Raw genomic sequence first — 239,471 nt, 5'->3', positions numbered from 1 at the left:
CTTTACCAAAAACAAACAGATTAACAGGAGAAAAATAAAGTGGTTTGTCCAAACACTTTATCCAGACATTTCAAACACTTCTTCTGTGAACTCATTTTAGCCTAAGGGGGAAATTTTTTTTTTTTTTTTTTTTTTAGATTTTATTTATTTATTTGACAGAGAGAGATCACAAGTAGGCAGAGAAGCAGGAAGAGAGAGAGGAGGAAGCAGGCTCCCTGAGGAGCAGAGAGCCTGATGCAGGGATGGATCCCAGGACCCTGAGATCATGACCTGAGCCGAAGGCAGCGGCTTAATCCACTGAGCCACCCAGGCGCCTCAAGGGGGAAAATTCTTTTTCAGTTTCTCCTTTGCCCAATTTTACCAGAGCACACAGCCATCCGATCATTGCTATCCATTTTGAAAACAAACAAGTGATTGGGTAAGGATACAAATATAATAATATAAGTGAAAGACTGTTGCTGGTTTCCTGATAACTTCTAGGCTTAAGCATGAAGATTTTCTTTCGGTGTTCTTCATTGGGGTTGACATATTTGTCCAGTTGTTTCTGAAAAGGAAAGAATACCTTTTGTTAACTAGGTTGTAGTGAGAAATGTATGGCCTTTAGATCCAGACACCTGTAGTTTCAAATCCTATTCCTCTAAATGGCTTTATGTCAAAATGGCTTTTTAGTCAAAGTTCTTCATCTAAGCATTAGTTTTCTTTGTGTGAAAGAATAATAATACCTTTTTAAAAAAAGTTGTTTTAAGAAGTAAATAATAATGAAGATCATGTTGTGTGTCTGGCATTTAGTAGGCACTCAACAAAGGTCAGTTTTGTTTCCTCTTCCTATGCCGCCTAAATGGACTTATTTATTAAATGAGCACCTATTGCATGTAACCGTCCCTCAGAACAATGTGCTGACCAAACATGCTTAAACATGTACTAGCAGCAGACTTCTGGGGGAAAGGATGATGTACATCCGAGAAGCTCAGCAGCTGGGAGCCCCCAGTCCACTCAGGGTGGAACGCCACCTGTTTCTTTTTTCTCTTATCTCCCCTTCTGCAGAGATCACCTGTAGTTAATTAGATGACTGCTCTAAATATGTTTACTCAACCACAAATCCTATACTGCTTGATCAGACATAACTTGCTTATCTGTAATCTCCTTCAACTCCTTTGTTGATTGCTGTCTTCTATCTAATAGATTTGGGACTGGGGAGTTGTTTGGGGTGGCAGTCTTCTCAACTGCCTGCCCCTGCTCCCTTTCTTTTGTAGCTGACTTGTTTGTGCCTCATTCTTCTCCCATGTGCCTTTGGGAAGAGGCAGTTGCATGCCAAGTACAACTCTAGGCTTAGGGAATATGGTCATGAATGAGATAGACAACATCCTGAAGCTCTACTGAGGACTTATGTGGTTATGGTGGTTGACTTTCTAATTACTCAGTACTAAGCAATGAAAAAATCAGAGAAAATCTAATGCAGACTGTGGAGAAAGACTTCCTCCCATTTTTAGAAGAGCTGTAGGAAGAGATAGCATCTTTTCTCTCTGGCCATTGTTGTGTCTGTATGTGTTACCTGGGACCACTGCAACCATTTCACAAACATGGGGGAATCCACAGGAGAAAGAAGCTAGACAATAAAGATGGTAGAACATAGAGACTGAAAGAATTTGGATCCTTGAATGTCATTTTTTTTAAAAAAATGATTTATTTATTTTAGAGAGTGGGGGGGAGGGGCAGAGGGTGAGGAAGAGAATTTCAAGCAGACTCCCCAATGAGTGCAGAGCCTGACTCAGAGCCTGACTCATGACCTTGAGATCGTGACCTGAGAGGAAATCAAGAGTTGGACAGACCTGCACCTCTGGGGATAAAAATACATTATATGTTTATAAAAAATTAGAAATAAATAAAAAATTTTAAAAAAAATAAAAAGAAATCAAGAATTGGGCACTTAACTGACCAAGCCACCCAGGCACCCCTTGAATGTCGTTTTTTTTTTTTTGTTTTTTTTTTGTTTGTTTTTTTGTTTTTTCTTTTTTACAGATAGAGAGAGAGAGAGAGAGAGAGATTACAAGTAGGCAGAGCAGCAGCCAGAGAGGGGAGGAAGCAGGCTCCCTGCCAAGCAGAGAGCCCGATACGGGGCTCGATCCCAGAGACCCTGAGATCATGACCTGAGCTGAAGGCAGAGGCTTAAGCCACTGAGCCACCCAGGCACCCCTTGAATGTCGTTTTTAAACAACTCGTCTTCCCTTGCCCAGAAACTTCCTTATTGTTGGACATCTGCTCATGTGAGATAATAAATTTCACATTTTAAAGTGAGTTGGGGGTTTCTATTACTTGCCGCCAGAAGCATACTAATTCACATAAAAGAATATAGACAAAAAACAAGTAAACAAGTAAGCAAAATAATTTCATTAAGTGGCAAACACTCTCTAAGAAGAAGATAAACAGGGTGATGTTACGGAGAGTGACTTAGTTGGGGAAAGGAGAGGTTTACTTTTTTGTTTTTATTAAAAATGTTTTATGTGAGTATAGTCAGCACACAATGTTACGTTAGTTTCAGGCATACAACATAGTAATTCAACATCGCTATACAATATGCTGTGCTCACCACATGTGTAGCTACCATTTGTCCTGTTCGGTCACTTTCATTGTACCACAGATTTTAAAAGATTTATTATCCTGCAGATGGATATTTTGACTATTTCCAGTTTTGCCTATTATAATGCAACAATGTAAATTCTGGCATATGCTCCCTTGTTTACATCTGTAAAGGTTTCTGTAGGATAGGAAGTATGAGTAAAATGGCTGGGTTGTATGCTTTGTATATCTTCAACTTTACTAGCACTAGCCAAATTGCTCTCTAAAGTGGTTGTTTTGTTTTACAATAACAACTACTACTATTCCTGCTACAACTACTAGCAAATACTTATGTAACATGAACTACATACCAGACATTGTTCTAGGAGCTTTTCTTAACTCATTAATACACACACTAGTCCTCCTGAGTTAGGATCTGTCATGTTATCATCATCATCATCATCATCTCAATTTTACAGATGGCACCAAGATGTTAATGAACTTGCTCAAAGTCAGGGTAAGCCAAAGAGGCAGAGTCAGGACTTGAGACCATACACAATGGCTCCGGAGTCTGTGTTTTCAGCCAAGGCAGCATGCTGCCTCTCCTACTAGCAGAGTGTGAAGGTTCTTATTTGTCTACCTTATCTTGTGCTTGGTGTTTCCCAACTTTAAATTTGTTTTGCCAATCTGATGGGTCTAAAATGGTAATTCACTGTGGTTTAGATGCACTTTCCTCTGAAAGCTAGTGCAGTTAAGGCATCTTTTCATATGTGTGGCTGGCATTAAGGTTTCTCTTCTATGAATTGCCTGTTGTAACAAACATCTTCAAAGGTGATCCTTAGATTCGTTCATAACATGAGAAAATGATAATGAAGGAGGTATTAAAATATAAGGAATGCTGCTAAGCAATGATTGACTTTTCAAATCCTTAGCCAGGATAAGAGCAGTTCCTCCTACTTTTGTAAAGCTGTGATTCATTCTCCAGCCCACTGTGATCTGTGGTTTGTGCTTCTGCTAACTCTGTTTCTTTTAAAAGTGGAGCAGTTTAGTGTGAATCAACCCTTTCTATATACATCAAGGCCTAGAGAGCTCCATTTAGAAATATGAGTACAAAAAACCTGGCATTTGCAACAACTGGGGGATTTTTGCACCCTCAGTAAGTGTGCCCATGGGGAGACTGCATTTCTTTTTTAATTTTTTAATTAATTAATTATTAATTTTAAAAAGATTTTATTTATTTATTTGAGAGAGAGGGAGCACAGCAGGGGCAGGAGCAGAGGGAGAGGAACAAGCAGGATCCCCACTGAATGGGATCCCGGGAACCCAGAACCCTGGGATCACGAGCTGAGCTGAAGGTGATGCTTAACTGACTGAGCCACCCAGGTGCCCTGGAGCCTGCATTTCTAGTTGAAAATATCCTAAAATAGATTTTTATCTGGACTGGGTATGAGACAGTAGCAAGAGCCAAACAGTTCATTTAGGGTTGCTTATAGTCTTTCAAAAATTAGATATTACACATCGTTTGCTGTGTATAAAATGTTGTGCTTGGACCCAAGGTTCAGCAGTAAACAAGACACACAGGTTTCCTTGGTTTGTTTTATTTATTTATTTATTTATTTGACAGAGATCACAAGTAGGTGGAAAGGTAGACGGGGGGGGGGGGGGGGGGGGGGAAGCAGGCTCCCCGCTGAGCAGAGAGCCCAATTCGGGGCTCGATCCCAGGCCCTGAGATCATGACCTGAGCCAAAGGCAGAGGCTTTAACCCACTGAGCCACCCAGGTGCCCCGGGTTTCCTTGTTTTATGGAATTTCCATTCTTGCAGAAATATTCTAAAACTAAACCATCAGTTGTGCAATTAATTGTTTAATTACTGGTGGGATAATTGTCTGAAGAGACCTACCACATGCTAAAGAAACTATGTAGTAAGGAGCCCAGACCTCATGTAGAGGGTATGGGGAGGTGGGGTGAGCAGTCTCTAAGATGCTCCTGTCTTAGTTCAGGCTGCCACAACGAAGTACCACAAACTAGTGACTTATACAACAGAAATGTATTTTTTACAGTTCTGGAGGCTGGGAAGTCCAAGATCAAGGTGTTAGCTGATTTGGTTTCTGGTGAGTTTTCTTCCTGGATTGTTGATGGCTGTCTTCTCACTGTGTCCCCGAAGAAAGATAAAAGGTTGGGGTGGGAAGAGGGTAAGGGAGAGCTCTTTTCTGGTGTCTCTTCTTATAAAGACATGAATCCTGTCACATTTGGGCCCTACCGTTATTATCTCATTTAATTTTAATTACTTCCTTATTGGCTCTATCTCCAAATATAGTCACAAAGAGATTTAGAGCTTCAACATAAGAACTGGGAGTGGGAGTGAGGCACACAGATCCGTCTATAATAACTCCCAATGTTCTCTGCCTCATGGTATTCATGCCCTTGTGTAATTTCCTTGTTCGAGGGTAGGCTACACCTAGTAACTAACAAATAGAAGACAGTAATGAAAAGTAATGAAATGTTGCGGTATCTGGGTGTCTCAGCGGGTTAAAGCCTCTGCCTTCCGTTCGGGTCATGATCCCAGGGTCCTGGGATTGAGCCCCGCATCGGGCTCTCTGCTCGGCAGGGAGCCTGCTTCCTCCTCTCTCTCTCTCTCTCTCTCTGCCTGCCTCTCTGCCTACCTGTGATCTCTGTCTGTCAAATAAATAAATAAAATCTTAAAAAAAAAAAAGAAAAGTAATGAAATGTCACGTTCAGGATTAGTTTGCCAAAGGACTGTAGCTTCGGTTGCAAATGTCATTTCACTCTTGCTGACTGGTTGGCCAGAAGCCTCTATCATTTCCTTGCTGTGAGAACCTCTCCATAGGACACCTCATAATATGGCAGCTGACTTCCCTCAGAACAAGCAAGTGATTGAAGCTCTCAATCCAATAGCCCATGAGGAGCTGAATCTTGCCATCAGCAACATGAGTGAGCTTGGAAGCAAATCCTTTCCCAAATGAGCCTTCAGATGAGATTGTAGACTCTGTCTACAGCTTGACAGCATGAGAGACTTTGAGCCAGCAGCATCTAGCTAAGCCATGCCTGGATTCCTGGTCTACAAAAGTTGTGAAATAATACACGTTTATTTACATTTTTATGGAGCAAAAACATTTTTATGTTATAACGAACACAAAAGATTTCGCTGAGGGTGTGGTGTGCCCCTTCAGCTGAGACATGAAGGATGATGGGGGTTACTAGGTGGCAGGGCTGGAAGGGAGGAGGAGTGTTCTCAGCAAAGACAATAAAGCCAGAGTGGCAAGGACAACTTGGGCAGAAGTGCACTAGAGACAGTGGCAGGAGACAGAGCTGGCGAACTGGGAAAATGCTTTGGGAAGTTCAGGAACAACGCAGGAGGACGGAGCACAAATCAGACAACAGCAGAGCACCTTCCTAGTTCCCTAGATGTATCCACAGGGTAAGAGGGTGGGACAGAGGAGAGCACTATGATGGATGAGAAGTCCCAGCTCTAACTCTGTGATCTCAAGCAATCACTTGGTCATTCTGGTCTTCAGTTTTCTCAGATAGAATTTGAATTCTTTACAACTCTCTGTCCAGGGTTATTAGTTAAATGAAAACTGTAAGACACTCCTGAAAGAAACAGAAGTAACCCCGAGCAGATAGATACTTCATGTCATTAAATAAGAGGACTCAAGTTCACAAAGATGTTGCTCCATAAGTTAATTTTTACATTTAGTGCAATCCAAGTAAGTCACCATCAGAGTTTTGACAGAGCTAGATAAACTGATTATAAAGTTCATATGGAAGAACAGACATATGCGAATACCCAGAAATAGCCTAAAAATAGAAGTGGTAAAGGAGTAGGCTAACCCTGACAGATATTATTAAAGCCTGTTCTGAAACTGCTATAATTAAAACTGTGGTTTTGGAGTGGAACAGACAGACAAACAGAGCAGGGTAGGGAATCCAGAAATAGACCCAAGAAATATAGGAATTTAGTATTTGATAAAGGCGGTCTTTCACATACCACCTTTTATATGGACTGTGATTATGTGGGCTGTGGCTTAAATGATGCTGACAAGGGCGCCTGGGTGGCTCAGTGGGTTAAGCCTCTGCCTTCAGCTCAGGTCGTGATCTCAGGGTCCTGGGATTGAGTCCCACATCGGGCTTTCTGCTCAGTGGGGAGCCTGCTTCCCCCCCTCTCTCTGCCTGCCACTCTACTTACTTGTGATCTCTTTCTCTGTCAAATAAATTTTTTAAAAATCTTAAAAAAAATAAACGATGCTGACACAGCTATGGAAAAAGACAAAATCCATATGGAAAAAGACAAGATCTATTCCATATAAGGAACTAGATCCCCTGCAGTCTCACCAAAGGCCTCTTGAAGACCCCATGGGAATCTTGGGGGCTAGGATAGCCCTTCAGAATTGTCACATGTTGGGGTGAAGAGCTTGGGTCCTTTATACCCCACAACAACCGGATTATCAGAAGTCTAAATGCAAATAATAAAAGCATAAAAATAGGACAAGAAAACATAGATGTATTTCTTTATTAAGAATGGAGAAAAACTTCCCTATGACTCAAAATCTAGAGGCAAAAAGATTTATAAATTTGTATTTAAAAATTTTCCATGGTGGGGTGGATGCCTTTGTGGCTGGCTCAGTGGGTTAAGCCTCTGCCTTCAGCTCAGTTCGTGATCTCAGGGTCCTGGGATTGAGCGCTGCTTCAGGCTCTCTGCTTGGCAGGGAGCCTGCTTACTCCACCCACCCTCACTCTCTGCCTACTTGTGATCTCTGTCTGTCAAATAAATAAATAAAATCTTAAAAAAAAAATTTCCATGGGAAAAATATTACAAGTGAAGTAAAAAAAATGACATGAAAAAATATTAGCAGTACATATCACAAAAGATTCATAATCAAATATATACATGGGAAAAAACATATAATATAGATAATTAGGCAAAATACATGAACAGGCAGTCCTCAGGAAAAGAAATGGCCCTTAAACATTTGAAAATAGGCTTACTCTTGCTGATAATAAGAAAAATGCACACTATAGCTATATTATATATATAATATAAATATAACATATATATATATATATATATATATGTATTAACATTTACCCTCTGACCCAGAAATCCTGCTATCCCAAGGAAACACTTGCAAAAATATAAAAAAAAACCCAAAAGTTATACATAAGGTTATTAACTGCAGGATTCTTTGTAACAGGAAAAGAATGGAAACAACCACAGAGCCTCTCAATAGGAGACTGATTGAATGAAATATGGGATAGCCACATAATGAGGATTATGCAGCTATAAAAAGAAATGAGGAAGATCTTGGAACACTTACATGACACTTCTTCAGGATATATTGTTAAGTGAAAAAAACTAAGTGCGTGGTGTGTATAACATGATAACTTTGATTAAGCAAGGCGTGGAAATATGATATGTAAGTGTATGAAGGTGTATGTGTATTTATATATATATATATATTTTAAAGATTATTTATTTTATTTGAAAGACAGAACATGAGCAGCAGAGGAGGAAGCAGACTCCCCGCTGAGCAGGGAGCCCAATACAGGGGTCAATCCCAGGACCCTCAAATCACAATCTGAGCTGAAGGCAGACGCTTAACCCACTGAATCACCCAGGTGCCCTGATAAAGTGAAACTTAATAAAAATGGTTGGCTAGAGGAAAAGGAGATAACAGAAAGGTTAGGGATAGAAGTCAGATTTCTTTGAGTGTATTGCATTTTATATTTTAATTTATTAAATGCTCTTAATAACTAAAAATTCATTTAAGTGAAATTACTTTTATTTAAATAAAATTTTATTATTTACTTAGATAACATTTATCTTTATTTCAATAAAATTAAAGGCATTTTATTTAAATGTGTTCAGTAATTTCAAAACAAGATTTAATTGGGGAAAAAAAGCAATATCTGAATGCTGAAAAACAGATGGATGGAGCTGCATGTCAAATGGACGGCATATAGTGAGCCATGTAACACGCCAGCCAGGCACCCTTCAGAAATGATGGATGTAATCCACCAGTCACTGGAAGTGCCATAGACAGACAGATCTCAGCTGTTAGCCTTTTGTGGGAAGCACCCTGGTGGAAGAGAACTGCCCACCCAAGGCCTTCCTCCCTTCAAGTGATAGCCTTAACCAGTGACTAGTTGATATGGGGGTACAAAGACACAGCTCCCTTGCCCCATCTTGGGACAACTCTGAAAGACCATCCCAACTATAGAGTTCCCCAGAGAGTCTGCCACAGGCCTTGGTTGAGATAGCACTGTAGCCTAACTTCTCTCTCTGACCTGCTTCCTTGCCTTTCTTTCTAGGTCTTGATCCCAAGTCTAATTTCCTCCATGCCAAACTCCATCTCAGTATATGTTTCTGGAGTAGCCTCACAATGACAGTTGGCTCTAGGAATGCCTGGAGTGGTTCAGGAAGCAGTTAGGAAGACAGGATTTTTGGTGTTGAAGCACCAGCTTGCCAGGCTAGTAGAGATATATACTCACTGGTGGTGGAAAGAGGGTAATTAGTCCCTAACACAACAGCAGTGCAATTTTGAAAACCTCCAACTTTAGCAAACTGCGCATTTCAGTGGGAGGAAACATTCTTATGGGTCCAATGTATCAGGTGTTAGAAATATACAGAAGAAATAGGGGTGGGTTGTGGCTAAGTTCATTTGATGTCATCTGATGAAATGCAGAGTAATTAATTATCTATTCAAAACAAAGCATGAGGGGCGCCTGGGTGGCTCAGTGGGTGAAGCCTCTGCCTTCAGCTCAGGTCATGATCTCAGGGTCCTGGGATCGAGCCAGGAATCGGGCTCTCTGCTCAGCAGGGTGCCTGCTTCCCCCTCTCTCTGCCTCTCTGCCTACTTGTGATGTCTGTCTGTCAAATAAATAAAGTTTAAAAAATAAAATAAAAACAAAACATGAAAATCAAAGGATTTCCCAGGTAACAAATAGGTTCTCATCTTCTGCAACTAGAGGGCAAGAAAAGCTCGGGACCAGTTCCAGGACTTAATCATAAGAGCAGCAGAACCTATCAGCAAGTCTGCTATGCCAGGAACAGGGCACTAGTTGGAAAGAGTGGGAACTTGACATATGGGATGAGGACATCTGGGTTCCTGCACCCCAAAATATTTAATTCCCAAAGATTCTTGAACCTTTTGAGCCAAAGAAGTGGCCCCCTCTTCCCCTCAGGCTAATGTTCCTTCATTGCTGTAGGACAACATGAACCCTTTGAGGATCAGCTCTATCTTCCCTTGTCTAGGCTTACCAGTAAGCTGGTAAATAGAAATAAGGCACTAAGTTACCCAGCTGGGGATACATTAGGCCTGATAATATAGGAAAGGACAACGTATAACCCAGGGAGCTCAGAATATGGGAGAATCCACATGATGACAGAGTAAAAGGGACTGTATCCCAGGAGCTCAGGATCTGGGTGAGTGTACACGGGACTGAGTTCTGGGGATACTGCATCTGGGGAGACAGAATACAAAGTTGAACAAAGGGGTTTAATTAATTTTGAGGCACTCTGCTGGGATACAGAATTTAACCTGGCAAGGATCTCAGGAGATGGTGCAAACATGCTGTAGAATGGCTTCATAAGCATGGAAAGTGATGACCCATACTAAGTGAAGGAAAGGTGCCAGAATTGCCATGGAAGGCAGTAGAATAAGAGATTAAGAAGTTCAAAGAAGGGGGCGCCTGGGTGGCTCAGTGGGTTGAGCCGCTGCCTTCGGCTCGGGTCATGATCTCAGGGTCCTGGGATCGAGTCCCGCGGCGGGCTCTCTGCTCAGCGGGGGGCCTGCTTCCCTCTCTCTCTCTCTGCCTGCCTCTCTGCCTACTTGTGATCTCTTTCTGTCAAGTAAATAAATAAAATCTTAAAAAAAAAAAAAGAAGTTCAAAGAAATGAGCATGCTAGAGTCAATATCCAATGTAAACCCAGAAGACCCACCAAGCAATTATATTCCATGGGAGGGACTGGAGGACAGACCATTTACCAAAGTAATAAGGAAGGTGCTGTTGAATGGGTTACCCAGAACCATTAATAAATTCAGTATTGGCTCTCTTCTTGTAGACCAGATTGATGGTAGGAGATGCTGACACAGAACTGAGCTCCCTGATTAAGGTGAGGATGTCAGGATGGTCCCATTTCCCTCATACACAGAAGAGAGGCTAGATAACATAACTTAATCATCAGAGGCCAGGTAGATACAATTATTATAATGAGCAGCAGGGTCAGAGTGAAAGGAAGGGATCTGTAAGAGTTAGAGAAATGGTTAATCTCCAGCTGAGGCATAGGCTGAGCTGATGCTGCATGGTCTAAGGTCCCAGTGTAAGTCACATTGTTAGCATAGACTTTTGCAGCATGGTGTAAGGGCTCCAGGTAAACAAAGCCAGGCAGTTCATTCCAAGAGCTTAGAAGCTGCCTCCCAGAAGCTGAGGGAAAAGGGCTAACTTTTCTGGGGGGAGAAGAAAGAGTTGATTTTCTCCCCAGCACTTTTCATCCACACGCACCTGCCTACCTCTGTCATACTAACTTCAGACCAAACTGGGTGTCTGAGCGTTGCTGGAGATCACTCAGCTGGGCAGGTTGAGCTGACTTCGAATTCACAGTCTTCAACCTCAATCACCTCTTTAGTGCAACCAAAGTTTTTACTTGTTTTCACAAATCTCATGCTATTCTCACCCTTCTCATGCCTTTCTCCCTCAGTTTAAGCATTCTTAGTCCAAGGTCATCAAGCTGGGTTTTCTTTTCTTTTTTTTTTTTTAAATATTTTATTTATTTATTTGATACAGAGGGAGAGCAAGCATAAGCAGGGGTAGCGGCAGGCAGAGGGAGAGGGAGAAGCAGGCTCTCTGCTGAGCAGGGAGCCCAATGTGAAGCTCGGTCCCAGCACCCTGGGATCATGACCTGGGCTGAAGGCAGGCGCTTAACCAGCTGAGCCACCCAGGTGCCCAAGCTGGGTTTTCTTTGACCATAAATTCCGTAGGATGAAAAATTAACTGCATCCAAGCTTCTGTTACTTTTTTGCACTTCAAAATTAGAAGAGCAAGTGAAGTTCCACCTATTTGAGGCCATTATTCCACAAATATTTTAGTCCTTTACCCTTCGATTTCCCTTAGGATCTTACTTCATTGGTCATCTTTTTTCTTAATCTCCTCTTTCAGCAAGTTCCTTGCTGTCACACTATAGATACTCTTGGGCTTCTGTGATCCTCTCCCTGCCACAACATCTCCCTTGATACTTTGTATTCCTTTAACAACTGAACCATTTCTTATTTCTCAACGTCTTATTGGAATTTCTCTAAAGAACAGCGGATCTTCTCTACCATCACTTCATTTCAATCATTGTTGTTAAACCAATTACGCTGATGTTTTGTCTGACAAATGCCAAACCTGTCTGACATTAAAAATAAAGATACTTCCGCAAGGAGACAGTTTCTTAAAAAGCTTTTTATTCTACCTTCTTCAAAGCTAGAATATTCTATTCCTAGTGGTCTACTTCCTAATCTCCCTCCTTCATTCCTCAGTCCACTGCACTCCTGATTTTTGTCTATTACCCCTCACTAAAACTGATCCCATAAAGGTTACCCCAAGTGCCAAATTCCATTGTCATTTTTTTTTTCCAAGTCTTTTTTGAAATGATTTCCTTGGCTTCTATGCTGCCACGCTTACCTGGGCCTATTCATTCTTTCCCTATCTTCCTCTGCCGACTCCTTAACGTTCCCATCGCTTGCCCTTAGCACTCTGGTCTTTTGTGCATCACCTTGGATAACTCTTTGAAGGTTTTCAATAACATTTATATGCCAATGACCCCCAAATTTATATTTATATTCCAGTCTCGTCTATTGAGCTTTTTTTTTTTTTTTTAAGATTTGTTTATTTGAGGAGAGAGAGAAAAGAAGGGAGCATGCATGTGAGGAAGCACAGGCACAGGGAGGGGCAAAAGGAGGGAGAGCATCCGAGCACATTCCCTGCTGAGCACAGAGCCTGGTGGGGGAGGTGGAGGGGCTAAATCTTATGACCCTGAGATCATGACCTGAGAGCATGACCTGAGCTGAAACCAAGAGTCAGATGTTCAACCAACTGAGCCACCCAGGCGCCTCTATTGACATTTAGATTCAAATGTATGTTGGCTGGAGGTACACTGATATTTCTGTCTCTGCTTGTCCAAGACTGCACACATCATCCTGATTGAAACCCTCGCTCTGAATTAGAAGACCCCCTAGCCACCTGGTCACCCAAGAGAAACCTGGGAGTCACCCTTGGCTTCTCTTTGGGCCTGTTGTCTTATCTTCCTCCAAACTGTTCTCCGTATTGCTGTCTGACCTCTTCCAATCCCTTTAACTACATCTCCTGCCTCTTTCAACCACATATCCTTGGCCTATTTCAATCTACATATGCATTTATTTCTCTATTTATTTTGTGACTCCACTCTTTTTTACAATTTTTTTGGAATGCTTTTTCCCATTTCTTTGCCTTTTGAATTTCTATTTACCCTTTGGTTTTGGCAATTCTGCCATCCTCTATCATATTATTTATTATTCTGAGCGTTGGGTCATCTGTTAGGTGTGTGTCTTATAGGGCTATAGTTAAGTCACTGACACAAAGTTGTTGAAATGGAGAGGGTGAGAGAGTACTGGAGCATCCTGCTAGAAACCTGCCTCCAGGTTAACATTGATCCTCTAACTGATAATATTCATGCACAGTTTTTCATCTATAAGCAAAACACCTACCTGCAATTTTATCCTTTCCAACTTTCATTTTGGGAATTTATCTAGATGGACAGCATGTTTCTAAAATAAAGCCATACTATATTTTCCCCTTTCCATATTATGAGACATTAATGTTACAAGTAACAGAAATCTAATCCTCTTTTTGATTACTTAGAAAAAAGTAGTGTTTTAAAAGATTTTATTTATTTATTTGACAGAGAGACATAGAAGGAGCAGAGGGGAGGGGTATAGGGACAGGGAGAGGCAGACTCCCCACTGAGCAGGGAGCCCAGTGCAGAACTCAATCCCAGGACCGTGGGATCATGACCTGAGCAGAAGACAGACACAACCAACTGAACCTCTCAGGTGCCCCTATAAAAAAGTAATTTATTGTAACAATTGAAAAAAGAATTAAAATGGGTTCAGGCATGTCTACTACTTTCAATCAATTTGGGAACCTCCCACCCACTATAATTTTCTGGAGCTGACCTAATTTTGAGGGGGCTTGAATACTGTTTAACTCATCTGCTCCTTAAGCCATTTGTACATCAGGACTTCACTGTCATATCTGGACCTCCATCATTAGTACCCACAGGTTGTTGCTAAGATTTGTCTCTTCTGCATCCATCTGGCCCCTTTAGATCTAATGGCTCTCTTCAATATTCTCATGCCAAACTTGGGGAGCAGAGGATGGGAGTTAGAGAGGATCACAAAAATTTTTCTACTGCCACTCCATGCCAGAATTCTCCTCAGCAAGGCTATTTCTCACCTGGTCTGCCTAAATGAATCATGCAGTTGTTTCTGACACAGAATTAAGCAGAGAATAGGGCCCCTTTGCTTTTAGGTTTCTCGGACCTACTTAGAGTCTTCCCATCCTTTCTAGCATTCAGAGCACTAAAAATAATCTTTTATGAATTCTATTTAACTTTCAGTATTGGAATCCATTTAAGACTTTCCATAAACAGTTGTATTTGAGAATTCTTCACACCCAATGAAGACAAATTAAAAACAGATTCAAGCGCGATCATGCATCAGAAGTCATCTCCCATCCAGATGCTAAAAAAGAAACCTCAGCCAGACTATGAAAAACATAGTACATACATATAACATATTAAAAGTGAAATACCTAAAATATCCAACAACTTCAGTAGAAAATGAGTGCTTAGTGGAGCAACTGTGTTATATGTTGATTGCAGAAGTGAGCTAGCTAGATGACAAAATTTCTAGACTATTGTTCCTGTCTATAATGTCAAACTCTAATATTTTGATTACAACTACTTTGAGTAAGAGAAATCTAATAATAAAATTTTTTTCTCAAACTTATTTTTTATTCCAGAAGTTCAGATCTATGGTAGCAATACTTCACTTGGATCTTAAGCCAAATATTTATTTAAAAACTAAGCTATTCAGCCTTCAGCTCAGATGTTCCGAGCTCTTCTAAAATATTACCTCCTCCTTAACTATTTCCTTGTAGAAATAGTAAATAAACAAATGCTTTCCTTCACTCACGAATCAGCTCCAAAACTTCCCAGTCTTCACTCCGTGATTAATGCGGACATTTATATATTTTCTGGGTAAGCGTGGCACTTTTCTGCTGTCTCCTTTTGATGCCCTTGCTCCACCCCTTCCCATCCTCCCTTTTAAAACGTTGTCTGTTTTGGATCTTAAATTCCTCAAGCAAGCTAGATACTAATTTCCTAGGCCCTTCCACGCCTGACATAGTTGGCACTTGTGAGTTCTCAGGAAACAGACTTGGTGACAATGACCATAAACCATAAGAGAAAGATTTCAAACAGCCTAGAACATTAAGCAAGCTGTCGGTTATACTACAACGTTTCGTAGTTTTCAGAACGCATCCTCGTGTTTCTGGAAAAATTCTATAGTTCAAAAGCCAAAGGGAAGACTTAAGACGGACCTACAACCAATGCGCACGCCTTATTTTCAAATTTTATCTTTTAAACTGCAGAGTACATACAATCCATACGGTAGAAAATTTATAAAATAAAGAACCCCCTCGCCCCCACCCAAACGCAGCGATTTAACGCAGGTGCATGAAATCCTCTGGGTTTCCTCCCGCCCTCTCGACTCGCACCTGCAAACCTCGACCCTCTCGCGCCGCCGGAACCGCGGCGCTCGGGGCGGCGCTACCGAGCACGGGTGCGCCGTCGCCATGGTAACCGCGGAAGTCCGGGGCCTGGGGAGCGGTGAGTCGGGGTCTCGCGCGGAGGGCAGCGGTGGGCGCTCCGGGTTGGGTCGTGGTGGGGTGGGGAGAGGAATGGGCGTCTCTCGCTGTGGCCGCAGGGGCCGAGCCTAGGGAAGTGGGCGTCAACCGTGGCGTCTTCAGGCTCTGCCTCTGCCCAGCGGGGCAGCCTCGGAGATCCCCGAGTGTCCCCGAGGGATTCAGGCCGGAAGGCAAGCCCGGCTGTCCAGAAGTGACTGGTGTCCGCCCCGCCCGGGCCTCTTGGGACTGCCACTCTGTTTGCGCTTCCTCAGGCCTTCCTTTGTTTACAGGGGCCCAGGGCTGCCCTTTGGGGCCCTCTCCTTGAGCTGGGACTTAAAATCCTCGAGGGGCCACGTTTTTTTGAAGAAGAATTCAATTAGCTTAAAAGGGCCTTAAGATCTATTCACCATAACGTCGAGCTTGTCTGCCTCCTTGCCCTTTGTGTCTCCTTCTCATGACCTGGGTTGCCCTTCTCTTCCCGTTTTAAGACTCCTACTCCTCCATCATGGGGTGTCCCCACTTCTGGGAAGCCTTTTCCCAACCTCCCCGCTGCCAGTCTAATTGAAGTGTCCAGTGTCTTTACTCTCAGAGTGCTCTTTGCTTGTATCTCCATTATATCCCTGTCTCACCGTCATTGCTGATTTACTGGTGGCTTCCCCAGTGGACTGGGGAATGGCCTACGGGGTTGGACCGTGGCCCCTGTGATGTTCTATTATTAGTGCCTTAGCAACCTCAAATGAGTTCGCACTTCATGGTTAAAAGGAAGAGTTTGTAGCCCTGCTTTCCAACACGAATTAACTAAAGCTGAGCAGGTGCTGTTCTCATTTCACGAATAAAGAGTGTGAGTTTAGAAAAGTCACGTGATTATTAAATACCAGAATTAAGACTAAAGCATGGACCCTCTGACTCGCAGACTGCTCTGCCTTTCTGCCTTCTTAGTTCCAACCCTGTCTCCCCTCTCTGTGCTTACATTCTCTATGAACGTTTGGTTATAGGTACCTGGGTTGCAAGTTTGATTTATGTTGTAACTTATATGGGCAAAGAAAATAGAATTTATTTTTGTCTGTGACCTAGATTCTTTTGTGAGCCCTCACTCATTGATTATCAGGAAAAAAAATTTTTTTTTAAATTAAAATTTTAAATTTAAAGTTTAGACACATCTGTAACTGGCTTCTTTGTCTAATGTTTAATTTCTCTTATGCAAAGATATTTAGGTTCTCAGATAATTTGTCCCCTGATACCGTCCTTGAGAAGGTGTTCTGATGTGTGGATATATGGGGATTCACGAGACTTTTTGGGCAACTGTCTGAGGTCCCTTTGTCATGTTCGGAGTTATGTACCTTGTGAACAAATCTCTCCTGGTTTGATGAGTGCCCTGAACCTTCTGTGACTTTCTTTCCACTCTGGTTCCAACGGCCCCTACAAGAAGACTCTGCCATTTCTGGATCTCATCCATGTCTTAGAACAGTGGTCCTCAAAATTTTTGGTGCCAGTACTCCATTACATGCTCAAAAAATTACTGATCTGCAAAGCTGTCCTTTAGGTGGGTGCCATAAAATGAGCATTAGAAATATAGTAAGAATTAGAAATTAAAACTGAGGGGCACCTGGGTGGCTCAGTGGCTTAAGCCTCTACCTTCGGCTCAGGTCATGATCTCAGGGTCCTGGGATCGAGCCCCCGCATCGGGCTCTCTGCTCAGTGGGGAGCCTGTTTCTCCCTCTCTCTCTGCCTGCCTCTCTGCCTACTTGTGACCTCTCTCTCTGTCAAATAAATAAATAAATAAAAATATATATAAAAAAAGAAATTAAAACAATTAAAAACATGTTACTTCTTTTAACAATAATAAAATAATCTATTATATGTTAAATATAAATTACATATTTCTTGTGGAAAATAAGTATTTTCTAAAACAAAAATATTAGTGAGGAAGTAGAGTTAAACATTCTCAGTATAGGTGTACCTGGGTGGTTTGGTCGGTTAAGCATCTGACTCTTGATTTCTGTTCAGGTCGTGATCTCGGGGTAGTGAGATCCAGCCCTATGTTGGGCTCTGTGCTCAGTGGGGAGTCGGCTTGAGATTCTCCCTCTCCCTATACTCACTCTCTTTCTCTCTCAAATAAATAAATCTTTAAAAAAACATTTCAATATATAGAATATTGATAACAGGAAGAAAGGAAAAGCTATGTTATTATGATCATCCTATTAGTACTTATAGTCACAGCAAAAGTACTTTAAAATATTCTAAAACTATGTTATAAGAAGAAAAAACCATAAAGAATAGAATTCTTTGCTCTAGCTTCAAAAACAAAAACAAAAACAGTATGATGAAGGACACAATCAACAGTAGACCACCAAACATAGGACAGAAGAGTTTACTTTTTTCCTCCAGCTTACATGTCTTTTAAAAGGCAGGCTTAAGGAGAAATTCCCTGGAAGACTTCACTTTGCCCTTTTATTTCAGAAAGGCTGATCTCAATTTAGTCTAGATTTGGAGTAGAACAGTCTTGTTGGTTTGACCATAGACGAGGGTGACTTAAGTCCTAGGACTTTGTCCTAGTCCAGTGGCTCTTAAAGTATGGTCTGAGGATTCCCTGAGGGTCCTTACGACATTTTTCAGGGAGTTCACCAGTAAAGCTATCTGCATATTCATTCTTACACATCATTGTCTTTGTATTCTCATTCTCTCACGCGTTATGATGGTTTTCTGGAGGCTCAATGACAGTTGATGTCACTCATCACACATCATGGGAATGAAAGCAGAAGCAGGAATTTGAACCCATCTCTTTTCTATTAAGTCAGACTTTAAAGGGATTTGCAAAATGTAAAATAATGCCACTCTTCTGATCAAAATTTCCTTGTAAAGTACATTTTTCATAAACTATAATTTGCATGTTAACATGTAATTGTTTTAACATGAACTAATACATATCTTAAGATTTTTAAGTTTTAATTTCTAATATGTAATTTTTTTTTCTAATATGGTAAATAGTGATAGATATAAAATTTTGGGAGCTCTTCATTTTTAAGAGTGTGAAGAGCCCTGAGATCAGGGAATTTGAGAAATGCTGCCCTAATCATGTTAATTCTGGGCTGGTATGGAAATTAAGCTCCATTCAAGGGTATATCAAAGTAGCTTTGAGTATTCTGTCCTGAACCATATTTCCAGATTTGATCTAGTTTATTTATCAATCTCTGAATTAACTTGGGACCACACTGATCTCTAGATGCAAAATAATCTGTCTGTAATCAAATGTTTGGTGGTGGTAGAGTAGAAAATAATTTACTCACACCATGCATAGGACAACTGTGTATTAAAGAAAAAATAAGTAATAGTATTACCATCTTTTCTTTTAATTCATGAATGCTCTTGCTGGAGGAATGATGACATAATGATGATGATAGGTTTTGTTTCCTGAGTGCTCACCATGTGCTTGGCATATGCAACATCAAATTTGTTAATTCTTAGAACAATCCTACAAACTAGGTCTAGTGGTATTCCTACAAGAGATTAGGTAAATCACCCAGTATTTATGCAGCTAATAAGTTGCAGGATTGGATTGTAAACTCAAGTCTTCTTGACTCCAAAACCCATTGTTCTTGGCTGTGAAGAGCAGCAGTAGGAATCACAAGCTTGATGTTAAGCGTTATTGAAAACATACGTCAAGAATTGTGGAATGTCTGAAAGGGACATGAGAAATCTAAGGCTTAATCCTTGCCCCCATCCAGTTTATAATCTAATTAAGTAGATGTCTTCTGTATTTGAAACAAATAGAAAATAATGTAATACCATACTTGGTAAGTTGTATGTTATAGACTATATATAATGGCCTTTGAAAATCATAGGAGGAAGAGGCCCATGTGCATTCTAGAGAGGAGTCAAGGAAGGTTTTAGGAAGAAAATAGGTTGATAGCTTGGCCTAAATAGGATTTGGATAGTAGGAATGGAGGAGGAAAAGAAACATTATTCTAGGCCTAGTAACGGGGATATATATGAGATGCAAATAGGATTTTCTCAGTATCTTTAAGGTCTCCTGCCTGGGCCCCCACTAGGCCTGTGAGGAAAGGCATTTTAAGCATATTCTGCCTCTGTTCTCTAAGGTTCGAATATGGATATCTATAGTGGATATGTTCCAGGAGATCACAACGTTATTAATAGGGTGACAAGATAACTTACGGTGTGGTAATGATAGACACCTTTGAGAGTAAAAGAGGGTGCTATTAAAAATTACAGCGGGGGGGGGGGCTGGGTGGCTCAGTGGGTTGAGCCACTGCCTTCGGCATAGGTCATGATCTCAGGGTCCTGGGATCGAGTCCCGCTCAGGCTCTCTGCTCAGCAGGGAGCCTGCGTCCCTCTCTCTCTCTGCCTACTTCTCTGTCTACTTGTGATCTCTCTCTGTCAAATAACTAAATAAAAAAAAAAAATTACAGCAGGGGAATGGATGTAACTGGAACTTCCCTGGGTACAGTGAAACATATGTCTCCCAAGCTATTAACCATAACACATGCTGTCTAACTTCTGTTAAATTCTCTCTTGTTGGTTTCCTGGTATAGTTCCATAGAGGTTATTCAAAACTAATGTTTTTTCACAGTGTGGCTTGTATCAATTTGGTGGGTGGCACTGGCCTTAAAAAATATAATGGGAATAGGGATGCCTGCCTGGCTCAGTTGGTAGAGCTTGCGACTCTTGATCTCAGGGTGCTGAATTTGAGCCTCACGTTGGGTGTAGACATTACTTTAAAAAATGAAAACTTTGGGGCACCTGGGTGGCTCAGTGGGTTAAAGTCTCTGCCTCCCGGGTCCTGGGATCCAGCCCCGCATCTGGCTCTCTGCTCAGCCAGGAGCCTGCTTCCCTTCCTTGTGATCTCTGTCAAATAAATGAATAAAATCTTTAAAAATTTTTTAAAAAATATAATGGGAATAAAGGCATCCATGTATTACATATGGGTAAGGATAAATGGTATTTAGGTTAATGATATACATGCAAGTATATCCCATATATGCAGGGTACCCAGGACAAACGTGTCCAAGTGTCCAGTACCACTGATAATAAATTAATTGGTTGGTTAACCTATTAGTAGAAGATATATATATATGTGTGTGTGTGTATATATATATTTACATATGTAAAATTGAAAGAAGATATCATAAACTAATGTATACTATATAATACATAAAATTATTTATATATACTATGTATAATACAATATATATGTAAACAATGTATATGTGCTTAAACAGGACAGCCACCTCATGGTCCAAACTAGCTGTGCAAGCGCTAGTAGTCATGTCCAATCCAGTGAGAAGGAACCACACTTTCCTAGAAGTTGCACACTACATGATGATTTACATCTTAGGTCTCCCATTTGGACATATGGCCACATCATGTTGCAGAAGAGACTGGGAAGCAGTTTTATTCCAATATAAATATTGGTTTTTTAAAAATGTATGGTTAAAAAAAGAGAGTAGGTGGGCGCCTGGGTGGCTCAGTGGTTTGGGCCACTGCCTTCGGCTCAGGTCATGATCTCGGGGTCCTGGGATCGAGTCCCGCATCGGGCTCTCTGCTCGGCAGGGAGCCTGCTTCCCTCTCACTCTCTCTGCTTGCCTCTCTGCCTACTTGTGATCTCTCTCTGTCAAATAAATAAATAAAATCTTTAAAAAAAAAAAAAAAAGAGAGTAGGGTTCTGTTCCTAAAGAAAGGGGAGATCCGATTTTAGGGACAACAGCTGTGTCTGAGTACTATATCAGGGGCACCCATGATCATGCAGAGCCTGGAAATGAGCAGGAACCAAGGGAGCTCTGGAGAGTCAGACCACAAGAACCACAGCTTGTTCTCATAGCAGAAAGTTTGATAGGTACGCCCTTGAGTCACTGTGATGAATGACCTTCAACTAGCCTCATATTCCTGTGTCACCTGTTCAAGTGTCAAGATCCTGGTCCCTTATTTTAAAAGTTAAAAAAACAACCCACAGATACAGAGAACAGATTGGTAGTTGCTAGAGGTAGAGTTGGGGTAGGTGAAATGGGTAAAGAGGGTCAAAAGGTAAAAATTTCCAGTTATAGGATTAATACGTTCTGGGAATGCGCTGTACAGCATAGGGACTATAGTTAACAATATGCATTGAATTAAATACAATACTGTATTGTATTATTGTATTTGAAAGTTGCTGAGAGATTAGATCTTAAAAGTTTGCATCACAAGAAAATGTTTCTTAATTATATGGGGTGATGGATGTTAGCTGTGGTAATTATTTTATAATAGATATATAAATCAAAATATTATGTTGTATTAATTAAAGTAATACAGTGTTATATGTGAATGAAAAAATGAATTGATTAAAAACAACAGCAGAAAGTATCAAGATCCTAGGATTGAGCAGCTGACTGGCAGAGCCTAATTTACATTTTTGTCTCCAACCTTGTGCTGAGATGGAGAGGAGGAGGATCTTGCTTCTGTGGCTTATAGAGTGGAAAGTTAGCTTTGTCTTCCACTAGAAATCTCTAAAATGGAGATTGGGATTCTTTAAGAAGGGGTGTGTGTGTGTGTGTGTGTGTGTGTGTGTGTGTGTTGGGAGGGTGGAGAGTTAGATGCTAGCACTCAAAAGGATTATAAATTTTTTCTATATTTATCCTGTAAAATGAAGCAGTTAAGTGAAACAGTTTCAGAGATCAGCCTTAGGGGGTGCCTGGGTGGCTCAGTTGGTTAAGCATCTGTCCTCAGCTTAGGTCCTCATCTCAGGGTCCCAGGATTGGGCCCCGCAGTGGGTTCCCTGCTCAGCAGAACCCTGCCTGCTGTTCTGCCTAATTCTGCTCACTCTCTGTCTCTCTATCAAATAAATAAACAAAATCTTTTTTAAAAAAGATTTTGTTTATTTATTTGACAGACAGAGATCACAAGTAGGCAGAGAGGCAGGCAGAGAGAGAGGGGAGCAGGCTCCCTGCTGAGCAGAGAGCCCGATGTGGGGCTCAATCCCAGGACCCTGGGACCATGACCCGAGCTGAAGGCAGAGGCTTTAAACCACTGAGCCACCCAGGTGCCCAAATAAATAAAATCTTAAAAAAAAAAAAGATTGGCTTTGGGCCAAATCTTATGTTGGAGTCATGGCTGATTGGCTAACAACTCCCATTCCCGCAAACCCGTCTACCTTGTTTGCTTCTATTATAATAGAAATAATAGAGATAGAATAATATAATAATTATAAGAGAAACTTGCTTTTTTTTTTTTTTTTTTTTTTTTTTTTTGGCTTCTATCCCTAAATATAGGGATACAGTTTGGCCTCTGTTAGGGGTTGTTAGGAAAGATTTTATTTGGCTTTCCTTTTAAAAAGATGGATGGCATAGTTATCCTCTCAAGGATTCCCTCTTTTTCCTGCCACAAGTGCAGATGTGATGCCAGGAGTTATGACAGCCCTCTTGTCACTATGAGGCAACAGCCATGATATGAAAGTCTTACATAGTATGGTGGAAAATAAAGATAGAAAGAGCTTGCATGTGTATTTTTGAGCTGCCAAACTATCTCCACCTTTACATTTCTTGTTATGTGAAAAAATAATCTTTTACTTTTGAAGGTCAGTCTTATTATTTTTCTGTTATCTGTAATCAAAGAATTCCTAACTTCAACAGCTTACAAGTACACACACTTAGTGAAGGTAGAGATTAATGTAGGGCTATGGTAAATAGAGATATTATTCTAATTAGATTGTCCTTCCTTCTGACTTCTGAATGGCCAAATCTTGCCCATTCTTTATGACCCAGCTTAAACGCTGTATATTTTACTAAATATATGAATCTATTTATCCCATTTGTTGTGTCTTCCCCCTACCCTCCTGCCACAAACATGATCCTGAATCTTCTATTGAATCTAGCTTTTCTTCTTTTTTTAAAATATATTTTTAAAGATTTTTATTTATTTTATGAAGAGAGAGGAACACAAGCAGGGGGAGTGAGAGGGAGAAGAAGGCTTCCTGCTGAGCAGGGAGCCTGACACAGGGCTCCATCCCAGGACCCCGGGATCATGACCCGAGTCGAAGGCAGACACCCAATGACTGAGCCACCGAGGTGCCTCTGTCAGCTTTTCTTCTTTTTAAAAAAAAAAAGTTACTGAGTCTATCTGCATTCCTAAAATGTCAATTTTAATTGCTTTGAACTTTACAAAAATATATCTTGATATATATATAATCTTTTTGAATCTACTTTTTCCCATTAATATTATATTGCTAAGATTCATTCATCATATAATGTGCTTCAGTTATTTACTCCTGCGTGACAAAACACCCCCAAACATGTAAAATAGTGCACGTGCATTATCTCCAAGTTTCTCTGGCTCAGGAACCAGGGCACAGCTTAGCTAGATCTTTCACTTTGGCATCTCTCATGAAGCTACAGTCAAGGTGTTGACAGTGACTGCAGTCATCTGAAGGTTCAACTGGGGCAGATCCGTTTCCAAACTCATTCAGTGGTTTTTGGCAGAGTTAAGTTCCTCATGAGCTAATGGACTGAGGGCTTCCATTCCTTACTGGATGTAGGCCAGAGGTTGCCCTCTGTTCCTTGAAAGGTGACCCTCTCCGTCACATTGCATGGAAGAGCCAGGGAGAGAATACCAACAAGACAAAGGCACAGTCTCCTATAACTGAATTGAGGCAATGACATCCCGTCACTGTTGCTGTATTCTCTCTCATAAGAAGAAAGTCACTGCATTCAAGGGGAGGGAATTACACAAGGGTGTGAATACCAGGAGACAGGGTGAGAGTCACTGGGAGCCATGTTAGAAGCTGCCTACCACAGGGTGTCATTATAATTTATTCATTTTAACTACTATATACTATTTTGTGTGACTTGCTACAGTTTATGCTTCTGTTCTTGGGCTTCATTTTCCTGCCCAGGATTTTTGTTGCTATGAACAGTGATGCTATGAACATTCTTATACATATGAAGGGGACTATGTTACTCTTCTCTGAATCATTACGAATTTAATATGTGTTCTGCTAGACTGAGAACAAAGAATTCCTTGATTAATTGTGCCTGGAATTAATCTCATCCCTTCTTATGATACTTAGCACTTTACCTTTTATCACACTTATTTTGTGCATGTCATATTTTCTCCCTTAAAATAGTAAGTCGTTGAGGGCAGGAATAAATTTGATTCTTCTTCATAATTTACATAGTGCCCACACAGCACTTAGTATATTAGTAAGCGTTTAGTAACCATCACTGAATGAATAATTCTACCTAAATGTCATTGCCCAAGTTTTAAAGTTTTAATCTGGCTCTGGTTAATCCCTCTGTATTTCTCACTTTTCCCCAATATGAACCCTTGTTTAGGGAGGTGACTCTCTTTTGCATTCTCTTTCAATCTTTTCCTGATAAATCTAGCCACGTTGATCTGTTTCTTCTTCTGTTCCTGTTGAATTTACTGTTTATATCACACATTCAGCATTTTAGTGTATATTCAGGCAATGTGCTGACTTATAGTAGGTTCACAATAAACTCTATTGATTCTATGGATGAAGTGTCTTATTTATAATTATTTTCAACCAGTTAAGAATTTTTATCCCATCTATATTGTAAGTTGACTGATGAAATAAGCAGATAAACAAATACTGATTAGAGTAGATTACTATTACTTTTTCTTGGCCTCAGGTGTTTTTGGAATTAATGGAGCCAGAAGGACCTCCAGAATCTGAGAGTTCAGAAAAAGTATTTTTCTCACAGCAAGAAGACGATGAAGAAGAAGATGAAGAAGAACAAAAAGAACCAGAGGAAACAGTCCCTCTTAATCCTCTCTTACAACCTGCTCTCACAGGGGATGTAGAAGGTTTGCAGAAGATTTTTGAGGATCCCGAGAACCCTCATCATGAACAGGCCATGCAGCTACTCTTGGAAGAAGACATCGTTGGGAGAAATTTGTTGTATGCAGCTTGCATGGCTGGGCAAAGTGATGTGATTAGAGCTTTGGCAAAATACGGTGTGAATCTGAATGAAAAAACCACCAGAGGTATTTTATCTTTTTTGCTCATCAGTATTATGACTATCTAAAGACGCTATGTACCATCCCTAAAGCTGGATAAATTTGATGTGCCTGCTTTATGTTTTGCATATATTATATATGCATACCGCTTTTTTTTTTTTTTGAGAGAGCGAGCGAGCCTGCATGTCCACGTGTGAGTGGGGGAGGGGCAGAGGGAGAGAGAGAATCTGTTTTAAATTTAAATTCAGTTTAATTAACATATTGTATTACTAGTTTCAGAAGTAGAATTTAGTGATTCATCAGTTGCATGTAACACCCAGTGCTCATTACATCACATGCCCTCCTTAATGCCCATCACCCAGTTACCCCATTCCCCCATCCACCTGCCCTCCAGCAGCCCTGTTTGTTTCCTAGAGTTAAGAGTCTGCTATATTTTGCCTCCCTCTCTGTTTTCATCTAGTTTTATTTTTCCTTTCCTTCCCCTCTGTTCCTCTGTTGTGTTCCTGACCTTAGGGAAAAAGCTCTATTTTTCCCATCGAGGAGGATATTCACTGTGGATTTTTTTATATGACTTTTATGATATTGAGGTATGTTCCCTCTATCCCTACACTGTGGAGAGTTTTTCTCAAGAAACCATGCTGTATTTTGCCAAGTGCTTTTTTCTGTATCTATTGAAAGGATCATATGGTTCTTGACTTTTCTTTTATTAATGTGGTGAATCACATTGAATGATTTGCAGATGATGAACCACCTTGCAGCCTAGGATAAATTCCACTTGGTTGTGGTGAATAATCCTTTTAATTTTTTTTTTTTAGCTAATAACTTAGTGAGAATTTTTGCATCCATGTTCATCAGGGATATTGGTCCGTAATCTCCTGTTTGGTGGGGTCTTTATCTGGTTTTGGGGTCAAGGTAATGCTAATCTCATAGAATGAATTTGAAGTTTTCCCTCCATTTCTATTTTTTGAAACAGTTTCAGAATAGGTATTAATTCTTTGAATATTTGGTAGAATTCCCCTGGGAAGCCATCCAGCCTTGGGTCCTTGTTTTTTGGGGGATTTTTGATTACTGATTCAATTTCTTTGTTAGTTATGGGTCTTTTCAGGTTTTTTTATTTCTTTCTGTTTCAGTTTTGGTAGTTTATGTTTCTAGGAATGCATCCGTTTTTCCAGATTGGCTAATTTGTTGGCATATAATTGCTTATAGTATTCTCTTATAATTGTATTTCTTTGGTATTGGTTGTGATCTCTCCTCTTTCATTCATGGTTTTATTTATTTGGGTCCTTTCTCTTTTCTTTTTGATAAGTCTGGCTAGGAGTTTATTGTTGTTGTTGTTGTTTTTAAGGATTTTATTTATTTGAGAGACAGAGACAGAGCATGAGCAGGGGAGAGGAGGTGAAGGGAGAGGGAGAAGCAGATACCCTGCTAGGTTGGGAACCCATTGCAAGGCTTGATCCAGAACCCTGGGATCATGACCTGAACTGAAAGCAGGCACTTAACCGACTGAGCCATCCAGTCACCCTGGATTTTATTGATCTTATTAATTCTTTCAAGGAATCAGATCCTAGTTTTTTGATCTGTCCTATTATTTTTTTATTTCTATGTCATTGATTTCTGCTCTAGCTTTATTATATCTCTTCTCCTGCTGGATTTAGGCTTTATACGCTGTTCTTTTTCCAGCTCTAGATGTAATGTTAAGTTGTATATTTGAGACTTATCTTATTTTCTGAGAAAGGCCTGTATTGCAATATAGTTCTCTCTTAGGACCACCTTTGTTGCATCCCAAAAGTTCTGAGCTGTCGTGTTTTCATTTTCATTTGCACCCATGGATCCTGGTTGACCCATTCATTCTTTAGTAGGATACTCTTTAATCCCCATTTATTTGTGGTCCTTCCAAATTTTGTCTTGTAGTTGACTTCAAATTTTAAAGTATTGTGGTCTGAAAATTTGCATGGTATAATTTCAGTCTTTTTTATACTGGTTGAGATCTGATTTGTGACTCAGTATGTGATCTATTCTGGAGAATGTTCCCTGTGCACTTGAGAAGAACATGTACTCTACTGCTTTAGGATGAAATACTCTGAATATATGTAACAGAATATATCTGTTAAGTCCATCTGGTCCAGTGTGTCATTCAGAGCCCTTGTTTCCTTGTTGATCTTCTGTTTAGATGTTCTGTCCGTTGCTGTAAATGAGGTGTTAAAGTCCCCTACTATTATTATATTATTATCAATGAATTTCTTTAATTTTGTTATTAATTGATTTATATATTTGGCTGCTCCCAAGTTAGGGGCATAAATATTTACAATTGTTAGATCTTCTTGTTGGATAGGCACTTATGATATAGTATCCTTCTTCATCGCTTATTAGTCTTTGGTTTAAAATCTATACAGATGGCTACTCCAGCTTTCTTTTGATGTCCATTGGCATGATAAATGGTTCTCTACCCCCTCACTTTCAATTTGGAGGTGTCTTTAGGTCTAACATGAGTCTCTTGTAAGCAGCATATAAGATGGTCTTGGGTTGTTTTTTTTTAATCCATTCTGATACCCTGTGTATTTTGATTAGAGCATTTAGTCCATTTACGTTCAGAATAATTATTGAACGATACGAAGTTAGTGCCATTGTGTTATCTGTAATGCACTGTTCCTGTAGATTGTCCGTGTTCCTTTCTGGTCTTTGTTAATTTTGGTCTCTCTCTCCACTGAAGGTATCCCCTTTAATATTTCTTGCAGGGCTGGTTTAATGTTCACAAATTCCTTTAGTTTCTGTTCGTCCTGGAACCTCTTTATCTCTCCTTCTATTCCGAATGACAGCCTTTCTGGATAAAGTATTCTGGGCTGCGTATTTTTCCTGTTTAGCACATTGAGTATATTTTGCCAGTCCTTTCTGGCCTGCCAGGTCTCTGTACACAGGCCTACCTCTGTACACAGGCCTGTACACAGGCCAGTCTTAGGTTTCTACCCTTGCAGGTTAAGGACCTCTTGTTCTGAGCTACTTTCAGGATTTTCTCTTTATCTTTGAACTATGCAAGCTTTACTACTATATGTCAAGGTTTTGACCTATTTTTATTGATTTTGAGGGATGTTCTCTGTGTCTCCTGGCCTTGAATGCCTGTTTCCTTCTCCAGATTAAGGAAGTTCTCAGCTATAATTTGTTCAGTTAAACCTTCTGTCCCTTGGAGAGAGAGAACCTTAAGCAGGCTCCACACTCAGCACAGAACCCACTGCTGTGTTTGATCTCATGACCCCGAGATCACAACCTAGGCTGAAATCAAAAGTCAGATGCTTAAGCAGCTGAGCCACCCAGGCACTCCCACAGACTTCACTCTTAATTAGTTATATGACTTGGGTAAGTTACCTAATCTTTGTGTGCTTCTGTTTCTTCATCTGAAAAATGGAAGTAATAGTTGTATTTTCCTTACAGGATGTTGTAAGGATTAAATAAGATAGTAAATATAAATATCTTATCATATAGTTGGCACATAGTAAAGTGATATACAGTAATTACTTAATAATATTGTTATCTCTTTCCTTTGAAGATTTTTTAGTTTTGCAGTCATGATCTAATTAGCTCTTTTTATTCAGTCACTTTTTTTTTCAATTGCAAATATATTACATGGTCATTACAGAAAATAAAAGAAAATAATGACCTACAGGAAATAGAGAATATACATTTTCTTCATGGTCACATGGAATATTTAAAAATATTGATCACAAGTAAGTCCATAAAGTCTCAACAAATATCAAAGGATCTACAGCATGCAGTCTTCATTCTCTGACCACAATAAAGTAAGATTAGAAAATAGTAACAAAAAGATAACTGAAAATCCCCTGTAATTTTGGAAACAAAAGCATACTTTCAATCATCTGTTTGTTATAGAAGATACACTAGAACTTATGAAATATTTAAATGATAGCATGATCACTTTATGTCAGACCTGTGGAATAAAACTAATTAAAATTCTAACTTAATACATATATTAGAATATAAGAAACATTGAAAATCGAAAGCAAGACATTTAACTCAAGTTAGAAAATAAAGAACAGGGGCGCCTGGGTGGCTCAGTGGGTTAAAGCCTCTGACTTCGGCTCAGGTCATGATCCCAGGGTCTTGGGATCGAGCCCCACGTCGGGCTTCCTGCTCAGTGGGCAGCCTGCTTCCTCCTCTCACTCTGCCTGCCTCTCTGCCTACTTGTGATCTCTCTCTGTCAAATAAATAAATAAAATCTTAAAAAAAAAAAAAAGAAAATAAGGAACAACTGAGTAGTCCAAAGAAAGTAGAAGAAAAATAGAAAAAAGTAGAAGTGAAGTAATGACATTGAAAATAAAGAAACAATAGAAAGGATCAATAAAACCAAATCTGGTTTAGTGAAAAAGACAGAGTTGATAAACCTTTGATAATATTTGATAATTTTTGGTATTTGATAATATCAGAGAGGTGGAAAGCATAAATAATATTTAGAATTTTAAAGGGTGGAGAATACACACAGTAAAAACTAAGACTTAAAAAATCATTACATCCAGGTGCCTGGGTGCCTCAGTTGAGCAACTGCCTTTGGCTCAGGTCATGATCCTGGAGTCCCAGGATTGAGTGCTGCATCATCAGGCTCCCTGCTCAGCAGGGAGTCTGTTCTCCCTCTAACCCTCTCTCCTCTCATGCTCTCTCTCATTCTCTCTCTCTCAAATAAAATCTTTAAAAAAAATAATTACATCCATAGACTGATGAATGAATAAAGAGGATGTGGAGTGTGTGTGCGTGTGTGCGTGTGTGTGTATGTATATACATGCAATGGAATACCACTCAGCCACCAAAAAGGATGAAGTCTTGCCATTTGCAATGATGTGAATGGAGCTAGAGTGTATTATGCTAAGAGAAATAAGTCAGAGAAAGATAATACCATATGATTTCACTCATGGAATTTAAGAAACAAAACAGATGAACAAAAGGGAAGGGGGGAGAAAGAGAGAAACAAACAAACCATAAGAGACCCTTAACCATAGAGAACAAACTGAGGATTGATGGAGGGAGGTGGGTGATGGGTATTAAGGAGTGCACTTGTGATGAGCCTTGGATATTATCTATAAGTGATGAATCACTGAATTCCACTCCTGAAACCAATATTACACTATATGTTAACTAACTAAAATTTAAATTAAAATTTGAAAAATTCATTAAAAAATATTATAAATAATTTTATGATAATACATTTGAAAAGTTGGATGAAATGGACAATTTTCTTATAAAGTATAAATTACCAGAATTAATTCAAGAAAAAAATAGAAATCTTGACTATATCAATGGTTATTTTGAAAAAAAAATAAGTAATAAAAATAGGCATCTCTCCCCCACCCCCACCTAACTCTGGGCTCAGCCGTTTTAAAAGGTAAGATTTACTGCACTTTTAGGGAAAAGGTAATCTCTAATTTTTACAGTGCTCACAGAATATAAAGAGAGTTGTAAAACTGCTTAACTTATGAGAGAAACAACTTTTATAGCAAAATGAGTTAAGGACAGTAGTAGAAAGGAAAATTATAGGCCAGTCTCATTTAATAACAAAGATGCAAACATCTTAAATAAAATATTAACAAATTAAATCTAAGATTGTATTTTATAAAATGTAAGATACTAGGTTGGGTTTATCCCATTAAGGAGAGGTTGATTTAATATTAGGAAAAAGATTAGTGGGGCGCCTGGGTGGCTCAGTAGGATCCCAGGGTCCTGGGATTGAGTCCCCCATTGGGCTCCCTGCTCAGTGGGGAGCCTGCTTCTCCCTCTCCCACTGTCTGCTATTCTGCCTACTTGTGCCTACTTGGCTCTATCTCTCTGTCAAATAAATAAAATCTTTTTAAAAAAAGATTAGTGTAAGTGACTACATTAAAAAACTGAATGAACAAAAGCATATGATAATTTCAAAAGATGCAGACAGTCTTTTGAAAAAAATCTTGCATTCAGCCACGATGAATGCTCTTAGGGAAATAGAGATAGAAGAAACCTTCCTTAATTCAGGCTCTCTATCAAAAACCTGAAGCAAAATACCTTGTATTGAATCTTTATTTTTTATTTATTAATTTTTTAAAAGTAGGGCATGAAGCCCAATGTGGGGCTTGAACTCATGACCCTGAGATCAAGACGTGAGCTGAGATCAAGAGTCGGACACTTAACCTCAGCCACCCAGGCACCTCAGAATTGAATCTTTAGAAACATTCTTTAAAGTCAGAAATGAAGGGTGCCTGGATGGCTCAGTAGGTTAAGTGTCTGCCTTTGGCTCAGATCATGAGATGGAGTCCTGTATGAGGTGACCTGCTCCCTGCTTAAGTAGGGTGGTTTTCTCCCTTTCCTCCCAGCTTGTGCTCTTTCTCACTATCTCTCTTGCTATCTCTGTCTCTCTCTCAAATAAATCAGTAAAATCTCTCAAAAAAAAAAAAAAGTCAGAAACAAAGCTATGATATTCACTATCATGACTTTTTAAAAAAATATTTTATTTATTTGTGTGAGAGAGAGAGCGTGCACAAGAAGGGGGAGACGCAGGCAGAGGGGGAAGCAGGGTCCCTGCCAAGCAAGGAGCCCTATGTGGGACTTGATCCCAGGACCCTGGGATCATGACCTGAGCCAAAGGCAGACACTTAACCAACTGAGCCACCAGGTGTCCCTATCATGGCTTTTATTAATGGTTAGAGTGGGAGTCCTAGAGATTTGTAAGGGCAGTAAGATAAGAAAAATAAATAAGAGACATAACACAGTACTGTGCTGGATCCGGCTTTTACAAGCTCTTGCCAGCTGATTGTTGAAATTTTAGGGGTTTTGTAAATTGGTTGACATCACTTTGGTAGGTTGAGGTTGGCCATCTTAAGAGTATATATCATGGAAATTGCTAATGGTACAAATCAGTGATTTTCCCCCAGAGAACTAGTGGTAAACATTCACCAGCAAACTGCTGGATATAAGGATTTGATTGGAAGAAATAAAACTCTCATTATTCATAGGGATACAGATATAAATCCAAAGGAATCCACTATTAGTACTAACAGAATTTAATATAGCAAGAATATGGACATAAGATCAATACCCCAGATCAGTAGCTTTCTGTGTACCATCAACAATCAGGAAATGTAATAAAGAAGCATTTGTTTTGAGAAATTTCTTGGAAGTATCCAAATGCGAACTTGATAGTGTAATATCAGAAGTAAAATGTATTGTAGTAGACAGTTGCTTATTTTTTCTTACATCCTCAATAATGTCACAAACTCATCTCTTCACCTTGTGATCTACCTTCTGATGAATTTTTTTTTTTATATTTTTTATTTATTTGACAGAGAGAAATCACAAGTAGGCAGAGAGGCAGGCAGAGAGAGAGGAGGAAGCAGGCTCCCCGCAGAGCAGAGAGCCGGATGCGGGGCTCGATCCCAGGACCCTGAGATCATGACCTGAGCCGAAGGCAGAGGCTTAACCCACTGAGCCACCCAGGCGCCCCTACCTTCTGATGAATTTTTAAAGTTCTTTATGTCTTCTGATTTTTTTAATTTAAATAAACATTGAGGCAAGAAAAATAAGAATTAAACATATTACAAAATTATATATAGTAGGGTGGTGACATGTAAGCAAAATATGTTTTAAAGACCCAAATGTGTAAATACCACTATCACATAGCATGAATATATATATATTTAAAAATAACATATATAAATAACATAAAATAACTGAACTGAAGTAGAAAAGAAAAAAGGAAATGTAATAAAAATACAAATCTTATTCACAGTGAAACCATATAGAAATTAGGACTAAATCTGACAAAAGAATTGCAAGACATTTATTGGCAAAATGTTTAAAACATTACTAAGTTACATCAAAGAAGACCCAAATTGTGTATGTTTTACACAGTGAGATTGAATATCATAAAGGTGGCAACTTACTTCCAAATTAATTTATCAATTTAGTTAATATCACATTAGGTTTTTTTAAAAATAGGAACTAAGAAGCTGACCCTTAATTCAGTGGGGAAATGATGAAATATTTAATGTGTGGAGAACGGTGGTTATTAATTTGGAAAAAAATTAGATACCTACATTATACCGTGCACAAAAATCAGATACAGGTTTCTGCAAGATGTGAATGTGAAAAGAAAAAGCTTCAAACTTTGTGAAAGATAGAGGAGGACTGTTATATTCTTGAGATATTACTCAATATCTTAAAAGAAGCCATAAGAACAAAACCATCAAAAGAGATATATATTTTATATATATAAATTTAAAATTCTATACAAAAGATACTATAAACAAAGTGCCAAGATAACACACAGTCTACAGGAGCATATTTGTAATATCTTTTCAACCCACAAAGGACGTATCTACTTAAGATCGTCTACTAATTAATAAGAATAATTGAACCCAGTAGAAAAATAGAAAAAGGATAGGAACAAGCGATCAATTCATGGAAGAGAAATGTTCATGGCCAATAAGTACATAAAATGTCAACTTCACTATTAAAAATGCAAATTTAAACAATGAGCTATCACTACTCACTTGTTAGATTGATAAAAATTTTCACATCTGGGGACACCTCGGTGGTTTGGTTGGTTAAGCTGCTGCCTTCGGCTCAGGTTATGATCCCAGGGTCCTGGGATTGAGACCCATATCGGGCTCCTTGCTCAGCGGGGTGCCTGCTTCTCTCTCTGCCTCTGCCTGCCAGTCTGCCTGCTTGTGCTCTCTCTGTCTCTCTGACGAATAAATAAAATCTTTAAGATAAAAAAAATTTAGTATTTGCATATGGTGTAAGAAAGTGGCCTAGTTTTCATTCTTTTGCATGTTGCTATCCAGTTTTCCCAGCACCATTTGTTGAAAAGCGTGGCTTTTCCACTTGAACATTTATTCATTCCTGCAAATTAATTGCCCATATACTGTGGGTTCATTTTTGGGTTTTCTGTTCTGTTTTATTCATCTATGTGTTGATTTTTGTGCCGGTACCATACTGGGTTTTGTTTGTTTGTTTGTTAGATTTTATTTATTTATTTGACCAACAGAGATCACAAGTAGGCAAGAGGCAGGCAGAGAGAGAGGAGGAAGCAGGCTCCCTGCTGAGCAGAGAGCCTGATGCGGTGCTTGATTCCAGGAACCTGAGATCATGACCCGAGCGGAAGGCGGAGGCTTAACCCACTGAGCCACCCAGGCGCCCCACACTGTTTTGATCACTACAGCTTTGTAATATAACCTGAACTCCAGAACTGTAATGCCTCCAGCTTTGCTTTTCTTTTTCAAGGTCGCTTTAGCTATTTGGGTTCTTTTGTGGTTCCATACAAACTTTAGGATTATTGGTTCTAGCTCTGTGAAAAATGATTTTGGTATTTTGGTAGGGATTGCTTTAAATGTGTAGATGGTTTTGGGTGGTATAGACATTTTAACAATATTGGTTTTTCCAACCCATGAGCAAGCAGTGTCTTTCCACTTCTTTGTGTCATCTTCAATTTCTTTCATTAGTGTTTTATAGTTTTTATAGTTCAGAGTACTGGCCTTTTACCTCTTTGGTTAGGTTTATTCCTAGGTATCTCACAGTTTTGGTACAATTACAATGGGATTAGTTCCTTGATTTCTTTTTCCGGTCCTTCATTATTGCTGTATAGAAATGCAACAGATTTCTGTATGTTGTTTTGTATCCTGTGACTTTACAGAATTTGTGTATCAGTTCTAGCAGTTTTTTGGTGGAGTCTTTTGGGTTTTCTACATAGAGTATAGAGTATCATGTCATCTATATAGAATATCATTCATCTGCAAACAGTGAAAGTTTGCCTTCTTTTGTGCCAATTTGGATGCCTTTCATTTATTTTTGTTGAGTAACAGTGGATATCCCTGTTTTGTTCCTAACCATAGAGAAAAAGCTCTCCATTTTCCCATTGGGAATGATATTAGTTAGGGTTTTTCTTTCCTTATTAACATATAATGTATTATTTGCTTCAGGGTACAGGTCTGTGAATCATCAGTCTTACACATTTCACAGCACTCACCATAGCACATACCCTCCCCATTGTCCATAACCCAGCCACCCTATACCTCCCTGCCCCCTCCCTAGCAACCCTAGCAATCCTGAGATTGAGACTCTCATAGTTTCTCCCTCTGTGGGTTTTTCTTATATGGTTCTTAATATATTGAGGTATGTTCCCTCTAACTCTACTTAGTTGAGAGTTTTTATCACGAATGGATGTTGTACTTTGTCAAATGCTTTTCTGCCTCTATTGAAAGGGTCATATGGTTCTTATCCTTTCTTTTATTAGTATGGTGTATCACATTGATTGATTTGTGAATATTGAACCACTCTTGCAGCCCAGGCATAAGTCCCACTTGATTCTGGTGAGTAAATCTTTTAATGTACTGTCAGATTTGGTTTGCTAGTATTTTGTTGAGAATTTTTACATCTGTGTTCATCAGGGGTATTAGCTTGTAGTTTTCTTTTTTGGTGAAATCTTATCTGGTTTGGGTATCAGGGTAATGCTGGCCTCGTAGAATGAATTTAGAAGTTTTCCTTCCATTTCTGTTTTTTGGAATAGTTTGAGAATAGGTATTAACTCTTTAAATGGTAAAATTCACCTGTGAAGCCATCTGGTCCTCAGGTTTTGTTTGGTGGAAGATTTTTATTACTGATTCATTTTCTTTGTTGGTTATCAGTCTGTTCAACTTTTCTATTTCTTCTTGTTTCATTTTTGGTAGTTTATATGTTTCTAGGAATTGGTCCACTTCTCCCAGGTTGTCCAATTTGTTGGCATATAGTTTTTCATTATCTTCTCATAATTACTTGTATTTCTGTGGTGTTGGTTATTATTTCTCCTCTTTCATTTGTGACTTTATTTATTTTAGTCCTTTTCTTTTTGGTAAATCTGGCTAGAGGTTTATCAATTTTATTAATTTTTTCAAAGAACCAGATCCTGGTTTCATTGATCTGTTCTATTGGTTTTTTTAGTTTCTATATCATTTACCTGCTATAATCTTTACTATTTCCTTCCTCCTGCTGGCTTTGGGGTTCGTTTGTTGTTCTTTTTCTAGTTCCCTAAGGTGTAAGGTTGGATTGTTTGAGATTTTTCTTGCTTCTTGGGATAGGTCAGTATGGCTATATACTTCCCTCTTGTGACCACTTTTGTTGTATCCCAAAGGTTTGGAACAGTTATATATTCAATTTCATTTGTTCCCATGTATTTTTAAAATTTCTTCTTTGATTTCCTAGTTGACACATTCCATGTTTAGTAGTAGCATGTTGTTTTGCCTCTGGGATCAAGCCTGGCATCAGACTTCCTGCTCAGTGGGGAGTCTGCTTCTCCCTCTGCCCATGACCCTGCTCTTGTGCTCTCTCTCAAATAAGTAAAATCTTTTAAAAAATTAACATACTTGAAATTAGTTTATAACCACTTCCAACTAATATTGAATGAGAAAAACTGTAATAGCTAAAATAAAAATTGACCAAAAATGTCTTGGTGATACCATTGATACACTTAGAAAAATTAATGTTTCATTTGAAATTTTCATGATTAATTAATTACATTTCTTTATTTTTGTAGTGTTTTTTTTTTACTCTTAATTTGTGTGTGTGTGTGTGTGTGTGTGTGTTTTAAGATTTTATTTATTTGTAAGAGAGCACAAGCAGGGGGAGCGGCAGGCAGAGGGAGAAGCAGGCTCCCCGGAACAAAGAGCATGATGTGGAACTGGATCCCAGGATCCTTGGATCATGTCCTGAGCCGAAGGCAGATGGTTCACTGACTGAGCCACCTAGGTGTCCCAATTTTTGTCAGTTTTATCTGACAATTTTTATGGCTTATAGAATGAAAATGAAAATCTATTCTTAACATTTCTATTTTATACTTAGGCTTTTTTGGATATCTTTTGTTTGTACATTTTCATAAATGTATTAACATTAAAGTGTATTAAATAGTTTCACAAATTTAAAAAATGAATTCTCGGGGCACCTGGGTGGCTCAGTGGGTTAAGCCTCTGCCTTCAGCTCAGGTCATGATCTCAGGGTCCTGGGATAGAGTCCTGCATTGGGCTCTCTGCTCAGTGGGGAGCCTGCTTTCTCCTCTCTCTCTGCCTGCTTCTCTGCCTACTTGTGATCTCTCTCTGTCAAATAAATAAATAAAATCTTTAAAAAAATAAATTAAAAAATTAATTCTGAACTCCATTTTATAAAATACCAGTATTACTACGAAGTAAACATTACATTTGTACTGGAATTACTTTATTCCATTACTGTGATTACTATTTCAGGTCAGAAAAAACCAGCATATGTAAAGTTGTAGAGGATGAAACATGATTTGGGGAATTCAAAGAGTCTGGTCCTGGGGTGGGAGGCAGGTGAGCAATATTCTAGATAGGTGAGTTTTTTGCTCCATGGCCTATTATTTGTTTTTGACTTGCCATCCCTGTTCTTGGACTTTGACCTCACCATATACCTACACTAACTTACAGCAACCTTGAGAAAAGTACTTATCTTCTCTATGCTTTTGTTTTCTTATAAAGGAGAACACACTAGCGCCCACTTCATAGGATGGTAATGAGTTCATAGCTGCGAATTGCATAGGATGGTGCCCACATAGAGGAAAAGATTCCTTTTCCTGTCTGATCTTTTGCCTTACTATGAACTACCTGCTCAGTTGACTCACTCTGGATTCAGTAACCAGTAGTCCTCCACAAAGAGATTATTTTTTCTCTCAGAATTGACCCCAAGCCTTCCCAATTCCATTTATGGTACCATTCTTCCTACTGGGATTTCTGTCACGTGGCCCTCTGTATACCTCACCTGACACTCATTGCCAACATTATGGGAGAACTTTAGAAAAATCCCTTTCTCTTTAGGTTACTTTTGAAATCATCTTATTTAAATGTTTTTCTTCTTCTGGGAAGGCAGTGGGGTTAATGTACTACAAGGATCTGTGTGTTTCTCTCTAGAAAACAGACCATCCCCAACAAGGAGAAAAAAACATGTAACCGTGTTTTTAAAATATCCACATTTTTTGTTAAAAACCTCTGTTTAGAGGGGCGCCTGGGTGGCTCAGTGGATTAAGCCGCTGTCTTCGGCTCAGGTCATGATCTCAGGGTCCTGGGATCGAGTCCCGCATCGGGCTCTCTGCTCCGCGGGGAGCCTGCTTCCTCCTCTCTCTCTGCCTGCCTCTCTGCCTACTTGTGATCTCTCTCTCTGTCAAATAAATAAATAAATAAAATCTTAAAAACAAACAAACAAACAAACAAAAAAAAACACCTCTGTTTAGAAATCTTGTTTTCTTGTTTTTAAGCTATGTATGTTAAATAGGAAAAAAAAAATTGGTGTTACCAGTGGTGTATAACTTCAGCCTTGAGAACAGCAATATAAGGAGCCAGAACTCATTTGGAATGGCCTCTTGCTCATGCTAGCAGTGTCTTGTTTGTGGGCAGTGTCTCCCACCTCCAGCAAATCAGGGCTCTGGACTTTTTTGGCTCATTGAAGACTTCCATCTTCAGGCAGAAGGCAAGAACAATGAGGGTGATATCAGGGTACTTCTCTCTTTCTCTCTCTCTCTTTTTTGGTAGAGGATAAAGGCACAGTGAAATTCTTGGGCCAGTCTCTATCTCTTCATTTTTGAAATTTCTCATTTGCTGTGATATTAAAAAAAAAAGTTGGGCCAGAGAGGAGAGGTAATTCCAATTTGGGCTGATCTTGGAGTAGTACACTTGATGCTCCTTTTGATTCCCTTATTAACCCTTCAGTTTATGATATCCTCAAGACAAGGGTAGTTTACAACCTCATGTAAAACAGACCTGGGATTGTGGGAATGTGGCAAGTAGGGAGCCAAGAAGTTGTTTCTGGGAGGAAGTGGAGGAATCACGATTCTCTTTTCCCTATTCTACTCAGTGGCAAACATTTAAGTACTGTTTCCTACTCCTTACAAATCCTTTATTTGGCAACAGACCTGGGTTTGAATTTTGCTTTGGCTACTTACTACCAGCGTGGCCTTGGGCAAAGGATAACTCTCTGACCTTCATTTCCTTTGTGTCTTTTAATGGGGTTAACAGTACAGACCTCAGAGGTTCTTGAAGGGGTTGAATCAAGTAGTAAGTAGTACATAAAGTGCCTGGTACATAATAGAGTCAACACATCTGTTCGTTCTTTTGCTCAGTTCTTTTTGTGTTAGAAGTACATGCCTCTTTGTCCAGTTAAATGAGTCATAAATACATCCTGTGGGTAAGTTAAAACAAAGAAGTGTTGACTTGATTGTTTTAAACCAGTGTGAAAAAATTTTAATTATGCCTCCCTTTTTATCACCCTCCTAGTAGTTGCCTTGGCAAGTCTAAAAAACAGCTTTCTAATTTGGTGGGTCATGATTTCAGTTTTAATTCAAATGATTAATATTCAAACCAAAGGCATACACAGTGATCATAATTTATATGATTGCATTAACAATAATGCCCATATAATTAGAGTTTGCTAAAAGTCCCTTAGACTAGAGTTGTGGGTCTAATTGTGTTCCAAAATAGATTACTTCTGGGGAGGTTGCTGTCTTCCTTTTTAAAAGGCGTTGAAGAGCTCAACTCAACAAGAGTTGTGTTAAGGCTACCTGTGTTGGTATCTTGCATCCATCATTCACTGGCTGCACTCCTTGGGCAAGCTTCTGGACCTCAGTTTCCTTCTTAACTTCTCTGGGCCTCAGTTCCCTTATCTGTGAAGTGGGGATTATAATAGTTCTGACCTCAAGGTTTTAATGAACTGAATGAGTTTACTACGTATAAAGTATGTAGAATAGTGCCTCGCTCACAGTAATTGTTCAAGAGTTGATCTTCATTATGATCTTCTGTTCAGTAAAACAAGCCTGAAACAATGTAGCCTATTTGACCTGACCATCTTCATTCTCTTGTTAGGTTACACACTCTTACACTGTGCTGCAGCCTGGGGCCGTCTGGAAACTTTGAAAGCACTAGTGGAGTTGGACGTTGATCTAGAAGCACTGAATTTCCGGGAAGAAAGAGCTCGAGATGTTGCTGCTCGGTATTCCCAGACGGAGTGTGTGGAATTCCTGGACTGGGCAGGTAAGGAAGCCCCAAGGTAGTGTAACCAAAGTAGCAGGAGTTCTCACGCCTTGTTAAGTCACAGATAGAAACTACCCCAGGTGAGTTGTCACATAAACGAAACTTTTATTTGCAGCAAATATCGAAGAGAACAACTTCCAAAGCTGTGACTCCCCAAGCAAGGGTACATGGGCTCCTTTTATTAAGGGTTAGTGTATTTAGAAAGGGGATCCTCATCATTGTTTGTACAGGTGAGTATCAGGTCCCTCATGCGCCTTAAGACAACATGCCTATACATACATTGTATGTTATGTAACAAGGCTTATGTCCTCCTCTGGTGGAGATTTTAGTATTAGAGTGAGATAAAGATAGTTGTTGGTTATTCTAGGGGTCACTCCATGGCCCTTCTGTGCAGGCACGAGACATGGGTTATGCTCTAACTGGTCTGGGTAGTCTGGGCTGGTTGGAGGCCTCAGGGCAGTTGCTATGCATAAGGGGTAGTTTCATTTCCATTTGCCTGAGTTAAGAGATAAGCTGGCAAGAAGTGCTTAAGGAAAAATAGGGGACAGAGGTTAGTGAGCACAAGTGGGTAGTAAAGGTCAGCTCTTGGGATCTAGCTGGTGACAGTAGCAAAAGGACTGAATGATGGATTTTTTTCCCCTTGAGTTATAGGTTATACCATCAACAAATCAAGAGATAATTAGCATTTTCAGCTTTTAAAAAAAAATTTTTAATTCCAGTATTGTTAATATGTCGTATTAGTTTCAGGTGCACAATATAGTGATCCAACACTCCATACAACACCCAGTGCTCATCGCAAGTGCACACCTTCATCCCCATCACCTGTTTCATCCTTCTCCCCCCTCACCTCTCTGGCAACCATCAGTTTGTTCTCTATAGTTAAGAGTCCGTTTTTTGGTTTGTCTCTCTCTCTCCTCTTCTTCCCTTTGTTCATTTGTTTCATTTGTGAAATTCCACATAGGAGTGAAGTCATATGGTATTTGTCTTTCTCTGACTTATTTCACTTAGAATAATATTTCCTAGCTCCATCCGTGTCATTGCAAATGGCAAGATTTCATTCTTTTTTTTAAAGGCTGAATAATATTCCATTGTGTATATACCATGTCTTTTTTTTTTTTTTTTAAAGATATAGGTCTTTTTTTTTTAAGTTAACATACAATGTGTTATTTGTTTCAGGGGTACAGGTCTGTGATTCATCAGCTTTGCACAATTCACAGCACTCACCATAGCACATACCCCCCAATGTCCACCACCCAGCCACCCTATCCCTCCCACCCCCCTCCACTCCAACAACCCTCAGTTTGTTTCCTGAGACTAAGAGTCTCACATGGTTTGTCTCCCTGTCTGGTTTCATCTTGTTTCATTTTCCCCTCCCTTCCCCTATGATCCTCTGTCTTGTTTTTCAAGCATTTTCAGCTTTTATCAAGTTTTATTTGTACATGTAATCACAGCTGCTGATAGTGTGTGAAATCTGCTTTTTTTTCTATTTTGCTATTGACCTCAAACATTGTACTCAATAGAAACTGTACATATTGGAAGTTAGTTGATTGACTAATTTCTAACAATTTCATCAATAATTTCTTATAAGGATATATGTATGCTATATGTTCAGGGCCATTTTCTGAGAGACTTAGGCAGAGTGGACCATTCCTTTTCTTTTTTTAATGGTATATTTGAACCATATATTGCCTTCCCAGGTAGATACAGTTATAATAATTTAAAATCACTTTCCAGGGAAAATTAAAGTGCCAGAAGTCAGAATAGCAGTTATCTTTCTGGCAGGAAGGGAATTGCTAGGATGTAGTGTTCTTTTTCTTGATCTGGTGCATGGTGTGTTCATTTGTGAAAGTTTATTGAGCTGTAGGTTTATAATTTTGCACTTTTCTGCATGTATGTTAATGCTGCAATCAAAGGTCAAAAAGGTTTGTGTGAGTTTGAGTTGTAGTGATTTTTTTGGTTAATTCATTTGCACAGCCATGTAGAACATAGCTTAGGGATTCCAGGGAGATAATACTGTGTAATTATGAATGTATACACACATTGGTTAAAAAACTAGTATTTGTGAAGTTCCTGGCATTCATTTCACATGGTTCTCTTGCATTTGTGCTTTCAGCAAGCTTTTATTAAATGCCCACTACAAGTATAGCATTGTTGCAGGTACACCTGGTTGTTCCTGCCCTCTGGACATTTGTTAGGTGGGGGAGGATAAGCTATAGACATAAAAACATCAGAAAACCTACGAAGAAGGGTTAAAATCAGCAGAGGATGTGGTCCATGCTATGGGGTGGTCAGAGAAGGTGAAGTTGGAGCATGTTGGACTGGAGCTGGGCCTTGGAGAATGGGTGGGATTTTAATACAGGAGAAGGGGACAGGGTGTGAACATACCCTGAGGGCTGGGAATGAGAGTGCGGATCGGGGGACAGGGATGAGATTGTCTTACTAGAATATTAGCAAGTTATAATTTGCAAAGGAGGGCTACAGCACAAATGGAATCGCAAAAGCTCAAGTGCATAGGTACTTGGCTGGAGTTCAAATACTGGCGTCTCCATTTTGAAACCTATGTGACCTTGGACGAGGTACTTAAATTCTTTATACCTTAGTTTTATTTCCCAGAAAAGGAAACCAGTAAGAGTTCCTACCTCTTGGGGGTTATTGTGAGGAATGAAATGAGACAATACAAAGCACTTCCCGCAGGCCTGTGATTAGCACTTGAAAAATGCTACTGCTGTTATCACAGCCAGGTAAGTCCCTGAAATACTAGGCTAACATGTTTTCATTTCATTTCTATTGGAGTGCTGTCAGGACAAGTCTCTAACTTTGCCAATCGCTAGCCATAACTCCCCCTTTGCTGGCCTCCAGGCATCCTGTTAAAGCCTGCCTACTCCAATACCTACCCTAAAAAGGGTCTCCTCCATACTATTGAAAATTCCACTATCAGAGATCAATTGCTTTGGATTTTTGAGTTTTGGAGACTTTTCATTAAAAGAAATTTGTATCAGTGTTTTCTTAGAGGGAATTGGTTGACAGGTCAGAACTCTGAAATGATGGAAGAGACATTTTTGGAGATGCAAGAGTAGGGTTGTGCTGAGGGAGAATGGAAGTAAGGAGGAAAGTCTGGAAAGTGGACTCATAAACTTTTAATAATCCACAATAACCCAGAGCAGGCACTATTCTGTTACTTTTAAAGACTATAGAGTTATATATTATTGTTTCAAGAATTGTTCTTTAAAAGTTTTAAAAGTTCTTTTTTTTCCCTCCCCCTTATATTGATGGGAGGTATGTTACAGAGCTGGCATGTTTTTCTGGCATTTTTCAACACGTTTTTTTTTTTTTTTAATTAATTTATTTATTTTTATTTGCTTATTTACAGCATAACAGTGTTCATTGTTTTGGCATCACACCCAGTGCTCCATGCAGTACGTGCCCTCCCTATTACCCACCACCTGGTTCCTCAACCTCCCACCCCACCCCACCCCCTCCCGCCGCCCCTTCATAACCCTCTGGTTGTTTTTCAGAGTCCATAGTCTCTCATGGTTCATCTCCCCTTCCAGTTTCCCTCAACTCCCTCTCCTCTCCATCTCCCCATGTCCTCCATGTTATTTGTTATGCTCCACAAATAAGTGAGACCATATGATACTTGACTCTCTCTGCTTATTTCGCTCAGCATAATTTCTTCCAGTCCTGTCCATGTTGCTACAAAAGTTGGGTATTCGTCCTTTCTGATGGAGGCATAATACTCCATTGTGTATATGGACCACATCTTCCTTATCCATTCATCCGTTTTCAACACGTTTTAAATCAAATCTTGTATCCTGGTCTCAGATAGGTCTCCCAATTTTTTTGGAAAATATGGTAACCCTACTTATAAAAATTGAGGTGGCTGATCAAAAGCCCAGAATACTTTCTGAAAACTGAGGTATCTTATCAACCAAAGCCTAAAATTTTAAAAATGTTGATACTTAATCATTTGTCATAATGAAAATGGAAAAATTTATACTTTAAAAAATTATCCTATTAATATTTCCATACTATTTTAGCAATCTGAGATGGGAACCTAAAAGTCTCTGTGGCCAAAAAAATCTACTCAAGGAAGTGAGAAAAGGGGGCACCTGGGTGGCTCAGTAGATTAAGCCGCTGCCTTCGGCTCAGGTCATGATCTCAGGGTCCTGGGATCGAGCCCCGCATCAGGCTCTCTGCTCTGCGGGGAGCCTGCTTCCTCCTCTCTGTCTCTGCCTGCCTCTCTGCCTACTTGTGATCTCTGTCTGGCAAATAAATAAATAAAATCTTTAAAAAAAAATGAGAAAAAAATCACTAATTAACTAATTAATTAAAAGTAGCTTTCCATACCCAGAGTGGAGCCCAATGTGGGGCTTGAACTCATGACCCTGAGATAAAGACCTGAGCTGAGATTAAGAGTCAGACGCCTAACCAATTGAATCACACAGGCACCCCACAAATATTTTTTTAATCAGATTTATTGAATCACTTAATCAAGATTCTATTCTACATATTGGTTAATGATTAATAATCTAATACACTAAAAGGAAAAAAACACTTAAATCTGAAGAACTAATTGTATAAATCTTTTTCTAGTAAGTATGGATGCCTTTTTAGCAAAAGTAATTTTTCAACCCATACTTCTTTGGAAAGATTCAGTAAAGTATGTGACAAAAAAATTACAAGGCTCTCAAAGAACCATTTTTATCCTTGCATGAGTTGTTTCAACAGATTTCTTGTGTAACCTCCATGTTGGACTGGGCTACACTTGCATACAGATGGGTCTAGTATCCTCTGGCTCCTTCTTCACTCTTCTTCTTCTTCAGTTTTCGGTACTTGACTTTCTTAGCTGGAGTATGCTGGGACATCTGATTCAGGTACTTGGTCATCATAGATGTTGTGGCCACCAGCCGGTAGAGTAATTGATCAATGTCATAGATGGATGGATTTTCCAGGTCCTTAACAAATGTATCTGAGGAGGCTGGTTTTTTCAGCTAAAGACAGACAGACAGATGATATTACAGATTTTTTTTTTCCTACTGTAATTCAAATTACATTTGTTTTCTGGATATGTACACTTAAACTCTAAACACTACATATGATTTATCTATACAAAAGAAAGGTTACTATAAAAGAAAGGTGTAAGTGCAGAAGAAATGCTCTTTTGTATATGATCTCATATAAGATTACAGTGATCATTATCATGATCAGCGAGCTTTTAATATTTGCTTTTTATGGTTAGAGCATTCTGCTGAAAGAAATTACTTTAATATTAGTAGAATATTTTCCTTTACTAACATAACATCAACATGCATCAACATATAATGCAATCAAATCCTAGTAATGTCATAAATATCTAATTGCTGTGAAAGTCAATGAGCTTTTTAAAAAAAAAGATTTATTTGACACAGTGAGAGAGAGCTCACAAGTAGGCAGAGAAGCAGGTAGGGGGTGGGCGGAGCAGGCTCACCGCGGAGCAGGGAGCCTGATGCGGGGCTTGATCCCAGGACCCTGAGATCACAACCTGAGCCGAAGGCAGAGGCCCAACCCATTGAGCCACCCAGGTGCCCCAGTCAGCGAGCTTTTAAGATTGCCTCAAAATATAGTTCCATTGGCAAAGTGGGAAATTAGTTTAAGAGCACCATTTCCCAGAGTATTATCCTTACCTTAGAAATGAGTTTGTAGTCTTTTTAAAAAAAAAAATAATAATACATGACAACTTTGACATACTTAGCTTTCTTAGGTAGGTCTACAATGGACTTTACAGATCCCTTGTCCAGACACTTCATTTATGGGTGAGACAGCAAAGATTGAGTGACTAACCTATGGGCCCAAACAGATAACTTCATCTCTTAACCATTCTACTCATTGTAGCTCATTACTTTCCTGATATATTTTGTGACTTGAAAGAGAGAGGATGAACTAGATTATTTTAAAGACTTTCTAATTCAATACACATTATTGAACCCCAAGTGTGTGCAAGACAATGTACTACATGTTTGGGGGTGAGTGGTGGGAGCAAGGAGATGTTACAAAGAGGAATAAGACATGGTATGTTCCCTCAAAGAAGCTGATAATCTTATGTTTTAAAGTCTATGGTATTTACAACTATTACTATTTGCATCACTAATTCACCTTTTTTTGGTGTTTTTTCCATTTCATCCACAGGTAATGCACAGATAAAACAGACAGTATTAAAAAGAGAGCTTGTACTAAAATATAAATGAGATGTAAAGAACCCTTAAATAGATCCATATTAGCAAAACTGCAGCATAGTTTGTCCAGAGGGTAAGGAAGACAGTGAGATGGAGAAGGCTTAACTTTCAGGTAGTACATTTCTTCTGGAAAAATCTCCCATCCAACCTTTGTCCAGAGAGTTCCATCACAAATGCAGCTGCTCTCCCTAAGGAAGCAGATAAACAACAGAGAAAAAGTTAGGGATAGTCCTTGAATGGACATCTTAATAGGGAAAAAAAAATCTACAGCCAAAAAATTGGTCCCAGAGCAGAATCACTCTGGGATCAGTTAATATGGTGCTCCACTGAAAAGCATCGGCAGCATAATATACACTGATGACCATTATAACATCATCAGTCATAGTGATTCAGTATAGATTCAGTGATGTCATAAAGGACCACATGAGAACGAAAAGGTGTCATCCAGCCAATTACTGGGTTTCTTTCTTTTCGTTTTCTTCTTTCTTTCTTTCTTTCGATTATATTTTTAAGTAATCTCTACACCCAGCATGGGACTTGAACTCACAACCCCAAGATTAAGAGTTGCATGCTCCACCAACTGAGCCAGCCCAGCTTCCCTACTGGGTTTCTTAAGGATGTTTTTCCTTGCTTTTCTTCAGGATATTTTGGACTTTTTCCCTTTCCTGAAAAATGAAGACTTTCCTAATTTTTGCTTGCTAGTAACTTCTGTAATCACATTAACAGATTTTCATGGAAATAATTTACTTATATCTCTTCCAAGCCTTTTGAGGTATGGCAGTTTTATATCTCCTTAAAAAGTTGCTAGAGCCATACCCTTCCACACAATTTAGCATCTGCTTCTGTTTTTTTTTCACTCTTCCCTTCAAATAGCTAAGAAAAAATGGAGTTTCAACCCTCTTTTAAATTATGTCCCTGTGGCGGCAATGTGGTAGTGTCCAATAGTGAGTGAGGGGTGGGGAATTTGGCATGGAGTATGATAAAAAGATAAGACATAGATCCTGCCTTTAAAAAGCTTACAGTCTAGAGATAGACGCAAAATATAAAATCAGAAAAATTTTAAGACAGACGAAAATGAGAGCTAACTCAAATTATAATCATATAACGGTTGAGAGAACAATGAGCTCTACTTGGGAGAATCAGAAGTTTCACAGAAGAGTATTTGAGTCAGCTTTGAAGAATGAATAGAATTTTGGGGGCGCCTGGGTGGCTCAGTGGGTTAAGCCTCTGCCTTTGACTCAGGTCATGATCTCAGGGTCCTGGGATCAGGCTCTCTGCTCAGTGGGGAGCCTGCTTCCCCCTCTCCCTCTGCCTATCTCTCTGCCTGCTTGTGATATCTGTCTGTAAAATAAATAAATAAAATCTTTAAAAAATGAGTGGAATTTTGGAAGATGGCAATGTCGAGAGGGCATCTGAGGTTGAGGAAACATAATAGAGAAATTCTATGTCAACATTCATATAATAAATATTTATCGAGTACCTCTATGTGCTAAATATTCTTCAGGACCTGAGAATATATGTACAACTTGGCACAAAACAGAATCTTTATGTTCCTGATGTTTACTTTCCGGGAGAAAGACCCAGAAATTTCTGTCAAAATCTATAAATCTATGGAGTGCTTTCAAGAAAAGTAGAGCAGCAAGGAGGTTTTGAAGTCGCCAGTAAGGGAATGAGTGAGTGTGCGTTCCCTTAGGGAGGGCAAGCAGGAAAGGCCTCTCTGATAGGCAAATGTCTGAGCAGAGACCTGAGGAACTGAGAGAGAGTGAGGTTGGCAGGCGGGGATGTTGCTCTGTAAATAATGGTTAAACTCTCTGGATGAATGCTGGAAGGGATGAAGCTAGACAGGTAGTTTGTGGCCAGATGGGTGTTGGAGGGATCTGTGTTTTTTGTTTTGTTTTGTTTTAGGGATCTGTGTTTTATTCAGTAGTCAGTAGGGGGTCATTTAGAGAGTTTTGAGGAGAGGAGTGACATCATAATAAACTTACTCAGTGCTTTACTCTGTCCCAGGCACTGCGCCAAGACACTTGCATGCATCATAGTACATTTTGTTTAGTTCTTATGACAATTCTGTGAGGACTGTACTATAATACTTCCCTTTTATAGACGAAACGTAGAGGTATTACTGTGATCTAAATGTTTGTGTCTCCCCCACCCCCAACTCATATGTTGGATACTAATGCCCAGTGTAATAGTTTTAGGTGGAACCCTCACGAATAAGATTAGTGCCCTTGTAAGCGTTCCCACAGAGCTCCCTGGCCCTCTCCACCATGTGAAGGCATAGTGAGAAGGTGCCAGCTACGAAGGAAGAGGGCTCTCATCAGCCCGCCGCCATGTTGGTGCCTTGATCTTGGATTTCTCAGTCACCAGAACTTTGAGAAATGAATTTCTGTTGTTTATAATCTACCCAGCCAGTGATGTTTTGCTATAGCAGCCTGAATGCCTTACACAGGTGGTATTAAGAGGATGCTCCTTTCTCTACCAAACCACCCCAAATATACACATGCTCTCGGTAAAATCAGTGCGCTTATTATACAAATGCAGTTTCATGACAAGTTCATTAGTCCTGTCTTCTAATCCCTCCATCCTGTATTGGAATTCTGGAACTACCACTGACTCCAAGTTACCCAAATAGTATAGCCAAAATCTAGACCTTGGATTCCAGTTTAGGGAATTAATTTTGCTTATAGCATGAATGATGAGTTTGAAGCTGTGAAGGGCTGAAAGCAAGGATACTAGTTAATTGGTCCTTGTATATTAATACAATTCCTGGAGCACCTGGGTGGCTCAGTCCATTGAGTGTCCAACTCTTGATCTTGGCTCAGGTCTTGATCTCAGGGTCATGCATTCAAGCCCTGTGTTGAGCCCAGCACGGAGCCTACTGAAGAAACAAACAAAACCCCCCCAAACTATTCCAGACATGGGTCTGAATTTGACCTCTCTTACTATGTCCACTTTACAGACAGACAAATGAAGTTTAGGAGTTTGTTAGGTAGTACAGATGACACAGATGAGTATCACAGTGATTTTTTTTTTTATTTTCTATTTCAATTCCAGTTAGTTACCATACAGTGTAATATTAGTTTCAGATACACAATTTAGAGATTCAATACCTCCACACAACACCCAGTTCTCATCACAAGTGCCCTCCTCAATCCCCATCACCTATTTCACCCAGTCTCTCCCCTCCCATCTGGTAACCATCAGTTTGTTCTCTATAGTTAAGTGTGCCCCCCACTTTTTTCCCCTTTACTCCTTTGTTTTGTTTCTTAAATTCCTCATAGGAGCAATATCATATGGTATTTGTCTTTTTCTGATTGACTTATTTTTTTAAAAGATTTTATTTATTTATTTGACAGAGATCACAAGTAGGCAGAGAGGCAGGCAGAGAGAGAGAGAGAGAGGAGGAAGCAGGCTCCCCACCAAGCAGAGAGCCTGATGTGGGGCTTGATCCCAGGACCCTGGGACCATGACCTGAGCTTCATGAAGGCAGAGGCCTTAACCCACGGAGCCACCCAGGTGCCCCTGATTGACTTATGTTGCTTAGCATAATACTCTCTAGCTCCATCCACATCCTTGCAAATGGCAAGATTGCATCCTTTCTTAAGGTTAAGTAATATTCCATTTTATATATATACCACATCAGTATAGATGTCCTTCAGTTGATGGACACTTGGGCTCTTTCTGTAGTCTGGCTGTTGTAGATAGTGCTAGTATAAACATCAGGGCGCACATATCCTTTGAATTAGTGTTGTTGTATTCTTTGGGTAAACACATAGTGCTGCAGTTGCTGAATTGTAGAGTGGTTCTAGTTTTGACTCTTTGAGGATTCTCCATACTTGCCCCAGTGGCTGCCCTGGTTTGCCTTCCCACCAGCAGTGCAAGAGGGCTCCCCTTTCTCCACATCCTCATCAACACCTATTGTTTCTTGTGTTTTTTATTTTAGCCATTCTGACAGGTGTGAGGTGATATCTCATTGTAGTTTTGATTTGTATTTCCCTGATGATGAGTGATGTGGAACATCTTTTCATGTGTCTGTTGGCCAGCTGGATATCTTCTTTAGAAAAAATGTCTCTCCATGTCTTTTACCCATTTTTTCATTGGATTATTTGTTTTTTGAGTGCTGAGTTGTATAGGTTCTTTATATATGTTGGATGCTAACCCTTTATCAGAGATGTCATTTGCAATTATTGTCCCCTATTCCACAGGTTGCCTTTTAGTTTTGTAGTTTGTTTCCTTCTCTGTGCAGAAGCTTTTTATTTTGATGAAGGCCCAATCCTTTTTTTTTTTTTTTTTTTTTTTGATCTTGTTTTCCTTGCCTCCAGAGACATATCCAGAAAGAAGTTGCTGTGACTGATGTCGAAGAGGTTACTGCCTGTGTTCCCTGCTAGGATTTTAGTAGTTTCCTGTCTCACATTTAGGTGACAGTTGTTTTGAAGTTATTTTTGTGTATGGTGTAAGAAAGTGGTTCAGTTTCATTCTTTTGCATGTTGCTGTCCAGTTTTCCCAACAGCATTTGTTGGAGAGACTCTTTTCTATTGGCTATTTATTCCTGCTTTATTGAAGATAAATTAACCCTATAGTTGTGGGTTCATTTCTGGGCTCTCTATTCTGTTCCATTGATCTATGTGTCTGTTTTTGTGCCGGTACCATATTGTTTTGATCACTACAGCTTTGTGATATAACCTGAACTCCAGAATTGTGATGCCTCCAGCTTTGCTTTTCTTTTTCTTTCTTTTTTTTTTTATTTATTTGACAGAGAGAGATCACAAGTAGATAGAGAGGTAGGCAGAGAGAGAGAGAGGGAAGCAGGCCCCTGCTGAGCAGAGAGCCCGATGCGGGACTCGATCCCAGGACCCCGAGATCATGACCTGAGCCGAAGGCAGCGGCTTAACCCACTGAACCACCCAGGCGCCCTGCTTTTCTTTTTCAATGTTGCTTTGGCTATGTGGGGTCTTTTGTGGTTTTATACAAATTTTAGGATTATTTGTTCTAGATCTATGAAAAATACTATTGGTAGGGATTGCATTAAATATGTAGATCACTTTGGGTAGTATAGAAATTTTAACAATATTTGTTCTTCTAATCCATAAGCATGGAATGTTTTCCCATTTCTTTGTTTTTCATATTCATCTCTTTCATCAATGTTTTATAGTTTTCAGAGCACTGCTCTTTCACCTCTTTGGTTAGGTTTATTCCTAGATATTTTATGGGTTTAATATAATTGTAAATGGGATCAATGTCTTAATTTGTCTTTCTGGTTCTTCATTATTGGTATAGAGAAATGCAACAGATTTCTGTACGTTGTTTTTGTAACCCGTGACTTTACAGATTTTGTGTATCAGTTCTACAGATTTTTGGTGCAGTCTTTTGGGTTTTCTATATAGATTATTATGTCATCTGCAAATAGTGAAAGTTTGGCTTCTTTTTTGCCAATTTGGGTACCTTTCATTTCTTTTTGTTGTCTGATTGCTGTGGCTAGCACTTCCAGTATTATGTTGATTAACAGTGGTGAGAGTAGACATCCCTGTCTTGTTCCTGACCATGGAGGAAAAGCTGGGTTTTTTCCCCATTCAGAATAATATTAGTTGTGGGTTTTTCATATATGGACTTTATTATGCTGACATATGTTCTTTCTAACCCTACTTTGTTGAGAATTTTTGTCATGAATGGATGTTGTACTTTGTCAGATACTTTTTCTGCATCTATTGAAAGGGTCATATGATTCTTATCCTTTCTTTTATTAATGTGATGTATCACATTGATTGATATGTGAATATTGAACCAGGCTTGCAGCCCAGGAATAAACCCCACTTCCTTTATTCACAGACGATTCTACCAAACATTTAAAGAACAGCTAATACATATTCTTCTCAAACTATTCCAAAAAATAGAAAAGGAAGAAAAATATCCAAAATCATTCTATGAGGCCATGATTGGTGAATGATTCTTTTAATGTACTGTTGGGTTCAGTTAGCTGTTGAGAATTTTTGCATCCACGTTCATCAGGGATATTGGCCTGTAGTTTTCTTTTTTGGGGAGTCTTTTTCTGGTTTTGGTATCAGGGTATTGCTGGCCTAATAGAATGAATTTCAAAACTATTCTTTGTAATCGTTTGAGAAGAATAGATGTTAACTTTTCTTTAAATATTTGGTAGAATTTGTCTGTGAAGCCGTCTGGCCCTGGACTTTGGTTTGTTGGGAGATTTTTATTATTAATTTTTATTATTGATTCAGTTTCTTTGCTGGTTATCAGTCTGTTCAAGTTTTGTATTTCTTCCTGTTTCAGTTTTGGTAGTTTATAAGTTTCTAGGAATTTATCCATTTCTTCTAGGTCGTCCGGTTTGTTGGCACATAGTTTTTCATAATCTTCTCTTATGATTGTTTGTATTTCTGTGGTGTTGTTGTTTCTCCTCTCTTGTGCATGATTTTATTTGGGTCCTTTTTCTTTTCTTTTTGATAAGTGTGACTAGGGGCTTATTAGTTAGTTAATTCTTTCAAAGAACCAGCTCCTGATTTCATTGATCTTTCCATTTTTTTTTTAGTTTCTATATCATTTATTTCTAATCTTTATTATTTCCTTTCTTCTGTTGGATTTGAGCTCTTTTTCTTGTCCTTTCTTTTTTTTTTTTTTTTTTAAGATTTTATTTATTTATTTGACAGATAGAGATCACAAGTAGGGAGAGAGGCAGGCAGAGAGAGAGGAGGAATCAGGCTCCCTGCCAAGCAGAGAGCCTGATGCGGGGCTTGATCCCAGGACCCTGGGATCATGACCTGAGCGAAAGGCAGAGGCTTTAACCCACTGAGCCACTCAGGCGCCCCTCTTGTCCTTTCTATCCTTTAGGTGTAAGTTTAGGTTGTTTATTTGAGATTTTTCTTGCATCTTAAGGTAGGCCTATATTGCTATATACTTCCCTCTAGTGACCACTTTTGCTGCATCCCAAACCTTTTGGACTATTTTGTTTTCATCTTCATTTGTTTCTATGTATTTTTTATTTCTTATTTGATTTCCTGGTTGGCACATTCATTGTTTAATAGCATGTTGTTTAAGCTCTATGTATTTGTGGACTTCTCAAAAAATTTTTTTTTTTGTGGTGGACTTCAAATTTCATAACATTGTGGTCAGAAAATATGGATGGTATGATCTCAGTCTTTTTGTACTTGTTGAGGCCTGGTTTGTGACTTAGTATGTAATCTGTTCTGGAGACCATCCCATGTGCACTTGAAAAGAATATGTACTCTGCAGTTTAGGATGGAATGTTCTGAATATGTTTGTTAAGTCCATGTGGTCCAGTGTGTCCTTCAAAGCCATTATTTCCTTGTTGATTTTCTGTTTAGATGATGTATGCATTGATGTAAGTGGGATGTTAAAGTCCCCTACTATTATTGTATTATTATCAATTAGTTCCTTTATGTTTCTTTATTATTTAATGTATTTGAGTGCTCCCATACTGGATGCATAAATATTTATAATTATTAGATCTTCTTGTTGGATTGTCCCATTTATTATGATATAATGCCCTTCTTTATCTCTATTACAGTCTTCATTTTAAAGTCTAGTTTTCCTGTAAAAGTATTGCTACTCTGGTGTTCTTTTGACATCCAGTAGCATGATAAATGGTTCTCTATCCATTCATTTTCAGTCTGCAGGTAAAAAATGAGTCTCATGTAAGCAGCATATAGATGTTTGTTTTTTGTTTTTTTAAAATATTTTATTTATTTGACAGAGAGAAATCAGAACTAGGCAGAGAGGCAGGCAGAGAGAGAAGAGGAAGCAGGCTACCTGCAGAGCAGAGAGCCCAATGCGGGGCTCGATCCCAGGACCCTGGGATCACGACCCGAGCCGAAGGCAGAGGCTTTAACCCACTGAGCCACCCAGGCGCCCCTGTTTGTTTGTTTTTTACTCTGTGTTTTTTGATTTGAACATTTAGTCCATTTACATCCAGAATAATTATTGATAGATATGTACTTAGTGCCATTTTATTACTTGTTTTGTCATTGTTTCTGGAAGTGTTCTCTGTTCCTTTCTTGTCTTTGTCACTTTTGGTCTTTCCTTTCTACTCAGGGAGTCCCTTTTAATATTTCTTGCAGGGCTGGTTTAGTTTTTGTTTATCTGGGAAACTCTTTTTCTCTCCTTCTTTTCTGAATGATGGCCTTGCTGGGTAGAATATTCTTGGCTACAGATTTTTCCCATTCAGCACTTTGAATATGTCATGTCACTCCCTTCTGGCTTGCCATGTTTTTCTTGAGAACTCTGCAGCCAGCCTTATGGGTCTTCCCTTGTAAGTTAAGGACTTCTTTTGTCTTGCTGCTTTTAAGATTTTTTTCTTTATCACTATATTTTGCAAATTTAGTTACAGTATTTTTGGTGTTGGCCTGCTTTGGTTGATTTTGATGGGAGTTCTTTGTGTCTCTTGGATCTGGATATTTGTTTCCTTCCCCAGATTAGGGAATTTTTTGGCTATTATTTCTTCAAAAAAATTTTCTGCCCTCTTTTCTCTCTTCTTCTTCTGGGACTCCTATAATACAAACGTTACTACTTTTGATGAAGTCACTCAGTTCCCTAAGTCTATTCTCATGTTCCATAATTCATTATCTCTTTTGTCCAGCTTCCTTATTTTCCATTATTTCGTCTTCTGTATTGCTAATTCATTCTTCCTTTTCTTCCAGCCTGGTGTTCATTGCCTCAACCCCGTTTCTACTCTCAGTTATTGCAATTTCATTTCTGACAGATTCTTTTTAACTCTATTATTTCTGTGTGATTGGTCTCCCTGAAGTCGTCCATTCTTTTCTCAAATTCAGAGAGTATCCTTATGATGCCTTAAAATTCTCCATCAGGCACATTACTTATATTTGTTTCATTTAGATCTCTATCCATAACCTTATCTTAGTCTTTCATATGGTCTGAATTCTTCCATCTTGGCACTTTAAGTCTCTGCTGCCTCCTCCCTCTCCCCCTCCTCCCCCTCTTCCTTCTTCACCTCCTTCTCCTTCCTTCTTCACCTCCTTCTCCTTTCTTCTCCTCCTCTTCTTCTTCTTCTTCTTCGTCTTCGTCTTCGTCTTCCTCTGTTGCTTTAGTTGTAGAATTTGTTCAGGTTCATTTCTGGGAAATTTAGGATGATCATTATCTACTTGTGTTTGTGGGACAAGATAAGCCTACAGTCCCCCTATCCTTCTTCCATCTTTCTCTGTAGAGTGATCTTTTTAACTCTCTCAAAAACTCCCATATGGACTTTCATGAGACTGTATGATGATCATGGTAGGCTGGATAATGGTCCCCAAATATATCCAGGTCATTAACTGGAGTCCATGAATGTTATAGGGCAAAATGGACTTTGCAGATATGATTAAGGATTTTGAGATTGAGAGATTATCCTGGATTCTCCTGGTGGACTCTAAATGTAATCACAAGTGTCCTTTTTTTTTTTTTTTTAAAGGTTTTATTTATTTATTTGACAGAGAGAGAGATCACAAGTAGACAGAGAGGCAGGCAGAGAGAGAGGGGGAAGCAGGCCCCCCGCTGAGTGGAGAGCCCGATGTGGGGCTCGATCCCAGGACCCTGAGATCATGACCTGAGCCGAAGGCAGTGGCCTAACCCACTGAGCCACCCAGGTGCCCCACAAGTGTCCTTAAAAGAAGGAAATAGATGTTTGACACAAAGAGGAGAAGGTGATGTGACTGGAAGCAGAGAATGGCATGATGTACTTTGAAGGTATTGGGAGGAACCACAATCTGAGGAAAACAGAAAATTGCTAGAAGCTGAAAAAGGCAAGGAATAGTTTTTTCCCCCTCGGGCCTTTAGAAGGAGTCAGCCTTGTCTGTGCTTGATTTTAGTCCAGTGATGTCAATTCAGACTTCTGACACCCAGAAATGTAAAAGAATACATTAGTGTCTTAAGCCATCAAGTCTGTGATAATTTACTATAGCAGCCATAGAAAACTAAGACAGATTTTGGTACCTGGATTTAAGGTACAACTATAAAAAATATCTAAAAACATGGAAGCAGCTTTGGAATTGGGTAGTGAGTAGATAGAAGAATTTTGAGGTGCAAAATGGAAAAAGCTTAGATTGCCTTGAGCAGACTGTTGGTAGAAACACAGACAGTAGAGCTGTTGCTGGTTAGGGCTCATGTTATTGGAAAACGGAGGAAAGACAAACATGGCAGAAACCTTGGCTGAATTGTGTCCTGTCCGTGTATCAAAAGCAGAATTTGTAAGTGGGGAACTTGGACCTTTCACTAAAGAGATTTCCAAACAAAGTGTTGAAGGCATGACCTGGTTTCTTCTTGTCGCTTATAGTAAAATGTGAGAGGGGAAAAATATACTGAGGGAAAAAAAACTGTTATGTAAAAGAGAAATGGGACTTGATGACTTGGGAAATTCTCAGCCTATCCAGGTAGCAAAAGTGCTAAAATGAGGAGATTCACTGTTAGGATAGTGTGCTCTGGAGAAAAAGCAAGGATGTGGCTCAACGGTGTTTTGTGGGTGCTGAAGAGATTGAGTGTGTTACTCATGGCTCCCCTCAGCCATCTTAGCAGAAGCCAGAAATAGAAATAAGATTATCTAAGAAGGACCCGTGGAGGAGCCTGTTGTTTAACGTAATGGATCTCTGTGGCTTACAGGGAGACCCGCAAGGTTTTTGAGGATGTTATTTATACCAGTAGGAGCATTGTCAGTTTGAACAAAGGGAGATGAGAAAACAAAAAGTAAAAAGACTGTTTGGGGCGCCTGGCTGGCTCAGTTGGTTAAGCATCTGGTTTTGGCTTAGGTTATGATCTCAGGGTCCGGGGATCGAGCCCCTCATCGTGTTATTAGGCTTCCTGCTTGGTGGGGAGTCTGCTTCTCCTTCTCCCTCCGCTGCTCCCCGCGATTGTGCTCTCTCTCTCTCTCTCAAATAGATAAATGAAATCTTAAAAGAAAAATAAAAAGGAAAAAAGCCTGCTGGACTCCCAACACCCTGCAGTCAGGAAACAGATTGATGAGGCTATTCAGCTGTGAACACATGCTACCTTTCCTTAAAAAAAAAAAAAAGGAACGCGGTCTGGAGCGCAGGCTAAGAGGATGGAGCTTTCTGCCACATAGGATTATTCCTAGGTCTTGACATCTAATAGGATTTGCCCTGTGGGATTCCAAAATTGCTTGGGCCTGGTGACTTCTGTTTTCCTTCCACTTTCCTCCCTTTCTGAATGGCAATGTCTACAACTCTTACACTGCGTCTGTCCCACCATTGTGTTTTGGGAGTAGAGAACTTGATTTCTAGTTTCACAAGTCGATAGGGGGAGAAGAATTTTACTCCAGGATGATGGATCACACCAAAGTTTCACCCATAGCTTGTTTAGATGATTTAGATAATGAGATCTAAGACTTCTGAATTGATATTTTAGATGAACATTTGGACATTGGATTGATGTAATGTGTTGAGATTTTTGGATGTTGGGATGAGGTAAATGTATTTTGCATGTGGGATAATTGTGAATTTTAGGGCAGGCTGTGATGAGCTGAAAATGGCTACCATTTTTTTTTTGTAGATTTTGTGATGACTTTACTATGGGTGCTATAGTGAATGAAATTATTATAAACACTTGAAAGAAAGAAAGAAAGAGAAAATCTGGGTGCCTGGCTGGTTCAGTTGGAGGAGCATGCCACTCTTGATCTCAGGGTCATGGGTTTGAGCCTCGTGTTAAGAGATTACTTATATAAATAAATATTTAAAAAAATAAATATTTAAAAAAGAGAAAAGCTGATTTTGAGTTTATTTTGAAGGACCACAAAGGGTAAAAGCAAGTGACAGCTTATTTATTGGAAATGAATTTTTGTTCCTTTCTCTAGAGTAGATATTTTAATGGAATATGGTCTCTTTAGGATTAGGTGTTACATTTAATATTTATTTGTCTTCAAAATGTTAGCATCATTTTAGGAACACAATGAATGTCCCAAAGTGTTATGCTAATTAAGTATTATCTATCATGAAATTCAATGAAACAACCTTAACAAATCTTCTACACACATTTTTAAAAATTTTTTACTTTACTTGAGAGAGAGAGAGCAAACAAGAGAGAATGAGCTGGGGGGGAGGGGCAGATGTAGGGGAAGAAGCAGATTCCTCACTGAGCAGGGGTCCCAACATGGGACTCAATCACGGGACCCCAAGATCATGACCTGAGCTGAAGGCAGACACTTAACCAACTGAGTCACCCAGGTGCCCATTCTATTACATAGTCTTTATAAACTCCAGATATATAATAGTACCTTATAAATAATTGAGCGTATTTTTTAGTCTTTGTCTTACTGTTGTGCATTTTATTATCCTATTCCTTCAGAGGCAAGGCTGGCTCTGAAAAAATATATCGCAAAGGTCTCTGGAGCTGTTACAGACATAGAAAAGGGACCAGGGAAGCTCTTTAAGGAAGACAAGGTACTGCATTATGATTATTGTTCATTCCGAAGTCTTTTGAGATTTTTGCTTTCCATCTTTAATTTCTATACTAATGCTCTAGAGGTAGGTGGTGGTCCTTACTGCTGTCTTGTCCCTCCCTTCCAACTTTCCTCCTACCCTTCTCCCCTCCCTCCTTCTTTCCCTTACTCCTTCCTTAGTAAACTACTAGTAAGAAATAGACTGATAAAAATTAAATGAAATAGTATTAAGGAGTGACATAGAGATGTATGTACTAAGTATCACACTCAATAGCATGATATTTTTTTCAAAAAAATAAATTTATTTTTTGAGAGAGAAAACATAAGCACGCATGAGCAAGGAGGGAGGAGGCGGGGCAGAGGGACAGGAAGACAGAGTCTTAGGCAGACTCTGCACGCTGAGTGGGGATCCTGATGTAAGGCTCAATCTTACAACCCTGAGATCACCATCTTGAGATCATGACCTGAACCGAAATCAAGAGACAGGTGCTTAACTGAGTCAGCCAGGCACCTGAACTTGAATAAATTTTTTAAATGTATTGTTGAGTGGGAAAAAAGGTCAGGAAAGACTACAGAGATTTTCATAAACTTCAAGACCAAACAAAATAAAACTGTTTTGTTTAGGGATACCTATGTATAGGTTAAAACTATTAAAGCAAAGTTATAAGCACAGATTGTCATTATCTCTTGGAGGAGAATTGGGAGATGAATTACAGGCAGGGCACAGAAATAGTGTTATTCTGGCAATGTTCTGGTTATTCTGTTGATTAGTGGGGTCTACTGATACTCATTTCATTAAGTTTTGCTTTAAAACTTACATATATATCATATTTTAGTTTCTTTGTATACATATATTGCATATTCAAAGTTTACATAATGATAAAAAAAAAAGATACACAAATATAAGGAGAGTTAGTTGTCAAGCCAACTTCCCACATTTACCATATACTAAGTTCTAAATATAGAGTAGTTTATTACTTTGGATATACACTAAAATAAGAAAATGTGCTCCAGGTACCAGAAATGTGTTTCGGTTTTAAATTCTCTCTCTCGGGGTACCTGGGTGGCTTACTCGGTTGGATGACTTGATTTCAGCTCTGGTTGTGATCTCAGGGTGGCGGAATGGAGTCCCACATAGGGCTCCTCACTTAGTGGGGAGTCCGCTTGAGATTCTCTCTCTCTCTCTTTGTATGCCCCTCCCCCTGCTTGGGCATGCACTCTCTCTGAAATAAATAAATCTTTAAAAAAATAAATTATGTCTTGCATTTCTGTGCAAGATGTTTTGTGAATTCCTTGTAACTTAAAATTCTGATGAAAATGAATTACCTGTTGCTCAAAATGTAATACATCCCCATTTCTGAGAACATGAGAAGTTACACATTTTACTTGTGGTTTGTAAAACACTTCACAAAAATCTCTTTGAGACCAACAAAATATAGGCAAAATTCTATTAGAATCTATTGGATTCTAATTCCCAGCTATTGGATCTGGGAAACAAAAATTTCCTGCCACAGACAGTACCTTGTCTAACAAGTTACTGTAAAAGCTTTTTTAATGTCAATTTTTAAATATTTGGTTATTTGAACTAGAAAATACTGTGTACGTGTAGTAATAATTAGAATAAAATTGAAATGCCTAAAGCAAACTTAACTTTCTTTCTTCCATTTCCAGTCTTACTACCTTACCCTGTGGTTCTGATAACAAGCTTGTGTTAATTTCGCCATACTTGTCCCATCACTTCTATAAACATATGTACGCACACACAAACGTACATACATTTTATAAGGTTTTGCTTTTATTATCAGTGGGATTACACTATACATTTTATTCTTTTTTTAAACTACATATAATTCCTTAATTGGCTTTTCTTTCTTTTAATAATATACTATGAACATCTTTTCAAATCCACTTGATTCTACCTATGTCTGCATACAGTACTGCTAATTTAATAATATGGACAGGCCATACAATAAAGCATTCGTTTCTCTTTCTTATTACTAACCATAGAACAAGTAAACATCTTATTTTTTTAAGACTTTCTTTCTTTCTTTCTTTATTTATTTATTTGACAGACAGAAATCACAAATTGGCAGAGTAGCAGGCAGAGGGAGAAGGAGAGGGAGAAAGAGACTCCCTGCCGAGCAAGGAGCCTGATGCAGGGCTCGATCCCAGGACCCTGGGATCATGACCTGAGCCGAAGGCAGATGCTTAACTGACTGAGCCATCCAGGGACCCCCAAGTAAACATCTTAAAGCAGACACCCTCAGTTTGCTGTGCATGGGCAGAGTTAGCTTTGCAGTGCAAACTGAGACGTTTTCAGTGAGGTGGAGCTCTTCTGCAATTTCTTGCACTTCCTCTCCTCTGAGCCATCTTGGAGGGAATAAAATAGCATTGTCTGTTGAGCTGCCTCTGGGTCATACCATCCATCTGTTCTTTCCAGCCTTTGCAAACACTTCTCTTTATCACAGGGCCCACTGAAACTGAAGAATTAGGGAGAGGGTATACATTGGCCCAAGACTTCATGATTCTAGATTATGAGTTTTATTATATACAGCATTCCACTGATGCTAGAGCTGTGTGTCCAACATAGCAACTACTAGCCACATGTAGTTGTTTGAAGTTAGAATTAATTAAAATTAAATCAAATTAAAAATCCAGTTCCTCAGTCAGACTAGCCCCTTTTCTAGTACTCAATGGCTATAAATGTCAAATGGTGACGGTTTGGACAATGCAGATAGCACGTTTCCATCATCCTAAAAAATTGTGTTGCACAGTGCTAATTTAGAGATACTACAGAGTTTTATTTTCCAATAAACAAGTAGAAAATAAACTCTTTGTTTCTGTCTCTAGAATACCATCCTCACTGCATGCCGTGTAAAAAATGAGTGGTTGGAAACCAATCTGGAAGCTTCCATTAACGAGATTTTTGAACAGAAACAACAATTGGAAGATATTGTGACTCCTATCTTCACAAAAATGGCAACACCACGTAAGTTTTGGATGAAAATGGTTTGAATGTCAGAAAAAATGAATATGAGGTTCAGTGTTGTTATTTCTGAGATATTCTGATTTTAACAATCTTTTTTTTTTATTTTAACAATCTTGATTAAGTAGCCATTAACCTTTAACCAGCACATATGCAAGTATGAACTCCCTAGGTTTGTTATTAGTTTCAGTGTTAAGAATAACTAAAAATAATAACTGAATTATTTTTACAGAGAATGCTTAATACTAATCTTACTATTATCACCATTACTCATTGTTTAATTTTACATAATTTACTGTGCCTTTGATTTTCAACTAAGGAGGCGTGTCCACCTAGGAGATAGAGTGGCAGAATTTGAAAAAGCACTTTCAGTTTTGTAACTGTATTTTGTAAAGCCTGTAAGGGGGAATACTCTTCTGTCCCTGGGGAGGGTGCACTATCAGAATCTTGGTGGCAGGCATACCTAATTTTTAAAATATCATGTTTATTGGGATATAATTCTTAGACTATAAAATTCACCATTTAAGAATGCACAAGTCAGCAGTTTTCAGTATACTCACAGAGTTATGTAATCATCACCACCATCTAATCTCAGAACATTTTATCACCCCAAAAAGAAACATTATTGGCAATCACCTCCCACCTCCTACGAGCCTCCGGCAACCACTAATCATTCCTATTCCTGTAGTTTTTCCTGTTCTGGACTTTTTCACAAATCATACCATCTGTGGTGTTCTGTGTCTGGATTCTTTCATTTAGCTCATTGTTGTCAAGATTCCTCCATGCTGGAACATGTGTCAGTGTTCCTTTTTTCCCCTGAATAATATTCTGTTGTATGGATTCAAACTTATCTGTGCATTAGTCGGTGGATATTTGAGTTTCCATGCTTTTGGCTATTATAAATAACAATGCTGTGAAGTTTCCTGTACAAATTTGTGTGACTGCTGGTTTTCATTTCTCCTGGGAGAATTGCCAGGCTGTGCCTAATCATTTGAGGAACTGCTGAATGTTGCCAATAGGCAGTATACGTGAAGATTCCATTTTCTCCACATCATCGTCAACATCTGTTATTGTCCTTTTAAAAAAACTGAGCCATCCTAGTGGGTATGAAGTGATACCTTAAAGTAGTTCTAATTTGTATTTCCTTAATTACAGATGATGTTAAGCATCTTTTTATGTGTTTACTGCCATTTGTGTACTTTCTGTGGAGAGGTATCTATTTGAATCCTTTGCCCATTTTCAAGCTGGGATGCCTTTTTATTGTTGATTTGTAAGAGTTCTTTATGTATTTTGTGGAGTCAAGTCCCTTATCAGATATATGCTTTGTAAAGATTTTCTCCCATTCTGTGGATTATCTTTTCATTTTCTTGTGTTCTTTGAGACAGAAAATGCTTTAAGTTTGAAGTCCAATTTATCTGTTTTTCCTTTTGTTGCTTAAGTGTGTCATGTCTAAGAAACACTGCTTTATCCAAGGTCACCAAGATTTACTCCTATGTTTTCTTTGTAAGAGTTTTGTAGTTTTAGCTCTTTTCTTTTAGCTCTATGGTCCATTTTGAGTTATTTTTTATATAGGATGTGAACTCATTCTTTTGAATGTGGACATTCAGTACCTAAGTTTTTTTGTTTATCCAAAGGCGCTGTGGTGTTTTAAAGGTTAAGACAATCAAATCTAGATCCTCTGGCGGAATATCCCTTGCTGTCTTTACCCGGTGTCTGTAGAGCTTATGCGTAGCCCATGCCTAGTCCCCTTAAGGGAGACAGAGGCTTTACCCTGTCCTTGTCTGTAAGCAGCCCACCACCCAGTTTGTGAGTGAGCGTGCATACCTGAAAAGATAAACTCAGTGCTGTGTATGTTCAAAGATGCCTAAGTATGAAGAGGAAGCATCATGAAGGAAGAAGAATTGTCTGAACGGATGGGTAGCAAGCGTGGAATATGAAAGGAATTCTAGAATGAAATCCCAGTATGGTGATGAATCGTTCAAACACGGGAATAGAGAAGTGGCCAAGATCCGTTTGGCTGATTGTGGTTGAGTCTGTGAGCGGCAGTAGAGAACAAAGTTGGAAAGTTAACTGGTGCTCACTTCATTAAAAGTACTGAATTATAAGCTTGGAAGTTCGGTCTTTATTTCCAGGGCAGAGGGTTGCCATTAAAAGCTTTGGGTAGCAGAGAAGAGGAATTTAGTAGGGGAGAATACTATGGCTTTCCTTATAAAATGGCTGAAGAAGAGATTAGAGGGGGAAGACCAACATAATCCAGGAGGGAGATGACTAAGGCCTGAATTACTGATGGTACCGTTTGGTTCCCACTGTCTCCCTCTGTTCCCCCACTGCCATTAGCCTGGCCCATAACCCCTCCCTGCTTCCCTTCCCATCTTCCGGAAAGATCACCTCTCCCCCCACATCTCTTACATGCCCTCCAAGCACCCAGTATCTTACACTTTCATGTTATACGAGTGTTAGGTCTTGATGGAACCTCTGAAATGAACCCCTCAGTTTACAGTGAAGAAAGTGAAGACCAGAGAGGGCAAGCAGTTTATTCAAAGTTATTCTATTCATAGCAGAATTAGGAAGAATAATACCGACTCTATGGGAAATGTACCTCATATTTTTAAATATTAAAAAAAAAGAGAGAGAGAGATGGGTAGGGGAAAATTCTTGACTTAACACCAAGGCTTAATTAATGACTAGTTCAGGCTGGGGCATACTCATTTATTTCATGCCAATTATTTTTAAAAATGGCTTCATTTTTATTTTATGAGACAAGGTAATTGAGTGTAATTTTAAAATCTGCTTCCTTTCAGGTCATGTGAAAAGTGGCAAATCTGTAGGCTAAAGAAAAGAAGTCAGAAAAGAAGTCAAGATCATACCTTCTACCGAACATATATTTTATAAAAGACCACACTTCCTGCTAGTATTTATAAAAGCAAACTTAATGCACCAACTGAAGTTAAGAAAATCAATGTGGAGTTTTATAAAAAGGTCTAAGTATGAAATTAAATTACCCTCTTTAAAATTTTACCCTATTCTGCATTCCAGACACTCTGGCCTTGCCTTTGCCACAAGTGCAGGACTGTGTGAGTCCCACATGCTCTTTCCAGAGAGCACGCGGGTGCAAATCACTCACCAAGTCTCTCCGCAAGCCCTACCGTCTGCACAGGGAACCTAACAATTTTCTGTAACTGAGGCAGGACATTTCTATTCAACTGAGGAATTCTATAAAAAAAAAAAAAAAAAAGATGTATTTGTTAGGAAAAATTCGTTCTTCCTCTCTCAAAAGGAAACTATAGAATGCCATTCTAGAGCAACGAAATAATAAGCTATTACTTTTCACATCCAAATTAAAATTTACCTGTGAGGTGGCATTTAGTCAATTAGTGAAACCTCGTTTCTTTATCTTTAACTTCCACCTCCTTGGTCTCTTCCTCTCTCCCCCCCGCCCCCCACCCCACACACACTCAGATTTAGATTTACCCTAATCTGTAGGTTTGGCAATATAGAAATTTTAGCAGGACTCCATGGTATCTTTCTTTCTGTTCTGTTTTTTATTTTTAAGGTTTTAAATATCACTGCTGGTTTCATGTTAGTGGAATGTCTTTTTTTTCCTAGTTTATCTGAAACCCCTGAATCTCCCATTATTCTGATTTTGTGGAAAACTTTCCTAGAAAGAACATGTTTAAGAAAAAAAACCCACATTTATTTGTTGTCCTTATGACTTTCTTTTTTGTCCTTCTCTGAAAGCTGGTTTTTCCTTATAGAGGGGAAAGAAAAGAAATAAGGAATTTAGTAATTCCTTGTCGGTTGACACTTTTTCAACCATGATTTTTTTGTAACACTTTTAAATTTGTGTCACAGATTTTTAAGTTTTGAGATCATTTTTATGCATGAGCAGTTGAGTTTCAGTTGCCTTAAGCAAAAGAACAGGGCAGTAACCGTCACTCCCCTCTGGTAGGCCCAGTGGTGTTTTGGGAGCCCTACAAAGAAGGAGGTGATTCTCTGTTCGCTCCATCCTTCTGCTGTGAGATGTCCATTACCTTTAAGCACTGCAGCAATTTGGGACAAGGCTAGTTGCCATTTTTCCTGTTTCTGCTCTCTGTTTTCTGAGCCTTGCTCTTGAGTATGACGTGACTTCCCAGGCATATGGTCCCGGTAATTAGGGGTGGATTCCTGAATCTCACTTCAGAGATTCCTAGGTGAGACTGAGGCACTTGTGGAGATTCTGGTACAAAATAAACCCCTCTCTCCTTTATCTTTCAGTCCTTATGTTCAAACTTCCTAAAACTTTTAATGTATATAGTCATGTTGTCTTTTGGAATTCCTTGATTGACACCTTTATGTCATTATGGTTCGTTTACTTCTTCTTTTTTAAATTATTTATTTATGAGAGAGAGAGAGAGAGTGCATGCACAAGCACAGGTTGGGGGAGGGGCAGAGGGAGAGGGAGAAGCAGGCTCTTCACTGAGCGGGGAGCCTGATGTGGGGCTCAATCCCAGGACGCTGGGATCGTGACCTGAGCCATCGGCAGACATTTAACTAACTGAACCACCAAGGTGTTCTTGGTTCCTTTACTTTTTTTTACTTTTTTAAAGATTTTATTTATTTATTTGACAGAGAGAGAGAGAGAGAGATCACAAGTAAGCAAAGAGGCAGGCAGAGGGAGACGGGGAAGCAGGCTCCCTGCTGAGCCGAGAGCCGGATGTGGGACTTGATCCCAGGACCCCGACACCATGAGCCGAGCCAGAGGCAGAGGCTTAACCCACTGAGCCACCCAGGCACCCCAGTTCCTTTTCTTTTTTAACAATCTCCTTTTCTAACACCTTCACTAGTTTCTGCGGTCTGAATGTGCTTGTATCCCCCAAAATTCATATGGTAAGACCTAATGCCTAATGTGATGGTGTTAGGAGGTGGAGCCTTTCGAAGGTCTCGTCTTATGAAAGAGACCTTCAAAGAGTTCACTTGCCCCTTGCACCATGCAAGGTTATAGTGAAAAGACATGCGTCAAGGAGAGGGTCTCTCACCAGACGGTGCATCTTCTGGCACCATGATCTTGGACTTCCCAGCCTCCAGAACTGTAAGAAATAAATGTTTGTTATTCATAAAGTATCCAATTGATGGTCTTTTGTTATAGCAGCTTGAACCAAGATGCCAGCTCCTTTTCTTCATCTTGCCTCCAGCAATGGAAACTTCTCGAAAGTCAGCCCTAGCTTACAATTTTATATATCAGGTATACCTCAATAAAGCTGTAAAAAGAAAAAAGAAAAAACAAACAAACAATGCTGACCCTTGGCAAAGAAGTCTGTAACTCTCCACCCCATGGCCTTCTCTGTTCCCAGTGTTAAGTTCCCTCCTCCTTGGGACACCCATAGTGCTAATAGCTACATATATATTCTATTTAATTGTTCACGTTGGCCTCCCCATGTGAATTGTGAGCTTTTTGAGGGTCGGGGTTTTGTCATGTTTTTCTTCATACCTTAAGCGCCTGTAAGATAGTAAGTGAATAAATAAGAGTTGAATAAATTCTCTTTCGGTGCTACCTTATTCCTGGAGCTCACTAGTCTTCCTTCATTTACAGAACTTATTCACCTTTTCTAAAAATGACTCCTGAACCCTCCTCTGCATATCTTGTTTGTGCCAGTGCCCCATTTCTACTCCCAGTCTCCCAGTAGACCAGCCGCATGTACACACAGCATCATGACTATGTATCTAGTTTTCCCCGTAACTTTCTATTTTCTGACCTTTACCTTGGATTCTACACGACTTTGTAGTCGTGTGAACCTGGTGATTACTAAGGGATTCCTGGATCTCACTCCAAAGATTCCATTGATGTGAGGATCTGAGTTTTGAGAGCTATAGTACTTCCTGTGATCTGTCTTTGCTTTGAATTATATGTATATTCATAGGAGAGTTAAAATACCCTTATGTTTTGAGTTTTAACTGTTACAGATAGCTGCAGATGTTTTCTGAACACCCACAAAGTAATTTCAGTTTGCATACTAGTAAATTAAATCACATTATTTGAGAAGTGGTCAAGCAAAGGCTAAATTCAGTGCTGTGATATACTCTAGACAGTGGTTTCTGAGACTTCTGTATTTTCACTGGAAAAAAATGTGAAAAAATGGAGGACATTGAAATGACATCACTAAGAAAACAACTACTGTTACTTAATAAGAGACATTTTGACATCAGAAAGGAAGCAAAGGTATGATTCATTGTAAGGCTCTGCCCTTTAAATTGAATAAATTAAGCTTTATTATGGACTTTTATATTTTTCTCATTTTGCCATGTATGCTGGAACTTTTGTCATGAATCACCACTGGTTTATGGTCCAGCCTTTGAGAACAACTGTCTAGACTGAGCTGAACCAGGCAGAATGCTATTTAGGTTAACATGATGCCCCGAGTTGTAAAGGACTGACAATATATTGACACTTGATCTGTGATACATTATATTCTCCAAGTTGACCACATCTCCTGCCCCACATGTTCTTCTTATAATGTGATCATGACCTTCCTCACAGAGAAAGGTGGGTCTCTGTTTTCTCCTCTTGAATCTGGGCAGGCCTGTGATTATAGTGGAAGTAATACTATGTGATTTCCATAGATCATAAAAAGGGATGCAGTCTCCAGCTAGTTCTTTTGAGATGCCCAAGTCTTGGGAACCAGTCTGTATGGAGGCCCCAGCCTGAAGCCCTGTCTGAGCTCCAGCTAGCAGTCCCCGCCAACCTGCCTGCCATAGGAGTGAGCCATCTTGGAAGTGGATCCTGCAGTCAAGCCACCACAGCCAGTGCTACATGGAGCAAAGAGAAGCCTTCTCTGTTGAGTCCTGTCAAAATTGTAGATTTCAGTTAAATAAATGATTGTTGTTGTTTTAACCTATGAAGCTTTATGTCTGTTTTGTTATGCTGCAATGTATAACATACCAATTTTGGACTCTCAAAGTGAGAAATGGATGTAATAAACCCTAAAATATGTGGTATTGCCTTTTTGGGATTGGATGACAGACAGAAGCCCAAAGGGTCTAGAAGAGAGTGTCAGTGAAAGCCTGCAAAACATTTAAAGGCCCCTCAGAGGTGATTAGTGGGAGTTATAAGAGAGGAAAATGATAATAGAAGCTGGAGAAAAGGGGCCCTTGTTAGGTGTTGGTGGTAAGTTCAGTCACACTGTTGTCTAAGTAATGAACTCAATGATCATGCTAAGGATTTTCCTAGATAGTAGTCACGTGCCACTTGGCTTCTTCTACTGTAATATGAGAAGAGAGATGAGCTAAAAAGAACAGTTCAGTTTTCAAATGAAATTTAAAAGAAATACAATGCAGCCAGTACTCACTGGGTTTAAAAATAATATTGTTTCTCATGCCTAGCCTTTCTAGATGGCAAAAAGTTCTCAAACTAGGAAATGGATTCTGAGAAAAGATAAGAATCTCAAGTGGGATTGTGAGGTCATAAGACCTTAGAGATATCTAAGGTGGTGCCTCCTGGAACTTCTGAGCCTTGAGATAGGCTTTCTCAGTGCATTTAGGAAGATGACCTCTATCTGCTGAAGGCAATCATTGTCATAGCTAAACCAAAATGCAAAGAGAATAGCTCTCTGTCAATAATGGTATATATCAGGCTTAGAAATCATCTAATTGGTCCTATCTGAGTCCTGTGTCCATTCCTGAACCAACTATTACAGAGGGGGATGAGAAAATATGACTAACCGGCCTTGTCTCAGCCAGATAATATAGTCTATTTTCAGAATATGTAGTTGGGGGAAACATACTGGGCAGCCTCTCAGCCCTCAGCTCCTAAAGCTATCATAGTCTACTCAGCTGGCACTACCAAAACTGGTGAAATATGATTTATTATTGCTTTTCTTTGAGTTCTACGGGAAAGATTATGAATTAAAGAAATTTGATCATCTCTGTATTTTAGTTATATTCTATCTCTAGCAGAACTATGTAATCTAAAGCCAACTATGAATTTTGTCCAATTTTTCTCAAGGTATGAAGATTTTTCTAAAAGCCATGGAGAATCTGAATTTTGAGATGTAAAACTTCATGAGACTTTCCTGTAGGGTCTAAGTGACCCAAGTGAATCTGAGGGAACAGCAGGATAGAAACTAGATAGAAAGTGAAAGGACATTACTCAAAATGATATGAAAGCAGTTGAGAGACTTCAAGGTGACCAGCGGCACAGATAACATAAAGATGAAATGGGAGAAAGAACTTGGTAACTAGGAGAGTTAAGGGTGGGCATGGGAAAGAGTAAGGAATGGGTATCTCAGGAGACAGCCTGTGAATAAGATGACTTTATTGGCTGAATGGTTTAAAAGAACCATACCAGACAACAATAAAACGCTGAAGGAAAAATTTTGGAGAATGGTGTATGGGTACCAAACGTGGTTGCTTCAGTCAGGGCCAGACACAGAGCTGTTGACTAAAACTCTTTGTTGCAAGTAGGAATTGGGACTTTGAATTGAAACGTTCTCTGATATATAGTAGTGCAGAAGATTGATTATACATTTTATAATCTCACTGCTGTGGTACTATTCTTGGTGCTATTCTTGGGAAGAATATTATACTAGTATGACATAAGAATGAGTAGAATTTCATTGTCACGAAATACAATATTATACTTGGTACTATTCTTGGGAAGAATATTATACTAGTATGACATAAGAATGAGTAGAATTTCATTGTCACAAAATAACCTCCTTGGAAGGAAACTATAAATTGATTAGCTGTTCATTTGTTTAAATCTGTACTGTGTTTTTAGTGATTAGATTTGAAGCAAAAATAAATTAATTTTGGCATCACAGAATTTGGGATACGTTTGTCCTCATATGAAGAGTGAGTAATGTTGTTTCTTCAAATTAAGGGCCAAAAGTGAGAAATCCCATCGAAAAGGAGAGATAGGTAGAAAAAGAGAAAATGGGAAAGGAGGAATGAAAAAGTCAGATGGGAGAGCAAGTAGTGTTGAAGAGGATTAGGGCCGGAGAATGAAAAACAGAACATATATTTAAAAAACATATAAGAGGGGCGCCTGGGTGGTTCAGTGGTTTAAGCTGCTGCCTTCGGCTCAGGTCATGATCTCAGGGTCCTGGGATCGAGTCCCACATTGGGCTCTCTGCTCGGCAGGGAGCCTGCTTCCCTCTCACTCTCTCTGCCTGCTTCTCTGCCTACTTATGATCTCTCTGTGTCAAATAAATAAATAAAATCTTAAAATAAATAAATAAATAACATATAAGAGGATCTTCTGTCTACATGGTGAACGACCATTTCATTTCAGCTATCATGTCAGGCAAAAAAAATCAGTTAAAACAGTTGTGGGTATAGACACAGCTCCAGCATTAGGAAATGCAAGCTTCCCTGGAACTGGATCACTTAGCTGCTTCTGAGTTGGGGGTGGGGATGCTGTATGTAGCCAATCAGAGTGAAAGTAAGTTGGCAAGCAACCAATGGGACTTAGGCATGGAAATAACTTTGGGTGTGGTATCAGTTGGCAGTACTGTCTCTGGCAAACAGCCAGCAGAGCTGAGCATTTTTCTTTGTGGTTTTCAAGAGCCTTCATCTGGATTTCAACTCTGAACCAGCTTAGCCTTGGAAGACGGTAACTCTGGTCTTGGTAGTTTGGAGAACTTGATTTGAGCGTGATGCTGTAATGAGAGGTGGGGGTGGCAGGAGGCGAGGATGCCAAGGACGTGAAGGGCAATTTGAGGGACAGGTGAAGTGATTTGAAGATGTAGCATTTTGAATCTCATTTCTGGCCTATTTCTGCTTCACACCAGAATCATTGTGGCTTGTAGACCAAAGAAGTACAAAACGAAGAACCAAAGATTATTGGGGATACTTCAAGGACCCCCAGGAATTTTTAGGTTAAGGTTAACTGCAGGGAAACATAAACCCAAATGAGTCCTTCTCAGGACCACCAGGTAGATTTTTGCGGGCTATGTTCTGCACAAGGGCGCCAGCTGAGGGTAGGTACCAGGACTGAAAAAATCAAACCTATTATTTATGTGCCAAGCCACGTGCCCTGTCATCGGGAAGGGGAAATTTTTCTAATTCACTTAAAGGCATTATCTGATAAAACCACAATTTTAGGGGCGCCTGGGTGGCTCAGTGGGTTAAAGCCTCTGCCTTTCGCTCAGGTCATGGTCTCAGGGTCCTGGGATCGAGCCCCGCATCGGGCTCTCTGCTCAGCGGGGAGCCTGCTTCCTCCTCTCTCTCTGCCTGCCTCTCTGCCTGCTTGTGATCTCTCTCTCTCAAATAAATAAATTAAAAATTAAAAAAAAACCCACAATTTTAGTCTTTCCCTTTGTTTTTAGGTTATTCATCCCACTTCTCCATCCCAACCTTATCTGGTGTGACTCAACTTTGACCTCATTTCCCATTTGGGGTTTGGAGGGGCCGAAGAGAAGGAAAAGGGGACATGGGACTGAAGTAGTAAAGGGGAATTCCAGAATGACTTGTACCCATTGAGGAAGAGGTACCACTCAAAAAAAGTGCAGCTGATCAAATACTATGGAGAGTGTATTATGGGCCACATACTGTGTGCACAGCCTTAAGGAAAAATAATATCCAACCCTGGGCCTTGAGAAACTCACTATTCAATGAGTCAGGCAAACACACCACTCATACAATGATTACGTGCAGAAATCAGTGCTGTTGCTCCCCCAGTATATGTAGAAGTGTGGAGGAAGAACACTAACGCCACTCTTGGTGTTCCTATGACATGCTCTTGGAGCAAGAGGTAGAAGAGAAAGTATCAGTGTGTGCTCCGTGGCAAGAAGAAAGATGCTCAGATCCGAGTGTGGTACCATCTTAGGTAGAAAGAATGTGGATCCCGTGCTCATTTTCTTCTTTTTTTTTGTGTATCCTAACAGGTTAGTCTGTGGTGGTAAAAATAATAACTCCTATATAAATTCATCAAGCTAGGACTGAAAAAGCAATGCCAAACACGAACTCTTCCTTCTGGATGCAAAGAGAAGGTATCAGACCTGACTTACTCTGCGGGCGCTCAGGCACCTACACCGTTGTAAATGGGCATTTCCTGATGCTTGTGTGTTCCATTGTTGTTTTGGGAGGTAAGTGCTTGTTTCTAAATTTCGTCTTTCCTCTGCCCTCTGAACCTTTCTCAGGGCAGAAAGCCATAACAACGTCATCAAAAGAAGTCTGGCCTTTTTGTGATGTAAGTGTGAGTGAACGCTGGCAGGGTAGCTTCATTTAATTATCAGTAGCATCAATACTATGTTCTTTCCTTCAGGGCATGTGCCAAGCACAGCAGAGTGGTACGCAGAAGGGGAGTCAGACAGTCCTTAACCTCAAGGAGTCCTCTCACTGGGAAGACAGGAATTATGATGCAGTGGGGTTGGTGTAACTGTCCCGTGGTGGCCTAGAAAGCCTCATGCTGCCTGCCTGCCAGGCCCAACCTAACCAACATGTATCTGGGATGAGGAGAGGGTGATGGGGGCAAATAGGACCCAGACATTTGTTCCACAATTTGCACAGTTGTTGGAATTAGTTTTGTCCCTTTTATTATGGCTTTTGATGTGATTTTACTTCAGGGAACATCCCCCCACTCCAACCCCTAGTGGGGAATTAGGAGAGACTTCACAATTAAGAGACTCTTAAATGATCATTAAGAATTCAATAGGAGAGGTGCGCCTGGGTGGCTCAGTGGGTTAAACCACTGCCTTCGGCTCAGGTCATGATCTCAGGGTCCTGTGATCCAGCCCTGCATCGGGCTCTCTGCTCAGCAGGGAGCCTGCTGCTCTGCCTACTTGCGATCTCTCTCTGTCAAATGAATAAAATGTTAAAAAAAGAATTCAATAGGAATGGCAAATGATAGTCACACGGATGAAATACCAGATTGAAAAACACAGGTACTTTATTCCCCCAGTTCAATGCTAGTGATAAGGGAAAAGTTTCTAGTCCTCTTTAAAACATTTTTCTTTGGGGGAAAAAAGGTCAGCTGCTTTAAAATCCTTTCTGGGGGTGCCTGGGTGGCTCAGTGGGTTAAGCCGCTGCCTTCGGCTCAGGTCATGATCTCAGGGTCCTGGGATCGAGTTCCGCATCAGGCTCTCTGCTCAGCGGAGAGCCTGCTTCCCTTCCTCTCTCTCTGCCTGCCTCTGTTGTGATTCCTCTCTGTCAAATAAATAAAATCTTTAAAAAAATAAAATAAAATAAAATAAAATCCTTTCTGGAATTGGGAAGACTATAAAGAAACGATGAAGCAAACACTCGTCTTCCATTTTACTTGTCAGTAAAATCACCTCCTCTGGGGCGAGCCTTGAAAACACATACTGATGACGTTGGTCCCCTGTGGTACTAGGAGGTGCTGGTGACCATGAATCTCACCAGCTCTAGATCCTTAATGATTACAGAGAGATAAGTGCTCAGCAGTAAGGGGCATTGCAGAAATAGTTGGAGAAACATTTCTTTAGCCCCACACAAAAGAAGTATTCTATAAATATGCACTAATTCAGCTGGAAGGCAGGAAATGCAGAATCTGGAATGCCAATGAATCTTGCCCTAGGCATAAAGTGATCGGATTATAGTCCATACATCGCTTCTGGAGGGAATGAGCTGAATAATATCGAACAGAGGAGAGAGTGGCAAGGTAAGAAAATGCACGTAGTCAGAGGTCTCCTGTGACTTGTCTGGTGACAAGTCAGGAGACACAGGTCTCCTGTGACTTGTCTGGTGAAGGCAGTTTTCCCTCTAGTTAGAGCTCAGTTGAAAGTATTTCTGGCTTTTAGGAAAACTCCAGAATATATGTTGCTGTAGTTTAGGATAAGTAATTACTAATAAAAGGTATACCAGGTAGATATGACGTTTGGCTTTTTATAATTTCTCATCATCAGATCCATAGATCCTCTGGTACAGTGATCATAATGTGCCCATCAGTGGGCAAATGGGAGATTGTTGGAACATCAATATTTTCCAGATTCACCTGTAAAAGAAGCTTCATTATGTGTTTCTTAAGAGACAGCATTTGTAAGAGCTGTCAATTGTTTTTTATATGATGTGACACTCAGGAAGTTTATTTTTTATTTTATTTTATTTTTATTTATTTATTTGACAGACAGAGATCACAAGTAGGCAGACAAGCAGGCAGAGAGAGAGGAAGGGAAGCAGGCTCCCCGCTGAGCAGAAAGCCCGATGTGGGGCTCCATCCCAGGACCCTGGGATCATGACCTGAGCCGAAGGCAGAGGCATTAACCCCCAGAGCCACCCAGGCGCCCCATGGAAGTTTAAAATGAAATAGAGAAAGGGGATATTAAATGTTTTGAAACTATACATTATGTCTAAATAATACATACATGTATTTCTTCAGGATTTTTGAGGACCTATTTAAGGACTTCTGAAGTCACTGTCTTGATAATTCTTTCAGTGTCAGGGTTTGTGATAGGACAACTGGCTCACAGTTCTGTTAAGGTATGTATGTACCTTATGTATGTATGTACAATAATAAGTTAGTAAAGAACAGAGACCAAAATCAAGGTCCACTCTCACCCCATCTGTGAATGTATGGAATTAAAAAAAAAAAAAAAAGAACAGCTGATGTTCCTGGGTGGCTCAGTTGGTAAGTGTCTGATTCTTGATCTCGGGGTTGTGAGTTCAGGCCCCGGGGTTGCGCTCCACACCCACCTTAAATAAAAAAATAAAAATTAAAAAAATGTGAACAGCTACTGAAAAAATTCATCTGGTATTATAAATTTTGAAAATGAAAAACCATGCAATAAAAGACATATAAATTCGAGGTCCTTAAGATAAGACATTAGTATGGAAGTGAATAAAATTGGATTGCATTTTGGGTTCTGCTTTGGGAACCCCGCTCTTGTTTCTTTCCAATGTCCATACACAGGCTTCATTGTCTGCAACATAATGCAGATAATGATTATGTAGAGACATTATCAAAGGCGGCTGTTATTGTCATAATGAAACATGGTTACTCTTTCCTAACTGCTAGATTCAATGCAAAATGTGTCATATAATATATAATATAGATAGATACAAGAAAAATTTTCTTAATTTATGAACTCTTGATTTCAAATGCATAACATGTGATCAATAACAACTTGTCTCCACTTTTATTTTTTTTAAATGGAGATGATGCTTGTATCTGTCTAGGATTTTAAAAGCCTCTTGTTACTCTTCTGAAACACCCGCATTACTACTAACATCTTTTGAGTGTTTACTATATGCCCCACTCTCTTTAAAGTGGTTTGTGTTTATTAATTTATTAACTTATTATTTATTCTTTTTTCCAGTTAAAAATGGAGCTGCTTAATTTTAAAAATGTGTTTTATTTGAGTATGGTTGACATATCATGTTACATCAGTTTTAGGTATCCAAAATAGTGATTCAACTTCTCTCTGTGTTATGCTCTGCTCAACTTCTTACTAATTCTTGAGTTAATTCATTCACTTTCACAGAAACTCAGTGGAAGTAGGTATTCTATCCCATTTTACAAATGAGGAAACTGAGGCACCAGGAGGTTAAGTAACGAAGAATAAAATATTAGTTGAGCCAAAAACTTTTAAATGTACAACCTTCATGATTTATGTCTTACATACACAGTATGTGCTATTATCTATGTGTTATTTTTCTCTACTTGATTCACTGAAGGACTTTATTATTTTCTTTAAAGATTGATTTATTTATTTGAGAGAGAGAGAGAGAGCACCAGTGTGAGGGAGTGCAGAAGACAGGAGGGCAGTGGGAGAGAATCTTAAGCAGACTCCTGGCTGAGCAGGGATCCAACCTGGGGCTCAGTCCCACAACCCGTGAGATCCCAACCTGAGCCAAAACCAAAAGTCAGATGCTCAACCAACTGAGCTGCCCAGGTGCCCTAGCTCACTGAAGGAGAAATGAAAAATCTTAAGCAAATGTTTGTGAAGTCATAAGTACCTGTGCAAGTTTCTCTTTTCTGTTTCTTAATGCAAATTAAAATAAATATCTAAGAGTCAAATAAAAAAATACTTAACTATGGATACCTAAAGTCATGTCAGGGATTACCAGTGGCAGGGGTATCACTTGTGAAAACGCTGATTACAGTACTTACCACAAACAATGTTTATGTAGCCCAAACTCACCCAATTCTTTGGTGTATAGAGGACTATACATGTAACTCATCTGGACAGTCAGATCAAGAAATCTACAAAACCCTCAGGACTGGTCTTGTAGATAATTGCTCATTAGTTGCAGATTAGAATATACTAAAACTTATAATGATTGATATCACATCAATTTCTAATACCTCAAATTACCTAACATTAATTGTTAATACCTCAGAATGGCAGCCAACTAAATTCTTGTTTGTCCTTGTTACTTTAGGTGTACCAAATTGTCTACCCTCTTCTAAGAACACCAAGTTTTTCACTTTATTGTTATTTTGCACCTATAATTATATTTCTGGCTGCTTTGGATGTGGACTTTTATATCCTCAAGAATGTGTTTTGGCAGGTAAGAACACATTTAAAAAAAATTATGGTCAATCTTGCTTTATTTATTTATTTGACAGAGAGAGAGAGAGAGAGAGCGATTACAAGTAGGGAGAGAGGCAGGCAGAGAGAGAGGGGGAAGCGGACTCCCTGCCCAGCAGAGACCCTGAGATCATGACCTGAGCCAAAGACAGGCTTAACCCACTGAGCCACCCAGCCGCCCCAATCTTGCTTATTTATGTTAGCAGAAAATATGTTTGTCTATAAAGAAGATTAATCATTCACAAATCTCATAGTTTAGTTGTTCTATCCTCCTTATTCTGTGAAACCACTAATTAAAAGGGAGTGAGGGGGAGGGAGAAGGAATAAATATTTGCTGAGTGACCACTGTGATGAGGCACTGAACGAGTATCTCTATTTTGAAGATTTATTTATTTATTTATTTGACAGAGAGAGAGATCACAAGTAGATAGAGAGGCAGGCGGGGCGGGGGGGGGGGGGGCGTGAAGCAGGCTCCCTGCTGAGCAGAGAGCCTGATGCGGTACTCGATCCCAGGACCCTGAGATCATGACCTGAGCGGAAGGCAGAGGCTTAACCCACTGAGCCACCCAGGCGCCCAAGTACCTCTATTTTGTATGTAAACAAATTGCAGTTCAGAGGTCACAAACAAGGCTGATACATGGCAGAGCCTAGATTCTGATCTCCTATCTGACTTCATCTCCAATGTATCTGTAGATTTGCCTGTTGTCACTGCTGACATTGTTTTACGTGCGGCTTCTCTTTTTCTTAATCATGGCTTGTCAGATGATTTTACTTTTTCTTTCAAAGAACACATTTTATTTTCTTTAGTTTTATTCTGTACTTTTTCTAACACCTTGAGTTAGAGGCTAGTTGATTGATTTTTAGTTTTCTTATTTTTTGTATTTTGTACACTTAAGGTTTTAAATTTTGCTGTAACTACTCTTTTAGCTTCACCATGTTTTGATTTTTAGTGTTTTTTGTTTTTGTTTTGTTTGGGGGGGCAGTGCACACACACCTGTGGGTCCACACACAGGGCACTGGGGGAGGGGCAGAGAGAGAACCGTAAGCAGGCTCCGCGCCCAGTGCAGAACAGCAAGGGGCTCTGTCTCCCAATCCTAAGATCATGACCTGAGCAGAAATCGAGTCGGATGCTTAACCAACCAAGCCATCCAGGTCCCCATGATTTTTAGTGCTCTCATTATCATCCCAAACCTACCTAAAACTTTTACTATACTTTTTCTTTAGCCCATTGATTATTTTTTTCCTGTGTGTGGAAGAATTTTGTTTGTTTTAGTTATTTATTCTTGAAGTATAATTGACATACAATATTATATCAACTTCAGGTGTATATCCTAGTGATTTGATAATTATATACATATGAAAACTCACCATGATAAGCATAGCTACCGTTTGTCATCATACAAAGTTTTATAATATTAATGACCATATTTCCCATACTGTACTTTTATCCCCATGACTTATTTTATAACTGAAAGTTTGTACCTCTTAGGCCCTTCTACTATTTTGCCCATCCCCCATCCCTTTCCCTTCTGGCAACCTTTAGTTCGTTCTCTGTATTTATGAGTCTATTTCTGGCTTTTGTTTATTTATTTTGTTTTTTTGTTTGTTTGTTTTTTAGATTCCACCATAAATCATACAGTATTTATCTTTTTCTTACTGACTTATTTCACTTAGCACAGTACCCTCTAGGTTTATCCATGTTGTTGCAAATGGCAAAATTTTATTTTTTTATGGCCGAGTCATAGTCCTTTAAATATATGTGCCATATCTTTATCCATTCATATATCAGTGGACACTTAGGTTACTTTCATATCTTGGCTATTATAAATAATGCTGCAATAAACGGGGATGCATATATCTTTTTGAATTACTGTTTTGTTTTCTTTGGATAAAAATACCTAGAAGTGAGATTACGGGACCTTATGATACTTCTAGTTTTAGTTTTTTGAGGAGTCTTTATATTTTTCTCTAGCTTAATAAAAAATAGAAATTAAATAAATAAAGGGAAGAAAGAATGAGAAGCAAAGGTAAATGCAAAGTGCAAAATTATATTGAGAAACAATATAATTTATATTGTTTATATTATACATTTATATAATATAATTCTTATTTTTAATTTTTTTAGATTTTATTTATTAATTTAGATTTTATTTATTTATTTGATGGAGAGCACAAACAGGGGGAGCTGCAGACAGAGAGGGAGAGGCAGGCTCCCCACTGAGCAGGGAGCACAACGCAGGACTCAGTCCCAAGACCCTGGCAGGCAGATGCTTAACCAACTTGGCAACCAGGCAGTCCTATTTCTTTTGATTTTTTAAAACTAATTTTTAATTTATGTTTTGAGGCAGACACTGCTGGTTGCCTATCTGATATGCATTCTCTCTTTTTCATAACAGAAACTTACTAGATTTTGCTTGGTATGGTAGTGGGCCCAGTGTGAATTATTCTATTTCCCAGCAAGTGGTAGCTGGGTAGCCTCAGAAAGAGAGTGTGACTAGTGAAATATATACAAAAGTCTGTTGAATAAGGCTTCTAGAAAGTACTTAATAAGGGGCCAAATCAGCCAGAATGTGCTTTTTGCCCTTTGTTTTACCTTTCTCTCTGCCTAGAGCCCTGTAAATCAACACTGAGAAAACCAGGCAACATTTCACACAGAAGCAGGAAAAATTGGCATTCCATTTTAAGAACATTTTGTTGTTGGGAACTATTAAGCTAGACTAACAAAGAGAAAGATTAGTGAATTGCTCTTGTAACAATAAGATAGAATCTCTTTTGTTTGGAAGGGATGGTTTCTTTGAGGCAGGTAACCTAGAATACCTTTTAAAGTTATTTTTCAGAGTAGTCATATAAAATATATAACTAAGGTCTGATTCTTCCATAAGTAAATGAAGCCGTGCCATCTTTAAATGTTGAATCTAACTCTGTGTTATGAATTGGTTTCACAGGTCTTGTTAACAGGATTAATTAGCTTTGTTGTGTCATTCATCATAATTGGATACGTGGTTCTGAAATTCAATAGAGATTTCTGGGATTTGCAGTCTTCCCTACTCTTTAGCATGACCCTTGGCATGACAGATCCTATTCATTCTGTGAATTCACTGAAAACTATTGGTATGTCAGATTTGTTTCTCTCTCTTACCTTGGAGATATAGAGATAAGGGTTTTTTTTTTTTTTTGGATCTTGGTTTTTCTTTCTTTCTTTTTTTTTTTTTGCATGAATTATACATGCAGCAGAGTAGATATTTATGCTATTTTTCTTGGAGATGGGACATTGATGGACTTGAAAGATGCCATACAAATAAGGCAACCCAAAATCTGGGATAAATAGCACCAATTATAATCTCAAAGAATTTTTTCAAGAAGAAAAGTAACTTTTCTAGAAGGTGAAAAAAATTAGCATTCCTATTCCATTCTACTGAATTCTAAGTCTCAAGGTAGAAACTCTACCCTATCCTCAGTGAAAGTTTTCTAAGCCCTTGCTACCTTTTGTTAGAACTGCCTCCCTTTCGATGTGCATTTCACTATTACTATTTAACATAGTACTGGGGGCCTTAGCCTTAGCAATCAGATAACAAAAAGAAATAAAAGTTATCCAAATGGGCAAGGAAGAAGTCAGACTTTCACTCTTTCCAAATGACATGAAACGCTATGTAGAAAACCCAAAAGAGTCCACCAAAAAGTTGCTAGAACTAATACATGAATTCAGCGAAGTTGCAGGATATAAAATCAATGTGTAGAAATCTGTTGTATTTCTGTATACCAATAAGGAAACAGCAGAAAAATAAATCAAAGAATTGATCCCATTTGCAATTGCACTAAAACAATGACATAACTAGGAATAAACCTAACCAAAGAAGTAAAAGATCTGTACTCTGAAAACTATAAAACACTTAAGAAAGTAATTGAAGAGGACACCAAGAAATGGAAAAACATTCCATTCTCATGGACTGGAAGAACAAACATTGTAAAATGTCTATACTTCCCAAAGCAAGCTATACATTTAATGCAATCCCGATCAAAATAACACCAGCATTTTTCACAGAGCTAGAATGAACAGTCTAAAATTTGTATGGAACCACAAAAGACACTGAATAGCATCCTGAAAAAGAAAAACAAAACCGGAGGCATCACAATCCAGATTTCAAGCTCTCTTACAAAGCTATAACCATTAAGACAGTATGGTACCAGCATAAAAACAGACACATAAATCAATAGAACAGAATAGAGAGCCCAGAAATGGACCCACGACTATGTGGTCAACTAATCCTCAACTAAGTAGGAAAGAATATACGGTGGATAAAAGACAGTCTCTTCAACAAATGGTGTTGGGAAAAACTGGACAGCAACATGCAAAAGAACAAAACTGGACCACTTTCTTATACCATATACAAAAATAACTTCAAAATAGATGAAAGATTTAAATGTGAGACAAGAAAGCTTCAAGATTCTAGAAGAAAACACAGACAGAAACCTCTTTGACTTTGGCCATAGCAACATCTTCCTAGACACATCACCAGAGATAAGGGAAACAAAAGCAAAAATGAACTATTGGGATCTCATCAAAAAAAAAAAAAAAGTTTCTGGGGCGCTTGGGTGGCTCAGTGGGTTAAGCCGCTGCTTCGTCTCAGGTCATGATCTCAGGGTCCTGGGATCGAGTCCCGCATCCGGCTCTCTGCTCAGCAGGGGGCCTGCTTCCCTCTCTCTCTTTGCCTGCCTCTCTGCCTACTTGTGATCTCTTTCTGTCAAGTAAATAAAATCTTAAAAAAAAAAGTTTCTGCACAGTGAAGGAAACAGTCAACAAAAGGCAACCTATGGAATGGGGGAAGATATTTGCAAATGACTTATCTGATAAGGGTTAGTATCCAAAGTCTATTAAGAACTCAACAGCCAAAACCCACAAAATCCAGTCAAGAAATAGGCAGAAGCCATGAACAGACATCTTTCTTTCTTTCTTTGACAGACAGAGATCACAAGTAGGCAGAGAGGCAGGCAGAGAGAGAGACAGGGAAGGAGGCTCCCCGCCAATCAGAGAGCCTGATGCGGGGCTTGATCCCAGGACCCTGAGATCATAACCTGAGTGGAAGGCAGAGGCTTTAACCCACTGAGCCACCCAGGTGCCCCTGAACAGATATTTTTCCAAGGAAGACATCCAGATAGTTAACAGGCACATGAAAAGATGCTCCATATCACTCATCATCTGGGAAATAAAAATCAAAATCACAATGAGATACCACCTCACACCTGTCAGAATGTCTAAAATTAACAAAACAAGAAACAACAGGTGTTGAAGAGGATGTGGAGAAAGGGGAACACTCTTACACTGTTAGTGGGAATGCAAACTGGCATTCCGGAAAACAGTATGGAGTTTCCTCAAAAGGCTGGAAAGAGAAGTACCCTAGATGCAGCAATTGTACTGCTAAATATTGATCCAAAGCATATAAAAATGCTGATTCAAAAGTGTACATTTGCCCTGATGTTTATAACAGTATTATCAACAATAGCCAATTATTGAGGGAGCGCAGATGTCCACTGACTGATAAATGGATAAAGAAAATGTAGTCTATATACACAATGGAAAGTCATTCAGCCACCAAAAAGAATGAAATCTTGCCATTTGTGACAATGTGATGGAATGAGAGTGTATTATGCCCAGTGAAATAAGTCAGTCAGAGAAAGACAAATACAGTATGATCCCACTCACATGTGGAATTTAAGAAAGGAAACAAATGAATACATGGGAATGGTGGCGGCGGGGGGAGCGTGAAATAAACCATAAGAGACACTTAACCATACAGAACAAGCTGAGGGGTGAGGCAGGGAGTTGGGTGGGGGGTTGGGATAGATGGGTAAAGGGTACAAAGGAGGGCACTTGTGATGGGCACGGAGTGGTATGTAAGTGATGACTCACTGACTTCTACTCCAGAAACCAATATTGCACTGTATATTAACAAGTAAAATTTAAAGATTTAAAACCACACAAAAATTTTTAAAGTATATACACCAGAAGAAGGAGAAGGAGAGGAAGAGGAAAGAAGAAAAAAGGAACAAAATGAAGAGGAGGAAGAACAGTCTCCTTTTGAACTAGCTAACTTTAAAGCAGGTAGTGGAAGGGGGTGTAGTTTATTTAAAAGAAATATGTAGGAACATAGTTGGGCAAAAACATGTTCAATAATAGCTTATTCCCAAGAGGGTTTTAAGTCCTGCAGTACTTCCCTTTTATTTGGTAAAAGATGATTTTACTCTGAAACATCCCCCTGTTGTCATGTTTTATTAACACAGCAGTAAAAACATGAAATGATTAGATGCTATGGTTTCTGTTTTTGACTTGAAAATATTTTCCTAACCAATTTTAAGGTGTTTATATTGAGTGGAAATATATTGCCTTATGATAGGAATAGGAAACCTCCAACCTTTCTCACAAGTGGGATTCCCAATTTTATACCCATTTATATATGCAGTTGGGAAAACATAAGTTTTAAGACACTTTTGGTAGTGATATCTTAAACTGTCATACCTCTCAAAGAGTGTCATCCTGTTTCTCTCTTCTTTCTCTCACTCTTTTTTCTTTCTCTCTCTCTCTTTTTTTAAGTACAATTTTCCCCTATTTGTCCTTCATGGGCCTTTCTCATTTAGCCATTTGTATTTGCCAGCTGTTTTATTCATCTCATTTTTTTCCTGCTCCTTTTTCTGAAATCTCATGACTGTGACTATGAACATTATTTATTGCAGTTTCTATATTCAATTTTTTTCAAAAAAGAAGTATAATAGAAAGTTTTCTCTTTCTTTAAAAGAAAACTAGTGAAGCTATTTAGCTCTTAGTTGATATTTCTTTATGTCAGTAATGCTCAAGGTGGTATGTGGATTCTGGATCCAATAACATTTTTTCCTTGTAAAACATATTTTGGCTCATTTTTAGGGGGGATATCATTCTTATTTATGGTATTCACAGAGTCATCATTTAGGCTCTATGTGTGAATTAGATAAATGGTCCTTTCTTCAAAAACAGTTCATTTCTAACTGTCTTACTACATTAATTTTTTTTAAGGAAAGATAGCTTTGCCACATGCCTAAAATTATCATAATACACAAAACTACAGTTCCTATAAGCACTTGAATAGTGCTTCTTTTGATGTGGTGCCCTTGTGCCATGTAAATTCTGAAGTTTCAATGGCCTGAGCCACTGCAAAAAGTAGTGGGTGTTCACATGCAAGAGAAAAGGAACTTGTTGGGGCGCCTGGGTAGCTCAGTCATTGGGCATGGGATCTGCCTTTGGCTTAGGTCATGATCTCAGGGTCCTGGGATAGTGTCCTGCATCCGGTTCCTTGCTCAGCGGGGAGCCTGCTTCTCCCTCACCCACTTCCCCTGCTTGTGTTCCCTCTCTCACTGTCTCTCTCTCTGTCAAATAAATAAATTAAATCTTAATAAGAAAAGAAAAGAAACTTGTCTATTTATTACCTGTTTGAAAAGAATGCACTGGGCTGAAATTTTTACTTTAAAACAAATCTGGAATACGTCCTTACAAAGGAGTTATATGTTAAGTTTTAGTATGATCTCAATTGAGGAAAAAGTTTATAAGCTTAGGAAAAAACCTCAACATTAAGATTGTATCTGAGTTGTGAAATTGTACGTGGTTTTTGTTTTATTCTTTCCTTACCCAAATTTCACAATGAATTAGAGAACATAAGTTAGTTCCACATTAAGCCAATAAAGAATGGGGAAGTAATTCTTGCAGTATTTTGCTATTCAACACTGTAAGTCAAGGTCAAAGCTTCATACTGGGGCATGTGGGTGACTCAACCAATTAACCAATTAAGTGTCTATCTTCTGCTCAGGTCATGATCCCAGGGTTCTGGGATCCAGCCTCAGATCAGAGCTAAGCAGGGAGCCTTCTTCCTTACCTTCTTCCTGCTCACGCTCTCTTTCTCTCTCTCAAATAAATAAAATCTTTAAAAAAAAAATCTTCATACTTCAGACCTCATATTTTACCTATTCCTGGTTGACTCACCGACTTTTTTTTTTTTTTAAGATTTTATTCATTTATTTGACAGAGAGAGAGAGATCACAAGTAGGCAGAGAGGCAGGCAGAGAGAGAGGAGGAAGCAGGCTCCCTGCGGAGCAGAGAGCCCGATGCGGGGCTGATCCCAGGACCCTGAGATCATGACCTGAGCCGAAGGCAGCGGCTTAATCCACTGAGCCACCCAGGCGCCCCGACTCACCGACTTTGAGGAAAGAATGAAAGGATTTCATCCAACTAAACCAAATGTGCTAATAGTTTCTACACCTTTTCAACCAGTATTTTTGTGCCTCTGTCACAGAGAAAGCTAGCAACAGGTAGTAAGCTGAAGTTAGCAGCCCTCCTGGAGTTTCCTGGGTGTGATTTGAAACTGACTCGCATACATGGAGGGCAGGGAGAGACTAAAGCAAGAGGCAGGTCACTGCAGGTTAGTAGTTGACAGTTTTTGTAAGCAAAAGAAACTTACATACAAGGCTTAGCTTGGGCTAAGATGAAACATCCCTGCACCTGCCCACCAAATCTGGAAAGTTTATCTAGAGAAGTTCCCTGTGTCCGGTCACGTACACAGTGCAGGTGTTGTGAACACCACATCACTATCTCAAGGCTCTGTCCTTGGAGCAACCTCTGGGAGCAGGAAAGGCAAGTGGAACTCACATTCCAGGGACCGGGGAGGGGCTGAAGAGCCTTCAGTCAGGCAGGACCAAGTCACGGGTCAACTGCCAGTCATATCCTGTTGGTGGTATCAAAGAGGCAGGAAAATATAACCCATAAAGCGTACAGAAAGAGTAAGTAGAGGGAGTAGTGAGGCAGACGGTAGAATTAGTAGACAAAAACATTAAAGCAGTTATTGTAACTGTATTCTATAGGTGCAAAAAATTAGAGGAAAGATTAAGGCTGGGGTAGAACTTACTCCTATCAGCAGTAGAAACTACCCAAAATGAAGCACATGGAGAGAAAGACTAAGAGAAGCGAATAGAACATCCGTGAACCACTGTGGGACAACTTCATGTGGCTCAATATCCAAGTCCCCCAAAAAAGAGAGGAGACAGGAAGAGAGGAAAAATATTTGAAGAAATAATGAATGAAAATTTTCTAAACTTGATGAAGATTTTATAGTCACAGATTTCAAGAAGCTCAACATACCACGAGCCCAAGAAACAAAAACTACATCACGGCGTGTAAGAATCAAGTTCCTAGAAAGCAATGATAAAGAGAATACCTTAAAGGCAGCCAGAGGGGAGAAAAGAGACACACTATATGCAGAGGAACAAAAATAATAATGACTTCTTTTCAGAAACAATGCAAGCCAAAAGATGGTAGAGCGATATTGTTAAAGTACCAAAAGAAAAGCTTGGAATTCTCAATGAGAATATCTTTCAAAAGCAAAGGTGAAATAAAACTTCCTTAAACATATTGAAGTTGAAAGAATTTATCACCAGCAGCACTGCACTATAAAAAAAAAATGTTAAAGGAAGTTAGGCAGAGAGAAACTGGCATCAAATGGAAATTTGGATCTACACAAAGCAATAGGAAGCAGTGTAATTGGCAAACATATGGGGAAATATGACTTTTTTCTTATTTTAAATCACTTTAAAAGATGACATTTAAAGCAAAATGTGGTGTAGATTTATCTGCTCCCCCATCCTTTGCATATGGTTTCCACTCTCAGGATCACAAGTTGGTGATTAAAATTCCGGCCATCACATTCCACATTTCAGGTAAGAAGAGGAAGAACAACAAGGGACAAAAAGATACTCCTTTCAACCAAGTCACCTCTCCCTCCAAGAAATTTTCTCAAAGTACCAGTTGGTGACTTCCCCTTATTTTTATCTCAATGGGCACTCTTAGAAGCCCAGGCTATAGGAAAAGTGGTCATTTAACGGGACACATTGTCACCCTGGATAAAACCAGTATTTTTACCAAGATCAGAGGAGGGATACTGGTTGAACAAGTGCCAGTCACTCTCATCCTATATCTGTATATCACAGAGCAATTAATTTGATTATATTTACCATTACACTAAGCTGTTTGTGAATGCTAAGTACCAGGAAGATTTTGTATTTAATTTTTATTAACAGCTTTATTGAAATATAATCCACATACCATAAAATTCATCCTTTTAAACTACAGGGGCGTGTGGCTAGCTCAGTCAGTAGGGCCTGCAATTCTTGATCCTCGGGGTCATGAGTTCAAGCCCCATTATCGGGTGTGGAGCCTACTTAAAAAGAAAAAAATTTAAAAATATTTAAACTGTAGATTTCAGTGGTCTATATTTGCAGAGTTAGACAACCATCATCACTATCTAATTTTAGAACATTTTTATTACCCCAAAAGAAATCTCCTACCCATTAGCAGTCACTTCTCATTCTTCCATTTGCCCAAACCCTTAGCAACCCTGAGTCTGTTTTCTGTCTATGGATTTGCCTATTCTGGACATTTCATGCAAATCAAACCATACAACATGTTTTCCATGTTTGGCTTCTTTCACTCTGTATAATGCTTTCAAAGTTCATCCATGTTGTAACATGTATCAGTTAGTACTTCATTCTTTTCTGTGGATGAATAATTCAATCGATTATTATGACTAATGCTGCTATGAACATTCGTGTACAAAATTTTTGTGTGGACATGGGTTTTCAGTTCTCTTAGGCATATGTCTATGAGTAGAATTGCTGAGTCATCCTTTGTACTTCTTTCTTTATTCCTTTTATTATTTGAGAGAGAAAGCGCGCACGTGTGTGTGTGTGTGTATGCGTGCGCGCGCATGTGTGTGTGTGCACATGCGTGCACCAGAGGAGGAGGGAAGGGCAGAGGGAGAGGGAGATAGAGAATCTTAGGCAGGCTCCACACCAAATGTGGAGCCTGATGCAGCGCTTGATCTCACAACCTGAGATCACCATCTGAGCCAAAATCAAGATTGGATGATCAACCAAAGGAGCCACCCAGGCCCCCCTGTACTTATTTCTAAAATGTGATTTTTGTGGAGTCTATTCATGTTTATTCAAGCTAAATATTGTGTCCTGAGAAGTGCTCTGTCTCATTTCAAAACTCAAGCATGGTTTGAGGCCGTGGACACTTTAAAGAATGCTCTTATCCTGTTCCTTTATCATTGGAGAGATTAAAAATGGTGATTGTGAGGCACCTGGGTGGCTCAGTGGGTTAAGCCTTTGATTTTTGACTCAGATCATGATCCCAGGGTCCTGAGATCAAACCCCACATTGGGCTTTCTGCTCTATGGGGAATCTGCTTCCCCCCTCAATCCGCCTGCCTCTCTGCCTACCTGTGATCTTTCTCTCTCTGTCAAATAAATAAATAAAATATATATTTTTTTAAAATGGTGATTGTGATTGTCTCACAGACCCATCCCAGTCATGGCTTTTTTGTGTGTGTGTGTCTGACACATTCCTTCTTTTCTATTTTTGTGTTTCTTGTGCAAGAGCATCATTTTCATGTACCAAATTAAATTATCTTTTTTATTTCCCTTTCCAGGTATTTCCAAAATGTATACTGATATCATAAGAGGAGAATCAATGATCATTTGTGGCTTCACATCCATTTGTTTTGGAGTATTTCGGAGCCACAGTCTCCACATGTCTGTATTTACGGGTAGGTCTTATTTTCTAAAATCATTCTTATATGATGCTTTTCAGTTCACACTGAAATTAAAATATATTAAAGGGTGCCTGTCTGGTTTGACAAGAAGGGCATGTGACTCTCTATCTCAGGGTCATGAGTTCAAGACCCATGTTGGGTGTACAGAGTACTTAAATAAATTTAAAAAATTTTTTAAAAAGTAATAATAAAATAAAACACCTTCAAGATGTCTTAACTTTACTGCTTTCTCTATACTTTACTTTTGGACCAATTAAAATAGCATATCAGAAAACAAGAAAATAATCACCATTCTATGTGTTTTCTTGGACAGTAAGGGGGAAAGTATGTTAAAGAAATCCATTTCATCTCTTTCCTTCACACCCGGACACACACAGGCAACACACATCATCTGGCTCAGAGTAACTTCTTGCCTGGATCAATCCGGATCTCAGTGAGCAGATACTAAGAATTGACTTGATCCTAACTTTGAGCCTACGGGCGGAGGCAGAATGTTTCTGGCAGCACTGCAGAGTCGGGTCCTAGAAGCCATAATAGATTCTTGCGGTTGAAGTTCACTGGGATATGGAGCATGCTGCTTTGCTAGGTTTCCAGAGGTGCTTCTACTAGAAAAGAAAGGAGGCAGGGAAATCACAGCATGAAAAGGGAAAGTTGAACTCCGCATTGGTGTGATAGTTTTAGGAGAGAGGTGCTAAAAGGAGGAAGAATGTTGGTGATAAAAGGGCTTTGGAGGGCTTCTCAGTGGGGAGCTACAGGCTTTTAGGGGACAGTCTGTTATTTAAGACTACCCGTGGCATTGCCTGAAACCTGCTCACTCCTGCCACTGTTACCCTCACTTATTGTGACTATGGAAAATTCCTCTTTTCCATTTCCCAAATGCCCCTGGGCTGGGGGCAGGGGTCACAAATAGACAGCAGGTTGATGGGGACTCTGGACATGATTTGCTTGGCCCTAACACAGTTTGTAAAAAATATGAATTCGGATGTCCTTTGGTCAGACGTTCACTCTCCGGTTTGTCACAGACTTTTCACATTTATGCCCCCTGCCTGGCTTCTGAGAACATTCGAGTCTGCTGTCCCCGGAGAAGCGAACCTCCAACAGCCGACTGTAAGGGAAATACACCCCCAGAGTGTCTGTTTTGCCAAGGTTTCATGGGAAGCTCCCACTTGCTGAAGAACAAGGTCCCATTCAAAATCTCAAAAGCAAACCAAAGTGCATTGACCCAAATGCCATCAGTGAAAGAAATGAATACTATAGTTCAACATTTTTTTTCTTATTTTCTTTTTCCAGAGTTACATATAATCTTGAACCTCTGCTTGGACCTCTTGGGAGGCATAATATGTGGATATTCGTGTGCAAGGATCATTCAGTTGATACTGACTGACCTCTTTAGCAATACACTTACCAGTGTCATCCTTTGCATTTCAATGGTGTACATGACTTTCTACATTGGTAAGGCAGAAGCAGATACAAAAACTGCTGTCCTTAAAGGGAATTTTATGTATTTTTGGTTTCCATTGATCTTGAATCCAGTTGCCTTTTCTCATTTGCTTCCTCCTTGGGATGGCCCCTCTGTGCATCTTGTTATATTATCCTTCTACCACTTCTAGCTCTTTCCCCGTCTCTCCTAAGGTCCCCTTAATTCCAAGTCCACAACCCTTCCCTCTGTATTTCTTCTCCACGTAAATACTTTGTTATTCTTTTTGAGCTCCACCTTTTACCTTACTTTTTTTTTTTCAAAGATTTTTATTTATTTGACAGAGATCACAAGGAGGCAGAGAGGCAGGCAGAGAGAGAGAGGAGAAAGCAGACTCCCCGCCGAGCAGAGAACCTGATGCTGGATTTAATCCTAGGACCCTGAGATCATGACCTGAGCCGGAGGCAGAGGCTTAACCCACTGAGCCACCTAGGTGCCCCTTGACCTTTCATTTAATCACCCATCAGTCCCCTGCAAGAGGAATCAGCATTGAGCTGATTCCTGTTCTGACCCTTAGCAGCCCATTTCTAAAATGAATTTGCTGGGGGAGATGCGCCTGACGTCTTTCCAGCCCAACCATCTTTCATTCAGTGGGTACCAGACTGAGGAGACTGTAGGAACGGCAGCCTTTACCAGCGGCTAGGAGGCAGGGAAAGAGAGGGAGAAATCAGGTCTACCTGTGTCTGGAAGGGAAGCAGGGGAGTGGACTAATCACAGGGAGCGGAGAGCCTAGCCCTGCTAGCCTGGCAATGATCATTCTAGTGAGATGGGCAGTTAAAGTTTTTACTGGCCTGAAGGATGTAGCCAGTCCCCAAGAGCTGTAGTAACTGCATCGAGACAGTCAGATCTTGCTTCTGCTCTCAAGCCACACAGTAGAGCAACTTCCATCTGGGAAAGACCTCAGATATCAAGAGCTTAATTACTCCTCCTGTCACCTTCCAGTACCTAAAAGTGCTACTTCCTCTGTAGGTAAGTGGCCACCCAGGAGCTGCTTACTGCCCCGAATCAGTAAAATTACAGAAAGCCTTCACTGAAGGGTCATTTCCTTCTTCTTTCTTTTTTCTTCCTCCCTCCCTCCCATTCTTCCTTCCTCTCTTCTTTCTCCCTGTGAACCTTTATGGATGCCTTAAATACCTGAAGAGAAAAATTTAAAAATTAATATTTCCATTTCTTCCGCTAGATCACGAGTTCCTTGAGGCATGGAGGCTGTCTTTTATTCAACTTTTTATTTATTCTCTTCTCTGTGTCCCCCTCCCACCCCCCCCCCCCCAGCTAGGCCCAGTGCTCCCCATATGCCTGAAAGTAATTTAACACATGTTGGTTGAATAAACTGAGTTCTTGAAGAGCTTTGGAGTTAGGCAGACTTGAATTCAAACCCCGACTTCATAGTTTATTCGCTTGTTGACCTTGGGATTTTACTCACCCTATCTTAGCTAGTTTCCTCATCTACAAAAGTGGTATAGAGACACCTAATTTATAGGGTTATTGCTGGCACCAGTGAGATAATGTGTGTTAGGTGACTTGCTCATGCTGACGTGCTGGAGACAACTTATCTCCTTGCAGGAGCTGATGGCACATACGTCTTCACAACTCTGTGCAGGCGGCATCATTTGAAATTGGCCCTGTTGGGAGCATTTACACTATGGAAATTGGCAGACATTACCCAGCAGGGATTGACTGATTTTTTTTTTTTAGTTTTTATTTATTTATTTATTTATTTATTTTTTACGTCCAGAGAGCTGATTTTAACATTTACCAGCTCACCACTGGACTCAAGTTAGGGCAGCCAACAAATGTTGGTTCCTTTCCACTTTCCTTCTAAAAGACGGAGGTGCTTCCAGTCAGTGGTTAGAAATCCTAGAACAGATCCTTCCTTTTAGTCTCAGACGGAATCACTGCTGAGCCTTGATGTTGGACCTCTAGCCTCCAGGACTCTGAGACAATATAATTCATGCTGTTTAAGATAGTTTGTGGTACTCTGTTCCAGCAGCCCCAGAAACGGATAGTCCTCTCTCCTCCGTTGCATTTTCCTCTGCTTCAGGAATTAAAGAAACACTTTGGGCAGTCCTTTACCCTTACATTTAATAAGTTCCTGGCAGCAGAAGTCAGTAATAGACATGTTATCAGGAGAAGTTCCATTGCCAGAAATTCCATTGTCAGACATAGGTAAAATTCTAATTCACACATTCTCTAATGTTACATTTCTGTTATGTTGCCTAATTCTGTTTTCTTCCCTCACTAAGGAACACTCAGCCAACTGGCTTAAGTCCAGAGAACATCTGATTAAAGTTAGAGTGTCCCCTCTAAGCTCATGCAGTAATTTCCTTTTTTGTCTCAATTGTGTTCAAGTCATGAAATCTGGACCTCAAGAAATCACTTGTACTCGCACATTCGCTCTTTTTCATGAAACAGAACAAAAATAGCACAGACATTGCCTCACAAAGGACACAAGGCTTCAGGAACATTGTTCGGTTGACAGGTAGTACAGTTGGAAATATTAATGTATCAGCCCATGGAAGAAAATTTGATGGAGGGGACAAAAGGCACTTGAAGAGTCAATGTGTAATTCATGAGACACGGTGGGTTTTATAATAGTGTAGGCCAGAGGTATACCTCTTGCTTATAAAATGAAGAGGAATATTTTATCGACGTGATTCAGAATTTCTGGGGAATGGAGATAATGAAGAGCAGAAAACTTTTCATTAGTTTTATTGTTTTAAAACTCCTACAGGGGCGCCTGGGTGGCTCAGTGGGTTAAGCCGCTGCCTTCAGCTCGGGTCATGATCTCGGGGTCCTGGGATCGAGTCCCACATCGGGCTCTCTGCTCAGCGGAGAGCCTGCTTCCCTTCCTCTCTCTCTGCCTGCCTTTCTTGTGATTTCTCTCTGTCAAATAAATAAATCTTTAAAAAAAAATAATAAAACTCCTACAAACAGTGCCTCCCCCTCCTCCTCAGGTCAGTGTTGATGGCTCCACCGTCTCACCACTCTCATCATTGGTCTGGGTGATAAATGTCAAACTTCCATCATTATCCGAATACATTTTAGTTAGAAAACATCCAGTCGTCAATCCTGTGGATTTTAGGGGGGAAAAAAATCCCTTTGATTTTATGAGGAGGACCTTCACTTTTTCTATACCAGAGAGAGGAAGAGAGAGACAAAGACTGAGAGAGCCACTTGTCTACAGCATCGATTTTCTGTGATGGTTTTCTCCATTGAATCAGAAAAATTATGCAAGTCTATTTTTAACTACTCAGCTTTATGAAGGTGAAAATTACTTCCTTTATTACATGGTCCATGACTTTTCCCCCTTCAGAACATTTTTTCTAAGATGTTTATTTATTTATTTATTTACTTATTTGACAGACAGAGATCACAAGTAGGCAGAGAGGCAGGCAGAGAGACAGGGGGAAGCAGGCTCCTGCTGAGCAGAAAGCCTGATGTGGGGCTCAATCCCAGGACCCTGAGATCATGACCTGAGCTGAAGGCAGAGGCTTACCCACTGAGCCACGTGGGTGCCCCTCCCCTTCAGAACATTTAAAATGCAATTGAATAGAATGGCATTTATAATTTTGTAAAAACTTTGTCTAATTATAAAAGTAATAAATACTGATTATAGAATTTTGGAAATATTCTGAAAAATTAAAGAAGAAAAAAAATCACCTACATACCAGTGTTATAAATTAGACCATGGACATGTTTTGGTGTATGTCCTCAGCCTTTAAAAAAACACATATAAACATGTATACATATGTTAATGTATGCCTTCATACCATGCAACCCTATAACATTGGGATTATACTAAATAGGATGACATCATTTCTAAAAGGAAGTTATTTACTGGTTTCCTCATAGCAGATGTTGTCTCTAAGTACTGTCTGTTACTGAGAAAGACTTATGATGAGCTTTAAAATCCAGTAATACTAATTATAGGGAAATGGAAATAAGATTTCAAAAGACAGTTTCCCTATCCTCATAGTTCCTAGCACTCCTGGTTTTACTGTCCTTGGTTATTTATATTAAACTCAGTTAGATACATAGGTAAAACTAAATCAAAAGTGGACTTAAGTGATTAGATAAACCAAAGGCATAATAAAATAAATATGGAAAATATTGAAAAAAATACAAAATTTAAATAAACAGTATTAATTTACCAAACAATGATTTAGTAAATAGTGGCTGTATAAAATGAATGTATGAAAGCATAGTCATAGTGACGATCACGCATTCATTGATTTTAACGTGTGCCAAGCACTTTTCATGTTATTTAGTTGAATCTGCACAACGACTCTGTGGAGCATTATTCTTTTACACCCATTTTACAGATGCAGGGATGCTAAGAGAGAAAGGGGAGGTCACATTTCCAAAGCAGCCAGCTCTGCCCTGCTCCAAAGCTCTTCAGCTCTTAGTGTCTATTATTTAATACACACACATTTGTTGGCAGGCTATCTGTGGCTGCTGTTCTGCTACGACAGTTGAGTTCCATTGTGGTGACAGGGGCTGTGTGGCCCGCAAAGACCGAATATTTACTCTATGATCCTTTACAGAAGAAGTTTGCCAACCCCTGATCTACAGGATTAGGCCGTTCCTTGGAACAACTTTCCAAGCACTGTGACCCTTAAGTCTCTCACCAATGTCTTCACTCAAGATAAAGTACCTCAATGTGCAGATTTGAATGCAACTAATTTTACTCATTTTTTTCCTCCCCAGTGGAATTTTTGGGAATGTCAGGAATGGTTGCGTTAATCACTGTAGGACTGAATTTAGACTCCTTAAGCTTTAAACCGAGGATTGAGTTAATAATTACTAAGTAAGTCTCCTATTGTGTACTTCGTATAGATATCATAGAAGTTTTGTGCTTAAGTGGTTCTGCCTTCTTGGATCCATAAGACATCCCTTTTGTAACTTTTTTCTGCCTTTTAATTCTGAATTTTATTACCGGTTATATTCGAAAGCACTTGAGGTACCAACAATTACTGACTTTCTTCTGTTACAAACTATGTAGGTGTGGCTCAGAGGCTGTTGTCTTTTTATACATAACTCTTGATAAAAATTTACTTTGGATTGTGAGAAATTTAAAAAATACCTCATTCCTTTGTTTCCTTCCTGACATCTATGAATGGCAGCATCCTAATATGGGAAGAGCTGGAGAAGAAAAGTAGCAGAAAGATGCCACACCAGCCAAACTCTTACCTGCCCTCTACATTTGGTAATACAAGGTGTCATGTGACTATCTCTGCGTGGAGGGAAAACCATTTGCCTGTCTTCTCAGATAAATAAATTAGGCGCTGCAGAGAGCTGTACTAAATTATAGGATTGTTTCAGAATTACTTCATAAGTCCTAGCCCCGTATAGATCAAATGAAAGCAAATGCTAAAACAAGAAGCCATAATCCTGAATTTTCCCAGGAAGATACATTTTTTTAAAACATAGACAACTATCCATAGTTCTGAAATTATGGTCTGTCTCCTTTTTTTATGTTTAAAATGTTCTTTCTTTTATGAAATCCCAGTGATAGAAGATTATCTTTTTAAAAATAACTTCCCTTGGCAAAATTTAAAAATTGGCACCTGTAACTCTTCTAATGTTGTGTCTAGGTGAATATGACCCTTACCTGGTTTTTAGACTCCAGAAGCTTGGGGATAGAGAGTTCATAGAACTTTTTGTCTGAATTTGGACAGTTTCCTGCACTCAGTCATGCTGTCTGTCAGCATCATTATATATTACTCATTGTATTCATTTAATTGTTTATCCTTGAACCTATCCTTTCTTAATGTCTACTGTGATCTGGATGTTGTATCTCAGTTTGGGGCTACGTAAGTAAGTCCCCGCCTCAGAAGGCACTCATTATTAAGTGATTGGGCATGTTTATGTAAGAAACCAGTAAGTATGAATCATTATATATTTATTGGGATCCTGCTATATATACGGAATTTTTTTTAGGTCCTGTGGAGACATTTGAAAAAGTATTCTCAGTCCATCATTTCTGAATTTCAGAAAACTAAGCACTGGGGACTTGGGGGGGGGGCCCTCAAACTCTTCCTTTCTCTGAATTCTGAATCTAATGAAGCAGGAGATGGGAATCAGATAGAGAATCAGACCATCTACTTGATGGGTATAATGCTGTGCCACAGAATATGGTTTTCCTCCAAAGCCAAAATGAGGCTTCCTAATGCTACTTTCCAAATGCAGATCTTGGGACGCACCTGTGAGGAGGCTGGTTTGTGGAACAAGCACACTCACCTAGTTAGCTGAAAGGGAAAGTTCCAGTGGAGGGGCCCAAGGGGAGGCAATCGCTTATAGAAATCAAACCTGGACTGGGTGCAAGCATGTTACCACATGGTACCACAACAGCTCTAAGCCCGAACCACTGTGTTCTGTCTACTCAGTAAGACTCTGGGGACAGGCCACGTGTATAGCTATATGGAAACCAATACGGGTGATTCTAATTCACTTGTCTGCTTAATGGACCATGGTCATATAGACAATTGACACTGTAGGGATTTAAAGGAGGGTTACTTCCAATGAGAGTGCTTAGGATGATTTTATGAAGAACATGGGACTAGAGTTAGCCTTATGAGATTTTTAGGAATTCAGTAGATGGGAAAGCAGACAAGAGAGATTTTCAAGGTAAGGGACTTTCAAGCAAATCATGAAGAAAGAAATCCTGCAGAGGACAGTGGGGTAATCCAGTCAGCTGTTGAAAAGTTAAGGTTAAGTAGGTGGTTCTGGGCTTACCTGTGGCAGACCCACCAGTTTGACATGATGCCAGCTAATCTCAGCAAAACCGTCACATCACCGATCGGGGAAGAGGTGGAGAGCTTTATTTTTCTGCCTTGTTCTTACTGTTCTCCTAAGAGAGGCAGCCCATGGGCATGGTGTGATGAAGAGTATTGGAGAATATGGAGGCGGGTGGACTTTAGTTCCAACAAAATACTTGTAAATGTTGATTGCAGCAATGCTGGAGGCAAGGACCTCTGCTAAGACAAGAATGATAGATGCGTGATCCATACTTTTATGCGAAAAGGCAACTGTAAAAAACCCATCGCTTAAAATGTGATTTATTTTCCATTCATCCTAGGTTCCTAATAATGTTTTCAGCTGTATTCCAACAATTATTATATACTTTCTTTGGTATTGTAATCGGATGTGGAGAAATCAAGTATTTAGAATTTCACACTGTGGTTTTCTTGTTCATCTTATTTGCAACCATAAATTTTGTAAGGTAAGAATTATATTTTATTTATTTTTTTAAAGTTTTTTTTTTAATATTTTATTTATTTGACAGAAATCACAACTATGCAGAGAGGCAGGCAGAGAGAGAGGAGGAAGCAGGCTCCCCATGGAGCAGAGAGCCCGATGTGGGGCTCGATCCCAGGACCCTGGGATCATGACCTGAGCTGAAGGCAGAGGCTTTAACCCACTGAGCCACCCAGGTGCCCCAAGAATTATATTTTAAAGTTTGCTTCCTTGACTTAGGTTCTTAAGCCCAGAATTAGCATTGGGAGGTAGTGAGTGATAGCAAGAAGAGTTCTGGATGTGATGTCAGAAAACCTGTGTCATTGTCAAGGTCCTGACAATAGCTTGCTGTGCGATTGGGGGAAGTCTCTTCATGCTTCATAATTACATCTAGACAAGGAAAAGGGGTAAGGATAGCAGCAGCAGCATCATGACCCATGAGCTTGATAGAAATGCTCACTCATGGGCCCATCCCAATGTATTGAATTGCATCTCTAGAGATGAGATCCAGGAAACTGTTTCAACATGTTTGTTAATGTTTGTGCAACACTGGAGTGGATTAATGGCTCTTAACATTTTTCTTGACTTTCATCCTTATTTCTATGATAAAGACATTTATTAAGCACCTTCCATGTACATTATACTATTAATACTAATACAATCTTATGAAGTAGGTGTTATTGCATCATTTCACAGATGAAGCCCAGAAAGGTTAAAAAACTTGCCTAGAGTTACCCAATTTGAAGGGCAGAATTGGGGGTTATTTAGTATTTTTTAAAAGATTTTATTTATTTATTTGAGAGAGAGGGAGAAGCAGGCTCTCCACTGAGCAGGGAGCCCGATTCAGGGCTTGATCCTAGGACTCTGGGATCATGTCCTGAGCCAAAGGCAGACACTTAACCAACTGAGCCACCAACTGAGCCACCCAGGTGTCCCCAAATTGGGATTTTTTAAAATAATTTTTTTAATAAACATATAACATATTATTAGCCCCAGGGGTACAGGTCTGTGAATCGCCAAATTTACACACTTCACAGCACTCACCATAGCACATACCTTCCTCAATGTCCATAACCCCACCACCCTCTCCCTATCGCCCTCCCCCTGGCAACCCTCAGTTTGTTTTGTGAGATTAAGACTCTCTTATGATTTGTCTCCCTCCTGATCCCATCTTGTTTCATTTATTCTTTTCCTACCCCCCCAGCCTCCCACGTTGCATCTCCACTTCCTCATATCAGGGAGATCATATGATAGTTGTCTTTATCCTATTGACTTATTTCACCAAGCATAATACCCTCTAATTCCATCCACATCATCGCAAATGGCAAGATTTCATTTCTTTTGATGGCTGCATAGTATTCCATGAAATTGGGATTTAAATCTGAGCCCATGAGCATATTTTCTTTTAAATGCCATTGCCCACTCATGGTAGTTGTGTCTTTGACAAGAATTCATTACAGTTTCATTTCCACTGAGGATAGACCTGGCCAAGGGAGCTTCCTTTATAAGAGGTTCTCAGGGGACATTGCTTTTGCTGACTCTGAAGGCCCTGCACGCCACTCAGATAGTCACTCTCACACACAAGGATGTGTATGCAATTTACGCTTCTTTGTACGATGGAAGCTCACGTGCCAATTGAGACTGGTCACAGAATATGGAGAGAGAATATGAAGAATGTGCATATTGTTTGGCTCAGCTACACTTCTGGTGCCTCATTTCATCTTCATAACAACACCAGGAGATGGGAATCTTATGGATGAAGAAACTGGCCAACAAAGGCAAAGTACCTTGCCCAAAGTCAAATGGCTCGGGAGTGCCAGAGATCTGAGGTGAACTGTTGGATCCACCTGACTAGAGGAAAGGCTTTAATGGAAGGAGTCATCCTAAGGGGCCCTCAAAATATGAGTGGGCTTTTCATAAGAGACTTGTTGAGAAAAACATTTTAGAGGATGAGCCAAACTAAGGCCTAGTCACAATAATTATTGCTAACATGTACTGAGTGCTGACCACATTCAAAACATCATTCTAAGTCCTATGTATGTTGCCTCATTTAATCGAGTCTTCACAATAATCCTTCGAGGCAAGTGTACTTATTGTTATATATCACCTCCACTTTACAGGTGAAGAAACTGAGCTTTAAAGAGGTTAAAGAGGGTGCCTGGGTGGCTTAGTTGGTTAAGCCACTGCCTTCGGCTCAGGTCATGATCCCGGAGTCTGGGGATTGAGTCCTTCATCAGGCTCCCAGCTCCATGGGGAGTCTGCTTCTCCCTCTGACCTTCTCCCATCTTAAGTTTACATGGTTAGTAAAAGCAGCCTCAATTTGAAACCTAGGTAGACTGACTCCTGAGATTTTACTACACTGCCTTTCTGTTTTTGGTATCAGGAAATGAAATGAGTTGTTCTATTTTGGCTGGGCTCCATGGTATTTCAGAGAAAGACCAATTAGTAAGGCTGAAAATGTTGGTAAGAATTACTTTGCAAAAGGCTTAAATGCAAGACAGAGGAGTTTGCTCAAATTAATTACATATGTTGCAGATGGTAATTGCAGATTTTCTGTTTCTCAATGATAGAAATTCTCTAAACTGTCTTGTGACATTCCCAGCTGAGCAACTGATACACAATATATTTTTTGAGTCTAAGAACATGTCAATTTTATTTCTGCTGAAATCTCCTTTGAGGGATAGTACTGATATTCTTTTGGTGCAGATCCCCTAAATATAGATTCTAAATTTTTGGTAGAGGGTTTTATAGAAAAATGATCTATAGACACTTGTGGAAAGCATAGCGTAATAGTAGAGTTGTGGAATCATTATGTTGCACATAAAACTATCATTGGGCGCCTGGGTGGCTCAGTGAGTTAAGCCACTGCCTTCGGCTCAGGTCATGATCTCGGGGTCCTGGGATCGAGTCCCGCATTGGGCTCTCTGCTCAGCAGGGAGCCTGCTTCCCTCTCTCTCTCTCTCTGCCTGCCTCTCTATCTACTTGTGATCTCTCTCTGTCAAAAACAAAACAAAACAAAACAAAACAAAACAAAACAAAAAACTATCATTAACATCGTGGGTCAACTATTCTCAAATAAGAAAAAAGAAGAGAGGGGCACCTAGGTGACTCTGTCAGTTAAGCGTCTGACTCTTGAGAGCCTAGGTCATGATTTTAGGATTGTGAGATTAAGCCCGGTGTCAGGATCCATGCTGGGTGTGGAGCCTGCTTGAGATTTTCTCTCTCCCTCTCCTTCTGTCCCTCCCCACTCTAAAAAGAAAAGGAAAGAAAAATGTTCTGTAGAGAAAAAAGGCACAAACTGAGATGACTTACGTGACTTTTCGTTTATGAGTCTCATGGGAGCGCAAGAAAACTCTGGTTAAGCCATTTACTAATGTGCCTACAATAATTTTTCCTTTTTGGCCAACATCTGCATGTCCTCTTGGCCCAATTTCTGAATCTAGTCATGGCCCTCCGTGGAATAGATGAGCTTGTCAATGTTATTTGAAGAACTTTCAGAAATTTACTACCCAAATCCGAATAGTGCCCAATAGTGTTAATAATAAATCCTTGTATTTGTATAAAACTTCTAGCACTGTTTTTCAAGATATGAGTATTATATGCGAAATTTAGACAGTAGATTTTGTTTGTCCCCAAAAGTTTGAACAACTTGTTAATAAACTGATTATTTTCTTTTTCCTGAAAAAAATCTTATATAAAATGTAGTATTCAACCATGAATAACATTGATACATCAGGTGTGATTAATAAAAAAAAAATTTTTTTCTTTCCACAGGTTGCTTACTGTTGTGTTAGTGAGCCCCATTCTGATGCATGCAAATTATGAGTATAATTGGAAATGGGGAATTGTTATAGCATGGTCTGGAATTAAAGGAGTTTTTAGCTTACTCCTGGCTCCTGATATTCATAATCTGGCTGAAAAAGAAATAGAGTCACCACAATTGGTAGGAAAAAATTGTATCTCACATTTATTCATACTTACTCATTTTTATTTATTTTGTAGTACTTGTCATAGTTCCCAATAATAGAGCTAACCATTTTTTAAAAGTTTTCATTTAAATTCCATTTAGTTAACATACAGTGTAATATTAGTTTCAGGTGTACAATTTAGTGATTGAATATTTACATACAATACCCACATCAAGGGCCCTGCTTAATCCCCATCACCCATTTTACACCCCCCCCCCACCTCCCCTCTGGTAATCATCAGTTTGTTCTCTACAGTTAGAGTCTGTTTCTTGGTTTGCCTCCTTTTCTCTCTTTTTTTCTGCCTCTTTGTTCATTTTGTTTTTTAAATTCCACATATGAGTGAAATCATATGGTATTTATGTTTCTCTGATTGACTTATTTTGCTTAACATTATACTCTCTAGCTCCATCCATGTTGTTGCAATGGCAAGATTTCATTCTTTTTTGATGGCTGAGGAATAGTCCATTATGTGTATATATATATATATATATATATATATATATATATATACACACACACGCACACACACACCACACCTTCTTTATTCATTTATCAGTCGATGGACACTTGGGCTGTTTCCATAGTTTAGCTATTGTAGATAATGTCGCTGTAAACATCGGAGTCCATATATCCCTTTGAACTGGTATTTTAGTGTTTTTTGGGTTAATGCCTAATAATACAATTGCTGAATCATAGGATAGGTCTATTTTCAGCCTTTTGAGGAAGCTCCATACTGTTTTCCTTAGTGGCTGTACCAGTTTACATTCCCACCAAAGTGCGGGAGGGTTCCCCATTTTTCATACCCTCACCAACAGCTGTTGTTTCTTGTGTTTTTTATTTTAGCCATTTTGGCAGGTGTGAGGCAATATCTCATTGTAGTTTGGATTTGTATTTCCCTGATGATAAGTGGAATGGAGCATCTTTTCATCTGTCTATTAGCCAGCTGTATGTCTTCTTTGGAAAAATCTCTATCCATTGTCTTTTACCTATTTTTTAGTTGGATTATTTGGTTTTTTGGGTGTTAGGTTGTGTAAGTTCTTTATATATTTTGGATACTAACCCTTTATCAGATATGTAATTTGCAAATTTCTTTCCCCATCCTTCCCCTATAGGCTGACTTTTAGTTTTGTTGATTGCTTCTTTCCCTGTGCAGAAGCTTTTTTTTTTTTTATCACATAAGGAAGCATTTATTTGAGGTTTAACATGAAATCATACAAATAAAATTTGTATAAACACAAATCCACACTGAGTCATAACACAGATAGCAAAAGACGAAGTAAAAACAAAGAAAACTAATTGGCGGCTATATACAGTTGGACACAGTTGTGCCTTGTACACTAGAAAGTCTTTTACAAAATAATCATCTTAGATCAACAGAAGACCAATCTTCAATGTCGTCCTGCAAGATGGGTTAACTTTAGCAATTTCCTCCTGTTTCCTCCAATGTCCTCCTTTAGTATGGCTGGTAATTGTTTTGGTGATTGCCACCCCGTCGAGATGCCTTGCCGTAAGTGCTCTGTTGGCCACTGTAGTCTGCAGACCCCTGTCCATATCCATAGTTCCCATAGTTATACCCAGTATAATCATAGCCGCCATAGCCATTATAGTTTTGATCACCACCATAGGCACTATTGTAATTTCCATATCCTTGATCATAATAGTTATTAAATCCTTGGTTCCAGTTTTGGCCCTGCCCTCGTCCACCACCCCTAGTGCCGCCTCGTCCACCAGCTGCGGCGCCTCTTCCTCCTTTCTGCTGCTGCTGTTGCTGCCTGTATACCTCTTTGGGTTGTGCAACTTTGATTTCACACTTCCCAGAACCGATTTGATGATATCTGCTTTCTAACAATTTCTTTACTGGCTCTTCATCTGTATACGTAATAAAACAAAATCCTCTTCTTTCGTTTGTTTTTGTATCCATGGGAAGTTCAATATTTTCAATCTCTCCAAAGGCTCCAAAATATTCTTTAATTTGTTCTTCAGAAGTATCTGGGCTCAATCCACCCACGAAAACCTTTTTGGGCGGTTCTTTCCCTTTTAAAAAAGCTTTGGCCCTTTTGGGGTCTATCAATTTGCCATCCAGTTTGTGCTCTTTCAGTTCCAAAACCTTGTCAACACTAGCAGCGTCTTTGAAAAGCACAAATCCGAATCCTCTCAATCTTCCGGTCACCGGGTCTGTCTTAATCGTACAGTCCACCACTTCCCCAAACCGGGACAAGTACTCAGTCAGGTCTTTCTTGCCCGTATCCCAGCTCAAGCCTCCAATAAACATTTTACCGTCATCCTGCTGGTTCTTGCTCGCGTTGATCTTGGATCCCTCTGCGAACTCCTCTATGTTGCTGTACTCGTTCATGTCCTCCATGGCGGCGGAGCTGTCGGCCGGGGGGTGCGGGCGCGTAGTCCGGGTCGCGGCGGCAGCGGCGGTGGAGCGTTGTATCCAGAAGCTTTTTATTTTGATGAAGTCCCAGTCCTTTATTTTTGCTTTTGTTTTCCTTGTCTCCAGAGACATAGCTAGTTGCTGACGTCAAAGAGGTTCGTGCCTATATTCTCCTCTAGGATTTTAATGGTTTCCTGTCGCATATTTAGGTTTTTCATCCATTCTGAAGTTATTTTTGTGTGTGGTGTAAGAAAGTGGTCTTGTTTCTTTATTTCGCATATTGCTATCAGTTTTCTCAACATTATCTGTTGAAGAGACTGTCTTTTCCCCTGGAATATTCATTCCTGCTTTGCCAAAGATTAAAGGACCCTATAGTTGTGGTTCATTTCTGGGTTTTCTATTGTGTTCTATTGAGCTGTGTGTCTGGTTTTGTGCTAGCACCACACTGTTTTGATCACTAGAGCTTTGTAACATAACCTGAAAGTCAAAATTGTGAGGCCTCCATCACAATTGTGATGCTTTTCTTTTTCAAGGTTGCTTAGGCTATTTGAGGACTTGTGTAGCTCCATACAAATTTTAGGATTATTTATTCTAGCTCTGTGAAAAATGCTGGTGTTATTTTTTTTTATTTAATTTTCTTTTTAAGATTTTTATTTATTTGTTTATTTGACAGACAGAGATCACAAGTAGGCAGAGAGAGAAGAGGAAGCAGGCTCCCCGATGAGCAGAGAGCCCGATGTGGGGCTTGATCCCAGGACCCTGAGATCATGACCTGAGCCAAAGGCAGAGGCTTTAACCCGCTGAGCCACCCAGGCGCCCCAGTGCTGGTGTTATTTTGATAGGGATTGCATTAAATGTGTAAATGGCTTTGGGTGGCATAGACATTTTAACAATATTTGTTTTTCTAATCCATGAGCATGAAATATCTTTACATTTTAACAATATTTATTTTTCTACTACATGAGCATAGAATATCTCTACATTTCTTCATGTCCTCTTCAGTTTCTTTCATCAGTGTTTTATAGTATTCAGAGTACTGGTCTTTTACCTGTTTAGTTATGTTTTTTCCTAAGTATCTTAGAATTTTTGGTGCAATTGTAAATGGGATTGATTCCTTAATTTGTCTTTCTGCTGCTTCATTATTGGTGTATAGAAATGCAACAGATTTTTGTACATTGCTTTTGTAGTACAGAATTTGTGTAATAGCTCTTTTCATTTTTTAAATTTAAATTCAATTAGCAAATTATAATACATCATTAGTTTTTGATGTAATGTTCAATGATTCATTAGTTGTGTGTAACACCCAGTGCTCATCATATCACTTGCCCTCCTTTGCCCATCACCCAGTTACCCCATTCCCTCACCCACCTCCCTTTCCACAACCCTCACTTTGTTTCCTGGAGTCAAGAGTTTCTCATGGTTTGTCTCCCTCTCTGATTTCTTCCAGTTCAGTTTTTCCTCCCTGTCCCTATGATGCTCTGCGCTATTCCTTATATTCCACAAATGAGTGAAACCATATGATAACTGTCTGAAAAATATGGAATGCTTCACAAATTTGCTTGTCATGCCTGCTTAGGGACCATGCTAATCTTCTTTGTATTGTTCCAATTTTAGTCTATGTGCTGCTGAAGCAAGAACTCATGTATCAGTTGTAGCAATTTTTTGGTGGAGTCCTTGGGTTTTCTATATAGAGTATCATGTTGTCTGCAAATAGTGAAAAATTGGCTTCTTTTGTGCCAGTTTGGTTGCCTTCAGTTTCTTTTTGTTGTCTGATTGCTGTGGCTGCACTTCCAGTATTATGTTGAATAACAGGTGAGAGTAGACATCCCTGTCTTGTTCCTGACCATAGAGGGAAAGCTCTCTGTTTTCCCCACTGGGAATGATATTAGCTGTGGATTTTTCTTATATGGCTCTTAACATATTGAAGTATGTTCCCTCTAACTCTACTTTCTTGAGAGTTTTTATCATGAATGAATGTTGTACCTTGTCAGATGCTTTTTCTGCATCTATTGAAAGGGTCATATGGTTCTTATTTTTTTATTCTTTTATTAATGTGTCAATCACATTGATTGATTTGTGAGTATTGAACCACTCTTGCAGCCCAGGAATAAATTTCACTTGATCGTGGTTAATGATTCTTTCAATGTACTGTTGGATTCAGTTTTACTGAGAATCTTTGCATCCGTGTTCATCAGGGATATTGGCCGATAGTTTTCTTTTTTAGGGGAGGCTATCTGGGTTTTGATATCAGGGTAATGCTGGCCTCATAGAATAAATTTGGAAGCTTTTCTTCCTTTTTTACTTTTTGGAATTGTTTGAGAAAAATAGGTATTAACTCTTCAAATGTTGAGTAGAATTCATCTGTGAAGCCATCTGGCCCTGGACTTTTGTTTGTTGGGAGATTTTTTATTACTGATTCCATTTCTTTGCTGGTTGTCAGTCTGTTCAAATTTCTTATTTCTGCTTATTTCAGTTTTTGCATTTATATGTTTCTAGGAATTTATCCATTTTTTCCAGGTTGTCCAATTTGTTAGGATAGTTTTTCATGATCTTCTCTCATAATTGTTTGTATTTCTGTGGTGTTGTTATTTCTCCTCTCTCATTTGTGATTTTGTTTATTTAAGTTCGTTTCTTTTCCTTTTAATAAGTCTGGCTAGGGGATTATCAATTTTATTAAATTTTTCAAAGAACTGGCTCCAGGTTTCATTGATCTATTCTACTGTTTTGTTTTTTTTTTAAGTTTCTATATCATTTATTTCTGTTCTAATCTTTATTATTTCCTTCTTTCTGCTGGCTTTAGGCATCCTTTTTGTTCTTTCTCTAGTTCCTTTAGGTGTATGTTTTGGTTGTTTGAGATTTTTCTTGCTGTCTTGCTACATACTTCCCTCTTGTGACCACTCTTGCCTCATCCCAGAGGTTTTGGACAGTTGTGTTTTCATTTTCCTTTGTTTACGTGTATTTTTAAATTTTTACCTTTGATTTCCTGGTTGACCCATTCCTTGTTTAGTAGCATGTTGTTTAACCTTTATGTATTTGTGGTCTTGCCAAATTTTTTCTTGTGGTTGACTTTAAGTTTCATAGCCTTGTGGTCAGAAAATACACATGGTATGATCTCTTTTTGTACTTGTTGAGTTCTGATTAGTGACTTAGTATGTGATCTGTTCTGGAGACTGTTCCATGTACATATGAACAGAATATGTATTCTGCTGTTTGAGGATGGAATGTTCTGAATATATCTGTTAAGTCCATCTGGCCCAGTGTGTCATCGAAAACTATTGTTTCTTTTTTTTTTTTTTTTAAAGATTTTATTTATTTATTTGACAGAGAGAGAGATCACAAGTAGGCAGAGAGGCAGGCAGAGAGAGAGGAGGAAGCAGGCTCCCTGCAGAGCAGAGAGCCCGATGCGGGACTCGATCCCAGAACCCTGAGATCATGACCTGAGCCGAAGGCAGCGGCTTAATCCACTGAGCCACCCAGGCGCCCCGAAAACTATTGTTTCTTTGTTGATTTTCTGTTTAGATGATGTGTGAATTGATGTACATGGATGTTAAAGTCCCTTACTATTAATTGTATTATTATCAATTAGTTCTTTTATGTTTATTATTGTTTTATATATTGGGTGCTCCCATGTTGGGTGCATAAATATTTATAATCATTAGATCTTGTTGTATTATCCCCTTTATTATGATGGAGTGCCCTTTTTCATCTCTTGCTATAGACTTTATTTTAAAGTCTAGTTTGTCTATATATATATTTTTTCCCCATTTTATTTATTTTTTCAGCGTAACAGTATTCATTCTTTTTGCACAACACCTAGTGCTCCATGCAAAACGTGCCCTCCCCATTACCCACCACCTGTTCCCCCAACCTCCCACCCCTGACCCTTCAAAACCCTCAGGTTGTTTTTCAGAGTCCATAGTCTCTTATGGTTCGCCTCCCCTCCCCAAGGTCCATAGCCCCCTCCCCCGCTCCCAATCCCACCTCCCCCCAGCAACCCCCAGTTTGTTTTGTGAGATTAAGAGTCATTTATGGTTTGTCTCCCTCCCAATCCCATCTTGTTTCATTTATTCTTCTCCTATCCCCCTAACCCCCCATGTTGCTTCTCCATGTCCTCACATCAGGGAGATCATATGATAGTTGTCTTTCTCCGATTGACTTATTTCACTAAGCATGATACGCTCTAGTTCCATCCATGTCGTCGCAAATGGCAAGATTTCATTTCTTTTGATGGCTGCATAGTATTCCATTGTGTATATATACCACATCTTCTTTATCCATTCATCTGTTGATGGACATCTAGGTTCTTTCCATAGTTTGGCTATTGTAGACATTGCTGCTATAAACATTCGGGTACATGTGCCCCTTCGGATCACTATGTTTGTATCTTTAGGGTAAATACCCAGTAGTGCAATTGCTGGGTCATAGGGTAGTTCTATTTTCAACATTTTGAGGAACCTCCATGCTGTTTTCCAGAGTGGTTGCACCAGCTTGCATTCCCACCAACAGTGGAGGAGGGTTCCCCTTTCTCCACATCCTCTCCAGCATCTGTCATTTCCTGACTTGTTAATTTTAGCCATTCTGACTGGTGTGAGGTGATATCTCATTGTGGTTTTGATTTGTATTTCCCTGATGCCGAGTGACGTGGAGCACTTTTTCATGTGTCTGTTGGCCATCTGGATGTCTTCTTTGCAGAAATGTCTGTTCATGTCCTCTGCCCATTTCTTGATTGGATTGTTTGTTCTTTGGGTGTTGAGTTTGCTAAGTTCCTTATAGATTTTGGATACTAGCCCTTTATCTGATATGTCGTTTGCAAATATCTTCTCCCATTCTGTCAGTTGTCTTTTGGTTTTGTTAACTGTTTCCTTTGCTGTGCAAAAGCTTTTGATCTTGATGAAATCCCAATAGTTCATTTTTGCCCGTGCTTCCCTTGCCTTTGCCGTTGTTCCTAGGAAGATGTTGCTATGGCTGACGTCGAAGAGGTTTCTGCCATGTTCTCCTCAAGGATTTTGATGGATTCCTTTCTCACATTGAGGTCCTTCATCCATTTGGAGTCTATTTTCGTGTGTGGTGTAAGGAAGTGGTCCAATTTCATTTTTCTGCATGTGGCTGTCCAATTTTCCCAGCACCATTTATTGAAGAGGCTGTCTTTTTTCCATTGGATATTCTTTCCTGCTTTGTCGAAGATTAGTTGACCATAGAGTTGAGGGTCGATTTCTGGGCTCTCTATTCTGTTCCACTGATCTATGTGTCTGTTTTTGTGCCAGTACCATGCTGTCTTGATGATGACAGCTTTGTAATAGAGCTTGAAGTCCGGAATTGTGATGCCACCAACTTTGGCTTTCTTTTTCAATATTCCTTTGGCTATTCGAGGTCTTTTTTGGTTCCATATAAATTTTAGGATTATTTGTTCCATTTCTTTGAAAAAAATGGATGGTATTTTGATAGGAATTGCATTAAATGTGTAGATTGCTTTAGGTAGCATAGACATTTTCACAATATTTATTCTTCCAATCCAGGAGCATGGAACATTTTTCCATTTTTTTTGTGTCTTCCTCAATCTCTTTCATGAGTACTTTATAATTTTCTGTGTATAGATTCTTAGTCTCTTTGGTTAGGTTTATTCCTAGGTATCTTATAGTTTTGGGTACAATTGTAAATGGGATTGACTCCTTAATTTCTCTTTCTTCAGTCTTGTTGGTGGTGTACAGAAATGCAACTGATTTCTGTGCATTGATTTTATATCCTGACACTTTACTGAATTCCTGTACAAGTTCTAGCAGTTTTGGAGTGGAGTCTTTTGGGTTTTCCACATATAGTATCATATCATCTGCGAAGAGTGATAGTTTGACTTCTTCTTTACCGATTTGGATGCCTTTAATTTCTTTTTGTTGTCTGATTGCCGAGGCTAGGACTTCTAGTACTATGTTGAATAGCAGTGGTGATAATGGACATCCCTGCCGTGTTCCTGACCTTAACGGAAAAGCTTTCAGTTTTTCTCCATTGAGAATGATATTTGCGGTGGGTTTTTCATAGATGGCTTTGATAATATTGAGGTATGTGCCCTCTATCCCTACACTTTGAAGAGTTTTGATCAGGAAGGGATGCTGTACTTTGTCAAATGCTTTTTCAGCATCTATTGAGAGTATCATATGGTTCTTGTTCTTTCTTTTATTAATGTGTTCTATCACATTGATTGATTTGCGGATGTTGAACCAACCCTGCAGCCCTGGAATAAATCCCACTTGATCGTGGTGAATAATCCTTTTAATGTACTGTTGAATCCTATTGGCTAGTATTTTGGCGAGAATTTTTGCGTCTGTGTTCATCAAGGATATTGGTCTGTAGTTCTCTTTTTTGGTGGGATCCTTGTCTGGTTTTGGGATCAAGGTGATGCTGGGCTCATAAAATGAGTTTGGAAGTTTTCCTTCCATTTCTATTTTTTGGAACAGTTTCAGGAGAATAGGAATGAGTTCTTCTTTAAATGTTTGGTAGAATTCCCCTGGGAAACCATCTGGCCCTGGGCTTTTGTTTGTTTGGAGATTTTTGATGACTGTTTCAATCTCCTTACTGGTGATGGGCCTGTTCAGGTTTTCTATTTCTTCCTGGTTCAGTTGTGGTAGTTTATATGTCTCTAGGAATGCATCCATTTCTTCCAGATTGTCCAATTTGTTGGCGTAGAGTTGCTCATAGTATGTTCTTATAATTGTCTGTATTTCTTTGGTGTTAGTTGTGATCTCTCCTCTTTCATTCATGATTTTATTGATTTGGGTCCTTTCTCTTTTCTTTTTGATGAGTCTGGCCAGGGGTTTATCAATCTTATTGATTCTTTCAAAGAACCAGCTCCTAGTTTCATTGATTTTTTCTATTGTTTTTTTGGTTTCTATTTCATTGATTTCTGCTCTGATCTTTATGATTTCTCTTCTCCTGCTGGGTTTAGGGTTTCTTTCTTGTTCTTTCTCTAGCTCCTTTACGTGTAGGGTTAGCTTGTGTACTTGAGACCTTTCTTGTTTCTTGAGAAAGAAAGCGGTATATATACCGCTATATATTTTCCTCTCAGGACTGCCTTTGCTGTGTCCCACAGATTTTGAACTGTTGTGTTTTCATTATCATTTGCTTCCATGAATTTTTTCAATTCTTCTTTAATTTCCTGGTTGACCCATTCATTCTTTAGAAGGATGCTGTTTAGTCTCCATGTATTTGGGTTCTTTCCAGCTTTCCTCTTGTGATTGAGTTCTAGCTTCAGAGCATTGTGGTCTGAAAATATGCAGGGAATAATCCTTATCTTTTGATACCAGTTGAGACCTGATTTGTGACCCAGGATGTGATCTATTCTGGAGAAGGTTCCATGTGCACTAGAGAAGAATGTGTATTCTGTTGCTTTGGGATGAAATGTTCTGAATATATCTGTGATGTCCATCTGGTCCAGTGTGTCATTTAAGGCCTTTATTTCCTTGTTGATCTTTTGCTTGGATGATCTGTCCATTTCAGTGAGGGGAGTGTTAAAGTCCCCTACTATTATTGTATTATTATTGATGTGTTTCTTTGATTTTGTTATTAATTGGTTGATATAGTTGGCTGCTCCCACGTTAGGGGCATAGATATTTAAAATTGTTAGATCTTCTTGTTGGACAGACCCTTTGAGTAGGATATAGTGTCCTTCCTCATCTCTTATTATAGTCTTTGGCTTAAAATCTAATTGATCTGATATAAGGATTGCCACCCCAGCTTTCTTCTGATGCCCATTAGCATGGTAAATTGTTTTCCACCCCCTCACTTTAAATCTGGAGGTGTCTTCGCGTCTAAAATGAGTTTCTTGTAGGCAACATACTGATGGGTTTTGTTTTTTTATCCATTCTGATACCCTGTGTCTTTTGATTGGGGCATTTAGCCCATTAACATTCAGGGTAACTATTGAGAGATATGAATTTAGTGCCATTATTAGCCTGTAAGGTGACTGTTACTGTATATTGTCTCTGTACCTTTCTGATCTACTACTTTTAGGCTCTCTCTTTGCTTAGAGGACCCCTTTCAATATTTTCTGTAGAGCTGGTTTGGTGTTTGCAAATTCTTTCAGTTTTTGTTTGTCCTGGAAGCTTTTTATCTCTCCTTCTATTTTCAATGATAGCCTAGCTGGATAGAGTATTCTTGGCTGCATGTTTTTCTCGTTTAGTGCTCTGAATATATCATGCCAGCTCTTTCTGGCCTGCCAGGTCTCTGTGGATAAGTCTGCTGCCAATCTAATATTTTTACCATTGTATGTTACAGAGTTCTTTTCTCGGGCTGCTTTCAGGATTTTCTCTTTGTCACTAAGACTTGTAAATTTTACTATTAGGTGACGGGGTGTGGACCTATTCTTGTTGACTTTGAGGGGGGTTCTCTGCATCTCCTGGATTTTGATGCTTGTTCCCTTTGCCATATTAGGGAAATTCTCTCCAATGATTCTCTCCAATAGACCTTCTGCTCCCCTCTCTGTTTCTTCTTCTTCTGGAATCCCAATTATTCTAATGTTGTTTCGTCTTATGGTGTCACTTATCTCCCGAATTCTCCCCTCATGGTCCAGTAGCTGTTTGTCCCTCTTTTGCTCGGCTTCCTTATTCTCTGTCATTTGGTCTTCTATATCACTAATTCTTTCTTCTGCCTCATTGATCCTAGCAGTGAGATCCTCCATTTTTGATTGCACCTCATTAATAGCTTTTTTGATTTCAACTTGGTTAGATTTTAGTTCTTTAATTTCTCCAGAAAGGGCTTTAATATCTCCAGAGAGGGTTTCTCTAATATCTTCCATGCCTTTTTCGAGCCCGGCTAGAATGTTCAGAATCGTCATTCTGAACTCTTGATCTGACATATTACCAATGTCTGTGTTGATTAGGTCCCTAGCCTTCGGTACTGTCTCTTGTTCTTTTGTTTGTGGTGATTTTTTCCGCCTTGTCATTTTGTCCAGATAAGAGGATATGAAGGAGCAAATAAACTACTAAAAGGGTGGCAAAGACCCCAGAAAAATGCGCTGTAACCAAATCAGAAGAGACCCCAAATTGTGGGGGGGAGAAAGGGGATAAAAACAGGTTCTGAAAAAAAAGAAAAAAAAAAAAAAGAAAAAAATTTAAAAAATAAAACAAAAAAATATAAAAAAGAAAGAAAAAATATATGTATTTAGATGAACTAGTCAAAAAACGTTAAAAAAGAAAAGGGTAAAAGTTTTAAAAAATTTAGCAGAAGAAGAAAAAAGAAAAAAGAAAAAAAAATAGAAAAAAGAAAAAAAAATTGAAGTAGCTGCAAGACTAAAGAATCATGGGGAGAAAGCCATGAGTTCCGTGCTTTGCTTTCTCCTCCTCTGGAATTGCTCTGCTGTCTTAGGAATTGAACCTGCTTTCTCCTTGATAGATGAACTTCGTCCTGGCTGGATATTTTGTTGATCTTCTGGGGGAGGGGCCTGTTGTAGTGACTCTCAAGTGTCTTTGCCCGAGGCGGGATTGCACCGCCCTTACCGGCGGCCGGACTAAGTAATCCGCTCGGGTTCGCTTTTGGGAGCTTCTGTTCCCTGAACGCTTTCCGTAGAGTTCCGGAGGACGGGAATGAAAATGGCGGCCTCCCAGTCTCCGGCCCGGAGGAGCCGAGAGCCTGGGGCCCCACTCCTCAGTGCGCCCCCAGAGGACAGCACCCAATCACTCCCGTATCCCCAGCCTCTAGCCGCGCTCCGAGCTCACGCAGCCCGCGACCAGTTCAAGGTAACCCCGAGCTGAGAGTTCAGTCCTCGGCTCTGTCTCTGCAGCCGGCTTCTCCGTTCTAATACCTGCGAGCTCTGCGACACTCCGACACCCCCGATCCTTCTGTGACCCTGTGGGGCCTGGGGCCATGCTGACCCCGCGTGGGCTTCACCCCGGTTCAGCCTCTGGAGCAATGTCCCTCAGTGGAACAGACTTTTAAAAGTCCTGATTTTGTGCTCCGTTGCTCCGCCGCTTGCCGGGAGCCGGCCCCTCCCCCCGCGGTCTATCTTCCTGTCGTTTTAGATTCACTTCTCCGCCAGTCCTACCTTTCAGAAAGTGGTTGATTTTCTGTTTCTAGAGTTGCTTTTCTTCTTCTCTTCGCTCTCTCGTTGGATTTGTAGGTGTTTGCAATGTTTAGATAAGCTATCGAGCTGATCTCCTGCTACCTGATGTAGTCTCAGGCTGCTACTTCTCCGCCATCTTGACTCCTCTCTGTCTATATATTTTTTTAACAAAAACAAGATAAAATTATTTATTTGTAACACAGCCCAGTCTCCATCACTTCAGCACATCATAGGAGTAGAAAAGAGCCACAACTATAAACATCATTTAGTCTAAGGCAGAACTTCATGCCTCCCTGAATAGCAAGCCCATCTCTCCCCAGAATCCAGCCCAAAGCCAAACTGAACACACAGGCAAGCCCAGAATGAAGTTGGCCCCAGGTCTCAGAACATCTCACCCTTTTCCCACAGCCCTTCAAGCTTCCTGCCTGTAGCCTTCTAACCCTCCACCCCCAGCTGGGCCAACTCCTAACCTCTGAGTCACCAGAGTGCTTTCTTTGTGGGATAATTAACAAGGTTTTAAGTGTTATGGAAACAATGCCCTGTGAAATCCATTGTGGCCTAGAAAATTCAAAAGGATTCCCCCATTCATAGTCCTAATCAGCTGTGGCAGCTCTTCCTCTCTTCACCATAGATGCAGGCAGTTTGAAAGTGATTGTCCTCACAGCTCCATACTCAGGGTTTCCTTTGACTTTATTAAAGGTTTTTCTCCTCACCCCAGGGTAGGAAGGAATCCCAGGTATTTTCCCCAGGTTCAGAGACTGAGAGGAAAAGCCCTGATATCTTAGAAAAAGATTCCTTCTGCTTCCTTCTGAAGATTTTGGAGATTATTGTATAAATATTTTTTAATCAATTTGAGAAAAGTTTTTAGATTCAGAGGGCAATGCAAGCACAGAAGCTTGCGTGAGGTAATAGTTTTGAGAATACAGGAGGCAAGATAGAAGAGTATAAAATCTCAAGTGGCTTTCTTCACCTAAAATCTTCTAGAAAGCCTCAAAAGATGGATTTCACCTTTGCAGGCCTTGGTAAGGCAAGTCCAAAAGTTCTACCATTTTGACAAGGTCACAAAAACAAAAAACAAAAACAAAAACAAAAACAAAAACAAAACAAAACAACAACAAGAAAGCAGGGCATCTCCTGAGGAACATCTTTAAGGGCTCTGGTTAGTGATAACACTACTCTGGCTTTTTTTATTTTTTATTTTTTATTTTTTTTAAATATTTTATTTATTTGACAGAGAGAAATCACAACTAGGCAGAGAGGCAGGCAGAGAGAGAGGAGGAAGCAGGCTCCCCACTGAGCAGAGAGCCCGATGCGGGGCTCGATCCCTGGACTCTGGGATCATGACCTGAGCCGAAGGCAGAGGCTTTAACCCACTGAGCCACCCAGGCACCCCCCTCTGGCTTTTTTTAAAGCATCCATTTGCATGATAAATGTTTCTCTACCCCCTCACTTTGGATCTGCAGGTGACTTTAGATCTAAAATGAGTCTCTTATAGCCAGCATATAGATGGGTCTTGCTTTTTCTATTCATTCCAATATGTCTATGGAAGTGTCTAAAGACACTTCTATGTCTTTAGATTGGAACATTTAGTCCATTTACATTCAGAATAATTATTGATAGATATGTACTTAGTGCCATTTTATTACTTGTTTTGTCATTGTTTCTGGAAATGTTCTCTGTTCCTTTCTTGTCTTTGTCACTTTTGGTCTTTCCACACTCAAAGATACCCCTTTAGTACTTCTTGCAGGACTGGTTTTGTGGTCACAAATTCCTTTAGGTTTTTGTGTGTGTGTGTGTTTGTTTGGGGGTTTTTTAAAAAAAGATTTTGTTTATTTGTTTGTCAGAGAGAGAGAGGGAGAGAGCGTAAGCAGGGAGAGTGACCGGCAGAGGGAGAAGCAGGCTCTCTTCTGAGCAAGGAGCCCGATGCAGGACTCAGTCTGAGGACGCTGGGATCACAACCTGAGTTGAAGGCAGCCGCTTAGCTGACTGAGCCACCCAGGCATCCCATCCTTTAGATTTTGTATGGGAAACTTTTTTTCTCTGCATCTCTTTTGGATGATAGCCTTGCTGGATAGAATATTTTGGGCTACATATTTCTCCCATTCAGCGCTTTAAATATGTCATGCCACTCCCTTCTGTTTTTGTTGAGGAATCTAGAGCCAGCCTTGTGGGTCTTCCCTTGTAAGCTAAGGACTTCTTTTGTCTTGCTGCTTTCAATAGTTGGCATTTTTAATCATTATATTTTACAAATTTAATTACAATATGTCTTAATGTTGGCTTGCGTTGGTTGATTTTGATGGAAGTTCTCTGTGTCTCTTGGATCGGGATGTTTGTTTCTTTCCCCAGATTAGGGAAGTTTTCTGTTGTTATTTTTTCAAATAAATTTTCTGTTCCCCCATTCTTCTATAATGTGATTGTTATTACTTTTGACAGAGTCACTCGATTCCCTGAGTCTATTCTCATGTTCCATAATTCTTTCTCTCTTTTGATCTGCTTCCTTATTTTCCATTATTTTGTCTTCTATATCACTTATTTATTCCTCTGCTTCTTTCAGCCTTGTGTTCATTGCCTCAAGGCTGTTTCCAATGTCAATTACTGCATTTTCATTTCTGACAGATACTTTTTAAATTCTATTATCTCTGTGGTAAGAGTCTCCTTGAAACCTTCTATTCTTTTCCCAAGCCCAGTGAGCACTTTATGATTGTTGCTTTAAATTCTCTATCAGGCACGTTACTTATATCTGTTTTGCTTAGATCTCTAGCTGTGACCTTATCTTGTTCTTTCATGTGGGATGGATTCCTCCATCTGGGCATTTGTCTAAGTCTCTGCTTTCTTCTGCATGTTAGAAAAGCCAGTTATGTTTCCTGCTTCTGAAAGTAATGGCTTTATGAAGAAGAGGTCATAGAGTGTTTAGGGCCTGGCACTTCAGAGAGAGTGTCTGAGACGTGCTGTGTGCACTCTGCTGTTGTGTTTGACTGCTGTATCCTCAGGCCAGGTGTCAGCAGACACTCTCCTTGCCTGCAGGGGAAGAGGTGTCAGCAGACACTCTCCTTGCCTGCAGGGGGCACTGTTTGGTCCTTGGCCAGAGTGTGGTGAGTTTTAACTAGGTGTGCTCTGGTCTGCTTGATAAAAGAGGCCTGATACTACTTCTACTAGAACTGAAGTCCAGCAGAACGCTGGTCAGGAGATATGGTATGGGCAGGGATTTCTGCTGGCCTTCTGGGGAAGGAGCTGGCCATGTTGGGACAGAGGCAAGCTTGACAGAGGGCAGGTATTCCAGAGAACAGGGGAGGTTGGACTTGGTATAAGCATTTTAGGCAGCCACTGTGGGCACTGTGCTGCCTCCTGAAGGTGGCTATGTGTTTATGCTGAAGGGCAGGAGAAGGAAATGGCACCTGCTGGCTCCTTTGTCTCCAGAGAGAGGTAAGAATCCTACCTCTCAGGTACATGCTCCAAGAGGAGTGAATTATCTCTTTGCTGTGTGCCCCAGGCATTCTTCAGATGCTATTTCCATGCCACCTGCCCCCAGGTTATTTGTCTGCCTTCTCTCCAGGAGTAGGGCAGGTTCCTCAGGGCTCTATCCCAGCCAAGCCGGCTGGCCTTTAAAACTTGTCTCTAAGTCCCACTGGTTGCAAAAACTCACAAAAACCAACCCCTCTTGTTTTCCCAGCCAGTGGCTTTAGGGAAGTGTTCTCCTTGTGCATTCCCCTGTGTGCCTCTCTCTCACCTTTCTCGGTGACCAGGACTCCCTCCCTTCCACAGCACTTGCGATCTGTCTCTTCCCCAAACCACCTCTCTGTACTTCCTACCTTCCTTGATGTGGTTTCTTCTCTTCCTTTAGTTGTGGAGTTTGTTCTGTCAGTCTTCAGGTGGGTTTCTGGGGGTATTTAGAATGAGTTGATAGTTATCTAGTTATGTTTATGGGGACAAGATGAGCCTAGGGTCCTCCTTACTCCTTCATCATCTCCTCTTCCTTCTCCCAAAGTTAAACATTTTTTTAAAGATTATTTATTTATTTATTTATTTGACAGAGAGATAGAGAGCCCAAGTAGGCAAAGTGGCAGGCAGAGGGAGAGGGAAAAGTAGGCTCTCCACTGAGCAGGAAGCCCAATGTGGGACTTGATCCCAAGACCCTGGGATCATGACCTGAGCCAAAGGCAACCGTTTAACTGACTGAGCCACCCAGGCACCACCAAAGTTAACCATTTTTAAAATTAGATATGAAAAATGCGTTCTTTTAAGTAGAAAGGAACTTTCAGAGGAAAGTTTATGTTGACAGTATGAAAGGGACCAACAGTCAAGAAGTGGTTAATGGTGTGGGAATCAGATAGACTCGAGATTGAATCCTGGTTCTACCATCACAGGCTGGGTGACCTTGGGCAAGTTTCCCAGATTTGTAGAACCTCGATTTCCAGTTGAAGATTGAGATGATACTTAGTACAATACCTGCCACTTAGCAAATGCTCAATTAATATTACTCTCCCTCAAAGCCTTTTCTCCATAGGCTAGCTGGTGGATTTCTGGACAATCTGCTGGTGGCAGTGTCTGTGGTACCGAGACTCTAGGGAAGATCCAAAGAGCCCAGTGCATCTGCTGACAGTGTTAGGGCCCCTCGTCATTTGTGACAATGGTGGGAGCTAGCTGGAGAAGTTGATAAAAGTTGCTAGAAATCCCCAGGACATCCCCAACCACCTCCCAGTCAGATGAATTCCAAACCTGCTGCTAGAGGGAGAAAAGCCACTTGAATAATGTGAATTAAGAACACCTGCCCACCTCCCAAGGAAATTTAATCTACAGGTAGATGTACAGGGTTTCTTGATATTGGCTGATTTCCAGCTCAGGGTTTTCTCTTTGTTGTTTTGCTCCTGTTCCAGAAGAACTCCAGCAGTACAGTATTTAAAAAAATTTCTTTGGGGGATCAGTTATCACCCTCTCCATCTTGCCTGTAGAGACATCAAAACAAAGAGAATAGCATGTTAAGGGAAGAACTCGGGTGCCCTAACTCCTAAAGGAAGAAGTTCTTCTTTAAATGGAGTATTATATTCCTTACAGTCTTTCCTGAGGATCTGCACTTCTTATCCATAGGTATCATGTGGGAATTTGGAGTTCAAACTAACCAGTTTTTGTAGTTTGTTCAAACAAAACCAGGTTTTGTAGAGATTTAGGGTCCTTTCATGCCCCAAAGGAAAAGTATCACAACAAACATCTGAGCTCCTTCAATTATCTTTTGTGCAAGGAATCAGCCTAAATCCAAGTCAATGGAATGCTAACATTGGAATATCATTTACAGTATTTCCCAAATCTATCTGATGTTACACCAATCCCTTTAGCACCACTCCCTACCTGCACAGTCAGAACCTTCAGGGAAGAAACCTGGAAGTGGGTATCTTTTAGATGTACTTCAGGTGTTTAGTGTTGTTAGTCAAATTTGGGACCCACTCTCCAAAAGACATACTACTATTAACTCCAGTTTCCAGTGAAGGGCAAATAGGGGCAGAGCTAAGACCTGCGAAAGAGATTGTATGTTTGCTTCTGCACGGTACCTCTCCAGACTCCACCATGGTTCCTGCAGGTTCCTTCAGAGCCTCCTGAGGAGCTGTATAGTAAATGCTGGTGGCAGATACCCTTTCCCCTCCCTGCTGTGTCACCATTGCCTGCGGTTGCTGGGACACCCCCCCCGCCCCCCGGCCCTGCAGGCTCCAGAGCTGTGTCTGTGATGTCTACCACCTTGCTGGCTTTGCAAGGCTGCTACAGCAAGCAGCAACGGTGGAGAGCTCTTTGATCAGTGTTCTTATCCCTCCCAGAAATTATAGGCTCTTTTCTCATTCACATTGAAAACTAATTTCTCCTCCAGTGTATTAAAATATTCAGTGTCTACAAAACAACCCTTTTGCCTCAATTTACTTCTCAGAAGTAGGATTAAAAATGTGGATTAACATAGAATTTTGTTAATGTTGGTTAGTTGAACAATGATGCCCTTTGGAGAACTTATTCATTTTTTGGTTCTAACTACTTGTGTGTTTTGTTTTTTAGTTTATATTGTATGTACAGGTAATATCACTATTGACTATCGGAATAAATTCGTACATGATGACTCATTCAGCCAGGACATTAGGTAAAGTAAATCTGTCTTTCATTAATTAACTGGGGAAAATAATGCAAATAGGTTATTGTTGGGGGTCATGAGGACATTTCTTATGAAGTTCAAGGAATTGACTATGAAATCATTCATTTTCATTCACTTATTACTTATTGATGCTGTATTCATTAGGGGTATTGTTTCAGCCAGTTTAACAGAAACCACATTCACAGTGGCTTAAACAAGATAGAGGACTTTCTCCCCCCACCCCCTACCTAAATGTACAAAAGAGTGGGATGGTTCTGCTTCTCTTTTGTTTCTCCTCCATTCCCCGGGGTGTTGTTCTTGTCTGCAGGGTAGAAGTTGGCTCTAACTACCACTATATCTTCAATCCAACCGACTAGACAGGGAAATGAGGAGATAGGTGGCAATGGAGGGTAAGCCATTTCCTTTTAAGGGCAGAATCTAGAAATTGTATGCATCATGACCACTCACATTCCATTGGCCAGAATTTGGTCACATAGTCATTCATGGGTAATAGAAGCTGTGAAATATTATCCCTGTCTGGCTGACCATGTGCTTAGCCCAAACTTGGAAATTCAGTTGGTAAAAGAAGAAGGGGAAAATGGTTATTGGGAGACAGTCAGTAGACTGTGCTACAGTGGCTTGTTTCCAGAAGACATTTGAGGCCATTTATAGTAAAATGCATAAATATGATTAAATCACACAGAGACACATGGTCAATAGAGAAATCTAGGATAAGGTTATTGGTGGCAGTATAGTCAACTGGGGATGGAGAAGGTGAGGTGCGATTACACCAAGTCTTAGAATAGGGCCTTAGTATCATTCAGTATCCCATGGCCTGGTCTTAGCTATGCTGGTGCCTGATTTTCTCAGGGAATTGATCAAACTGCTGGAGATTCACATATGCTGCACTCACAGGAAAATATGGAAAAAGCATTAAATCAATTTATTAATTTATAATAAGATGACTTATTTCTATGTCTGAAATAATTGTGATCATTATTCATGGTATTTACCTCTAAATACCAATTTCCTTGATAAACAAAACTAGTAATCAGGAAGTTTCTTGGAAAGCCTGGAACTAATGAGAGGCAATGGAAGGATGATATTGAAGGAGAGTTCTAGACGAGGAAATAGCCTGGTGAATTTACCTATCCTACCCGTGAGAGACATCACCTCTGCTTGTGTCTTTTCACAGTCATGTCCTTTTGTAAAACTGAACCCCACAAAAACTCTAGCAGAACTTCCTGTTACTGCCCACCTCAAACCCAAGGGCCCCAATATGTAAGCTGAACTCGTAAATGGGGCAGACTTTTGGTAGCTCTCCTTTTCCCCCAGTTAGGGATTTGTTCTCATTCTCAGTAAAGGTATGCTTTGTCAGCAAAAGCCCACACTGGAGCACGAGGGAAGTTAATTTGATCTTTGAAGACTTTCTCACACCTCCCTTCCATCAATTCCTTTGACCCCCAGGGGTCCAGACCCACTCCATTCTCTTTGCTTAGGATGTAACATCTGGATTTCTCCCATCCTTCTTTCCTGTGATTCCTCTTATTCTGACATGTCAAGGCTGTCATGGCAATATTTTTTCTTCTCTTTTTCCTCCCTTACAAAATTTTTAAAAATTTTATTATTTAAAATTTCATTTTAATATAATTAAAAATAGGAGAGAGAGAGTGTGTGTGTGAGAGAGGAAGAGGGAGAGAGAATCCCAAGGAGGCTTCACACTCAGCATGGGGCCTGTGTGGGGCTCCATCTCAAGATCCCGAGATCATAACCTGAGCTAAAATCAAGAGTTGGATGCTTGACAAACTGAGCCCCCCAGGCGCCTCCACCCCCCTTCAAATTTTTTTTATTGTAGTAGCTAAACCTCAAAAATTTTCATTATAAAACAGAAGTATATGATAATGGTCTTTCTCCTCTCAGAATCCATACTCATCCTTTCTAGAAATACTACATGGCACACATTTAATACTTGACAGAGTTGAGTTTTATCGGTAGGAGTTTCAAACTAACTGCTTCCGTCTAGTCTATGGCTTTAAGAGGTTCCCTCCTCATACTCTTCCAGGATCATCTAAACACAGGGAGTTCACTCAAATGTATTGGTGCCACCAAGTGGTCCACATACACTCATGTTTCCCCCAAAAAAGAGAAAAATTTCTTCCTGTGTGGTCTCAGTCATGGGAATTTTGAATCTAAAGCTGACAACTTCTAACGTCAGCCTAGAGTCAAATGCATGCTTGCTCTGGACTGTAATGAATCAAGAGGGATGTGTTTCCAGACCTTGGGAATCCCGAAAATTTCAGATACCATCATTACACACAGTGTCCCATGGAGAATACAGTAAAGTTAAGCTAAACATTTAGAACTCATTTTAACTCTCTATGAGACCATTCATGCGCAATGATGAAGAGCGAACAATTTTATTGAGATGTAATTCCAAGTGAGCAGACCAATTTCACTCACTAATTAAATTCTTTTGGGGGGCACCTGGGTGGCTCTTTCAGTTAAGCATCTACCTTTGGCTCAGGTCATGATTTTGGGGTCCTGGAATCAAGTCCTGCATCAAGCTCCCTGCTTAGTAGGGAGTCTGCTTCTCCCTCTCCCTCTGCCTGCCACTTGCCCCGCTTGTGCTCTCTCTCTCTGTGGAATGAATAAATAGAATATTCCAAAAAAAAAAAATTAATTCTTTTCAGTGAGTGAGCCTCACAGCTGTAACTTCAAATTCATACCTCAAGAAAATACAAATGGCTACAATTTTTGGAGCACATAGATTTGCTGGCCAGGAAACAGATATACTAAATTTGAGGGATCTCTATTGCGGTGACCTTTTTATTTAAAATTTTTTTAATTTTAAAATTTTTATAAGAATCAGTTGGAGAATTGTTCAGTTGCCAATTCCAAGGCCAGTCTGATTCTCTAGGTATGAGGTGGGCCAGGGAATTTGCACAGATTAATAGGCAGCCTTCCTACCTGTAGAAGACATGAATAGTTTCTTATACTTCGAGAAATACTGATTGGGGACCTTGAAGTAACAAGTCACATCTCCCGCTAACGGGAATGGAAGGAAACTAATAAAGCATTCCTTAGTAGCCGAGTCAGATAAAGTTGAGCTCCGCAGCCAGAAGAAAGAGTTGGGTAATTTTCTGGAAGGCTTTGGACCAAAGGTTGTCCTTGCTCTAAGCACTATGGTTTGGCTGTGCAGGTGATGCACTACAGCAACAAGATTTCACTCCACCTTGCAGGATTTTGCCTCTTCTTGCAGTCTTCACTATATTCTATTAAGACACTTGCTTTTTTTTTTTGGTCACAGGTTTGTGTGCTATTTCCCTCCCAAGGCAAATGGCCATGCAAAATGCCATTAAGCACATTCAAGAGATAATACAGAACACAATCACACTATTCAAAACAGAAAAAATTTTGACAAATGTTAATTGGACCTTAGTAGAAGAAAAAACAAAGATTGAATACAACTTTCCTGTAAGTTGATACCTGCCCCCCCCCCCCCCCAAATAGTCCTTCTTCTCTCCTGGGTCTGCCTCTCTTGCCTCTCTTATCATAAAGAAATTTGATCCTGCAAATGAAATGTCAGAAAACTGAGGACGGGGGGATATATTTACTAGCTTTGCTATCTTGGTGAAAAGACTTTGAATTCTCTCTAAAGAGAAGGTCTTAGCTATCTAGGTTTATTTGTCAAATAGAAGAGAATTGGTATTTTTACACACTGGCTAATTTAGTAACTATGAATGGCCCTCTGGCAAGCCGATGCTTCCAACCATTTGAGGAGCTGAGCGATCTGTCCTCATGTTATTATAAAAAGCAGAGAACACAGGTTGCTTCAGAGAGCAGTCAAGCATAGGCAGGTTTGGGGGAGAATCTGACGTGCAAATCTCCCAAATGAATTGTTACTTTACCGCAGTTAAAAGCCACATTTTTCATACAGAGAGTGAACCCAGTTATATGTATCCCTTCATGATAGCAGTTCTGATCTGAGTTATTTGAATCTTTGTTGAGTGAAGTGTTTGGCAGCTCCTATACATTTTAGCTTGTTTTTAATTTAATCTAATTATGTTTTTAAACTTAGTCTGATCCTTATTATGTTTCACCTGATAACAAAGAGGAGGAGGAATCCCCAACAGAAGAAGTTTTAATAGAAGAAGCCAGATTGCATGTCGCTATAATCCAAATGGTTGGTACAGTTCACATAATCTACTTTTTATTTATTTATTTTTAATTCTTGCAATGCTCTTATTTCTTTTCTTTTTTTTTTTTTAAGATTTTTATTTATTTATTTAACACAGAGAGATCACTAGTAGATAGAGAGGCAGGCACAGAGAGAGAGAGGGAAGCAGGCTCTCTGCTGAGCAGAGAGCCCGATGCGGGACTCAATCCCAGGACCCCGAGACCATGACCTGAGCCGAAGGCAGCGGCTTAACCCACTGAGCCACCCAGGCGCCCCAATGCTCTTATTTCTTAAATAAGGCTTTCAGGTGATTGGAAAAAAGTGTTTTCACCTTTTGATAGCCTATTGTTATTAAGGTTATTAATAATTATTAATATTAAATATTAAATAATTAAATAATTATTGTTATTAAAGTTAAAAAATAACAATAAATGTCTTGAGCTTTAAGTTCAAGTCACCTTATTTTTTTTAATTTTGTAATTTTTTTATTTCTTTATAAACATATAATGTATTTTTAGCCCCAGGGGTACAGGTCTGTGAATCACCAGGTTTACACACTCCACAGCACTCACCATAGCACATACCCTCCCCAATGTCCATAACCCCACCACCCTCCCTGACCCCCGTCCCCAGCAACTCTTGGTTTGTTTTGTGAGATAAAGAGTCTCTTATGGTTTGTCTCGCTCCCGATTCCATCTTGTTTCATTTATTCTTTTCCTACCACCACCCAAACCCCCATGTTGTGTCTCCACTTCCTCATATCAGGGAGATCATATGATAGTTGTCTTTCTCCAACTGACTTATTTCGCTAAGCATAATACCCTCTAGTTCCATCCACATCGTCGCAAATGGCAAGATTTCATTTCTTTTGATGGCTGCATAGTATTCCATTATGTATGTATATATATATATATATATATTTATATTTATATATTTATATATATATATAAAACACATCTTCTTTATCCATTCATCTGCTGATGGACATCTAGGTTCTTTCCATAGTTTGGCTATTGTGGACATTGCTGCTATAAACATTCAGGTGCACGTGCCCCTTCGGATCACTATGTTTCTATCTTTAGGGTAAATACCCAGTAGTGCAATTGCTGGGTCATAGGGTAGCTCTATTTTCAACTTTCTGAGGAACCTCCATGCTGTTTTCCAGAGTGGTTGCACCAGGATTCCCACCAACAGTGGAGGAGGGTTCCCCTTTCTCTGCATCCTCACCAGCATCTGTCATTTCCTGACTTGTTAATTTTAGCCATTCTGACTGGTGTGAGGTGGTATCTCATTGTGGTTTTGATTTGTATTTCCCTGATGCAGAGTGATGTAGAGCATTTTTTCATGTGTCTGTTGGCCATCTGGATGTCTTCTTTGCAGAAATGTCTGTTCATGTCCTCTGCCCATTTCTTGATTGGATTATTTGTTCTTTGGGTGTTGAGTTTGCTAAGCTCTTTATAGATTTTGGATACTAGCCCTTTATCTGATATGTTGTTTGCAAATATCTTCTCCCATCCTGTCAGTGTCTTTTGGTTTTGTTAACTGTTTCCTTTGCTGTGCAAAAGCTTTTGATCTTGATGAAGTCCTAATAATTCAGTTTTGCCCTTGTTTCCCTTGCCTTTGGTGATGTTCCTAGGAAGAAGTTGCTGTGGCTGAGGTCGAAGAGGTTTCTGCCATGTTCTCCTCAAGGATTTTGATGGGTTCCTTTCTCACATTGAGGTCCTTCATCCATTTTGAGTCTATTTTCATGTGTAAGGAAATGGTCCAATTTCATTTTTCTGCATGTGGCTGTCCAATTTTCCAACACCATTTGTTGAAGTGGCTGTCTTTTTTCCACTGGACATTTTTTCCTGCTTTGTCGAAGATTAGTTGACCATAGAGTTGAGGGTCTATTTCTGGGCTCTCTATTCTGTTCCATTGATCTATGTGTCTGTTTTTGTGACAGTACCATACTGTCTTGATGATGACAGCTTTGTAATAGAGCTTGAAGTCTGGAATTGTGATGCCACCAACTTTGGCTTTCTTTTTTAATATTCCTTTGGCCATTCGAGGTCTTTTCTGGTTCCATATAAATTTTGGGATTATTTGTTCCATTTCTTTGAAAAAAATGGATGGTATTTTGATAGGGATTGCATTAAATGTATAGATTGCTTTAGGTAGCATGGACATTTTCACAATATTTCTTCTTCCAATCCATGAGCATGGAATGTTTTTCCATTTCTTTGTGTCTTCCTCAATTTCTTTCATGAGTACTTTATAGTTTTCTGGTATAAATACTTTGCCTCTTTGGTTAGGTTTATTCCTAGGTATCTTACGGTTTTAGGTGCAATTGTAAATGGGATTGACTCGTAATTTCTCTTTCTTCTGTCTTGTTGTTGGTGTAAAGAAGTGCAACTGATTTCTGTGCATTGATTTTATATCCTGACACTTTACTGAATTCCTATACAAGTTCTAGCAGATTTGGAGTGGAGTCTTCGGAGTGGAGTTTTTGGGTTTTCCACATATATTATCATATCATCTGCAAAGATGATTTAACTCTTGGAAATCTAATACATTAAAATAAAACTAATGAATCAAAAATTCTCTTAAAACATTTAAGATTTAAGACTAAATGTTTCAATATAAGGAATATTATATTTTAAATAAGTATATTTGTATATAATTATATATTACATAACATTAAAATTATATCACATATTTAAAATAATAATTATATATTATATAACATATTAACATATGATTACTAGGTAAAATCAAGTTTAAATCCACTTATCAAATTGCACACTTTAAATTGGGGTTATAGTCTAATAGAACACATTTTATTCAATATTACAAATACACAAAAATATGCCCATATATTCATTATGCCCAGAGTCCATTTTTTAAAATTGTATTTTAAAACTTACTATGAAGAATATTCAACATATACAAAAATAGATATAATACTATAATAAATGCCTATGTACCCATCACCCAGCCTTAAAAACCAATATGACTAACCCTGCCTCATCAGCAGCCTCATTTACTACTCTACCTTCCATATTAATTTAGTACAAGTCCCAGATATCATATTATTTCATCTGTAAATACTTCAGTATGTATCTCAAAATTTTAAAGCCTTTTAAAAAACATAGTAAAATATTAATATTGTACCTAGAAATTAATAATAGTTCCTTGATAATAATAGTTCCTTAATCAAATATCAACTCAATGATCAAATTTCCAATTGTCTTGTTAATGTGATTAATGTGTATTTTCACAGTTTACATACATATATTTAAAGATTTATTTATTTATTTTTTAGACCTTCAACATCCCACTTTCAACACTGGCTAGATAATAGGAACAGAAATTTAACAGGGAAACAGTGGATCTGAATAATACTTACAGATCAAATAGACTGACAGATATATATAAAACATTCCATTCAATACACCAAAATACATATTGTTCTCAAGTTCACATGGGACATTCTCCACGATAGATCATATGCTGGGTCACAAAGCAAGCTATCAAATCTAAGAAGGTTGAAATTATATCAAGAATCTTTTTCTTGGGGTGCCTGGGTGGCTCAGTGGGTTAAGCCTCTGCCTTTGGCTCAGGTCATGATCTCAGGGTCCTGGGATCGAGTCCCGCATCTGGCTCTCTACTTGTCTGGCTCTCTACTCAGCAGGGAGCCTGTTCCTCCTCTCTCTCTGCCTGCCTCTCTGCCTACTGGTGATCTCTCTCTGTCAAATAAATAAATAAAATCTTAAAAAAATATTTTTATTTATATCATTATAAAGATGGCATAAAACTAGAAATCAGTGGTATAAAGTGGCAAAAAAAGTGTAAAACTAGAAATCAATAACAGGAAGAAAACTGAAAAATTCACAAATGCATGGAAATTAGACAACACACTCCTGAACAACCAATGGGTCAAGGAAGAAATCAAAAGGGAAGTCAGAAAATATCTTGACAAATGAAAATGAAAACACAATCACAATGTATCAAAACTTACAGGATACTGGAAAAGCAGTTTTAAGTAGGAAATTTATAGTGACGAATGCCTACATTAAGAAAAAAGGAAGACCTAAAATAACCTAACATCACACATCAAGAAATTAGGAAAAATAACAGTTTGTTCTTTGGGCCCATTTTCATGGGGCTAAAGTTAATAGAAAGAAGGAAATAATAAATCTTCAAGTATAAATAAATGAAATAAAGACTAGAAAGGTAATGGGGAAAAAATTAATGAAACTAAGAGTTGGCTTTTGGAAGTATAAGCAAAATTGCCAAAACTTAACTAGAATAACCAATAAAGAATGAGAACTCAAAATTATAAAAAAGTAGAGACAATACAAACTGACATCACGGAAATAGAAATGATTGTAAGAGGTTACTATGAAGAGTTATAAGCCAAGGAACTAGATAACCTAGATGAAATAGATAAATTCCTAGAAATTTAGAGTCTACCAAGACTGAATCATTAAAAAGTAGAAAATCTCAGGGCGCCTGGGTGGCTCAGTGGATTAAGCCGCTGCCTTCGGCTCAGGTCATGATCTCAGGGTCCTGGAATGGAGCCCCGCATCGGGCTCTCTGCTCCGCAGGGAGCCTGCTTCCCTTCCTCTCTCTCTGCCTGCCTCTCTGCCTACTTGTGATCTCTCTCTCTTTCAAATAAATAAATAAAATCTTAAAAAAAAAAAAGTAGAAAATCTCAGCTGACCAATAATAAGTAAGGAGATTGAATTAATAACAAAAACCTCCCACAATCCTCTTAATAGATGCAGAAAAAAACATTTGACAAAATACAGCATACTTTCATTTTTGTTTTTACTTATTTTAAAAAAAAAATTATTTATTTGTCAGAGAGAGAGACAGCAAGAGAGGGAACGCAAGCAGGAGGAGTGGGAGAGGGAAGAACAGGTCCTGCCAAATGGAGCTGGATGTGGGGTTGGATCCCAGGACCCTGGACACTTAATGACTGAGCCACCCAGGTGCCCTTTCTTCTTTTAAAAAAATCTTTTTTATTTGAGAGAGAGAGAGCACAAGAAGGGATGGGGGAACAGCAGAAGGAGAGGGAGAACCAGGCACCCCACTGAGCAGAGAGCCATATGTGGGGCTCAATACAAAGACCCTGAGATCATGACCTGAGCTGAAGGCAGATGCTTAACTGATTGAGCCACCCAGATGCCCCTACAGTGTCCTTTCTTGATAAAAACCCTGAAGAAAGTAAGGATAGAAGAAATATACCTCAACATCATAAAGGCCATATACAGAAGACCCACAGCTAATATCATACTTAATGGGGAAAAACTGAGAGCTTTTCCCCTAAGGTCAGGAACATGACAGGGATGTCCTCTCTCACCACTGTTGTTCAACATAGTACTGGAAGTCCTTGCCTCAGCAATCAGACCAAAAAAAAAAAAAAAAAAAAAAAAAAAAAAAAATTACAGTCACCCAAATTGGCAAGGAAGAAGTCAAACTTTCAGTCTTTCCAGATGACATGAAACTCTATGTAGAAAACCTGAAAGTCTCCACCAAAGAATTGCTAAAAGCGATACATGAATTCAGCAAAGTCACAGGCTATAAAATCAATGTACAGAAATCTGTTGTCTTTCTATGCACAAATAATGAAATAGCAGAAGGAGAAATCAAGAAATCAATCCCATTTATAATTGCACAAAAAAAAAAATAAGATACCTAGGAATAAACCCAACCAAAGAGGGAAAAGATCTGTACTCTGAAAACTATAGAAAACTTATGAAAGAAATTGAGGAAGACACAAAGAAATGGAAAAGTATTCCATGCTCATGGGTTGGAAGAACATTGTTAAAATGTCTCTCCTACCCAAAGCAATCTACACATTCTGGGCAATCCCAATCAAAATAACACTAGCATTTTTTACAGAACTAAAACAAACAATCCTAAAATTTGTATGGAACTACAAAAGGCTCCAGATAGCCAAAATAATGTTGAGAAAGAAAAGCAAAGCTGGAGGTATCACAATCCCAGACTTCAAGCTCTATTACAAAGCTGTAATCATCAAGACAGTATGGTACTGGCACAAAACAGGCACATAGACAAGGGAGCAGAATACTGAACCCAGAAATGGACCCACGACTCTATGGTCAGCCAATCTTTGACGAAGCAGAAAAGAATATCCAATGGAGAAAATACAGTGTCTTCAACAAATGGTTTGGGGAAAACTGGACAGCAACATGCAAAAGAACAAAACTGGGCCACTTTTTTACACCATACACAAAAATAACTTCAAAATGTATGAAAGACCTAAATGTGAGACAAGAAACTATCAAGATCCTGAAGGAGAACACAAGCAGAAATCTCTTTGACTTTGGCTGTAGCAACTTCTTACTAGACACATCATCAGAAGCAAGGGAAACAAAAGCAAAAATGAACTATTGGGACTTCATCAAGATAAAAGGTTTCTGCACAGTGAAGGAAATAAGCAACAAAACCAAAAGGCAACTGACAGAATGGAAGGAGACATTTGCAAATGACATATCTGATAAAGGGTTAGTATCCAAAATCTATAAAGAATTCATCAAAATCGGGACACCCAGGTGGCTCAGTCAGTTAAGGCATCTGCCTTTGGCTCAGGTCATAATCCCAGTGTCCTGGAATCGAGTCCAGCATCAGCCTCCTTGCTCAGCAGGGAGCCTGCTTCTCCCACTGCCTGCGGCTCTCCCTGCTTGTGCTCACAATCTCGCGCTCTCTCTCTCTGACAAATAAATAAAATCTTAAAAAAAAATTATCAAAATCAACACCCTCCCCAATAAATGATCCAGTTAAGAAATGGGCAGAAGAGGTGAACAGACATTTCTCCAAAGAAGACATACAGATGGCTAACAGACACATGAAAAAATGCTCAACTTCACACATCATCAGGGAAATACAAATCAAAATCACAATGAGATACTACCTCACACCTGTCAGAAAGACTAAAAATTAACAACTCAGAAAACAACAGATGTTGGTGAGGATGTGGAGGAAGAGGAACTCTTTTGCACAGTTGGTGGGACTGCAAACTGGTACAGCCATCTGGAAAACAGTATGGAAGTTCCTCAAAAAGTTAAAAATAGAACTACCCTATGACCCAGCAATTGAACTACTAGGTATTTACCCAAAGAATACAAAAATGTTGATTTGAAGGGGTACATGCACCCCAGTATTTATAGCACCAATGTCCACAATAGCCAAATTATGGAAAGAGCCCCAATGTCCATCAACCGATGAATGGATAAAGAAAATGTATATACATATACAATGGAATATTACTCAGCCATCAAAAAGAATGAAATCTTGCCCTTTGCAATGATGTGGATGGTGCTAGAGTGTATTATGCTGAGTGAAATAAGTCAGTCAGAGAAAGACAACTATATGATTTCACTCATATGTGGAATTTAAGAAACCAAACAGATGAACATAGAGGAAGGGAAGGAAAAATAAGAACAGATAGGGAGGCAACCATAAAAGACTTCTAACTGTAGAGAAACAGGTTTGCTGGAGGGGAGGTGCATAGGGGATGGGACAAATGTGTGATGGTCATTAAAGAGGACATTTGTTGGGATGAGCATTAGAGGTTATATGCAACTGATGAATCACTAAATTCTACTCCTGAAACTAATATTACACTGTGTTAACTAACTCAAATTTAAATAATATAAAAAATAAAAACCTCCCAACAAAGAAAAGCACAAGACTAGATGGTTTCACTGGTGAACTCTAATAAACATTTTTTAAAAAGATTTTATTTATTTATTTATCAGAGAGAGCGAGAGTGCACACAAGCAGGCAAAGTGGCAGGCAGAGGCAGAGAGAGAAGCAGGCTCCCTGCTGAGCAAGGAGCCAGATGTGAGACTCTATCCCAGGACCCTAGGATCATGACCTGAGCTGAAGGAAGTGGCTTAACCCCCTGAGCCACTCAGGCATCCCTCTAATAAACCTTTTTTAAAAAAGATTTTTATTTATTTATTTGAGAGAGAGAGAGAGAGAGAAAACAGGGGGAAGGGCAGAGGGAGAGGGAGAGAATCTTAAGCAAATTCCCTGCTGAGCCTAGAGCCTGACACGGGGCTCAATTTCATGACCCTGAGATCATGACCTGAGCCAAAATCGAGAGTCGGACACTTAACCCACTGAGCCACCCAGGCACCCCCCTACCAAATGTTTTAAAGAAGAAATTTATGCCAATCCTTCTCAAAGTCTTTCAAAAAACTGAAAGAAGGGAACACTCCCAAACTCAAATAAGGACACTACAAGAAAAGATAAATAAAAGTCAATACCCTTGAAAAACACAGATGCAAAAATTCTCAACACAATAATAGCAAATGAAATTCAACAGCACATTAAAAGGATTATGAGGGGCGCCTGGGTGGCTCAGTGGATTAAGCCGCTGCCTTCAGCTCAGGTAGTGATCTCAGGGTCCTGGGATCGAGCCCCGCATCAGGCTCTCTGCTCCGCAGGGAGCCTGCTTCCTCCTCTCTCTCTGCGTGCCTCTCTGCCTACTTGTGATCTCTCTCTCTGTCAAATAAATAAATAAAATCTTAAAAAAAAAATAAAATAAAAGGATTATGAACTGGAGCACCTGGGTGGCTTAGTGGGTTAAGCCTTTGCTTTTGGCCCAGGTCGTGATCTCAGGGTCCTGGGATGGATCCCTGCATTTGGTTTTCCGCTCAGCAAGGAGCCTGCTTCCATCCCACCCCACCCCACCCCCGCCCCCACCTGCCTCTCTACCTACTTGTGATCTCTCTCTCTCTGTGTCAAATAAAATCTTTTTAAAAAAAGGGGGGGGGATTATAAACCATGATAAAATGGGATTTATTCCTGGGATGCAAGGGTGGTTTAATATCTATAAGTCAGTCAAATAAGGGCTCCTGGCTAACTCAGTCGGTAGAGCATGAGACTCTTACAAATCAGTCAAATACCATATTGGTAGAATGAAAGATAAAAATAATATGATTTTCTCAATAGATGCAGAAAAAACTCTACACCCTTTCATGATAAAAACTCTCAGCAAATTGTGTACAGAAGAAATATACCTCAGTATAATGAAGACCATAATGCAACAAACCCACAGCTAACATTATACTCAATGGTGAAAAGTTGAAAGCTTTCTTCCAACATGACAAACAAGATGAGGACGTCCACTCTTACCACTCCTTTTCAACATACTAAATGTTCTAGTCAGAGCAATAGAAAGGAAGGAATAAAACTGCTTGCAAATGTCATGGTCTTATATATAGAAAACCCTAGGGGGCGCGTGGGTGGCTCAGTTGATTAAATGGCTGCCTTTGGCTCAGGCCAGGATGGCAGTGTCTTGGGTTTGGACCCCAGAAGGGGGCTCCCTACTCAGTAGGGAGTCTGCTTCTCCCTCTCCTTTCGCACCTCCCCCGACTCATGCTCTCTCACTCTCTCACTCTCTCTCAAATAAATGAATAAAATCTTACAAAAAGAGAAAACCCTAAGGAGTCCACCAAAAAACTGTTAAAACTAATTAACAAATTCAGTAAAGTTGCAGAATACAAAATCAACTTACATGTATCAGTTGTATTTAAATATATTAACAATGCATTCTGTAATAAAGAATTAAAGAAAATAATCCCATTTACATAGCATCAAAACCAATGAAATACTTAGAAATAAATTTAACCAAGGGGGTGAAAGATTTATAGGCTGAAAACTATGTGACACTGATGAAAGTTACTGAAAAAGACACAAGTAAGTGGAAAGACATGTTCATGGATCAGAAACATTATTATTAAAATGCCCATACTACCTAAAGCCATTTTAGATTCAATGCAATCTCTATCAAAATGCCAGTGGCCCTTTTCACAAAAATAGAACAATCCAAAAATGTGTATGAAATCACAAAAGAACCTGAAGAGCCAAAGCAATTTTGAGAAAGAACAAAGCTAGAGGCATCACACTTCCTGATTTCAAATTATACTGCAAAGCTATAGTAACCAAAACAGTATAGTACTGGCATAAAAACAGACACATAGACCCACAGAACAGAGTTGAGACCCCAAAATAAAACCAGGCATGTGTGGTCAACTAATATTTGACAGGAGAGTGAAAAATATCAATGAGGAAAAGTTAGTGTTTTCAATAAATTGTGGGAAAACTAGGTATTCACATGCAAAAGAATGAAATTGAGCCTCTATCTTACACCACTTACAAAATTAACTCAAAATGGATTAAAGATTTAGATATAAGACTGAAACCATAAAACTCTTAGAAGAAAACATAAAGAAAAAGGTACTTGACATAGGTCTTGACAACCAGTTTTTAAAATATATTTCCCAAGACACATGGAACAGAAGCAACTGCAACTAAAAAAGCTTCTAGACAGTAAAATAGTCGACAAAATGATAAGGCAACCTATAGCATGGGAGAAATTATTTGCAAACCATACGTCAGGTAAGAGGTTAATATCCAAAAAATGTAAGAAACTCATAAAAGTCAATAGAAAAAAAATGCAAATAATCTGATTAAAAATGGGCAGAGGACTTGAATAGACATTTTTCCAAAGAAGACATGTGGTCAACCACATGTAAACGTACTCAACATAACTAACCATCAGGGAAATGCTAATCAAAACTATAATGACAACCTATAGGATGGAAGAAGATATATTGCAAATGACATATCTGATAAAGAGTTAATATCTACGATATATAAAGAACTTATTTTTTTTAAGATTTTATTTATTTATTTGACAGAGAGAGAGAAATCACAAGTAGGCAGAGCAGCACGCAGGGGTGGAGGGAAGAACGTTCCCCACTGAGCAGAGAGCCCAATGTGGGGCTTGATTCCAGGACCCTCAAATCATGACCCGAGCTGAAGGCAGAGTCTTAACCCACTCAGCCAAACAGGTGCCCCAATATAAAGAACTTATGAAACTCAACACCCCAAAAAACAAATAATCCTATTAAAAAATGGGCAGAAGGGCGCCTGGGTGCTCAGTCGTTAAGCACTTTGTTTCAGGTCATGATCCCAGGGTCCTGGGTTTGAGGCCCATGTTGGGCTCCCTGCTTGGTGGGAAGCCTGCTTCTCCCTCTCCCACTCCCCCTGCTTGTGTTCCCTCTCTCGCTGTGTCTCTCTCTCTGTCAAATAAATAAATAAAATCTTAAAAAAAAAAATGGGCAGAAGACATAACAGACACCTATCCAAACTTAAGACATACAGTTGGCAAACAGGCACATGAAAAGATGTTCATCATCACTGATCATCAGGGAAATGCAAATCAACAAAAATATCACCTCACGCCTGTCAGAATGGCTAAAATCAACAACATAGGAAACAACAGGCATTGGTGAGAATGTGGAGAAAGGGGAACCCTCTTACACTCTTGGTGGGCATGCAAACTGGTGTGACCATTGTGGAAAATAGTATGGAGTTTCCTCAAAAGTTAAAATAAAACCACCCTCTGACCCAGGAAACACACTACTGGGTATTTACCCAAAGAATACAAAACCCCTAATTTAAAGGGATACATGCACTCCTATGTTTATAGCAGCATTATTTATAATAACTAAGATATGGAAGCAGCCCACGTGTCCATCAATTGCTGAGTGGATAAAGAATTGGTACAACGTTGCAACGATGTGGATGGAACTGGAGAGGATAATGCCAGTGAAGCAAGTGAGTCAGAGAGAGACAAATGCCATATGATTTCCCTCATATGTGGAATTTAAGAAACAAAACAAGCGGGGCGCCTGGGTGGCTCAGTGGATTAAGCCGCTGCCTTCGGCTCAGGTCATGATCTCAGGGTTCTGGGATCGAGTCCCGCATCGGGCTCTCTGCTCTGCAGGGAGCCTGCTTCCTCCTCTCTCTCTGCCTGCCTCTCTGCCTACTTGTGATCTCTCTCTCTGTCAAATAAATAAATAAAATCTTTAAAAAAAAAAAAAAAGAAAAAGAAACAAAACAAGCCAAGGGAAGATAGAGATAGAGACAAACCAAGAACAGAACTGGAGAGAACAAACTGGGTGGGAGGTGGGTGGGGACGTGAACGTATTGGTGATGGAGATTAAGGAATGCACCTGTGATGACTGCCAGGTGACCACAATAAAAACTTGAAAAGTATAATGCGATAACACATCACATCTGTTAGACTGACTCTTTCCCCCCAGACACAGGAAGTACATGTTGGCTAGGATGTGGAGAAAAGGAAACTCTTGTGTACTGTTGGTAGGAATGTAAACTGGTACTGTCACTACAGAAATTGATATGATATAAACATTCCTCAAAGAATTAAAGCTAGAACCATCATATATTCTAGCAACCCCACCTGTTGGTATATGTCAGAAGGAAATGATAATAGGATCTCAAAGAGATCCATGTGCTCCCGTGTTTCTTTCAGCATTATTCACAATAGCAAAGACATGGAAAAAACCTAAGTGTCCCCTGATAGATGAATAAAGAAAACGTTATCTATTATCTATCTATCTATCATCTCTCTATCATCTACCTATCTAATGGAATATTATCCAACCACAGAACAACCATCTGTGATTTGAGGACCTTACGCTAGGTAAGAAAAGTCAGACAGAGAAAGACAAATACTGTATGATTTCAAGTATGTGTGGAATCTAAAAAAAAAAAAAAAAAAAAAAAAAAGCCAAACTTATACAAACAGAGTGAAATGGTGGTTTCCAGGGGTTGGGAGGTAGGGGAGTGGAGGAGATCTTAATCCAAGTGTACAAGCTTTGTTATAAGTTATAAGACGAATAAGTTCTGGGGCTCTAATACACAGCACAGTGACTCTAACAATTCTGTATTATATACTTGATCGTTGCTAAGAGAGTGGATCTTAAATCACACACAAAAAAGTTGTAATTATGTGAGGTAATGGATGTGTTAACTAATCTTGTCATGTAACCATTCTACAATGTATACAAGTGTACAAATCATCACATTGTACACCTTAAACTTACACAATGTTATATATCAATTATATCACAATAAACCTAGCAAAAAGGAAAAAAAAGAACACAATTTACTCTTCTCTCCTGGTAGTTTTTTAAGAGGGTGAGATGATTAGTTAATCTTTGAATTAATACTTTGCACTATCCTGCTGCAGAAAGATGATGCTATGATGCTATTTATATTACTGAAGAAAACTCTTTGACTTGTACAGATTTTGAGTTTCTGAAGCTAGGAAACGTATCTTTTATTGCATCCAGGATAGACTTTGCAAAAAATGAATATTCAGTAAATATTTAAATTGAATTAATTTGGGGGTTTTTTGCTGCTACAAGATTTTTCTGGTAAAAGTATATTTTTCTATAATAAATTCAATAATTATAATGAGGACTATGTAAAGGTAAAGCAGAATATATTGGTTTTTTTTTTTTTTTGGTCCTTTTTAATGTTTGTTTAAAATTGTGTGTTTAGAGCAGTTTTGAAAAACAGTGTTATGATGGAATCCTCAGTGTAGAGGCAGCCCGGATATTAATTGGTGCAAGCAAAAGCTATTGCCCCATCCAAGGAAAGTAAGTGTAATACTTCTTTGTTATTTCCAGAATCAGATGGGTATATGGTAGAAAAAAAAAATCAAACTGAGAGTTAAATATCCAGATTGATCAATCTATTTATTTCACCTATCTCCGTCCATCTATCCATCCGTCCATCCATCCATCCATCTACTTATTTTACTTATTTACATTTTTCCCCTGAAGGTCCATAACTTTGGTGTCATTAGGAGATTCTGGTGGAAGATCTGACTATAGTGTAATTAGATAAGAGACTAGGGGAACCATGAAAAACAACCTATGTAATTTCATACACTGTTGTATTTATCTTTTCTTTATATCATATTTACTAAGTTACTGGATAAGGTAGGTAGGGAAGCCTGGAACCTGCCATTAGTCAGGTGCAGCCAGGCTTGAAGGAACTGATCCTTCTGATGGTCCTGGGAGATACAATTAAATTTGATGGGGAAAGTTCAAGTGTCTTGGAGATATGCCTGTATCCGGTCATAGTCCTAGCAAGCATTCGCTAATGGGTGATCCAAGACAAAGTTTGTGGGGGCAATAATGACAGGAAATCCTGCCAGGTGGTAGTCAACATTTCAGCAGTCTGATAATCTCTCTGGGAGATCTAACATCAGTTCCTAAAGTTTGGGAAGGGTAGGGCCTTCAGGCCCTTGGAGAGGCTGGAGCTAGGGAAGGCATGACAAAGGGGAGCTTGATTCTGAACCCCAAAGAACTGGTCTGGAGGAACTTTAATTATGTTTTATGTCAAGTCAAGAATGGTTCCAGGGACAGGCATCAGGGCTTTCCTGTACATGACCATGAGTGGGTCGATAGATTGATACAGAGGTTCAGGACAGAGCATTTTTGATATATATTTTAATATAAAAGGGAGTTCCCTTTTTATATTACCTAGAAGTATAGCACTCGATTTTTATTTTAACATATATGTATATTTTTCTCTGTTAGATTCATGAGTATTTATGATGTTTCAACTTATGTAAGAGCTAGGAGTTGGCTTATGAAGTTTAAAAACATGTTAACTCTCTTGGAATATCATAAAGATAAGGCACCTCTTTTTCTGTATGGGTAAGTACTATAAACCTTTATTAGCAATATACCTAAAAATAAGACCGCTCCTACCCTGTCATCATTGCTTACATTAAGTTTTCTTATTAAAAAAATTAATTAATATTACGGTCAGCTCTTACTGACCAAGAGGTGAGGGGAGGAGCAGAGCACTTGCATCTCTCTCTTTGTTAAGCTGTTTGAGCGACTTTGTTGATACCTCTGTTAGGGAGTGAGTAGGAAAGGAGAAGCAAAGACTGGTCACGTTTGGACTCTTTTAAGTGGTAATTGCCATATCTTAGGGTCATAGTACAAACTAGACTGCTTTCATGTTCTTCTGGGTATAACACTGAGCAGGGAGGGGAAAGAAATACCAAACTCATGGCCTATATTCTCCTTTCCATTTCATCAGTGCCATGGGGCAGCTCTGTTGATACCCATAACTAGGAAAAACACAACAGGGCCTTAGTAATACCTGTAACCAATTTTCCAAATTATTGCAAGATACGGATTTACTTAACTTGTGAAGTTTTACTTAAGTTATTATGAGTTGTGAACTTACATACTTTTTAGAGCAGGAAGACAAGTTTTTCTATTAACAAAAGATATAAAAATGAGAAATACGAGAAAAATTCATGCTACTAAATTTTAAGTGGGCACTGACATACCTTTCATAACAAATCCTGATAATATCTTAGCTTTCCCCCATGTATTAAGTTTAAAGAGAAATATAAGGAATTAAAACCCTAGGATCTTGACATATATGTAGATAACCACTTTTTGTTAGGCTCTACTTAGGATGGATTGGAAAATTAAAAAAAAAAAAAATACAGGGGCACCTGGGTGGCTCAGTGGGTTAAGCCTCTGCCTTTGGCTCAGGTCATGATCTCAGGGTCCTGGGATCGAGCCCCACATCGGGCTCTCTGCTCAGCCGGGAGCCTGCTTCCCCTTCACTCTGCCTGCATCTTTGACTACTTGTGATCTCTCTCTCTGTCAAATAAATAAAATCTTTTTTAAAAAAATACATCATGGTAATTACTGAATAGAGTATTTTTTCCTGTTCTTTTAAGTGATGCTGATGTTTTTCTCTGTATTAATTTGCTTCTTGCTTTTGATGAATGAATCTTTGCCTTGTTTCTTCTGTGTTATTAGCCTTGATTTTAAAAAATGCTCCCCATCCTGATATAGATTAATAAGAGCTATATTTTTATCTTTCTCTTTGATGATTATTATATACAGAAAGTATGCTTTAGGTTTCTGCTTATTTATTTTATATTTTTATATTCTTCTTCAAATTAATGTTAGTGATTTGTTAAAGCAAATGTTGAACTTCAGATCTCCGTTATATTTTTAAAGTGATCTAACATTTTATTGATGTCTTTTTTCCTTAGGAATAATAAATTTCTGCTTTTGGTACATCACATAGTGTTTTCAGAAGAATTTGAATATGCGGGACATGTTATAACAGTAATGTACATTTCTCCTATGATAATACATCTGTGGCCAATGGCAAGAGAGTTAAATGTGTCAGCACTTCTATCCGTAAACTACTATTATGTATTTTTATACGTGTTTCGATCAGCACTGAAGGTACTGTTTAAAATAAGATGTATCCGGTGAAAGGAACAATTCAGATATCTTTGAATCTGTGTCATATTGAAATAATTTGATACTAGAAGCCATTTGATGTAATAGTTGATAGGATCCTGGAATTTTAGTAATCTTCTTTGAATTTTCTGAGTTAAATAATGAAATCAGTATAATAGTCATGGTCTTGGGTATCAGGTAAAATAAGTAGCATAAAAGTGGAGAGAATCCCAAAGACGTGAAGAGAAATGGGAATCCAGATGGAAAATACAAAGGGTTATTTCTCTCAAATACTTTCTGTAATGATGCAAAAAGCAAGTAAGTGAATAAATCCAAACTGGTTTGCTAGGTCCTTGTCATAAGATGAGAACTGCTTTTTAGGATAAATGGTTTGAAGATGATTTGTCAACATTACTGTTTTCATTATTAACAGTGTTGCAATGACTCTGTTTATTGCTATTTTTAATTGCTTGTTTCCAGCATTTCAACTTCATTTATAGGTTATAAATGAATTATTTTAATAAATAATAATAAATAAAAGATTATAAATGAATTATTTTGAATCAAATTATGATTTTGATGTTGGAGATTAAAATTTTTTTTGAATTCTAAATGAATAACTTAAAACTCAACTTTTGGAATACAACTCATTTGTAGTTGAGGATTGAATGTTAATTTTGAAGACCCATCTCCTCCCCCATCATTGTATAGGTCCTATGAAATAACATACGTTCTGTTTGTCTTCTAAATAGATAATAATTTTGAAAAGGAAGTATTTTGATCAATATTGGAATACTTTGGACTTTCTTATTGTGCTTCTTGGAATCGTTGACCTCTTTTGTTTATACTTTGTCAAACTGAGACCAGACAACTTCGTTCTTATTCAGATTACAGTAATACTGGGATATTTCAGAATAATTAGGTTTATTCCTTTCGTCAAGGTAAAACATCACGCTTCCAAACGTTGTTGTTGTTCTCCCCACACTGTTTGTTAAATGTGTTAAGAAACCTCATTATTTTGAAGGAAACAAGAGAAGGAGCTGTCTTTTCTGGAATGCTGTCTCTATAGACGTCTGCCTGGTTTACCCTCTCAGCCTCTCAGAGGGAATGCCTTCCCTGAAATGACAACCTGCTCCCTGGCACATACCAGCTTCCTGACCCCCCTCCACCTGCTTAAGGTTTCGTTTTTCCTCATAGCACTTACTACCTTTGTACTGTTGTGGCACGTACTCTCCATGAGGCAGCGATCTCTGTTTTGGTCACTGAGGTAACCGATGGCTCTAGAATGGCGCCTAGCATATAGTAAGTTCTTAATCAAATATTTGTTGAGTGAAAGAATGAAAATGTTGGTGCCACTTGAAGCACGGTGACTCAGAAACACGCTCTCCGGGTCTTAGTAAAATTTGCTCATAAAGGCCTAACTGTGCAGAAGCATGAAAATATGAAAATATTTTCTCTACGGGCCACTTCTATATTGCACACTGCCTATGGAACTTAATTCTGCTGTGGCCTTCAGTCTCTGGAACAGCTACTATTCCTTCTTTCCACAGTTTTGATTCTGAAGGTAGATTTTTAGTCACCTTTTTTTTTTTTTTTTGAAACAGTTCTCTTTACCCATGATCACTGAGTGACACCTGGGGCAGGGAGGCCGACCAAGAGTCTGGGGGTCGGCAGGGAGGCTGACCAAGAGTCTCCCCCACCGTCCTGCCTCCCCCCACACCATGTCGCTCAGTGGCATCGTGGAAAGAGGATTCTATCATGCAAACCCGGAGTCGGAAGGGAACCGGGAGCGCAATTCTGCACCCCCTAACCCCGGGGCACGGACATGGCCACAGCATGTGGGTGGGGGGAGGTCCCTGGAACACTAGACACTGGGGAGGAGGAAGGGACTCCACCCACAGCTGACCCCAGGCACCGGCCACCTGACATGGCAGGGTGAGGATGAGTGGCACATGGGGTGAGGCTTTCTTACAAGGAAGTTGCCTTACATAAGCTTTTAACTTGGCAGATTTAGGTGGTTTCATTTGCCACGCTCTTTTATTGTGTGTGAGTTGTTTAATTCCTATTATGTCAAACAAGTTTGAGTTGTTTTAATTCCTATTATGTCAAACAAGTTTATTGGTATCAGTTGAAGTTATGAAAGATTAATGTTTTTTCTTTTTAAATATTTTATTTATTTATTTGACGGATCACAAGTAGGCAGAGAGAGGAATGGAAGCAGGTTCCCCGCTGAGCAGAGAGCCAGATGCGGGGCTCGAGCCCAGGACTCCGGGATCATGACCTGAGAGGAAGGCAGAGGCTTTAACCCACTGTGCCACCCAGGGGCCCCAGGATTAATGTTAAAAACAAACAAACAAACAAACAAACAAACTGCTGACAACCCTGGTGACCAAAGAATCTTCTATTATCTTTCTCCACGAAATTTCATAGTCCTCCTAAAGGCAGACTTGTTTGAATGCTCAGACTTTATTGTCGGTTCCTTCCTTGATTCTGTATCAGTGTTACCAAGCTTTGGTGTTCGAAAGCGTTACTATACAGCGTTGTATATAAAAATGTTGTTTTAAGGGGTAATTTTGATTATTAGTGATTTTTGCTTTTTGAGCTTAGAGCAGGGGGTCTACATAAGGCATAACCTTTCCATAACACAAAGTACGCTAGAAATCAGGATGTGTAGTATGAGGCTGTCTTAAAATGGAAGGGAGAAGCTTCTTTGGTAATCAGTTTTTATATAGAGACTGATTACAGATGAAGGTAAAATAATTATTGTAGAAGTAATACTTTGTGAAGTATCTCTCTGAGGGAAGTAGAGTGTGAACCAGTTGCTACTTCTGTCCAGCACACTTTGACAAATCTCCATGAAATATACGTAAGGAATTAATATAATCAGGATTAACTTTTTCTGTTGAGCACTTACTATGTTCCAGGACTGTGCAGAGCCCTTTACATACATTATTTAATGAAATTATTGCAATAGCCCTGTGAACCAGGCGTTCCCACTATGTAAAGTGAGGCGCTCTAATAGCCAGTCTCAGTACAGTGTGACTTCTGAATGAAATCTATATTGGAGAGCTTGGAAGAATATTGGAGATTTTTACTTTAGATCCTCTTAGGAACAGCTCAGGGGGCCTCAGTGCATCACGGAATAACACTTTGTAAAAATCCCCTTTACTATCTCTCTCTCTGACCAAAGTGACACAACCATAATAGCCGCTAAAAATCTCTTCTTTCTCTTCTCTTGTAATTCCTTTGCTATGACGTCATTTTGCTCTTCTCACCTTCCTCTTCTGTGACCTGTTTCCTCACCATCAGCCTTGCATTCTGACCTGATTCTGTCTCTGTGATTGACTGTATTGATTGTGAGGGGCTGCTCCGTTGGACTTTGAGTACTTAAATGTTATTACCACCATTGTACAGATGAGGAGACAGAGTCCTCAAGGTCACAAGTAACTTCCTCAAGGTCATAGAGCTGGTGAATAGGAGAGCTAGTACTTGAACCTCAGAAAATTTGTATTTAATACTCCCTTCTCTTCAGTCACTACATTCTCTTGCCTCAGCTTATGATTTGAGAAATTTAGAGCTAAGAAGTATCTTTAATATCCTATTTTCCTTATCTTGCAAGTCAAGAAACTAAGGGGCGGAGGGATGATTGATTTGGTCGGTGACTATCATGCAGGTTAGGGGACCACTCCTCTAGTCTCCTGAAATATGGGGGTGTGGAGGATGGGGGGTAAAGGCAGCAGTGGGGACTCCCCCTTAAATCTACAGAGCCAGTTAGTGAGTCATTGACCTTTCATTTCTTTAAAGAATGGCTCTCAAACTTGAGTGCACATAGAATCACCTGGAGGACTTCTTAAGATGCCTCTGTCTGAGCCTCGCCCCCAGAATTTCCGGTTCAGCAGGTCTGGGTGGGGGGAGAGGCGACTGAGAATTTGCATTTCTAACAAGTCTCTGGGTAGTGCCACTGCTCCCCAAGATGACACTTTGAGAAGGGTCCTTTCCACATCAGACTTTCAGACTTGTTTTTCTCTTCCTTGTTCCAGATAATAATCCCACTACTGATAAATATAGTAGATGTGCAGATTAAAAAGCGTCTCCGCTTGATGTATGGCATTACGAAAGGTTATGTCAAAAGTCAAGAGGATACCAAGTTTTTAATAAAACATATTTCCAGCCAAGAATCAATATACCAGGTGAGAGACAAGATTGGGAAAACAATCCCTTGAGTGAAGTCATGTATCTTTAAAGACTACTTCTGTGGGGCACTTGGGTGGCTCAGTGGGTTAAGCCTGTGCCTTCCACTCAGGTCATAGCCTCAGAGTCCTTGGAACAAGCCCCCCGCCCCCCCCCCCCCCCCCCCCCCCCCCCCCCCCCCCCCCCGCCGCATTGGGCTCTCTGCTCAGCGGGGAGCCTGCTTCTCCCTCCCCCCCCCCGCCCCCACTCTGCCTCTCTCCCTACTTGGGATCTCCCCCCTACCCGTGTCAAATAAATAAATAAATAAATAAATAAATAAATAAATAAAATCTTAAAAAGAAGAAGAGGACTACTTCCATACGTATTTGGCCCAACCCATCAACTGTGGTAAGTGAAGGGGATTCAGTTGTTCATTACGCTATGAGAGGTGTTACAGAGGACAGTCTTTGCTCTCTAAATGTCAGGTATCTTTATCAAACTCCTTTATAATTGGCACAGAAGCAAATCTACCTTGTGTTTTTATTTTCTGAATGCAAACTAGAGATTCATCGGCCTTTGTAACACTCTCTGAAGGGGAGGGCAAGTTGGAAAAGGCTTCGTGCAGGAATCAGAACTCACATGAGTCTTCAAAGAAAGCGTAGGTCTGAAGTAGAGAGGAAGAGAGAGGGAAAGAGAACAAAGATTTGACAGTGAAAACTTGCAATGCTGATGCTGAAGAATGGCTGAGTAGTAGTATTTGCTTGTTTGTTTGTTTAATCATTCAAGATCCTCCTTATTTCTAGGCAGCATGGGGTAAGTACCAACTGGGAGATCAGGACATGAACATTCCAGGCACTCGAAGATGGAGTGACTCACCTCCTGACTCAGTTCCCTCCTGCCAGGCTGTCCAGACAGGACCCTCTGCAAACGAGTAACGTTTCAAGATTCACATGTGACTTTCTGCTTGAGAATATTCAGTAGCTGGGCACCTGCGCAGCTCAGTTGCTTAAGCTGAGTCAGATTCTTGATCTCAGCTCAGGTCTTGGTCTCAGGGTTGTGAGTTCAGGCCTGCATTGGTCTCCACATTGGATATGGAGCCTACCTAAAAAAAAAAAAAGAGAGAGAGAGAGAGAGAGGGAAAAAAAAAAAAAAAAAGAAGAACATTCAGTGGCTCTTCATGGCCTGAAGGGGTAAGGTCTTTGAATCCAAATATATATATGTAGAGAGAAAACAGAAAAGATGTTAAAAGAAGAATCATGCAGAATTTTACTACTCAGAAGTAATAAAATGCAAGAAGGAAAGTATCCCTCCCTGCCCTCCATGCTACCACTTCCCAGAAACAGCCCCAGTGTAACCAGTCTTTCTTTTTTTTTAAAAGATTTTATTTATTTATTTGTCAGAGACAGAGAGAGAAGAGTAAGCTCAGCAGGCAGAGGGAGAAGCAGACTCCCTGCTGAGCAAGGAGCCCCGATGCAGGACTTGATCCCAGGACCCAGGGATCATGACCTGAGCTGAAGACAGGCATCCCTATAGTAACCATTCTTGTGTTAAATCCTCTACTGTTTGCCATAATAGTTTTAATAAGGTGCACATGTATTTTATTCTTGATTTATTATCTCTAAACAGCCTTTATTTGCTCTCTGCCATGAGGTATAAAGAGATAAGAATATTGCTTTTAGGGCTAAAAGCCATTCTTTTTCTACCCATCTTAAATTTTTGGAGCTACTATATTTACAGAGAAAAGGTTTATAACGTTTATATTTTATTCTGTAAGTGTAATTATGTCTTCATTCTTTTCAACGACTCCATACATGGAAAACCAAAAAACGTTTACTTTGTTATGATTATATAAATATCATTCACTGTAGAATCTATCATTTGATTCAACCCATCACAAAGAAAATAGATGAGGATGATTAAACATCTACTACTTGAGACTCTTCTAAATTAAACAAATGGATTAATGAAAAAAATGTTTTTTAAGCTACCTTCCTCTCTTCCTTCAGCTTTTATTCCTCATTTACCCTTTCTGGAGTCCCATGTGAGTCTCCTTTTTGCTTTCCTTTTTATCATGCTAGATTATGCCCATAACTAATTTTTTCCATAGGTGATGTGTGGGCTTACGCTTGCAAAAGTCTTCGTATTTTGCTCTCATAATTAATCTTTTCACTGTCCAAAACGATTTTCTTAAAGATGTTGCCATCTGTCTTTAGCATTGATGATACAAGTCTGATTTTATTTGTAGTTTTATTATTTTTTAAAAGATTTTGTTTGTTAATTTACAGAGGGCAGGAGAGAGAGCAAGAGAAAGCATAAGCAGGGAGAATAGCAGAGGAAGAGGCAGACGCAGGCACCCCACTGAGCAGGGAGCCCGATGCAGGACTGGACCTCAGGACCCCCGATCATCGCCTGAGCCGAAGGCAGATACTTAACCAACTGAGCCACCCAGGCACCTCTTTACTTGTGCTTTTGTACGTCACTTTTTTCTCTCTGTTTTAGAGGCTTAAAGGATTTTCTCCTCAGAGTTCTGAATTTTTACCAGAATGTATCTATGTGTGATTAAAAAAAAAAAAATTTAGGGGTGCCTGGGAGGCTCTATCAGTTAAGTGTCTGACTCTTGGTTTTGGCTCAGGTCATGATCTCAGGATTGTGAGACTGAACCCCACGTCCAGCTCAGTGTGAGGGTTCTCTTATTCTGCCCCTCCCCTCACTTGCGTGCGCGCGCTCGCTCTCTCTCTCTTTCTCAAATAAATAAATCTACCTTTAAAAAATTATCGGGATATCTGGCTGACTCGGTTGGTAGAGCATAGAACTCTTGTTCTTAGGGTCATAAGTTTGAGTCCCATGTTGGGTGGGAGACATAACTTAAAAAATAAAAAAATTTTAAATATAAAAACAGTAAAAAAAGAATTCTCCCATTCAGCACTTGTTGGAACTTTCGTGATCAGAAGATTGCCATCTTTCTTCCATCAGCTCTTTGATTATTCTCTCCCCCTGGTTTCTCTTCTCCTTTTGGCACCCTTTTAAACAAATTTTTGAAATTCTGGGTTTAGTCCTTGTTTCAAGTTTTCTCATAACTTCCAAGTCTTTCCTCTTTGCAGTGAGAATCCCCCAGGTTGATTTTCCAAGTTCCAAATTTTAGCTGAATTTTAGCAAGGCATCTAACAGCTTTCATTTTTTTTTTTTTAAAGATTTTATGTATTTATTTGACAGAGAGAAAGAGCACAAGCCGGGGAAGCAGCAGAGGGAGAGGGAGAAGCAGGTTCCTCGCTGAGCTCATATAGATATGAGCCTATCTATAAAGATGTCATGAAAGATGTTAGGTGGGGTGCCTGGGTGGCTCAGTTGGTTAAGTATCAGACTCTTGGCTCGGGTCATGATCTCAGGGTCCTGGGACAGAGCTCTGCATGGGGCTCTGTGCTCAACTGGGAGCCTCCTGGAGATTCTCTCCCTCTGTCCCTCTCCCTCTGTTCCCCCCCACCCCGCCCCATGTGTGTACAAACACTCTCTCTCTCTCAAATTGATAGGTAAATCTTTTTTTTTTAAGGTTTTTATTTATTTATAGGAGATAGAGTGATAGAAAAGCACAAGAGGGGCTGCAGAGGGAGAGAGAGAGAGAGAGAATGAGCTGGGAGAGGGGCAAAGAGAAAGGGAGAAGCAGGCTCCCTGCTAAGCAGGGAGCCTGATGTGGGGCTCAATCCCAGGACCCCGGAACATGACCTGAGCCGAAGACAAACACTTAACTGACTGAGCCACCCAGTGCCCCTAAAATGGGTAGATAAATCTTAAAACAAACAAACAAACAAACAAAACACCACGAGCCAGTAAAGTAGCACCGTGCTTATTACTCTTCCCCGTGAACAGCACTGTGCTGTGTCTTACTCGGGCGCAGGGTTTCAGTCCTCTGTCCCTGACAATCCTAGGGAACTGCTGGTTGTTCATGGCCAGGGCTGTTGGTGTGGCCAAGGGCAAGCTCCAGAAAGACGGAAAGCTGGAGAATAAGCTCCACAAAGAGCAGAGCCCGGGACATGTGGCATCTGACCAACACCCACCGCGTGACTGAACACTGCTTAAAGCACCGTGAGCCTTGGCATAGAGCTGTTTCTTACGGCGGGAGTTATCTGTAGGAAACATGAACTAATCAGTACCATCATTTCTCATTCTTCTGCTGGTTTTTATGCTCCGGATAGACTAGCTGCCCAAACAGCTGCTCGGTTGGCTCTCTCTTAACAGAGCTCTGTCTGTGAGAATTCTCCTTGGTGCACAGTGGAATGCACACTCATTGTCTCTGAGAAAGGCTGGGTCTGGCAGTTATACAAGCTGCCGACCACAGACTATTCGTTGTAATAGGAGTAGGAGCACAGAGAAGGCAGCAAACTCCACACAGAGAAAAGAATTGAGCCAAACCTCTCCCCCACATCATAAACTAAGTGGGATTGCTTCTTTTTCTCAGATTTTAAAGGCAGACATGCACTTGCTGTAGTAACAAATTAATGTCTTTCTTAACTTCTTACAGAAATTATATGAAATTTTGGAAACCAACAAACGAGATGCTGTCAAAGAACTAGGTAGGTAGTTGGGAGTGTCTGATTTCCCCAAATCACAGCTTATTATCTATAATTTGACTGAGGGAAGACAAGTTCAAACTTTCTTTCTATTACTCATTTATTCATTCAACAAGCATATGCTGAAAATGCAGAGCCTGGTGGAGGGTATGAGAATACTAATGGACAATTGCAGAAAATGAGAGGAAGTCTTGTATTTGCTGTGGGAACATAGAGGAAAGAATGAGGAGTGTAGAAAGTATATTAAAGTGGCAAGATCAGATTCCTTGAGGCTGCAAGAGTAAGACACATGAGAATTACATTTGACAAAGGGTGTTTTTGTTTTGTTCTACTTTGCTTGCAAGGATGCTCAGGAATGTGGGGCTATAGGAGAGGCATTTCTTGAGCATCTGTAATCACTCTGCTTGAGTTGAAGCATGCAGCAGGAGCCCTAGGAGTCTACACAAAGCTTCTTGGGTCTGTTTTTCTTGCAAGGAGCGGTAGGCCAGGCTCTCAGTGTATGCAGAAGTATCTGGGAGAGAGCCTGGAAGAAACGGAAGTTATTATAAAAGAAATCAAGTAAAACGACCTTGTGTTCATAACCATATTATAAGATGCCATATGGATTTATGAGGATCAGACTTTCCAAATCAAAATTGGAAGAATGTGGCCTCATGAATGAAATTGTGGATTTGGAGACAACATGCCAGAAATTGTGGTGCTGTCTCGGAAAATCCAGGACCCATTGTTGCCTTTACATATAGGTAGATTTTTATTTCTGTGCTTTTAAAGTTTAGGGGCCTAGGAGCTGCTGTCTCGTATTATGCTTTTAGATTAGTAGGGACTATTAGAAAGTTCTCTTGATTCAGTCCCATAAAAGGGAGTCCCTGTTCCCAAATGGTTACTTCAAGTGATTGTTAAATGTTTATTAGGTCAGGAACTGTGCTAACAGGTTTATATGCCTTACCTCACTTAATCCTTATGATTATGCAGCATATACTATGATCATCTTCATCTTATAGATCATGAAGCTGTAAGATTTAAGGTTTAGAAAGTTTAACTTGCCTGAAGTCATATGGGCCGTAAGTGGAGAGCTGGATATCCAGGCAAGGTGTACTGGACATTGAAACCTAAATTCCTTTAAAAAAAAAAAATTTTTTTTTTAAATTTTAAATAGATTCCACACCCAGCATGGGGCTCACACTCATGACCCCAAGGTCAAGAGCCAAGTGCTCCACAGACCTATGTTCCCAATCACACTATCTTTCATTTTACCAGCCAGTTAAAAAAAAAGTTTGACATCAGGGATTTTGCTCCATGTGAGGAGTACAAAGATGAAAGAGATGCAGTTTTGGTCATGAGTCACAGCCCAGTTCGTGACTTCCTGTGTTCATTAAAGAGGACAAGATATGTGATCTGATCTCAGAAAGCTCCACCAGCTGAAGTCCAGGGGCTCTTTCATTAAGTCATTTGATATTTAGGATGAGACAAATAAATAAAAATCAAAATGCCACAAGGTAATAAGTTCCATAATGGAGATATGTAGGACATGCCATGGGACTAAGGCAGAGAAGATGAGTTTCTCCTAGTTGGTGGGGGAAGCCAGTTTTCGATGTTTTCATCCATCAAATGGAGTTGAGGATAGCTCTAGACCCCCAGCCGCACAAGCTCTGCATGGAACAGGCATGACAGGTATTGTGTAAATACTTTGGAAACTATAAACCACTACATAGGTATTAGTTATCATTGCGGTCATTGCACTGTTTGCTTACGAACAGTTTTATTTGCTTCAGGACTCATCGAGCATGAGGGGCGCGATGTTGTTATTGCTTTGAAGACCAGGCAGGCAATCCGGAGTGTGATTGCTAAAGCTCTGAAAAACCTCACCTTCCTTTGGTCAAGAGGCATTATTGATAAACATGAGGGCACCGAGATGAATAAGGTAAGAAAGCGATTTTCCGTTTGGCTTGATTCGGTGGGCCCAACACCCAAGCCCGTATTGCAGCTTGGGCAGAGTGTAATGAGTGAGGGGGTTAAATCAGGTGTTAACTCTGTCCTTTGCCTAAAGCCTTTGTTAATACCAGCGGCAGCGAGCACCTACGCTACCTGGTACATACCTACCATGTCAAAACTGTTTGGCTGCAAGTAACAGAAACCAGCCTGAGTTAGGCTTAGCCAAGAAATGGAGTTGGAGGATTTATTATAAAGACACATGGTGGGGGCACCTGGGTGGCTCAGTGGGTTAAGCCTCTGCCTTCAGCTCAGGTCATGATCTCAGGGTCCTGGGATCAAGCCCCGCATGGGTCTCTCGGCTCAGCAGGAAGCCTGCTTCCCCCCTCTCTCTGTCTGCCTCTCTGCCTACTGTGATCTTTCTCTCTCTCTCTGTCAAATAAATAAATAAATAAATAAATATTTTTTAAAAAAGACACATGATGTCTTACAGAATCCACAGTAGCCAGACCATGTGGCTAGGCCTGAGGAAAGGACTTGACTACAGAACTGGAAATCTTTCCAGATTCTACCATTTCCTATCACGGTTGCCCTCTGTGCCAATATCTTGTGGCTCCCTCCAAAAACTCAACAACATTTTTCTGCTTCTCTGTCTACTGGTAAATGTGCAGTGTCCAGTCCTAGCAGCTGTGACGAGGGAAGTGGGAATCACATAATGTTAACACGATAGGGAGAGGATCACCTTGTGTGTGTTGGTGGGGATCAGGGAGGTGGCAGTTCTGAGAGGAGAGGAGCAGGGAAGACACCATCTTTGGTTACTGATGAGTAGACTTTTGAAAAATGGAACAGCCATATACGTGTTTGCAAAAAAATAGGGACATAAGACAGAGGAAAACATTGTTAATATTTAATGCTATCACTCTATCACATCTACCATCTAGACCATGTTTTTGTGCCAGTATGGTTGTTCTTCCTATCCTTTGTAAGAACCTGTTTCCTAGCACAAGGCAGAAACTTGGAGGTTCTGGTCCCACATTCTGTCTGTGTAGCGCACTGATTAGCTGCTCTGGAGTGCCACATGCTCTTCCTTAGCCTGGCAGCTCCCAGCCAAGTGTCACATGCACTGTGCTTCTAGTCATGCCCAAGATCTAGTCCCCTCTCCACTGGTCCCAAAGGGAAATGGGTGTGGGGCAGGCCAGCTTTCCCCTTTAAGATTCTCTCTTTAGGCTAATATCATGGTAAAGGACTAAATGGGTAAGATGATTTCTCCTTAGTGTCTGACAGACCAAAGAAAAGGGCTACATTACGGTAGTCTTCAGGTTATACATCTACACATACTATGTTTCCTTTTTTTTTTTTTTTTAAGGATTTGATTTATTTGAGAGAGAGAGAGAGACAGAGTGAGAGGGCATGAGAGGGGAGGTCAGAGGGAGAAGCAGACTCCCCATGGAGCTGGGAGCCCGATGTGGGACTCAATCCCAGGACTCCAGGGTCATGACCTGAGCCGAAGGCAATTGCTTAAGCAACTGAGCCACCCAGGCGCCCCCACACTACGTTTTCTATTCTATTTTTTTTTTTCACTTATCACTTTGAAGGCTAGATCAGATTCAGTTGAATACTTGATACCATTAATTAAAATAAATAAATAATAGCCTTATGAGGAGAGAGATTATTTTTTCCTATAGTTTTGTTTAGAAAGGTAATGGGTAAATTAGTCATCCCATAGTTAATTATTGAATGCATACTGATTGCTTAACTGTCCGCCAAAGAGCTATAGTTATCTTCCAAGGCATAAAGAGTTAGCTAGCTAATTCAATTTAATTGAGTAAATACATACTGGATACCTACCCTGTGCCACAGACTCTCGAGGAGATTAGGACACTTAACACGACATTGCCCACAAAGTCCATGGGCTTTTCCTTGTTCTTTCATTTAGTCCTTTATTCATACAATCAACAAAAGTTGGGTGAGGGTGAGGCAGATAAGTAAAAATAACAATAGTAATAATGTTATCAGTTCCATAGGGAGATCTATAGGGGATGATGTGGGAATAAGGCAGACAAGTGATTATCTCTTACGAAGAAGCCAGAGAAGGTTTCTGAGAGCCCACAAAGCTGGAACTATAGCCTTCAAAATTAGAAGAATTTAGAAAAGCAATCATACACATGAAAAAGATTTGAGAAAATGTGGATTTAAATTGTACAGTGATCAACTGTGAAGTTTAGATGATTTGAAATTAAGACACAGTATCAGACAGCATTAACTGGATTATAAAGGTAATAAACTCAAATTGAGTTAATATATCAATTCAGAAATTCAATGAGTTAAGGGAAGAATAAGGACCAATAAAGGTTAGAGGGTAATTTCAGTAGGATGAGAGAAACTGTGAGTCAAAATCAAAATGAATTTACAGAACAGTAGTTTTGTTAGAGTTCCTTAATTTTTACCTATTATCCCTTTTCCATCACAGAATCTGATCACCATTATTTTAATTGTTTGTTTTCAGGTACTTCTTGCAAAAATAAAAGCACTGAATAACTTTCCAATGGCAATCCCACCGCCTACTCCTGACAAATATCTTCATAATATTGTTTGGCTGGAAAATAAGGATGTTCTCATTGAGTTCTTCAAGGTAAAGATTCTGTCTTCTATTCTGACTCAGGTTTGATGATAATTATTTCCCACTCTCTAATGCAAGACTAACAAGAAACATATTTAAAGCAAGAATCCAGCGATGGCCAGCAAAGGGTAAGCCAAAATGGAGGCCCAGCAAAACCCGGAAGAGCAGATTTCACTTTGAGCCTACAAGGCAAATATGGTTTTTCACAATGGCTTATCTGCTTAGGATAAGATGTCTGTGTGACCCGATTATTACCAACCCATCTGATTCTATGTTGTGGAGTTTGTACTTCTAGATACACCCTCTGGAAAGGACTTTTTTTAAGAGTAAGGGTCTCAAGTTTTAACTACTATACAGGCCAGGCAGATGATCTAAAAGTAAAATAAGCTGTGTATAGTATAATAGGGAACAGTGAGAACTGGGGTATAATCCAGAGTTCGTGGTCTGTCTAAAGTCAGCTGAGTGTCTTTATTGGAATTTGGACTCTTTCAAGAAATATTTATTGAAAATCCTCTTTGTGCCAGAGACCATTATAGGTTTGGGGATAATGCCAGTAAACAAAGTAAATGAAGTCCTTGCTTTGCACTTTATATTATTTGGATAGAAACGGACAATAAACACACCAACACCCAAATATATGGTCTAGTAGATGATTGTCAGTGCTATGGAGCAAAAGGGAGAAAAGCGAATATAATTGGGAAGCTATTTTATATGGGGTGATCAGTGAAGCCTGCTCTAGTAGGTGACTGTTGAAGAGAGTTCTGTAAGCAGTAGCATGCCAACGGTAGGTAGTCTGGGAGAAGAGCATTCCAGGCAAGTGCAATGGCCGGCTCTGTTTGTTCAAGGAACATCTCCAAAGCCGCTGTGGCAGAACGAGTGATGGCAGGAGCCGATGAAGTTGGAGTAGGTGTGGAGCCTGAGTTCGTACAACTCTGTAGGCCAGGACTTTGAAAAATGACCACCTTGGGGCACCTGGGTGGCTCAGTGGGTTAAAGCCTCTGCCTTTGGCTCAGGTCATGGTCTCAGGGTCCTGAGATCAAGCCCAGCATCAGGATCTCTGCTCAACAGGGAGCCTGCTTCCTCCTCTCTCTCTGCCTGCCTCTCTGTCTACTTGTGATCTCTCTGTCTGTCAAATAAATAAACTCTTAAAAAAACAAACAAACAAACAAACAAACAAACCTTGCTCTTTAAAAAAAAAGAAAGGAAGAAAAAGAAAAATGCCCACCTTGGTGCTGTGTGGAGAATAGGCTATAAGGTGACATGGACAAGCCAGAGAGATGATGATTGTAATGGAGGCAAGAAGCGATGGGGACTTGGATTCAAACAAGTGGTCAGTGGTCAAGCTCTTGACGTGTTTCGAAGGTAGAGCTGTTGGGTGCTGATGGAAGGAGTGTTAGAGACAGAGAATGCCTTATGGGATTTGAGTCTGGAAATAGGATGAAGTTCCTGCTGACTTGGATGGAGAAGAGAAGATTTATATGGAGGGCACAAGCATTTGATTCTGAATGAATTAAATTTAAGAAAGCCATTAGACATCCAAATAGAGATGTCGAGTGGGCAATAGGATATGTGACTGGAATTCAGGTGGGAGGCCAAATGGGAGATAGAGATTTTGTGGTTGTCAGCATAGAAACTTGATGAAATAATTTAAGGAATTACTATGGATATCCAAGGATTGAGTCCTGGGCTATCTAACATTTAGAGGGGAGATGAGGAGGAACTAGTGAAAAGAATAGAAAAAGAGATCAGATGTGTGGTTACCAGAGGCAGAGGATGGGGGGAGGGGGAATTGAAGGAAGATGGTCAAAGGGTACAATCTTCCAAGTTAAAAGAAAAAGGCATGCTAGGAATGTGCTGTACAACATGATGAGTATATATTTAACATTGCTGTGTGGTGTACTTGAAACTTGCTAAGAGATTAAGTCCTAAAAGTTCCCATCACAAGGAAAAGAATTATTTTTGGTAACTAGAAGAGGTAATTGATGTTAATTAAACTTATGGTAATTGCTTCATAATATACGTATTTTTTAAAAGATTTTTATTTATTTATTGGCAGAGAGAGAGATCACAAGTGGGCAAAGAGGCAGGCAGAGAGAGGGGGAAGCAGACTCCCTGCCAAGCAGAGAGCTTGGTGTGGGGCTTGATCTCAGGACCCTGAGATCATGACCTGAGCCAAAGGCAGAGGCTTAACCCACTGAGCCACAAATATGTATGTTGAGTCATTATGCTATAAACCTTAAACTTGAGCAGTGCTGTATGTCAATTACATCTCAATAAAACTGGGATAAAAAAAGAAGAATTGAGGAGTAATCCATTAGGTGGAAGAAAACTAAAAGAGAGTGCGTTCCAGAGTGAAGAAAATATTTCATAAAGGAGACTGTAAGCAACTATGTCAAATGAGGCTGAGATCAAATAAGATGATGATCGAAAATTGACTCTTAGATTTAATAATGTACAGCTCAGATTTAAAAAAAGCCCATAGATCTGAATTTTTATGTGAAATTTCTAAATTTTAAAAAATGGCACGAATTCAAAATTTTTCAAGTATCATGCAGGGTGAGCAAAATACATCCTTGAATTAGATATGACCCATAGACCAGTGTGACTTTGGTTTTAAATGGCTATTGTGTGAATTACAATAGGTTTATAATTTTTATTTATAGGTTTATAATTTTTCATCAACCTGTTAAAACCTCTGTTAGATTTTTAGAATTAGGAAAACTCTGTGACAAGGAATGGTGTTTGCTTTACCACAAATTTCATTGTACCATACTTTGTGGTCTAGGCACGTGGATATATAAGGCGTCTGTTTGTCCATAATGAGGACATTTTCCTTGTTTTCTAGAAAGAGAGCAATCTCTTTTTTTTTTTAAAAGATGTTATTTATTTGTCAGAGAGAGAGAGAGTACACACAAGCAGGCAGAGAGGCAGGCAGAGAGAGGAGGAAGCAGGCTCCCTGCCGAGCAAGGAGCCTGATGTGGGACTCGATCCCAGGACCCCAGGATCATGACCTGAGCCGAAGGCAGTGGCTTAACCAACTGAGCCACCCAGGCATCCCGAAAGACAGCAATCTTAATGAGGTTCTGCTGAGTTGATTCCTTTCTTGCTATATTAATATCTTCTTCATGCCAGAAATTTTGGAATTTTTCTTTTGAAATTGATTTCAAATTTTTTTTTCTTTTTTTTTTTTTTAAAGATTTATTTATTTATTTATTTATTTGACAGAGAGAGATCACAAGTAGACAGAGAGGCAGGCAGAGAGAGAGAGAGAGGGAAGCAGGTTCCCTGCTGAGCAGAGAGCCCGATGTGGGACTCGATCCCAGGACCCTGAGATCATGACCTGAGCCGAAGGCAGCGGCTTAACCCACTGAGCCACCCAGGCGCCCTGAAATTGATTTCAAATTTACTTGAGTTAAGACTCCTTTGGTTTTGGGGCACGTGGGAGGCTCAGTTGGTTAAGAGTCTGCCTTTAGCTCAGGTCATGATCCTGGGGGCCTGGGATCAAGCCCCAAATTGGGCTTCCTGCTCAGCAGGGAGTCTGCTTCTCCTTCTGCTTCTCCCTCCCTGCTCATACTCCTTCCTGCTCTCTCTCAGATAAATAAATAAAATCTTAAAAAAAAGAAAAGACTTCTTTGGTTGCAAGTAACAGAAGCTTACTTGAACTAGTTTAAGCAAAGGGGAAGTTGACTGAAAAGACAGTGGGATGGTGTATAGAAGCTGCTAAGAAATGGTTAGCTAACTAACGGTGGGTATGGTGGGATTCAGGCCAGCTCAGGAATATCATCGGTGGGCATCTGTGGACCTTTCTTCTAGCGCTTGGATATCATGCTCAGTTCTTAATTCCCAGACACTCTGTCTCTCAGTTCAAATTCTTGAGAGAGAAATCTAACTGGCTTGGATCTGATGTCCTGCTTTGGCAAGAGCAAGCATGGCTGCAAGGAGGAGGAGGAAACCTGATGGGATGGCCAGGGGCCCTAGGGGATAGTTTAGAGAACAGAGCTCAAATAAATGGGGGTGGGAGGTGGGCTTGGACTGGGAAGAAGGAATCTCAAAAATGTTTCTTAAATTTGCATTCTGCTTAGCTTTGTTAAAATCCAATTTAAGATAAAATTAGAATTTGGTGCTTTATAGGCAGTAATTTTCACTAGTGTAATTAATTAACTGCCCATCCAGCAGTGAATGGGGAGGAATGGGAAACCCGTGAGAAGAAGATAGCTCTATAAGTTAGTGATTCACACACACCTGAGGTGAACCTGTTACTGGAACAAAACCTCCTTCTGTCCCTAACTTGCCACACCTCTGCAAGGCTGTTGGACTTTCTTTTTTTTTTTAAGATTTTATTTATTTTTTTGTCAGAGAGAGAGAGAGGGAGAGCTAGCACAGGCAGACAGAGTGGCAGGCAGAGGCAGAGAGAGAAGCAGGCTCCCTGCCGAGCAAGGAGCCCGATGTGGGACTCGATCCCAGGACGCTGGGATCATGACCTGAGTTGAAGGCAGCCGCTTAACCAACTGAGCCACCCAGGTGTCCCTTTTGGACTTTCTTTACCCTCGTACAGGCTTCTCTCAGTCTGAGTGCCTTCTTTCCTTCATATGTTAGTTTTTGATAGACATTTCAATTGGTTTGACCAGGATAAAAATTGTGACGAGTTGGGAATAAACAGGCATTATTCTCGTTAGGGACCGCCCAGGGATTATGTGACTAACAGGGAACCCCACACAGCAGACAAAAGAAACACCCCTTATTGTAGAAATAATTTCAATCTTGGTTTCCATCACGGCTATAATAGTTTATTGTAAATACTCCTCCCTTCTTTCATCCTCCAATTGGTGTGATTAATTAAAAACGTAAAGTTCTATAACGATAAGCCAGAAGTCAATGGTGGAAAACCAAGGTCTGAATAATACATAAGCTGGATATTTGGCTTTAGGGGACTTAAACACTGTGAAGTCATCAGTGCCTGTTTCAACGCTGTCAAATAATTCAGAAGGACACGAAGTGAAAAGTGAAAACTTGTCACTTAGCCCACCCTTAGAGATAATCACTATGAATGATTTTGAAATATGTTTCCTACATATCTTTGTAGATTGCAAATCTGTCCCTCTGATTCTCCAGTTCCAAACCCTTCAGTGGCTCCTCCTTGGTTTTGGGGAAAAGCCCAAACTCTTTAAAGTGTCTGTGAGGACCTTCAAGGTCTGACTCTGGGGTCACCTCTCCGGTCCTTTCCCCACAGCAGCTGCGTAATAACTTTCATGAGCCCTGGCACTTTTGCCTTAGTGGGCCTCTTGCCCCATCAAAAAGTACAAAAAATTATACTTTATGATTGTGTTAGTATAAAGTGGAATATATTAGTGTTAAAACATTTTCCTCTATCAGAAGTTGTTTTATTCCCTTCTGATTTTAAAAGAAACCAGAATGTTGTTGTGAGTCTCTAAAATATTGTGAATCCTATGCACTATGCCTATTGAGGCCTAATCCATAACTCAGTCTTGGTCTCCACCCCTCCACCCCCACCTCCCGTCTGAGACATACTGGATCTTCTGTGGCTACCCCAAGGGCAGATGTTCTAATGGCCTCTGGGTCTTTGCATGTACTACATCCTCTGCCCTGAATGATATTCAGCTCGTTGTATCCTGGCCATCTGTCACCCTTCCTTCAGCCCTCAGACTTTACTCTTTAAAGTCTTCCCTGGACACCCAAGACAGGGTCCCTTGGCCTTTCTGGACTTCTCCAGAGCATCCTGTCTTTGTCTCCTTTGTTGGAAGTATCACACTTTATTAGAAACATCTACTCAACTGAACATTAATTGGGTATTTCCACCAGTCACTGTGCCCAGTGCTGATCACAAAGTCGACAGTTTGCTTGCTTGTCCCTTTCTTTCAAAAAAAACTAATGAAGCATGTCCCCACATTATAATTCATGAATAAACCAGAGAATATAGTCAGCGCGTTTTTTTTTTCCTACTTGGAAACCATTTTAACTTTAAAATCTTATTTCCATTTAGAAACTTTGTGTTGACTCCCTTTTTATTTTTCTTGCAGGAGAGAGCCAAACTTGCTTATTTTGACTACGGAGATGTCATTTGTAGAGAAGGTGAAATGCCACAAGGAATCTACTTAGTTATTTCCGGAATGGCAATTGTGAGGGACTATTTATTCTTTGCTGAAAATGTATTTTTGAAATATATGATTTTAATATAAAGAGACATTTAGGAACCGGGAAAGTTTTCAATTCTTTTTAAAAGATATATTTATTTATTTTGAGAGAGAGAGAGAGAGAGAGAAAACATGAATGTGAAAGGTGGGGGGGTGGTGTGCAGAGGGAGAAAAAGTCAGACAGAGTCTGTGCTGAGCAAGGAAGCCCAAACGCCGCACCAGGACCCTGAGATCATGACCTGAGCTGAAATCAAGAGTCCGACGTTTAACTGACTGAGCCACTGAGGGGCCTTGAAAGTTTTAAATTTTTAACATAATTTCTGAATGAAGCCATTTCTGCTCAGAGTGAAGACTATAGCTGAAGGATAAGACCCAGCATCTGAAAGGTGCTTCCTATTTAGCAAAATGCTTTTAGAGTCATTACTTATTTCTTGAAGCAGTCCTGGGAGGAAGTGTTTTTTTCCATGATGTTCAGATAAGGAATGCAATACTTGGAGTGGCTGATTATCTAAAGGAAATGAGAGTCAAGAATGAGGGGAGGGTGCATGGGTGGCTCAGTGGGTTAAGCCACTGCCTTCAGCTCAGGTCATGATCTCAGGGTCCTGGGATCGAATCCCATATTGGGCTCTCTGCTCAGCAGGGAGCCTGCTTCCCCCTCTCTCTGTGCCTGCCTCTCTGCCTACTTGTGATCTCTGTCTGTCAAATAAATAAATAAAATCTTTAAAAAAAAGAACGAGGGGATAGACTGCAGTGTCAGATCCTTACAGAGGTCAAATAGAATGAGGACTGAAATTACAACCTTTACTTAAACAAAAGGAGGCTTTTGGTGACCAGAGAGAGAAAGATGTTAGTAGAGGGAGGGAACAAGAATCCTTTCGAGTCTGAATGCCAGTAGCTGAATACATGGTGAGCCCCAGCTTATGGCCCAAATAACTCCTAGGCCTTGAATAATGCTTATCAGTGACAAACCATTATTATAGTGCACATAACGTATTTGGCTTTCTATTTCTTGAAAGGGGTATTTCAGGCCTTAAAAATACCAGTTGATTATGGAAATAAACTATTTTGATAAATATGTATTTTGATATAAAATTTATTTTGATAAATATAATACACATGTATTGCATTTTAAAATTTTTAAATGTTCATTCATTCACTCAACAAATGTTTACTTCATTACTACTCTGCCGCAGGCACTGTTCATTCTAGACACTGGGAATTGACAAAATGGACAAAAATCCCTGCCTTCTTAGAGTTCACTTTCTAGCAGAGGCATGGAAGGCGATGGGACAATGAGCAAAATAAATAAGTTAAATGTACAGTATGTTAGTGTTAGGGTCCGTGATCAAAGGAGCGAGACTGATACAAAGCGAAAGTCAAGCAAAGCTTTATTTCACGCCAAGCACCGAGAATCAAACCAAGTGGTCCGGGTATAAGAGAGCGAGCCACTCCCAGCTTCACAGACTAACTTTTATAGGGCAAAGGCCATGTGGTTGGGCCTAGCCACACAGAGGTGGCCAGTGAGATTGCAACACACAGAGAAAGCTGCACAGTCATGCTAGGTCACACACGGGTGGCCAATTGAATTACAATTCACCCCGTAGTAGCTATTTGAACCAGCCTATCACCTTAGTCAGAATTGGCGCCCAAAACGCACCCAAAAGGTGGGGCCCACACTCCTTGGTAGCTAGGGAGACAGTATGCGTGCTCCACTGATTGGATGTCTCCACCTGGCCCGACTCATCCCAGCATCCCGGCTCTCTTGTCTCCACCAGACCTAACCTGCCCTTGTATTTGGGCTCTGTTACCAGGGACTGTTACGTTTTACTGCATAAACAACAAAATCACTGTTTAACCGAGATGAAATTGTTGGGTCCCCCCAAAATTGGGTACCCCAATAATGGGTCCGTGATTAAAGGAGTGAGACTGATACAAAGCGAAGGTCAAGCAAAGCTTTATTTCGTGCCAAGGATCAGGAATCAGACCGACCCTCAAACAGACCGGTCGGGGTTGCCCCTTACAGAGGATGACCCCTCCCTGCTTTCCAGACTAACTTTTATAGAGCAATGGCCATGTGGTTGGGCCTGGCCACCCACAGGTGGCTACTTGAATTACAATTCATCCCACAGTAGCCATGGGAACTAGCCCATCACCTTGGTAGCTAGGAGACAGACCTGGCCTTACCCACCCTAGTACTTGGACTTTGTTATGTGGGACTGGTTTCCCGGACTTGCCTCTAAGCAAGTTCCCCGGGGGGGGGGGGGGGGGGGGGGGGGGGGGAGGACAAGGTCAATCCAAGTTTTACAGCAAAATGACAGTTCAACCGGGGTGGGGCTGCTCTGGCTGAATAGGCCCTTACAAGATCACTCTGGCTAAGTAGGCCCTTACATTAGAAGTGATTTACAGCTGAAGAGGTTAGTTGTAATTTTGTAAAGGGTGGTCAAAACGGCATTATATTACGACATTTAATCCTTATAGTAGTCTTATTTTTCACGTGGGAAAACTGGTGCACAGACAAATTAATTCGCTTGTCTCCTGAGGGCACACAGTAAGAGGTCAAGAAGGGCTTTGAACCCTTGGAGTTGGCCTCAGTATCCATGAGCTTAGACGTTTTATGCTGCTTCCAGTAGAATCTTCGTGCTATGCTCCCTTTAGAATCAAAACAAAAATACACTGCTACCCGTATTTTTTAGATATGTCAACTCGAACTTTTAGAAGCTGCAACATACATTTCCCTTTGGGGAATCTTCCTGCAATGACTGACCTAGTTAATTCTTCTTAAGGACTGAGTCCAACAGTATTTGGGCTGAAGATGTCATGTTGGTGTTCAACTGATGCCATAGCAATGCAGCGTACATTTAGTGGCTTAGATTGGTTTCTCAGAGTTCTTAGTTCAGCAGTCCTGGCTTCTCTGCTTGAGTCTCACAAGACGAATATCAGAGGGTCGGCAGGGTAGTGTTCCCTTCTGGAAGCTCCGAGGGCAGAACCCATTGCCAGATTCTTTGAGGTTGTTGGTAGAATCTAGTTCCTTATGGCTATAGGACAGACGTCCCTGCTTCTTCACAGGCTGTCTGCTCGGACCTACCTCCAGCTCCCAGAGCTGCTGCTCCATCCTTGCAGGCGGCGCGATCCCAGAGCGGGAAGTACAGCCAATCCCTCTCTTGATGCCCCCTCTCTCTGATCGCGACTACTTCCCTTTCTACCTTTGAGGGCTCTTGTGACTGATTCCATTAGCTCACCAGGATTATCCAGAGCCTTCTCTGCCGAGTCTGTTGATTACTGACCTTCATTGCATCTACAAAGTCCCTTCCCCCAGGGCATTTAGATTAATGTTTGATTGAATAACAAAAACCAGGAATCTTGGAAGGACTACTTTAACTTCTGCTGGTAGCTATTATCTTCTTTTCTTCATTTGTAAAAAGCAGAGACATTGTTCATTACTCAAAGAGTCTTTGAACTGCATTCAAAATCAAATTAGAAAAATGTCAAAGCCCTTTGGAAGCAAGAATGCCTCTAAATATCTCAAGGGTAATCACTGGCAGGGGGCAATTTCACAACAACTTCTTCAGTGACCCTTTGTTCCCTGTTTCTTGTCCCGAACAATAGACTTCCTCTTAGATGTTTACAGCTAAACTTTCTGAAAAATTCTGTAATCCTTCTGGTTGATTCCAGCCTCTTCCTCCTGAAATCTGATAGCGTTCTTATTTCCCCATCCATGCCTATCCATTCTTTTCCTGAAGCGATTGTCATACTTCATTCACCCTAAAAACTTTCTGTTGATGGTCCATGGAAATTATTATTATTTTTGTAATCTCTACCACCAACATGGGGCTTAAACTCAGGACTCCGAGATCAAGAGTTACAGGCTCTATGGACTGAGCCAGCCAGGTGCCCCGCCCACCACCATGGAAATTATTTTTGAAGATTTTATTTATTTATTTATAAAGATTTTTTTTTAAGTTTTTATTTATTTATTTGACAGACAGAGATCACAAGTATGCAGAGAGGCAGGCAGAGAGGCGGGGGGGGGGGGGGGGCGGGGGGGAAGCAGGCTCCCTGCTGAGCAGGGAGCCCGATGTGGGGCTCGATCCCAGGACCCTGAGATCATGACCCGAGCTGAAGGCAGAGGCTTTAACCCACTGAGCCACCCAGGCGCCCCATTATTTATAAAGATTTTTATTTATTTATTTGACAGAGAGAGACACAGCGAGAGAGGGAACACAAGCAGGATGAGCAGGAGAGGGAGAAGCAGGCCTCTCGCTGAACAGGGAGACCGATGTGGGGCTCAATGTGGGGCTCGATCCCACGACCCTGGGCTGATGACTTGAGCCCAAAGCAGATGCTTAACGACTGAGCCACCCAGGCGATCCTATTCTTAAGCATTTTAAAGGGTGACAAAGTTGATGGAAATCATGGCTTGGTTTGGAGGCATATTAATTTCTGGCATCTGATTTTTGCATCCATAAAATCAAAGGTCTTCTTCCACTCCAGGCACTGGCCCATTACGATAAGAATTTCTAATAATGATGAGAGAACACAAGGCAAGTTGAGGACAAAGCAGAAGCTGACACCCCACAACCCTCCACCACGGGACATATGTGACATTCCTCATGCACTTCTGGCTGCCCAGGAAAGGAAAAACAAAAAGTTAGATCATAATCTAAAAAGAGATCATAATCCTGCAAGACCTGAGTCTCCCTCAGTTTACAAATGTTTTAGCAATCTACAAGAATGAAGCATTTCTATCAATAGCCTAGCTTCCTGAAGGAAATGTAATACAATTAAATGTCCTTAAAACGTGCAGCTCCTGGACAAATAATTGAGGCGGGCAGGGTAGAAGCTCCAGACTTATCTTAATATTGGGATGAATCATAATGCCTTGCTAGAGGGAAAAACAACTTTAACTTGACAATGGCAAGTAATCCAGTGCGTCTTCTTTAACATATGAAAACCCTTTTGAAAGCTTCCTTTTCCTTGCGGCTCCAACCCGACAGTATATTATCAGTCACCCAGCACTAATCCCACGCAGCAGCTCTTTCTGCCCACAGGTCCTGTCCCTGTGCTTTAATAAAAGCACCATTTTGCACCAAAGACATCTCAAGAATTCCTTCTTGGTCGTGGGCTCCTGACCGCACCCCCCACCTAAACTCACCTGTATTCCAAAACCCCAGCTAATAGACTCAGAGGATGGCTGTATTGGTTGCAGACTGCGATCAGTACTTTCGGTGAGATTTTTATAGAAGGAAGGTACGAGTAAGTAGAGGTGTTGTAAATGGGGTCATCTATAAAGATGAAGATTGGAAACAATCCTTCCCTTGGAGAATTGAAATGTGAAAGAAACTGACTTTTGGGGGAAGACTTAATACCTTTTTCACACCTGAAGGCCTTCATAAAATATCTTTTCCCTCCATCGTTAATAATTGTAGCAAACAGTGGGAGCTCCCACGATTTGATCAAGGATTTTTAATTTTGTATTTTCCTTTTGCAGTTGCATAGTTTACCTCCTACCTTTGGAATAGACAGTAGCCTAAGGTCTGATAGAGGGTCCAAAACCATGTTCACAGAATACTGTACCAGTGGGGACGTAATTGGGGAACTGAGCTGTCTGCTTAAGCGTGAAATCGAATACACCGTCATCTGTGAAACTATTTTACAGGTAAGAACCTGGTTCTGTCTGTATTGTGGGCTATTAGTTAATTCTTCCTGAAGTACATGATGAATGCCAGCAATCTTTCCTTCCTCTGGGTTCTGATATCTTACACAGTCCGCCCACCCAGCCACTGTGAAGTCCTGTGGACTAGCTGAGCAAAGATTTGGTATCTCACATCCTGGCTGTGGGACCTAGAGAGCTATTTTAACCTCTTTGTGTCTTAATGCCCTTGTTTATTAAAAGAGAGAATGTCTAACTTGGGGCAGAGTGAAGATGAGGGAAATTTCTAAGTGAAGATCCTAGCACGGATTAGACACCCAGTGAAGGACCACCGTGTTTTGGGAGCAGTGTTTTTAAAGAACACTTGTTTTTTAACTCCCTTTCTTCCATTTCTCACTGGCTTAAGTAAGAAGTTATCTATTCACCAAATAAGTGGCCTGATATGCCAGGACATGTGGGGGGATTCGAACAGAAATGAGCCAGAGTTGCTGCTTACAAGGAATTCTCCAGCTTTGGGGACTGTTACATGCAGTGGAGCGGGGTGCAGAGTCTTCGGGGTGCGTGGGACAGAAGGCAATGCCACTTTGTCAGTTTCATACCATTTCATTTCCGGAAGAGGACAGGAGGCATAATTGAGTCACAAAGCTGAACTGAAGTCATTGAAGTTCGTGTAGCTTCAATTCTAGAGGAGCAGCCTGCCTTATTCAGGGAAGCTGACCTCTGGAAATGAATACTGTGAATCAGCCTGTGGCCAGCACGCAGGGGTCTGAGAGCACTGGCTCCGGGGCTTCCCAACAGACCAGGTTTGGCCACTCATGCCTGACACAATCCAATGGCAGAGACACTAGTGGTGAAACAGGACAGGAATTTATTTCAGCGATGTCAACGCTGGGAACACAGCAAGTGAGAAGCTCAAAGACTCCCCAACGTGCTGAAAATACTTCCAGGTTTAGGAAGTAAGGAAAATGTGGGGCCAAGGTGGGTACATGTGCAGGTGGGCAGCGAAGGTCAAAGAGATCTCTGTCAAGGTCAAATAGATCACTATCGAGGAGTCACTGGCAGGGTCTTGCTGGCTTGGGGCAGTCCGGGCTGTTTGCAAAAACAGTGTCCTTCCCGTCCAGGGATGCTTTGCCCTCAGGGTCTTCTGCCCAAGCCAAGAGACAAGCTGGAAAGGAAAACCCAATTGGAAAGTTTGAGGTCAAAACGAAGGCAGCTAAAGCCCCCTTTTGAGCCTACTTCACCTACTGTGGCAATAAAAATAAGTTTATGTGGCTTAGTTTGTGAATCATAGCTTGTCCTGTATCATAGCTATTGACTGCTATAAATTTTCTATTACTAAGTGTTTGCTTTATTTGAACTGTAAATTTTATTAAAACCATTTCTCCATAATGCAATGCTTTTAAATGGCAGAGTATCAGAATTGAACCAGATTTGATAGTACTAGGGGAGGATTGAATTTTACAGGCACTTTGTTTTCTGATGGCCTTGTAATTTGGTTCTGAATCAAGTTTGTTGTTTGATATCTTGTGGTTTTAGGCTTGCTTTATCTCCCTGGAGGATTTGTACGAAGGTTTTGATGTCTTCTGGCCATCCTTGGAATATAAAATATGGCTAAAGCTTGCGCTTGGTATTGCCTATCAGTATTTTGAATCAAGTCTCACTGATGAGGTAAGTTAAATGATTCATGTATGAATAACTTTTATTTACTTTTTACAAAATTCATTTCATATTTTTTTTTAAAGATTTTATTTATTTATCTGACAGAGAGAGATCACAAGTAGGCAGAGAGGCAGGCAGAGAGAGAGGAGGAAGCAGGCTCCCCGCCAAGCAGAGAGCCCAATGCGGGGCTCAATCCCAGGACCCTGAGATCATGACCTGAGCCGAAGGCAGAGGCTTTAACCCACTGAGCCACCCAGGCGCCCCTCATTTCATATTTTTGAGACAGAGAAAGAAAGGCTGTGTCTGACATTTAAAATGAGATTCTATGGGCACCTGGCTTGCTCAGTCAGAAGAGCATGTGACTCTTAATCTTGGGGTTGTGGGTTTGAGCCCCACATTGGGTGTAGAGATTACTTAAATAAAATAAAATAAGATGGGATTCTAGAATTTTAACCACTCTTGTCCTGACTTCTGCAGATCTTCAATCCTCTTGTCAACAGCTAATTTTCCAGGCTACTTGAAGTCATACCTTTAAAAAAAGGGAGTAAATTCAGCAAATATTAAATAAGTAGATTCCTGGGAACCAAATTACTATTAATCAGAATGAATTGATGAAGTTTGGTGTTTATTCATTGTCATTTTGTCTGTGTGTCTGGGCTTTGGCATTAAAAAAAATATTTATTTATTTGAGGAGAGAGAGAGAGAACATGAGCAGGGGGAGGGGCAGAGGGAGAGGGAGAGAGAGAGGGAGAAGCAGACTCCCCACTGAGCAGGGAGCCTCATGTGGGGATCGATCCCAGGACTTGATCCCAGGACTCATTGCCAGGACTCCAGGATCATGACCTGAGCCAAAGGCAGCTGCTTAACCAACTGAGCCACCTGGGTGCTCCCAGGACCCCCCTGGAAGTTTTTAATGTGTATCCAGTGATGAGGACCACTGTGTCTAAATTTTGTCAATAGGAAATACAAGAGGAATAGCAGGTTTCCAAAGGAAATAAAGATCCCTTTTCACTAATACACAGTAACATAATGACTTTTGCTTTCAAGCTCAAAATCCCCAGGATTTTGGTGTAGGCCCAGGTAGATGCCAACTGAGTTTCCTCTTTGTGTGTGTGTCGGGGGTGCTTTGGGCTGTTCCCACGACCTGAGTGAGGACTGACTGGGGACATGTTTATTATAGTCTACTCTACCTATGTTAATATAAAGCTTGTGCCTTTTCAAAATCTTAATTGGGGTGACTGAAACTCTTTTATGAACTTTCTAAAAAAATAGTAGCTCAAGTCTGTTCTTAGGCTGGCATAATTTGCCATCCATATTTACATCCTATTTAATAATTATTCGAGCCCCTATTATAAGTTAGGAACTGGGGAGGTAACAGACCTGGAGTTCAACAATATTTTTGCATTGAGAGACCGGATATGAATGTTGGGTTAAAAAATTAGCATGTCTCAAGAGAATGAGGAAACAAGTCACAGAGTAGGAGACTATATTTGCAAAAGACATCTGATAAAGGACTGTTACCCAAAATATACAAAGCACTCTTATTTATTTATTTATTTATTTTTTAAAAGATTTTTATTTATTTACTTGACAGAGAGAGAGAGATCACAAGTAGGCAGAGAGGCAGGCAGAGAGAGAGGGGGAAGCAGGCTCCCCGCGGAGCAGAGAGCCTGATGCGGGGCTCGATCCCAGGACCCCGAGATCATGACCTGAGCTGAAGGTAGCGGCTTAATCCCCTGAGCCACCCAGGCGCCCCAAGCACTCTCTTTTTTTTTTTTTTTTTTTAAGCTTTTATTTAGTTATTTGACAGAGAGATAGAGATCACAAGTAGGCAGAGAGGCAGGCAGAGAGAGAGGGGGAAGCAGGCTCCCTGCAGAGCAGGGAGCCTGATGCGGGGCTCAATCCCAGGACCCTGGGATCATGACCCGAGCCGAAGGCAGTTGCTTAACTGACTAAGCCACCCAGGCGCCCCTACAAAGCACTCTTAAAACTTAACAATAGGAAAACAAACCACCCAATTAAAAAAAATGGGCCAGGGGGCGCCTGGGTGGCTCAGTGGATTGGGCCGCTGCCTTCGGCTCGGGTCATGATCTCAGGGTCCTGGGATCGAGTCCCGCATCGGGCTCTCTGCTCGGCGGGGAGCCTGCTTCCTCCTCTCTCTCTGCCTGCCTCTCTGCCTGCTTGTGATCTTTCTCTGTCGGAATAGATAGATAAAATCTTTAAAAAAATATTAAAAAAAAAAAAAATGGGCCAGGATTCCACCTGCCCCACCCCCAAGTGCCCTTCCAGCTATGTGGAGCTCTCAGAGCTCCTGACTCCTACTGAGCTGGTGCCCCTGATAGCTCTCTCCAGCCATCATCATGATCATCTGCTGGAGCCTCATCAACCATGATGAGATGTTCTCCAACATCTACAAGATCTGGGAGATCAGGGACAGACTGTGCCTGGAGGTGGAGGAGAAGATGGCCAGTAGGACAGAGGGTATCACTGATGACTTGCTCATCAGTGGAAATGCCTCTGCTGAAGGCCGGAGGGTGAAGGTGCTGAAAGCACAGCCATTGTTGCTGATATTGTCATGAACCATCACTTGCAGGAAACCAGCCTCACAAAAGAAGCCTACAAGGAGTACATCAGTGTTTGCCTGAAATCAGTCAAAGGCAAACTTGAAGAGAAGCCAGAAAGAATAAATCCTTTTATGACAGGGCCTACAAAGCAAATAAGCATGTCCACGCTAGTTTCATAAATGACCAGTTCTTTATTGGTGAAAACTGGACTGGAATCTGCTGTGACCCCAAATACGATTTTCTTCAAGGATGGTTCAGAAATGAAAAAATGTTGGCCGTTACTTTGGGTGTATCACCTTGTCATAACTGACTGCTGCCCTTCATCCACAGAATGCCAGGACTTAGACAAATGGGACTAATGTCATCCTGAGGTCTTCATTTATTTTGACCGTGACTTATTTGGAGCAGAGGCATTGTTTTTAAGAGAAAAACAAAAAGAAAAACAGAACATGTCATATAGATTGTCTAAAAATAAAATGCATTTAAACTAAAAAAAAAAAAAGGGCCAAAGATCTTAACAGACATCTCACCAAAGAAGATACATAGATGGCAAATAGGGGCGCCTGGGTGGCCCAGTGGGTTAAGGCCTCTGCTTTCAGCTCAGGTCATGATCCCAGGATCCTGGGATCAAGCCCTGCGTTGGGCTCTCTGCTCAGCAGGGAGTCTACTTCCCCCTCTCTCTCTGCCTGCCTCTCTGCCTACTTGTGATCTCTGTCTGTCAAATAAATAAAATCTTGAGAAAAAAAAGATACATAGATGGCAAATAAACATGTTCTACAGTCACATATCCTCAGAAAAATGTAACGTGTGATCCCATTACGCACCTGTTAGAAAAGCCAACATTTGGAACACTGACAACCCCAAATGCTGGTGAGGATGCAAAGCAGCCAGAACTCTCATTCATTGCTAGTAGGAATGCAGAATGGGTACAGCCACTTTAGAAAGTTTGGAGGTTTCTTAGAAAACTGAACATACTCTTACCATATATAATCCAGAAATCTGTATCCTTGAGATGTATCCGAAGAAGTTGAAAACTTGGGGCGCCCGGGTGGCTCGGTCGGTAAAGTGGTTAAGCATCTGCCTTCCATTCAGGTCATGATCTCAGGGTCCTGGGATTGACCCCTGGTCGGGCAATCTATGCAATGGGGAGTCTGCGTCTCCCTCATCCCCTCCCCTCCCCTGCTTGTGCTGTTTCCCTCTCTCAAATAAATAAATAAATACAATCTTTTAAAAAAAGTTGAAAACTTATGTTTATGCCAAAATTGGGGCACAGATATTTTAGTGGTTTTATTCAGAATTGCCAAAACTTAGAAACTACCAACCATGATGTCCTCTAGTAGATGAATGGATAAATAAACTGGCCCATCCAGACAATGGAATACGATTCAGGGCTAAAGAAAATGAACTATCAAGCCATGAAAAGACATGAAAAAATACTTAATTGAATATTCTGAAATAAAGAAGCCAATCTGAAAAGGCTCCATACTGTAGGATTCCAACAATAGGGCATCTGGAAAAGGCAAAACTATGGACACAATAAAAATCAGTGGTTGGGGCAGAAGGAATGAAGAGAGGGAGCACAGAGGACCTTCGGACGGTGAAACCGCTCTGTGTCATCCTGTAATAATGGATACGTGTCATTACACATCTATGCATAAAATTGACAACACCAAGAGTAAACCAGTTTGGGCTTTGGGTGATTGTGATGCGTCACTATAGGCTCATCACCTGCAGTGAGTGGAGGCCGTGCTGTTGATGGGAGAGGCTCTGCGTGTGTTGGGGATGGAATCTACGGGAAACCACTGTACCTTCCTCTCACTTTAGCTGTGAACCTAAAACCGCTCTAAAAACACTGTCTTAAAAAACGCATGTTGTACTAAGGAAGTCATGTTTCTTTCACCACGTGGCGATAATTTTCAGAAAAATTTTAGCAGAACGGTAAAAGGATTTAGATTCTTCTCTTTGCTTCCCCTCTTCCTGAGAAGTAGGACATGTTCAGTATGTCTAGTATGAGTGTAGTAAGAAACTCCAGGGGAGAGAATTAGGACCAACAGGTCAAAACTGTATGGAGTCAGATTTGATGCGGTAATAAGGTGAATGCCCTTTCATTTTTTAAAAAGATTTTATTTCTTCGAGAGAGAAGGAGAGAAAGTGCAGGCACACTGGTGGGGGGAGGGGCAGAGGGAGAGAGAAGCAGGCTCCCCACTGAGCAGGGAGCCTGACCCTGGGACTCAATCCCAGGACCTTGAGAGCATGACCTGAGCTGAAGGCAGATAGAGAATTTCTATTTAACACTTGGGCTTATTTCCTTCTAGTCTTTCCCATCAAAGAAGTAGCCAATTAAGACTTTTTAGAAACCCTAAAAAAGGGGATTAGAACCACTGATTAGCTTATACTGCAACCCTTCTAAACCACAAAACTCAAAATTTACATGCATTCAAAAACCGAAATTGCTTTTTTTTTTTTTTTTTTAGATTTTTCTCCTTCCAAAATTTTAGGTATTTTTAGTTATCTTGTGTTTTTCATGCATAGCTGAGCTGGTGTTCTCAGCAGTTATGTTCACTTTGCCCATTAAGTTCCCAGGTCTGAGGGCCGTGACCTATAGCCATCTGCAATGACCCTATTTACAAATAAAGTCGCATTCTAATGTCCCTGGGCTCAGAAATCAACATACAAATTTTTTGGTGGGGGGGACACAATTCAACCCACACATAACTGCTTCCTTCCTGCTCTGAAGATTGTTATTCTGAGCTTTGAAATATGACTTGGACTCAGTGTGTTGCTTTGTTTTGTTTTGGCTTTTAGCTACTGTTTGCTCGCTTGCCCAGTGGGGTGTTTGCTTACTGCCAGGCAAGACCAAATCCACAAGGCATGGCTGACCACCTGCTGATGCTGACTGAGAGCTCCGGCAAACCTGGAAATCAGGCTGTGCATCCATAACCAGGGCTGCTAGGAGAAGTGACAGAAAACCTCTTGAGTTCATAATCTTGTCTGAGATGGTTCTGAACTCTAAATATATTCTGACTGTTGGTCCTAGGGTCTAAATACCTTTTGACACCTGCAAAGAACACAGCTCAGTGAATGTGCCTTCTTCTTGATTCCATGGGTCATTTGCATGATTTATAGGAAAAAAAATGTAATTTTATTATAGGACTTGGACTTTCAGAAGTGTGTGGCTTTCAATCTGGCATACGTGGAGACTTTATCCAGCTATAATGAAATGACTCTTGATAACGTGACCATGAAATTCGTCATTATTGTGTATGGCAGTGTCATTGATACTAAGACAGAGGTACCATATCTTGCACCTTGCATTTTGCCTAAAACCTGTGAGCAGGTAAGGACAGTTATTTCTAAAGAGTCATTTGCTTTCCATGGTTTCCATAAGTGACTTGAAAACTCAACTGACCACCTTAAAAAGAAATGTAACCAGAAAGGACCCCGCAGTTCTCAGCACCTTTAACAAAACAGTCAACACATGCCCAGGGCTTTGGTACCATTAAGCAGTGTGTGCCCGACACAGCAGTGAGACGCCGGGGGCTCAGGGGCCCAGTACCCACCTGCCCTCTGCTTGCCAAGCCTTTTGGCTTGGAGTGGGGCTGTGCCTCCTGGGGAACAGGGGTGCATTTGTCCCTTTTGTAGCCTTCCTATCTTTGTATCTCTTAGTAATTCAGAGGATGACGGTAAATCTAAATGCTTTTCTAGTAGAAAATGAAAACCTCTTTAGCTTTGAAGCTAGGGGTGGGGGCGAGGCCGGGAATAGCAGGAGCCATGCTCATGCTCACAGTTCAGTTTAAGACACCAGGGCTTGGAGTCAGGCCTACTTGGGTTAAAAGCCTGACCTCTGTGCCCACTGGTGTGTGAGCAAAGGCTAGCTGCCTTCTGACCCTCCGTTGCCCATTAGTGCGATGAGGCCAACAACAGCAGCCGTCTGGTAAGGTTCTCGTGAGGATCTGGGGAGACAGTATCTGGTCTCTATAGAGATGAGAGTTGTAATTGTTACTTGTACTCTCCATGCCTTCCTGGAGGGTAGATGTTGGCAAGAGACACAGGGCGAAAGTTCTAAGAAAAGAAGGCAATCCTCCTGCCTGGGAAGGCTGGGACCAGAGCCCTTGAACATCAGTGTAAGGGTACAAATACACTTGTGGGTTTTGGGAACCCTCTGTTTTCTGAATTGGGAATGCCTGGTCTGGTTACAAGTAAGGTGAAGAAGGTTCCTTTCTGAAGTCTATACAGATGCAAAAGGTAATTTTCTGGTCCAAGACTTCTTGAAACAACACCGAAGGGGACTGAAATGAGAAAGACGAAGATCTTAGGCTGGAAGCCCAGTTCTGCGTTTCAGCTCATTTCTTACGTTGTTTGAAAACATTAGGAATGAGGCAGCTTCGCCATTAAAGGGTGCTCTTCTGGGGCACCTGGGTGGCTCAGTGGGTTAAGCCACTGCCTTTGGCTCAGGCCATGATCTCAGGGTCCTGGGATGGAGCCCCACATCGGGTTCTCCACTCAGCAGGGAGCCTGCTTCCCCCTCTCTCTCTGCCTGCCTCTCTGTCTACTTGTGATCTCTGTCTCTGTCAAATAAATAAATAAAATCTTAAAAAAAAAGGGGGGGCGCTCTTCTAACTGATTTCAAATTTTCCCTTTTAGGTTCAGGGAACTTCTGATTTAAGCAAGCTGCTGGTTGTGCAAGCGTTTGAGCCTGCCAAAAACACCGACTCCAAAGTCATGGGTAAGGGGCATGATGGGAAAACTGTGCAACATTCCCTTAATGCTAAGAAAATGACTTGAGGGTACTGTGTGGGTTTGTTGTCAGTCCCCATGCTTGGGCCCACCCTGGCTGCCATATTGCTTCTGGGAGGCCATCTACCAGCGTCTTCCAGACCCTGAAAACCAGGTGGCTCCTTTCTCTCTCACATCCCTTCCTTCACACTTGTGCTGGTAGAGAGGAGCGTCTCTGTTGTACCCTGTCCTGGTCCTGGCAGGCTGGAGTCACAAAGTGCAGAGCAAGAGCGGGGAGGGCAGAGACGCTCTCACAGTGGGCCCTGGTGTGGAGAGCTGGTGTGATCCCAACAACCAAAGGGAAGATGGAACCCCACCTGTGCTCTTTGAATATTGTCTTGCCCAAGGGGCGCTTTGACAGTTACTCAGTAGTGACAGTCACTAAATGTGTTTTAGTGCCCCACGACACATCTCACCGTGCTAAGCAGTGCATCGAGAGGATGAGGTAGGAAGGCCTTGCTCTAGAGAACACGCGTTCCCTTCTTTCATTTCATGCTCAGTACCCTGCTCTCCCAAGCCGTGTTGTCATCTCCCCAAGTGCTCCAGCTGGAAACAGTCAGCCTTAGCATGCTTCTCCAATGGGCACCATCCTGGCATTTCCAGTTCATGTGATTGGCCAACTTAGATGTCATGCAATTCTTCGTGAATTGTTAATTCCAGGAGTGGGGGGTTGGGTTTACATATTTCAAATTGTGTGCAGAAAGTGACATTTTATTAATATTTTATGTATCATTTCTCATTTGCATTCTTATAAAATGCAGCCGCACTGTGTGCTGGGCTCCATGCCCAGCGCTAGATGGGAAGCAGGCCAAACTGTCTCTGCCCTTGTGAGGAGGAAAGACATTCAAAAAGTAATTCCACTTCTCCCCGAGAAAAGCAAATTCAACCTCAGATGTTGCTGCGGCTTACTCTCTAGGCTCTGTTCTGGGGTCATGTGCAGCATCTGATTCAGGGGAGCTCCCTCTGCTTCAGGTCTTCTCTTCAAGCCGGTGAACACCGAAAGAATCCTGACTCCAGCCCTCGGAGGCTTCATTCTGCCACTCTGCATCTTCCACAGCTCTCTTGGGGCACCGGGGTCTATGGCAGGGCTTGGAGCTCAGGGCCTAGTGTCAGCCCCACTGGGGCACCCTGTGGGCTGCTGAATCAGAGATCTTAGCACTGCCAGGAAGCAGGACACAGGTCCCCACTGGTCCTCGGCCTGTAGGCCTCTCCTTTAGGCTCCCTGCAATCTACCATTTTTAGATGGATGGTCCTATATCACTCTGTATTCCCCAGTGAATTTGGGGCAAAAGTCACACATGGTAGGCTCAAGGACTGGATTCAGTCAGTGCACTGGATATGACCCACCTACATGCTTTGTCTACAAATTTTAAAGTAAGTTGCAAAGTAGGAACATTTAAACATTTCACATGTAAGAAAAAATCTGGATTTTGAGCTTTTCTTGAAAAACTCAAAGCATGCCAACACTCAGCGCTTGTTCCTGTATGTGCCAACACGTGGAGCTGAGCACAGGGGGAAAAGATGCTGTGCGGTTGGCCACAGTCCACACCCTGCCCTCTTGTCTTAGATACAGCCCGCTGCCTTCTCTGTGTGACCTGCCTGTTCTCATTTGAGTTTGTCAGCCCTTGCATGGGGTTCTTGGGAGCCTAACAGCAAACCTCCCTGAGGAAAGACATGAAAGACCCCACATGAAAGGGGAGAGGGAAAGAGGAGACCTACTGGGAGAAAGCAATTGATGTTTCGGAATAGTCTTCTGCTGCCTTTAGTCTTAAGCCCCTAATTTAGTTTTTCTGTCTGATGCATGTATTTGGACTGGTTCAGTCAACACTGCTCTTCGAATGACCCAGAGAGAATATAATTGGAAGAGAAAAAACGAGGTAATCAACTTGACATTTGGATTCGATTTTTCTTAGCGTGAATAGTAAACTACCTAGCTGCAAGAGCTGTGAAGCCAAGTAGCAAAATATGGGTGGTACGGGGGTGAGAAGAGAGACCCTTAGTGGCAGGTCGCTGATTCGAAAAAATTGGGAGAAAGCACATCTGAATTATTTAACAATTAAAATGATGGAATTATTGGAAAGATGTGATTTTTGCCCCAGGTCCCCCATCCCAAATTCCCCCCTCTTGACCTCCTTCCTGTAATGGTCCCATCCTGGGAGTCTATAGGGCACTTTTTTTTTTTTTTTTTTTTTAGATTTTATTTGAGACAGAGACAGTGACAGAGGTAGCGAGAGAGTGCACATGCAGGGAGGAGAGGGAGAAACAGGCAGGAAGTCCAACGTGGGGCTCGACTGCAGGACCCCAGGGATCATGACCTGGGCCAAAGGCCCACACTTAACTGAGCCACCCAGGTGCCCCTACAGGCACGTTAAGGATGGGGAGGGCCAGGCCACGAGCAAGATTAGACATTAGTATCTGAATTCCTGTGCCTCTCCCTTTGGAGTGTGGGTCCCTGAGGATCTGTGGGTGGGGTCCCCGGGGCATTTGCAGCACAGGCAGATCTGGGACTCTTCCTCGAGGATCACTTCTACTTGATGCTCTTTTAAAGGGAGGAAACTCATTTAACCATTAGGTTATTTGAAATGTTTTATATTAAAACAAGCGTATTATGGAGTAGGGTGACAAATTTGCATGAATTTTTAAGATAAACCAGGAGACTTCCAACCATTTTGTTAGGAGAGTCACAGAAGTTTTGCCCTGACATCTTTGCCTGCTTTCCTCAGCAACCAGGGCCAATTTGGAAAAGCTTGAGAAGTGCTGGAAAGCGTGTGTAGAGTGGGAGAGGGGAGGGCTGGTCACATGGGGCCAGGACAGAGTGGAGGTGAGTCTGGGGAGTGGGGGACCTGCGAGGCTAATTACTAGAGGGGTTTCTGTCAGGGCCAAATAACACAGCTCCTTTGGGCCCAACCCCACGGCTGAGTGAAGATGGCGCTGACAGGGTGTTAGGGCGCTAGGCAAATGCACAGGTGGGCAGGGGAGCTGTAAATAGTGCCAGGGGTGGGCTTTGGGCCCTTCAGCACCCTCTCTCCCCCAGTTGTGAAGTCACCCCAAATAAATATGATTTCCAAGGGAAAACGATGTGCCATCTATGTGCAGTTTCAGAAGTCCCGTGACCTACTGCAGCCCAACCAGTCACCCTAAGACCCTTTTAATAGAATTGCGGGCCTGCACAGTCATCTGTGATAGGGTGATGGAGTGTTTGTTGGGGTAAAGAGTTGCCCTGACCAAATGTATGACTGATGGCTCCTTTAAAGAAAGGTCCTTAAAGAGGGTGAACCACTCCTTTCTTAAAAAGGACCCTTTTTCACAAATGGGTACCTAATTGGGAGTCAAGTAATTGACTTAACTCATTGTCACCGTCCATTATTTTTTTTTAAATTCTCATTTTCTTTAGGAAAGAGGTTTCCAGTTATCCTGGCATCGGTCACAAAGTTAACTGGGAATTCAACTCACCTGACATTTTTCCCGAGGCGCACCTTTGTGGAACTACTCTTGCTGAATTAACAGTTAACTCTTCACAAGACGGTGTCTGATGGTCTCGAGATGCACATGTACCTTGCAAAGCCCTTAATATAGAAGATCTTTTAGAGGGAATGTTCCAGATGATAAAATAGAAACTTCTCAGTAAGTTTTCTGATGGCAGTTAATACTTAACTTCTCAGTAAGTTTTCTGATGGCAATTAATACTTAAATGTATCTCCTGAAACGCTGTCTTAATATTTTGAGTTTCTTGTGTCATTGGAAAGTGGATCCCATTTTAGGAAAGAATACTAATGCTGCCAACGTGATATGCAGTTAGGGTGAAGACAGAGCTAACCTGGCCCAAGTGCCGAAGGATTACCCGGTTAGGTTAGTTAGAAGCTGCTGGAACAGTGAACTGCTGTATTTATTTCAAAACTGATGGACTGCTGTAAAAGCTCTAATTTGAAGCAGTTGCATCATACCTGAGATGTTCAGAAATTTGTCAGCATCATAATACAATTCATGGCCTACCAAACGACACCAAAGAGCTGTAGCAATTTATGAAAGTAAAAGTTCTCAGGAGTATTGGTATTAGACTAAAGCACAGGGACCTGTAATTTGATATGTTGTTAGTGCCTCCCTAACATTTTCCAGAGAAGTTATTCCCTTCCTCCCCGACTTAGTAAATGTTGAAAAACGGAACTATGTTCCACCATCTTAGTTACTGAAAGCAAAGTTCAGGAGAAATTAATAATTTCACATTGCCTAATACTGTTTGGTATCACTTTTCAGTTTCTTTTTAAAAGTCAAATAAAGTTCAGTTTTATGGCCTGGTTGTTTATTATTTGGAATCCATTACCCCTTTTCATTTTAACAAGATTTTGAAAGGATACTTGGTTCTCTACTTTAGGGAAACCCGGAACAGAGGTAAGAATAGAAGAAAAGGTGAGAGAAACAGTCCTATCAGAACCTCTGGGCACCTCGCATACTCGGGCAGTATTTAAGTGCGGATGACCAGCGTCAGCCAGTTCCGGATATGGCTGCACATGCAGGAACCCCGCCACTGTGACTGAACCACAAAGGCTTCGTTTTTCTTTTTTCATTATATAAACATGTTGACACGCCATGCTACTTTAGTTTCAAGTATACGAGTATGACCTACTGATTCAGCTTCTCTAAATGCTATGCTGTGTTCACGCCAAGTGTAGCCACCATCTGTCATCCCATGATGCTATTGTAGTAGCCCTGACAATATTCCCCTATGCCTGCTGTACCCTTCATCCGTGTGACTTACTCTATTATGGTAACATGTTTGGCAATGGGGGCGGGGGAGGGCGCCCGGGTGCAGCTGCTTGAGGTGGTTACCATGAAGCTAGGCTGCAGCCTCTTCCGTCGAGGTTGGGCCTGGGGCTTTGAGCCTCAGGTTGACAAAATGACAGGCTACTTTTTCAGTAGGGCAAGGAGTTCTTCTCTGTATGAGGTTTTTGCCTTATTGTCAGGAATGGACCTCATCCTGGGCCAGCACTGTCAGGTGCCCACACCTATCACCTTACGATGAATTTTAAGTGGCAAAACATTAGTATGTTACTTGAAGAGGTGAAGCAGGAAAACCAGTCCTCTGGTCTTTCAGACTGGCATTTTTCAGGATACTGGGTAACTTGGGAATTTTCACTCCATTCTTAACCTTCCTGGTATCACTAGAATTTTACATGTGGAGAATTCAAGGAAACCAAAGATTTAATGACCCACCTAACATCTGGCACCAGGCATCACCTTTCATATTACCAAACTCAACAAAAATAAAGGGCTACAGGCAAGAGACGACCTCCAAACCCACGACCTATTAGCACGGTCTAATCAAAGTCTGAGAGACCATGAGCTCTGGGTAGTTAGTATTCTTTCCAGAAAGGCGCAGATGGACTAGTCTCAAGATTAAGCCTAGTAATCAAGATTAATCTCAAGATTAAGCCTGGTAATCCAATTAAGAGCTCCAGATAGCAGAAGTCACAAACTCCAGGACCCAACCCAAGCAACAGGAAGGAGCCAAGTGGGCCAAGAGTTGTGAAATCCCTTGTTCGTCAGTTGCTCCTGGACTTTCATTGTATCAAATTTTATGGACCTGCCTTTGGAGAAAAGTACCAATGCCAATTCAGGCCAGCAGACCTCTGCCCTGCAGGACAGAGTCTAAACTAGTGCTTCAAGATGTGACGACAGAATTCTCTGCTCCAGTTTTAATAAAGAAATTTATTTGCTGATCCCCAACAGGCAAGAGTCAGAAACAGCCCCACCCGCCTCACTGCAAGAGTTCTAGAATAAAATATTTGCCATCATCTTGTCCTCTTCCTGAGGTGTGCCCTTGCTGGCATCCATCAGCGAAGTGCAGACTGACAGACGGAAATACTTTGTATGAAAGGCACAGGGCACCAGGTACACCTCCCCCGCAGGCAGGCCGCCTTCCTCTTTTGATAGAAATTTACCGAAAACATTTTCTTTACAGCAAAATACTTAAAAGATCCTTCCCCTGTTTATCCCACTTCTGTTATCTCCTGAGAAAGTAGAGAATTGAAAGGTTCTCTGCCCCTGCTGTGATCCAGACACTGAACAGTGAAGAGACATCTGGGTACACTCAGTTTTGGGGTTGTACGCACGCTTATCACAGAGGACTCTGAACCTCAAGTTCTGGGTTTGATCAGAACAGCTGAAAAACAGAGAGTCATTCTATGGTGGAGCAAAGCAGGCTTTTTCAACACTACCTCACTGATCCCAAATCCCGTAGAGAGCCAAGATCCGAGCCTCTCCTATAGACCGTATTTCAAGGAGTCAGTGGAGAAGCGCGCTAAGATACACGAACCGAGCTGAATGCTGGTGAAGGCACAGAGTAAAGGATCCCGAGAAATTTTTAGTGCCATTTTCATTTAATAAGCCAGTAGTAGAGCAACCTAAAGACCCTGGCTGTGATCACACCAGGATGTTTTTATGAAGAGTTGCAGGAGAACATGATTGGCAGCTGGCATCGTCTGGCTCACCGAGCTAAGCCAACAGCTCCAGCACCTGCTCCCCGGAGACCACGGCTGGAGACCACGGCTGGAGACTATGGCTGGGGTGTGTAGCGGAGGTACTTCTTGCCCGAGGGGAGCTCTTTGGTGAAGACTCCTTTAGGGAAGATTTTTTTGGCTTCATCTTCAGGGATGGTTGGAAGAACCATCACGCTGTCTCCGTCCTGTTCAAAGACATTGAGAAATGGTGAAATCCAATCTTAGAGGGAAGCTTCAAGGCAAGAGTTGACTTTAGAAAAGTAGCTACAGGTGCTCGTGAGAAGAACTCAGTATTGGTTACTCTCTCCCCTCTGAGGAATTTTGTTTGCACAGGTGACATTTTTGTGAGGGAACTATTTCCCTATGTTAACAAGTAGTAGTCTTATTTTAAACCCAGTGATGGCTTGGCATCACACTTTAAAAAAGGTTAATTCTAGGTCCTTATTGCGGCCCTGTGTCAATGATTCCTGCCTCCGCTCTCATCCCCGGCTCCTCATCCCACTTCCTGCTCCTCCTCTCCCAGGCACGCTGGCTTTTCTTCTGTTTCTCGAACCCACCAAGCTTGCTTCCCAGATGTTCCTGCTGCCAGCAGTGCTCTTCTCTCATAAATACGTGTGCCTTGGTCCCTTGCTTTGTGTCTTTCTCAAAGGTCCCTTCAGAGAAAGGCCATTCTTGACAGCCAGTAATAAAACCAGCCTCCCCATCCCTGCATTCCCCTTCTCGCCACCTCTGCTCGATTACTCTGCCACACTCATTATCACCTAACACACCGGAGACTTGCTTCCTGTTTGTCTCCACCCACTGCAGTGTGAGCTCTAGGACGGGAGGGACTTCTATTTACATTTCCATTTACACTCTGCGGCTGTATCCCAGTGCCCACTGCCCGGGCTCAGTACACATGTTCGGTAGATGAATATACAGAGTTTAAGTGATTTGCCTGTCAAGAAAAACAAAACACAACCTGGTATTCAGGTTAGCGTATTTAAAAAAAAAATGTAGCTACTTGAAATTACCCTTGGGATCTGGATATCCCTGTCCTACCTCTTGCAGAAATCCTGGACATTAAAAATTTATGAACAAGATTCCAAGAATTCCACATGAGTTTAAAAGACCGAGTGAAGCTTAAGAGAAATGAAATGCTCTGTGACATTAATACACCACAGCGTTTTAGAGCCATGTCTGAAGTGGCCAATCTAAGTCCAGCTATAAATATTTTGCCATCATTTTGCTAACTTGTGGAAGGGTTAAAGGTTTTTTTGTTTGTTTGTTTTTAAATTCTCTTATTTTAAAAGGCATCATTTTGACCAATTAACTTGATCAAATGATCTAGAAGTTAGGAAGCCAACTTAGGGAGTGTGCACTTTATACAAACAGTGTCAAAAGATTCTGACAATGGCCTCACAGCAAATGGGTAACTCAGCCCTGAGAAGTCCAGCCAGTGTGTGTGCATGTCAGAAAAAGGTACAATGACCCTGAAGACAGCCACTGAGAGATCAGCCTTACCGACAGCCTGAGCTGAGGTGCCTGAGCACCTGCCCTTTTAACATCTTTACCTTCCAATCAACCGGGGTGGCAACCCTCTTTTCCGCCGTTAGCTGGAGAGAGGTAATTACTCTGAGAATCTCATCAAAGTTCCTGCCGGTTGTCGCTGGGTAGAGGATGGACAGCTTCAGTTTCTTGTCAGGACCAAAAATAAACACCTGCAAAGCACACAAATGCATAAATAGAGGAATTCTTTAAGTGTTTTTGATATTACAGCCTCTCTGAAAGTTCATCAGTCATTAGAAATGTCCAAGGGTGTTTAAAAAATATATAAAACTCTCTACACGCCCCCTCCTGGAACATCTAGAAGGATACAGCAAACTGTTAATCTAGGTGGCTGGAGTTTAGATAACTTTATTCTCCATGGGTTTTTATTTTTAAAGATTTATTTTTCATTCTTTTTAAAGTAATCTCTGCACCCAACATGGGGCTCGAACTCACAACCCCAAGATCAAGAGTCACATACTCAACCAACTGAGCCAGCCAGGTGGCCCCCTCCATGTTATTTTTCTAAACTTAGAATTCTACTGGCTTTGGCTATCTCAGTAAGAACACCTGATACTCAAATTGAATCCAGAAAGGCCCTGGGAAGGTATTATGTTAACTGAGGATGATTATCTTAAAATATACTAATGGGAGTTGATCCTCGTCCTTAAGTAGTTGTACAGTTTTGCAGATGAGGGACTCAGTTTGTTCTGTAGTGGGTAAGGACAGAATAGAAATTCTTTTTTTTTTTTTTTGAAGTCTTTAATTAATTAATTTATTTTTTCAGCAAAACAGTATTCATTGTTTTTGCACAACTACCCACCACCTGGTTCCCCCAACCTCCCACCCCCACCCCCTCAAAACCCTCAGGTTGTTTTTCAGAGTCCATAGTCTCTTATCAGAATAGAAATTCTAAGCCAGAACTGCCTTATGGGAAAGGGGATAGCCCACCACTTTGGAGAGGGCTGTCAGGAGAGCTGGAGAAAAGATTCTCCACTTCTAGATGACGTCTTAGGATAACTACTTATTTTCCGCAGTTTCCAAAGACTGTCAAATTCAGCAACTTTAAAATTTAGCTGAAAATTTTACTTTGCATTAGCAGTACAGATGCTCAGTGAGATTGCCACTAACAAAGTTATTTTGCAATCAGAGATATTCCCCTATTTCCTGGAGTTGGTGTAAGGGCTCCATCAGACAGTCCTGAGCACTCCACAGTGGGTTTCTACACTCACCACACGTGCTGTCACAGGCATGCCCTTTTCGTCCTTCTCCGCGGGGTCCAGCATGCCTAACAGGATGGCAAGGTCCCGATTCTTATCATCAATGATGGGGAAAGGTAATGTTTCTGTGGGCTCCTGACCATTGTAAGCATTGATATCCTAAAATGCAGGTGAGAGAGGAAAAAGAAATCTAAACGAAGCACATCTCCTGAATTCAATCAGTTAACAGCTATTATCTTGCAAGATAGGGAAGAGGACCACAATCGTAATTTACTCTAAGCAATTTGAGTAAAAAAATGAATGAATGAACACCCCTTATCCCAATCAGTCACTGACAGAAAGAACAGTGTGGTTCAGTACTTAGGTTCTAACTGTAGACCCTTTTCATGGCCAGTCCTCTTAAAAACTGGCATGCTGTTACTGCTTGAAGCAGCGAGAAAGCAAGCAGCGGAGTTGAATACTGTAGAGTTAGATCCCAATCCAGAGCACTACCAGATTCCCAACAAGTAAAGACCATCTGAAATAAGAGGTTCATTAAGTCCATCAGTTCTTTTTTTTTTTTTTTAAGATTTTATTTATTTGACAGACAGAGATCACAAGTAGGCAGAGAGGCAGGCAGAGAGAGAGAAGGAAGCAGGCTCCCTGCGGAGCAGAGAGCCCGATGTGGGGCTCGGTCCCAGGACCCTGGAATCATGACCTGAGCCGAAGGCAGAGGCTTTAACCCACTGAGCCACCCAAGCACCCCAGTTTTTTTTTTTAAGATTTTATTTCTTTATTTGACAGAGATCACAAGTAGGCAGAGAGACAGGTGGGGAGAGAGAGGGGGAAGCAGGCTCCCTGCTGAAGGGGCTCAATCCCAGGACCGTGAGATCATGACCTGAGCCAAAGGCAGAGGCTTAACCCACTGAGCCACCCAGGCACCCCAAATCTATCAGTTCTAGAAATAATGTCACATGTAGAGATAATTCTATAGATCTGGTCCCTGCCCACTAAGTACCCTGACCCAGACACAACACTACTGGAAGGCAGATTATTAAGAAATGCGGGGGGGGGGGGGGGATCACAAAGTAAACCCAAGAACAGAACTGAATTTATGTACTTTAAGGACAAATAACAGGTAAAATTTTTATGGGTGAAAAAGGCAGAGACATCCACACAGAACAAGGCATTTCAGGTCTGAACTGAAAGACAGTAACGTACGCTCCTCCCTACTCTGTTCTCTTCCCCTAGTTAACTACACTCATTCACTTCTACTTTTCCAGTCCCTAGAAGCCTTTGGGGAAGAAAAATCTAGCTTTGTTATTTGATCAAGTGTCCATATGGCACTCAAAGTGGGGCCGGTAGTGTGGATGAGTAAGACGCAGTTCCTGCCTTCAAAGTAACGTCTACTCTGGTTCAGATGATTCCCCTACGAAGTCGCAGCAAATGCAGGGCTGTAACAGGTTCATGGCAGACTGTGAATGCTGAGTATACTAATGTCCCCACGCTGGGTAGTTTTACGAAGTAGCAAAAAAGAGGATTTAAAGTTAGAATGAGGTCTATTTATTATGTGGGGCCTTGAACGTGAAGGGATGGATGTCATGGTAGTCACAGACTCTTAACTTCTCCACGTAGACACGACAGGTTAAGAGTCATGTCGATGAACTCTAGAAGAGGTAGCAAGGCATTTCGACATGTTCCTTAGTTGTATTATCTTATTTATTTTATTTTATTATCTTAGCTTCTCTTGTCACGGGCTCCCTACCAAGTCATCGCACCTAAAAATGATCCATAAAGATTTGTGCGAGAGGAACTATGAAGTTTCCTATTTAATTAGATGAACGTCAAGGTCTGGTCACTATTTCTGAGGGTTGGGATGTGTCTCCTACTGAATGCAATCCCAACTGGGAAAATTCTAAGGCAGAAGCTCACCAGCCACAATGCTTTAAGAGATGTTATACAAGAGGCAATAAGCTCTTCCTTCAGTGATTTCTCGATTTAACGATCACTATACCATCAATTGTCAACACTGCCGCTTGCCCAATGGGTATTCCGTGACATCCATGAGCATCAATGAACCACATACTTAGCCTTTGTTCTATCCTCAGTCGGGCTAATGCCTGCCCTCTAGCACCGAGCATCACAAACAGCATCAGTGTGAGGTTCCACCGGGCCACTGCCATCATTTTACAGCAGGACAATCCTGAGCGAATCCCTCCAGCTCTGTGAGAGGAAAAGGTATTCTCATCGGCAAACACGAGGGCACGAACCACATACCTACAGGGCTGCTCCTGGAAACGTATGAGAAACGGCCCGGGAGATCGCTGTAGAAAGGCAGCTGCTATTCACAGCCGTAAGTAAGGAATGAGAAGGAATTCCACTTGGAGAAAGAGCAACGTGCTTCTCTTTTCTCCTGCATATGGTTCTTCTCCTCTCAGACACCGAGAATCAATGAGCATGAAATGGCCAAGGGATGCAGCCCCAGGTGGCCAACTCTTAAGTCGGGACATCTTTTATTCAGTTGTATAGTGAAGTGCTTAGCACAGTGCGTGGTACGCGGTCCGTCCCTCCCAGCTGACCTATCAGCATTATTCAGTGGCACATCACGGCGAAGCCATCAGAATGTTCTTCAGTTAAGCCTAGATCACCACATTTATTGGCCAAGTACATCCTTTGTTGTAAGCAGGCAATTCCTTCAGTTCCTGCATTCTATACGTATGGACCAACCACCTAGGACGCACCGGGCATCAAGCACGGTTCAGCAGTGCACAGAACGGGAGCCTGCCTGGTCGAGCCTCTACTCCGCTGGGTGCGGCCAAATGAACAAACGAAACCAGCGATGTGCATTTTCTTTTAGACGGTGACAAGTGCTAAGGAGAAAATTAATCAGAGGGGGCTAGGGAGTGTGGAGCAGAGTTACAATCTTAGATAATGAGGCCATGGGAGGCTTTAATGAGTCAAAACCAGAAGGACGTGAGGGCAAGCCACAACCTGGGTACAGAGTCTTCAAAACAGGATTAAGGATAATTTTAAGGTGGAGGAGAAGAATTTACTGATGACTTGAACATGGGTATGGAAAAACCAGAGGCATTAAGGATGATGCCTGGCTTTTTGGCCTGAGCAACTATGAAAACACAGTGTCCGTTTTCTAAGATGAATAAGACCTTGGATTAAGAAAAGAAACCCCGTGTTAGACATACTAGGTATGAGATGATGGGACATCCCATGGGAGAGGCTTGAGTTGGTGTGGGTTGTATCGGTCTGGAAGCCAGCAGAGTCTAACTAGAGATGGAAATTTGGGAATCACAGCATTCAGAGTGGATGACTTCACCAACGGGGAAGGTGTAGATAAAAAGAGAAGGCATCCAAGAAATGTGTCCAGAGAAACTTCAGCATAAATTAGTAGGAGTTGAGAGATGGAGCTCAGTCTGAGAATAAGCAGAACAGCTACAGGTGTGGTGTCTGGAAGCCAGAGAAGACAATGTTTCAGAATATAGTGATCACTGGGTTAAAGGCTCCTAGTAGGCCAAGAAAGAGCAGGGCTAAGAACCAAGCATTGCATTTAGCAAAGGCAGAGGTCACAGTGTGGTCTAAGTCAGACTTTCAGATTATCAGTGAATTTGAGGGGCACCTGGGCGGCTCAGTCAGTCAAGCACCTGCTTATGGCTCAGGTTATTATCTCAGGATTCTGGATTGAGCCCCACATGGGGCGCTCGGCTGGGGGTCTGCTTCTTCCTCTCACTCTCCCATGTTCTTGGTGCTCACCCCACCCCCCACAATAAATAATATCTTAAAAAAAAAAAATCAGTGAATCTAAGGTCACTTGTACCTTTACCTAAAAAACCAAGATACTCTAAAAATTAACATCTCAGGAAACAATATCCTCACACTGGTGAGGATGCGGAGAAGGGGGAACCCTCCTACACTGTTGGTGGGAATGTAAACTGGTGCAGCCACTCTGGGAAACTGTATACAGATTCCTCAGGAAGTTAAAACAGGACTACCTTGTGACCCAGTAATTGCACTACTGGGTATTTACCCAAAGGATATAAAGGGGCATGTGCATCCCAGTGTTTATAGCAACAACGTCTACAACAAGGAAAATATGGGAAGAGCCTAGATGTCCACTGACAGATGACCCTTGTAGTACATGCACACGTACACACACACACACACACACACACACACAGGACTATTACTCAGCCATCAAAAAGAATGAAATCTTACCATTTGCAACAATGTGGATAGAACTAGGAGATATTATGCTAAGTGAAACACATCAGTCAGAGAAAGACAAATACCATATGACTTCACTCGTAAGTGGAATTTAAGAAACAAAACAGGAACATAGGGGAAGAGAAGGAAAAAATAAAGTAAGATAAAAACAGAGAGAGAGGCAAACCGTAAAAGTCTCTTAGCTACAGGGAACACACTGGGGGTTGCTGGAGGGGAGGGGGTGGGGGGATGGGTAACTCAGGTGACGGGCATTAAGGAGGGAGGGCATGTTATAACGGGCACTGGGTGTTCTACGCAACTGATGAATCACTAACTCTACCTCTGAAACTTATATAGTATATGTTAAGTAAATTTAAATTAAAAATGAAAAAAAAAAAAACCCAAAAAACCAAAAAACCCCAAACCAAGCTACTCTATGTAATTTATAACTTGATCTATAATTTCAAAGCACATGCCAATTGGTACTATACCTTGCTCCAAGCAAGATGGTCTTCAACACTGTCTACTGAAAGGGCTATCATCTTGACGTTCTTCTTGGCAAATTCTGGTGCCAGCTTTGCAGCTCTGCCAAGCTCCGTGGTACACACGGGGGTAAAATCCCGAGGGTGGGAGAAGAGAATGCCCCATCTGAAAGAAAGGAAAAAGAAGTCACAACTTAACTGGAGAAGATCACAAATCCTAGGTCAAAAATGACTTTCTTTTTTAAAGGAACGCACTTATGAGGACAATTACTTTTAGATTTTTGTTGAGGAATGTTTTTTCTTACTTCCAGAAAAGCCCATGTTTAAAGCCCAATTCAACCAAAGATATAAAATTCCACATGATATATGTCTTAAAAGACTCTAATTTAAGGGTGTTGCCTCCTTTAATGAACTACAGGGCCACCCTGACTCTTTTCAGCTCGTAAAATCTGTGCTACTCATACCAACAAACTTACTGAAGTAACTCCCCACCTCCCCGCCCACTTACTTCTATTTTTTTCCTAGGCATGGAGACCCTGACATTCAGCTTCAACAATGGGCGTCCTGATGTGCCCCAATCCAAACAAATCCCTGATTGCAATAATAAGCAGGTTATGTAATCCGAAATAAATAGGCTACTATCCCCTATTTATATGTAAAATTAAAGTTGACACTTGGCTTCTTTGTAGTGAATGGATATAAAAACTTTTGTTAAGTCGACTTTACTGACCCAGCCTGCGGAACAGGACACCTGATCTCTGCACCCTGACAAAACAGTTTTGCCTGTCTCTGTTTGCAGTTTCTTTTTCTTCTTGTTTTAGACCAAGTGGGCAGAACGCTGAGAGACTACAACAGATTTTCACAACTACAGATTCTTAGGTAAATCCTACTATCTAAATAATCATCATTAGCTAAGGTAAAACTCTGTAGAGATTTTAAGCACATTTCAAGCTAACAATCACCAGGAACTTTTGGACTACACTTTCCCTCTCCTCTGCAATAGAAACTCCTCCTCTGACTGAAAAGGAAAATTTTACACTCGATTTTCCACAATCCTTGCTGACATTAAATCAGGATCCTAAACTACTAGATTACTAACGTAGCCTAGATGACAAGCTGACCTCTCAAAAGTTCGCCAAGTTTCCTGAAGCACAGAGAACAAAAGCAGAGACAAGGGTACCTCCTCTTTCCCACCTACATCTGCCACTTGGACTCCCCCAAGGCTTCAGGAGAGGAAAAGCCTTCTCACAAAAAGGACAGACGGCCCAATGGCAAGACTGGGAAGAAAGAGGTAGTATTTTTAAGATTCTGGAGGATTGCGGTAGGTTTACTTCTCTATAAAGGGCAGTAAGAGGGACATACATCTTTTGAAAATAATGTAGGCATGGGTAAAATCTGCAGAAAAGGATCGGCTTAACTGTCAGATGAGACTCAAGAGAAAGTCTCCAGGAGTTGAGAAAAAAATAAACAGGTGAGGCACCTGGGTGGCTCAGTGTCGGTTCCCGTCATGATCCCAGGGTCCTGGGATCGAGTCCCATATCCTGTTCCGTGCTTGGCAGGAAGCCTGCTTCTCCCTCTCCCACTCCCCCTGCTTGTGTTCCCTCTCTGTTTGTCTCTGTCAAATAAATAAAATCTTTTTTAAAAAAAGTTAAAGTAAAAAGGTCATTTCTTCCTGTGTTGTTACATGGTAGATGAAATTGTAAAGTGTTAGATATCCAACTTTCCATTGTGTGTTGAGAAGGTTTTTGCTGAATCATACTAAGGAACTGAGTTTAAGCCACTTCACATCCTGCCCCCCTCAGAAGGCACACTCCAGTTTGCAAATAGGATAACTCTCGAGACAGTCTTATTACAGCCTGCCTTCCTCTCCAAGTCTCCCTACTGTGCTCTCAAGAGTAAGAGTAGTTCAATTACATTATCCCATTTCCTTCCTCATTTTCAAAAGACAAAAGGTTTCATTCTATAAGGGACGGGTCCCCACTCACCTCCGGAAAACACCAGGAGAACACGCTTTGTTTGGTAAAAATGTACTGTAAAGCAGCTGCTTCTACTACATACATACAAAAATAGTGATAAAATTCACCAAATGCAGCACCCAACGCCCTTAGTTGTTTCCAATAGTCAGAGGTAGGGCAGATACCTGTAATGTTTGAAATTATTTTTTTTTCCCTCCAAAAAAACCTACCTGGATCAAAAAGTACCATCTGAACTGAGATAATGCCAGAATGGAGTTGAGAAAAACTGTATTAGGCAAAATCCTCTGTTGTAATTATATAAAGAGCTCAAACTTCTTTTTGGGGTAGGGGAGGGACAGGCCTGATCGGAGGCAGCCCTTGTAATACTACTTGTTTATAGATGCAGGTATTTTTCTCATCGTCCTCCTGGTGGCTCCCTGAGAAGGTACCACTTTCAATGAAATCAAGATAGATCTAGGGGCCAATAAACAACAAGAAGAAGAAACCCAAAAAGTAGGGTTAGTGTAACAGTTGCAGCATTTATAATTATTGGCACACTATGTTATTATTTATCTTTAACCTATACAATCTAAGAGTTCCGGTAAGATTTTTGCTGTACAGGGGTGAAGGCTATAGGTGGGAATAGGAAGAAACATGTATCCTGAAAATCGCATGGACTTTTGGGAGAACACTAATACCTAGATTACGAGATTGGACACAATCTATATTTCTGAGGTCTCTTCCTATCGTTAAGATCTGAATGTTCCCTTTCTCATTTTTTTTTTCTAGCCTAGTCCTCTCTTTCACAATGCTTAGGTTTTCCTGTAATCAGAGGCTGGCCAATGGATTTAAGGAATTTTTAGGGCGATGTGTAGGCCTAAAATGTAACAATCTCTCCCAGGTTCTCTGCATAGCCCCATCGAGTTACTAATTAATCTCATAAGCTTCCCTCTGTCTATACACACATATACTTGGACGCTGTGAATAAAAAGTATACAAATCATGGAGGAATTGTTAAGCCGTACAACATCACAGTGCAAAACCCACACACACACAAAAAGCCAAGAACAGACTCATAAATAGAAAGAACCAGTGGTTGCCAGAGGGGGTGGGGGGATGGGTGAAATAGATGAAAGGAATTAAGAGGTACAAACTTGCAGTTATAGAACATCTAAGTCATGGATGAGGAAAGTACAGTTTGGGGAACAGAGTCGGTAACATCGTAATGCATGGTGACAGACGGTCACTACACTGTGATGAGCACAGAGTAATATACCAAATTGTCTAATTATTTTGTCATACACCGGAAACTAGTAAAACACTGTTTGCCAATTATCCTTCAATAATTAAAAAAAAAAAAAGGAAAACCGGTGTGGTGGGGCTGCTGGAACTCCCGAATCATAATATAATGACACATCTCTGGGATGTTTTCAGGTGAAAACTAATCAACTTGAAAGCTTGCTGATTCAGGAACTCTAAAATATAAAACCAGGGAACACCGATTTACTCCTAGTCGTAATGGTACTGCCAGGCCTGATTTGGCTACCACCAGCAAGGCCACGTGCGGGAAGCAAGGCAGCAGGGGACTGGAAGCGGTGAGGGGGGCACACACTGGAAAACAAAAGGGTCTCCAAAGCGGGGAGGCACACTCGTGCTGCGCCCCAAGAGCCTGCGGCGGCGGGAAGGCAAAAACAGGCCACTCCAACACAGCAACCTCAGAAAGCCCTCCCCCGCACAGTGTTGCAAGTTCTGGAATGAAGGACACACCTACAGACAGAGTGTTCTTGGTTCCTCCCAGAGCTGTTATCAAATCATAGTCCAGTCACTACAGGAGGCTCTGGAAAGCAAGTCTTTTAGCCAGTTATTTGGCAGCTGGTGGTTGTAAATTTACGTTTTGTGTCGAGAAGCCTGCAAATGCCACTGCAGCAAGCGGGACTTCAGATAACGCGCTGGGCCGTTCCGAACGTTCAGCCAGCCGGGTGTCCTCAGACCAAGGCTTTAACACCCACCTTACCCCGGGAGCAAATTCCAGAACGGAAGGAGGGAGGGAGGGAGGGAGGTGCGACCCTGGGCACGAATCCTGGGACGTGACCGCTGACCGCGCTCCTTGGCACCGCTTACTAAACTGAGTGCGACAGTCAACCAGGCCTCCATCCGCCTCGGGTTCCCGGACCTGCGGGAACCCCATTTCGTTCCCCTCCCCCTTTCCCGCCGCGGAGCTCGCTCAGCCACGAGGGGGCCGCCAGCGGGCGCGGATCCGGTGGCCGGCCCCCAGCAGCGCTCGGCCCACGCTGGGCAGGGGCCACTCGGCCTGAGGCACGTGCAGGAACCGGTGCGGGAAGGAGGCGGGCAGCGAGCTGGAGGCTGAGCGGGAAGGAGGACGAAAGGGAGAAGAAAGAGGGAAGGCACCTCCGCGGTCGGGCGTAACCCGACGGCAGGGCTACGAGGTGGCCACTTACGAGTCTCCCAGATAGTCGTGGAAACGGATGCGGCCGATGGTAGTATTGGCCTCGAAGTTGGGAGCCTCGTCCCCGAGAAGGAGACCTCCGGGCATGGCGGCAGCGGTGACGCGGGAAGACGAGGACGAGCAGCAGCTACTGCCACCCGCTTGCCGGCTCTGGCGGTGTAGTTGTCCGCCGCAGAGTAAGCGCGGCCGCGAGGGGCGGGACGATGGCGGAGTGGGCGGGGTCAGAGGCGGAGTCTAGATGGGCGGGGCCGTGGCGGAGCTAGGGGCGGGCCGGGACCTGGCGGAGGGTTGGGGGTCACAAGCCGAGGTCCGTGTGCTTGCGGGGGAGGGTTCCCACTGCCCGAGCGAGGGGCGGGGCAAGGGTGGGTGAGCTTTGGGCACTGGTAGCTGCCTCTGAACCTTCCCGGAGTCCGCTGGCACCGGCGCGCGTCTCCACTCACGTGACGTGGGATTCGGTGACCTCGCCCCCTGGAGGCTTGGGGGTGAGCAAGGTTTGGTCCTGCAGTGCGTCTGGGGTCTGAAGGTGAAAGGAAGCAGCGGAACGCAGTAGAAAGGGAACCCCAAGGCAGCGAACCCGCGGAGATCCTCCTGTACACACGCTTGGTCATCTGACCACTCCACTTACCCCTTTTTAAGTGTGAGCTTCTGGAATCCTGACCGCCCCAACCAACCTAGCCATCATGAACTCTTTACCAGAGGATGTGGCAACAGCCACACTTGGCAGTGAACCTTATGTCAGAGGAAGTGGCTTTCATATTGCAGCAAAAATTCCAGCACCTATGTCATCAGTCGCTGCTTGAGGGAAAGTGACCAAACTTTTATATCACTCCTCTCTCCCAGTATTGTGAACCATAAAATATTCAACGCAATTATCCTGAAATCTAGATATACATTTTTAAAAAGATTTATTAGAGAGAGGGGGGAGGGGCAGAGGGAGAAGGAATCTGAAGCGGACTCCCCGCTGAGTAAGAACCACCCCCCCCACCCCCCACCCCCCATGAGGAGCTCTGTCCCCACAACCCATGAAATCATGACCTCAGTGGAAACCAGGAGTTATTTGCTCACTGGACCGAGCCACACAGGTGCCCCTGAAATCTGCATATACATTTTATTTTATTTTTTAAATTTATTTTTTTTAATGTTAGCATACAGCACATATACATTTTAAAGCATACTTACTGCGATCTGTGTGCAAATCAACTCTGCCACCCAAGGAAGTGGGAAGTTTAGATACACTTATTTGCTCTCTACGTGCCAAGCATGAGGGGGACAAAATGGCCTTCTCTTGGATCTTTGTATCTAGTTGGGGAGACATAATTAAACAAGAGTATATTAGATAGCAGTAAATCCTACTTAGGGAAATAAAATAAGTTTCCATGCTAGAGGGTGACTGGGAGCTGCTTTGGATGGGATGGTCTGGTCTGCCTCTAGGATAATGTAGGTAAACTACTTAGCCCCTAGTAAGTGCTCTGGCAATAGTAGCTATTTGGGTGATGATAATGGCTTATGCAATACATCATACTTAGCCAACTGTGTGTAAGGCGCTGTTCCAGGCCTGGTGATGCAGTCAAGAGCTACAGTCCCTGCTCTTACAGGGAAGGCAGATGTACATGCAGTTGGGATAAAAATGTAGAGTAAATGCTGATGGGGGAGGGTGCTAAATGGTTGGAGTTCAGAAGTGGGAAAATCCTCTGCGTAGAGCTCCTTAGGCTTAAGGAAGGCACATGGCAGTGCTAAGTAACTCACATACTGTGATTTCAGTTTTCATCATAGTGCTGTTTGTGGGGTGTGTGTGTACACGCTAACCATACCGTATTTACTCCGTTCTCCCCTGAACGAGGATTTACAGTAAGATTACTGGTAAAAATTCTAGGAACTCTAGAGAACTCTATGAAGCTACTGTAATTTAATATCTAAACTAATTTGACTCCAGGCTTTGTTTTTTAAAAGCACTATGTCTTAACTCCTTTTGCAGGGGAGGGAGAAAGAGAGGAGGGAGAGGAGGGTAATTTGACTTTAATACACTATTATTAATGCCATGGAAATAGGGTAGGAAACACAGATATGCCACAATTAATACAGAATTAGACTGTATTAATTAATTAATTAATATAGAAATAGACTATTGATCTCTGGAAAAATCATAGTTATGGAACTCTGTTGTAAGTTGGGCAAATGTAATAAAATAAGATAAATGCCTGTTGGGCTTGGCAGTGCCGGAGACTGTACCCTGGGAAGTCTTCTGGGACCCTGCATTCTTTTTGGGATTCGCCTCTGCAGCATTTTAAGTTCTTTTGAATTAAATGACAGCGTTCGAAAAACAGGATTTTTTAACAAAAATACTGGATTTCTGTCTCTTGGAAAGTCAGAAGATCTAGCCACATTGGGACCGTGTTGCATGTGGGAAAGCAGTGGCTGGAGAGTGGACTTCTAAGAGTGCCTGTGTTCCCTGTTATTCAGAAGGTCCCTCACCACTTACCGACATTGGTGTCTATTGTCACTTGAACCCCGCTTTTGCACTGTTATTATTCTTATAATAGAATTAGGAGGGAAATGAATCTTATCCTAATGTATCCCTATCTCTGTCAAAATTGTGAAAGTGAAAGGTTAACCAAGGGCCATATGCTTCAAGGAGGAATAAGAGCATATTTCTTTGTCAAAGTAAAGAATATTCCCTTATACTTAATGTGCAGAATTGAGAGAATACTGTCTGTCCTGCCTGGCCCTTGTAGGGAGTTAGTTTAACCTCTGCTACCCTGAGGGTAGGTGTTCCATGGGGCTGAGTCCATCCCAGAGGGAAGAAGTTAGAGCTCTTTTCCCAAAGGCTAGCAAGAAGTGCCATGGGAAGGAGGTGAGGGGAAAGGGCAAGGAAGGCATTCCAGGGAAAGACCAGAATGTGGAAAAGGAAGACTAGGCTGAGGGAGGGATTTACTTTGCAAAGAGGGTAGAGGCTCTGATATCAGGGAAAAAATGTTTTCTGGCAGGTGGCAGGGTTGGGGAGAATCTTGAAGTTCTTAGAAGTAACTCCTGGGTGACAGGAAGGACGTGATTATTGGGATTTTCAGAGGACTATGACTCCTGCCTGACTGATAGTCTCTTCTTCCTTGACCTCTTTGGACAGACTAAAGGAAGAAGTGAAAGGATTGGCAATGGCCATTTGTAAGACCAACGGTGCGTTACCTCTCTCTCCTCTCATTGTCTCACTAGGTTGTGAATTCCTCAAGGCTTGACCATATTTTACTGATAAATACTTGTGACCTGTTAGACAGGGTGGGCATGGAGCTAGGTTACACAAAGTACTGGAGAAGCAGTTAGCTTCCTCCTGCAGCCACAACAACAGAGTTTGTCTGCCTACAGCTGGGGGTAAAAGACCAGCGTGTCCCTGGTTACAGCTGTACCTGGGGAAAAATCCTTATGTGTGTAGGAGGAGAAATATAAAACTTGAAATTAATGTTAGCAGGGTGGAATTAGGTTTTTTAAAGCAATTCTTATAAGTCCTGCTTGTGTGAGTGGAGCTGCTCGTCTCTCCACTGCTCTTCTCTATCTTGTGTAATGTGGTCACTCTTCCCTGTTGTACCTACTACAGGACATCTGCAATCTGGAAGGGAACCAGTGTAGGAGTGAAAATGAAAAGATAACAGCTGTTAAAATACTGGAATGATGAATAATAACTCAGCAGGACTCTGGAGTCATAAATTCTGACACGTATTTTCCCAAATCAAGCACCCTGAAAGCTTACTGTTTACCCTGAAAGAGACATTATTGGTGAAAGTTTCACCAATAATGATGGGGGGGGGGGGTAGGGGGTGGTAGAATTTGTTCATAAGAGCTTAAAGGATTAGATTTAGAGACATCCTATAATAATTGGGTAACTAAAAACCACAAGCCAACTTAGAATTGTTTGAGGGGTGGTGAGGTAAGTTAACCAGTTCTTTTACCTGCTTTTAGTTAAGGCTAAGAGGCCCTGTGTGCTAACGAAAAGCATAAATTTGTGAGGCTCCGTTTGGGTATGTAACAGAAACTGTCAGAGAGAGAGAAAGGGGAAACAGGAAGAGGGAAAGAAAAGAGGGAAAGCAGAGAGCAGAAAAGTCACAAGAGCTGGCAGGCCAAAGGAAGAAGGAAAACAGGGAGAGAGGGAACTTTGGAGAGGAACCCATCTGAATGCCTGCCTGCCTTGCCTGGGCTCCCTCCGAAGGAAGGCTGACCACATGGTCCTGCCACTCTGGCCATCGCTGATTGCTCAGGTCTGGCTGTTGGCCCACGGGCAGCTGGCCTCCAGACGGCTAATAGCCCCTGAGGGAGCCTGGCACGAAGTGTCTTATTATGGGATCCTCTCTTGGTGATGGAATGCAAGACAGCAGAGTTGGTCAGCAGTTCACAGCAGGAGTAGAAGCTGAAAGATGGTTGGGTAAGGCAGGAGGGAGCAGAAGCCGTCAGCCGGCTGTGAGAAGAGTGGAGAGTAGCAGGAACTCTAGAAGCAGACATCAGGTGACCCAGGCTGAAAGCAGCAAGATAAGCACTGATCACCAAAGCTACACTGGAGGCTAGTGGCTGGTTAGCTTCCAAAGTCAAACTCTTGGAGGCCTAGTGTCAGGAGGGAGCTAAAGGTCAGCGGTGCAAGAAGTCCTTTCCAGGTACAGGGAATCAAGTTCTGCATTTCCCGAGAATTTAAAGACAACGACGACAACAACAACAAAGATAGCAGTCTGCATGTTACTATCAACAAAATCTGGTACTTCTAAGCAACGTTAGTAATAAAATACTCCTCCTAGAAAAATCTTGATATTGGTCTAACTTATTAGTGATTGCTACAGTTCTTGTGGAGTTTTTAGTAACATATGCATAAACTCTAGCTTAGTACCTTTTCATTATCCTCTAGAAGAAAAAGTACTCTGCATACAAGTTAACTTAGAGAATTCTCCATTACAGAGTCCGCTTTCTGTATATGTGGACCTCATTCATCTCAAGAGTGAACTGATGACGGGTCAAGGTGTCTTCCAGCACAGTTTCTGTCTTTAATTCCTACATTTAATAATTGCTGCATTTATTTATTTTTTTAAAGATTTTTTTTTAATTTATTTATTTGAAAGACAGAAATTACAAGTAGGCGGAGAGGCAGGCAGAGAGAGAGAGGAGGAAGCAGGCTCCCTGCTGAGCAGAGAGCCGGATGTGGGGCTCGATCCCAGGACCCTGGGATCATGACCTGAGCCGAAGGCAGAGGCTTTAACCCACTGAGCCACCCATGCGCCCCTAATTGCTGCATTTAAATAGTAGACTTGAAGTAAATGACAAAAGCTCAGTGGTTATAAATTTAAAGTAAGAGAACTTAAGTTATTTTCCTGTGAGTGACTTCTTGAAATTTTTGTCTAAAAATTAAAACACATGTACAGTGAAAACTATAAAACATTACTTGAAGAAATTAAAGAAGACACAAATAAATGGAAAAATATCCCCATATTCGTGGATTGGAAGACTTAGTATTATTACGATGTTAACACTAACCCAAAGCAATTTACAGATTCAGTGTAAGTCCTATCAAAATGCCAAAGTTATTTCTTAGGAAAAATCTATTATAAGATTCATAAGGAATACCAATGAACCCTGAATCACCTCAAAACTACCTTGAAAACAAACAAAGTTGGAGGTCTACACTTTTCTGATTTTAAAACATATTCCATAGTTATAGTTACCAAAGCAGTGTGGTACTGGCATAAACACAGACATAGACCAATGAAACAGAATGGATAGCCCAGAAATAAACCCTAAGTACATGGTAGAATAATCTTTGACAAGGTGCCAAGGCCACTCAACGAAGAAAGACAGTCCCTTCAACAACTGGCATTGGGAAAGCTGGACATCTGGACTTCCGGATGCAAAAGAATGAAGTTAGACCCATACTTACACCACATACAAAAAAAGGGGGGGGCAGCTTTTAGGGGGAAAAAAAACCTGCTATGAAAACTTCCTTGCCCAAAATTTAGTCCACAGCCTCCATAAGATTACCAATAGAGGGCACTCTGTATCCACATTCAGTGGATACAAGCACCATGGCTAAGCTAAGCAAAATCTGTAAGGAAAGAAAATACCCGCTACTTCACTCCTGTGGAATTTCAGAGAGAACACGGATGAACATAGTTGGGGAGGAAGAGAGGCAAACGAGGAAACAGACTCAACCTCAGAGCTCAAACCGAGGGTTGCTGGAGGCAGGTGCGTGGGGGGAAGGGGTAGATGGGTGACGGCTATTAGGGAGGGCGCTTGTGATGAGCTCGGGCTGGTGTATGCAGGTGAGGAATCACTAAATCCTACCGCTGAAGCAAGGAATGAACCCTGCATGGAAACTAACTGGAAGTGAAGTCAATGAGGAAAGGAAGACCGTGTTTTGCTTCATGAAGAGTGAGGTAAAAATGGAGTGATTTTCACTCTCCTATTCTGTAGATGGCAGTTTTCAAACACACTGTGGTCAGATTCTTACTGCATAAGGAGTCCTCGGAAAGCCGCAATGAAAGATTCAGATCTCAGAGCACATTCATGTTCCATTGTTACTTACAGTTTGCCCAGGTAGGGAGGTAAGTGCAGAGAACCACAGCAGAAGAGGAAAGGAGGTGTTAACCATTCAGGAGGGAGCCTTCTGCCTTTCTCAGGAAAGCCTTGGGCCAGTGTAATTTTGGAAGGGGGCGGTCCTGGAGCTTTGAGGCAGACAGGGGAGCTCCAGGGCTGGGGACTCCAGCTGGGGAGAGCTGGCAGGGGTCCCAGAGGAGAGCCCAGTGCATTCTGCAGGAGGGTGTGGGCAGGGCTGGCTCCAGGGGTGGCTGTGTGTCCCCCATGTGACAGCTGTGACAGGTCAGGGCGGGGAGCAGGTTCCCGGCTGAGGACAGGGGAGGCGCAGGTGGAGAGCTGCAGAGCCCCTGCTTCTGTGCCGCCGGCCTCCCCAACACACACGGCCTCGTTGTCAGCCCCTGTCCCTCCAGTTCAGGCCTCTCCGCGTTGCCAGGCCGAGACGCTGGTTTGTGCTTCGTTCCTTGCATGTGGGTGAGGTTTCAGACGTTAGATGGTGGAAATGATGGGTCCTCAGAACATCTGTTCCTCTTGCGTTTCCTGCTCTTCTTCCGATCACTGACTTGGATCCGGCCTGCTAGTGGAAAGGGCAATCTGTGTGTTTGTTTTTCTTTGCTGTTTCAATTAACAATGGGAAAACAGTCTTCTGAAGTAGTCAAAGAATTCTTTGTGGGGGTTCATGTTTTCCTCTTCTGTGAACCACTTACTGATATTCAAAATTATTTCTGAGGGGCGCCTGGGTAACTCTGCATTCAGCATCCGACTTTGTTTCAGGTCATGATCCCAGGGTCCTGGGATGGAGCCCCGCACTGGGCCCCGTGCTGGGCGGGAAGCCTGCTTATCCCTCTCCCACTCCTCCTGCGTGTCTTCCCTCTCTTGCTGTCTCTCTCTCTCTGTCAAATAAATAAATAAATAAATAAATAAATAAAATTTTAAAAAACAAAAGAAGTTATTTTTTAAAGTCACGCACAGGCTCAGAGCTGTAACAGGGTTTGGAGCCCTTTGTGAGGGGGAGAAATGGAGGAGGAGGGTAGGTTGTTCAAGAGCCCAGGGAGTGGCTCATTGTGCTCCCAATGGAACACAAGCCCTGTCAGCCTTCCCTGATGGCGGGGTGGAGGGGATGTGGGGTGCTGCTCACCTGGCGGCCCATCCTGGGCTCTGAAACCTGACCCAGTGAGTCACTTGTGACTTGAACTGGGGAATTTAGGAAGAAAACCAAATGAACCCTGCAGGATGCCTGTATCCTTTACACTGGGACAACTCCATGGAGCAGAGGAACTCATCACCCATGAGGCGTGTCAGGATCCCTGAGGGTGTGGGCTTTGCTTCACGGGAAGAGGTTGTGTCTTCATCCTTATCTGAACCAGAGCCATGTTGTCTGGTTATGGAGACCCAGACCTTTACGTGAGTACGTCATTATTATTCTTGTTATTTTAAGAAAGCAATGTAGACATTGACTTTGGGATACAAATATCTAAAGGAAAAACACAAGGTCAAATATATGGAGGATGACTGAACTTGTGGTGCCTCTCATTAGTATGGGCAACGTAAGGCTGCTCGTATGAGAAAGAACAAGGAATTCTATTTGGATAGAAGTGTGCTGTGCACACAGAGTGCTTTATTCTATCCTTTTCCTTACTTCTCTGAAGGGAAAATAGGGTGGTGACTGGAGCTTGGTTTCTGACTTGAAGGAATGGGAGACAAGAGATTTGAAAGAACAGTGTTCATGCTGACGTGGTGTGCCATGCCCAGTGCGTGAGGGTTTGAAGCTTGGACTTGGAAGCGCTGGTGTTCAGGGAGGATGTGGTCCGAGTTTCCCGTACACAGAGTCGCTCAGCTTGTCTGCCTAAACGGACCCATTCCTGCCTTTTGAAGGGCATCTTGAAGGTGACTTGAAACCCTAGGCCACTGGAGGAATGATCTGGAAGGGACACCTGGGTGGGCCAGTGTAGACAAACCCAGGGAATTCCAGAGCTAACAATGAACATGTTTCTGAGGCTGGAGTTTGCTTCTCTGTGAGTAGCATTGAGCTGCGATGGAAAGCAGTCTCTGGGTCTTTGGAGTCACCGTGTCAGCAGGTGTGAGCCTGGCAGGCAGTCAGATCAGACAGCTGGGAGACTGAGCCATGGTGGTGGCCTTCACTCTTGATGCACAGGCCAGAGACCGGGCTCTGCTGCCCAGCCAACCCTCCTGCTGCAGATGTGATCAGAAACTTGCTTCCTGTTCAGTTCTCAAGGCCTCATCTCAGCAGGGGGCTTGGTGGGAAAGCAGCCCACAGGCAACATTCTGGATTCTTGTCCAGTGTACCCCTTGCTTCCTCGGACGAGGCACTGCAGGTGTCCTCATTCAGCCTGCAGAAGCTCTTCTTCCAGAGCCACAGCCCTGAGGAATCCTCCCCTTTCCTGTGCTGTGTACAAGAGGCCAGTTTTCATTTGAAACTGAAATCTCAGCTCCTGCATTAGGTTCCAAGACCAACAGCACAGCAGTCTCCTTGAAGCTCTGTTTCCACATGGGGCCTGATGTGCGGGACTGAGGCTGATCCTGGCTGGCCTCCTCCTGCTGCTGCTGCTGCTGCGGGTTCTTCTGAAAACTGCAGCACAGCCTGGTATGTGATGACGTCTCAGGAAACAGGGACAGGTGCACCATTCTGTCCCATCACAGGAGGATGCTGGACGTCACTCTTAGGTGGCCAGTGCAGGGAGGAGGGATGTCTGTTTCCCAGGACCTTGGCCAGAGGGAGATTTGGACCCTGGGATGCTTCTCTGCTCAACTTTCTCAGATGAGCACATCAGGCAAGGGGAGGAAGTGCATGTGCTCACCTGCAATCGAGGAAGGTGTCTGGTTTCAGGTTTCATGTGCAAGTGGATTCCTCTAATGGCTCATTTTCCTGATAGGGGACCTATCGTCCCAAGCATCCTGGCTGTGCAAGAGCTCTGGTCACCTGTTCCCCCAGGTCTCTGGGCTAGGAAGTCAGAGAGCATAGTGGTGAAACCAACTAAGTAGGCCTCCATTTCTCCCTTGACAAGATGGCCTGGTGACTGTGATAACTGCTCCGGAAATAGAAAGCAGGAGACAGGGCTGGGTGCTAAAGGCAAGGTGGAAGTGGTGCTTGCTGTTCACATAGGGTCCAGGTGGGACGTCACTACGAAGGTTATGTTTGAGTGAAATCTAAAGAAGGTGATTGATATCACATCAAGGGCCTTCTAAATGGAAGGGAAAGCATATGCAAAGGTCCTGGGGTAGGAGCATACTAGGTATGTCCAGGAGCAGCAAGAAGGCCCTGTGGTTACAGGAGACAGCTTAGGAGATGACCTTAGGGAGGTGACAGTAGGGTGACAGCCATTGCAGAGCCATGACCCCACGGGACCCTGTTACACTGGGCCCTCCCAGCTACAGTGTTGAGAACACATGACACAGGGTTGACGATGAGCAAAGGGGGTCAATGGTGAAGCTTTTCCAGGAACTCAGGCAAGAGATGGGTCCCAGTGTGGGCCAGACAGGTGGCCTTGGAAGGAGGGTAAGTCCTCTTCTGGGTACCTATGGAAGATGGAGCTCACGGGTTTTGCCAGTGGGTTCGATATTAGGAATAGAAGAAAGGAGGAATTCAGGTAACTCCCAGCTCTTGTTGGTTGTCCTGAGCAAGGGAAAGTAGGAAGTTTCTGGGGGTAGGAGGTAGTGTGTGTTCCACCTGCTGAGGAAGGTGCCTTTCACAGTGGACGTGCGGATGTTTGTGTCCGGGAGAACTCTGAACTTCCACCCCCGCTGCAACTTTCAAGTACCAGTCTTCCCCACTTTGCTCAAAGTTCATGGTAAGACACTTGGCTTTTTGGAAAGATCTACGTTATTACCCATCTCCAGGAGCAGGAAGAAACCTGAAGGGGATTTCCTCATGAAAAAAGTCAAGAACTAAGCATTGTGTTCAGCATCTATTTTGTGGGGAACCACAACAGAGGTGGCATGCACCCCAACTAGCTCCTTCCTGGGCACTGCTCTTTTGTTCAGTTCCTTCCTGCACCATCCTGGTAGCCCCTATCCACCAAGCCCGGGGTCAAGGGGCACAATGCTGAGAGGGTGGACCGCTTTAGGAGTTGTTAGCACCACTCGAGATCCTGGGGAAACAGAGACTCTACAGCTCACCACTGCCTCCTGGAGAAAGAAGCCACCATGCGTCGCCTCTCAGGGCCTCTCCACCAGTACCTCGCCACTGCCCTCGGTGCCAACAGGCCACACCGACTCATCTTCCAGCATGTTTTGCACCGCAGGCCTCGTGCTCAATGCCGCGCTATGATTCGCAGGTCAGTGGTGATCTTTTATTTGCAGGTAAAGGGGAAGAAGGAATAACTCTGGTTCCTTTGGTGACCGCCTTTCCTCTGTGATTCCCTCAGCCCCCAGCTTGCTGTAAACACAGTTTATAGCTATAGCTGGGTTTCTTCTAAATTCTTGGGGGCTTCTGTCTCCTGTGAGTTGCTGGGTAACATAGGAGGTGAGCTCCCCGGCCACCAGCAGGCCTGCCTCTCCAGGCATTTGATGCAGCTAACGGGAGGACCTTTCAGAGAGATGGTTCCATCTGACCGGTCCACAGGAAAAACTGAGTGGAAAAATATCTCCCAGCTTGTTCTAGATGCAAAGGAAGTTTTTTCCCACATCACATAATTAGTACTCTCCACCCTCTGGGCAATGAAATCCAGGAAAGAGAGTTCTGATTCATGAAGCTTTCCTGGAGTTATTGGGGTTCTCTCCATCTCTTTTAAAATTTTATCTGTCCTGTACATTACACTTAACTATTCGTAAAGCGGTTTCACAAACATGAACTCACCTGGCTTTTCCTTCAGGATTCTAGGGCAAGACTTTATCACCAAGCTTCCCTAACGTACCCCAGCACTTCTAGGAGGGAGGTGCAGGGGGTACCGGTCAAGTTCCAGGACTGTCTAGTGCTCGCCTCTCTCCTTTGACCTCAGATCCCGAGATTTGGGGAGTGATGGAGTCAGGCCTGGCCAGCCCTCCTCCCACCCAGCTGGGCCAACGACCCCCTCTGTGTTTCATGAGCCACCCGTCAGGCGGCAGATGACGTCAGAGGTGGACGAAGGGCTGGGGGTGGGGGACAGACACCAGGATATCAGTCCTGACCCCATCATCTCTCCACGATATGTGCACTTTGGGACCTTGTATTTCATACCCGTGCGTGGATTCACTTGTCAAAATTTTATCAAGTGGACAAAGGAGGAGGAGGAGGAAGAAAAAGAAGAAGAAAATCAGTGCTGTTACTGCTGTTTCATAGGTAAGGAACCCAGGACGTAGAGAGATTTGGTGATGTGTCCCTGGATGGCACAGCTAGGGAATTCATACTAAGCCCTTCTGATTCCCCATCCGAATTCATACTAAGCCCTTCTGATTCCCAAAGCCCACAGTCTTGAATACACGATGAGTTTTTTTTTCTTCCTTTAAAATATAAGAATCTGCTGTCACGAGTATATTTGATCTTTTAAAATAAGAACTGGGAGGAAAGCTGGCAGAAACATTGTCCACATGCAGGATATGTGGTTTAAAAAAAAAAAAGATTTATTTGTTCATAGAAATTGCATGATGCTGACCATGGATTCACGTGCTTTAGGGGTCTGTATGTAAAAAGCAAATGGGCTCAGATTCCCGATACTGATACCCTTACTCTCAGCTTTGTTAACCAGGATGGAGATTTCTAATATCTGCTCGTAACTAATTTCAGGGTAATGCTAGCTGCTGTAACACACTGTTTCGGGGGCTCCAAAAAGTGACTCCTTTTGGCAGTTTATGTCTTGTTCACCCTGAGTCCTGAACAGGGGTCTGGAGCCACGGGGGCTGTTTCTTGACGCTGTGATTCAGTGGCCCAGGTGTCTTCCATCTGTGACTCCTCCAAGGTCACTGATTTTTGTCTACACCAACCCAGGGCACAACTGGCTCTGAATAGGGAGACCATATAACATACCTTCCAAATTGAGGCACGTTTGAGTGTGAAAGGGGGCCTTATTAAGAATTAGGGCAAGTAATTTGCGACTGACATGGATGGAACTAGAGGGTATCAAACTTAGTGAAATAAGTCAATCAGAGAAAGACAACTATCATATGATCTCCCTGATATGAGGACGTGGAGATGCAACATGGGGCGTTAGGGGGGTAGGAGAAGAATAAATGAAACAAGATGGGATTGGGAGGGAGACAAACCATAAATGACTCTTAATCTCACAAAACAAACTGGGGGTTGCTGGGGGGAGGGGGGTCGGGAGAGGGGGGTGGGGTTAGGGACATTGGGGAGGGTATGTGCTGTGGTGAGTGCTGTGAAGTGTGTAAGCCTGATGATGCACAGACCTGTACCCCTGGGGATAAAAATACATTATATGTTTATAAAAAATTAATTAATTAATTAAAAAAATAATAATCGTATAAACCAGAAAATCCAGCAGGGGGGTGTAGAATTCCAGTTTCTGGGATATTACACATTTCTTTGAAAAACAGGTTCTTTCTTTATTGCTACAACTCAGTAATCCTGCTAAATATTGATCACAGAATAAAAGGAGCTTCTTAAAAAAAAAAAAAGAATTAGGGCAAGTGGATTGGCAACGATGTGGATGGAACTGGAGGGCATTATGCTGAGCAAAATAAGTCAATCAGAGAAAGACAATTATCATGATCTCTCTGATATGAGGGATTTGAGAGGCAGGGTGGGAGGTCATGGGGGGCAAAGAGGGAAAAAATGAAACAAGATGGGACTGGAGAGGGAGACAAACCATAAGAGACTCTTAATCTCACAAAACAAACTGAGGGTTGCTGGGGCATAGTGGGTAGGGATAGGGTGGCTGGGTTATGGGCATTGGGGAGGGTATGTGCTATGGTGAGTGCTGTGAAGTGTGTAAGCCTGATGATTCACAGACCTGTACCTCGGGGCAAATAATACATTATATGTTAATTTAAAAAAAGAAAAAAGAAAAAGCCCAAAGCTGAGACACACACACAAAAAAGAATTAGGGAAAGCAGGGTACCTGAGTGGCTCAGTTGGTTAAGTGTCTGCCTTTGGCTCACATCATGATCCCAGGGTCCTGAGACTGAGTCCCGCATCAGGCTTTCTGCTCAGCGGGGAGTCTGCTTCTTCCTTCCCCCCTGCTCCTGCACTCTCTGTCTAAAAAATAAAATCCTAAAAAAAAAAAAAAAAAATTAGGGCCAGGAGCACCTAGGTGGCTCTGTTAGTTGAGCACCCGACTTGATTTTGGCTTGGTTCATGATCTCAGGGTTGTGAGATCAAGCCCTGTGTAACGTGGAGCCTGCTTGAGATTCTTTCTCCCCCTCTGCCCTCTCCCTGCTCTCGCACTCCCACTCTCTCTAAAAATAAACAAGTAAAATCTTAAAAAAAAATTAGGCCAAGACAATAGGCATAACTGAGGCTGTGCAAACCGGGCCATATGGTCTCCCTTCTCAAACACCTCTATCGGGAAATGACCCATTTCACTCCCCTTTTTGTGGTATTATGGTTATCTATTTTTGTGCGACAAGCCACGCTGAAACATTGGCTTAAGACAATAATGGATCATCTTTTGCTCACAAAAGCAGGGTAATCTAGGATCAGCGGGGCAGTTCTGTGGGTACAGTGGGTGCAGTGGCAGGCAGGACAGGGGGCGGGGGGGGGCGGGTTGTCGAGAAGGTTCTCTCACTCACATGTTTGGTGCCGGGCTGGAAAGAGTCAACAGGGCCTGTATGCCTTGATCTCCACGTGGTCTCTCCAGCAGGCCTGTTCCCCGACAGCCCAACTCAGGCACCGCGGCTCAGGGCTCCCAAGAACACAGGTCAGGAGAGAGCGAGCCGGACGCGAGCTGCGTCTCCTTCTGTGCTCCCACCTTGGAAGTATGTCGTAGAGCATTACATCTACTCACTTCTGCTGGATGAGGCTGTCACAAAGACCCTCTCCCCGTGCAGGGGGGTCCCCATGCAGGGAGTTGGACACAGATTCCCTTCTTAATGGAAATACAGCAAGAACAGATGAGACCAGAAATAGTGTTGACCAGAAATAGTATTTTTTGGAAAAAAATACAACCTGTGACACCCGCCCCACCCAACCCCTGCCAAAATATAAGGGGTGGGGCGCTGGGAAATGGAGACCAGCTGGGCAGTCTCTCCAGCTTCATTTGTATAAAAATGACAGCGATCTCCCTGGTTTCTGATGCATTCCACCTGTCTCTGCCTCTCCGGCCCCTCTAACGGAAGTAGCACAGACCAACAGGCTTATAAACAACAGCAGCTTACTTCTCACAGCTTTGGAGGCTGGGCAGCCCAAGGTTAAGGTGCCGGCAGGTTCAGGATATGGCGAGGGCCTGCTTTCTGGTTCATGGATGTCATTGTCCCCTTCTGCTATGTCCTCACATGGCGGAAGGGGTGAGCGAGCTCTTTGGGGTCTTTTCTCGAAGGGCACGAATCCCATTCACAAGGACTCCACCCCTGTGACCTAATCACCTCCCACAGGCCTCCCTTCCTCATACCATCACCTCAGGGGTTAGGATTCTGCATATGAGTTTGGGTAGGGAGTTGGGGGCATGGGTGCTCAGCGCACAGAACCAGCCCTACTCTGAAGTCTAGAAGGAAGCGAGATTGCATGCTCACTTGGCCGTCAGTCCCAAAGCAGCCCAGAGAGGATGACCAGGTTGTGCCGTGGCTCCTGTGAGATGTGGGCCTCACAGGTGGGAAGGAGTGGGGGCGGGGGAGCTTAGCCTCAGCCTTGGAAGCACATTCTGCCATGGGGTCAGATGAGGCAGCGCCTGGACTCCAAGGGGAGGAAGACCCCAAACATATGGGTGACAGCTGGGCCTCAGCTGAGTATTCTGCATTAGGCAACCCAAGGCTAGCCGTTCACAGTTAGCAACCATTAGGAAAGGACTTTTTTTTTTTTTTTTTAAGATTTTATTTATTTATTTGACAGAGAGAAAGATCACAAATAGGCAGAGAGGCAGGCAGAGAGAGAGGGGGAAGCAGGCTTCCCGCTGAGCAGACAGCCCCATGCGGGGGCTCGATCCCAGGACCCTGAGATCATGACCCAAGCCAAAGGCAGAGGCTTTAACCCACTGAGCCACCCAGGCACCCCTTTTGCCCTCTTTTTAAACTGGAAGTTTCTACAGAGGGGAGCTCTTGAGCTTCATTTGTATAAAAATGGCAGCCATCTCCCTGGTTCCTGATGCAATCCACCAAAAGGTCTGACACGTGTCCCACGGCTCTGGAAATGAAAATTCTCACCAGCAAACCCAGGTCTGGCCTGTTTTATCTGCATTCTAATGAGAACATCCAGTCCTGGTGGATTGCTACATAAAAGTAGACAAAACCTCAACTTCCCTCCTGAGGCCCACAGAGGACAGCTTTCTCATTAAGCATTTCCCTCAGGTCTAGCTTAAATGAGAGTCACTCTGGCCCAAACCAGAGAGGCCCTCAGCTTCTGACAGGCGGAGCCTTCCCTTTGCGCCTCTTCGGGACCCTGTCCCCTCCTGCCACCTCCAGCAAGGCACAGGCAGTGGGAAACGGCCCTACCAGACTCCCAAGGCCAACCTCATGCATCTCTTCCCAATTCCTAACCACGTCGGTGGCTTGGCATCAGCCGCGGCCTACCCGGGAGGCCTGCCGGTGTAAGACAACAGGACTGCACATAAGAGGACATCCCCAGACCCTGACAGTTCCAACTCACTATCTATGGGACTCCAGGAAACCAGACTTCGTGGCCCATGTCAAAGGCAGAGGGGACAGTACCCTTCTGAGGTGTCCCCACCCCCATCGTTCCACACAAGCCCACATGGCTACCCACAACGGGGCCCAGCTAGACCCCAGGGACTTGAGGGCCACGCCTGGGTCTCTGTGGGGGTGTGGTTCCCAGCATGCTGGAGGCTTCTTTTCCTCACTACTCAAGACCCCGGTTATGGTCCCCGGAAGGAGTGGCCTTTCCACTTTTACCAATAGAACATTGTTTCTGAGGGGCTGTGAGACCCAGGAAGGCCCAGGGCTGTGAGCCACACCCACCGTGGGTCTTTGCAGGGGAGCCTTGGAGCAGAAGGCTCAGGGACGTTCCCCTCATGAGTTGGACAGGCAGGGCAGAGCAGGGCTGAGGACTGAGGGCATCATGTTGTGTCTCAGTCTGGAGCCACGACCCACATCAGCATGGCCCCACGCCAGACCCCACCCCCATATGTCTGTGGGCCCCGCTTCCCTCCCATCCCCCCCACCCCGCCCTGCCGCAGATAATCCTTCTGATGGGTTCCACTGTACACTTTTATTCAAGGGTGTTCTGAACCACCTGCGTTGTTGTGTTGTTTCAATGTACACAAATGGTGATGGCTTCCTGGGCTTTCTCCCTGTGTTCAGGAAACACTAGGCTTGGAAACGCTGCCATGTGCACATGTAACCTGTTTGCCCTGACTTCATTTGCACGGTATGCTGCTGTGTGTTTCTGGCCACCTTGCCTACTCCCCGCCCCCACCACCACCCAAGGAGGGACATCCAGGGCATCTCTCTATCCCCAGCATGACTGACGATGGGAGGAACATCCTCGGATGGGCTCACTGAGGGACCCGCGTGGGACTGTCCTGGAAGAGTGAGGTGCTCTCCACTTACCATCTCAGGTATGTCCTGCATGGACACACAGGTGTCCCTTTTTCACCTGCCAGTGGCGGGATGATTGAATTAGGCCAAGGGTTGGATGAGGACATGGCGGAAGAGTTCCCAGATGATGTTCTGTGTCAGAACGCACCATTTCCAGGAAGCCACCCTGAAGAGGACATGCACGGATCGTAGACGAGGGGTCAGCCTGCAAGACTATGTACCAAGAGTAGACCTCCCACCCCCCAACCCTGCTCCAATCCTAGCCATGTGACAATTAGACAAATTCCTCCTTACGGAAAGCTGAGTGACACTGGGTCCCCCACTAAGAGCCAGTTCCTCACCCTCCAGTGAAAGCATCCTGTTGACAAGAAAATGGGTCAAGCCAGAGCAAGCACGAAGGGATGGGAACCCCAGCTGGGATGAGGGGGCCGGGCAGCTGGCTTCCTAGGGAGAGAGCACGATTCTTCCAGGATTCTTCTGCCTTGATAGCAGGAATGCAGAGCGGTTCAGACGCCACGCCAATAAATTCATAGTCAGGAATAAAACCCAGCAATCTCCCGATGTGTCTTATCTCCCTGGTATATCTATACACCAGTGGCTTAGAACCTGCCACCCTTGAGAAAGAAATATATCTCCCTCCAATGGTAGAATTTCCAATTTAGGAAAGATCCTGGTTTAATAGATGTGAGTGTGGGCACCAGCATCAGAATTTCCCTCCAACATTTTTTATTATAAATAAGTATTTAAAAACCTAGTGAAAAATTCAAAGAATTTCACTGACCCTCCATTCCTCTCTCCATCTGGCAGGTCATCTTATTTTTTGATGCATTTCAAAATGAGTTGTAACATCAGTGCATTGCATAAATACTTCAGCACAAATATTATTTAGAGTCCAATATTTGTTTACAATCCTTTTCTCCCCTTTGAGGCAAAATATGCAGAAAATGTACCATCTCAAGTGTACCATGCAATAGATTTGGACAAATGCATACACCTCTGCACCCTCTATGCTCATCAAGACAGAACAGTACTATCACCACAGAAAGGTCCCTCCTGCCTCTTCTCTGTGAACCCACCAGTCCTCTGCCCCAGGCATGCTGTCATTTTCTCATCATAGATCAGTTTTGCCTGTTCTAGAACCTAATATTAATAGAATTATATGGTGTGGACTTTTTGGTACAGTAGCATTGGAATTTAAAAGGCAGCTCAGGTGATCCTACTGCCAGCAGGGCTGGGCACCTCTTTCTCATATTACAGATGGGGAAACTGAGGCTCAGGGTGATTTTTTTTTTTTTCGGCATCATGTGACAATTAATTGGCTATAGGTGCGGACTAGAACTCAGATCTTCTTGCTGATCGCCTTCTGTTTACTGTACAAAAATGTGGCACTGTTCTAGAATAGTGGTTCTCAAACTTCATCATGCTTCAGAATCCCTGGGGAGGGCAGGGGAGACCTCATTGATCCAGGGTGCAGCTCAAGAATCTGGCTTTTTATTTTCTTTATGGTTTAAGTTTTATTTTGAAGCATCAATCCTGTGAGAAATACGTGTTTTTTTTTCTTTTTTAATATTATGTTATGTTAGTCACCATAGAGTATATTATTAGTTTTTGATGTAGTGTTCCATGATTCATTGTTTGTATATAACATCCAGTGCTCATGATTTTTTTTTTTTTGAGAGAGAACATGCATGTGAGCACAGGGTGGGGGGGGGGGGAGAGGGAGGGGAAGAAGGAGAGAGAATCCCAAGCAGGCCCCATGCTCAGCATGGAGCCCATGCGGGGCTCGATTCCACAACCCTGAGATCATGACCTAAGCCAAAAATCAAGAGCTGGACCCGTAACCAACTGAACCATTCAGGTGCCCGCACTAGAATCTGATTTCTAACGAGTTCCCAGGTAGAGCTTATGCTGCTGGCCCAGCAACCACAGTGGAGAGCCCATGCTCTAAAAGCCAGCTGTAAGACTTATGATCAGAAACGCAGGATGCATTTCTACAGCGAGCCCACATGGGCGAGCACCGTAACAACTCAGAACTGGAGATGCACGGATGCTGATGGTGGCCACATTACAGCGGGGTGTCCTCACCCCTAGCCGGCTTCCTCAAGATCTTCCTCAGGGTCTGTATTCAGCAGTCACACTCAGGACTTCCTTGTGTATGTTTCAGCAAGAGCGTCCCCACCTCAACTCGTTTTCTCTTGAATTGGGAGGAGTCTTCTCTCCTGGAGGAGTCATTTTTATGAGCACCTAAGCTGATGCCACGGCCCCTCTTCCCTTCAGCTGAAGTTGCTGAGTTGTTTGAAGACCCACTGCTGTGTCCAAAGGCTGGGAGCAGCCCTGGATGGAGCTACCCTCTATGACAAAGCCCCTGCATGCCATCTGGGCCTTGGGACTGGAAGAGGTGCTTAAAATCTTTTTAAAGATTTATTTATTTTAGAGAGCGAGCATGAGAGAACTCGAATGGGGGGGGGGGCAGAGGGAGAGAGGGAATCTCAAGCAGACTCCCCACTGAGCGCGATGTCAGACATGGGGCTCGATCTCCCAACCCTGAGATCACCACTGGAGGCAAAACCAAGAGTCAAGATGCTTCAATGACTGCACCACCCAGGTGCCCCACACTATGTAACTTTTAAGTCTCATGTTTATGAATTGATTTTAATGGGCCTTAAGAAAGTAGGAGACCCAAGATTTTATACCACTAACAAATTACTTAAACCTCTTTAAATAAGTGTGAGCTTAGAAAAGGAATTGAAGAAGCAATATTGACAGGCTAAGAAGACATGTGCTTATAAGGAGCTGAAGTATAAGAGGCGGACCGAAGTCTGAGAAGCACCACTTCAGCAGATTCCAGAAAACACGGGCTATGCAGTGTCACAGAACAGCATGTCCTCTTAGGAAAACTCACATCCTTCCCCTGCAACTTTTATACCATTGGACCGAAACAAAAATGACTCCAGTTCTTTTGCAATTGTATTTTACCTCTTTTGCATATTCTTCTCAGCATCTTGAATTAACTTGCTTGTTTGCTTTAAAATATGTGAATTTAGGGGCGCCTGGGTGGCTCAGTGGATTAAGCCGCTGCCTTCGGCTCAGGTCATGATCTCAGGGTCCTGGGATCGAGCCCCACATCGGGCTCTCTGCTCCGCAGGGAGCCTGCTTCCTCCTCTCTCTCTGCCTGCCTCTCTGCCTACTTGTGATCTCTCTCTCTGTCAAATAAATAAATAAAATCTTTTTAAAAAAAAAATGTGAATTTAAAAAAAAAAGAAAGTGATCTTCCTATGGTCATATTAAAAAAAAATGTGAATTTATCTATTTGCTGCAATTTTTAAGTATTCTTATAACATTTCAGGACTGGCGTTCTTTTTCCTTAAGGAACACATTTTCAATTTTATAATGAAAGTCAGCTGGAATATATGACTGTACATAGAAAATTACTTTAGAGACACATTTTCAATATCTCTTTTACTTATAAATGACTTGTATTGTTAATAAAAAGCAACTTTATTCAATTATGCTTCTTTCTTTTTTTTTTTTTTTATATTCCCCCTCATTCCATAGAGATGTGAGACAATTCTAGCAAGAACATGTATAAGGTTAAAATTTTAAAACTAAGACTGGGAATTAAAAGTAGGAAGTCAAGGTGGGAGAAAGTAAAAACACAAAACACAGATATGCAGACCCTATAGACCCAAGTGGTTATAATGTATTACAGTTGAGTTTCTAATTTGACTTTGAGCTCCCTGGCTGCTAAAGTGAAAAGAGACACACGCTTTTTTCATGATTTTCATTTTGGGGAAGGAGGAAGCATATTCATTTCCTCAGGGAAAGCAGAGCTTTTCCCAGGATTTAGAAAAAGATGAAGGGGGATGCCTGGGTGGCTCAGTCCATTAAGTGTCTGCCTTCGGCTCAGGTCATGATCCCAGGGTACGGGGATTGAGTCCCATGTTGGGCTCCCTGCTCAGCAAAGAGCCTGCTTCTCCCTCTGCCTGCCACTCCCCCTGCTTGTGTTCCTGTGCACTCTCTGACAAAATCTTTTAAAATTTTCCAAAAGAAAAAGATGAAGGGATGGAGGGAGCATTGCATGGTGTAATGGATCCTGCCCTTGACGTTCCTGAAGCACAGAGAACAAAACTCTTCTGACACCATCAAAGATAAGCTACTCTCATCGTCCATAATTTTCATCTGAAGTCTTTAGAATCAGCCCCGTGTCTATAGATAAAGGTGCACGTAAAAGTTTCTCTTTATAACCAGCCCAAGTGTTTTAAGTCCTTAAACTGTTGATACCATCTTTCCATCAACTCTTCTCAAGTTTGTCCTCTTCTGGCTCCCAGTTCAGACATTCAGTGCTCCTCCCACATCCTCACTTGGAGTCTAACGGACATTTTAAACTTAACATGGCCAAACTCCTCCTCTTCCTCTAAAGACCTCCTCCATCCACAACCTCCCCCACCCTTAGCTGATGGCAATTCCATCCTCCTATTTGATAATACCAAAGCCCTAAATCCCTCCCATTCCTCATCCAATCTATCAGGAAATTTGGCTCCGTCTTCAAACTATGTCTAGGATCTGTCATCTGACCACTTCTCACTGACCACATGAGCCACGAGGAACACTCCCCTGCAATACACAGTAGCATTATAATAGGCTTCCCCGCTTCCATCCTGCCCCACCCCCACTCACAGTATGGACTCAGCCCAAAGGCTGGACTGATTCTTTGAAAATGTGAATCATGTCTTGTTGTGTTTGAGCTCACAACCCACGAAGGTTCCCCTTTCACTCAGAGAAAATGGCAAAATCCTTCCATGGCCACAAGGGCCCATGTAATGATGCTCTGTTACTTCCCAGACTCTTCCCCAAAGTCTGTCTCAATCACATTAACCTGTCGCTGCCCCTTGAAGCCATCAGACGTGCCTCCAGCCTTTGTCCTGGCCATTCCTCCTGCCCAGTACACTCTTCTCTGCAGACACCTGCATGGCTTGCTTCCTTCTCCAAGACCACTTTCTCAATGAAGCCCACCTCATTTGTCCCTCCATCTATCCCCCCTTCCAATACCACTTATCCTACCCAATTTTTTCTTTTTCCTGTGGCTATGATCTTCTTCTGGCCACCTATGTAATTATATTTCTTCCTTTTTTTTTTTAATCATTGTATCAGAATAGGTGAGGTCATGCTGTGGCAACAAACACCCCCCCAAATCTCAATGACTTAGAAAAATAAATGTTGATTTCTCACTCAGGCTGCATGTCTTGGGGATCTGGGCTGAGAGTGCAGCCTCAGTGCGAAATGTTTCCGGTTGCCATGTTAGAGAGGCAGAAGGAAAGCTTTGAAGGGTCTCACACCCACCGTCAAGAGTTCTGGCCCAGAATAACACACCGCTTCTCACAATTAATTGGCCAGAACTGGCCACATGGTTTCACTCAACCCTAAGAAGTCCACGGAGTAAAATCCAACTGCCCAGGCCAAGGAGAACTAAAACCATTGAAAGAATGACAACAATGGCTATGACAATTTTGTCAACATTTACCATGCCCCCTCCCCCTCTAGAACAGAAGCTCCATAAAGGCACCTAGAACAGTGCCTGGCACATAGTAGGTGCTCTTGAACGAATGGGTGGCATACCTGGTTAGATTTGTATCAGGAACCAAAAGTGAGGAATTAATTATAAATCCCTAATCAGCCACACCTACCACAACACATAGGAAAGAGGCTCTTAATTTGTTTCTGCGCTCTTCTTGAAGCCTATGAAACTTCTTTCAAACCTTTTCCAAGGAGGGTCCCTAGAGCTTTCACCAGGTTGTTAAAAGATGCCTCTAAAACAGATCAAGAGCTACTGAGGCAGGAAGAGAAGTTGGGGCGTGTCAGGTAGAATGCCAGACCCCCCCACCCCGCCCGCCAGGGCTGATAGTAATTAGGGACTAAGGGCTGGGAGGCGAGTCACCCCACCCCCCACCCCCGCCTCAGTATCCTCCTCCCCTATGCGTTGGGCCTGCGGTGGAGATCAACAGAGCAGGTGCTCTCCACGGTGGCAGGCGACCAGCGGAAGCCCAGCCCCAGGATGCCGAGCCGCGCTCACCTGCGCTGCCTGCGCGCCATCTAGTGGACACGGCGGGCAGTCCCGGCAGCCTGCACGCATTTGGCCCTCCAGGATCTCAGAACGCCGCGGGAAGGTTGAAGAGGCTCCATGTCTGTGCAAACTGTAGAGCAAGAGAGGCCTTCCCTGAAGGGGAGAGCGGAACTTCAGGGCTGGGCGGCAAGGGACAACCCTTCTGTCCGTCCGTATCTGTCTGGTTCACAGACACAGCGCTGCGTACATGAAGCGAGGGAGGAAATGGACCCGGCACAATATTTAAGGGAATGCCAAACGATACCATAGTGAAGTTATCCTTGTGCCATGTTTTAGAAAGTCGAATGCAAAAAAAAAAAAAAAAAAAAAAAAATCCATGATGAGCAAAATAGCAAAGGCTCAAATATAGGTAACAGAATCAGTTTCCCAATATTCCTACTCATCTCCAGGACCAGAAGTGCTCACAGGACATGTCATGGATCCTGTGCGCATCAGCCTGGTCTTAGGGGAGCCCCCGAGGGATGAAGGACCCCTGCTGCACCAGCCGGGTGACCAGGCTGGACAGAGCCTGGGGACCAGGGGCACCTCATAACCAAGAATCACGTGACCCTGAAGGAAATGGCCAATTCCAGTCCCAATGGGAGCTCTTCCTTTGGACAGGGAAGGAGATTTAAATTCTCTCTTCAGTGATGGAGGCAGGCTGGGAGCTGGGGGCCAAGCCTGCCCTCAAGACGCCCACCATCTTTTGGCTGAGACAGGTATGGATGAGAGCAGAATGTCAGGAGCTTCTCTGCTTGGACTTTGGAAAAAAACAAAACCCAACCATCAAACTAACACTTTACTGGAAGTAAACGCTTTACAGTAGCAAAGTGACAGGATGACCCCTGGGGACTTTTCCCCACCCTGAGATTCTCGGTGCCTCCACAGACACGCCATGGCCCAGAGTGAGCCCTTGTGGGCTTGGTGTCCTTCCCCTTGTCCACAGAGGCCCAACCAGGGTAGGGGCATTTATCTCCAAGGCAAACAGAGCTGTCTCTGTATCTGTCTGTGATTACTCGTGACGTCACTTCCTGATCGATGTGACTCAGGGGTGAGCTGCTGGTCAAGGTGAATCATGCCTTGACCCACCGAACAGGCAAGACTCTGGCTCCCAGGAAGGCCCCAGTCATTGGGGAGCTAACCTGGAGTGAGACCCTACAGGTGAGATGTAGCGTCTGACGTAAGGAGCGTCAATGAAGGGGGGGTCTCAGCAGCCTACAGTGACCTCTGTCCATGCCAATGTATGTAGAGCTCCCAGTATTTCATTCCCATTTCTCAGATGGGGGGGGGGGCAAAAACTCAGTGAGGTGAAATGTCTTACCCAAAGACACACAGCAAACAAGACACAGAAGTGTTTGCTTTCTGTCTGGCAGCTGAAGCAGCAAAGCCAGGCCTAGAGCATTGACTTCAAAAGGTGGGGGTGGGGGGGCAGTTTGAGGGCCAGGCCACAGAAAGGTGGGCCAAAGTAGGTTGGAAAGAACCAGGGAGCTGAGATCGGAGATTGGGGTGTGGGCCCAAATTCCAGCAGCTGGGTAGCTTCCTCCAAGGCGGTTTTCTGCAAAGAGCGGCTTGGGAGTCCCAGGGAAGCCCAGCATAGTTTCAGCCTGGTCACCTAGCCGGTCTGTGGCTGGTCACCTTCTCGACTGTCACACTGCTAAAAGTCAAAAAGCCAAACCAAGAAGGTTCACCTTCAAAAAGTAATTATTATTATTATAATAATAATAATAGTAATAACAAAACTTGAGATGCGCCTGCCCATGAGGGGTGTGGAAATTCCATATGACTTTACAACCAGGCTCGGAGCCAGAGCTGGGGGCCAAAAGCAGGTCAGTTGATCTCAGGGTGAACCACAATCTGTTGACAGTGAAATGGAATGATCTGGAGATCAAAGGCAGCTGTGAAGGGGGCAGGGTGGGCAGGCTACAGTCCCAGAATAGGGACGGGGGACCATCTCTCAGCCACCGGTAAGGCAGCTCTAGCTCTCCCTGGCCTCCTCCTGGCCGGGGGCCCCAGAGCAGGGCGACTGCCTGGTCTACGCCGCTGCTTCTCCCTCCTGTATATTCGGATGGGGAGCCTGGCCAGGTAGCCACATCTCTGGAGAAGGCCCGCTGGGGAAAGTGTGGCCCTCACCACCCTCAGGGTCATCTGGAATACTGTCTACCCACCCACTCCTATTGATTAGGACACACAGGACCAGGGACACGGTATGACTGGCTCCGAGTCACACAGGGACCATTATCACCAAGACTAGAAGCTAACCTTCCCACCACACTGTCATCATACCCTATCCCACTGCAATGCCAGCAGGACACCTGAGTCAGCACATTGCAGTGGGGACAGGCCCCAGGAGCCCAGGGCTACTCCAATGCCAAGGTCAGGCTTCCAATGGTCTGGGAATACCACAAGGCACAAATGTGGCTCCTCTTTCCCAGCAGCTATTTCTACAGGAAAAGGCATTGAGTCTACACTTGAGTCTACTCAAGAACCCAACAGCTAGCTCAATCAGAACAGGAGGAAATGCAGACACCCAGATATTCAGCCTGCTTGATAGCAAAGATGCAAATGAGGAGCTTCCAATGACACTTTGCACCAAAATCTCATCTCCTTTCAAGTTTGGAAGAAGGCCACTGATACAGGGGAAATCTTCCGAGACTTGTGAGCTCAATTATAGGCCAAGAGATGGATTATCTTTTTTAGCTAATAATAATGCATGAATATTTTCATTTTCGTGTCCTCGGGGAATATTGTCATTGTTGTTTTGTGGGAACAATGACTGACTCAAAAGCAAGGTAGATGATTTATCTCTACAAGACTTTTATTTGCCAACTTTGAAAAATGATTCAGAAACGTATTTCTTGGAAAGTGGGTGTAAAATTACATTCTCTGATTAAAGTAAAATAAAAGTGCTTTAAAAAAGTGGCTTAAGGATATAAACTCAACAGACAATTTTCTAGGATTTTCTAGGAGAGTCCCAATTTTAATAACATTCCCCACTCTGGTTCTCCATAATCACATTTTTATGTGGCAGTCCATAGATCTTTTCGTTTTATCTGCAAAATATGGTCATCTCCGAAATGAAGACATTTAAATGTTTTAAAAGTTTCAAAATGTGTTTTCTCACTTTTTGGATTTTTCATTCAAAGATTCATCATGTTTTGTGTATGTTGACATAAACACAATCACAAATTTTCCCAGAATTTAATTATAATATATGTCACTTAGGAATGCTTTCTGCCACAAAGAACAGAAAACTCAGTGCTCACGTGGTTGGGGTCCCATGCGCTCTCTCTTTCCACACACCTCTCAATTCTTTGGCATCAGTCTTGTTGGTGCTTGGAGCTTGCAAGATGGCGGCCACTACTGGCATGGACATGGCCATCTGCTTTTTAGGAAGTTATGGCACGGGGTTTAAACAAACAATTGTCCAAACCCTAACTACTTTGCTTACCTTCCCAGCAGAACTTTATTTACTTTGTCTCTTTGGTGAGGATGGTGTCTCTTTTGTCACTTCTAATTGCAAGGGAGACCAGAAATTCAAGTTTCTTGCTCTCCACACCCTATAATAGAAAAGGAGCATTGAGTATCTGACATTGTATGCCTGCTTGTTCCTTTACCAAGGCTATAGCGACTGCAGACTTTAAAGATCTCTAAAAACAACAAATAATGCAAATAATAAATGCATGCTTTTAACTGGTGAGTACATCCTTTGAGAGTATTAAAATGGTGATGCTCCAACCCACTGATCCATCTCAGGGTCCTGGAATCGAGCCCCGCATTGGGCTCTCTGCTCAGTGGGGACTCTCTCTGCCTGCCTCTCTGCCTGCTTGTGATCTCTCTCTCTGTCAAATAAATAAATAAAATCTAAAAAAAAAAAAATAGTGATGCTCTTTCCACCATGAATTTGTAACTCCTACTTCTGGGCCCAGAGTACTGCCTGACATCATAGCCAAACGCATGCTTAAAGTTTTATAGCAATCGGATTAATGGGACATTACAAACTGGCTTATGTGGCAAAATCTGCCTTTTGGACTCAGCAGAGTTCCCATTAATTCTTCAGCCTTCTTTTGCTTCTTGGTCAATATCAGTGTGAGGGACATTTTTAAAGAAACACAAATTACTAGCCAAGGTTTTTATAATTGCACACATTTGCCTAATAGAAATTTTCATTTTATGGTGAATTTCAAGATCCTTGGGGCTACTACTTCCCCTTTTAGTGAAACGGTTGCATTTCTCTCTTCATTTATTGCTCTCCTAGATCTATGAAAACTCAGACTCAGAGTGGAGGGACAATGATAGAAAGGTAAAAGATGGTCTGAGCTATTCTGGAAACAAATTCACTAGATATGCCTGGGTCCAAGCTTGAAGGGGCCCATCTGGTGAGGAGGCACCTGGCAGATCCGTGGACACAAACGTGGGTGCATAGTAAGGTGGAGGTACAGACGAGAAAGTTCAACAGAGACAGGCCTTTGCTCTCTCCGAAAGAGAACTAAAGTGTTGAAAGACAAATTGTCCTAGTGGAAAAGAGTATTTCAGTACATTTCACCCTCTCATCACCCCCCGCTGTTCACTTTGGGGAATTACTTGACCATCCAGAGTTCTGGCTTTGCCGCTGCCAGAGCAGCGACGGGAAGGACGTTGAGAATTTTCTGTCTGGCTCCATAGATTTATATAAAAGCCTTTCAGAGTGTCTTGCCCCAAGTCTGTCCTCCCAGAAAAAAACCCCAACTCAAGGTAAAATTGTTCCAGAACTTATTGCGCTTATCATAGCAGGATGAAATATTGGGCACATGAGGCAAGAATTTAAGTCTTGGTTATTTGCAGACATGGTTGATGTTTGGCATTCATTAAATACAGAAAACAAAGCTGCTTGGGAAAAGGAAGTTTGGAATTTTCTCTGCTGATGTTTTCCCATGGGAAAAAATAAAAGGGCAAATGAAGGCAGGCCAGGCTTATCCACTCCCACCAATGCAGCCATTTCCCCCATGAAGCCAAATCACTGAGGGATTTTCAGGACAACAGACAAGTGTTTCTCCCTTTCTGCTCTTGGAAAAGTAAAGACTGTTCAGGTTATCTTGGCCTCTCGCAAACAGCCTCTCCTCACAGAAGCCAGTCGGTGCCTAGAGAATAAGACTTCAGAGTAAGCACCGTGGACAGAAGTTTGAAAAAAAAAAAAATCAGACAATATTAGAACTGAGAGTAACCTGAAGACCAACCACCCTATTCTGGAGGTGAACAGACTGAAACCAAGAAGTGGAAAATGCTGCTCCTAGTCCTCCATACTGATAGAGGCAAACTGGAACGTGATCCTCTGTCTCCTGGCCCTGTGCTTAATCATTCCATAAGCAGCTTCAGATGGAGGCTACAAAGTCCCTTTCACCCAATTATAAACATTCAAAATTACATATAAAATGTAACAAAAATATTTTAACACGCAGCTGAGTTTGGGGGGGGGGGGGAAGGAAACACAAAGGGAAGAAAAATAAGCCCCTGGGACAGATGATATGGCAGCCATTGGGTGTGGGGTTGGGAGTGTTAGAGCTGGAGATGAGCCCCAATGGTCAGAGTTTTCAAATGTTTTAAGTCCTACTTGTATAAGGACTTGTGACCTGTACAAGATGGAGAGTAGACACTAAGACCTATTCACACCGGTGGGACCCTAGGAGATTGCATGTCAGTTAGAGGGGCACTAGAAAGCACTTTTGGGTAGGGGAACAGAGGAATTTGGCTTCATTGGGGGTGTTTAGTAGAAAAAAATACCATCCTAAGAGAAATTAACCTACCAAGCCTGTGACATGGGGCAGGAGCAAAGTCTGAATTTTATACTCTTCCTTGGTAATCCTTTTTTTTTTTTTTTTTTTTTTTTCCTGAAGTAAGTTCTCCACCTAGTGTGGAGCCCAATGTGCGGCCTGAACTCAGGGCCCCAAGATCAAGACTTGTCCTGAGATCAAAAGTCAGATGCTTAACCAACTAAGCCACCCAGGTGCCCCACCCTTGGTGATCTTTTTGGAGTGCCTGGCAGGAACAGATGTAAAGCTTGTCTGGAGGAACACTTTATAACCCAGGCCACATGAGGGTTTTGTAGACAAAGTGGATCGCCACTAAAGATGACCTCGTGATAATTACCGGAGCCACCAACATTGGCTCCATTCACACCAAAACTGTGAAAAAGGCAGCCTGGGTCACCACCGAGAAATATTACATGTACCTAGACAATGACTCCCACACCAACAAGCAGGTGTGCGAGGAGATTGCTATTATTCCCAGCAAGAAGTTCTGAAGCAAGATCACAGGCTATGACACACATCTGACAAAGCAGAGTGAGAGGGGCCCAGTGAGTGGTATCTCCATCCATCTGCAGCAGGAGGAGAGAGAAAGGAAAGATAATGCTGAGGTCTCCATCCTGGATCAGGAAATCACTGAGGTTGATTCTGACATCCTGGATCAGGAAATCACTGAGGTTGATTCTGACATCCTGGATCAGGAAATCACTGAGGTTGATTCTGACACTAAGGAAATGTTGAAACTCTTGGATTTGGACAGTCTGGCAACCTGTAGGTCATGCAGCCCACAGTTGGGATGAATTGCAAAATACCATGGAGAGTCATTTGAATCTTCCTGCTGTGCTGTGATATCTTCCATAAACCTTAAACAACAACAACAAATTCCCAAAACAGATAAGGAAATGTTGTGATTTACCTTGACAGAGAATCAGTAAACACAAGTGTGGCTAGATGAAATGATAAATAACCAAACCAGACAAAAGAAAATCGGTAAACAGAAACTACACAGAACTATCTGGGAGAGACTATAAAACAATATTTTAAATGATTACACAGATGAAGGAATAGAAACCATAACAAAATAACATTCAAAAAAGAAACTGGAAGATCCTATAAAAAGAGGTTAGATTAGCAATTTTGAAACTTCCCACAAAACAAAGTTCAGACCTAGTTGGCCTCCCTGGTGAATGTTAATAAACAGTTAAAGAAAAATAAATACCAATTCTTCATAAACTCTTCCAAAAACAGAAGATGAGGGAACACTTCCCAGTTTGTTCTATATGGTCAGATTTTGCCCAATTATCAAAACCAGTCAAAGATATTACAAGAAAACAACACATTAAAGTTCTTTATGATACAGATGTGAGAGTCATCAAAAAATACTAGCAAACTGAATCCACCAGTAATAAAAAGGCTTATACACCATGACTAAGTGGAATTTATCACAGGAATGCAATGTTGATTCAAAATACAGAAGTTCAATCATTGTAATACACCAAATCAACAGAACAAAGGATGAAAAAACCCATGATCATCTCAATAGACACAGAAAAAGCATTTCACAAAAGTCTAACATTTTCATAATAACAACACTTGACAAACTAGGAATAGAAAGGGAATTTCCTCAAGCTGATGATAAGGTTATATCTATCTATCTATACAGAAATTATATATATATGTATACAGAGAGAGAGAGAAATATGGTATTTATATATATTAAATTATATAGAGAGAAATGTATCAATATATTTATAAATATGTATAGAAATGTATCATTATATTTCTGTATACTCTCAATGGACAATTGGAAAATGAGAATAAGAACACAGTTCAATTTACAAAAGCATCAAAAATACTTAGGAATAAATTTTTTAAAAAGAACTGTAGGGGTGCCTGGTGGCTCAGTCAGTTAAGTGTCTGACTCTTCATTTCAGCTCAGGTCATGATCTCAGTGTCATGAGATGGAGCCCCATGTTGGGCTCTGTGCTAGGCATGGAGTCTGCCAGATATTCTCTCCTTCTGCCCCTCTCTCTCCTTGAGCGTGTGCTCTCTCTCTCTCTCTCAGATAAATAATAAATAAATAAATAAAATCTTTCTTAAAAGGAAGTGTAAAACTTACACTTTGAAAACTACAAAACATTACTTGAAGAAATGTAAGACCTAGATAAATGGGAGGACATTCCATGTTCATGAATCAGAAGAGCTAACATTGTTAAGACAGTAATACTTTCCAAATTGATCTACAGATTCAACAAAACCCTTACCAAAATCCCAGATGCTTTTCCTGCATAAATTAATAAGCAAATCCTAAAATTGATATGGAGATACAAGGTACCAGCAATAGCCAAAAACAATCTTGAAAAAGTCAAAGGACTCACACTTCCCAGTTTCAAAATTTACTACAAAACTACGGTAATCAAGGCAGTATGTATAACAGATCAGTGGTAGTACAGACATATCGATCAATCAAATAGGATGGAAAGTCCAGAGACAAATCCTTACATTTATGGTCAATTTTTCTTTTAAAAGATTTTATTTATTTATCTGACAGAGAGATAGAGAGAAAGCACAAGTAAGCCGAGCAGCAGGCAGAGGGAGAGAGAAGCAGATTCTGATCAGGGAGCCTGATATGGGGCTCGATCCCAGGACTCTGGGATCATGACCTGAGCCAAAGGCAGCTGCCTTTGGTTATTAACCAACTGAGCCACCAAGGTGTCCTAGTCAATTGATTTTTGACAAGGGCACCAAGACAATTCAAATGAGGGAAAGAATGATCTTCTCAACAAATAGTGTTGGGGCAATTGGATAGCTGCAAGCTGCAGGATGAGGTTGGAACCCTTTCTTATGCTCGATCCAAAAATTTACTCAAAATGAAATGTAGATCTAAATATAAGAGCTTAAACTATCATACTCTTAGATGAACACATGGTGGTAAATCTTTGTGACCTCTGGTTGGGCAAGGTTTCTTAGATATGACACCAAACTCAGAAACAACAACAGAAAAAAAATAGATAAATAGGATGTAGAATTCAATTTTGTATGTGTGTTGCAAAGGACAATGCACAGATTGGAGTGGCAGGGATCTGCTGGGTTTGGAGACACCAGGCAGGGCTGTGTGCCAGAGACAGAGACACTTGGTCACAGGCTGGGTGACCTCGGAATGTGGCTGGAGGACAGGGAGATGGGAGTGATTGAGCACTTTTCTCTGAGGGTGCACTGAGTGGGACCCCGAGCTCTCGGATCCTCTGGGCCAGATATTGGAAAGCTGCCATTTTCATTGCCATCCTCCAGAACTCTACGGAACGCATTCAGGGAATAAAAGCTCCCAAGAGCAAACCCCAGCAGATTACTTAGCCTGGCCCCTAGCAAGGGTGGTGCAATTCTGCCTTGGGCAAAGACACTTGAGAATCACAACAGGCCCCTCCGCCAGAAGATCAGCAAGAAATCCAGCCAAGACCAAGTTCACTTATCAAGGAGAACAGCTGAATTCCAGAGGAGGAGAAGGCAAAGCATGGAATTCATGGCTTTCTCCCCATAATTCTTTGGTCTTGCAAAGTTAATTAATTTTTTAAATTTTATTTTTTCTTATTCTAATTTTTTTTAACTTTTACTCTTTCCCCTTTAAACATTTTTAAACTAGTTTATCTTAACAATACCATTCATTAAAAAATCTTTTTGAACCTTCATTATTATAGTCATTTTATCCTTCATTTTATCTAACTTTTTAAAAAAAGATTTATTTATTTATTTGTCAGAGAGAGAGAGAGCACAGGCATGCACAGTAGCAGGTAGGGGCAGAGGGAGAAGCAGGCTTCCTGCCAAGCAAGGAGCCTGATGTGGGACTCGATCCCAGGAAGCTAGGATCATGACTTGAGCTGAAGGCAGCCGCTTAACCTACTGAGCCACCCAGGCATTCCCATCGTATCTAACTTTATGTTTTGTATGCACATAGGGTTTTTTCTTCTAAAAAATTTCAGGATACAACTTCTTCTAATAGATCAAAATATACCCTAAATCTAGCACAGGACTTTGTTCTAGTCTCCAGCCTGAGCAAATTCTCCCCACTTTCATTTTCTTTCTTTTCCCGACCAACTTATCTTATCAACTCTTTTTAAAATTTTTAAAAAATTTTTCATCTTTATAGTCATATTCCATCCCTTCGTGTTTTTACCCTTATTTTTGTATATATGTATATATATATGTGTGTGTGTGTGTGTGTGTGTGTGTGTGTGTGTGTGTGTGTCTATATCTATATCTATATATATCTATATATATGTTTTCCTTTCTTTAAAATTTTGGGATGTAGTTTCTTCTAAGAGACCAAAATACACCCAAAATTAAGTGGGTGGCTCTGTTCTACTCACCAATCTAATGTATATATTTTTTCTTTTTCTCTTTTTTTTTTAAAAAGATTTTATTATTTATTTATTTAACAGACAGAGATCACAAGTAGGCAGAGAGAGAGGGAAGCGGGCTCCCTGCTGAGCAGAGAACCCAATGCAGGGTTCAATCCCAGGACCCTGAGACCGTGACCCGAGCCAAAGGCAGAGGCTTAACCCACTGAGCCACCCAGGTGCCCTTTAATTTTTTTTAACTTCTTTTTACCCCTTTTCTTCCCCCCCATGATTTGGGGTCTCTTCTGATTTGGGTGACGCACATTTTCTTGGGGTCTTTGCCACCCTTTTAGTATTTTATTCTCTCCTTCATATGTTCTTATCTGGATAAAATGAAAGGTGGAAAAACTCACCACAAAAAAAAAAAAAAAAAAAAAAGAACAAGAGGCAGTACTGAAGGCTATCATCATCCAAAACAGATGCAGAGAAAAAAAGTTTCCCATACAAAATCTAAAGGATGGGATGCCTGGGTGGCTCAGTCAGTTAAGCGGCTGCCTTCAACTCAGGTTGTGATCCCAGCGTCCTCAGATTGAGTCCTGCATCGGGCTCCTTGCTCAGAAGAGAGCCTGCTTCTCCCTCTGCCGGTCACTCTCCCTGCTTACGCTCTCTCCCTCTCTCTCTCTGACAAACAAATAAACAAAATCTTTTTTTAAAAAACCCCCAAACAAACACACACACACACAAAAACCTAAAGGAATTTGTGACCACAAAACCAGTCCTGCAAGAAGTACTAAAGGGGTATCTTTGAGTGTGGAAAGACCAAAAGTGACAAAGACAAGAAAGGAACAGAGAACATTTCCAGAAACAATGACAAAACAAGTAATAAAATGGCACTAAGTACATATCTATCAATAATTATTCTGAATGTAAATGGACTAAATGTTCCAATCTAAAGACATAGAAGTGTCTTTAGACACTTCCATAGACATATTGGAATGAATAGAAAAAGCAAGACCCATCTATATGCTGGCTATAAGAGACTCATTTTAGATCCAAAGTCACCTGCAGATCCAAAGTGAGGGGGTAGAGAAACATTTATCATGCAAATGGATGCTTTAAAAAAAGCCAGAGTAGTGTTATCACTAACCAGAGCCCTTAAAGATGTTCCTCAGGAGATGCCCTGCTTTCTTGTTGTTGTTTTGTTTTGTTTTTGTTTTTGTTTTTTGTTTTTGTGACCTTGTCAAAATGGTAGAACTTTTGGACTTGCCTTACCAAGGCCTGCAAAGGTGAAATCCATCTTTTGAGGCTTTCTAGAAGATTTTAGGTGAAGAAAGCCACTTGAGATTTTATACTCTTCTATCTTGCCTCCTGTATTCTCAAAACTATTACCTCACGCAAGCTTCTGTGCTTGCATTGCCCTCTGAATCTAAAAACTTTTCTCAAATTGATTAAAAAATATTTATACAATAATCTCCAAAATCTTCAGAAGGAAGCAGAAGGAATCTTTTTCTAAGATATCAGGGCTTTTCCTCTCAGTCTCTGAACCTGGGGAAAATACCTGGGATTCCTTCCCACCCTGGGGTGAGGAGAAAAACCTTTAATAAAGTCAAAGGAAACCCTGAGTATGGAGCTGTGAGGACAATCACTTTCAAACTGCCTGCATCTATGGTGAAGAGAGGAAGAGCTGCCACAGCTGATTAGGACTATGAATGGGGGAATCCTTTTGAATTTTCTAGGCCACAATGGATTTCACAGGGCATTGTTTCCATAACACTTAAAACCTTGTTAATTATCCCACAAAGAAAGCACTCTGGTGACTCAGAGGTTAGGAGTTGGCCCAGCTGGGGGTGGAGGGTTAGAAGGCTACAGGCAGGAAACTTGAAGGGCTGTGGGAAAAGGGTGAGATGTTCTGAGACCTGGGGCCAACTTCATTCTGGGCTTGCCTGTGTGTTCAGTTTGGCTTTGGGCTGGATTCTGGGGAGAGATGGGCTTGCTATTCAGGGAGGCATGAAGTTCTGCCTTAGACTAAATGATGTTTATAGTTGTGGTTCTTTTCTACTCCTATGATGTGCTGAAGTGATGGAGACTGGGCTGTGTTACAAATAAATAATTTTATCTTGTTTTTGTTAAAAAAATATATAGACAGAGAGGAGTCAAGATGGCGGAGAAGTAGCAGCCTGAGACTACATCAGATAGCAGGAGATCAGCTCGATAGCTTATCTAAACATTGCAAACACCTACAAATCCAACGAGAGAGCGAAGAGAAGAAGAAAAGCAACTCTAGAAACAGAAAATCAACCACTTTCTGAAAGGTAGGACTGGCGGAGAAGTGAATCTAAAACGACAGGAAGATAGACCGCGGGGGGAGGGGCCGGCTCCCGGCAAGCGGCGGAGCAACGGAGCACAAAATCAGGACTTTTAAAAGTCTGTTCCACTGAGGGACATTGCTCCAGGGGCTAAACCAGGGTGAAGCCCACGCGGGGTCAGCGTGGCCCCAGGCCCCACAGGGTCACAGAAGGATCGGGGGTGTCGGAGTGTCGCAGAGCTCGCAGGTATTAGAACGGAGAAGCCGGCTGCAGAGACAGAGCCGAGGACTGAACTCTCAGCTCGGGGTTACCTTGAACTGGTCGCGGGCTGCGTGAGCTCGGAGCGCGGCTAGAGGCTGGGGATACGGGAGTGATTGGGTGCTGTCCTCTGGGGGCGCACTGAGGAGTGGGGCCCCAGGCTCTCGGCTCCTCTGGGCCGGAGACTAGGAGGCCGCCATTTTCATTCCCGTCCTCCGGAACTCTACGGAAAGCGTTCAGGGAACAGAAGCTCCCAAAAGTGAACCCGAGCGGATTACTTAGTCCGGCCGCCGGTAAGGGCGGTGCAATCCCGCCTCGGGCAAAGACACTTGAGAGTCACTACAACAGGCCCCTCCACCAGAAGATCAACAAAATATCCAGCCAGGACGAAGTTCATCTATCAAGGACAAAGCAGGTTCAATTCCTAAGACAGCAGAGCAATTCCAGAGGAGGAGAAAGCAAAGCACGGAACTCATGGCTTTCTCCCCATGATTCTTTAGTCTTGCAGCTACTTCAATTTTTTTTTCTTTTTTCTATTTTTTTTTCTTTTTTCTTTTTTCTTCTTCTGCTAAATTTTTTTAAAACGTTTACCCTTTTCTTTTTTAACGTTTTTTGACTAGTTCATCTAAATATATATATTTTTTCTTTCTTTTTTATATTTTTTTGTTTTATTTTTTAAATTTTTTTCTTTTTTTTTTTTCTTTTTTTTCAGAACCTGTTTTTATCCCCTTTCTCCCCCCCACAATTTGGGGTCTCTTCTGATTTGGTTACAGCGCATTTTTCTGGGGTCTTTGCCACCCTTTTAGTAGTTTATTTGCTCCTTCATATCCTCTTATCTGGACAAAATGACAAGGCGGAAAAAATCACCACAAACAAAAGAACAAGAGACAGTACCGAAGGCTAGGGACCTAATCAACACAGACATTGGTAATATGTCAGATCAAGAGTTCAGAATGACGATTCTGAACATTCTAGCCGGGCTCGAAAAAGGCATGGAAGATATTAGAGAAACCCTCTCTGGAGATATTAAAGCCCTTTCTGGAGAAATTAAAGAACTAAAATCTAACCAAGTTGAAATCAAAAAAGCTATTAATGAGGTGCAATCAAAAATGGAGGATCTCACTGCTAGGATCAATGAGGCAGAAGAAAGAATTAGTGATATAGAAGACCAAATGACAGAGAATAAGGAAGCCGAGCAAAAGAGGGACAAACAGCTACTGGACCATGAGGGGAGAATTCGAGAGATAAGTGACACCATAAGACGAAACAACATTAGAATAATTGGGATTCCAGAAGAAGAAGAAACAGAGAGGGGAGCAGAAGGTCTATTGGAGAGAATCATTGGAGAGAATTTCCCTAATATGGCAAAGGGAACATGCATCAAAATCCAGGAGATGCAGAGAACCTCCCTCAAAGTCAACAAGAATAGGTCCACACCGCGTCACCTAATAGTAAAATTTACAAGTCTTAGTGACAAAGAGAAAATCCTGAAAGCAGCCCGAGAAAAGAAGTCTGTAACATACAATGGTAAAAATATTAGATTGGCGGCAGACTTATCCACAGAGACCTGGCAGGCCAGAAAGAGCTGGCATGATATATTCAGAGCACTCAACGAGAAAAACATGCAGCCAAGAATACTCTATCCAGCTAGGCTATCATTGAAAATAGAAGGAGAGATAAAAAGCTTCCAGGACAAACAAAAACTGAAAGAATTTGCAAACACCAAACCAGCTCTACAGGAAATATTGAAAGGGGTCCTCTAAGCAAAGAGAGAGCCTAAAAGTAGTAGATCAGAAAGGTAGAGAGACAATATACAGTAACAGTCACCTTACAGGCTAATAATGGCACTAAATTCATATCTCTCAATAGTTACCCTGAATGTTAATGGGCTAAATGCCCCAATCAAAAGACACAGGGTATCAGAATGGATAAAAAAACAAAACCCATCAGTATGTTGCCTACAAGAAACTCATTTTAGACGCGAAGACACCTCCAGATTTAAAGTGAGGGGGTGGAAAACAATTTACCATGCTAATGGGCATCAGAAGAAAGCTGGGGTGGCAATCCTTATATCAGATCAATTAGATTTTAAGCCAAAGACTATAATAAGAGATGAGGAAGGACACTATATCCTACTCAAAGGGTCTGTCCAACAAGAAGATCTAACAATTTTAAATATCTATGCCCCTAACGTGGGAGCAGCCAACTATATCAACCAATTAATAACAAAATCAAAGAAACACATCAATAATAATACAATAATAGTAGGGGACTTTAACACTCCCCTCACTGAAATGGACAGATCATCCAAGCAAAAGATCAACAAGGAAATAAAGGCCTTAAATGACACACTGGACCAGATGGACATCACAGATATATTCAGAACATTTCATCCCAAAGCAACAGAATACACATTCTTCTCTAGTGCACATGGAACCTTCTCCAGAATAGATCACATCCTGGGTCACAAATCAGGTCTCAACTGGTATCAAAAGATAAGGATTATTCCCTGCATATTTTCAGACCACAATGCTCTGAAGCTAGAATTCAATCACAAGAGGAAAGCTGGAAAGAACCCAAATACATGGAGACTAAACAGCATCCTTCTAAAGAATGAATGGGTCAACCAGGAAATTAAAGAAGAATTGAAAAAATTCATGGAAGCAAATGATAATGAAAACACAACAGTTCAAAATCTGTGGGACACAGCAAAGGCAGTCCTGAGAGGAAAATATATAGCGGTATATATACTGCTTTCTTTCTCAAGAAACAAGAAAGGTCTCAAGTACACAACCTAACCCTACACGTAAAGGAGCTGGAGAAAGAACAAGAAAGAAACCCTAAACCCAGCAGGAGAAGAGAAATCATAAAGATCAGAGCAGAAATCAATGAAATAGAAACCAAAAAAACAATAGAAAAAATCAATGAAACTAGGAGCTGGTTCTTTGAAAGAATCAATAAGATTGATAAACCCCTGGCCAGACTCATCAAAAAGAAAAGAGAAAGGACCCAAATCAATAAAATCATGAATGAAAGAGGAGAGATCACAACTAACACCAAAGAAATACAGACAATTATAAGAACATACTATGAGCAACTCTACGCCAACAAATTGGACAATCTGGAAGAAATGGATGCATTCCTAGAGACATATAAACTACCACAACTGAACCAGGAAGAAATAGAAAACCTGAACAGGCCCATCACCAGTAAGGAGATTGAAACAGTCATCAAAAATCTCCAAACAAACAAAAGCCCAGGGCCAGATGGTTTCCCAGGGGAATTCTACCAAACATTTAAAGAAGAACTAATTGCTATTCTCCTGAAACTGTTCCAAAAAATAGAAATGGAAGGAAAACTTCCAAACTCATTTTATGAGCCCAGCATCACCTTGATCCCAAAACCAGACAAGGATCCCACCAAAAAAGAGAACTACAGACCAATATCCTTGATGAACACAGACGCAAAAATTCTCGCCAAAATACTAGCCAATAGGATTCAACAGTACATTAAAAGGATTATTCACCACGATCAAGTGGGATTTATTTCAGGGCTGCAGGGTTGGTTCAACATCCGCAAATCAATCAATGTGATAGAACACATTAATAAAAGAAAGAACAAGAACCATATGATACTCTCAATAGATGCTGAAAAAGCATTTGACAAAGTACAGCATCCCTTCCTGATCAAAACTCTTCAAAGTGTAGGGATAGAGGGCACATACCTCAATATTATCAAAGCCATCTATGAAAAACCCACCGCAAATATCATTCTCAATGGAGAAAAACTGAAAGCTTTTCCGTTAAGGTCAGGAACACGGCAGGGATGTCCATTATCACCACTGCTATTCAACATAGTACTAGAAGTCCTAGCCTCGGCAATCAGACAACAAAAAGAAATTAAAGGCATCCAAATCGGTAAAGAAGAAGTCAAACTATCACTCTTCGCAGATGATATGATACTATATGTGGAAAACCCAAAAGACTCCACTCCAAAACTGCTAGAACTTGTACAGGAATTCAGTAAAGTGTCAGGATATAAAATCAATGCACAGAAATCAGTTGCATTTCTGTACACCAACAACAAGACTGAAGAAAGAGAAATTAAGGAGTCAATCCCATTTACAATTGCTCCCACAACCACAAGATACCTAGGAATAAACCTAACCAAACAGGCAAAGAATCTGTACTCAGAAAACTATAAAGTACTCATGAAAGAGATTGAGGAAGACACAAAGAAATGGAAAAACATTCCATGCTCATGGATTGGAAGAACAAATATTGTGAAAATGTCTACCTAAAGCAATCAACACACATTTAATGCAATCCCTATCAAAATCCCATCCATTTTTTTTTCAAAGAAATGGAACAAATAATCCTAAAATTTATATGGAGCCAGTAAAGACCTTGAATAGTCAGAGGAATGTTGAAAAAGAAAGCCAAAGTTGGTGGCATCACAATTCCGGACTTCAAGCTCTATTACAAAGCTGTCATCATCAAGACAGCATGGTACTGGCACAAAAACAGACACATAGATCAATGGAGCAAAATAGAGAGCCCAGAAATAGACCCTCAACTCTATGGTCAACTAATCTTCGACAAAGCAGGAAAGAATGTCTAATGGAAAAAAGACAGGCTCTTCAACAAATGGTGTTTGGAAAATTGGACAGCCACATGCAGAAAAATGAAGCTGGACAATTTCCTTACACCACACATGAAAATAGACTCAAAATGGATGAAGGACCTCAATGTGAGAAAGGAATCCATCAAAATCCTTGAGGAGAACACAGGCAGAAACCTCTTTGACTTCAGCCACAGCAACTTCTTCCTGGGAACATTGCCAAAGGCAGGGGAAGCAAGGGCAAAAATGAACTCTTGGGTCTTCATCAAGATCAAAAGCTTCTGCACAGCAAAGGAAACAGTCAACAAAACCAAAAGACAACTGACAGAATGGGAGAAGATATTTGCAAATGGCATATCAGATAAAGGGCTAGTACCCCAAATCTATAAAGAACTATCAAACTCAACACCCAAAAAACAAATAATCTAATCAAGAAATGGGCAGAGGACATGAACAGACATTTCTGCAAAGAAGACATCCAGATGGCCAACAGACACATGAAAAAGTGTTCCACATCACTTGGCATCAGGCAAATACAAACCAAAGCACCATGAGATAACACCTCACACCAGTCAGAGTGGCTCAAATTAACAAGTCAGGAAATGACAGATGCTGGTGAGGATGCGGAGAAAGGGGAACCCTCCTACACTGTTGGTGGGAATGCAAGCTGGTGCAACCACTCTAGAAAACAGCATGGAGTTTCCTCAGAAAGTTGAAAATAGAGCTACTCTATGACCCAGCAATCACACTAGTGGGTATTTACCCTAAAGATGCAAATGTAGTGATCCAAAGGGGCACGTGCACCCAAGTGTTTATAGCAGCAATGTCCACAATAGCCAAACTATGTGCATCAACAGATGAATGGATAAAGAAGATGTGGTGTGTGTGTGTGTGTGTGTGTGTGTGTGTGTGTGTGTAATGGAATACTATGAAGCCATCAAAAGAAATGAAATCTTGCCATTTGTGACGACATGGATGGAACTAGAGGGTATTATGCTAAGCGAAATAAGTCAATCAGAGAAAGACAACTATCATATGATCTCCCTGATATGAGGATTTTGAGAGGCAATGTGGGGAGCTTGGGGGGTAGGAAGGGAATAAATCAAACAAGACGGGATCGGGAGGGAGACAAATCATAAGTGACTCTTAATCTCACAAAACAAACTGAGGGTTGCTGGGGGGAGGGGGGAGGGAGAGGGTGTTTGGGTTATGGACATTGGGGAGGGTATGTGCTATGGTGAGTGCTGTGAAGTGTGTAAACCTGGCGATTCACAGGCCTGTACCCCTGGGCTAATAATACATTATATGTTAATGAAAAAATAAAAAAAAAATTTTTAAATAAAGGTTAAGTCTCTGCTCTCTTTCTAGCTCCTCGGTTGACTGGCTTGCAGCAGTGAGTGAAATGACCCATTTGTCAGAAGGCACAGAGGTGAGTGCTAAGACAAAAGGTGACCTGCAAAGTTAAGGCAGGGATTTTCTTTCTTAGGTTAGTTTTTTGTTGTTGTTGTTGTTGTTGTTTTAGTTATTTGATTGAGAGAGAGAGAGACAGTTGCTTAACCACTAACCACCTGAGCCACACAGGCACCCCAAGGCAGGGATTTTCAAACTTAAATGAAAACCAGCAGACATACTCGAAAAGCCTAACACATATTGGTGGTAATTATAAGGTCATAAGTTCATCTCAATATGGCAAGTGAAACCCGCTTGGCTAATCTTAGGAGTCAAATGCTAGAAATCTGTTAAGGAAGGAGACAGTTGCTTCTGCTGCCTGAAACCTAGGTCTGATGTATTATTTCCCCCAACACCCAAGAACATATAATCTTTTGGTTCCCAGGCATGATGTTTTACAAATTGCAAAACCTGGTAACATTGTACCAGAGTCCAAGTGGTTGTTTCTAAGTCCAGTCCATCTCATTCTCTTCGTGTCCCATTCTGGGCCACGCGGTGTCTTCTTTGTGTACATTTCCAATTGAACTTTTATCACAAAAGCAGTTTAGAAGCTTTATATCCTAACATCTCATAAAAGATGCAACTGCACGCAAATGGAAGCTTTTAAAAACCAGAATTAGACCTCCTTATTGGGAGGATGTCTCAGGTAGTAAGCCGTGGTTCCTGTTGGGAGAAACCTGCTCTGGATCCTTGGGATCTGGGTTGGGGCTGGGGTAGAGACAGGACACACCCAGTGCTGAAAGAGGAGTTACCTCCACAACACTTAAGCTCACCACGGTTTTCTAAACCTAGTAACCATTTCATGAATAGCACAGCTATATTACATTGAGTTAGAGGTCGTTCTTAAAGTTGTTTTTTTTTTTTTTTAAGATTTTATTTATTTGACAGACAGAGATCACAAGCAAGCAGAGAGGCAGGCAGAGAGAGAGGAAGAAGCAGGCTCCCCGCTGAGCAGAGAGCGCCATGCGGAGCTTGATCCCAGGACCCTGAGACCATGACCTGGGCCAAAGGCAGAGGCTTCAACCCACTGAGCCACCCTGGTGCCCCTCAGTCTTAAAGTTTAAAAATGAACAGCCATTTCTACAACCAGATCTTGGCATTTATTAAGTTTCTAATATATTGGGAGCTTCCAAAATTACAGGTGGCAGTCCCTTTCTTTTCTTCCTTTTTTTTTTTTTTAAGATTTTATTTATTTAGGGGCGCCTGGGTGGCTCAGTGGGTTAAGCCGCTGCCTTCGGCTCAGGTCATGATCTCAGGATCCTGGGATCGAGTCCCGCATCGGGCTCTCTGCTCAGCGGAGAGCCTGCTTCCCTTCCTCTCTCTCTGCCTGCCTCTCTTGTGATTTCTCTCTGTCAAATAAATAAAATCTTAAAAAAAAAAAAAAAGATTTTATTTATTTATTTGTCAGAGATCACAAACAAGCAGAGAGGCAGGCAGAGGGGGAAGCAGGCTCACTGCTGAGCAAAGAGCCCGATGTGGGTTTGGATCCCAGGACCCTGAGATCATGACCCAAGCTAAAGGCAGAGGCCCAACCCACTGAGCCACCCAGGCGCCCCCGCAACCCCTTGCTCCATCTATGGGAGACCATTCCCTAGGATCCCGCAGATCTTTGAGGTCAGCGAGTGGGGTGAGCAGGACAGGGGGTCAAACAGGGAAATCGATACAACTGTGCGACCTGAGTCCGTCTTCCCGCAGTCCCCAAAAGGCAGCACGGAGGGGCGCCCACGGAAAGCGTGGGTCTCGGGGACCCACCGCACGCCCCTCCCCGTGCGGGCTCTGTCCAAGTAGAACAGTATCCAACACGAGGTACTGATGCCTCGCGGGATCCGGGTCGCATCGTCACCAGGAGCTCTCCCACCGCAGCAAAAACGCAAGGGGCAGCAGCCGGGCCTGGGGCGCCTCTGGTGGGGACGCCCCGCCCATTCGGCAGGGCTACCCTCCTCCCCGCCCGCCCCAGCCTCTCGGCCCCGCCCACTCGGCAGCCCGGTGGGGGTCCGCCTACCCGGCCCCTTCCACCCCGCGCGCCTCAGGTGGGACCGCCCCACCCGCCCAGCCGGGTTGGCTGCGTCTCCTCAGTTCCTCAGGGGTGGTGGCTGCGGGGGCGGCTGCGCTACAAGTTTGGGAACATTGGCGGCGGAGAAGCGAGCCGGCATTTCGGAACCGTCGGCTGTGGCAGCAGCCGACCTTCGAGGGCCCTTCATCCGCGCCCCCGCAGCCCAGAGTCGGGCGGCCGCGAGACCCGGCCGCGTCCTCCCGCGTTCGCCCGCGGGCCGGCTGCAGCCATGTCACGGGGGCCGGAGGAGGTGAACCCGCTCACGGAGAGCACCTGCCGGGTAAGCGAGCCAGGGACCTCGGGGTTTGGGGGCGGGGGCGCGGATGAGGATGCGGGGAGGCCCGGGACCCGTAGACAGGGGTCGGAGTTTGGGGCTGCGGGAAGCGGGAAGGCTGCGCCGCGGCTCACGGTCGTCGCCGGGGGATGGTCGGGGCGAGGAGCGGACTTTACGCGGAACAGCCTCCCCGGTACCCCTCCCAGCGCTGGAGCTGCCTTGCTAGCCACACGTTTCACAGCCCAACGTGTCGGGAGGGCGTCGGAGAAAGGGGTGGGGGTGGGGGTGGGGTCTGTCCCCTTCCTGTGGGCCGCGTCCTCCCCTCGGTTGCCCCTCGAAGTCGGAGACGCGCCGGCGCGGCCGCTGCGCCGAGCTCTCCCGGCGCGCGAGCAGCGCCTCGTTCCTGCGCGCGGGGTCGGGGGCGAGCGCCGCGCCAGGGGCGCCTCTGGGGGGCTCCGCGGGCTGCGGGCCTTGGCTGCCGCCCTCGGGGACCCTGCCGCGTGCGGCGCTCCGAGCCCCTCGGCCGGGACACACCGACTGCTCCGCAAAGTCCCAGTAAAATGGACCTAGCCTGCAGGAAAGCGATGGCGGTCATTCGCTTAACTTGCGTTTCTCGTGAAGGCGGTTTTCCAGTAACAGACACAGATTTAGGATAGTGGCCAGTTTAGGAAGTTGAAGTACTTGTACATGCGTTCCAGTTGAAATAAGATACGTGCTTAATCATTGGCTATTAACAGACTACAAAACAACTTTTGTTTTAATCCGGCTTAGGCTCATTGAACACCAGTTCTCCCAATTCATTTGTAGCAATTTTTAAAGCCAACAGTTTGGTCACTTGTATAGATTTTTTTTAACCCTGAAATTGGGTTTCTAGAGTGAATTCCTGAATTCAGAGAGGTTTATGGACTGTTGTAGGATAAGCATAAAGAAGAGCATGAAAATATATTCATAATGTATCCTTTGGGTTCAAAATAATATCTGGATACACAAATAGGTAACGTGAATTACACCCTTTGGATAGATATGGTAGACGCATTTAACACAGTATTTTTGGTCTCAGTGAGTAACTGTGCTGTCTTGATAGAGAGCAATTTTTAGAAATCCCCAAAATTGTTGATTGTTAATATTTCAATAATCCTGAAGATAGTGCGGCAAGCAGTGTGAGGTGTTGACAGTGTGTAAATAAGACTCTCTTAGATTTGGGGAATTGGAGCTACTCTGATGACTGTCAGTTAAGGAAAAACTGTAATTGAGGAATGCAGATCATTGCAGATTTCAGGCAGTCTTAGTATCTAGTGGGGCACAAAACATGTGAACACCTAAGTTGCCTCCAAGAAGACAGGCACGTGTATCTTTCCAGTCTGGGTTGATAGATCATTTTGAGACAAGCAATCAGATGCTCTGAAGTAGCTCTTTGCTTTTTCTCCCACTTCTTCGTTTTACTTTTAGCAATGACTCAGTGGAGGGGCTGTACTTAAGTGAATTATAGTGCCACGAGTGCCAACCCCAAAGAACTGGGGCAGGATGCAAAAGTGCAGATTTCAAGTTTGGGTTATACATATTTATAGACATTAGGCAGTGTAAATCATTTTCATAGTTTGCAAAGTTAAAGTGAACATCAGAGACTAGTTACTGACTACTTTCCGTTCCCAGGTGTCTTAAAACATATTAAAAGCTCACGAGTGTTTGTCGATTGTGACTTTAATCACCATTTTTCTTTAATGTTTTGGGATTGTGTTTTTTATGTTGAATGGTGGTAAAAGAATTTACAGCTCCAGACAGAAAGTTTGTGTATAGTCTATGAAGGGACCAGTGCTGGCTCATGCTTTGGCTATGATGGAAATGCATAGTGAAATTTTACATTCACAGGTCTGATTGAAAGCCTGAACACCTTCACCACCTCTTCATTGAGTTCTTCCCTACCCCACCCCCTGACAACTAAAGCTGAAAACAATTTAAGCTTAATATGGTAAGATTCTCACAGTTTGATGACTCTAGTTATTT

At 41.5% G+C, this 239,471-nt stretch overlaps 5 protein-coding genes, 1 non-coding gene and 1 pseudogene across 8 annotated transcripts; 3 read left to right on the top strand and 4 right to left on the bottom strand.

Annotated features, from left to right (window-relative positions):
- Positions 1-7,510: 7,510 nt before the first annotated feature.
- ANKRD45 (ankyrin repeat domain 45) lies at positions 7,511-68,941 on the top strand. 3 transcript variants are annotated; one of them, XM_045983688.1, is made up of 7 exons: positions 7,511-7,516; positions 22,177-22,179; positions 25,137-25,491; positions 40,332-40,499; positions 59,027-59,121; positions 61,971-62,109; positions 64,908-65,088. In XM_045983688.1, exons 3-7 carry the CDS (start codon positions 25,152-25,154, stop codon positions 64,937-64,939), a joined length of 774 nt encoding a protein of 257 aa, XP_045839644.1. In that variant the 5' UTR covers positions 7,511-7,516; positions 22,177-22,179; positions 25,137-25,151; the 3' UTR covers positions 64,940-65,088. The 3 variants fall into 3 exon arrangements, 2 of the variants coding, with proteins under 2 accessions (XP_045839644.1, XP_045839643.1); XR_006815714.1 differs by lacking the exons at positions 7,511-7,516; positions 22,177-22,179 and adding exons at positions 15,386-15,484; positions 68,704-68,941 and having other exon boundaries at positions 64,908-65,085; XM_045983687.1 differs by lacking the exons at positions 7,511-7,516; positions 22,177-22,179 and adding an exon at positions 15,386-15,484.
- TEX50 (testis expressed 50) lies at positions 45,281-46,955 on the bottom strand. The gene is made up of 2 exons (XM_045983689.1): positions 46,632-46,955; positions 45,281-45,490 (listed from the first exon to the last, which is right to left on the bottom strand). The coding sequence occupies exons 1-2, from the start codon at positions 46,953-46,955 to the stop codon at positions 45,281-45,283; spliced, it is 534 nt and encodes a 177-aa protein (XP_045839645.1).
- A 4,089-nt stretch (positions 68,942-73,030) lies between the features above and the next one.
- Positions 73,031-178,233, top strand: SLC9C2 (solute carrier family 9 member C2 (putative)). The gene is made up of 27 exons (XM_045982905.1): positions 73,031-73,166; positions 75,419-75,519; positions 77,422-77,550; positions 80,516-80,681; positions 89,074-89,190; positions 90,487-90,648; positions 95,381-95,480; positions 97,752-97,895; positions 101,684-101,852; positions 120,336-120,417; positions 123,716-123,882; positions 124,487-124,591; positions 137,981-138,078; positions 139,027-139,146; positions 140,517-140,715; positions 141,465-141,653; positions 144,753-144,902; positions 149,399-149,450; positions 151,220-151,368; positions 153,883-154,008; positions 160,035-160,133; positions 165,637-165,804; positions 167,335-167,466; positions 173,173-173,358; positions 174,666-174,747; positions 176,619-176,674; positions 178,192-178,233. Exons 1-27 carry the CDS (start codon positions 73,031-73,033, stop codon positions 178,231-178,233), a joined length of 3,426 nt encoding a protein of 1,141 aa, XP_045838861.1.
- LOC123927939 (heterogeneous nuclear ribonucleoprotein D-like) lies at positions 103,048-104,288 on the bottom strand. Its single transcript, XM_045982906.1, has one exon. The coding sequence runs from the start codon at positions 104,237-104,239 to the stop codon at positions 103,331-103,333; it is 909 nt and encodes a 302-aa protein (XP_045838862.1). The 5' UTR covers positions 104,240-104,288; the 3' UTR covers positions 103,048-103,330.
- Positions 105,786-105,888, bottom strand: LOC123928526. The gene has a single exon (XR_006815739.1). It is a non-coding gene; the product is annotated as a U6 spliceosomal RNA (small nuclear RNA).
- On the top strand, positions 169,818-172,961 carry LOC123928185 (annotated as a pseudogene).
- Positions 178,234-181,155: 2,922 nt separating the features above from the next.
- PRDX6 (peroxiredoxin 6) lies at positions 181,156-193,336 on the bottom strand. Its single transcript, XM_045983482.1, has 5 exons — positions 193,132-193,336; positions 188,727-188,883; positions 184,054-184,200; positions 182,848-182,994; positions 181,156-181,479 (listed from the first exon to the last, which is right to left on the bottom strand). The coding sequence occupies exons 1-5, from the start codon at positions 193,224-193,226 to the stop codon at positions 181,351-181,353; spliced, it is 675 nt and encodes a 224-aa protein (XP_045839438.1). The 5' UTR covers positions 193,227-193,336; the 3' UTR covers positions 181,156-181,350.
- Positions 193,337-239,471: the final 46,135 nt, after the last annotated feature.

This window comes from Meles meles, chromosome 17, assembly GCF_922984935.1.
Source record: "Meles meles chromosome 17, mMelMel3.1 paternal haplotype, whole genome shotgun sequence".
Lineage (NCBI taxonomy): Eukaryota > Metazoa > Chordata > Mammalia > Carnivora > Mustelidae > Meles > Meles meles.
Note: the sequence above shows the minus strand (reverse complement) of the source record. Positions and strands in the feature narration are given on the sequence as shown.

Excerpts from the sequence above, each read along its gene's own strand:
- ANKRD45 (XM_045983688.1), top strand. The coding sequence starts at position 25,152 with ATGGAGCCAGAAGGACCTCCAGAATCTGAGAGTTCAGAAAAAGTATTT. Across the intron at positions 40,500-59,026 it reads GGAATTCCTGGACTGGGCAG|AGGCAAGGCTGGCTCTGAAA; the intron begins GTAAGGAAGCCC and ends CTATTCCTTCAG. Across the intron at positions 59,122-61,970 it reads AGCTCTTTAAGGAAGACAAG|AATACCATCCTCACTGCATG; the intron begins GTACTGCATTAT and ends TTCTGTCTCTAG.
- TEX50 (XM_045983689.1), bottom strand. The coding sequence starts at position 46,955 with ATGTCCATTCAAGGACTATCCCTAACTTTTTCTCTGTTGTTTATCTGC. Across the intron at positions 45,491-46,631 it reads GGAAAAAACACCAAAAAAAG|CTGAAAAAACCAGCCTCCTC; the intron begins GTGAATTAGTGA and ends GTCTGTCTTTAG.
- SLC9C2 (XM_045982905.1), top strand. The coding sequence starts at position 73,031 with ATGCCAAACACGAACTCTTCCTTCTGGATGCAAAGAGAAGGTATCAGA. Across the intron at positions 123,883-124,486 it reads AGATTGAATACAACTTTCCT|TCTGATCCTTATTATGTTTC; the intron begins GTAAGTTGATAC and ends TTTTAAACTTAG. Across the intron at positions 176,675-178,191 it reads ATTGGAAGAGAAAAAACGAG|GAAAGAGGTTTCCAGTTATC; the intron begins GTAATCAACTTG and ends CATTTTCTTTAG.
- LOC123927939 (XM_045982906.1), bottom strand. The coding sequence starts at position 104,239 with ATGGAGGACATGAACGAGTACAGCAACATAGAGGAGTTCGCAGAGGGA.
- PRDX6 (XM_045983482.1), bottom strand. The coding sequence starts at position 193,226 with ATGCCCGGAGGTCTCCTTCTCGGGGACGAGGCTCCCAACTTCGAGGCC. Across the intron at positions 188,884-193,131 it reads CACGACTATCTGGGAGACTC|ATGGGGCATTCTCTTCTCCC; the intron begins GTAAGTGGCCAC and ends CCTTTCTTTCAG. Across the intron at positions 184,201-188,726 it reads ACCATCTTGCTTGGAGCAAG|GATATCAATGCTTACAATGG; the intron begins GTATAGTACCAA and ends CCTGCATTTTAG.